The following is a 256,506-nucleotide window of genomic DNA, read 5'->3' on the forward strand; positions in this document are numbered from 1 at the left end:
CTTATTATGTCTGCTCCCAGGCTATAAGTCCTTCCTCCAATGCAAGCTGTTTCTCCCGCCCCCGTCCACACCAGAGGCCAAGCAGGCCACTGGCCTGCACTGAGGTTCCCTCAGCTCTGCCCTGTACCTCGAAGTCTAAGCTGTTCGGGTCCACTTGGCCTGAGCATCTCCTGGGCAGGGCAGCTGGACACCAAGTCAGGAAGCCAGCAACCTTCTTGGCCTTTTCCCCCTTCTCCCCACCTGGTTGGTATCCCCTCGCCCCCTGCGCTGGGCCTCCCCTGCCCTCTCCTCTCCACCAGCACACCTGCCATGAGGAAAAGAACTGAGAGTTCAGCCTCTGTGTTTTCTAGCTCGAGGGCGTTTGCTTTAAACCCTTTTCTGTTACCGAGGATCAAAATACCCTTCGCTCCCCCTCGGACTAGTTCTAGGCTCAGCGGTAGTGGCAGGAGAGAGAACACAGGTTCATCAATGACCCGGTTCCTAACTCCCTCTCTCTGTGTGTCCAGGGAACAAAACTCAAGGGACTGACTGACAGTATGGGCAATGACTTTTGGGTGTTACTTGTACGGAGCAGGTGAAGAGCTTTGCCTCAGTCCAGTGTGGCTGTGACCCCAGGAGGCTGGCTGAGATCTGGTTGATGGAAAAGGAAGTGAGGCCCACTGAGGCTTGGAAACTGCTCTGGATGAGCCCAGGCCTGGAGCCTGCAGTTGCCCCACCTGCGCTTTGACCCCTTAAAATTGTCCTTCTCTGTGCAGCGTTGATCACTTCCCCATTTCTTCCGCGGCCTCCTGTTTACCAGCTTTACTGCACGGGGTCTATCTCCCACCCCCAGTGAGAACCCTCCTGTCCCACCAGGGCTGGGGTTTTGTCAGTCCCGTTGGCTGGGGAGCCCCAAAGGCAGGGAAGAGGGCCTACCCCAGGTAGGTGCTAGGTAGACATTTGATGAATGAATGAACGAGAGCAGCCCAAGGCGAGATTTCAAATGAGGCGTTTTTCTCCAACTTCAGCACCAACTTAGGAATCACCCAAAGCCGTCTCTCTTTTTTCTTTTTGAATAAAGACGCTCAGTTCATCTCATTTGTGTCCTGTGAGGAAAATAGGGTTTGGGCATTTCATGCCATGAAGCCGGCCACGTGGCTTTCACCTGCTCCCTCTCCCAGGTGGTTTTGGGTTTCTTTCCACCCACGTGATGAGGAGGGAGGCTCAGTTGCCAGCAGCCACAGAACGCGCGTTCATGACCAGGTGGGCTCCTCGGGCACTGTTAGGGCGTGAGTGCTGTCTAGGGGTCACATCTTCAAGCCACGCTTTTGGGCACTGCTGTCTCTGTCGTTGGATATTCCGCACGGCCACCAGCTTCGTATGCGTTTCTGCTCCCAGGCGGTCGCATCTGTAAAGGACACATCCCCGCCCCCTCTTCCCCAGGCTCCCTGCCAACTGCCTTCCACACGTGAACCTACCTCGGCTTTGAACCTGTGGTTGTGTGCGTGCATGTCTTGTGTCATTTGTCTTTATGCTCTGTATGTGGATTGTTTTAGTCTTCCTAGGTCTCTGTTCATGGGGTTCTATGCCTGCTTCAATGCCGTCTTACATAATTACTCCCTCTGTTCACACAGGTTTGTTGGTTTCAAAAGACTCCACAAACTTCCTCTCATGCAACCTCCCAGCAGCCTGTGAGCTTGGCAAGACAGGCATAGTTACGGGTGACGTTTTACAAATGAGTAGTCTGGGGCTCAGGGAGGCTAAGGTTACAAGCTGGGAAGAGGCAGGACTGGGACTAGATCCAGGTCTTCTGGGGCCGTGTTCCCAGCCTTTCCCACGTTGCCACTGGGCCTGGAATCCTGTCGGCCGTGTTTCAAGTGTAGTGCCACGTATAATTAGGTGATTAATGAATGCTTTTAAAGGCTGGTGTTTTCTGCAGCTCCTGAAGTAATAGTCCCTGTGAACAGTGTAAAAATAATTGAGCTAAGGGAACAAAAATATAATCTAAAGCGGTCAGAGAGCTTTGAGGGCATCATGTGAGATGTGAGGAATGAATAGATCAGGTGGAAAGAAGACAAATTCTGAGGGTGAAAGACCAAGCTCAGACTGAGTGGAAAAGAAGAAGGAAAAGCCTTACCCTGGTGAGGTGTTTTTCACTTTCAAATAAGTGATCTTTATTCCTCGACCAAACTTGAGAGGTAGGCGTCATTAGACTCTCCACACATTTGATGAAATACTGCAGATCAGAGAGTTTAGTGCTTTTTTTCCCAACACCACTCAACTAGCTACTGTCATCCCTCAGTATCCATGGGGGATTGGTTCTAGAACCCTCTCAGATACCAAAATCCAAGGATGCTCAAGTCCCTTGTATAAAATGGTGTGATATTTGCATATAACCTATGCACATCCTCTTGGATACTTTAAATCATCTCTAGATTACTTATACCTAATATGGTGTAAATCCTGTGTATCAATAAATAATTGCAAATACAATGTAAATGCTTTGTAAATAGTTGCCAGTGTATGGCAAATTCAAATTTTGCTTTTTGGCCCTTTCTGGAATTTCTTTTTTCCAAATATTTTCCATCTGAGGTTGGTTGAACCTGCAGATTCAGAAATCACCCGTGGATACGGAGGGCAGGCTGCAATTGGAGGAGCTGGGATTTAAAGCAGCCCTCTGGCTCTAAAGACTGAGTTTTTTCAAGGACAAAACCTAGATTGGTTTTCCCCTGAGAATGTGCAGTAAGTCTGGGTCCTTGAGTCCTATCTGAGTTGTTTTTCTACAGTAAAAACAGCCACGCTCTTTGTTTCTCCCTTTTTATAGTCAGCTCTAGAGGAACATAGTAGCACATGTGACAAATATGAGTTCAAACCCCTGCTCTGCCACTCACCAGCTATGTCAATTTTTTAAAATTTAAGTATAGTTGATTTACGATATTATATTAGTTTCAGGTGAACAGCATAGTGATTTAGCATTTTTACAGATTATACTCCATGACAGGTTATTACAAGACAACGGCTATAATTCCCTGTGCTATAAAATATATCATTGTTTCTTATCTATCTTATCCAGCAATGTGAATCTAAGCCAGGTACTTGCCCTCTCTATGCCTCAGTTTTATCATCTGTGGAATGGGCTGATAACACGCCTTCCAGAGGGCCAGGTTCCAGGTCGTGGAGGCAGGAAAAGCAGGCCAGGTTCAGTTACAAACCCAAGTTCTTGGTCTTCTTTGGTCTGTGAAGTCTAGGACTGGGGGTGGGGTCTCTCTGTGAACATTTCCACGAATGGAGGGGAGGGGGTGTGCTGAGAAGGGGTAAGAAGCAGTAGACTTAACACTTCATCCCACTCTCCATTTTAGTTTGTATGGAACATTTACATATTCTGAGGACTCATCCACTTTTTTCTGGGATTACAATAATAATAATGGTAAGCATTGCAGATAATCCCCCGAAGTGGCTTATTGAAAATCGATGCTATTTGGGGAATTTCTTGGCAGTCCAGTGGTTAGGACTCTGTGCTTTCACTGACTAGGGCCTGCGTTCAATCCCTGGTCTGGGAACTAAGTTCCTGCAAACCACATGGCGCAGCCAAAAAAAAAAAAAGAAAGAAAGAAAGAAAGAAAGAAAATTGACACTATTTTGAACAATCGTTATTTTTCCTGGATACTTGGGGCAAAAGCAGCTTCTTTTGTCTATGACAATCTCCACCTCCTGGCTGCCTTCCAACATGCTCCTGGTTGTGCGGATTTTCCAGGCACAGCTCCTTAAGAGGCCTGCCCTATCCTTCCAGTACAGCGGTAGGTGACACTGGAGGCCTGCCTTTCCCCCTACAGTCGGGGTCCTCTTCCCTCACTCGTTCTTTCCAGAGGGTTCAGATCTGCTCCCTGTAGCTTTCTGCCTCCTTCGTGTAAAAGCCTTCTGCTGCTTCTTGCCAAGTCTTCTGCCTGTGCTCTAAATTCTGCCTCAAGACATAGATCTTCCCTCAAGACTTTTATGGAGATTTTTGCACCAGAGTGCTCCTATGATTTTTAACAACTGAACTGCTGCTTCCTCTAGATTTATCTTGGCGGACAAGGAGCAGCATATAAGCCTATGTAGCAGGAGAAGAAATCACTGCCAAATGGTGGTATTTACTTCTGCAGTTCTCTGATAAAAATGAGGTTTTCCTTAAAGACAATGGTACTGTTAAACACTGACAAAATATGTATTTAAAGCCAGTCTGTGGTTGCTTCTCAACCAGCTTATTGATTTCAATTCACTATTTTAGGTGCTAAATAAATGGTTCTATTCTTGGTTTTGAACAAGTTCATTCTTTAGAAGCAGATCTCTCCCTCTTTTATTCCCATTTCCTTCTACAAATACAAACTTTTGCAGCATCTATTTTTTAACGTGATTCCGACGCCCATGGGAGCACCCTCTCCCCTCCATCCGCCTGACTTCTGCCCACCCTCCGGGCCTCAGCTCCAATGTCACCCTGAGCTGCGTGAAATCCGTCAGCTTGGCATGGCAACCACAGCTCTCAGAGCTCCCTTCCTGTGTGTTTCCAGTTGTGATGAGCCACAAAAGAGGCTCTCGTAGGAGCGAGGAGGTGGAGGTGGCACAGTGGCCCCTCTGGAGCTGGCACATGGCCTGTCACCTGCCGCTCCGCTCGTGGGCAGAAGACTGGGACTGTACCCCAACACTGCGCCTCCCAGGACCCTCCTCCACCTCCTCCCAGGTGTGGGATTGGGTCCATGACAAAGGGCCTGGCTGGTGCCCGACACCCACCCCAAGGACAGAGGCCACAGGAGGGCTTCCTCTGTCCCCCACTTTCCATCACCTTTCCTTCCCCGACTGCCTGCCCTGTGGACCTCAGCTCCAGCCTCAGACATGAGAACAAGAGCCTTCCAGAGGCTGCTTAGCCAGCTCCCACGAGTGTATGAGGCCAGTCCCACCACCAAACCTATCATCTATCTCTCTATCTAAATATCTGTCTATCATCTATTATCTATCTATCATCTGTCTATTATCTATCTATCTATCTACCTATCATCTCTATCATCTATCTATCTATCATCTATATCTATCCATCCATCTATCTCTCTCTCCATCTATGTATTTATCTATGTATCTATATATCCCTGCCTATCTTAGCTCAGGTTGCTCTAACAAGATAACATAGACTGGGTGGCCCTATAAACAAAAGAAATTTCTTTCTCGCAGTTCTGGAAGCTGGAAGTCCAAGGCTCAGGCAGATTGGGTGAGGGTCCTCTCCCCAGCTGCTGGCCATATTCTTGCTGTGTCCTCACACAGTGGAAGGAGTGAGGGAGCTCCTGGGGTCTTTTTAATAAGGATACAAATCCCATGCATGAGGGCTCCAACTCACGACCTAACCACCTCCCAAAGGCCCCGCTTCCTAATACCAGCTCATTGGGGTGAGGTTTCAACATTTGCATCTTGGGAGGACACAGATGTTCAGCCTATGGCAGCCCCATTTCTCTCTATTTCCTCATGGTTCTGCCTTTCTGAGCCCCGAGGAAGCACCCTAACTGCTCTCTCAGCTCTCCAAACTGCCCTGTTAGAGTCTTCAAAACCCTAGGCTGTGATGTCCCGTAATTCCCCATGTGTTCTCCTGGCTACTCAAGTTCCCTTAGTGTGACATTCGTGTCCTTGTCTGAGGGCAGGGACAAGTGTGGCTAGTTCTCAGCTGTGTTCCCTAGGCTAACACAGTCTCTGCATACAATAGGTCCCCAAGAAACACTGGATGCGTGAAACATAGGGCATTTTATTTCCATTGAATCTTTCCCTTGTTCAGCAGGAATTTGTCTTGACAGGTAAGAGCTAGGAAATGGGCTCATTTCTTGTGCAGACATGGGGTGGGACAGGTCGATGTGCAGCATTTGTGGGAAGAAGCATGCATTTGGTTCCGGAATCTTTTGGCAAATAATTTGACAAATCTCATGTATAAATCATCCCCATGCTTTTACCTTCGGGCAGGTAAACGTGCACATGGGCACCAGCTCCATCCACCCCATTCTCCCCAGTTCTTGTGTGTGTTATTCTTAAGTGTGTTCTGGGGGTACGTCAAGGAGGGTGGCCAAGGCTTTAGGTGCCTCAGCCACCGAAGGCTGACTTCCCCTGTTGTGTGGCCTCAGTCGGGTTATTTAAGGCTCTGTTTCCCCTTCTGCCAAATTAGTTGGTAAAACCAGTCAATTTCTCAAATGGCTGAAACTGCCTGGTTCCGCCATCGGAAAGTTTATATATTTTTTTTTCAGGCTGCTTTCTCTTACCTGCCGACCTTGCCCATCTCAGGACCACATAGCAGAATAGCATAGTGCGGAAATGCTTTGTGCTCATGAATGAAAGAGGATATTTAAGGGTAAAGCCTAAATTCCTGCCCTTGTGAGGTTTTCTTTTTTTGTTTTGGTGACATATATACACCTTACAAGTTACTATTTTAGTCATTTTGAAGTGTTCAGCTCAGTGTAACTAAGAATGTTGTGCAACACTCATCATCCATCTTCACAACTTTTTTTTTTTTTTGCAGTACACGGGCCTCTCACTGTTGTGGCCTCTCCCGTTGCGGAGCCCAGGCTCCGGACGCACAGGATCAGCGGCCATGGCTCATGGGCCCAGCCGCTCTGTGGCATGTGGGATCTTCCCGGACCGGGGCATGAACCCGTGTCCCCTGCATCGGCAGGCGGACTCTCAACCACTGCACCACCAGGGAAGTCCCATCTTCAACACTTTTTCACCCTCCCAAACTGAAACTACCCACCCATGAATGACTCCCCATCCCTTGCTCTCCCAGCCCCTGGCAACCACCATCCTACAATCCCTTCTGTCTCTATGAATTTGATACTCTACATGCTTCATATAAGTGGAATCATACAGTATTTGTTCTTTTGTGACTGGCTTATTTCCCTTAGCATTATTTCCTCAAAGTTCTTCCATGTCATAGCAGGTGTCAGAAAGCCCTTCCTTTTTAAAGGTTGAATAATATTTCCTTGTATGGATGGGCCACATTTGTTTATCTGTTCATCCATCGGTGGACACTTGGGTTGTTTCTGCTTTTTGGCTATTGTGAATAATCCTGCTATGAATTTTGGTGGACTCACACTTCTGTTTGAGCCCCTGCTTTCAATCCTTTTAGGTATACACCTAGAAGTGGACTTGCTGGACCATATGGTAACACTGTTTAATTTTTGGAGACACTGCCAAACTGTTTTTCTAACTCCTAATGGTTTCACGTCTACCGTGTCAGAGTCTGGACCAACAGGGTTTGGTTATAGGGACTGTTAGGTTACCATTAGAATTGGCTTTTGTCTGCAAACTAGGAAGAGGTCCTCACCAGACACCAAGTCTGCTGGCACTCCAGTCTTTGACTTCTCAGACTCCAGAACTAAAAGAAATAAATTTCAATTAAAAAAAAGGGGGGGTGGTGGTAGAATTTGAGGCCCAGGCCAAGTATGAGAGTGGGACAGCAAGTGCTTTAAAAAGAGACTTGGGTTCATCACATCCTAGCTGCACGATTCTGGGGAAATCACCAACCAACTTGGCCAGTGTTTTCCTCACCTGTGAAGTGAGCCCAATGCTTTACTTCCCAGGACCAGAGAGGGAAGTAAGACAGATGAAAATGCACAGAAAGCATCTTGTGCAGCGCCTGGCACAGAATAAAGGCTCAGCAGAGGCTCACCCCTTAGTCCTCTGCATTGTGTGCCACACCCTCTCTACCCGGGAGCCCTTTCCCCTCGCTCTGCTGCATTTTTCTAGAGAACACGCACTCCCTGCCCCATCCCCGTGCTTTCCGGGCCTCCCTCTCTGCAGGTGCCGCTGGAAAGGCACCCCTAACACATCTCACCAAGGGGTGAGTGGGGTATAATTGAATGTGGGGGGCTCTCTGGGGCATCTGACTTCTAACAGCGCTCAGGCTCTCACCCTAAGGATGGATCCCTGACGATGATGATGCTTCAGACGCAGGGACCGGCCCTGGACAGCAGCGACGGAACAGCTGGGCTCCACCGCACGCTTCAGATGCCCACTCTTCACGCGCTGGGAACAGTGTTGGAGCAGAAGGGACGAACAGCCTGAAAAACTGAACGTGACCCGTCAGCCTCTGGAACCCGAGAGGCAGCACATGTTTCTAACCAAGCTGCTCAGAGGCAGAGTGACATTTCCATGCTTGAAATGTGCATCTCACAAGCCCCTAGGATGTGCTACTCAGTGGCAAGCAGAGCAGAAACCTTTCTGCTCAAGGATGGATGGAGCCACTAGTGACTCAGTGAGGTCACACCCTGCAACGCTCCAACCTTCGGTGACTCGATGTGCTGCCCTTTTGGCTGGAATTTCCTGGGGCAGAAATAAACCTCCTTCTCATATAGTTTGCTGGTATGTGAAGGCCAAGGGAGTTAGTTTTGACCAAAAATTGAGGCACAGGCTCTCAAAATGAATTTTTGTATTGCTTCCTAGTGTGAGAAGTTGTCTGATAGGTGTAATTTTGTATGCTAAATTGTTGGAATTTCTGGGGCATTTTAATGGGTTACAGAGACAAGTAAAATATTAGAAACTGGGATGGTTTCGGAAACACTAGAGCATGTGGTACCCATCCTAGTAAAATTCACTGCCAACACAGGAACCGGAAACAAGTGGAATTTTGGAGGAGGTAGATTTAGAGACACTGCCAAAAAGTGGACTCTTCCTGTCCTTGCCCTACTGCCTGTCGTGTCCGGCCAAATGCCATCATAGATGAGAAACAAGGTATCCTGGGAGGCGCTCAGTGGGTGACACCCTGCAGCACACCGCAGACTCGAGAAGCCACATATGGTGCTCGCTCCTGCAAATGTCAGCTTGTCGTTTCAAAACCTAAAAATGAAATAGAGTGCATTTTAAACATTTATGCACAGATCAGTCGAGGACATGGCTTCAAGGATGTGAGGATGACGCTGTTTTCAGAGTGTGTCTTGAGTATTCCCCCAACGATCTGTGTTCTAACTTGCGGTGCTGCAGGGCACTGACTCACTGTTCCAGCTGTCATACCAGTGAGACTGCAGGGTGGGCAGCCTCCCTCAAGTGGCTTTTGACCTTTAGATCTTGCCTGAGTAATGCGATGAGGCCACAGGATAGCCACAGTGTGAAGCATTTGTGCATTTTACAATGTATGCAAGCCTTTGTCTCCACCTTTAAGTGGCTATTGGTTGTATTCATCAGAATAAGCTAAGTTAGATGGCAGAACAAAAATCCTTCAATGAGCATGTATTTCTTGCTCATGGTATAGCTCCAACACAGGTCAGCAGGTGTGTAGGACTAATCCTTTGCACATGGTCACTCAGGCTCACAGAGGCTTTGCCAGCTGTAATGTGGCCTGTGGCCTAAGCGAGAGGAGAGCCTGCTTGGAGAGCTCATATCCATGGTTCAGACCAGAAGTGACACACATCCTTTCTGCTTGCGTGCATTGGGCAGGACCAGTCACACTGCCCCCTTGAATGGCAGGGAGGTTGACACAGGGTCTTCCATGCACCTGAAAGAGAGGAGGCTTGGAGGTGAGCACTGGTAACATCTATCAGATTTTAGAACTTCATTCATTCATTCACTCAATCATTCATCTAAAGATGCTGCACTAAATACAATGCTAGGCCCCATGAAGGATATAGGCACATATAGAATACACTCATCCTCAAAATCAGGAGACACTATCTCAGGCTGGGAAAGGTAAGGTCTGAGACCCTTGACAGCCCAGACTCAAACAATTACATCATTTTGAATAGCTCTTTCCTAAAAGATGGAGAATGATTGCCCGGAGGAAGGGCAGATCAGACAGTGCTTAATGCAAATGCAGGAATTACAAATGACCCCTCCCATCAAGGACTTAGCAACCACCATCTCCGTGTATCTGCCAGAGCTCCACTCCTGGGCCTGGCAACCAAAATTGGGCGGGAAGAGGCTGTATTCAACGAAAGTTGGAAGTGAAAACAAGAATACCCTGGTTGGTGATTTAGAGTTGGCTCTGAGTCAGGGCTGGATCTGCCATCATGATGGCTTCTCATAACATTGTCTCAAGAATTTCTTTTGATTTTGTCATCATGCTTGAAATGCAATGGATTTGAGATTCACCTTGGTTATTGGGCAGCTTCTTTCAAAAATATACATACTGCTCAGAGGATTCTGAAGCTGATGGTCATCGAGTGTGGACCCATTCAATCAGATATTATTCTTTTCTAACACCTAACTGAGCTTGGTGGAGGGCTAGGGATAGCAGGAATATTTGGATAAAGGTCTCTGGGTACCAGTAGTAAACTGGGGGCCTGGGGGAAGAAACACACTGATCCAGGGAGAGAGCTGGCTGTTCAGACTCTCCTCTGGGGCTGACTGCTCCTCGGATGGTGGGGAGGTCAGGGAGAATAGTTCTTTGAGCACCTGTTCGGTGCCAGGCACAAAGCCAGCATCTTCACATAGATTCAGCTCATCCTATCCTCACAACAGCTCCATTTTACAGGAGGGCAACTGAGGTTCAGAGCTGATAAGGAATTTGTTCAAAGGGCTGGCAAGGGTCAGAGTAGAAAATGAAGGCCCCGTGCTCTTCCCCAGATGCCACCCTTCCTTCTGCTCATTGACCTCTTGAACGGAGCAGGACTCTGCAAGGCCCTCCCAGGTACAAGCCCCTCCGGGTCCCCACTTCTTGTTTGTAGAAAAAGTTTTTGTCTCCTAGGCCTTCCCCAAGTTCCAAAGAGCAGACTTAAACAGTTAGTGCTTAAAGGAGTGGAAATGCAGAAACATGGGAAAGCAGTCAAGCAAAAAAAGTAATAATAGGTTGAACAATAGGGTCACAGGACTCCTAGTTCCTCCTGAAGGGATATACATAACAATCTGAGGCATATCTTTGAATTGTTCTGCAGAAAATAATACCCCACCAGGTAGAGGATGGTGACTACATGTTGACCACAAGCATGCAGGCCCCAGATTGGTTGGAACCAGGAGGCTGATGATTAAGATTCCCGGAACATCACCTTTTTATCTCACCACCAACCAATCAGAAAAATGTCCACGAGCTGATCACACAACCCATAATCCTCACTCCTAATGTTGACTTTAAAAACCCTTCCCTAAAAGCCATTAGGGAGTTCAGGTCTTTTGAGCACGAGCTGCCTGTCCTCCTTGCTTGGTGTCCTGTGAATAAATGTTGTACTTGTCTTTACCGCAACACCTGATGTCCATAGACTGGCTTTGCTGCGTGTCGGGCAAGTGGACGTGAGTTTGGTTCAGCAACACTCTCTCTCATTCCTGCAGTGGTGGCCTCCTGGTGTCCAGAGATGACTCAGGCCTGGAAGGACCAGAGTTCTCTGACCTTGTAGTCCTTGATGGGCCAGCTCAGAAATCTCCCTTCTGTGGTTGATTTTCCTGTGACAAAAGGCACACTGAGCTGCAGGTTTGCTTGCTTACAAAAGCATTTGGGAGAAAAATCCAACTGATCATGCAGCCTGCTCATATAATTAACCTCCTTAAAGATAGCCAAGTTGTCTTAAAATGTTATTTTAATAGACAGTTCTGTAACATTTGACTGTCAAACACGTGACTCTTTATTCTCAGCTAACTTCTTGGGGTGAAAAATTCGGAGTCTGACTTAATGAGTATTCAAACCCTCATCTTTCCTGAGTTTGACAAACACCACATACTTTTCTATAATAGATTCAGCTGGTTCAAATCTTCTCCCTGTTATCTATTGAAATTGGCTGGGACTGAAATGAAATGTCTTCATCCTAGTTCTGAAATAATAGAATATAATAATGAATAAGGATCACTTTTTCTTGTTAAGTTTGCAGGTAGAACACCTGGGTTCCTTCTAGAATTGGATCTGCTACTAGTTAGCGATGCATTGATGGGGATATTCTTTAACCTGTCTGGGTGTCAGATAGTTTAAACCTCAGCCTGAAAAGTGAGTGTCCTGAAGTGCAGGGTTCCTAAATTTGCTCAGCACTCTGGGATTCTAGGATCTATGAACAATGGGATTGCTGAGAAGACCAGCTCAGGATTAATGTGAGGTTCTGGGCCTTTAAATTAGGAGATGCCACATTCTGGCCACCTTCCTGCTGCCTGGGTGGACATCTGGTGGATTATTTTCCCTTGGGCACCTGTTCTGGTGTGTGATCAAATATGCTAGACAGAATAATTTCTCAGAGCAGCGGAAAGGCCGCCCTTGGTTCTCCAGGGACTTGGAAGGTAACAAAAACAGGTGCAGGAAGAAACAAACCACCTAACGTTGTCACAGCCTGTTCTTTGGGAGGACTTGATCATCATTATTAGGCTACTAAGTCATCTTTTTGAGGACAAAGGAGTCACAAGAAGGTGACCTGCTGACAACTGCCTGTTCAGACAAGAGACTCAACAAAGGACTCTTTTCATGAAGGTCCAAGGACTTCAGGCTTAAAACAAGGATGAGAATTTGTTGTCCCTACACTTTTCTGTACCTACACTTCAGCGCTTTTGGAAACCTTCCTGCTCAAGGATAAAACTTCATCTGCTACATGAAATTTACTTGTTTTCCTTTTTCTTTTTTTTTCTTCAAATCAAGCCTTTATTTATTTATTTATTTTACATCTTTATTGGAGTATAATTGCTTTACAATGGTGTGTTAGTTTCTGCTGTACAACAAAGTGAATCAGCTATATGTATACATATATCCCCATATCTCTTCCCTCTTGTGTCTCCCTCCCACTCTCCCTATCCCACCTCTCTAGGTGGTCGCAAAGCACTGAGTTGATCTCCCTGTGCTATGCAGCTGCTTCCCACTAGCTATCTGTTTTACGTTTGGTAGTGTATATATGTCATTGCTACTCTCTCACTTCATCCCAGCTTACCCTTCCCCCTCCCCGTGTCCTCAAGTTCACTCTCTACGTCTGCGTCTTTATTCCTGTCCTCCCCCTAGGTTCATCAGAACCATTTTTAAATTTAGATTCCATATATATGTGTTAGCATACGGTATTTGTTTTTCCCTTTCTGACTTACTTCACTCTGTATGACAGACTCTAGGTCCATCCACCTCACTACAAATAACTCAATTTTGTTTCTTTTTATGGCTGAGTAATATTCCACTGTATATATGTGCCACATCTTCTTTATCCATTCATCTGTCGATGGACACTGGGTTGCTTCCATGTCCTGGCTATTGTAAATAGTGCTGCAGTGAACATTGTGGTACATGTCTCTTTTTGAATTATGATTTTCTCAGGGTATACGCCCAGTAGTGGGACTTCAATGACATTTTCTTTTTGGTCAATTTAGGCTGTTTTGAGATCCCCAAACTATTGTTTGCTCAAGTCAATTCAATAATTAAAAAAACAAGTGAAACCAATTATTTGGCATTCTAAAGACAAAATCACGTATTGCATGAATTACAGACAACTTCTACTACTTCCTAGATGAGATGGACCCAAAGTGGACACTTGCCTTTGTAGGGGAGGAAAAGTAATTTTCTCTCTACACTTCTAGGTTCTTGGCTGAGATGTTCCTATAATAAAAAAAAATTTTAAAACAGATTAACATGAGAAGAACAAAGAGAAATTTAATAACATGCATACCTCCTGTATACATGGGAGACATCCAGGAAAACTGAGTAACTCCCTGAAATGGCCCAAGCCACCCCCTTAAATACCATCTTCAGCTAAAGACAAAAGATGTTGGGGCCAGGGCACCAGTTATGAGAGGTTTTCAGGCAAAGCACAGCAAAGGAAGGTGAGATTTAAGTCCTGCCTTAGCCACTTGATAGAGTTTCTAGAGATTTGGTCATCCTCTCTCTGGTACAGAGAGAGGAAATTTACAAATGGAGATTTCTCTTATATGGTTTTTTTCTTTTCTTTTCTTTCTTTCTTTCTTTCTTTTTTTTTTTTTGTCCACGCCACGTGGCATGCAGGATCTTAGTTCCCCGACCAGGGATCAAACCTATGCCCCCTGCAGAGGAAGAGAGGAGACCTAACCACTGGACCGCCAGGGAATTCCCAAGATTTCTCTTGTAAATGTAAATGTCTCTTACAAAAGGGTAACTTCTAGTCAGTTTTCAGAGTTTCTCCTGTGTCTGCAGTTTGTTAAAAATAACCAGCTCAAAATAATTCTTATACCAAAGAGGCATATTTTGGGATGGCAAATTCTGCTTCTCTTCTCCAAATTTATGTAAAAATCAAGAGAGGGAGTGAACAAAAAATTAAGAGAGGGAGGAAAACAAGTTGATGATCTACACATGGGGCTCTGCTTCACAGAGCTGGACACTTACAGAGTTACAAACGGTGATTCTCATTACTGTTAAATGAATTCTTCAGCTTGCAAAGCTATCTTGCTCTTTTGTTGCTTTTATTTGATTGATTCAATACAATGTAGTAAACCCTCTGCTAGGAGACGTGGGGACAGAGATGCTGATGAGACAGAACACCTACAGAGTGTTTGTATGTGTAAGGACCATGTCACCATTTTATAGCTTACAAAGAAAATCCATGGAATTCAGGGGTGGAGGGGAGGAGCTGGGATTGAAGGGGGGCGGCTCTCAAAGGGCAGAGATAGAGCAGGCTGCACACAGCCAGGTGGTCTTGCATTCCAGGGAAGCAAGAGGAGAAGCCATTCCCCCTAAGCATGATTAAACCTCTTTTAAGGTAGGTTTACATGACCATTGTTAAAATCATGATAAAAGGATGTGAACAGGGACTTCCCTGGTGGCACATTGGTTAAGAATCTGCCTGCCAGTGCAGGGGACACGCGTTCAATCCCTGGTCCGGGGAGATCCCACATGCCGCTGAGCAACTAAGCCTGTGTGCCACAACTACTGAGCCTGTGCTCTAGAGCCCACGTGCCACAACTACTAAAGCCCGGGTGCCCAGAGTCCATGCTCTGCAACAAGAGAAGCCACTGCAATGAGAAGCCCACGCACTGCAATGAAGACTAGCCCCCGCTCACCACAGCTAGAGAAAGCCCGTGCACAGCAAGGAAGACCCAATGCAGCCAAAAATAAAATAAAATAAAAAATTAAAAGTATGTGAACAGAAAGAAAAAAAAAAAAAAACCAAAGCAGGAGGATGAGACAAGCAGACGAAAAGGCCTTAAGGGTGATGTGATTTTATGTTAATTATTCCAAACCCACTGAAATGCAGGACCTCCACTTTTTTTATGATCACCTCACCTCAGGTTGGCTCCTCCTAAACATTACACCTGGCTGAGCCTCTGGGGTGGAGGGGAGGGTGTTCCTGAAGTGACATCAGCAGAGGCCTGGGGGCAGAAAAAGCCAGCAATGTGCAGGGCATATGGACTGGTTCTGTTTGGTTGGGAGTCTCTGAATTGCTGGAGGGCATAGCAGGAGGTAAACCTAGAAGAATGAAAAGGTATCTGACTTTGAAAAACCTAAAATTTCGGCCTGAGGACTTTGGACTTTGATCAGGAGGCATTGGAAAGTTTTGATCAAGGGAGTAATACAAATAAAATAGTGCTTTAAGAATAGAAACACCCTGAGTATATTTAAGAGTTTGTTTACAGATTAACCACTTGGCAGAAAGTCTTGAGTCAGCAGGGATGAGGCAGATATTCAAAGCCAGAGGCTTAGCAACCGCTGCTGGTGAAACCACGCAGGACCTGCGGGGCCCTCCCGGGTACAAAAGCCTTTCTGTGTTCCCCATTTCTTGTTTGTAGAAAAAGGCTTTAGTCTCCTGGGCCTTCCCTGGGTTTCGAAGAGCAGATTCAGGCAGTCATTAATTAGGGAAGTGAGGGACTGCAGAAACAAAGGAATAGCAGCCAAGAAACAATAGTTCAGGGATAAAACAGAGTCCTAGTTCCTCCTCAAGGGATACACATGACAATCTAATGCATCTCTTTGAGTTGTTCTTCAGGAACTAAGACCCCCAGGAAGGTGGAGGAAGGTGACTACCTAGTGACCACTAGCAGCAGACCCCAGACTCTTGGAACCAGAATGCTGATGATTAAGATTCCTGGAACACCACCCTGTTACCACCAACCAATCAGGAGAAAGTCATGCACCCTGCAGCCCTCACCCCAAATGTTGCCTTTAAAAACCCTTCCCCAGGCTTCCCTGGTGGCGCAGTGGTTGAGAGTCCGCCTGCCGATGCAGGGGACACGGGTTCGTGCCCCGGTCCGGGAAGATCCCACATGCCGCGGAACGGCTGGGCCCGTGAGCCGTGGCCACTGAGCCTGCGCGGCCGGAGCCTGTGCTCCGCAACGGGAGAGGCCGCAACAGTGAGAGGCCCGCGTACCGAGCAAAAAAAAAAAAAAAAACCCTTCCCTGAAAACCATCAGAGAGTTCAGGTCTTTTGAGCACAAGCTGCCTGTTCTTCTCGCTTGGCTTTGCAATAACCCTTTCTGGACCCCAAACTCTGGCATTTCGGTTTGTTTGGCCTCACTGTGAGCCGACACACGATCTTGGGTTCGACAACACTAGGACCCTTGCTGACTGACCACTCAAGTGGCATCAATCACCCACTCTTTTGGTCTATAATTACCAGAGAACTATGACCAGGTGACTAGCTTACAAACTCACTGGAATAATCAATGAATAATGCATGGTAAACACTTAGGACATAATTCTTATTAGAAATGATGATGAGACATGAAATTAAAATGGAAACCAATGGGAAAAGAACCAGATTTGTGAACCCTTGATTTGTACTCAACTATCTGTTGAGCAGGGAGTAGAATTTGTGCCAAATTTGTATGTGAGACATAAGCAGTATGTATGAAAAGTTATGCCTATTTCTCGTTATATGAGTATATTTTTGAACCCATAAAATACCATTAAAAAACCTGATCATGAATAACAGCAGCAAATAGATAAATCTTGTGATAGGTTTAGCTCATTTTTTTGCTCGCATAACAACGATGCTCAAGTGATCAACTTGGACAATGAAGACTAGTGCCAATGTGGCCAAAGTCTGCATCCACAAAAATGGACATTCTTATCAAAATCTGATTTTTCCTCGAGGTGCCCAAATAGCCCCAGTGTACTAGATATTTTTCTTCACATCTCCAGTACACGCATTGCATATTTGGCAACTATTTCAGAACCTGGAAAGGCCAGCCTATAGTTAGTCATTAACTAACCACGATAAATCTTATTCAACCAAATAATTGCAGACAAAGTATATAGGAGTCTAACTAAAGGAAAGAGGGTAGAGTCATCAGAGGAGGCTTACAGGAGTAGGAAATTCATTAATAACAATCATTATTGGGCTTCCCTGGTGGCGCAGTGGTTGAGAATCCACCTGCCAATGCAAGAGACACAGGTTCGAGCCCTGGTCCAGGAAGATCCCACATGCCACAGAGCAACTAAGCCCGTGCGCCGCAACTACTGAGCCTGCGCTCTAGAGCCTGCAAGCCACAACTAGAGAACTCCGCAACAACTCCACAACAAGAGAAGCCACCGCATTGAGAAGCCCGTGCACCACAGTGAAGAGTAGCCCCGGCTCGTTGCAACTGGAGAAAGCCCGCGTGCAGCAATGAAGACACAACGCAGCCAAAAATAAATAAATAAATTTATATAAAAAATAATAATACCAATCATTATTTCCTCCCTTGGGTGAGACAGCCACTCTTTTCTCGAACCTCAAATGTGAAGTGTGTTTATTGGTATATTTCCTGATTTGTTTCTTTTATGTTTCCTATGTTTTCTCTGTTGAGAAAAGGAACCGGTTGGAACTGACTCAGGTCAGCCACATCATAGGTGAATAAAGTAAAAAACAAAACCAAAACAGGTCAGCACCACAGTGAGAAACGTCTACTGTGTTAACTTTATTCTATTACTATTATCCATGTCTTTTTTGTGTTGACAGTGGTCTTCCCAAGGAGACCACCCAAAACACTTGTTGATCACGTAAAGCTAAGTGTATTAGACCTGCACCAGGAGAGAGAATACCTCAGTGTCTGTCTCAGCAGTGTCCCAAATGGAGGAATTAGGGCATACGGCGGGCATTACATCCTGGAGTGAGTGATCTAAAGGTGTATCTTGGAATGCCAGGAATGGGATGAGGTTGGGCAAAGGTTAAGACATCACAGCTTTGACGTGAGAAGCATATGACCAGGGTCTTGCAGTGACTTTTGAGGAGCAAGCTGTTAGTTTTGATAAGAAGCTACTTTAATTGCCTCACAGTTTTAACTTCTAGAAGCAAGTTCAAAGGTGTTTTTGCTTGCTCCCAGTATTGTTTAATGAAGGGGCAGTTCTCACTGTCATTTTTTCTTTTCCACATTAGGGCACATCCCAGGAGCCAGGAGAAGAGAAGAGGTGGGGCTGCTCCCTGGGGGTGGGGAAGGGACCTCTGCAGCACCTGCCTCACTAGGGAGGGGCCCAGGGGCACCGTAGAAGCAGCATCCTCAGGGCATCCATCCAGACGTCCCCATTTCAAGATCCCAGGTTTCCCCCACAGGGCCGTGTCTTGGCTAAGCAGTGGCACCTCTCCGGAGCGCCAGGACTCCAACAATGAGGTCCTCAGCCTGCGTCCCCGCTGGGTCTGTCCTTCCTCTGCGGGAGACAGAGGCCCCTTTGTGTGCTGTCACAGAGCCCCGATGCTGAGAGGCCTCAAAACAGCTCAGCGGCATCCAGCCCACCCTGCTGTTTTTGCAGGCATTTTTCCACCCGTACTTTTTAAATGCATGCATCAAGTCACCTGCCATAGCATCCCTTCCACCCGAACGTTTTCCAGGTCACCATCGGTGAAATCTTGAGCAATCAAGTCACCGCCTTATGCCAGGGGCTCTCAGCGCCCCACCTGCTGACAGGGACAAAGCTCCTACCCTACTGCGGGGGTGGACCAGTCCACATCTCCATCTAATTGCTGTTTACTCGGACCAGTCCTGCCTCCGCTTGTGTTCTGATTGCGGTCAGTCGGAAAAAATTCTCTGCTTTTTTTCTTTTCTTGTGATATTTAAATTGAGATAAAATTCACATAACATGAAGCTCATCATTGTAAAGTATATGACTCTGTGGATTTTAGTGTGTTTACAATGCTGTACAACTATCGCGACTATCTACTTCCACAGCATCCCCATCATCCCAAAAGGGGACCGGGTACATGTCCACAGTCACTCCCCGTTCCTCTATCTCCCTGTTCCCTGACAACCACCAATCCTCTTTCTGTCTCTATGGATTTGCCTATTTGGGGCATTTCATAGAAATGGAATCGTATGTGATCTTCATGCCTGGCTTCTTTCATTCAGCATGTTTTTGACATTCACCTGGGTTGTAACATGTACCACACTCCATTCCCCTTTATGGTCAAATAATATGCCATTGTGTGACTGTACCCCACTTTTTTAGCCGTTCACCAGTTGATGGATATTTCAGTTGTTTATATCTGCAGCTATTGTGAATAATGCTGCTATGAACATTTATGTACAAGTTTTTGTAAAAACATGTTTTCATTTCTCTAGGAGTGGGATTGCTGGGTTATAAGGTAATTCCATGTTAAACTTTTTGAGGAACTGCCGAACCGTTTTCCACAGTAGTTGCACCATTTTACTTTCCTATGAGAGTTCTAATTTCTCTACATCCTTGCCAACATTTGTTATTTTTCTTTTTTTTCTTATTATAGTCATCCTAGTGGAAATCTCCCCTTTTCTCACTTTCTACACTTCATTCATTGCCAAGTCGTCTGATTTTACCTACTAAACTTCATACATATCTGTCCACTCTCTCCACCTCCACCAATCTGATCCACCTCTTACTCTCACTAGTATTTTGACTTTTAATAAGTAACAGATATTACTACAAGTGTAACATATCTCTAAAGACTTCAGAAGTGTGACTGATGCATGGCCAGCTTTCAGTAAGTGTTAGCTACTGTATCGCTGTTGTTAGTTTCAGGTAGAGACAAAATGCCTGTGAGCCCTGTGTGGCTTGGTCCCTCATTCTCTAACTTCATCTGGCAGCATCCCCTTTGCTCTCGGCTCCATCCAGGACCACCTTGCTCTGGGTCCTCCTATGTCCTGGGCTTCCTCCCACCCCATGACCTTGGTCGGCACCTTGCTTCTCTCTTCTCTTCTTCACCGGTAAACTCTCATCCTCTTCAAATCTCAGTGTAGGTACCACTTCCTCAGAGAAATCCTCCCCTTTCTCCTTAACGAGGCCACCTACCTTAGGCTTGTAGCATCATGCATGGCTCCTTGTAACACTGCAGTTTTACATTTGTTTGGATAATCATTTGATTTTCGACATTCTCCCTAACAAGACTGGAAACTCACCAAATGGCTCCAGCATCTAGCACTGTGATTGGCATGAAACTGGCTGCACAGTAAATATTTGTTGAATAAATATTTAAGTTTCTGTAGAATCCTCAAACACTGGGGCCATAGACTGATCACCTAACCTAGCCCTTTCTTTCTTTTTTTTTTTTTTTTTACGGTACGCGGGCCTCTCACTGTTGTGGCCTCTCCCATTGCAGAGCACAGGCTCCGGACGCACAGGCTCAGCGGCCATGGCTCACGGGCCCAGCCGCTCCACGGCATGTGGGATCCTCCCGGACCGGGGCATGAACCCGTGTCCCCTGCATCGGCAGGCGGACTCTCAACCACTGCGCCACCAGGGAAGCCCTCCTAGCCCTTTCTTATGTGGAAATAACGGAAGACCACTCAAATGAGAGCAAGTAAAGGCTGTTTAGTCAGAGCTTAGAAGGTAGTCAGCCACCGTCACTTGTGTTTTGTCAGAGACTCAAAGGCAGGTGGAGTGAAAAAGCTTCTCAGTGGAAAAGGGGAAGGTTTCAGGTGTGCCCTGCCCGGAGGCTGTGGGCATGGGGCTGCTGTGGGCAGGCTAACCAGAAGCAGGGCATCCCATGTGGTTGGTTAGGGGTGCATACTTGGTTTCCTCTGGTTGTTCCTAAATTGGAAGCAGGCACAAAAATCAGGGAAGCTGTCAGTTATTAATCAAGTCCTGGCCATTTGGGACCAATTATTACAGAAGTTGCTGTTTGGCTTCCTGGACTGTTTGCTAGAGACAGTGGTCTGACTTCCTATGAGTCTCATTTACAGATAGTATGTTTGCTTCCTGGACTGGCTGTTATAGATAGTGGATGGTTTTCTGGGCTCCTTGCTGCAGATATGGGTCAGAGCCCTATTTTTATATATGGTCTGACCATTGTCTGCTTGCATGTTCAGACTCTCACTTTTACATACAAGAAGAGGGATCTAGGAGGGTTAAGAGACTTGCCCAAATTCACACAGCTTGTTAAGAACATCTGTCTGGTAATATACACCTCCCCCCTCCCCAGGTGGAAGGAAGGCATTCTGTGCCTGTGACACAAGTGATAAACTTCTGTCCTGTAATTTACAAACCAAGGGCTGGAAGTCTTTTACAATATTCTTAAGAGGCTGAGGAGAGACAATAAAATAGCTTTGAGCTGAGGGTGATCATACAGCGTTTGGTCCTACTGTTATGAAAATCTCCACATTTCCCCTGACCCGGGAATTTCCTTCCTTCTTCCCCGTGCAGAAGGGTCATGCTGACATTCAAACGCACCATGTCCCTTCAAGTATTGCAGGCCTGAGTTGCAGGATGCAGAGGGCAGCGCTGGGCATACATGCCTCTTAGGAAGGTGATGATGTCAGACATGGGAATAGAGACCTATAATTTGTGGACCTAGAAAAGGATCATTTTTAGTCAGGGACTTTCTCAAGGAAGCTCTTGTCTAGAAGTGGGCTGACTGAAAGTAGAGTGCATGGAAAATCTTAGTCCCTGTGGTTACCACCAGACCCCGTGGGGCAGGTGCCCCATAGGAACTGCATCGCTGAAGTATCTGTGTGGATGAGTTCACTGGGGAGGGTGAAGGTGTGGGGGGAAGAGACTCTCGAGGACCCACTGAGTCCTCTTCAAGGGTGCGCCTGGGACACGCTCTGACCACTGCTGATGTCAGCCTAGTCTGGCTTGTACCAAGGCCTAGTGGAGAGAAAAACGCCTCCAAAATGATAAACATTTTCATTTTCAAATCAATATCCTTTAAAATTTTATTTTAAAATATAATTTAATTTATTATATATGTATATAATAAATTAAATACATAAATAAATAAAATTAAATACATAATACATAAATATAAAATTATTATAGAATTTAAAAATAAATATTTTAAATAAAAGTATTATCAAAAGAACCAAGTGCTGCTTTGTACAATAATGGCCTCACAGGCCCCTAGATAGTGGGGGGGGGGCGCGGCAGGAGATGAGGGAGGGAGTGGGAATTCATATTTTAGGGCAAACCAGAAATCATGTCTTTTCACTTGTGAATACTTCACTGTGTATTTTTAACAGATGAAAACTTTTAAAACATTAAAAAAATACCATTATTACACTAAAAACCTCAACAATTCCTTAATATCATCTAATCTTCTGTCTGTGTTTGAATTTTCCATTGTCTCAAACTTTTTATTCCAGTTGGTTTGTTTAAATCATGAACCAAACAGAATCCACATATTGCATTGGTTGACGTGTCAGGAGGCCCTTTTGAATTAAGGAAAACATTTTCTTCTAGTTGGGTGGCGCTAGGGATAGAAACTCAAATACCTATGAGTCAGGCAAGTAATTGCAAATGAGTGAAATAAATTTAAAAAAAATACTCTTTCATTACAGACACACTTTGCATATTAAATATCGAAGAATGTACTTCACTTCCAAAGAAATACAAACTCTCCCCTCCCCCTCCCCACCCTGTTTGGGGAAGGGGTTCAGGACATGCTACCCAAGAATATGGCTCCTTGGCATAGTGAGAATTTTAAGCTGAAGGAGTTTGAGAAAACAGCAGAAGCAAAGTCATTCTGACCTTCTCCCGCCTTCTCCCCTGAAACCCTCATGTGAGAGGGGCCCTCCCTGTACCCAGAGGAAAGCAGCATCTCGTCTCCAAAGGGACTTGAGAAGAATCCTAGCAAAGAGGCCTTGTTAAGTTTCCCCAGTTACTTACGCTCCTCACCTGTCGTGTTCCTCCCCCTGCCCGCTCTTCCTGGAACCCAGCAGAAAAGTCCACAGTCTGTGCCTTCTGGTCTCCATCTCCTTGTGAGGCTCTCGTGTCACCTAAAACTTCTAGTCAATGAGTCTGCACACTTTTCTCCTGTAAATCTGTCTTTGTCAGTTTCATGTTCAGATCCAGCCAGATCCATGCTAAGAGGGTTAAGGAAACCTTTTCCCTCCCCTACATTGGTCTGTTTTTGGTTTCAATCGAGACGTGGGGACAGGAATTACCTCATTTTTCTGATAGCTCTGCATATATCAGTAATTAAACTGCACAATAACCATAAGACAGTTGACAATCGGTCTTTGCCTCTCATGGGGAGACCATGGGTTGTTGGACCATCAGTGATAAAGGAAGAGCATCTAAAGGGGGCAGGTGTGCTCATGTCCATGACATGGCCCTCAGGAATGCTGGCTCCGTGTGGCCAGGCTTTCCTAGCCTTCCAGAGAAGATAGACATCCAGATATTTAGGGGGAAGCTCCTTAGTCGAAATGCTGACAAATGATTGAAATGGAAAGCAGTGAAGACATGCCCACTTGCCATCTTCTGGCTATTTTTCTGATCAGAGTTTCCCCTGGCTGTTGTAGAAAAGTGGATTTTTTCTGGAAGAAATTTCCAAATGGGCTACAGGATAGTCTGCATCACTGCCATCAGCCTCATCAGGCTGACTGATCAGGCTCAGTAAAAAATGGTGTTTTCCCGTTGAGATTCAATACGTTTTCAGTCTTTCTAGCCCTTCTCAGAACAGTTCAATTGCTTAAAGTTACATCCTGACCACTGTAAACCCTCTTACTCGTTGCAGCTTAAAGAATCCAGCTACTTCTACCAGTCATGAATGTATGCAAATAAAAATATGTTTTTGCATATTTAAACCCAACAGGTCGTTAATTGAAATGATAGAAACTCAGTTTCTTGGTGTCTATATTCACACTGTGAACAGATAACTTGCTGATTTGGATTTAGTGCGCTTGCTGGAAATCCTCAGGCTGGTCTCTGTGGCGAATCAACACATATAGAAACATGGTAAAAGTCCTCAATTCATATTGACTAATTTGATGCATGTTGTGATCTAGGGGGACTGAGGTTAAGTTTATATTTGGGCTCTCTGTGGGGGACACACTAAGTAGTGGAACGACTGGGGAACAAGATGCCTCCTAAGACAAGTTATTTTCAAGCATCACGGAAGCATCTTTCAGGCACGAGCAGCTGTGCCAACTGTCCATCCTTTTATCTGCACATTAAAGTGGCGCCCCTCAATCATGCAGGATTTGGTTAGCCCAGCCCAAGTCATTGCTTGTGCCTGAAAATAATAAAGCCGCATTCCCTAAAAAAAGAGAAGGAGAAGGGGAAGGGGAAGGGGAAGGGGAATGGGAAGGAGAAGGGGAAGGGAAAGGGGGGGAAGGGGAAGGGGGGGAAGAAGAAGGGGAAGGGGAGGAAGAAGGGGAAGGAGAAGGGGAAGGGGGGAAGGGGAAGGGGGAAGGGGAAGGGGGAAGGGGAGGAAGGAGGAGAAGGAGGAGGAGGGGGAGAAGAAACAGTTTGGAGTAAAGACTGAGTACTTCTTCTCCAAAATAAAATACATTACAAGAAGCACGGATTCTCTGGTTTGTGTTGTTAAAAGATAAAATGAGGCATACTGAAAATGTTAAGAGTTTATTTGAGCAAAAATATATTAGGGTAGCACAAAACTGGAGATGGTTATCTACCCGCGGACAGGAGCTGGGAGAGACGGATAGAGAAAATGTGGAGGCAAAGCTAGGAAGTTACAGATGGGCTGCAGCTCACAGCCTGGCTGTTTGTGACTGGTGGTCCTCAGGTTTTGATTTTGTAACCTGGAAGCATTTATAGGCTTAGCTTTGGGTACCCTTAGGGAGGCATGAGAGCCTCCTCGTTTAATTAATTTTCCATCATCCCGGTCGGGCTCGCAGCTCTGGCTTCAGGTGTCCCCGATAGAATCCAGGTGCACCCATCCACCTAAGATCTCGGCCGCCCCAGCCCCCCGCCATCAGGGTTGGAGGCAGCCTCCCCATCGCCTCCTAGAGGCCACTTCTGGGCGGAGGAGAGCTGCAGGGAGGAAGGCTGAAACTGAGTCATCCTCCGTTTCTCCGGCTGAGAACATGTCGGTAGGTGGAACTCTGGCCGCCAACAGGCCCCAAACGATGCTTCTGAATGGCCCAGAGTGAGAGTCCTGCCAGCGCGTCTGAACTGCGCTGCCTACCTTCAGGGTACGCTGCTCCCAGGGGGGTCCACAGGCCTGGTCTGGAGGAGATCAGGTCAGTGGGTGGCTGTCTGCTCCTGGGCTGACTCCGGAGGAGCACAGCTTCCCAGGCGGGCACTTCCTCTCCCTCCATCCCTCCTGAAGTCCTTCCCCTCTAGTCTTTCCTCTAGCGGTGAACCCCTCACCCCCTGCCCCCTTCTCGGGTTCTTCCACGCCAGAGGGAGGCCCAGAACCTGGTCTGGTCCTGGATCTTGTAAATCCTGCTGCTTCAGGGGTTTGCAGAATTTCAAAGGCTTATTCCTCAGCTCAGGACAGGGTGAGATCTGTCACCACACCTGTTCCGGGAGTCTGTGTCTTTGGTTTTCTCAACTCGTTATAAAGACATTTCTTCTCTCTGACCCTTGCTCCTCAAAGTGTGCCCCTAAGTGAGCAGCACTGGTCAGTCTAATCTCACTAGAAACACCTGGTATCAAACTCCAGCCCAGACCTACCCAAGGAAAACTTGCATTTTCACAGCAACCCAGGTGATTCATATGCACGTTCAAGTCCGAGAAACTCCACTCAAACAACCAGGTGAGGCCCGGTTCCTGAGGATGGGGCGGAGGTGTGAGGAGGAGGGATGCCAGGACTGAATCCCACCAGCCTGTCAGCAGGTGAGACCTCAGTGAGCCCGCCGACTTCAGGCTCTTAGAAATCTAGGCCCAGCTCTGGGCTTGTGGGTCTGAGGAACAGACCTCAGTGCTCTCATGTTGAAACTTTTCTGCCAATTAGTCTGTAATGCCCAAATGACTCTAAAACTGACCTTGACATAGTAAACATTTAATCCTGAGAAGCATTCGTGTTTTGCCTTCGCACTGTCTACAGCACACCCTTCCAAGTAGTCCAGGTCCTTTGAGAGCTATTTCAGAGACTTTCCTGGTGGTTCAGCGGTTAAGACTCCACACTTCCACTTCAGGGGGGCGTGAGTTCAACCCCTGGTTGGGCAACTGAGATCTTGCATGCCCCGAGGCATGGCCAAAAACAAAAAAACAAAAAAAAAAACCCAGCTATTTCACAGTTTTGTGCCCTCTTGGGGGCTGATGGATTCCGTCCTGTCTTGTAGAGGTTCAGCCTGCTTCCCTCCCCCACTGTGGAAGCCCAGTTTTGCCTCAATTTGCATATTAACTTCAATACACCTGATCTACAAATTTGTTCTTCAGGTTTTTTTTTTTTGAATTGGCTATAACATTTGCTTCTCTCATGAGTTAAATAAAATCTTTATCATGGGTTCCTTTTTTTATCTGTATGAGAGTCATGATTTTATCTTTTTTTTTGAACATTCTCTCTTAGCAGTGATACCTTTCTTGTTTTAGTTTGTGGTAGGGTTGGTTTCTCAGCCTCTGCACTGGTGACATTTTGAGCTGGCCCTTTCTTTGCCGAGGGACTGTCCCCAGTGTAGGAGGTTTATTTAGCAGCATCCCTGGCCTCCACCCACTAGATGCTCATAGCATTCCCCTCCCCGAGTTGTGACAACTAAAAATGTCTCCTGACATTGTTAAATGTCCCCTGGCGGGGAAAATCACCCCCTCCCCACCCCCAGTTCTGAACCACTGGTTTATAGTTAATAAATTAGAACCCACGTCTTATCACCATTAAACTGACTGAAAGCCCTGTTGACATAGAAGTAACATTTTTCTCTTGATATTTTCCTCATTGGAGCAGGGATGAGCAAATCTGCAGGAAATATCACGTTTCAGATGTTACCAAAGGTCGTGAGAGCTTTGGGAAAAACAAACGTCACTGAAATCCAAAACGGAAGCCAAGGGATTCCTCTTTCTTTTCTTTTTGCAGAAGGCCTCTGGTTTAAGGGTAGCTTGGGAGGTTTCAGTGCCCTGAGGTCCCGAGGAACCGGCTGGGCAGACCGCCAGCTGCCTACTCGGACTTAGAGAGGCGGAGCACCTGCGGTTGCACGGGGGGTAGTTTACCTAGACTGCTCCTCCCCTAGGAGAGCCTCCTGGACAATAGGACATTCATTCATTCACCCACTTGCTCATTCATTCATTCATTCACTGGCCATCTGGCATGGGTAGAGATGTGTGTCCTGCAGGAGGGGAGAGGCAGAGATGCCGAGGTTTGTTTCTTGCCTCCTGGGAGGATTCCATCTACTAGCAGAACGGAGACAGGGTCATCACAGCCATGAGTGTAGCCCCTATTTGTTGAGGTCTGTGAGCTCACTGTGGACACCCTTTTATGTGGTGAGAACCTCATGAGAACTCTAGGAGACAGGAATGAGCTGTGATGGTGTCCTTGTCAAAAATCACTTTACCACACGTGAGTTTTCTTCTGGATTCTCTGTTCTGCTCCATTGGTCTGGTGTGTCTGTCCTTCTGCCAGCATCACACTGATTACTGTAGCTTTGTAGTAGGTTTGAAATCAGGAGTGTGAGTTCTCCAACGTTCATCGTTTTTTTCAAGCCTGTCTTGCCTATTTGAGGTCCCCTGAGATTCCATATAAATTCTAGAATGAGTGCCCCTGTGTGATATAATGGCACAATCTCCAGAGCACTTTCTGGTATTCAAAAGTGTGGCTTCTCTCTGATGCTTTGAGTTTTCTCTCCTAAACTACCTGACCAACAGTTTACCTCATTGCTTTCGATTCCTCATCCTTTTGATTAAAAGAAATTTCACATTTTCTGGGACTTTCCTTGTGGCGCAATGGTTAAGAATCTGCCTGCCAATGCAGGGGACATGGGTTTGAGCCCTGGTCCGGGGAGACCCCACATGCTGCAGAGCGACTAAGCTCATGTGCCACAACTACTGAGCCTGCTCTCTAGAGCCTGCGAGCCACAGCTACTGAAGCCCTCGTGCCTAGAGCCCGTGCTCCGCAACAAGAGAAGCCACCGCAATGAGAAGCCTGCGCACCACAACGAAGAGTAGCCCTTGCTCAGCACAACTAGAGAAAGCCCGCATGCAGCAGCAAAGACCCAATGCAGCCCCCGCCACAAAAAATATTTTTTTCACATTTTCTGAAGATTAGATTATACCCCCGATTGAGAATTACTGACTCCATGTATCTCTAGAGTCTAGAAGCTTGTTTTGACTAATATATTTTATTTCTATCTTGAAAATATTTTTTTCTGACTTTAGAACACTGTAGTATAATAATGAATAGGCTTTTAAAATGCGACACCCCCTTGGTTCCGACTCAGTGATACAGATTCTCTGCCCCTCCCCCATTAGAACGGCTGACCTGCAGGACAAGCTGGACCCCACTGTAGACAGCAATTCCCGTCAGAAGGCTCTCAACCCTCTGAGGGCTGTGACTAGAATCATCGTGTTTTGCTTCCTCAGGTAAGAGCTGGCTATGAGGTACTTTCTAAGAAACTGGGTGCTGCCCAGAGACCCTGTCCCCACCATCCTCCTCCTTGGCTATAAATTCCCCTTATCCTTGTATCTGGAGTTGAGCCCAACCTCTCTCCCCCATAAAACCTCACTGCGGTGGTCCTTCACCCATCATGACAGTTCCCTGAACGAAGTCTGTCTGACCGTTCTTTAACAAGTACCATGAACGATTTTTTCTTTAACAGCCTTTTCATGGGGAGAAATGGAACCATTCCCCTCAGGTCCCAGCATCAGAAAAGTTGTGCTTCTTGTGAATATCTGGTTTGTTTTAGCTTCTGGAAGAAGTAAATATCTCGCAATATGGCATTTTTTTCCTCCGCCAAGTGTACAGAGCTATATGGCACATATCTCTGTGTTATTCTCATTTTATTTTCCTACCTATTGTTTTTCTGACATCAACTCCCTCAAAAATTTGTCTTTAAATATCATATGTATTTTTTGGTAAAGCTGTCTCAAACTTTTATGGAACAGACTTAACATAGGTTTGAAGAAATAGATTGAATTGTTGTCATTCTCAATGAAACTTGGTCTCACTTTTGCCCCCAGAGCCACACCAAACCCACCCAATTCTGTATCAGTTTGAAGGGTCGCTACATGTTAACGCTAAGGTTTTCTGGGATGAATCTTGGTTTAATATATAAACAGGGGAAACTTGACTTGCAAAAAGAGTTTCACATGGATCTAGTTGTCAGCGGGGTGGGTAGAGGCACCTGCTAAGTCTCTCCTGGTGTGAGCACACAAGTGGCCTCCCCACCCTGCCCCGAATGCGTTTAAACGCTAAGTTTGTTAATGCTATGGAGCCTGCCTTTTATTTCCACAGAACAGTGTTTGTTTGGAGAGAATCTTGAGGCATCTGAGCTCTTACAGTACAGTGTAAAACAAAACGTTCTTAAACCTGTCAGTGTTTTTAAAATGAAAAACAACCAAACATAACTTCAGTCTTTGGCTTTCTTAGAGAAGAAAACCAGCATCTGCCGGTAACAGGCTGCTCTGGGGACGGCTGATCACAGGCCCCAATGCCACATTCGTAGTAATTAGCGGCAGCACAAGAATGGAAACCTCAGCAGTGCTCTTCCTGTTGCTATGGTGACAGCCCCCCAAACAGCCCTCCCCTCCCCTCCCCTCCCCTCCCCTCCCAGGCACTCAGCACTACCCCTGACCTTCCATCTGTTGTGCGATCTTGTTGAGAGCAGAGAGATTAAATTGACTGCTCGTTTGTCATCCAGAGTTTGTATGTTTGTGTGTGTGTGTGTTGGGGTGTCAGGAGGAGGAGGACGTGGATTGGAAGGAAAGGGGTCTGGGGGCTGGCTGTTCCCTGTGCTGAGCAAGAGGGACAGGAGAGCAGCTGGCACATCCGCCCAGATCACAGACAGGTGCTGTTGAGGGGCCCAATTCTCGCGGCGGCCCGTAGTGCCTGGTGATGATGAGTGAGGCCCCGGCAGAAGCAGGCTCTTGACCTGATGGAGGAAAAGCGGAGCCCACACCCTCCGTTTTTACCAAGACATCCTCCACACTTACCCTCTATTGCTGGTTTTTGAGTAGTTTCCACAGGTTCTTTAGTACCTGGGAAGTGTCAAAAATTCTTGTTGCTCTGCTAAAAACCTAAGAATTTGGCCAGATTTGCTAAAGATACGTAAAGATTGTAAAGTAGAAATTGGGCTGCTTATTTTCCCGGGGGTCTTGTTTGTTTTGGAGGTGGATGTGAAGAGTGTTGATCTGATTCGCGGTATTGTATGCTGCTGTCAAAGGACCGTCTCTCCAGGGGCCCCCAGGGCTGCACACTGAGACCCTGTAGGATGTCCTCCATTACCCACCAGGAATTATGGGGATGGTACACGGACGTGCTTTGGAAGAAATGAGTGTTGTGCTCAGGAAAGGGCATGGTTTGCCTGTGGCATAAGATCAGTAGGTTTTGGTTGTTTTATTCGCTTAATAAATCTTCCCTGTACTGTGCTGCCCTGTGGCCTGGAATGTTCGTGTACTGCGGAGCATTGAGACCATTTGTCTGGGCTGCTGAGTGAAGAGATTGCTGAGATTTCGGGGTGGAGGGAACACACCTGCCCTGCTGGGTATGAGTTGCAGCCTCAGGTCTGCCAGTTAGATGGTTGGTGTCTTCCTTGACAAGTCTTTGTGATGTTCATAGCCAATTGTGAGGTTCCTGCACTTGATGTGTCCGGGTTTATCTTCATATTTCCGTATTTAGGAGCCAGACTCTGCAGTTCATCACACATGCTTATTTCTAAGGACACATCTCTGGTGTGACGTTTTTAAACAGGGCCTTGTTGGGGTTAATAACCTCCACATAGGTTGGAACGGTCCTGTGAGAGGGAATCGTTTGTGTAACAATTCCTGAACCGTGAACTCTCAGAGCTGCAAGCAATTCGGGGTCAACCAGTCACATTTGGCAGAAACGCAAACTCAAGTCCAAGGGCTGCTGCCTGGCGTTGGAGCTGAGCTGGGGTCTGGGTAGCCCCTCCCACCCCTCTGCTGTCCACTTTCATTAGAGATGTTTGCACAGGGACAGTGGAGGAGGGGTGCCATCAAGAGAGAAGGCGTGTCCATTTCCTGGTCTAGTCAGAATGATGGGGCTCAGGATCACGTCCCAACTGGGGAGGCTTCCAAGGCTGCAAGAAGCCCAGTTCTTGTAAGGATGAGTGCTGGCTCCGAGCCTGTGGACACACCCACCTGCTGACCTGCTGACCTGCCTTGTAGGCTCGGACGGCCTGGGCCCATCTCTCCAGCCACCTATTGCTGGCTCTGTGTTCCTGGAAAAATTACTTGAACTCTGTGACTTATGTTTTCTCAATTGTAAACGGGGACTGATTACCATCTTTGGAGGGTTTTTGTGAAGATCTGATAACACAGAGAGTCTGGGCGTCCTGCCAGCTCGGAGTAAATGCGCAGCCCCCTGGTTATCCTTGTTAGTCAACAAATCCGCATTGCCCCTTCTTCCCAGCTCTTTACTCGCTCATTTCACAGACTTTCAGCCTCCCCTCAGGTAAGTAAAGGGTGTGCTCTGCCTGCCCGGCTGCTGCTTGGATCCCAGTAGCAGACGGCCAGCATCCTCGTGCCGTTAGCTTCTGACAGTCTTTGTGAGCCGTGGTTTCTTGACCGGCATGACCCACAGCTTCAGCACCACTACCCCCAGTTCCTGTTGGCACTTCCTGGCACCATGGGGCCCATCCAGCCTCACCCACTGGGGAGGGAGGCTGGTCCATGGAGGCAGGGAGCCAATGTGAGTCCCTGGAGCCTCGTTCTCCAAACTGCCTGCCGGTGCTTCTGGAAGCCTGGGCTGCACACCTGCTTATCTTTATCTTTCAGGATGAATTCATTCAACGAATATGTGCCCAGCACTAGGCTCAGTGCCCAAAACACAAAACCGAGTAAGACTTTGTCCCTGTCCTTGAGTTGCCTGTGGTCTATGAGCTGGATGCCTAGGCAACAACTCAGGGAAGACAGCCATCTGTGGAGACTTCGTGGTGAGGTCCAGACGGAAGGAACACCTGCCACAAGTTCCGGGCCAACTCCTGGTCCCGCACCATCCCTACAAGTTCTTGTGTCGTTAGGTCCTCTCCACACGGCTCTGACACATGTGCGTTATCCTCACGGCACAGGTGGAGAAGCTAAGAGGTTAACCCTGAGCAAGGCTGCCCCGGTGTGCATCACAGTGGAAACTTACAAGGCTCCTCTGCCTTCTGTGACCAAGCGCATCTACGCTGGATGCTGCTGCTGATTGTAGCATGAACTTACAGGTGTTTCTTACCTGTATCTCCACCTCTCCCAGCCCGTTTCAGTTGAAAACAGCAATTTGAAGTTCAACTCCCCGCCTGGGCTCTTTCTTCTTCCTTCTCCTCCTTCCTAAGATGCATCTGTGTCCGGGGAAGAGCTCGAGTTTCCTCCTGGCATGTTCTTCTGCACAGGCTCCCGCTGGCCGAGGAGGGACCCCTTGGCCCTGGCATTTGGGTGATGGCTTGGGGATCTCTGCTCAGGTATGGGTGGTCCTGCCTGATTCTTTGGTATCTGTGCAGGCCCTGGTGCTGCAGCTGATCCGAGTTGAGGTCTGGTTTCTCAGCATGATCAGAGTCTAGGGTCTCTAGAACCCACCCCCTTCCCACGATCCTATGTCTCCTTCCCTCCAGCGGACATTCCCCCCACCCCGGCCCTGGCTGGTGCAACAGGCCTTCCTGGTCTCAGCCCTGACCTGCTCTGACACTGAGGGTGACCATCCAGCTGTCCTGCTCCAGGTCAGCCCAGCCTCACCTCGGAGCCCCATAGTGGGCCAGTGGTCCCCAAGTCACAGCCCCCTGCAAGCCTCCTCCAGAGGTCACCTAGGACTATCTGGACCCCAAACTTTCTAGTTCAAGTTGGCCAAGCCTGGCTATTGATCTGTTAGGGGAGTTTTTGGAATTTAGAAAACACTTTTTCTCTCTGTAAGAGAGAGTTCTCCCACCATGGACTCCAGAAATTCAACTTGTGGCTCATAGCAGACGATGGACTCTGTTCCAGCAGCTCCTGCCCATTCGTCTTAGTTGGATGAAAACCCTCATGGCTGCATGTCAAGGGCGGGAAGGCTCCAGGGGAACAAGCCTGTCCGTGACGAGGGAGGAAACGTTAGCAGATGGTCAAAGAAACTGTCCCCCCGACACGCAGCGGAGGCCGCTGTGCATCCTGTCCTCATGTGCTGTCCCTGCTGCTGTCATCCATGTCCATGCACAGCTGTTGGGGGATGTGTGGGAGGGGCCTTAATGACCAGGCTGGGGGCGGGGGAGCAGGGGTCCCCTGGGCAAAGGGGACTCCCAGCTTAAAGATAAAGATTTAAACTAATCGATCAGGAGTGAGATTGTGTTGGAAGAGGCAGCATGGGGAGTAGAAATGTGAGAACTCAGAACCGCCTAGGCTCATTGATCCTTCCGGCACCCTCGCCAAGCCAGGTCCGAGTCCTGGGGAGGGAATGACATTGGTGTCACAGCTGAGAACCTAATGCGTTTCCCCCTCCCCAATCCTGTGGATGGTAGTGCAGAGCTCACTAGGAGGGGCACGGGGTGGGGGGGATGCAGGCTTTGGGAAGATGATTCCTTCAATTGTAACAAGCTGAGTTTGTGAAGTTAGTGGAAAGTCAGGCAGACATGCCATTTCTGATGGAACTGGTCTGGGTCTGTGTCCTAGTTGTCTCTGGGGTTACAAACCACGCCACCACTCGGTGGTTTCAAACAACACTTTATTACCTCCCATGACTCGGACTCATCAGGGCGGTTCTTCTGCTCCTGTGATGTCAGCTGGGTTGCAGTCACCCAGGTGCTTGGTTGGCCTGGAGAGATGGCTCACGCCCTTGAGGGTGGTTCCCGCCCATGAAGCCTTGGACGGGATGAATGGAAGTTGGGGCTCAGCCAGGATGTGGGGCGGCCAGTCCCCCTCCCCCTCTCTTTGTACAGTGATGGGGCTTCTCCTTCCACATGGTAAGTCCATGTACTGTCTCCTGTGCTCTCCCCAGCAAGGTAGCCAGACCTCTCAAGACAGTTTGAGGGCCCTACAGGCACTTGAGCTAAGCTGAGAGGCAGGTGCTCGCAGCCTCTTGGAGGCTGGAGTTGGCCCAGTCATTCCTCCCACATTCTCCCGGTGGATGCGAGTCACAGGCCGGCCCAGATCCAGTGTGAAAGGGGAGTCTCCAAGGCAGGAATCCTGGGAATGTGGGTCACTGGGGGTCATCTTTGGAGACAGCGATTCTGTCTGTGACTGTGGAAATGCACAGAAAATGAGGAATGGGTTGTAACAGTATAGTTTTCACTCGTGTGTTATCCCATTTAGAACTCACAACAACTTTGTAAGGAAGTCAGGAAAACTTTCAGAGATGTGGAAACTCAGGCTCATCGAAACTAAGTGAACTGTAAAGGTAAGTATCAAATGTGTCAAAATGTTCTTGGTCCGTTACATTACCTTTTTTTTTTTTCTTCCAGTTTTATTGAGATATAATGGACATACAGCACTGTATAAGGTTAAGGTGTACAGCATAATGATTTGACTCATACATCATGAAATATCTATTGCCTCTTTGAGGTTGACCACACATACACACACACACGGAAAGGGGGGCAGCTGTTTGGCCAGAGCTTTATATGAATGATTTTACTGAGTATTTCAGCAACCATTTTGGAGTTGGTGACATCATGTGACCATTTTACTGATGAGGAAACTGAGGCCCAGGGAGGTGATATAATTTGCTCAAGATCACACAGGTAGTATTGGCAGAGTCAGGATTCAAACCTAAGTCCCTCTGACTCTGGAGACAGAGCTTTCCCTATTATCTTACTACCTTATCATGTAGTGATTTGCACAGGTTGTCAATATAGAGAGAATATTTGAATAAATAAATGTTATTAAGTTCTTCAGATACTTTTGTCAACAAGTAAGTTCATCAGTGTCATTTCCAAAATAAGTTACCACGATGCTGTATTTGTCTTTGACAGGAAAAATGAGGCATAGTGAACACACAATTAATATTTTAAAACTCTATTTTCCTGGTATTCTGAAAAGTGACGTGTTGTCTGGGTTTTTTGTTTTGTTTTGCGTTACACGGGCCTCTCACTGTTGTGGCCTCTCCCGTTGCGGAGCACAGGCTCCGGACGCGCAGACTCCGGACGCGCAGGCTCAGCGGCCATGGCTCACGGGCCCATATGCTCCACGGCATGTGGGATCATCCCGGACCAAGGCACGAACCCGTGTCTCCTGCATCAGCAGACGGACTCTCAACCACTGTGCCACCAGGGAAGCCCCATTGTCTGGGTTTTGATCATGACTTTCTAGTACGAAAAAATAAGAGAATCCAGAGAGATGTGCTAAGGTCCCTTTTGCTGGCTCTCTGAAATTTGGAGGCGAGCCAGGATTCCATAGAGAACAAACGATAGAAACCATTATTTCAGAACTTGCGTCTAGGCTAAGCCTGGAAGCAGAGCTGCTTTGGTTACTTTATGTTATTTCCTGAACACGCTTCCTATCTCTGGTTAGTCCATAGCCAACTCAAGTGAATCCCTGTAGTTACAATTACAATCAGATCTTTAACTGGTAACCAAAGCTAAGGAGTCCATTATGTCATGCTGAGTGGATGGTGGGCTGGGACCCTGTGAGGGGCTCAGGACATTGGAGATAGGCTGTGACTGACTTCCAACACTACAGTGCTGATCACTGAATATTTAATTCTTGGGGAAACAAGAACCTTTTCACGTTCAGTTACTACTCTCTCATTGGAGTTCTATCACATACCTAGGTTTTATACTTTGTAGGGTTTTAGGTGCATCTCTGGATATATATTGAAGTATTCAGTAGCATAAACAGAATGTAAAACAGGCTTCATATTATTAAAGACATTATATTATTAATATAATGCTTCTTTGAGGGTTTGTGATAAGAACTGGCCTGCATATTTCCCATGGTAATGATTAAATGAGACAAGCTATGTGAAAATGCTTTGCATACCACAATTATCACTCAATAAATGAGTGTTCATGTACTGTTGGAGATTTTCCCTTCTCTTGTGTGTTGTTTAACTTCATGTTTTGGTCCCTGGATCACATTTCCTTGGTATTTGGGCAGACCCACTGGCCGAAAGGAAGTTGGACCAATTTATGCAAATTGGCAATATTTCTAGATACACATACCAAACAAACAGCCTTTGAATTACAAGATGACTCAGAATTGATGCTGGCCATTTTCCAGCTACACTGACTCACATTTTTCATCGGTAAAATATGAGCCAAAATGTATGCTTTGAAGAGTAGTTACAAGAAATAAATGAGCTCTGTGTAAAAGCACTTCGCAAACATCTAGCACCGAACAATTGCACCTTTTACTAGTTGCTATTATTATTCCTCAAAATATCCTGGGGTGAATTTACCAGTCCTGTTGTCTATACTCTACATTGTTTCAAGAGAAACTGGGAAATTTATTTTTATCACTGAAATTTTTTAAATCTCAGCTTTATTTCCCCATCTTATGGCAATACAGGATGTATTATGTAGCTATAGCTAACTTATGAAAATGTTGTTCAGCTACACATATCTTAGTCTGAGTGAACATACATCATTACGCACCATACTTTACTATTTGTAAAATAGTTGTCAGCTACAAACACATTATCCTACGCAATAAATCTAGTGACAGAAAAATGCTGTTGTCACAGAAAATTGGACTCTGAGAATAATAAATGTCCAAATGCTTATTTTGAAAATAGGAAGCATTAATCATGTGACAACATTGGCTTCCAGTAGCTTTAATGCGACTACGTAAGTGCCAGGCAGACAATTATCAGCCTTGAAGAATGTAAGGACTAGTTCTTTCATCAACAGAGAAACAGTCTTCCCATTAAATGCCAGATGCAGTCTGAAGTCCTACATGCCAACTCAACTTCTTTTTTTTTAAATATTTATTTATTTATTTGGTTGCATGAGGTCTTATTTGCGGCAGGTGGGCTCCTTAGTTGCGGCTCTCAGGCTCCTTAGTTGTGGAGTGTGGGCTCCTTAGTTACAGCTTGCCAGCTCCTCAGTTGCCGCATGCATGTGGGATCTAGTTCCCTGACCAGGGATCGAACCCGGGCTTCCTGCATTGGGAGCTTGGAGTCCTATCTACTGTGCCACCAGGGAAGTCCCCCAACTCAACTTTTTAATTTAAAATTTAAGAAAGTTGTATACCCTTTTGATCCATAATCTAAGTAATGATACAAAATCCAGTAGCTTCTAAAGGGTAAGGAATGAGACATCTCCCTTCCCTCCCCATCCTCCAGCCACTCATGTCCCATCCTTGGAGGCAAATAGTGTTCATGGTTTCATGTGTATATTCAATAGATATTTTATTCATATACAGACATGTATCTGTATCTATAGCTATCCCCCTTTTCTACCCTCTTAGTGACTGAATTGCCCCTGACCCCGCAATTCATATGTTGAAACCCTAACCCCCAGCACCTCAGAATGGGACTGTATTTGGAGAGAGAGACTTTAAAGAGGTGATTAAGGTAAAGTGAAGTCTTATGGGTGGGCCCTAGTTCAGAATGACTGGTGTCCTTATAGGAAGAGGAGATTACGACCCAGACGCATACAGAGGGAGGACCGCAAGCCAAGGAGAGAGGCTCAGAAGAAACCAACCCCAATACTGTGATATCAGCACTCCAACCTCTAGAACAGTGAGAAATATGTGTCCCTTGTTTAAGCCCTAAGCCTGTGGAACTTTGTTAAGGAAGCCTGAGGAGACTCACGTACCCCCTCCTTTCACAAACTGCCAGCTTTGCTGCGCCCTCTTTTCACTTACTGTATTTTAAAGAAGCACATAAAGCAGGGGTCCCCAACCCCTGGAAGGGGTACCGATCCGTGGCCTGTTAGGAACCGGGCCACCCAGCAGGAGGTGAGCGGCAGGCAAGCGAGTGAAGCTGCATCTGTATTTATAGCCGCTCCCCACTGCTTGCATTACTGCCTAAGCTCTGCCTCCTGTCTGCATGATGGTGAGTCGTATAATTATTTCATGATATATTACAGTGTAATAATAATAGAGCTAAAGTGAACAGTAAATGTAATGTGCTTGAATCATCCCAAAACCATCACCCCCCCCACCCCAGTCCGTGGAAAACTTTTCTTCCACAAAACTGGTCCCTGGTGCCAAAAAGGTTGGGGACCACTGCATAAAGCCTTCTTACTTCATTTTGTTGTCTGGATACACAGATTCTTTTTATTGTCTGGATGTTGCATAATTTATCTGACCTCTCTCCTACTGATGAACATATAGATTATTTCCAATATTTTGCTATTAGAAATAACACTGCCATAAATAAATAAATTAGCTTGTACATAAATAATTTTACACATGGACAAGTCTATCCATATGATCAATTTCCAGAAGTAGTATCACTGGGTTGAAGGTCATGTGCAGCAAAATTTTTGTAGTCATTGGCAAATTGCTCTTCCTGGAGGTTTCACAGATGGACTCTTCCACCAGAAAGAGTGAGAGAACTTAGCTCCAGCTTTTCCCACAAGCTGTTCGTGATGCAAACTTTTGATCTTTCCCAACCTGGTAGGTAAAAAAATCATGTCTTGGGAAGTATCATTTTGCATTTCTCTTATTATGAGTGGTGTTATATCTTTTTATAAGTTTAAAAGATTTTTGTATTTCATGTTTTGGTTAAGCTTCTTTTTCTAATGGTTTTGTTTTGTTTTGTTTTTGTATTGTACATATCCCTTACTTGTTAGAAAATTTGGTCATTTTCTGTGGTATGAGTGGCAAACATTTTCCCAGTTGGTATTGGTCTTTTTACATTCTTCTGAGGAGCACATGTAGAAAATTCTGGCGTTTAACATAAGCAGTTATTAGTCTCCTTGTTAATGGTGCCATGACTTCTGACTTCAACTACAGAGTCAGGCCAAACCTTGCAGGTGAGGGCGCCATCCCCTTCCAGGCTTCAGATGTCAGCCGCGGGCTCGGGGCTCCCCAGGCATCCATGCTTCTGACCAACAGGCTACACTTTGGGGTCCCCACTCCCCACTCAGTTTCAATAATTCTCCAGAATGTCTCACAGAACTCAGGAAAGTGTGATACAGTTTTTTTTTATTTCAGTTTATTATAGCAAAGAGGATACAAATCAAAAGCAGTCAAAAGTAGAGACACTGAGGGCAAGGTTTGGGAAGGTCCCAGATGTCCTCTCCCTGTGGAGTTGGGATGCATCACCCTCCTGGCACAGTGATGCATGACAACATGCTTAGGATTGGCAGCGAAGGGTCCTCACATGAACATTGATGTCCAGAGTTTCCATGGTTTCATTGTGTAGGTGTGAGTAAGTGAATCATGGGCCACTTGATTGAACTCAACCTCCAGCTCCCCCTCCCTTCCCCAGAGGTTGGGCTGATATCATGTGACTCAAAGCCCCAGCCCTCTAATCACCTGCTGGTCTTCCTGTCCTGGCCAGCCACCATCTGAGTCATCTCCTTAGTATAAACTCTCAGGGTCCACCAAGAATGACAAAGACATTCTTATGACCCAGGAAATTCCAGGTATTTAAAGGTTACCTCCCAGGAACTGGAGACAGGCCAGCCCATTTCTTTATTACCTAGGATAATAGGTAATAATTTCTGGATTTTGTATTGTATACAGAAGATTTCTGGATTTGGATTTTGTATTTCTGGATTTTATATTGTATATAGAAGATTCTTCCCTTTTCTAAGAGAAATTATTACAAAAACAAATTGCCCATGATTTCCTCTGGTACCAGAATGATTCCACTTTCCCCCCAAATGTATTATTTCAGCTTTTTGAGATGTAATTGACATCCAACATACATTTTTGATCCATCTGGAACTCATTCTAGTTTATAGGATACAGATTCAACTTTATTTCTTTTTTCTAGATAAGTTGTCCGCAAACCACTTATTGAATAAACTATTTTTCCTCCTTAAATTGAAATGCCAGCCTTATACTGAATTCCTGTATGTATACAGATCTACTTCTAAACTGCTTAGTGTGTTCCATTGATCTGTTTTTCCTGTGTAGCTCACGGTTTTAATTATTGTAGTTTTGTAAGTTATTACTTCAAATTGATACCACTAGTAAATTTCTTAAACTTTTATAAAACATTCTTCTGAAACTGGATTTAAAACCAAATACCGGGACTTTCCTGGTGGTGCAGTGGTTAAGAATCCACCTGCCAATGCAGGGGTTCGAGCCCTGGTCTGGGAAGATCCCACATGCTGTGGAGCAACTAAGCTCATGTGCCACAACTACTAAGACTGTGCTCTAGAGCCAGCAAGCCACAACTACTGAGCCTGCATGCCACAACTACTGAAGCCCACGCACCTAGAGTCCGTGCTGTACAACAAAGAGAAGCCACTGAATGAGAAGCCCACACACCGCAACGAAGAGAAGCCCCCCGCTCACTGCAACTAGAGAAAGCCCATGTGCAGCAACAAAGACCCAATGCAGCCAAAAATAAATAAATAAATAAATAAATTTATATATATTTTAAGAAAACAAACCAGATGCCAATTAGAGGTAAGACACCAGTATAGCTGTCAGATGAGTAACCAGCAGTGCATTGATCTAGCTTGCGAGCCACTTAGCAGCTTAGAGTAGGAATTGTTTCCAAGGCATTGCTTACTTTATATGCCAGAATGTAAGGGAACTCACACAGTTGTGCCCCATACATTTGCCTTTTATAGGAAGTTATTCAGACTTACATGGACAATTTTCACTGCACTGGAAACAGCCCAGCCACCTGCAAGGCAGTGGGAGCCTTTGGCCTTCTCAACAGTCAACTGTGGCATGAGCTGGGCACATGCTTTCCTCAGAGCATCTCACCTCCTGACCATCCTGACCTGGGCTGAGTCACTCACTTCCTCCCAGCAGGATCCGTGGTCCTCCCTCTGCTCCTCACCAGGATGGGTCTGAGTCAGATGGTCATCCTGCTCTAGGGTCGGCAGAATCTAGTTCTTTGGTTGTCAACTCTGCTATTTTCATCTTCAGGCTTTCCCTTCACACTGGGCAAAGAAAATTCGTGGAATCTTGCAGAACCAAACCACTGTTTTACAAGGATGACAATTTTTTTGGAGAAGCATAAAGTGGCATTATACTAGTTATCCTCATACCTGTTCAATTTCAGATAAATTACTGAGCAAAAATTTTAAAGTGGTTTATTAAAAACTTTTCATTTTTATTTTGGCTATAGATGTGTAATTGTCACAAAAATTTTAGGATCATTTTGACTGTTTTAGACTGTATATTTCTTTAATTCTGCTTACTACTTCATGAAGAAATATCAAGAAATTTCTCAATTAAAAAAAAGGTTTGAGATCAGCTCAGTGCTTTGTAACCACCTAGAGGGGTGGGACAGGGAGGGTGGGAGGGAGATGCAAGAGGGAGGGGATATGGAGATATATGTATATGTGTAGCTGATTCACTTTGTTATAAAGCAGAAACTAACACACCATTGTAAAGCAATTATACACCAATAAAGGTGTTTAAAAAAAAAGGTTTATGGGTGAAATAATATAATGTCTGGGATTTGCTTCCAAATAATCGGGTTGGGGTGGGGGATTAGTCGGTTTATAGAAGACACAAGTTTGGCCATGAGTTGATGACTGTTGAATCTGGGGTGATGGGGGCATAGGGGGTTTCACTGTATTTGTTCATTGTGACAAATACTTAATTCCTTTTTATTTTGTGTGTTTGAAATTTTTTCTTAGAGAGAAGCCCACTTTGGTCCCACTCTGGTTGGGATGACTGCAGTGCAGCCTGGCTGCACCCAGTGGGCACTGGAGCCTCTTGAGGGCTGCATCCTCCCCAGGCAGGCGCTGGCGGAGGCAAGAGGCCTTTCCCAGCTCCCTTTGTTCCTCCCAAGGCTTCTGGCAGAATTCCCACTGCTCTTCCTTCACATCATCTTTCTTTTCTATTTCTGAACTCCATTTTGTGATTTTTCTAATTATTCCCAGCAAAGAAGAAACTTGAAAATCACATATGCTGTGACTGAAAATCTTTTTGCTGAAAGCACATTCAGAAATAGCCCGAGGAGTAAAATTCTTCCCAAGAAGAGCATCTGGGGAAGGATTTCTGCCTTAGTTTTCCTTAAAATAAGGTGATTTAACAGTGATCTGAAGAAAGCATAGTGAGCAAATTTCCATTTTCCTGTTAATTACACACTTGAGCTGAGAAGCAGAAGTAAAAAAGCATTAAAAAGAAACCCACGAAGTTTATTTAAACAACAAGATGCTTGACCTGAAGGGGAAAACTATCTAGGATTCATTTCTTTTACAGTAATTTATCCTTGCTTAAAGACAGATTGTCCTACCTGTAACAGCTACATACAAAAAAGTTACAAAATTGTTCTTGGTTTTGAAATGAAAATGAAAAACATTAAAATTCTCCAATCGAACAAGGTATGCAATAATTTTTACATTGTTCTTTTCTCGTTAAACAGGGAAATCAAAAGAACTTACTGGCATATAAAGAGATGAGCTGAATGAGCATGCCAATAATGGAGAAAGGGACTATTTTCACAGAAGCAGTATTTTCCCCCATCCCATCTCCTTGTGATGTTGATCAAAATGTACCATTGGCCATCTAGTTAAAAAAAATCAATATGCTTGTGCACATACCTCCATTACTTAATGTACAACAAAGGAGTGGGGGAGGGGAAATGAAAGACTAGAGGAAACTGTACTGCAGCAGTCACAATGCGTTGAAATCAAATCGTGGTTTTCTAACTCAGAATGACTTCTTGATTCTGGAGTAAAGCAGCAGGTTCTCTCTTTAGTAGACACCTCCTGTCTGCTGTTGGGACACATCAGCTGTATCTTCATCCTTCATTTCCAACTGTGCAGGTGTGTCTGTTTCGTTGATTGGCTGCCCATCAAATCAGAATCTGATCTGCCTCATGGACAAACCTTGTCATTCACAATAGGCTTTCGTCAAACGTGGTTACGCCTCCCAATCTCAAACTGCACCACAGAACCATCCTGCCTCACCACCTTCATGTTAATGTGATCGTGGTCCTCTGTCTTGACTCCCTCCTGGGGCTCTTCATTGGCCATGGTAACCTCTGGAGCCTTCTCAGTGGCTGCTTCACAAAAAAGGTACCAGGATTGGCACCAAACAAGCACAGAGCAGCACCAGTAGTGGCAGAAGGAGGAGGTAGCAATCAGTCAAAGGGAATTTTCTAAAATAAAAAATAAGTCCCTTGAGAACATAAATTTAGTTAGAACCTGTTAGACCAGGGCAGGGGAAGATCTTTATTATGGAGTTTATTTCCAGTTCATTAATTATGAAATAGCTGAGACTTAACCAGAGAAGTTTGAAACTCCCAGATAACTGAAACACCTGTGTCAGACAAAGCTCTTAGCATGGAAGGACTTCTCCATCAGCTGAGAAACAGTAACTGCTCACTTACAATAGCTCCAAAGAGAATAAAATACTGGGGAATGAATTTAACAAACTGAGTGCAAAACTTACACTCTGAAAACAGCAAAACGTTGTTGAAAGAAATTAAGGAAGACCTAAATAAATGGAAAGATATCTCAGGGTCAGAAGACTTAATATTGTCAAGATGGCAACACTCCCCAAAGTGATCCACAGTCATTTGGTGCCATCAGAATTCCAGCTGAGTTCATTCAAACATGGACAAGATGGTGCTAAAATTCATGTGGAAGTGCAAGGCGCTCAGAGTAGCCAAAACAATCTTGGAGAAGAACAAAGTTAGAGAACTCACGCTTCCCCAAATCAAAACTTACTATAAAGCTACAGTAATCAAGATGGTGTGTTACTGGCATAGAGACAGACATATAAGTCAATGCAGTAGAATTGAGAGTCCAGAAATAAACCCTCACAGTAGCAGTTCGTTGATTTTCAATGGGTGCCAAGACCATTTAATGGGGGAAAAGGATAGTCTTTTCAATAAATGGCTCTTGGGTAACTGGATAGCCACATGTAAAAGAATGAAATTGGATGCCCTACCTTACTCTATATATAAAAACTAACCCAGAATGGATCAGAAACCTAATCTAAGACAATAAGACTCTCAGGAAAAAAAAAAACAGGTGTAAATCTTTGTGACTTTGGATTAGGCAATGGTTTCTTAGATATGACACTTAAAGCACAGGCAACCAAAGAAAACATAGATCTATTAGAATTTATCAAAGTTAAAAGCTTTTGTGGTTTGAAGGACAGCATCAAGAAAGTAAAAAATGACAACCCACAGAATGGGAGAAAATATTTGTAAATCATATATCTGATAAAGGGTTGAGATCTAGAATATATAAAGAACAACTCAGTAGTAAAAACACATATAACCCAATTTAAAATGGGCAAAGGATCTGAGTGGACATTCTCCAAAGAAGATTTTCAAAGGGCCAATAAGCACATTTTGAAAAGATGCTCATTATCATCATCCATCAGGGAAATGCGAGTTAAAACCAAAAGGAGATAACACTTACATACTAAGATGGCTATAATCACAAAGACAGATAATAAAGTGTTGGCAAACCCGCATACATTGCTAGTGGGGATGTAAAATGGTGCAGCCATTGCAGAAAAGAGGTTGGCAGTTCCTTAAACGGTCAAGCATAGAGTTACCACGTGATCTAGCAATTCCACTTCTAAGTATATACCCAAGACAAATGGAAACGTATGTCTACACAAAAACTTGTGCATAGATGTTCACAGCAGCATTATTAATAGTAGCCTAGGGTCTAGATGACTGCTTCCAAGATGGCTTCCTCACAGGGCTAGCTATTGGCTGGGAGCTCAGCTGGGTCCACAGGCCTGAGAACATGGGACCACTCATCACAGGCGTCTCCGTGGGCTGTTCAGCTTCCTCACAGCATGGTGACCAGGTTTCAAGAAGGAGAGGAGCACCCCAAGAGACAGGCAGTAGAAGCTGCTAGTTCCTTGGGTCCTGGGTCTAGAAACTGGTACCATTACTTCTGTTGCATTTTTTTGGGTCAAGCAGTCAAAGAGCCTAGATTCAAGAGCAGGGAACACAGACTTCAGCTCTTGATTGAGGAGTGTTTAAATTCGGATGACATGTTTTATAACTGCCACACCCCACAGTAACTTCCAGAGCTGGGATGTGAATTCAGGTATGTCTGAATCATGGAGTTCATAGTCTTAAAAATTCTGCTTTGCATTGCAAATAGGATGGGTGGAAGACCCTGGGCTGGAATAGTGAGAAAACTACTTAAAATATTTTTAGTTGGCATTGGGAAGGGTGGTGGTTGTTGCTGTGTTACCTTGCTCATAGTCAAGATCATTTTGGGAAAATATTTGCACCATTTATGGCAAATTTCAAAGATATCATTTTAATGCTGAGTTTCTAGAGGTGGGAAGGTCCTTATATGGCGCTTTTAAAAGAACAAACAGGAGAAGGGCTTTTTTCCCCTTTAGCAATAGATCTGAAGACAGGACTCGCCATGAGCAAAAATAACTCTGCCTATGCTTTGGTTTCCACAGTGAAGAACAGTCTCTTTATTGTGGGCATGCCTTAACTCAATACCACGTTACTCAGCTCGACTTTAATCCTGGGGGTACAATCCAACTATTCAAAACCCCATTATTATAGCTGAGAGGTGGGGCAGTGCCAGCATGATTCAAACCTGGTAGCACATCAAAATGAGGCCTCAGGGCTCCATTCAGCTGTTGGTTTTAAGATGCAGGTAGAATCCAGGCCCTTTCTCGTTCTATTGTTATGGTTCCCAAAAATTGCTGCCCAGAGGGTAGGGAAATTCCAGCCATTGCCCACATTTGCTTTGGGGATCTTGGATTTTGATAGCACTAGAGATGATTTACATACATCACAGCTGCTAAAGGATGGGTAAAAGTGAATACGACGTGCTCAGTAGGATCTTGCTGCCCGGATAACAGGAGGTGCTCTGGGGTGAAACTGTGTGGTTGTGCTGCGGTATTGGAGGTCACGACTAAAAGGACGCACTGGGAGGTCTGGGGTACAGAAGGATGACTGTTTAAACAGACAATTCCACTAAAAGATCAGGCGAGAAAGCTGCCTCGTGGGGCGACTCTCTGCCAGGCATTGTCTCCTTAGGGCTAGGGAGGAGAAGGAAGCTGGCACAGGACAGAGCAGAGGGCCCAGAGAGAAGCTTTTCCCTTCCACTGTGCCCCGTCCTGAGCGCTCAGGGAACTACGGAGCATTCCCGGAATCTTTCCCTGGTGGGGCCGATAAGCAACTTGCTGCTGCCATGCACAGGCTGGAACCCTTTCACCCCTAATGGACCAGAAGCCATGAGCGCCATCGACCACCGTGCAGGATGCACACCCAGCCCCTCCCGGGTGACGGATGAGATGGGTGCTGAGGCAGGAGTACCGACTGACAGACGGCCTTTCCAAGTCGTGGTCAGGATGCGCTAGAATCCTTCCGCACAAGCCTGAGTCAGGAGCAAAGACCTCAGAAGTGGACGGAGGAAAAAGAGCCGGGCAGAATGTGAGACTGACACCTGACATAAGAGATGGCCTGAGGCAGCAGACGTGGAAAAGCAGCTGAGGGGTTTAGGAGAACCTGGCTGGTGGAAGGGGAGCCATTGGATGAGCAAATTCATCTCAGGGAAATTCAGGGTCAGGAGTAAAGTCTCAAAGGCCCTATCCGTCTCGCCTTCTCTCCGCAGCCTCTGCCTTCGCTGTTTCTTCTGGACAAGACTGTGCCCCTCACCTCCAGGCTCAGTCCTGTGGGGTTTCTGCTCCAGTCCTCGCTGGGCCAAGAGCACTGCAGGCCCAGGGGATTTAGAGATCAGAGCTTTCCTGGGGGGCAGGGGGAGGCCTATTGGTTACATAGTACAATTCCTTTTTTATTATTGTGGTAAAATATATATTAACATTAAATGTACTGTTTTAATCACTTTTAAGTGTCTAGTTCAATGGCATTAAGTATATTCACATTACTACACAACCATCACCCCCATCCACCTCTACAACTTCTTCATCTTCCCAAACAGAAAAACTGTCTTCATTAAATACTAACTCCCTATCTCCTCCCCCAGCCCTTGGTAACCATCTTTCTACCTTTTGTCTCTATGACTTTGACCCCTCTAGGTACCTCATTTAAGAAGTTTCATCTATTTGTCCTTTCATGTCTGGCTTGTTTCACTGAGCATATTGTCCTCAAGGTTCATCCATGCTGTAGCATGTGTCAGAATGTCTTTCCTTCTTATGCCTATATACTATTCCATTAGATGTTTACACCACAATTTCTTTATCTATTCACCTCTCGATGGACATTTAGGTTGTTTCCAACTTTTGGCTATTGTGAATAATGCTGCAATGAATGTGGGTGTACAAATATCTTTTTGAGTCCCTCCCTCTTTTCAATTCTTTTGAGTATAAACCAGAAATGAAATTGTTGGATGGTGTGGTAATTATGTGTTGAATATCATTAGGACCTGTTGCACTGTTTTCCACAGGGGTTACATTCCCACCAGCAAAGCACCAGAGTTCCAATTTCCCCACATGCTTGCCCATACTTGCTTTTCTCTGTTCCACCCCTCCTTTTTTTAAAATGATAGCCGTCCTAGTGAGCGTGAAGTGGCATCTCACTGTGGTTTTGATTTGCATTTCATGTTGAGCATCTTTTCATGTGCTTATTGGCCATCTGTGTATCTTTGGAGAAATGGCCATTCAAGTCCTTTGCACATTTTTTAACGGTTTTTTGTTTGTTTGTTTGTTTGGTCTTTTAGTTTTAGGTGGTCTTTATATATTCTGGATATTAAACCTTTAACAGATAGATGATTTGCGAATATTTTCTCCCATTCTTTGAGCTGCCTTTCATTCTGTTGATAGTGTCCTTTGATGTATAAAGTTTTAATTTTTTTTTTTTTTTTTTTTTTTTTTTTTTTTTTTTTTCTTTTTGCGGTACGCGGGCCTCTCACTGTTGTGGCCTCTCCCGTTGCGGAGCACAGGCTCCGGACGCGCAGGCCCAGCGGCCATGGCTCACGGGCCCAGCCGCTCCGCGGCATATGGGATCCTCCCAGACCGGGGCACGAACCCGTATCCCCTGCATCGGCAGGCGGACTCTCAACCACTGCGCCACCAGGGAGGCCCTAAAGTTTTAAATTTTGATAAAGTCCAATTTTCCTATTATTTCTTTTGTTGCCAGTGCTTTTGGTGTCATATCAGAAATCATTGCCAAATCCTATGTAATAAGCTCTCCCCTAGGCTTTCTTCTAAAAGTTTAATATTTGTAGTTCTTAGGTTTAAGTCTTTGATCCATTTTGGGTTATTTTATATACAGGGTATAATGTAAGGGTCCAACTTCATTGTTTTGCATGTGAATATCCAGTTTTCTCAACACCATTTGTTGAAAAGACTGTCCTTCCGTCATTGAAGGGTAGTACCCATTCTGCTTTGACTTCGGTAGATTTTGTCCCCCTAAACCCTACAGATTCCATGTAGCTCTAGGTAGATTTAAATGTCCCTGTTGCAAGTCTGACTGTGCTTTTTACCTTTGGGATCTGCCACCCCCTCCCGGCATTCATAGGAGCCAAACCTAGAGTGGACATTAGGTTGTCCGGTCAGTCCATACAGTAAAATTTACAGTTAACATTAGCCTTGAAAATCCTTATATCACCTCAAGTTACACTGAGTGACACCTCTCAGTGAGACAGTCAGAGCTGGTTTCCCCTCCTGTGTTGGAACTGACTGCTTGAAGTGGGGGAGGTGGGAGAGTACTGAGCATCAGATGCAGTGGTTGGCCTGCATTTAGGAGCCATTTTTTAATTAAAAATATGGATCTAGATCAACAAAATCACTTCCAGATGGCAAGATGCTCACAAGGTGTGCTGCCCAGATGCAGAGGTTGCCCGCAGGAACAGCAGAGCCCTTGCTCCCACTCACTGCTCGTCCCAAGACACCTACCCGTGGGGTAGCAGGTGTGCTGGCGGCACCAGAACGTGGTTTTCTCTCACTCTGCAGCTGAAAGAGGTTTAATTGTGCCAGCTAAAAGGCATCTAGTGTGTCTCCACTATGAGCCACAGGTGTGGGCCCCTGGCTTGTGGATTTGAGAATCGCTCCTGGTCTACATTTATCCTGCTCCGCTTTGGGGAGGGATACCTTGCCCTTCCGACCTCGGTGTGGCTTTGGCCTTGGCTCCACTCCTGGATTAACTGCTCCCTGTGATTTGGCTTCTGGATGGCTGGAACTCTTTAGTTCTTGGATTGTTGTCTGTTGAGGCTTGGTTTGCCTTCAGATTAACTTCTTGGCTTGGACTGCCGGGTGTGGAGCTCAGGTTCACAACTGAAGGGGCTGCCCCGCCTGCTGTGCCAGGCGCTTCTCCTCCCTCCCTCCTTCTCCAGAGAGCCCACGCTGGAGGGTTCCCAGACTTTTGGACTTTCCCACATTGGCCCCATTGCTACTTGGATTCTCGGGGCTGGGCTCCTCTCTGGGACATCGTGGTCCCTCCTGAGTGAGGAAGAAAACTGTCCACGTCACTTCTGAAATTCCATCTGAGTTCTTGTTACCCAGCCTCCTAGTGGGGCCCCAACAAGTGTCCTCCTGCTGGCGTCACTCAAGCCAATGGAAGGAGGCTCTGAGCATGTGATCTTGAGTCAGGCGGTGGGCGGGGCTGCTCTGCAGGGGTCCCGTCCTCGGGGAGGAGCGGGGAGGGGCGGGGAGGGGAGGGGCCGTCTCACAGGGCCTGCGCAGGTACAGCTGCTGCTGATGGCCTTGATCACACAGCAGGGCGCAGCGTCTCTGCACGCAGCCCGCCCGCGCCCGCCATCTTGAACTGAGTGTGGTGGGCGGACCTTCTACACACGGCCCTGAGCCGAGCGGGCGGCGCCGCGGTTTTGCGCCCGGAACCCTGGTCTGAGGTGTTGGCGGTTTGCGAGGCTCCTGCACGCAGTGCCCTGGGCGCTGGTGGACTAGACTCAGCGCAGAGGAAACAAGGTTAGACTTTGTTTTTTTACCCAGGTTCTATTTTTATTTCTCGTGAGTTGTTAATGGAATTTGCCAGTGACAACATGAGTGGCCACCGTGGACGCTGAAGCCACCTCTTCTGGATTCTGTTTCCCTTTGCTCTTGGTTTGGCTCATGTGTCCACTAGTGAAAGGTCACAGCTGGCTCCTCAGGGGGACTCTGCCCCCGGGGAGGTTGGCCCTTCCCAGTGCCGCCGCAGCCTGAGGTTCCGGGCCGACCGGCTCATTCCTCCGCGAACCCCGAGGGCCTCTCACCGCCGGTTCACGGTCAGAAGCCAAACCCGACAAACCAAATCATAGCAATAGTTTCCAGGTGCGTGGTCACGGCTGTTTCTGCCGAGAGGCTGGGCCTTCCATCCCAGGTTAGGCCGCCTCCGGGGCTGGTGGGGAAGCCAGTGAAGCAGAGGCTGCTTCTCAGCGGCGGGAGCGGAGGCGGACACCTGTGGTTCCCGCCCGTCCCCAGCGCCCAGACTTCCCGGTGGGGTCTCCGCGCAGTTCATGAGGGGCCAGTGCCTGATCACCTCCCCGCGCCATCCCTGTGTGCGATGGACAGTGGCTCACCTCCACCACCCATGGAGGGAAGGCCTTGAAGTCCCCAATTCGTGGTCAGTGGGAGCGGAGCTCCAGAAAGCTCCAGCGTCTTGCCCCGGGCACCCAGCTGGTGTCCGGAAACCCTGTCCTGCCTGATTTCAGAGCTCGTCTTCTGACGCCCCACCACACAGGGGCCCAGCAAAATGCTCTAGTAAGTAAATCTCTGCTGCTTTCAGCCTTTTTTGCTCACCCCTCACACTCCATCCACGAAGCCACAATTCACTACAGGGCCTCATTTGGCCCTGGGCTCCTGAGTGGAATCCTAAACTACAGTTCTTCCCCTCATTTTTCTCCTCTTTCTGAAATAATTGGCCCCGGGGCCATCCCAGCAGGCTTGGCGCTGGATCGCATAATTCACAACTCAAAATGGCTGCAGTGTTAATAGGAGATAATGGCTCCAGATGTCTTCCCTTTTCTTAAAATGTTTCCGCTTTAACAAAACTCTAGCTGCGAGGACTGTTGGGAGGAATTCAAGGTAGGTCACAACCCTGGAATGGAAAATATTTTTGCATACGCCTCGTTGATATCCTGCAAATCTCAAGTCACTCAACAGGCCAGTGCAGATGGGTGGGAACCACAGCTTGACAGGGAGAGGGAAAGCCATCCTCTCCTTCCCGGCTCCCTTTCCGTAAGTGCTGTGACTAGATGGAAGGATTTTGTGGTCAGCACGGTAAGCACTTTGATGGGATATATGAGATCAGAGACATTGAAATCACCTTCAAGGAGCCAGACAGAAAGGCAGGGTGACAAAGCGGCAGGCGACCAGCCTGGAGCAGGCAGACGGGGTTTATACCCAAGATCTGCATATGCCCTGTGCAGCCACCACCCTCTCTGGGCCTTAGTTCCTTGAGACAGGGATAATACTACTTACTTCACAGGTCTGCAAGATTAAGGGCGTGCTCTGCACAATTAGTTACACGTGTCCTGGAAGAGCCTTCAGCACATGACATCTCAGAAAGCACAAAATGCCACTGAACTGTGCATTTTTCTTGTTATGTATGTGTTATAGGCCCCCCATTCACATGTTGAAACCCTAATCCCTAATGAGATAATGAGATGGTATTTGGAGGTGGGGCCTTGGGGAGATTACTAAATCATGAGAGCAAGGCCCTCCTGATTGGATTCATGCCCTGATAAGAATAGCGGGGAGAGAACTAGCTGCTTGTCTCTGCTTTTCACCAGGTGAGGGCTCAGCAGGAAGATGAGGACCAAGAGCTCGTCGGACAGTGGATCTGCTGCACCTGATCCTGGACGTCCAGCCCTGAGAACTGTGAGAAGTAAGTGACTGGTTTAAGCCCCGCCGTCTGTGGTATATTTGTTACGGTGCCCGAGCTGATGAAGATGGTGTATTTTAGCACAGTTTTAAAAGTTCGAGTGACACAGTTGACCTTCTGGAGTCCTTTCCTTGTTCTTCCCAGTTAAGATAATTCCTTGGGGTGATACCTACTCCTTCTGTCACATTTTAGCCAGATGTCACAGTGTCTGGGGTGCAGGCTGGATCTCCTTTTCTGGAGTGGCGATTTAGGACTTGTCCAGGCTGGGCCTCGTTCTCACCCTGAAGTGGCAGTTCTGACATAGACGATGGCAGAGTTGATACAGGCATGAGCATAAGCCCTTTGTGGGCCTTGTGATGGGAGGGGGCAGCACATGGGCTTGTCCACCCAAATGTACACTGAAAACCAGACGGAGTGACTCTGCCAGCCAGGAAGCCACCGTCCCTGCATCACGAGCATTGGCCGGTGGGAGCCGGCCCATCATCATCAGGTGAGATCACCTGAGAACCCCTAAGATGTAGCCGGCACAGAGCGCTGCAGAGCCAGCAGCCTCTCCCTTTTGTGTGGCTCCAGTCACACTTGCCTCTTGGCAATGAGTGGACGTGAGCCATAGCAGGACATGGGTCCAGAGGCCCCTGGAGAGGTGACTGTAGCTGAGCCTCAAGAAAAACAGATTTGCAAAGAAACAGTGGAGATGACATCTCCTCCTGACAGATGGGGGCCCTACATGGGAGCATAGAACCTTGGAGCTGGACAGCAGGGTCTTGGGGAGGTGGTGGGGAAAACAGGAACTATCTGCTTTCTGAAGGTGGCTGGAAGGTACAGCGGCGATGTGGAGAAGGCAGAAGTGCCAGCAAGAAAGAGCGACAGGGCTTCAAGGGAGTTCCTTGATTTGTGAACAGCCTGATAGCAGGCAGGAAGCAAGCCCAGGAAGTCCAAATGCCGTTGACTCAGGGAAGCCTGGGGCTGGTGTGAAGTCCAGTAAAGCAGGGCTTCCTTCCCACCATCGGTGGATTCTTTAAGAGGCTATTTCTAATATGTGGCAACATGGATGAATCTCAGAAACATTACGTTGAATGAAAGAAGGTAGGCAGAAGAGTACATGTGGTGTGATTCCATTTATGGTGAAGTTCAAGAAGAGACAAAACAGATCTAGGCTGGTAGAAATGTGAGCAGTTACATTCTGGCTAGGGATTGGTTGTTGGTAAGGATTGGCTGGAAAGGGAACTAGGGAACATTCTTGGTTGATGGGAATGTTTTCTCTCTATTGGATGGTGGTTACCTGAGTGTAAAATTGAATGAACGGTACACTTAAAATCAATGCATTTTACTGATGTAAATTATAACCCAATAAAATTAATAAATACAGACACAGTCATGTCCAGTTATACAGAGCATTGTGCTAGGTGTCTATAAGCTACAAGCATAAATCAAACAAGAACCTGCCTTAAGGAAGTAGAGAGTAAACAATTGTATAGATAAGATAAAAGACATGGTGCCCACAAGTCGTTGTACAAGATAGCCGGACTTCCCTGGCGGTCCAGTGGTTAAGACTCTACATTTCCACTGCAGGGGACACGGGTTTGATCCCTGCCTGGGGAACTAAGATCATGCAGGCTGCTCGGCGTGGCCAAAAAAAAAAAAAAAAAAAAAAAAAGAATGCCTGGGGCACTCACCTGGGCCTGTACTGCTTGTGGTGAGCCCCACAGGCATTTCCCCAGCTGGAGCCAATGTTGTAGCTGGACGCCCTTGTGGTTCTTATTATAAAAAGAAAGATAGCTGGTAATATTGTCCCTAAGAGAGGTAGGTACAAAGTGACATGTCAGAAGTCAGAGGAAGGAGGATGACTTCTGGCTGGAAGAACTGTGGTGGGCTTCATAGAGGAGGCAGCGTTTGAGCTGGACTTGGAAGGAGTTGGGCAAGAACATTCTGGGTAGAAAAAGCAGCAGAATAAAGGCAGAGTGAGGGAATGTCTGGGAAGCCGCAAATAGTTGCATTTGGTTGAGATGTAGATCATGAGACAGGAGCAATGGAAAAGATTAGGAAGCAGAGAAGTAGGTGGGATCTATTTGTACAAGGTCTTGAATGTCAGGCAAGAGTGAATTTTATTAGTAGGCAACTGAGGGGTTTTTATTTTTGCATTGCAGATTTGTTTTTATTATTTTTTGGTTTATATAATTTTTAAATTGTATAAAAAATTTTCCATTTATAGTTATTACAAAATATTGGCCATATTCCCTGTGTAGTACAGTACATCCTTGAGCCTATCTTACACCCAGTAGTTTGTACCTCCCACTCCCCTACCCCTATATTGCCTGCCCCTACCGTAACCACTAGTCTGTTCTCTATATTTTGAGTCTGCTTCTTTTATGATTTATTCACTAGCTTGTTGTATTTTTTAGTCTACATATGGGTGATACCATACAGTGTTTGTCTTTCTCTGACTTATTTCACTTAGCATAATGCTCTCCAAGTCCATCCATGTTGCTGCAAATGGGAAAATTTTGTTCTTTTTTATGGCCAAGTAGTATTCCAGTGTGTGTGTGTGTGTGTGTGTGTGAGTAATCTTTATCCATTTATCTGTTGATGGACACTTAGGTTGTTTCCATGTCTTGGCTATTGTAAATAATGCTGCCGTGAACATTGGGGTGCATGTATCTTTTCAAATTAGTGTTTTTGGGTTTTTTTCGATATATATGCAGAAATGGAATTGCTGGGTCATATGGTAGTTCTTGTAGCTTTCTGAGAAACCTTCATACTGTTTTCCATGTGGCTGTGCCAATTTACATTCCTGCCAACAGTACACGAGGGTTCCCTTTTCTCTACATCCTCGCCAACATTTGTTATTTGTGGACTTTTTGATTATACCTATCCTGACAGGTATGAGGTGGTATCTCGTTGTGGTTTTGATTTGCATTTCCCTGATTAGCGATGTTGAGCATCTTTTCACGTGCCTGTTGTCCATCTGCATTTCCAACTGAGGGGTTTTGAGCAGGGATGTGACATTGGTGTGATGTGCAGGTTAGACTTGGGGAGGGGGGGTCGCTATGCTCGGTTTTTATGGCCATCTAGTGTCTTGCTACCCAAAGAGTAATCCATGACCAGCAGCACTGGTACCGCCTGGGAGCTTATTAGAAAGGCCCACTATCCAGTCAGTCATACCTAGTGAGTCAGATTCTGCATTTTAATGAGATCCCCAGGTAATTCTCATGCACATGGAAGTTTAAAAAGCACTGGTCTACATGTCAGATAATGGAATCGTGGTCTTGTGTGGGGACAGGGGGCTCTGAATTAGTCCTTCGTTACCTAAAATCCTGAGCACAATAGTGGAATATGTGTAGATAACAGATCTTCACGGTGTCTTCTGAAGTGACTGCAAGAATAGTTCATTTCTGGAGCCTGGGGAAAAGCAAACAAAATCCAGGGTAAGGAAAGGGGTAAAAGATCCGAAGCAGAAATGCTATGCTCCTCCATTTCACTGGCTTCTTACAGTGAAAGCCTCTGTGGGTTAGTAATGGGAGAATCAATATTCCTGTACCACGGTGAGTGGAAGCCAGGATTATTTCATTTGAATAATTTATCATCCCCCTGCATTAGAAATTGAAGACTTGCCAATTATTGAGGCTTTTAAAAGGTTATGGTCCCTTTCTGTCCCTTCCTGGCTTCCATTTTAGACCAGCTCTCCATATGCTTTGCCAAACTTTGTCAAAATGATTCCAGTTTAAAAAAAAAAAAAAGCAACTTTCTCCTCTGTGAATTCTTCTGCTTTGGATCCCCAGTTGGCCAGCACCATAGTCTTGACTTGTTAATGAGGAAGCAAGGGCAAGGAAAAGATAGGTGTGCTCCACTCAGAGACCAGCTCCCTTCTCCTTCCTTCACAGGGTGGTCAGCCTCACTGGGACTCTTGCATTACCTCCCCGTGAATGATGGAGAAAAGACGGAAAGGGAGAAGACTGGACTGCTCTGAACACACTAGGCACACAGTGAGGGTGTAGGGATCTACATTTTCTATCCCACCCAGACTCACAGGGAATATTCTGGAGATGTCATGTTCTCCTTGACCCCAAATCTGACATCAAGTCTCAGGGAGTGCCTGATGGTTCCTAAATAAGTCACGAACTAAATAGCAAAACCCCACAATGCTGGGTACACACTCCCAGGCTGTCCTCTGATGAGCTTTAGCAGGTGTGCTTTAGTGACTGGATTGGGTAAAACAAACCCATGTACGACAGAGAAAGGAGCTCACTGAGGGCAGGACATCTCGCCTGGGCAAGGGGGTCAGCCTGCAGCGTCGTTGTGCTCTTCCTGGAACCAGATGCATGACTTTGATGAATTATTCCATTGATTGGAGTCTTAGTTTGTCATTTGCACAATGTGGATAAAACAATGCCATGTCGTAAGGACTAGGGGAGAACCACTGAGATGGGGTTCTACAGCCACATTAACACCAGCAGCCACTGACAAAATCCAGGCCCATACGAGCATCTGTGGAGCCCACGAGGCTCTTAGTTAAATGCCATGAGGAGCCCATTCCTCTTGTACCAAGAAGCAAATAGGCTCCCATCTCCTTCAAAGAGTGGCTTGGGGGCATTGGGTGAAGAAAATGGAAATGGACTAAATTTACTTTGAATTTATCTTTAGGGGAGGTATTCTTTTCCATGACCCAGCCCATCAAACACCACTGTCCCCAGATTGGCTCAGGCAGACCAGGCTTCACTGGATTCCCAGGATCTGGACCCCGACCTCCCTGCCCTTGGAGGCTCCCTCAGCAGCTCTCTCCCTGGGGATTGTGGGTAGAGCAAGAAGAGAGCTCTGGGGTCCTCATTCATGTTACTCCTGTTGGGCTAGAACCTCCCCAGGAAAGAGGGAGAAAAGTGATTACAAGACTCTTACCTTGGCTTCCCTGGTGGCGCAGTGGTTAAGAATCCACCTGCCAATGCAGGGTTCGAGCCCTGGTCCAGGAAGATCCCACATGCTGTGGAGCAACTAAGTCCGTGTGCCACAACTACTGAGCCTGCGCTCTAGAGCCCACGAGCCACAACTACTGAAGCCCACGTGCCTAGAGCCCATGCTCTGCAACAAGAGGAGCCACTGCGATGAGAAGCCTGTGCACCGCAACAAAGAGTAGCCCCTGCTCACAGCAACTAGAGAAAGCCCATGTGCAGCAACAAAGACCCAACGCAGCCAAAAATAAATTTTAAAAAAAGAGTCTTACCTCCTACATTTGGTAAGTTGCTAACCTAAACCATCTCTAAAGACCTTCCAAAAGTCAAAATTGTGGGACTGTTTCTGAACTCTTACAGATTTCCTGGTCTTTGTTAGAATGTGTGAAAACTACCTCCAGTGTCAGGAAAAGAAGAATCTTCCCAAGAATAAGTCACTCAAAAGAAGTTACATTCTTTGGGGGGAATCTCAGAGGTGCAGTTTTGTTGAGAAATAAGATTGACCTAGAAAGATGATTTTTCCCATTCATGTGGTCACATGTCTGCTTGTGAATTTATAATGTCTGCCTGCATTCCTGTTTCTGTATGTATTCAGTGTATGTATTCATCCATTCAGTAAGTGTGTTTGCCATGCACTGTGCCTGTGGGGTGACAGCAGAAATGAGAGAGAGAGATGGTCCCTGCCCTCAGAGAGCTTACCCTGCAGGATGTCAGGCCGTAAGCCTGGTCCTAAGCTCCGGAGTCCATCCTTTGCCCAACTGGAAGAAAGTTAAAGCACTCTCGATGGCTTCCCATGTCATCTTCGCTGTCAGCCCCGCTCTGACCTTGAATGCTGGTTTCAGTAAGCAGGCGCTCATGTTCCCTCTGCAGGTGTCAGGTGGACCGTGTGGTGGGCGACCTCTGGGACCTGACAGGCAGGGCTCCAGCCATGTCTCAGCTCTTTACGAGCTGTGGGTTTGGACTTCGGATGAGTTACAGAAATCCTCTAAGCTTTAATGTCTTGGCTGTCAGATGGGTTTGTTGGGAGGCTTACACGAGCTGACTTTTGAGAAGTGCTGGGTTCAGGGCCTCACACAGTGACTATCTGATAAATGATGGCTGCTGTTGCTATTATCCCCTGTGTTTATTTGACCGGTCCTGTCCTATAACCGGGTGCTGGAGTCTCTGCCCTAGTATCCTGGCCTAGCTGAGACTAGCATCTTGCCGTCAATTTCCACATCAACTTAACATTATGAAATGTGCAGACATGAAGAAAAGTTGATGGAATTTTAGATGACCACCCATCTACCATCCACCTAGACTTTGCTATTAATATTTTACCACCCTTGTTTTTTCACATATTTATCTATTTATCATCCCTCTTTCCATCCATCAATACTTGTACGTTTTTGGATGCGTTTGTTTTTTCTTTTGAGGTGGTGGTTTTTTGAGTTTTGATAACTGCCGGAGTCCAGCTCCAGCGAGTCCAGGGATACCCGAGGGATGGATAGCGTCGGCGAAGGAAATAATTCTATTACACTTCCTAAAGTATCAGCTTTGCATGTTTCTCTTTCTCATTTCTTTATTCTTCATTCTTCTTCTGTTGTTTACAATCACAGGTTTATATATTGTAGTTGATTACATTACCAGGTCAGTGGCCAAACAATCTTAGCACAATCAAACCTCAAAATGTTCTATAAAGATTTTTTTTTTTTTTTAAAAACAGCTGACAGCTTTATTGCATTGGGGAAGGGGACAGATTGCTCAGGAGCTCTTGGTGGGGCGGGTCCGCTTCCTCTTCACCATCACAGGCTTCTGGCTACGCAGGATGGCACTGGCTCTGCGGATGGCAGCCATACGCAAATCCGGGCGGTACTTGTTCTTTCGGATCATGTGCCGGATGCTGCTGAGGGTGGCCCGGGCGTTCTTGTTGATGGTGGTCCGTACGTAAGAAGTGGCCGGCTTTCGCTGGCCGGATCTCTGCTTCATGACCACCACGACCCCTTTGCTGTCCGCCGCCGGCTCCACGCCCACAGTCTTGCGGTGAATGAGCCCGTTGTAGCGAAAAGAGTTGCGGGCCTTCAGGTTATTGGGTTCAGTGCTGTACGTCTGCTTATTCCTCTTGATCAAGAAGCTGGAGCAGTTCCGCACGACCATCCATTGCAGATGCGCGGACATGGCGGCAGCACCTCTCGTGGCGGCGGCCGGATACGGAAAGAGTATAAAGATTTTTTAAAACAAATATCCCCTAGTTTATAGATGTCCTATTAAAATATTTCCCCGAGTTCCCATTAATCACAGGTTGTTTCTTAGTAACCAAGTCAAGCAGGTATATGATTATTTCAATTGTAAAAGTTGGAGCTACTTGTTCCTATTTCTCTTCTTGCATGGGCAACCTATTACAATGGTTCCATGAAAATATTTACAATATACCCTGCCTGCTCTTTCTCGTTGTTGCCTTCAACTGAGACAGCGTTTTCTCCCTACCCTAGCAACCAATACTGCTCTAGTCATTTGCTTTTCTATAATTAATCTTCCTTTATAATAGAACCATAAATTTCCTATGTCATCAGAAACTCCGGCCCATGGCCATAACTCCATACTAGAGGGTGTTTTTCATAAAAACATCCCCTTAGTTCCAGGCTCTTAATTCTTTACCTATTTCCCCAGGACTTTAGTGGGTACTTCCCATTCTGTGGTAGTTTCAGGAGGGGGAGTCCTAGAGGAATTTTTCTTTCACGTGGAGCAACATCCCCCCAAAATTGCCCCTGTAGGTAAATTTATTATCATAAAACATAACAACGGAGCTGTAGTCCACCTTCCTGGCATGGCGCTGCCTTGCAGTTTCGCCTTCCATTGCTCATGACTTTGTCATGGTGCAATGGCTCCAGGATGGCTTCCGACAGATAACTGCCTAAATCAGTGTAACCCAAACTCCGACCTGTCAAGGTCAGGACATTCACATACCCTAGAAAGTCCCCTCACACACTTTCCCATGATTGCCAGCTCCTCCCTCCCCAGAGGCACCACTGATCTGATATTTTTTGTATCGTAGTTTTCTTTTTTTTTTCTGATAGATACTTTTCTTTTCATACAGTAGTTTTGCTTATTCTAGAATTTCAAATAAACGGAATCATACAGTACATACAATAACACGTGCTCTTTTTGGTCTGGCTTCTTTCACACAGCATGATGTTTTTGAGAGTTACCCATGTGGTTTTGTGTATCACTAATTTGTTTCTTTTTCTTGCTGGGAACTGTCACACTGTATGAACATACTGCAGTTTGTGTATCCATCTCCCTGTGGACAACACCTGGGAGTTTCCAGTTTGGGATGTTATAAATATGAGTGATCTTTCATAGGTCTTGTGTGGACAGATGTTTCATTTCATTTGGATAAACGCCTAGAATGGAATTGCTGGGCTATAGGGTGGGTATGTGTTTAGCCTTACAGGAAACTACCAGCTACTGCTCTACACCCTCCAGCGGCACATGAGGTCTAGTTGCTTCACTTCCTCCCCAACGTTTGGTGTTAGTGATTTTAATTTTAGCCATCCTGGTGCCTGTGTAGTGTGGTATCTCTTGTGGTTTTAATTACTTGCATCTCCCTGACAACTAGTGATATTGAGCAATTTCTCATGTGCTTATTGGCCATTTGTATACCTAAAGTATCTGATCAATTCTTTGACCATTTTAAATTGGGTGTCTTTTTATTATCGAGTTACAGGATTTCCTTATTCATCCTAGATTCTAGTCTTTAGTTTTCTGTTTTATCTACGTCTATGGCTTGTGTATTCGTTTTCTTAACAGTCACTTGATGATCAAAAGTTTTTAATTTTGATGAAGTCTAATTTATCTTTTTTTTTCTTTTATGGTCACTGTTTTCTGTTTACTGCCTAAGAAGTGTTTCCCTATTTTTAAGGCATAAAGATGTATGTTTTCCCCAAAAAGCTTTATTAACATTTTCTGTATAGTGGGAGGTAGGTTTTGAGGTTTATTTTTTCTGCGTATCGGTTATTTCTACACCATTTGTTGAAAAGGCTTTCCTTTCTTTGTTGTGTTGCTTTGGCACCTTTGTCAAAAGTCAAGTGAACTTTGGCTTCTGTCCAAGATGGTGTAACTGGCACCAGATTTATCAGAGCCATAAAACACTACACACCTGGACAAACTCTAGGAGACAGTGGTTTCGACATTGGACAAGAGGCAGCACAGAAAAGTCAGCCCTGAGTGAGGGGAGACGAATGAGGTGAGCCCATGATGGCTTCCACTGACCACCTGGAGGGTCTCCAAGCTGCAGCACAGGAAGGGGGGGCCCAGACAGGGCCTAGTGGTCTCCCTGAGTTGAGGAGTCAGAGGAGAGGGGAGGTGAAGGCAGGTAGAATTTCTGAGGCAGAATGCCAGGGAGGGGAGAGGGGCTCTGAGAGCTGCAGAGGGACTGGAGGTGGGACTGCGCTGGCCGGGCAGTGGGTGAGGATGGTCAGCCCATGATGTCGGCACAGGTTGGCTTTGGGTTTGTGGTTCCCTGGATGCTGCATTGTCCTGCCCTCCAGTGCTGGGCTGCTGGTGCTTCCGCCTCCCGTGGGGTCCGTGGTGTCGGGGGTTTCCTGGGTGCCCCTGTGCCCACCTCGCAGGGGCTTCTCTTCAAGACTGTTGCGGTTCCGTACCCTGTGTTAGGCTTGGGGGGGGAGGTGGGGGCTCTTGGTTCCTCTGGTCCTTCCTTCTCCTGCTCGGCCCCCATCTTTGAGTGATGCCCGATAGAGGCCATGGAAAAGAGCTTGTTTGCAAGTGCAGACCACCATCCTTGTGCCTGGGCATCTGGTTACTCTAAATTGTCATGCTGAGGCCACACTTAAGAATTTGTTCACATTTTAGCTGTTTTCCTCCCCCCTGATTTCTGTGGCAGCCGTGCCTCCCTCCGCCTACGCCAAAGGTGAGTCAGCAGCGTGTCCTGTCTTTCCTCAGGGGACTTGTCACTCTGGAATTATGTTCACCTCTCTGATGGGCTCAAGAAAAGCTGTGATATTTTAGTGTCTGGCCTTTTCCTGTTGTGGTGGTGGAAGCCGAGTTCTCTCCCTGAGCAGAGGGGAGGCCTGCCTGCCTCATTTTAACAAACACTTGCTGAGAGCCTTGCTTGCCAGTCTGTGCACATGCAGAGGAGAGAAAGCATGGTCTTTGCTCTCTGGTCACTGAGCGTCCAGTGCATCGGGCGACTGGCAGTCACAACGGGATGTGTTCGCTGCTGGTGTGATGATAATGCTGGGGACGAGCCAGCACGGGGACCCACCAGCACCGGGACCCGTGGGGCCGTGTCAGTGCCAGTGTCTCACCTCATGGCAGAGCAGCAGTTTCCAGGAGGATGAAGGGGGTGAGCACATCCTGGGCAGAGAAGCACCACATGTGTAGGCACCATGGGATGTAAGAGCACGGCTGTCCTTGTGAGATTCTGGCCCTGATCCCCAGGTTTGCTGCTGGAGCGCCCGACAGTCACTGCCTCAGAGCCCAGGCTCTCCTAGATACCACCCGGTGATCCCGATTTTCTACCACACAGCACCCCACACAAACACAAGCTCAGGCAAGTGGGCCTCCCTGGGCTTCCCCTGTCCTTGTCACAGCCCTGTGTCCTTGTCAACCCCACCAGATCACACGCCTCTCAAGGGCAGTGAGGGTTTTCCCGCCTTGGTACGAGCCCAGAAAGTGCCGGATGAACTGAAATCAAATAACCTTCCTGTGCGCCCTGTTGGGGTGGTCGGACCCCTCTCTGGCTCTCAGGTCTGAACAGTGCTCCTATCAAAACAGTGGGGTGTCTGGATTCTGGGGTCAGTTTATTTTTCATTGAAGGGAGGAGATCATCGTATTCCAGGCTGTCACTCCCTCCTGGAATTTGCAGGCCTGGTCTTTTCTGAATGTTACCTTTTAGTGAGCTAAATTATTCATCCATCCCCTAACCCAGTGACATTCTGATTGCGGCACTCACTGTGTAAATCTGGAATGATTTCAGATTCTATTTGAGCCCATCTCCACATAGGAGGGTAGGGAATTGCTTGCTCTGCAGCACAGGTTTCAACTGTGATTTTATAGAGCAAGTAACTTAGGCTTAAACCCAGGAAACCACGGGGGCATCTGTTTTCAAATGTGACATTCTTTCCTATAAGAAATGCTCTCAAGTGTGTTTGTTTTCCGTCTTTTGCTTTCACCTGCCTCCTTGCCTGTTACCAGCAGAACAGTGTCATATTTTTCCAGAACATACGTAGCTCACTCTTGGGTACATGGGAGAGAAGGATGACTTGAGACAGAAAACACTACAATTTTCTTAACTGGTTAATTGTGGAAAAGTTTAGGTTATCAGATGAAATGTAAAGAATAGTTTATATATGCACAGTTCAGTAATTCCTCACATGTTTAAGATAAGTAAAGCAACACTTATTTATAGTGATACTCATATTCATAGTTGTTGTTACAGAGCTGAGGGAGAAATGAGATCTGGGCCAGTAGGATGGGCACATCCAGAAATGGCTCCGGAGCAGTGACAGCGAGGCTGGTTCTTGGAGGCGGAGGGAGAGCTGGCTGGGGCTGGCCCTCCAGAGAACGAACAGCAGGTGCTAGGGCACTGGGTTAGCTCCGTGTCAAATTTTACCCACCCAGTTGTAGCTAAACGCCCATTTTCTTTATGTCTCCCGTCTTATGTCCTCTGTATTTTTCCTTTTGTTTTTAAATGAAACCACTCCCACCACCTAAAACACGGACTCTTCCCAGATTATAGGCTCCCATTATTACCTCCTTCCTTATGTAAACTTTCTGTCTCATTTCCACTTGACTCCCGCTCCTCTGGGGGTTTGTCTTCACATCTCTTCCCACACACGCTTGAAACCCACTTTCCCGTACTGCCGTCAAGTGGCTGGTGTGCAGTGAGCCAGCATGGAAGGCTCCATGTGAAGGTGGAAGCAGCCTAGTCTGAGAACGGTGGAACAAGTAGCAAACGCACAAACCTCTGTTTATGTTTCCATTATTAACATACATTTAACAAATGTTTGAATACCCACTGTTGAGACCAGCGTATGAACAGAAATCCTTGTTTGTCTTATCAAATCAGAGGTGAGCTGGTAAGCCATACTATAACGTGTGAGGGATTGGACATAAGAATAAAGTGCTCAGGGACCCCAGAGGGCTTCATGTTAGGGAGGTCCTGGAAAGCTTCACAAGTAGTGATCAGAGCAGATCCAGGCTTAGAAGAGTCTGAAGGTTATACAGTGGGATGGCCCTTCAACAAAAAAATCTTAATCCTGTAATTTTACCTAAACAACAAATGTCCATGTGAACACATTGCTAGAATCTCTCCCTTGGTCTCAGTAGAGGCCTATGGAAATGCAAGGCCTGGAGCTTAAACTTCATTGGCTTCACAGTAAACCTACCTGTGGAGATGACATTTCAATTGGGTTTTGAAGGTTGTCTAGGAGTTTGCCAGACAAAGAAGGACTAACCCACCTGGCAAAGCTATTAGTATTTGGAAGGGCCAAAGATGTGAAAATGTTGTGTATCACAGCATTGATTGCATAGGGTTTAGTGACGGGGGATGATGTCAGAGGAATGGTCCTGGGGTCAGATTGACCATGACCTGATGTACTGAGGAGCTTTGGTTTTAGTCTGTGTCATGTGCTCAAGAGAGTTTTACACAAAGGAATAATATGACAACTCTTCTAGAGAAGGATGAATAATAGCTTTTCATTGGAAGTGCCTGAAACTCTTGAAGACTGGTATCTATCATTTAATTGCTGAGGCTGGAATTACTATACTGAAGTTTCAGTGAATGAATTAGAGCTATGTTTCCATGTAAATAGATCTTGAAAACACAATTAAGTGGGTAAAGCAAGTTGCAGAACATTGGAAGAGTGTGATATCATTTACGGAAAAAGATGTATTAACCTACAGAACCATACCACATTCTGTTTATGAGTACACACACCAGAGGCTCCCAGGAACCTAACCGTACTTCCCCTAGGAAAACCGTGTTTCTCCTAGGAAAACTGTATTCCCCCTAAGAGCAATGGTTCAGTATTATCTAATTAAGGAGTTCATGGTAAACTTGTAGAACATAAATACTGTGGAAAATGAAAATCAGCTGTAATTTGTATAATAACGTAAATGTTAACAAAGTTAACCATTCATTTTGAATAGTGGTTATGTGAATATTGTTGTTTTTTTTTTTTTTTTAAATTTTATTTATTTATTTATGGCTGTGTTGGGTCTTCGTTTCTGTGAGAGGGCTTTCTCTAGTTGCGGCAAGTGGGGGCCACTCCTCATCGCGGTGCGCGGGCCTCTCATTATCGCGGCCTCTCTTGTTGCGGAGCACAGGCTCCAGACGCGCAGGCTCAGTAATCGTGGCTCACGGGGCTAGCTGCTCCGCGGCATGTGGGATCTTCCCAGACCAGGGCTCGAACCCATGTCCCCTGCATTGGCAGGCAGACTCTCAACCACTGCACCACCAGGGAAGCCCTGAATATTGTTTTTTAATTCTTGGTTATTATCTCTATTTTGTCGTTCAGAAAAAAAAAAGAGAAACAGTCTGCTTTGGAGTGTAAGCACAGGATAATTTAAGAACTATTTTCTTTTCTGTTCCCGATATTAGCTTGACAAATACACTTAGAATGCTCACACTTTAAAAAAAAAAAAAAAGAGGGGACAGGGCCTTCCTAACTCCTAATCAAGGGTTTCTAGGGAGAAGACTGCCAGGGCAGTCTTCAGCACCACTTAGACCATGAAAGGCTCTTTTTCAGTCTTTGTCTTAGTCTCAGATTAGACCTGAACCCCACTCACTGTAGAATCTGTGTTTCGATTTGCACGAGGCACTTTCAAGGTTCTGATCTGTCTCAGCTGTCCAAACCTCACCTGCTTGTCTCCTAACCCTGACTCGGAACAGATGAAGCCTGTTGTCATGAGAGCGAAGGTGTCCACCTGCCAGAGAGGGGAAGAGGGAAACCAGTCAGAGGAGGCCCCAGCCTGGGGCACTGTCCAGGGCTAGGTCTGCGGAGCAGGCGGCAGCCAGGTGTGGAAAGTGGCCCCTCCACCTCCAGGCTGCTTAGATGGTTGTCTTTTAAGTGCACAGTTTATACGGAAGCCAGTAGGTTTGCTTATCATCTTCACAGTAAGGAGAAAGAAGTTGCTCTGTTCTTCTCTTCCCAAATCAGCAGTTCTGTTATTTAGTAAAGAACATAGGAAGTGAATCCCCTTCGGTTTGGCTATTTTGGTAACAGGTGCTGCACTGAGATACTTGGGCCTGTTCTCAGTCTATTACAGCAACACAACACACATAAAACTTCCTTATTTTTTGTTTTATTTCTTTTCCTTTAGACTATTTTCAGCCTTCAAAGAACAAATGGGTAGCCTGTTAAGCTGGGCAGTTTACCAAATTGCTGCACCAAACAGAAAGAGCGTTTATCGTTTTTCGAATGCTGAGTCAGTGAGAGTGTTGTGGGAAAGAGGACATATTAGGTTATCTTCTGGGCCCCAGCGAAGTGTTTGGGATTCACTGGCTCAACTGTGTGTTGTGTGCCATGCCTCTAGGACTGCAGGAAATCAAAGGGGATGTAGCAGAGACAGTCCCTGATTCCTTAAGGTGTATATGCGTCTAGTGAGACAATTAGATGAAGTAATTTTTAGGATAAACGTAAACCAGTGGTCACGTGGTTTCGAGGTCTGCCTTGCTGCCAGGATTTCATCCCAGTGGCCTCGGGGTCCTCCTCTCCACCCTGACTCCTTCAGCCAACCCATTTGGCTTCATCTTCTACGCTGTTAAGGATCCACTCAGTAAATCAACCTCACTGTCCCCAACTTCAGTATGTCCACGACCTTCACTTTGTCTGCCTTTCAGCTGCCTACTCCTGGGGTCATATTTATCATTGTGTTAGTACCTGGAAGTGCTCCGTCTCTGAGATCTTAAACTTCACTGTTTGGCCTTTTGCAGAGACTGCTAGAAAGCCTTCAGCTACCACAGAAGGGTACAGGCTGTTCAGAAGAAAGCCTGTGTTTTCTAGTCTCCCTTTCAATTAGATATGGCACTGTGACTAATGTACTACTTTGATGGGATGTAGGCAGAAGTGATTGACGCAGCTTCTGAGAACTGTCCCCATAGGAAGGGGGCAATCCATTCTGTACTCCTTCTTTCTGCTTGCTGGGTGGAATAAGGCTCTGATGACAGGGACTTGAGCAGCCATTTTGGAGCATGAGTTAGAAGCTAGCGTGTTGAGGGTGATAGAGCTACACTATGGAAGGAACCTGGGTTCCCTGTGATTGTGGTGCCCCATCCCAGCCCTGCATTGCCTGTGTTTCCTTGGGAGAGAAATAAGCCTCAGTCTTGTTTAAGGCAATGTTCTTTTGGGTTTTCTGTCCCTTGCAACCAGTTTCAATCCAAATTATAGCTCTTTTTTCTCTACTATGTTTATATCTCAACCTTATCAAGACTTCAGTTTTGCTTCATCCACATTTTCTCTCGGTATTATTTCTTCCACTATCCATACCCTTTCCAGTCTCTGTAGCGGATGTGATACACATCAGGAAGTGACTCAGAGTTACACTGACCTGTGATTCAGCAGGGTGCACAGACATTGTTTCACTGTCCTTGTGTCTGTGCAGCGGGGGATCTGTCTGCAGAGTAGATTCCATGCTTCTCTCATGGCTGCAGCTACAGCCCAGAGGATGGCAGTTTCACCAGGACCCCTGATCCTGCAGAGGGGGCAGTGGCACCAAGCAGCACTGGGGCTGGGGTGTGGGGTATGCAGCTGTATTGACAGCATGTAGTAGAGCCCACTGGTCCAAGGAGACCAGTGGATAAAGACAGTTCCATAAGTAGTGGCATCAGCAGAACTGGCAGCTGAGACAGGGAGTGTTGCAGAGAACGTGATGGGACTCGACCCTGCCCCCGCCACGCTGGGCAGGAGGGTCACCGCCTCCTTGATGAGAAAGAAGGCGGCCACAACCCACAGTCAGTGTTCACGACTCACTCGTGGCCTCTAATGTGGATATATGCTGTAACACTTCAAAATTTAGGTGTGAGTTCATAATTTAGGTGTCAGTCTTATAAATCCTTTTGCTCTCTTCATAAAGTTCTGAATTGAACCTAGCTAGACATTTTTAATAATATCCAGAAAGACTGAATGAGAAGGGGATGAATCAAGAGTCTCATCCCCAAAGTGGACTAAACTGAGACAGTGATGTCTTGGTGGGTTTCACTTTTTTTCGAATTTGCTGCCCCTGAGGTAGAACTAGGCCCAGCCTCCTCTGTGCTCCATGATACCCTATGGTTTAGTGAAGTGCAACTGTGCCTTTCTCTTCCCCTGGTCTACGAGGGGCTCGAGTCAGGGTCTCCAGTGACTCATCTCCACATCCCTGGAACCGAGACCGGGATGTAGTAGATGGTTAATAAATGTTTGTTGATTGGGTGAAAGAGTCCTGGCAACAGTATGGATGTGTAATTATTCCTTACACTAAAAACATAATCACATGATAATCCAGCTGACTGGATTTACTGGAAGGGGACTATGCACAGGCTGTGTCAGATGTCAAATGGGTATACAGTGCAATTCAGTAAGAGCATGTGATCAGAAGTTGGAAGGATTACTGTTGGAACTGTGTTTCATGTTGGATGGTGTTATGGTGTAGAATGGCACCAGGGGCCCCACATGAGCTGTATTCATGGCTGTCTCGTGTTCTTCACGCACGTGAGAAAAAGCACAGGGTACAAACAGCATAGCTCCTGGCCCCAGAAGCTCATGAACAGGAGATACCTGGGAGGGAGGGGAAAGGTTTGCCCCAGCTGCTCAGGGCAGGGGAGTCACCTGGCCCAGAGCCATGACCCCCTGAGACATGGGCTGGCCCACTCAGGAGGGAGGTGAGGCTTTGGGGTGACATCCCTAGGGGGCGTCTTTGGTGGGACATGACTGCTAATGCCCAGGTGGTGGTGACCACATGGCTCTTCCTTGTGGTAGCCATGGATCTATGGTCAGGGCTTTCCAGAAAACATCTTCTCACAAGCTGCATCAGTGTTCTTTTATTACTCACATAAGCTTCCCCACTATAACCTTCCTCATTTCTTATTCTGACCTGGGAGGATGTACTGGGGAATCTCTTACTAACTGGTGCCCCGGCATGAACAAGAACAAGAAATGAATGGAGGATGGACGGATGGGTGGACAGAGAGATGATTGGACTAACAGGAGGAAATGAGTGATAATAATAATGAGGAGGAGGATGATAGTTAAACCAGGAATTGAGGCAGAGGCATTTCTTTATCATTTGGCTTGGATGGCACGATAGGCACCTCAAGTTATCAGTGCCCTACAGTAACTTAGAACACAGTTAGAATTTGAAGCACACCATCCAGGAGTTGTAAAGTCTTCATGATGGCTTAACCTGCATAATTTTTTTTTCCTCAGAAGTTATGTTTATTATTCTACATTACCTTCAGAAGTAAAGAAACCGAGGGGAGGGAGATTACATTCTTTTCCCATGTAGGTCATTACAGAGTATTGAGTAGAGTTCCCTATGCTCTACAGTAGGTCCTTATTAGCTATCTATTTTATATATATCAATAGCATGTATATGTCAATCCCGATCTCCCAACTTATCCCTCCCCTGCTACCCTCCTGGTAACCATAAATTTGTTTTCTACATCTTTGACTCTGTTGTGTAAATAAGTTCATGTGTACCATTTTTTTAGAATCCACATATAAGCAATTCATATTTATCTTTCTCTGACTTACTTCATTCAGTATGGCAATCTCTAGGTCCATCCATGTTGCTGCAAATGGCATTATTTCATTCCTTTTTATGGCTGAATAATATTACATTGTGTACATATACCACATCTTCTTTATCCACTCATCTGTCATTGAACACTTCGGTTGCTTCCACGTCTTGGCTGTTGTAAACAGCGCTGCAGTGAACATTGGGGTGCATGTATCTTTTCTAATTACGGTTTTCTCCAGGTATATGCCCAGGACTGGGATTGCTGGATCATATGGTAGTTCTATATTTAGTTTTTTAAGGGACCTCCATACTGTTCTCCATAGTGGTTGTACCAATGTACATTCCTACCTGCAGTACAGGAGGGTTCCCTTTTCTCCACACCCTCTCCAGCATTTATTGTTTGTAGATTTTTGATGATGGCCATTCTGACCGGTGTGAGGTGATACCTCACTGTAGTTTTGATTTGCATTTCCTTAATAATTAGTGATGTTAGCCATCTTTTCATGTGCCTGTTGGCCATCTGTATGTCTTCTTTGAAGAAATGTCTGTTTACATCTTCTGCCCCCCCCCTTTTTTTTTTTGCGGTACACGGGCCTCTCACTGCTGCGGCCGCTTCCGCCCCAGACACGCAGGCCCAGTGGCCACGGCTCACAGGCCCAGCTGCTTCGCGGCATGTGGGATCCTCCCGGACTGGGGCACGAACCCGCGCCCCCTGCATCAGCAGGCAGACTCCCAACCACTGTGCCACCAGGGAAGCCCTTCTGCCCATTTTTTGATTTTTTTTTATTGAACTGTATAAGCTATTTGTATATTTTGGAGATTAATCCCTTGTTGGTTGCTTTGTTTGCAAATATTTTCTCCCATTCTGTGGGTTGTCTTTTTGTTTTGTTTATGGTTTCCTTTGCTGTGCAAGAGCTTTTAAGTTTCATTAGGTCCCATTTGTTTATTTTTGTTTTGATTTTCATTACTCTAGGAGGTAGATCAAAGAAGATCTTGCTGTGATTTATGTCAGAATGTGCTGCCTACGTTTTCCTCTAAGAGTTTTATAGTATCCAGCCTTACGTTTAGGTCTTCAATCCATTTTTAGTTGATTTTTGTGTATGGAGTTAGAGGTGTTCTAATTTCATTCCTTTACCTGTAGCTGTCCAGTTTTCCCAGCACCACTTATTGAAGAGAGTGTCTTTTCTCCGTTGTATATTCTTGCCTCCTTTGTCATAGATTAGTTGACCATAGGGACATGGGTTTATCTCTGGACTTTTTAACCTGTTCCATTGATCTGTACTTCTGTTTTTGTGCCAGTACCAGACTGTTTTGATTACTGTAGCTTTTTTTTTTTTTAATTTTAGCCACACCGTGTGGCATGCGGGATCTTAGTTCCCTGACCAGGGATCAAGAGTTAGTTACCCTGCAGTGGAAATGTGGAGTCATAACCACTGGACCGCCAAGGAAGTCCTGATTACTGTAGATTTGTAGTATAGTCTGAAGTCAGCGAGCCTGATTGCTCCAGCTCTGTTTTTCTTTCTTAAGATTGCTCTGGCTATTTGGGGTCTTCTGTGTTTCTACACAAATTGTAAAATTTTTTGTTTTAATTCTGTGAAAAATGCAACTGGCAATTTGATAGAGATTGCATTGAATCTGTAGATTGCTTTGATTCTTCCAATCCAAGAACATGGTATATCTCTCCATCCATTTGTGTCATCTTTGATTTCTTTCACCAGCATCTTATAGTTTTCTGAGCACAGGTCTTTTGCCTCTTCAGGTAGGTTTATTCCTAGGCATTTTATTCTTTTTGATGAGATGGTAAATGGGATTGTTTCCTTCATTTCTCTTTCTGATCTTTCATTGTTAGAGTATAGGAATGCAAGAGATTTCTGTGTATTAATTTTGTACCCTACAACTTTACCAAACTCATTGATGAGCTCCAGTAGTTTTCTAGTAGAGTCTTTATGATTTTCTCTGTATAATATGTCATCTGCAAACAGTGACAGTTTTACTTCTTCTTTTCCAGTTTGGATTCCTTTTGTTTCTTTGTGTTCTCTGATTGCCATGGCTAGAACTTCCAAAACTATGTTGAACAAAAGTGGTGAGAGTGGACATCCTTGTCTTGTTCCTGATCTTAGAGGAAATGCTTTGAGTTTTTCTCTGTTGAGAATGATGTTAGCTGTGCGTGTTGTCATCTGTGGTGTTTATTATGCTGAGGTATGTTCCGTCTATGCCCACTTTCTGGAGAGTTTTTATCATAAATGGGTGTTGAATTTTGTCAAAAGCTTTTTCTGCATCTTTTTTTTTTTTTTTTTTTTTTTTGCGGTACGCGGGCCTCTCACTGTTGTGGCCTCTCCCGTTGTAGAGCACAGGCTCCGGACATGCAGGCCCAGCAGCCATGGCTCACAGGCCCAGCCGCTCCGTGGCATGTGGGATCTTCCCGGACCGGGGCACGAACCCGTGTCCCCTGCATCAGCAGGCGGACTCTCAACCACTGCGCCACCAGGGAAGTCCCTTCTGCGTCTGTTGAGATCACATGGTTTTTATTCTCCAGTTTATTAATGTGGTGTTTCACATTGATTTGCATATATTGAAGAATCCTTGCATCCCTGGGATAAATCCCACGTGATCATGGTGTATGATCCTTTTAATGTGTTTTTGGATTCGGTTTGCTAGTATTTTGTTGAGGATATTTGACTCTGTTTCATCAGTGATATTGACCTTTAATTTTCTTCTGGTATCTTTGTCTGGTTTTGGTATAAGGGTGATGGTGGTCTTGTAGAATGAGCTCAGGAATGTTCCTTCCTCTGCAATTTTTTGGAAGAGTTTGAGAAGGATGGGTGTTAACGCTTCTCTAAATGTTTGATAGAATTCACCTGTGAAGCCATCTGGTCCTGGACTCGTTTGTTGGGAGTTTTTTAATCACAGTTTCAATTTCATTACTTGTGATTGGTCTGTTCAGATTTTCTGTTTTCCTGGTTTAGTCTTGGAAGATTGCACCTTTTTAAGAATTCTTCCATTTCTTCTAGGTTATCCATTTTATTGGCCTAGAGTTGCTCTTAGTAGTCTCTTGGGATCCTTTGTATTTCTGTGGGGTCCATTGTAACTTCTCATTTTTCATTTCTAATTTTTTGATTTGAGCCCTCTCCCATCTTTTTTTTGATGAGTCTAGCTAAAGGTTTATCAATTTTGTTTATCTTTTCAAAGAACCAGGTTTTCGTTTCATTGATCTTTTCTATCGTTTTCTTTGTCTCTATTTCATTTATTTCTGCATGATTTCTTTCTTTCTACTAACTTTGGGTTTTGTTTGTTGTTCTTTCTCCAGTCGCTTTAGGTGTAAGGTTAGGTTGTTCATTTGTGATTTTTCTTGTTTCCTGAGTTAAGATTGTATTGCTATAAACTTCCCTCTTAGAACTGCTTTTGCTGCATCCCATAGGTTTTGGATCGTCGTGTTTTTGTTGTCATTTGTCGCTAGGTATTTTTTTATTTCCTCTTTGATTTGTTCAGTGTTCTGTTGGTTGTTTAGTAACATTGTTTAGCCTCCATGTGTTTGTGGTTTTTACAGTTTTTTCCCTGTAATTTATTTCTAATCTCATAATTGGAAAAGATGCTTGATATGATTTCAATTTTCTTAAATTTACCAAGGCTTGATTTGTGACCCAAGATGTGCTCTGTCCTGGAGATTGTTCCATGAGCACTTGAGAAGAAAGTGTGTTCTGCTGCTTTTGGATGGAGTGCCCTATAAATATCCGTTAACTCCATCTGGTCTAATGTGTCATTTAAGGCTTGTGTTTCCTTCCTGATTTTCTGTCTGGATGATCTCTCCATTGGTGTAAGTGGGGTGTTAAAGTCCCCCACTGTTATTGTGTTACTATCAATTCTCCTTTTACGGCTGTTAGCATTTGCTTTATGGTTTCAGGTGCTCCTATATTGGGTGTATATATTTTTACAATTGTTCTGTCTTCTTCTTGGATTGATCCTTTGATCATTATGTGTAGTGTTCTTTCTTGTTTCTTGTAACAGTCTTTATTTTATTTTATTTTATTTTTTTGCGGTACGCGGGCCTCTCACTGCTGTGGCCCCTCCCGTCGCGGAGCACAGGCTCCGGATGCGCAGGCTCAGCGGCCGTGGCTCACGGGCCCAGCTGCTCCGCGGCATATGGGATCCTCCCGGACCGGGGCACGAACCCGTATCCCCTGCATCAGCAGGCGGACTCTCAACCACTGCGCCACCAGGGAGGCCCTAGTCTTTATTTTAAAGTCTGTTTTGTCTGATACGAGTGTTGCTGCTGCAGCTTTCTTTTGATTTCCATTTTCATGGAATATTTTTCCATCCCCTCACTTTCAGTCTGTATGTATCCTTAGGTCTGAAGTGAGTCTCTTGTAGACAGCATATTCGTTGGGTCTTGTTTTTATATCCATTCATCCAGTCTATGTCTTTTGGTTGGTGCATTTAATCCATTTATATGTATGTTCTTATTGCTGTTTTCTTAATTGTTTCTGATTTGTTTTTGTCAGTCTTCTTTCTTCTTTTTTGTTCTCTTCTGGTTTGGTGACTATCTTTAGTGTTGTGTTGGGTTGCTTTTTCTTCTGTGTGTGTGTAACGATTGCAGCTTTTTGGTTTGCAGTTCCCATGAGGTTTTGATATAACAGTATATATATATACAATGTTTTCAGTTGCTGATCTTTTAATTTCAAATGCAATTCCTATTTCTTGCATTTGTATTCTCCTCTTCTCATGGTTGCTCATTTTGGTATCATATTTGTGTGTGAATGATTTCCCACTTTTACTGTGTGTTTGCCTTTACCTGTGAGCTTTCTCATTTGTGGCCTCTTTTTTGTTTGTTTGTTTTTCTGCCTAGAGAAGTTCCTGGTTTGTTGGTGGTGAATTCTCTTAGGTTTTGCTTGTTTGTAAAGCTTTTGATTTTGCATTGAATCTGAATGAGAGCCTTGCTGGGTATTCTTGGTTGTAGGTTTTTCTCTTTCATCACTTTAAATGTGTCATGCCACTGCCTTCTGGCCTCTGCAGTTTCTGCTGAAAAATCAGCTGATAACCTTATGGGGATTCCCTTTTATGTTGTTTGTTTCTTTTCCCTTGTTGCTTTTAATATTTTTTCTTTGTATTTAATTTTTGTTAGTTTGACTATTATGTGTCTCAGCATGTTCCTCTTTGGGTTTATCCTGTAGGAGACTCTCTGCACTTCCTGGACTTGGGTGACTGTTTCCTTTCCCATGTTATGTAAGTTTTCAGCTGTAATCTCTTCAAATATTTTCTCAGGCCCTTTCCCTTTCTCTTCTTCTGGGACCTTTATAATGCTAATGTTGGTGCATTTAATGTTGTTCCAGAGGTCTCTGAGACTGTCCTCATTTCTTTTCATTCTTATTTCCTTATTTTCTATGGCAGTGATTTCTACCACCCTGTCTTCCAGCTCACTTATTCGTTCTACCTCAGGTATTCTGCTATTGATTCCTTCGAGGGTTTTCTTCAATTCAGTTATTGTGGTGTTCATCTGTTTGTTCTTTAAATTTTCTATCTCTTTGTTAAACATTTCTTGTATCTTCTCAGTCTGTGCCTCCATTCTTTTTCCGAGATCTTGGATCATCTTTACTGTCACTACTCTGAATTCTTTTTCAGGTAGATTGTTTAGCTCCTCTTCAGTTAGTTTTCGTGGGTTTTTATCGTATTCCTTTGTCTGCAGCATATTTCTTTGTTGTCTCATTTTTGTCTAACTTTCTCTGTTTGTGGTCTCCTTTCTCAGGCTGCAGGATCATAGTTCCTCTTGCTTCTGGTGTTTGCCTCCAGGTGGATGAGGTTGGTCCAGGAGCTTGTGCAGGCTTCCTGGTGGGAGGGACTGGTGCCTGCCCTCTGGTGGGTGGAGCCGGGTTTTGTCCCTCAGGTGGGCAGGGCCATGTCAAAGGGTGTGTTTTGAGGTGGCTGTGAGCTTAGTATGACCTTAGGCAGCATGTCTGCTAATGGGTGGGGCTGTGTTCCTGTCTTTGTGTGTGTGTGTGTGTGTGTGTGTGTATGTGTTTGTGTGTTTGTGTTCCTGTCTTGCTGGTTGTTTGGCCTGAGGTGTTCCAGCACTGGAGCCTGCAGGCTGTTGGGTGGGGCTGGGTCTTGGTGCTGAAATGGCAACCTCTGGGAGCACACACACTGATCAGTATTCCCTGGGGCCTCTGTTCCTGGTGTCCTTTTCCCAACAGTGAGCTACAGCCAACCCTCGCCTCCCCAGGAGACTCTCCAAGACCCCTAGGTAGGTCTAGCCCAGGTTCCTATAGAGGTACTGCTTTGTGCTGGGTCCCAGTGCATGTGAGACCTTGTGTGGGACCTCCAAGAGTGCACTCTCTGTTTCCCTCAGCCCTTTGGAGCTGCTGCACTGAAGCCCTGCTGGCCTTCAAGGCTAAATGCCCTGGGGGTTCTTCCTCCCAATGCCAGACCCTCAGACTGTCTTGGAGGGCTATTTTTATGTGGGAACATCCCTGTGTAACCTTCGTGAGTTCATTTATTTATTTATTTATTTTGGAGTCAGGCCTGTTTTTAGTGTGGATGTCTGCCACCTCTTTCCTCAATGTATGCTGGCTGTTATCCCCTTGATAGGAGGTGTGACTGATGTTGTGGTGACCAGAGCCTGCACTGTATATTGATTAGTGGATATTGAGCAGGGCCTCCCCTTTGTTCTGTGGTTGTCACTGTCCTGTCAGGGGTGGGGGCTGCTCCCTAGTTGTTGGCGTAGAGACCCCCAGATCTGTTTCTTAGCTGCGTTTCTGATCTGTGGTGCAAGGTAGGTGGGAATGGAGCACTGCCACTGGGAGAGAAGCCACTGAGTATTCCTCCTCTGGAGCTGTTCACCTGTAGGTGTGCTCTTTTGTGTCAATGGCGGCCCCTCCCCTTGCACATCACTCAACAAAGGCACTTCGCTTCTATGGTGGTCCGGGCTTCCTCCACGAGCATTCCTGGTTGAAGAGCTCCTCACTCCCATTCCCTGTGCCAACAGCAGTCCTCTCCCTGGGACTGCTCTCCAAACCCATGTTCTAGCCCCCAGCCTCTGTGCACACCGGCAGACACCCCTCTTAGGCTGGGGCGTGCAGGGCTGCGGCCCAGACCATCTGAGTGGGTCTCACTCTGCCCTGCCCGCCACAGACCCGTTGCTGGGCTCTCCTCTGATAGCCCCCGAAGCTCCCCTTCTATCCCAGCTGATCCGCTCTCTGGTGAGGGGGCTTCCCTGGATACAGGAACCTCTCCTCTCCTTCAGCTTCCCACCAGGGGTGCGGGTTCTATCCCACTTCCTTTCCTCTTCCTTTTCTATTTTTTCTTTCATTCTGCCTGGTTACACAGGGATCTTTCTTGTTCTGTTAGGTGTCCGAGGTCGTCTGCTAATGTTCAACAGGTGCTCTGTGAGAGTCGTTCCATTTGTAGATGTATTCTTTTTTTTTTTTGCGGTACGCGGGCCTCTCACTGTTGTGGCCTCTCCCGTTGCGGGGCACAGGCTCCGGATGCGCAGGCTCAGCGGCCATGGCTCACGGGCCCAGCCGCTCCGCGGCACATGGGATCCTCCCAGACCGGGGCACGAACCCGTATCCCCTGCATCGGCAGGCGGACTCTCAACCACTGCGCCACCAGGGAGGCCCTGTAGATGTATTCTTGATGCATTTGTGGGGAGAGGTGAACTCCACGTCCACTTACTCCTCTGCCATCTTGATTCCTCAACCCACACAGTGAATAGAAGAATAGACATTGGAGGATAGTGATCAAGACAGGAAGGAAATGTCTGTTTTCTAGAAGATTTTGAAAAATGGGCTTATTCAAGTGGATCACCTGTTTTTGACAAAACGTCGTCTTACGGAAGCACACCACTTGACAAATGTCAGCACATCACTGCTCTTGGTCCCAGGCCACCACAGACACTGGTGTCTCTGTCCTCCGTCACCCTTGGCGTCTGGTGCAGTGGCTCCGGTTTAGAGCAGCTTTGTTTGCAAGCTCCTATGAGTCAGCATTTGCAGATTGCACCACAGTAAACCTCCGTATGTGTTGATGCTTTAGCAAATGCCAGCTGGGCAGGTTCTCTGTGTGATAAGTCTGGTAACAAAGCTGTCTGCTCTCTGAGGGCAAGAGTCGGGTCTGTCCTGCTCCTGCCATAGGCCCAGCCCCTAGCAGAGTGCCCACTACATGAGAGAGGTCAGCTGTTTGCTGACTGGCTGAATGAAAGGGACCACTGTGGGGAGACCAAGGAGATGGTTTTGTGTTTTCAGGACTAAGGGAACTGTCTGTTGTAAGGTCTCCGAGTCCGAGCCCCTTATGTACCATCTGTGGGGCTTCGTCAGTCTTCTGTGACGTCACTGCTGAGCCACCAGCTGAATGGCCAAACCTTCCTGGGCCCTGCGGCACTCGGCCTGCTCCTGTCCTGTCTAGATGCTATTCTGAACAGATTTGCTTGTGTCTGCGTCTCCTTTTCTCAAGGGCAGGAACCAGATCTTATGTGACTCCTGTCCTGAGTCCAGCAGAGCGACCCATGGGGTGGGTCCTCACTGTGTGTTTGCTGAATGAGTGGACAGATGCAAAGCCTCACCGGGGACCCCCCAGATGATGTGGGGATAGGGAACAGATTACCAGCGATGTGTTTCTGGAGATACTCAGAGATGCTACAGAGGGATTTCTGCACTGAGCCAGGGCAGGGGATAAGCAGTGCAGGAGGAGCGCATGCTGGCCACGGGCTGTGAGCCTGGCCTTGGGTCAGATGATCCAGGAGCTGGTTCCACTCTTAACTGCCTGGGAATAACCTAATCTCTCTCAGCCTCGTTTCCTCATCCGAGAGATGGCTAGGATTGTTGTATTAAATGGGACAGTACCTGGGACACAGTTAAGGGCTCAATAAATGATTGTTATCATGTTTATTAGTAAGTAAAATTCCTGGGCATATTAGGCCCAGCCAGTAATGGTGGGGCCCCGGTGGAGGAGGATTACAAATTGGAGACGGGGGGAGACGTGAGTTTTCTGACACCTCTCTTTTCCGGTTACCCCATCCTTCCCCTGAAACAGCTCAGGGTCTGCTTCTGAGTCTCCTGGGTGCAGGGTGGGCCAGTGCCTCTGAGGCTCCTGGAGAGAGCAGTTCATGGCTTGGGAGGCAGCCAGGTGACCTGAGCGAGAGGGAGTTGTAGAAAGGGCCTGGAAAGAATGACTAAAGGGAAACAGGCTCGAATGAGGCGCCCAGATCCTCACTGTGTTAAAGGAAAGATGCGGCATAACAGCACTTTGTGAAACCGTGAATTTGTATGCAGACTAGCTGTTAGCATCACAATGTTCTTATCCTTGTGTTAACGGGTATTTATGCTAGGCAGTGGGTCTTAAGTTTTAATGTACCTTCTCTAAAAAATATTTGGAAACGAGAGTATTGGATCCCACAAGCATTTATTTCTTGAGGGTCTACTACACTGTGCAGGGCACTGAGAGGTTATAGGGAAGAGAGCCCTGCCTTCATGAGGCTCACAACCCACTGTGCCTGTGAAGCCATAGGCATTAATTCAGGGATCCACCGAGGCCAGGAAGAAGTCTCCTTAGCTGCACCTCACTGCAGGTGGCGGAGCAGAATTAGGCTGGAGGAAGCTGGAAATAGAAATTGCCTTTCCTGGGCAAGAGCACAGCAGCCTACCAGGCCTGCCACGTGCCTGGGCTGCATGGGGGTATGCTCCTGCCCGGGAAAGGGAGATCAGGCCATTTTTATTTTATTTTATTTTTTATTTATTTATATATTTTTTTGTGGTACATGGGCCTCTCACTGTTGTGGCCTCTCCCGTTGCGGAGCACAGGCTCCGGATGCACAGGCTCAGCGGCCATGGCTCACGGGCCCAGCCGCTCCGCGGCATGTGGGATCTTCCCGGACCGGGACACAAACCTGTGTCCTCTGCATCGGCAGGTGGACTCTCAACCACTGCGCCACCAGAGAAGCCCTGGGCCATTTTTAATGCAGAGGAAGAGATAGGGTTCCGGCCTCTAATGCACGTGCCCCATCCGCTGTATCTCCCACCTGGAGCAGTGACTCAAAACCCATTGTACGTTCTGTTGAAATGCCAGAGTGATGTCCTCATCAGGTATGGTACTGATGCTCCTGAGTGACATCTGTGTGGCGTTACTAGGCAACAAGCCGCATGCCTTCATCATGGTCCAGCCCACAGCTGCCCCCCAGATACCACTGCACACAGGTGCTGACCAAGTGTGGCCTTGACTGCCACAGAAGCAGTTTGCTGCTCATCTGGTCTCCCAGGTGGTGACTTAATATTGGATCTAACCTCCAAATTGGTCACTGGCTGCTTTATGGGCCTCTGTGCCTTGAGTTCAGTGTCCCAAATGTCATTTTAAAAAGGTCCACTTTGTTCTGGCTCCTCCCCTAAGTGGGTCAGGGTAAATTTAGATAAGATCTTTAATGGCTCTGAGAATTCAGTTCAATTTGGACTTGACTCTTGAGGACACAGAGTTCTTAGGGGGAAGATGTTCCTGCCTTATTTTGAGACTCTGCTTTAACCAGTATGGTCTGGGTATGACCTCCTTCAGGACTGAGATAAGGCAAAAAGTGACAGGAGAGGTTCCCTCTGTGGCCTGGAGAACGGTGGCTTTTCACACCAAAAATCCCTTCTGCCTTCCTGGGGCATGAAAATTGTGTGCACAGGCTGCCTTACAACCCTGCAGCCCATAGCCCATGGGGGATCCTGCCTTAGCCAGGCTGCGGCTGCTCCAGGGTTCCTAAAGAGGGGTGACTTAGGGGACTAGGGAGTGTCCTTGAAACTGTGTTCATATCACTTTACGTAGTAGTGAGAAGTCAGTTATTCACACCTGAATAAAGTGTAAGGGGATGATGGAGATGAGCCGAGGTGGGCTACACGCCCGTCTCCCCCCACGCCAGCCCACCCCAGCCAAGCCTGGTGCTGCCTCCACCAAAGTCACGGTTTCAGCTCCTGCTCATGAAGGTGTGGGGGTGAGCCAGTGCCAGGACGACCCCTCCTTAGGGACGAACACACATTTTAAGTAAACGAAGTACTCCTGTGGTCACATCTGTGGCTGCTCGGTGCCCCCTCCAATCCTGTGGTCTGTGTTTTTCTTCACTTGGGTCAAGGTATTACACTTCCAAGTGGTAGCAGTGCTTTAGGCAGTTTCCCTGCCTACGGCATCCGTGCAAATATAGACACTGTGTCACCTGTGTCCGAGTTCATCCTTCTGTGTCAGTTATGTTAGAAAGGACACCTCATGAATAGAAGAAACTGGTAGGTAACTGCTGCTTTTTGAGCACACATTGAGGAAAGAATTCAGGTCCGACAGGTTGGTTGGGGCTATTTTACCACCTTGAAATAAATGAAGTCAATGAAATTCAAGACATGATTTAGTCTGTTAAGCTCCAGGACAGAAGCCGGTGAGCTGAGTTGGGCCAGGTCCACCTGACAGCCTAGGCGTGTCCCACAGCAGGGCCAGTTCAGCCCCACTTGCTCTGTGGGGGGCGTGTGGGTGTGGGGCCCCTGCAGCCTCTCTGCTCAGTGAAGCCCTGGGCTGAGTCCTGCTTTCCAGTTATTATCGTGTAATCTTGAGGCAGCCAGTGACCTTTCTGATCCTCAGTGCCTTTAGCTATCAGATTAGGACAATCACCTTGATGTCCAGGATTGTCCACTTATATGAGACGATGCTGTTTGTTGAGCAAGTGTCATCTGACAGGCCCCGTGCTAACTCACTGTCTCCTCCAATCCTCACAGCCACCTTGTGAGGTAGCTGTTGTGATTCCCACTTTACATAATGAGAAAACCAAACTCCAGACAAGGTGAGGAGCATGCCCACGACTGCACAGTGAAGAACCCATGCCTGTCTGATTCAGACCCTGAGCTCTTAAATCTGGTTGAGACTGGCTCTTGAACAACGCTGCAAAACAGAATTAGTTCCAGTGGGGATTAATTCTTTAAAAAATTCCAATGCCCAGGTCTCACCCCAGACCAATTGCATCATGAGGTCTGGGGTGGGAGGCAGGTGTAGGATTTCCGAAGGCCCCCCAGGTGATCCCAGTGTGCAGTAGGTTTGGGAACGTCTAGGTTAAGCAATTCTGCTCTACTAGTAGTTCTCAATCTTGGCTGCCCAGAACCAGCAGGGGAAACATGTAAAATGTACTGATGGCCATGCCCAAGGGAGTCTGATTTATTTGATCTAGGAAGGGTCTTAAGTTACTCCCGGTGACTCTGATGCAGCGAGGCAGAGACCATTGTGCTAAGTTTCAGGGGAAGCACCCTCTGAAAATGGTTGCCGTTGTTAAAATTATGTGTTAAATGAGGGCTTGGTGAGGACGCTTTTTACCGTCTCTTCCAATGTGCACTTGCAACTCCTTAGGAAAACCACTTTTCACCTTTTATCTCAGTTTGCTGGCTCAAGGGAGCGACTCAGTCCGTACTTTTCCAAAAAATGTAGCTGGAAGGAAAAGGGAAAGGGCAGGAAGCGGCATCACTCGACCCGTTTGCCTCTGCTTTATCCATGTAGTCACTTCAGTTCAGTAATAACATCTACCCTTTTAGGTAAAGGAACTGGAAGTTTCTTCTACAGTGAATTTAAAGAATTCAATAAGGAAAATAATAACTGTTTGCATAGCTTTAAATTCTCGTACATCTTTTTTTTTTAATTTATTTTATTTATTCATTGGCGGCACCACGTGACATGCAGGATCTTAGTTCCCTGACCAGGGATCGAACCCATGCCCCCTACAATGGAAGCGCAGAGTCTTATTAACCACTGGACTGCCAGGGAAGTCCCTCTTACCTCTTTGTTAACATGAAGTAGCAGTTTTATCGATATATGCTGTGAAAATTTGATCTTCCCTTTTTTTCATACTTTTTAATTGTGTGATTATTTATTGAAGTATAGGTGATTTATAATGTGTTAGTTTCAGGTGTACAGTAAGATGATTCAGTTATGTATGCATATGTATGTGTGTATATTTATTCTTTTTCAGATTCTTTTCTGTTATAGGTTATTACAAGATACTGAATATAGTTCCCTGTACTATATAGTAGGTCCTTGTTTATCTATTTTATATGTAATACTGTGTATGTGTTAATCCCAAACTCCTAATTTATCTCTTCCCCCCTTTCCCCTTTGGTAACATAAGTTTGTTTTCTATGTCTGTGAGTCTCTTTCTGTTTTGTAAATAAGTTCATTTGTATCATATTTTATATTCCACATATCATATGATATTTTGTCTGACTTATTTCACTTAGAGTGATGATCTCTAGGTCCATTCATGTTGCTGCAAAAGGCATTATTTCATTCTTTTTATGGCTGAGTAATATTCCATTGTATGTGTATATATATATATATATGTATATATATATTACCACATCTTCTTTATCCATTCATCTGCCATTGGACACTTAGGTTGCTTCCATGTCTTGGCTATTGTAAGTAGTGCTGCAGTGAACATTGGGGTGCATGTATCTTTTCGAATTAGAGTTTCCTCCACATATTGGGTCGGCCAAAAAGTTTGTTTGGGGGTTTTTCCTTGAATGAACTTTTTGGCCAACCCTATATATGCCGAGGAGTGGGATTGCAGGATCATATGGTAGCTCTATTTTCAGTTTTTTAAGGAACCTCTATATTGTTCTTCATAGTAGCTGCTCCAGTTTACATTCCCACCAACAGTGTAGGGAGGGTTCTATCTCCATACCCTCTCCAGCATTTATTATTATTATTATTATTATTTTAGAGCTATGATGATTTTATTTCATTCTCTTGGACTTTGACAAAGAAATTATTTTCCCAAGGAAATTAAGTGTTGTCTTTTTTTTTTTTTACAACTTTATTGGAGTATAATTGCTTCACAGTGGTGTATTAGTTTCTGCTTTATAACAAAGTGAATCAGTTATACATATACATATGTTCCCATATCCCTTCCCTCTTGCGTCTCCCTCCCTCCCACCCTCCCTATCCCACCCTTCCAGGCGGTCACAAAGCACCGAGCTGATCTCCCTGTGCTATGCGGAAGCTTCCCACTAGCTATCTACCTTACATTTGGTAGTGTATATATGTCCATGCCTCTCTCTCGCTTTGTCACAGCTTACCCTTCCCCCTCCCCATATCCTCAAGTCCATTCTCAAGTAGGTCTGTGTCTTTATTCCTGTTTTATCCCTAGGTTCTTCATGACACTTTTTTTCTTAAATTCCATATATTTGTGTTAGCATACGGTATTTGTCTTTTTCTTTCTGACTTACTTCACTCTGTGTGACAGACTCTAGGTCTATCCACCTCATTACAAATAGCTCAATTTCATTTCTTTTTATGGCTGAGTAATATTCCATTGTATATATGTGCCACATCTTCTTTATCCATTCATCCGATGATGGACACTTAGGTTGTTTCCATCTCCGGGCTATTGTAAATAGAGCTGCAATGAACATTGTGGTACATGACTCTTTTTGAATTATGGTTTTCTCAGGGTATATGCCCAGTAGTGGGATTGCTGGGTCATATGGTAGCTCTATTTGTAGTTTTTTAAGGAACCTCCATACTGTTCTCCATTGTGGCTGTACCAATTCACATTCCCACCAGCAGTGCAAGAGTGTTCCCTTTTCTCCACACCCTCTCCAGCATTTATTGTTTCTAGATTTTTTGATGATGGCCATTCTGACTGGTGTGAGATGATATCTCATTGTAGTTTTGATTTGCATTTCTCTAATGATTAATGATGTTGAGCATTCTTTCATGTGTTTGTTGGCAGTCTGTATATCTTCTGTGGAGAAATGTCTATTTAGGTCTTCTGCCCATTTTTGGATTGGGTTGTTTGTTTTTTTGCTATTGAGCTGCATGAGCTGCTTATAAATTTTGGAGATGAATCCTTTGTCAGTTGCTTCATTTGCAAATATTTTCTCGCATTCTGAGGGTTGTCTTTTGGTCTTGTTTATGGTTTCCTTTGCTGTGCAGAAGCTTTGAAGTTTCATTAGGTCCCATTTGTTTATCTTTGTTTCTATTTCCATCTCTCTAGGAGGTGGGTCAAAAAGGATCTTGCTGTGATTTAAGTCATAGAGTGTTCTGCCTATGTTTTCCTCTAAGAGTTTGATAGTTTCTGGCCTTACATTTAGGTCTTTAATCCATTTTGAGCTTATTTTTGTGTATGGTGTTAGGGAGTGATCTAATCTCATACTATTACATGTACCTGTCCAGTTTTCCCAGCACCACTTATTGAAGAGGCTATCCTTTCTCCACTGTACATTCCTGCCTCCTTTATCAAAGATAAGGTGACCATATGTGTGTGGGTTTATCTCTGGGCTTTCTATCCTGTTCCATTGATCTATATTTCTGTTTTTGTGCCAGAACCATATTGTCTTGATTACTGTAGCTTTGTAATATAGTCTGAAGTCAGGGAGCCTGATTCCTCCAACGCTTTTTCGTTCTCAAGATTGCTTTGGCTATTCGGGGTCTTTTGTGTTTCCATACAAATTGTGAAATTTTTTGTTCTAGTTCTGTGAAAAATGCTAGTGGTAGTTTGATAGGGATTGCATTGAATCTGTAGATTGCTTTGGGTAGTAGAGTCATTTTCACAATTGATTCTTCCAATCCAGGAACATGGTATATCTCTCCATCTATTTGTATCATCTTTAATTTCTTTCATCAGTGTCTTATAATTTTCTGCATACAGGTCTTTTGTCTCCTTAGGTAGGTTTATTCCTAGGTATTTTATTCCTTTTGTTGCAGTGGTAAATGGGAGTGTTTTCTTGATTTCACTTTCAGATTTTTCATCGTTAGTGTACAGGAATGCCAGAGATTTCTGTGCATTAATTTTGTATCCTGCTACTTTACCAGATTCATTGATTAGCTCTAGTAGTTTTCTGGTAGCATCTTTAGGATTCTCTATGTATAGTATCATGTCATCATCTGCAAACAGTGACAGCTTTACTTCTTCTTTTCCAATTTGGATTCCTTTTATTTCCTTTTCTTCTCTGATTGCTGTGGCTAAAACTTCCAAAACTATGTTGAATAAGAGTGGTGAGAGTGGGCAGCCTTGTCTTTTTCCTGATCTTAGTGGAAATGATTTCACTTTTTCACCATTGAGGATGATGTTGGCTGTGGGTTTGTCATATATGGCCTTTATTATGTTGAGGAAAGTTCCCTCTATGTCTACTTTCTGCAGGGTTTTTATCATAAATGGGTGTTTAATTTTGTTGAAAGCTTTCTCTGCATCTATTGAGATGATCATATGGTTTTTCTCCTTCAATTTGTTAATATGGTGTATCACATTGATTGATTTGCGTATATTGAAGAATCCTTGCATTCCTGGGATAAACCCCCCTTGATCATGGTGTATGATCCTTTTAATGTGCTGTTGGATTCTGTTTGCTAGTATTTTGTTGAGGATTTTTGCGTCTATGTTCATCAGTGATATTGGCCTGTAGTTTTCTTTCTTTGTGACATCCTTGTCTGGTTTTGGTATCAAGGTGATGGTGGCCTCATAGAATGAGTTTGGGAGTGTTCCTCCCCCTGCTATATTTTGGAAGAGTTTGAGAAGGATAGGTGTTAGCTCTTCTCTAAATGTTTGATAGAATTCACCTGTGAAGCCATCTGGTCCTGGGCTTTTGTTTGTTGGAAGAATTTTAATCACAGTCTCAATTTCAGTGCTTGTGATTGGTCTGTTCATATTTTCTATTTCTTCCTGATTCAGTCTTGGCAGGTTGTGCATTTCTAAGAATTTGTCCATTTCTTCCAGGTTGTCCATTTTATTGGCATAGAGTTGCTTGTAGTAATCTCTCATGATCTTTTGTATTTCTGCAGTGTCAGTTGTTACTTCTTTTTCATTTCTAATTCTATTGATTTGAGTCTTCTCCCTTTTTTCCTTGATGAGTCTGCCTAATGGTTTATCAATTTTGTTTATCTTCTCAAAGAACCAGCTTTTAGTTTTATTGATCTTTGCTATAGTTTCCTTCATTTCTTTTTCATTTATTTCTGATCTGATTTTTTTTTTTCTTTTTGCGGTACGTGGGCCTCTCACTGTTGTGGCCTCTCCCATTGTGGAGCACAGGCTCTGGACGCCCAGGCTCAGCAGCCATGGCTCACGGGCCCAGCCGCTCTGCGGCATGTGGGATCTTCCCGCACCAAGGCAGGAACCTGCGTCCCCTGCATCGGCAGGCGGACTCTCAACCACTGCACCACCAGGGAAGCCCCTTCTGATCTGATTTTTATGATTTTTTCCTTCTGCTAACTTTGGGGCTTTTTTGTTCTTCTTTCTCTAATTGCTTTAGGTGCAAGGTCAGGTTGTTTACTCGAGATGTTTCCTGTTTCTTAAGGTGGGATTGTATTGCTATAAACTTCTTAGAACTGCTTTTGCTGCATCTCATAGGTTTTGGGTCGTCGTGTCTCCATAGTCATTTGTTTCTAGGTATTTTTTAAATTTCCTCTTTGATTTCTTCAGTGATCACTTCGTTAAGTAGTGTATTGTTTAGCCTCCATGTGTTTGTATTTTTTACAGATCTTTTACTGTAATTGATATCTAGTCTCATAGAGTTGTGGTCAGAAAAGATACTTGATACAATTTCAATTTTCTTAAATTTACCAAGGCTTGATTTATGACCCAAGATATGATCTATCCTGGAGAATGTTCCATGAGCACTTGAGTAAAATGTGTATTCTGTTGTTTTTGGGTGGAATGTCCTATGAATATCAATTAAGTCCATCTTGTTTAATGTATCATTTAAAGCTTGTGTTTCCTTATTTATTTTCATTTTGGATGATCTGTCCATTGGTGAAAGTGGGGTGTTGAAATCCCCTACTATGAGTGTGTTACTGTCGATTTCCCCTTTTATGGCTGTTAGTATTTGCCTTATGTATTGAGGTGCTCCTATGTTGGGTGCATAAATATTTACAATTGTTATATCTTCTTCTTGGATCGATCCCTTGATCATTATGTAGTGTCCTTTGTCTCTTCCAGTAGTCTTTATTTTAAAGTCTATTTTGTCTGATATGAAAATTGCTACTCCAGCTTTCTTTTGATTTCCATTTGCATGGAATATCTTTTTCCATCCCCTTACTTTCAGTCTGTATGTGTCTCTAGGTCTGAAGTGGGTCTCTTGTAGACAGCATATATATGGGTCTTGTTTTTGTATCCATTCAGCCAATCTGTGTCTTTTGGTGGGAGCATTTAGTCCATTTACATTTAAGGTAATTATCGATATGTATGTTCCTATTCCCATTTTCTTAACTGTTTTGGGTTCGTTATTGTAGGTCTTTTCCTTCTGTTGTGTTTCTTGCCTAGAGAAGTTCCTTTAGCATTTGTTGTAAAGCTGGTTTGGGGGTGCCGAACTCTCTCAGCTTTTGCTTGTCTGTAAACGTTTTAATTTCTCCATCAAGTCTGAATGAGATCCTTGCTGGGTAGAGTAATCTTGGTTGCACGTTTTTCTCCTTCATCACTTTAAATATGTCCTGCCAGTCCCTTCTGGCTTGCAGAGTTTCTGCTGAAAGATCAACTGTTAACCTTATGGGGATTCCCTTGTGTGTTATTTGTTGTTTTTGCCTTGCTGCTTTTAATATGATTTCTTTGTGTTTAATTTTTGACAGTTTGATTAATATGTGTCTTGGCGTATTTCTCCTTGGATTTATTCTGTATGGGACTCTCTGTGCCTCCTGGACTTGATTAACTATTTCCTTTCCCATATTAGGGAAGTTTTCAACTATAATCTCTTCAAATATTTTCTCAGTCCCTTTCTTTTTCTCTTCTTCTTCTGGAACCCCTATAATTCAAATGTTGGTGCATTTAATGTTGTCCCAGAGGCCTCTGAGACTGTCCTCAGTTCTTTTCATTCTTTTTTCTTTATTCTGCTCTGCAGCAGTTATTTCCACTATTTTATCTTCCACGTCACTTACCTGTTCTTCCTCAGTTATTCTGCTATTGATCCCATCTAGAGTATTTTTCATTTCATTTATTGTGTTGCTCATTGTTGCTTGATTCATCTTTAGTTCTTCTAGGTCCTTGTTAACTGTTTCTTGCATTTTGTCTATTCTATTTCCAAGATTTTGGATCATCTTTACTATCATTATTCTGAATTCTTTTTCATGTAGACTGCCTATTTCCTCTTCATTTGTTAGGTCTGGTGGGTTTTTATCTTGCTCCTTCACCTGCTGTGTGTTTTTCTGTCTTCTCATTTTGCTTATCTTACTGTGTTTGGGGTCTCCTTTTTGCAGGCTGCAGGTTCGTAGTTCCCGTTGTTTTTGGTGTCTGTCCCCAGTGGCTAAGGTTGGGTCAGTGTGTTGTGTAGGCTTCCTGGTGGAGGGGACTAGTGCCTGTGTTCTGGTGGATGAGGCTGGATCTTGTGTTTCTGGTGGACAGGTCCACGTCTGGTGGTGTGTTTTGGGTGTCTGTGGCCTTATTATGGTTTTAGGCAGCCTCTCTGCTAATGGGTGGGGTTGTGTTCCTGTCTTGCTAGTTGTTTGGCATAGGGTGTCCAGCACTGTAGCTTGCTGGTCGTTGAGTGAAGCTGGGTGCTGGTGTTGAGATGGAGATCTCTGGGAGATTTTCACTGTTTGATATTATGTGGAGCTGGGAGGTCTCTTGTGGAGCAGTGTCCTGAAGTTGGCTCTCCCACCTCAGAGGCACAGCACTGACTCCTGGCTGCAGCACCAAGAGCCTTTCATCCACATGGCTCAGAATAAAAGGGAGAAAAAGAAAGAAAGAATTAGTAGAAGTAGAAAGAAAGAAAGAAAGGAGGAAGGAGGGAAGGTAGGAAAAAAAGAGAGAAGATAAAGTAGAATAGAATATAGTATGATAAAATATAATAAAGTTATTAAAATAAAAAATTATTATTAAAAAAAACGGACGGATAGAACCCTGGGACAAATGGTGGAAGCAAAGCTATACAGACAGAGAATCTCACACAGAAGCATACACATACACATTCACAAAAAGAGGAAAAGGGGAAAACAATCATAAATCTTGCTCTCAAACAAAGTCCACCTCCTCAATTTGGGATGATTCGTTGTCTAAAGGAGGGAAGGAAGGAAAGAAAGAAAGAAGATAAAGTAAAATAAAATAAAGAAAATAAAATAAAGTTATTAAAATAAAAAATAATTATTAAAAAATTTATAAAAAAACAAAAACAAAAAAAAAGGATGGATAGAACCCTAGGACAAATGGTGGAAGCAAAGCTGTACAGACAAAATCTCACACAGAAGCATACACATACACACTCACAAAAAGAGGAAAAGGGGAAAAAAATCATAAATCTTGTTCTCAAAGTCCACCTCCCGAATTTGGGATGATTCGTTGTCTATTCATGTATTCCACAGATGCAGGTACATCAAGTTGATTGTGGAGCTTTAATCTGTTGCTTCTGAGAGTGCTGGGAGAGATTTCCCTTTCTCTTCTTTATTCTCACAGCTCCCTGGTCTCAGCTTTGGATTTGGCCCCGCCTCTGCGTGTAGATCGCTGGAGGGTGTCTGTTCTTTGCTCAGACAGGACGGGGTTAAAGGAGCAGCCGCTTCAGGGACTCTGGCTCACTCAGGCCAGGGGGAGGGAGGGGTATGGAGTGCGGGGCGAGCCTGCAGTGGCAGAGGCCGGCGTGACGTTGCACCAGCCCGAGGCGCGCCGTGCGCTCTCCTGGGGAAGCCGTCCCTGGATCCCGGGACCCCGGCAGTGGCGGGCTGCACAGGCTCCCCAGAAAGGGGGCGTGGACCGTGACCTGCACTTGCACACAGGCCTCTTGGTGGCGGCAGCAGCAGCCCCAGCGTCCCACGCCCGTCTCTGGGGTCCGCGCTTTTAGCCGCGGCTCGCGCTCATCTCTGGAGCTCCTTTAAGCAGCACTCTTAATCCCCTCTCCTTGCGCACCAGGAAACAAAGAGGGAAGAAAAAGTCTCTTGCCTCTTCGGCAGGTCCAGACTTTTTCCCTGGACTCCCTCCCGGCCTAGCCGTGGTGCACTAACCCCTTCAGGCTGTGTTCACGCCGCCAACCCCAGTCCTCTCCCCGCGCTCCGACCAAGCCTGAGCCTCAGCTCCCAGCCCCGCCCGCCCCGGTGGCCGAGCAGGCAAGCCTCTCGGGCTGGTGAGTGCCGGTCAGCACCGATCCTCTGTGCGGGAATCTCTCCGCTTTGCCCTCCGCACCCCTGTTGCTGTGCTCTCCTCCGCTACTCCGAAGCTTTCCCCCTCCGCCACCCGCAGTCTCCGCCCACGAAGGGGCTTCCTAGTGTGTGGAAACCTTTCCTCCTTCACGGCTCCCTCCCACTGGTGCAGGTCCCGTCCCTATCCTTTTGTCTCTGTTTATTCTTTTTTCTTTTGCCCTACCCAGGTACGTGGGGAGTTTCTTGCCTTTTCGGGGGTCTGAGGTCTTCTGCCAGCGTTCAGTAGGTGTTTTGTAGGAGTTGTTCCACATGTAGATGAATTTCTGGTGTACCTGTGGGGAGGAAGGTGATCTCTGCATCTTACTCTTCCGCCATCTTCCCCTGAGCTCCAGCATTTATTACTTGTAGACGTTTTTTTGAAGATTTAAAAACTTTAAAAAATTTTTATTGAAGTATAGTTGATTTACAATGCTGTGTTAATTCTGTGCAGCAGAGTGACTCAGTTATACATATATATACATATACACACACACATATATATATTCTTTCTCATATTCTTTTCCATCATGCTTTGTCACAGGATATTGAATATAGTTCCCTGCGCTATACAGTAGGACCTTGTTTATCCATCCTATATATACTAGTTTGCATCTGCTAATCCCAAACTCCCAATCCTTCCCTCCCCTCTGCCCCCAACCCCTGGCCCTTGGCAACCACAAGTCTGTTCTCTGTGTCTGTGAGTCTGTTTTTGTTTCATAGATATGTTGATTTATGTCGTATTTTAGATTCCACATATAAGTGATATTATATGGTATTTGTCTTTCCCTTTCTGATTTACTTCGCTTAGTATGATAATCTCTAGGTCCATCCATGTTGCTGCAAATGGCATTATTTCATTCTTTTTGATGGCCGAGTAATATTCTATTGTATAAATGTACCACATCATCTTTATCCATTCATCTGTCGATGGACATTTAGGTTGTTTCCATGTCTTGGCTATTGTAAACAGTGCTGCAGGGTACATAGGGGTGAATGTATCTTTTCGAATTATAGTTTTGTCTGGGTATATGCCCAGGAGTGGGATTGCTGGATCATATGGCAACTCTGTTTTTAGTTTTTTGAGGAACCTCCATAGTGGCTGCACCAATTTACATTTCCACCAACAGTGTAAGAGGGTTGCCTTTTCTCCACACCGTCTCCAGCATTTGTTATTTGTTGACTTTTTAATGTTGGCCATTCTGACCAGTGTGAGGTGGTACCTCACTGTAGTTTTGATTTGCATTTCTCTAATAATTAGTGATGTTGAACATATTTTCATGTGCCTATCGGCCATTTGTGTGTCTTCTTTGGAGAAATGTCTAGGTCTTCGCCCATTTTTTAATTGGGTTTTGTTTTTTTTTGTTGTTGAGTTGTATGAGCTGTTTGTATATTTTGGAAATTAAGCCCTTGTTGGTCACATCATTTGCTGTTTTCTCCAAGTCTGTACATTTATTTTTTTTCTTTTTTTTGCGGTATGCGGGCCTCTCACTGTTGTGGCCTCTCCCGTTGCGGAGCACAGGCTCCGGATGCGCAGGCCCAGCGGCCATGGCTCACGGGCCCAGCCGCTCCGCAGCATATGGGATCCTCCCAGACCGGGGCACGAACCCGTATCCCCTGCATCGGCAGGCGGACTCTCAACCACTGCGCCACCAGGGAGGCCCTACATTTTTGTTTTGTTTTGTTTTGTTTATGGACTTTTTTTTTGATGTGCAAAAGCTTTTAAGTTTGATTAGGTCCCATTTGTTTAGTTTTGCTTTTATTTCTATTTCCTTGGGAGACTGACCTAAGAAAATATTGCTATGATTTATGTCAGTGTTTTGTGTATGTTCTGTGGTGTCTTGTCTTATATTTAGGTCTTTAAGCCATTTTGAGTTTATTTTTGTATATGGTGTGAGGGTATGTTCTAACTTCATTGGTTTACATGTGGCTGTCCAGCTTTCCCAACACCACTTGCTGAAGAGACTGGCTTTTCCCCATTGTATATTTTTGCCTCTTTTGTTGAAGATTAATTGACTGTAGATGTGTGGGTTTATTTCTGGGCTCTCTGTTCTGTTCCATTCACCCATATGTCTGTTTTTGTGCCAATGCCAGGCAGTTTTGATTACTATAGCTTTGTAGTATTGCCTGAAGTCTGGGAGGGTTATGCTTCCAGCTTTGTTTTTTTTCCTCAGGATTGCTTTGGCAGTTCTGGGTCTTCTGTGGTTCCATATAAATTTTAGTATTATTTGTTCCATTTCTGTGAAGAATGTCGTGGGTAATTTGATAGGGATCACATTAAATCTGTAGATTGTTTGGGTAATATGGCCATATTAACAATATTCTTCCAATCCAAGAGCATGGGATATCTTTCTGTTTCTTTCAATCATCTTCAATATCCTTTAGCAGTGTTTTATAGTTCTCAATGTGTCTTTCACCTTCTTGGTCAAGTTTATTCCTAGGTTTTGTTTTTGTTTTTGGATGTGATTTTTAAAGGCTTTTTTTTTTTTTTTACTTTCTCTTTCTGATATTTCTGTTACTATAAAGAAATGCAACAGATTTCTGTATGTTAACCTTGTATCCTGCTACTTTACTGAATTTGTTTATCAGTTTTAATAGTTTTTGTGTGGAGTCTTTAGGATTTTCTATATAGAGTACCATGTCATCTGTAGATGACAGTTTTACCTCTTCCCTTCTGATTTGGATATCTTTTATTTCTTTTTCTTGTCTGATTGCTGTGGCTAGGACTTCCAATACTATGTTGAATAGAAATGGTGAGAGTGGGCATCCTTGTCTTGTTCCAGAATTTAGTGTAAAGGCTTTCAGCTTTTCATCATTGACTATTATGTTGGCTGCAGGTTTATTTTATTATGTTGAGATATGTTCCTTCTATACCCACTTTGGTGAGATTTTTTTATCATAAATGGATGTTGAATTTTATCAAATGTTTTTTCTGCATCTATTGAGATGATGTGGTTTTTGTTTTTTCATATTATTTGTATATGCATCCCCATTTTTTGACAGTTATTGCAGTCAGGATGGACTAAGTTGTGCTGCCTTAATGAACAGTTCCCAACTCTCAGTGGCTTAACACACGAGGACTTATTTGTCCCTCATGCTACTTATTTAAAGTGGGTCTGTGTATGACAGCCACTCAGGGGCCCAGATGGAGGGACATATGCTTCCACAACTGCTGAGGCAGAAAAGGAACATAGCAAGTGGTGCATTGGCTCTTAAAACTGTCAGCAGAAAGTGACATGTGTGGCTCTTGTTCACACTTCATTGGCAAAGAGCCACACCCAACTTCAAGGGGCAATGGGGAAGGGTGATCTTATAATGTGCTCAGAAGTTGATGGAATATTCATGAACAGTTCTAATGACTACACAACAAAATTCATATGTATGTCATTTTTATTAGCACTACCTTGAGAATGTTGACACCTGTTCAGAGTCTTACTCACAAACAGGCATGAACCACAGGAAGACAGTGCAGATGTGGCTGCTGGTGTCACTAGGAACACTTCAGCAGTGAGAGTCTTTCAGTGGATAAAAGCGACTCTTCCTGTGAAATGCCATAGCAGATGGGTGCCCAGGAAGGAGTAATTTGCTTTCTGGATATGGCAGCCCTTATTATGGGATTCTTGTATTGAGGTGGGTGGCAGGGTCCTGAGGAGGTCAGGATGGATGAGCTACTTTTCACCCTTTGCTTTTCTTTCTAGTAAAGCTTAGCATGGTGTCAACATTTGATAAAAACACCAGTCCAGTATACAAAAGTAATTGAAAATAAATTTGAATCTCTCTGCAGAGACCCCAGAGGAGTATTACATGCACAACCTAGGCAGTATTTCTTGAAGTTCTCTTTCTCAGTCTCGTCCCTCATCAGTTCCTCCAAGACTCTTACCATACAGGTCAGCATGAGGTCTTCCCAGACCACTCTTCCACCCACCACCACCACTCCTGTGCCCCAGCCCCGGGCAGAGTCAGTCCCTTTTCTTTGCCCACTCTACACTTATATATACTCTTATAGCACATATCATATTGTTTTATAATGTGACATTTGTATAATCATTTTACTTAACAAATCTTAGTGCCAGGCACTGTTCTAAGTACTTGACAAGTATTAGCTTATCCAGACCTCATAACTTAACCTAATTTAGCTATTAGGTGATAATTATTAATGCTTTTATTTTGCACAGCAGAAAACTGAGACTTAGGGGGCACAGGTAACTTTCCCGAGGGTGTTTTGTTAGAAAGTGGTGAAGCAGGATTCGAGCCCAGGTAGTTGGACACCATTGACCAGGTGATGAGCCTCGTGGGGGCAGTTGCATCACATTTATGTTTGAGTCCCCACAGGTCCATCCAGTCCCTGGTCACTAGGAATGTTTTCTAAGTGAAGGAGCACAATTTTCAAATCTGTTGATGAACCATAACTTGTTTAGCCTGTTTCCAGATTTTTCTGTATAATTTGTGCTGTTATGAATGTATTATACAAACTACATTGGTTTCACTGAAGTTATTTGGGGGTAAGTTCCTCTAAGTGAAATGACTCAATAAGTATAAACAGTTTTATGGATAATTGCTTAGTGATTCTCAAGAAATTTGGAATTCAGAATTTATAATTCTGCCAGCTATTTTCAGGTGCACCTACTTCATCATAGTGTCTTCAGTGCTTTGTTTTTATTTTAATCAGTTAAAGTCACATGTACTAGGGAGGCTGGAGTTGATGAATAATGAGTGGTGAATTTGTCCCAGGATTACTATGGGGATTGTGAGGTTTGGATTCCTGGTGCCCTGTTGAAGTTTATTAGCTCACTAGGAAGTTATAGAAGCTTCTGTCTTTGAAATGGACTGGGTTCATTGAATCTTATGGACAAAACTGGGCCTAGAACAAATGAAGTCGGCTTTGTGTTCCTATCCCATTCTCTTCTATTTCATTGTGCAGCGCTTATAACTGGGTGCCTCCCCCACCATCTGCACACCCAGAGCCGGAACCCATTTTTACTAAATCACAAATGACAGTAGCTTAGAAGGTGCCACCTTCCTTTTGGAGAAGGAGCAGACCTTAAAAACAAAACAGAAATGAGAAGCTTGCTGTGTGATTTTGTGCCCCGAAGGGAAGGGGGCTAAGAGGGTGACTGTTCTTGGCCCAAGGCCACTGACAAGGCTGCTGGCCCAGCCTGAGAGGCAGCAGAAGAATAAGGGCTTGGTTCAGCTTTTATCTGAACAACTGCAGTAGGTTCTGGAGTTTGGCAGTGGGTCCCGCGGAATCCTCAGCAGCAGATCCTAAAGCCCAGCTCTTGATGAGTGGCATGCGGCAAGCCTGGCGGTGTGATGCTAATAATAACAGTAGCAGAAACTGTCCGAGCCGCCGCCAGGCTTCTCTGGGCCAACACCACAGTCTTTTGTCGGGAAGCCTTCCAATCTTGCCCCTCCTTATCCTCACATCACAGTAGTCTTCCAGAAAGTAACTCCCTTGCTTAATACCTTTCAGTGGATTTCCCCCCACCTAGCGTAAAATTCACTCTTTCCTGTGCACCGTGAGGCTTCCCCTTCCCCTCTCAGGCCACAGTACCCGTCCTTCGCTTCCAGGAACAGGCAGGCTCTGCTTCTCGTCCCAACTTTGCACCAGCTACGTGCTCTGCCCGGCCGACAGCTGCTTCTTGCCCAGGCTTTTAGTTAGCTATTCTCCATCACAGTCACACCTGTTTACTACACATTTCTCATCACCAGGACACAAGCTCTGTGAGAGCAGGGAGCCTCTCTTCTGTTCCTGGTTGAAAGTTGGTGTTCACAACTCTTAGTGTAGTATCTTGCACACAATAGGTACACAGTAAACCTTAATCCTTACATGTCTGGGAAGTAGGTATTGTTGCTATTTTTCACATGAATCTCAAAGAGATGGCCTAAGGCTGCATTACTTTGTGTTCAAACCAGGATTCAAAACCAGATTTCTCCACTGAGTGGAGTGGCCCAGAGTTTACTAAAGACCCAGTGTCATCAAATTCACTCAAATGGCCAACTTGCTTATGACTCAGCTAGATTTCCTGCTATTACTGGTTTCCAGTGCACACTGCATCAAAGAATGATGCTGAAAGGACTAAATGCAAACAAAAGCATAAGTATAATATGTACTGGTGACCCCTGGAAACAACTATGTTTGAGTTAAATATGCCAAAGTGCCTTAATTTTGCAAACTGATTGATGAGTGTCCTGATTATTCATTGTGACTTGCTTCCTTTTGGGGAATAATCAAGGCTGTTTAAGGTAAATAAAGCATTTTGTTTTAAAAATGAATAGATAAACAAAATGCAGTAATCCATACAATGGAATGTTATTCAACTCTGAAAGGGAAGTACTGACACAGGCTACAGTAATGTAGGTGGACCTTGAAAACATCATGCTTGGTGAAAGAAGCCAGACATGGCCACACTGTATGATTCCATTTATATGAAATGTCTTGAATAGGCAAACTCACAGAGACAGAAAGCAGGTTCGTGGGTGCCAGGGACTGTGGGGGGAACTGCTGTATTTCCTTGTAGGGTGATGAAAGTGTTCTGGGATTAGACAGTGGTGATGATTGCACAACAGTGTGAATGTTCTAAATGCCACTGAATCATACACTTTAAAATGGTTTTGAAAGATGGTTAAAATACTAAGTTTTACGTGTATTTTACCACAATTAAAAAAAGAATCAGTGAATTAGAAAAGAGAAAATGATAGTTGCACTTAACTATTTTTTGAACAAAATAAATATGCATAACTCTGGCAAGCTTAATTTAAAAGTAGATGAAGCACAACTGTGCTAAAGAGAATTAGAATTATGATATGCACAGATATATTTTTTGAGAAGACACGTAATACTGAAAACCTTAATGTCACAAGGTTATCTTTTCATCAGAAGAGAAAAGGAAAGTTGCACTGTGGCTGCGCCCAGCCATACTGACAGCAGTTTGGTGAGAATGTCAGGCTGGTGCTGGATGAGACCAGTGGGCAGGGCACGCCCAGCGTGTGTGTGTGTGTGTGTGTGTGTGAGGGCTCTTAGCTGGGTTTGAGGAATCTGCTTCTTTGTTTAGAACATAAAAGCGAATTGCACATTAAGGATGGCGGGTGGGGACATGAACAGACAAGCAGCTGCTCTTACCTACTTAGTGCCTCGCCGTCCATTTGGACAGGAGCATAGAAAGTGATTTCATCCTCTGGTCTTTGCCTTTGCAAAAGTTGGAATGGTTCCACAGTAAATGGACTCAAGAATACATATGCCTAACAGTTAGAGAACTGGATGGTTGGAGAAGTTCCAAAGTGCTTTCAAGGCACTGGTGCCACTAACGTGGCTTTGTCCCTGCAGGTTCTGCCTCCAGCAGTGACCACACCCCTGCCCTGCTTAGGGGTCCCATCACCACCTCCCCACACCTCTGCCCCTTCTCTTCCCCCACCTGACAACCCCTCCTGCCTTCACAGTTAAATCCTGCTCTTCCTCCCAAGCCCAGCTTAAGCACCGCTTGGATTTAAACCATGCCATTTCTGCATTTGTGCCTGGGATTCATCTCCTCCAGCCAGAGAGCAAGTTCCGTGATGACCAGAACCTCTCCTTGTAATTCCGGGGTGCCCCACCATCACATTCAGCCTTCCCTGCCTTCTAGGCACCCTTTCCCCTCTATCCTAACCACTCCGGTGGTTTTCCTTTGCTGGGCCAGTCTGGCAGTGCCAGGCACAGGGTGAGATGAGTGAATTAAAGCAGAACCATGAGATTCTTCAGTCCTGGGGCTTTTGTTGGTGCTACCGGTAAGAGATCCTCTTTCTCTCGGAGTTGCTAAACTAGTAAGAGCTTCTGGGAACGAGGGTTGCCAACTTTTAGGATGCCTGTCTGAGAATAAAGCGACACAGAGCAGAGCAGGGCCCGGAGACATGGCATGTCCTGACGGAACGATGAGGGTCCTGGATTGTAACCGTGCTGGGTGCTGGCACTCCTCCAGTTATGAGCACCAACAACTGGCCTGCTGGCTTCCGACTGGAAGAGTGTTGTTGCACCTTCCAGCACTTACTGTGGGCAGAGGCTGGGCCTGAAAGAAATCTTTGTCAACTTGCTGATAGTTTGTCTACAGCTGTGTCTAGGGGGTTAAGTAGAATATTTCCTTTTTTGCATTAAAAATTATTACTGTGGTTAAAATATACACAACACTCACCATTTTAATCATGTTTAAGCGTAGAGCTCAGTGGCATTAAGTACATTCATATTGTGCAACCGTCACCATCATCCATTTCCAAACTTTTCTACCTTCCCAAACTGGAACTCTGTACCCATTAAGCACTGTCCTTGTTCTTTCCTCTCGCTAACTCCTGCTAACCCTTATTTTACTTTTGTATCTGGAATTTGACTCCTCTAGGTACCTCAGATAAGTGGAATCATACAGTATTTGTGACTGGTTTATATCACTTAGCATAGTGTCCTCACAGTTCATCCACACTGTAGCAGGTGCCAGAATCTCCTTCCTAAGGCTGAAGAGTATTCCAGTGTATGGATGAACCACATGTTGTTTATCTGTCATCCATCGATGGACACTTGTATTGTTTCCACTTTTTGGCTACTGTGAATAAAGCTGCTATGAACATGGGTGAACAAATATCTGTCCAAGTCCCAGCTTTCAGATCCCCTGGGCCTACACTCAGAAGTGGAATTACTGGATCATATGGTAACCGTTTAACTTTTTAAGGAACTGTCAGGCTGTTTTCCGCAGCAGCTACAGCAGGCTCCAATGTCCAACAGTACTTTGTGTTCATAAAAAAAATATTTAGTTTAATGGAACTGTGGTGATACTGGGAAAATAACTTATACCATAGCCAGTTTGTTACTGAAAGATTACAGCTAGAAGCTTTGGCCTGAAATAGTTCTTGTTTTCTTCATCAGCACCACTTCTTTGTAAACTCCTACTTATCAAACACTGGCAGCTTGGGCTGCATCTCAGTCCAGGGATGGAAACGGCCTCTCCCACCTTCCAAGGAGGGAGAGGGTGGGTGCATTCTGACTGTGGATAACTGTTTTCCTCACACCGCCTCGCCCACCCATTTTGGCTTTTTTTAGCAGAAATGTAGTCGCCTGTTTATCTATTCCAGGATGCCCTTGCAGAGAAACTGCAAGGTCGTTGTGCACTCACAGTGCATCCCAGTCAGATACGTGAGTGGGTGTATGACCGCCCCCCCCCCCGCCCCCGCAATGGGAAACTTTTGCGTGAGCCGTTAGGAAAAGGTGGAGGGTGTGTGAGACAAGGTCTGGGACAGGCGCCGTCTTGTAAAGGCTTTATTTCTTCTTCATCATCGTCTCATACAGACTCCGAGGCACCACCCTCTCTCTTTCCATTTGGTATCCTCAGGACTTTGTGTAGTGTTTTTCCTTAAACAAGGAAATTTGGAGTAAACACTGTATTGCCTGTTAATCTTTTAACAATAATTTTAAAATGCCATCGCTGTTGTATCATCAGTGTGAGAAGACAACAACAGTACAGTACGAGGGGGTTCACACATAGGCGGGGCGAGACCACAGCAGCGGCATGTCCATGCACCCCAGTGCTTCGGACCCAAAGACGTGCAGGCCGAGAAGAGTATGTGGATTATACAGCAGGTCTGGGCAACCCGGCTGAGGCCTCTCTACCTTTCCAGAATGCTGCCATCTATCCCCTCAAGGGTATAGGAGATCTGCCTTGTCTACTGGCTTCATGGTTTTTTCATTACAAAAAGTTCACTGAATCATACAGTCTGAAGCATTTCAAAAATTCTTAAAAAACAAGAACACTGACAAAATAAAATTAACTTAAAACACTCTAATTCAACGTGGAAATAAACCAAACCAAATGTTAACAGTGCAAATTTAACAGTGAGGCAGTCAGTATCGCGCGCGAGGGTGTTCAGAATCTCTTAAAAACGTTTTGTTTTTAAATTTATATCTTATTTACTTTTTTGTTTAATATACTTTCTGTAAAAAAGATGGAGACAAAAATAGTTTTCTGAGCTATGAAAAAAATTAAGTTCTTACAGGCACGTTTACTGTTTCATTCTAGAAACATCTCAGATTCACAGGTTGAACATTCAGCAGCTGTGTTATTTTTTTAAAATAAAAACATTCTTTGACCTTGGGAAAACCAGATCTCTCCTTTTGGGGCAGAGTTCGGTTGATGATGACGGTGTGGTTATGCAATTACAGTGAATTATTCCAGATAATCCATGCGAGCCTGCATCACAGGTGTGGCTTCTCCCCGGGCGGCCCCTCGTCGCCGAGCTCCTCCAAGGAGGTCGGGTGTCCGGGTGACAGAGCCGGTGAGGCAGTGGGGGAATGTGGGGCCCAACGGGACGGAGGGCGACGGTTTGCTGGTCTCTCGGGCCTGGAGAAGCAGGGTTCTAGGGATGGAGCTAGTGCAGAACAAGGGAGTTCCTTCAAAGCCGAGGAAGAGAAAGACAGGGTTACTCAGAGGGACAGGTCCTCCGGGAGGTGATTTCCCCCAAACAAACTTCTCAGTAGACTCAAGTGCAACAGACCAGGGTGTCTGCAACTCCTGCATGCTAAATTATACATTGCTCACGGAGTATAAGTTAAAAAGGTAAGTAAAAAATTCAACACGAATGACCAGTGACGACAGTAATGGGAAGATAGCAAATTATGATGAAAACGTGGCATGAGATGGGTGTGTATACGAGGCACCTTCGGAATTGGGCTGCAGCGGATGGAAGGGGGGAGCCAGAGTCCTGAGTGGCCTGCCCAGTCCTAAGAGGCTGGCCATGAAGGGATCTGTGACTCCATCAGGCTGCACCAGCAACGGAGCTCACCTTCAAACCAACTCTGCTACAGTTTATTCCAGGTTGACTAGCACTGGGTTAAACTCCCACAACATGGAGATAATGCTGCACTAATGACTCTTCCTGGCAGCAGCATTTAAAAAGTGGAGCCCGGGCTTCCCTGGTGGTGCAGTGGTTAAGAATCCGCCTGCCAATGCAGGGGACACGGGTTCGAGCCCTGGTCCGGGAAGATCCCACATGCCACGGAGCAACTAAGCCCGTGCGCCACAACTACTGAGCCTGTGCTCCGCAACAAGAGAAGCCACGACAATGAGGAGCCCGCGCACAAGGAAGACCCAACACGGCTAAAAATAAAAACAAACAAAAACTTATAAAATTTTAAAAAGTGGAGCCCAAGTGTGCTTGTGCTTCTACGCTGCAGGCTCCTGCACCTTCTGGGGACCAATCACCTACAGTATGTCCTCTCAAGGCTGCTGCTCCTTTTTTGGTATTAGAGACTGTTGAGCTACTTGTCCTTACTCTGCACGCCAGGACACTGACTTGGGATCTGTGGGCAGCTGTGGCCTGAGGAAATGGTGAGTTCTATCCACCCAGACACCCACATGACAAGAGGCTGAGGTGGGAAACCACTGTGATGAAGAACACAAAACAAGGACCCTCAGAGCCACTCAGGAAGTAAGTTGAGGGATGTAAAGAGATGAGCACAGCAGAGCAGAATGAGGAGCATGTAGTTATCAGAGCGACAAAGAGGCAGGGAGAAGATGGAGGGCGGGGCACAGGAGGGGTGGGGGAGTGGTCGCCGCCCAGGGGCAGTAGAAAAGGAGCATCGACACACACACATGATGACTCTAACATCCCTAGACCTGCTGGTGGCACTTTATGTGACTACAGGGAGGCCTCCTCAGCAAAGCACTTACACTAATGGAAACCATGACAACCAGAGATATCTCGCCTGTGAAAACACATCAGCACTGAAACAGCCAAAATTAAAGGAAATGTCCTCACCTTAGTCCAGCCCAGGGCACGAGGGACGGTGGCTCAAGAGATGGGTGGTTTGTGTTGCGTATATAAATGTGTTGGTTTGTAATGTGTGTTGTCTAGCAGTGTGTGGAGGTTGCCGGCATAGAAACCACTGCAGCCTGTTTCTACCAAGCTGATGCTGAGTGACGGGTTTTCTGTTAATTTGTGCCACCTCGTCACTAGCGTCTGTGTGCGCAGAAGAAATGCTGTGTGACCATAAGCTCAAGGGGACAAAGTTCTCTTTAGTATCACACCAGCACATCTGAGCAAGCAATGCTGTTTTTTCCCGAGAAGCCCCTGCCACAGGCTCTGGGGGCGTCTCATCCTTGCAGCACCTCTTCTGGAAATGGCCTCTGGAGCCATTCTTCGTCCCTTTTCGTGGGGCATGTGCTTAGTCTTTGAGAGCCAGTTGTATTTCAGGCCAGTGGATAAGGGGGGTGGGTGACTATATCCTTGATCAGAAGCAAGGTTGGTATTTTCTCACAAGCCTTGATTCAGGCTCTGAAGGTGATTCTGCAATTTTGGAGCAGGGACGATTGTGTTGTTTTAGTCAAGTAACACAAATCTCTTGAGCACTTACCATGACCCCTATGGTGACCACTGGGAAGGACAAGATACATTTGTATTTATTCCCTCTGGTGTGGTTTTTGAAAAAAAAGAGAAAAAGCGTTATGCGTAATGGTCACACCTTATTATAGCACATGGCAATGCACAGCCACCGAAATGTCAGTGAGCAGGCAGGCCTACTGGGAACACACTCGGCTCAGAGGCCCTGCAGGCTGGACAGTTCCCTCGCTGGCCAATGTCCTTTTAACCCCTTCGGGAGCATACTGGCTGCAGACTGCACAGGAGGGGGGAGATCTCAGTAGGATCTCTCCTGAGCAGTCAGTACCCCGGGGGGCAAGTGGTCCTGTCCAGGCCTGCCATGGGTCCCTGCAGGTGGACCCTGGGCCAGCCTGGAACAGAGCTGCCCGGGACGGTGGTGCCTCATTCTGTGGGTCAGATGGCAGCCCTGAGCTGCATGACAACCTCTCCAGACAGTGTGGAAAGAAGGAAGAAAGCACTTACGGCGTGAGGCAGGCAGGGCTAGAGTCCCCAGGGGGCAGTTAGTAAGACAGTGTGGTTCTGGACAGAACAGACAGACAAAGAAGAGAAAAAGCAAGTAGGTTGGAAAGTACTTTTTAAAAAAGAACAACAGTAAAGGTTTAAAGTCAACAGGCCTGGTGGCAGCCATCTGGAGAAGCGAGGTCCTGCCGAAGCGGGCACACAGGCCGGCCCCCGCCTGGCCAGAGCAGGAGGGGCCCTCACGACAGAACAGCTACAGACCTCTCCCTTCCGCTGGCTATTCTTCTCTTCTTCCCGAGCTGCCCCTTGGCATTTAACATTTCCAGCACCCTACGACTGCTGTTTTTGAAACAGAGCCCATTAAATAGCTAGATTGTTTTAGTCACAATGACCAAATGACTGCAGCTCAGACTAAAACTTTCCCTTCGAATTTTCCACTGAGACATTTCCAGATTATCCTCTCTCTCCACACCAGACCTGCTCACAGCTTCTCTCTGCGTTGTGCATTGGTGCTATGTCTTCAAGAGAAACAGAGGAATAAGTAGCTTGTGGGGTGAGAGTGAGGGGAGTTTCCTACTGTGCCCGTTCCTGGCTAGGGATGACTCCATCACCCGCGTTTAGATGTCCCATTGAGCACTCCGGGAAAAGTTCTCCCACATGGGCTCAGAGGAGGGTGGGAAATCTGAATTCGTTCTGATTTTGAAACGAAAAAAACTACCACAAGTCTAGGGAGGGATGGGAAGGGGTCTCCAATGGGCCTAATATAGTAAGTCAGTTCAGGTGAGGAATAATTCCACTGGAGTCTAGAATAAGCCAAATTCCAACAGTAAAGGAAAAAGAGCCCATGACATTTAAACACTGCCCGTGAGAGCTCCATGCCAGTTGTGAACCCCTGACACCGTGCCTCGGCCCCCTTTAAATCAGCCATCACCTCTTTTGGTAGTAAACACACTGAGTGAGAAGAAAATCTAAACAGACACTTCACAGAGCACCAAAGCGGGGCACAGCTTTATACGGATAAAGCCATTTTCATGCCTTGGTTTAATGACTCAATCACAGCACTATTTTCTTTCTAGTCTCATAGATTGCCTGCAGCATTCATTCGTGACTCAAAACGAATTTAGTCTCTAATATAAATGGACCCCACAGACAAGCCAGTTAATGCTTGGGACAAAGCTCTCATTCCAAGGTGTGGCACTCTCCCAGCTAGACCCTCTGCAGCAGCAAACCACTTACCTGAGGGGCCCTGAGGGATGGGGTAACAGAAGCCCGCAGAAGACACCATTTGTTACCTGAGAACACAACCTCCTTAGAGCACACAGATTTATCACAAAGACGCGTACCTTTGGCAGGCGTAGGCCACAGACTGTCAATATTATTAGGTTGAACCATATGGTGTTGCCATTTCTGTAGGTCATTGGCAATTTCACATGGTTTAATCTATTTCAGATTTAAACTCTATATTTTGAGTTAAATGCCTCTTGTTGGGTTATACTGGGAAGCTGAGCATTCCTTTTCCCACTGTGGGAAATGTGGGGCAGCAGGTGACACAGGAAATACACCTCCTCCTCTCCTGTGCATCTGGGGCTGCAGAGCCTTGGGAGGGAGCGTGTATGTGTCTTTCTCTAACCTTCGCCATCTGCTGTCTGCCCAGCCTGGAGAATGCCTACTGTTGTCTGGATTCCACTGCTGTGGAGGTTTTGCATCTGGATTCCTGGTGGGTCAGGCCTCATCCCCAGGTCTACACATAAGGGTGTCTGACCAAGGGCTGGGAAACCTCCTCTGGCACTGCGTGAACGATAAGGCTAACATCACCACCGTTTTCACCCCCGGCATCATCATCTGGCTTTGTTTTATTTTGCTCATCCTTGCTGTGGTCCAGTTATACCACATGTGGGTATGATCAGGGCAGAATTCAAGATCGACTGATTTGCAAATAACCTTAAGCGGGAGGGATACAATAATAATAATAATAATCACATAATAATATGTGACTATGGATAATAAGTGTGGTCATAGGTAACGTAATAATAGGTGATGTTTAAGGGGATAAGGATAATAATCGCGTTGTATGAAGGCAGGATTTTGACCTTATCCATTCGTCTCACCTGGTTTTACTGCTAAGAGAACGCACGCACACAGAGAGGATAATGGGATTTGTGAGACGTGAACCCGCTGTCTGCACTGAAGCCAGCGCTGGGATCCAGACACCCTTCCTGTAGGTCCTGACGAGAGGTGTTCTATGTCCACCCTGTCAAAACCCTCTCTCTTCATCACACACACAGCTGGAGCAGAAAGCCTGATGTTGCCCACACACGCTCCCAGGACACAAACTCATACAGAAGGAGGGGAAATATGACCCCCAGCGAAAAGCCCTGATAAACAGACAAGCATGGATCACTGAGGCCGGAGTGGAGGACCTGAGTCAATCCCCGAGCTACTTAAGGAAACCATCTCATGGTCCTCAGAGGATCACTGACGGAAATAAAACCAAGTTCTCTTTTAAGAAGCAGCTCAGGGTTTGCGTTCCTGCTTTCTCCATCCTCCCCTGAACCTCCTGAACTCACGTAACCTGGTACAGCCCCAGGGTCAGCTGTGCTGACACTGAAAAGGACGTGCCGCAGGGGGAGGGGGTGGGATACTCAGCCTCCTTTACCTCGATGGACCCTGGCTCGGCTCTGACCGCCATTTCTCCCACAGGGCCGTTGCTGCTGAGACTGGGGGTGCCGTGGGCGGCCTGCCTCTGCTCCTCCTTTAAGGCGTGTTCCAGCAGCTTCCGGTGGAGGATCCGGGCGACGTTCTCGGTGAGTGTGTAGCCGGGGGGAGCGGACAGGTCCTGCCTCGCAGGCGTGCCCTCTCCCCCTTCCTCCCTGCACGTCTCGGAGCCACCCCCGACCGGGCTGGGCGACCGGCCTCGGGAGCTGGGGCTCGTGTCCTGGCCCGAGCCCAGCTCCAACGGGGGCTCTGCCGAACGAGACCGACTGGCGGCCCGCACCCCTTTCTGGAAGGGGTCCTGCACCATAGGGCTGTGGTCGATGATGCTAAAGAGGCTGGAGAGGCCGTCATTGATGGCGGTGTGCACGGGGCTCTCCCGAGTGGTGGTAGAACGGGCCCAGGCTGACTCGCCGCAGCCCTTCGGGGCCAGCCCCGGGGAGGTCCTGCTGCTTGGCTGGTCCACTCTGGGGAGGGGCTTCCTCTGCAGCTTGGGAGACCCGTACTTGGGGGAGCAGCATGTGCGTTCAAACTTGGCCTGCACCTTCTCGATGGCGGGGGCCACCTGCCTGTTCCTGAGGCCGCGGGAGGGAGAGGACACGGGCGTGGTGCTACCCCCTGCCTTGGGTGTGAGACACTTGTGGGGGCTGCTGGTGACGGCGCTGCCCCGCAGGGCTTCGGTCTGCAGGCCGATGCTGATGGTCTGGATGGTCTGCGTCCCTGTTGTCCGGGACCCATTGGTCTGGCAGGCCGTGTCCTTGACCAGAGGCTCCCCGGGGCTGGAGCAGACGGCACTGACGGAGAAGGCCACCTCCTTCATGTCATCACTCAGGTTCTTGGACATCTCCAGGCTGTGCAGCGGGGAGGAGAAGCCGAGGGTGCTGTCAAGGGGCCAGAGCCCACCCTCTGTGTAGTCTCGGGGGTGCCTGGAGGGGGCACAGGGCCACCTGCTAAGAATGTGTTCAGAACAGCTCCCCTTGGTGTCCCCCGGGCCCCCTCGGGCCCTGCCCTCACCGCCTGCCACCACGGTGCCATCCAGCCTCCGGACGGCGGGCGGGCTGTGCAACATCCTCACCCCGGCCTGCTCAGCGCAGACGAGGTTCCGCGGGAACTGCTTCTGGCAGTGCTCCGGGCTGGTCACGGTGTCTGTGGTCAGGGTGATGCTCGTGGTGAGGCACCAGGAGGAGTCGGAGAAGGGGTGGGTGCTGGCCTCAGTCCTGTCCGCCCAGGCGTCTGGGGGTCTCTCGTCCCAGCTCCTGCTGCTGAACTCCTCGATGTACTTTAGGTCATCGGGGGAGAGGGGCGGGGTGACATCCTCCTTGCTGCTGGTGGCGGGCAGGCCCTTCTCTGGCAGGAAGGGAGAGCCATCCATCAGGCGCTGGAACTCAGACATGGATGACACAGACACGGCCCTGGGGAAGGGGAAAGGAGAGGTGTCAGTTGCCACCGGCTAGGGAGCCACGGCCCTGGAACCCCCGACCCTGCACAGCCTGTGTCCTGCCTGCATCTCCACCTGAAGGATCAGGACACATTCCAGCTGCCTGATGTTTTCCACTCTTGGGCTGACCCTCTGGTGTCCAACAGGCTTTTATGGCTCTGGAATTGCTGCAGGAGCCTTGTATTGGTCAGAATTTACTACAGCCGACCCTCAAAACCGTGGGAGAGGTGGGGCTCCAGGGCAGTCAGAGCTAAGCTCTAACCCTGCTCTGCGATATTCTGGTTCAGTGCATGGATGCTCCACAGGAAGGAGGGGAGCCTGGCTGTGGCCTGGCCTCTCCACGTACTTGATGGGCACCTTCAGTGTCGACGCTGCGGGAGCTTCCCGAGTTCCCGCCATTAGAGCAGGCGCGCATCCCACAGACGTGAACACACCACAATCCCAATCCAAACGAGAAACTGGAGCGGCGGGGAGGGAGAGATGCCACCACAAAGCAACTGTGACCTGTCTTCTCCACCCACGGGCCTCATCCTCTATTGGCTTAAAGCGCTAACAGTCTCCCAAGGCCAACAAAAGATGTGGAGGAGAGGAGGGCAGTGGAAGGTGTGATCAGGCTGGCGAATGATTTCAACACCATTTCAAACAGAAATCCCCTCTGGCCCTGCCCAGCCCCACCCACAGGCTTAGTCCTCCCCTTCCCTCTCTACTCAGTTTAAACAAATTTGCTTATATGTGCCTTTTCAGACATGTCCCGCCATACATACATGGGTTACTAGAATCAGACTTTAGAAGAAAGGGTTTCCCTGGACTTTTCAAATACCATTTAACACAATCATCTCCTTAAATACACAACTCTAATCACACAGCTCTTACTGTGACACTAACACACACATGAACGCAGCATAGCACTGGCCTTTTTGTTGCTAATAATTTAAAATACCGTATTTATGAAATTAATAATAAAGCAACTATCCAGAAGTTTTACTGTAAGTCATTTTTGAAGAGTGTCACAGTACACTGCAGTGACAAGATAGAATTTTAAGACCAGGAGGTTTTTTTCAATTTTTTGTTGCATTGCGGGCTTTCTCTAGTTGCAGCGAGCAGGGGCCTCCCATTGCAGTGGTTTCTCTTGTTGCAGAGCACGGGCTTCAGTAGTTGTGGCTCGAGGGCTCTAGAGCACAGGCTCAGTAGTTGTGGCGCACAGGCTTAGTTGCTCCACGGCATGTGGGATCTTCCCGGACCAGGGCTCGAACCCGTGTCCCCTGCATTGGCAGGCAGATTCCTAACCACTGTGCCACCAGGGAAGCCCAAGACCAGGAGGTTTTTACTGCAGTAGTCTACTATCATTTCATCAATCTTACTTACCTTTGAAGATTTCCCTTGTGATTTTCTTCTTCCTATAAAGAAGAAGTAAGTTTATCTGAATTGGTTAACATTGGCTGCCTAGGGGCCTTCAGGGTGCTAAGTGATTTGTTTTTCTCTCAGGACAATACCATTTAAAATGTACATGGGAGCCAAGTTTGGGCCAAGAGTGCCTCTGCCTCTCAGCCCTTTGAAGTACAGTAATGACACCAGAATCCAGGGGTGATGAGGAGTTAGAGCCTCTGAGTCCAGGGAGGGCTCACGTGAATGAGAAAAATTGTCTATAAACATTGTCACAAAGTGGCTCTCCTGTGCTCCTCAGAGGGCATCACTAAGCACGTGAGCTTCAAAGCTGCCTCGTTAATGACTGAATGTGTGTGTGTGTGTGAGCGAGAGAGAGAGTGAGCGAGCGAGCACAAACGCATGCAAGAGAGGAGGGGGAGAAGGAGGAGATGAAGAAGGAAGGGAAGACAAGGGTGAGAGCAAGTTAGGGGAGAGACGTCTCTTGGCCTCAGCCTGTCTATAGAAGTCGGTGTGAGAGGTATAGACTACTACATATAAATAAGCTACAAGGACGTATTATACAGCACAGGGAATCCTGCCAATACTTTATAATAACTAAAGGGAGCATAACCTTTAAAAATTGTGAATCACTGTTGTATACCTGCAACTTACATTGCGCGCCAACTGTACTGCAATAAAAATGCAAAAAAAAAAGTCGGTGTGACGTCCTTAGAGGGCTCTTTGTTTTAAATATCGCCCTTGGGAATCAGGGAAGGTACAGTGACCTCTGCTAAAGAAGAGAACATGCACACACACGGTCCTCCTGAGGACGCCCCCGTGCGGACCAGTCCTGAGGGAGCGAGGCCCAGTGAGCCTTGGGGGTATTGCGACTGAGTCCTGGCACAGCAAACCACCTGAGCCTCCCCTCCGCCAGGGAGCTCTCCCATGGGGTCTGGCCCCTGCTCTGAAGATGGCGTAGGAGACGATACCACTAGATCCCTGGGGGGGCATGCTGGCACTGTCACCTCTGCTGGGTACAGGTGCTGAGGAGAAGGCACTTGACCTCGCCGACCTGTGACTGAGGGTGATCCCCCACTTCAGCATCCCTGCCTGACAGGCACCCCGTCTGCTGAGCATGTCAAATGACAGGTGCAACCACTGTGAGATTGGCTCACAGGTATGATTCCTAAAATCAATCTTTAAAACCCAGTTTTTCAAAAGTCATAACCAGAAAAGCCCAGTGCTGTGCCGTGCAGATCTCTGCACAGAGCTAAGCTCTTCTATTTGCTGATCTAAGTTACATAGGTTTCTAGTGTTGGGTTTTTTTCCCTTTGCACAGATAAGGTACTTATTGTATGTCATTGGTTAGTGACATTTGTTACTTTCTTTAAAGCGAAAATTTTTTTTCTGTTATTAATGTTTCCTGGAATCAGAAGGCCGTACTATGATTTTAAGAAAACTTGCAGCTGTACACTTCCCAGGATGATCTATTGGGTTTGCCAGAAAGTTCATTTGGTTAATGAATACGTCGTTAAATAAAGTTCTTGCTGAAAATGAAAAATGTCTTATTTTTACTTAAAACTGAACGAACTTTTTGGTCAACCCAATATTTCCTCTCTCTTGTGTTTCACTGGACACTCCTGTTCCCTAGACTCCCATTCACACAGGACACAAGCCCTGAATTTCTGAACCTGAGACAAACAAGCAGCTAAGTGAAGCAGGGAGCCTGGGGTCAGGACCACCAAGCAAAGCTCCTGCACCATGAAGGGTTCGTTTTTACTGACCCCAGAGGCCGTGATATGCAAAACCAGGGGCCTGCCAGCCACTCGGCCGGCTTCCCAAGCCCCTCCCGCAGGTAACTAGACCCCAAACCCAGGCTGACCTCGGGGAAGCAGTTCCTGAACTCCCTCTCGGGCTTGCGGTCTGGAGGCTCCTCTGGCTCGTCGTCCAAGGACAGGGCGTCCAGGTAGAGGTTCTCCCGGGCCGAGCACCTGTCCGATTCCTTCAGCTTGGACAGCGGCTGGTCCTCAAACGTGCTGGAGTCAGTGTCCATGCAGGGCCACATCCCCGTGGGGTGGGGTGCCCAGGGGCTCCCCGTGTGGGCACAGGGGCGGACATCGCCTTCCTTTTGATCACAGAGGAAACTGCCACCTCTCCGGAGACTGTTTTCTTTCTGCAACTTGAGGGTTTTAAAAATGAAAACAATTAGCCTCATTTTTCTGTCTGTTGCTCCCTAAGGTCATGGTTTCTCCACAATTTGGAATTAACAAATGGTCTGTCTGAAAGACGGTGAGAAGTCTACGTTCTTAAAGTTCTGACCTTAATTTCAAAAATAACACATCACAAATGCTTTTTGAAAAGAAAAATCACAATTTTATATGGACTAGAAAAATCATTAACCACACGCAAGCCAGCTCCTTCTGATGAGAATATGTTATTGTATATAACTTTGAGTACTGTGCTCACAGGAAATTATACATGTAGTTTTTTAATCTAACATTACCAAATGACACATTTAGAACTCCCTTTTGGTAATTACCTTCAGAACGTAAGGCACACTCAGTGGAAAGCCATCAGTGATAGCAAACTTCTGAGGGTGAATCTGATTTTCCGAACTAGCAGGGTTTCTAAATAACAACAGAGCATGGTCTCCAAATTATTTGAAATGGGTCCTACATAAATCCCAAGTGATCACCTGGGTTATAACCATTGGGTGTCGAAAACATCTTACACTTTGCTTGAGAGGATTAAAATTTAGCTCCAGAGGTAATTAAAGATCTGGTATGACTAGAAAAAGAAACAAAAACATGAGCCACATAGTTTGGAGTCATACCTTTCTCTGACTTGGTAAATGCAAGCAGCAGCAGTGGGGAAACCTCAGGAGACCGGGAACCAGTGTGTGTCGCTGGTCGTCTCAGCTCAGTGTCCCCACCTGTAAGAGGGGTGCCCCTCTCTCTGGGGCTGTGGGGGGGCTGCAGGCCGGGCCCAGCGTAAAGCTCGCTGTTCGTCAGCGGGACCACCACCGACCCCCCCTTGAGGCCTGCGTGATTCCTCGGGCCTGGGTGCACTAATAAACGAACGCCTCATGTCCTCACAGCATGGGGGCCCTTCAGGAGGAGCCGCGTGGAACCACAGGGACGGGCAGGGACACGCGGCCTGCAGTGCCCTCTCCTTGGAGGAGCCCTGAGGGGCTGCTCTGGACCCTCCCGAGCTCCCCTCCAAAACAGGCAGAAAGCACCTTTGACAGGTCGGCTCACACACTCCCCTGCCCTGGCTGCTCTTTGGACTTGAACTCCAGGGCGGGGGCAGCAGAACTGGTGCTGAGACAGTGCCCAGAGGCGACCCTCCCTCGGAAGCGCATTCATTTACCCTTCAACAAGGCATCTTTCACAAACTACACCTCCTGTCCTAACTCAAGCCTCCTTCATCAGCAAGCTGGATAAGTGTGGCCTGTGTGTCATAGGGAACAAAGCCATGAGGAGTCATGGGGACTTTTACTCATTTCTAGTAATTTCTGAGGTGGTGGAACCAGTCTCAGAGTATTATCTTCATTTTAGGAGAAAGATGGAGATTCAAGCAGCTGGAGCTTAAATGTTAGAGTTTGAGGCAGAATCCCAGCTGAATTAGGGAACAAGCAAGTCACCGGGGGTTTCAGCTCAGCCCCCTCTGCTCTCTACCCGCTCCCCAGTGACAGAGCTCTCAAAGATGCTAAATGCTTTCTTTTTTAAAAAAATGAAAAGGAAAGTTTTTTATTATGTTCATCTAATGCATGTCAGTGTAATTTAGTTTCAACATATGATCATCTCCAAGCTATTTCGGGCACAATTAAAATGCAAGAATCACATTTGAAGCTGTAAATGTGCACGGAGGGTGTGTGTGAAGAGAGGGGAGAATGACTGACTACAGGGGAGAGCTATGATCCAGCACATTCTCACTCAGCAAAGTGGGGTTTCAAAAATAAACCTGGGCAACCAGGAGCAATGTGCACTAAAGCTGTAAGAGTTAGGTTCCCTAAAGATGAGCTGGAGTGGTTTCATCTGGAGGTGCCTGCTGCCAAGATGCCTCTGCAGTGCTGTCATAGAATGAATGGTCCCTAAAAGGATAGGGTTTCCTAGGAGAGTCATTTCAAACCAGGCATCAGCACCTACTGTACTTAGAGTCCTGCAGTAGAACAACTTATAAAGCAAACGACAAATTTACAAGATTTGCAGGCAACAGTAAACCCTTGAGAATGTCACTTTACCTGAATTGGTCACAAGAAAAAAGGTTACTTTGTACACAGGTTTTAAAAGAACAGCCTTTCATGCTGTAGAGGTAACTGATTTAAGGAAGTCATTGGAAGAAGAATGGAATGACATGTGAGCTTTCGTTTAGTTCTTTAGAAACACAGCCAACTCCTAAGGCCTCTGCAGGCTAACTGAGACTGAACAATTCGGAGGAGAAATGTAGTGTAACTCCAGGAAAGTTAACTCTCACCCATCAGATCTGGGTTGAGACAGATGCTGATAAGATAGATGGTGTGTGTTATATGACCTTAACCACATTCCCACAGTCATTCGTCGTATCAGATGCCTCACATGGCACAGAAATTATGTAGGAATTCAACACCACCGGGCAAGTACGAAGCATGTGTTCTCAAAGTGGAAAATGGATTTAGTGTTACTTCTTTCACCATCTGTATTAGGTCATCACAGACAAGGTTACACGGCCCACCACATAGTCAGATATCGAGGGGCATACGTTATGAAGGATGTTTGTCTACGTGTCTTGTTGTAGTTGTAGGTGTCTGCACATCTACGGAATGTGCAGCTAAAAGTTAAATGAATGAACAACTCAATAACTGATTAAAAAAAATCTACACACACTACACTTTAGCCAATTTCCTCTTTTACAGAGAATGCCTATAACTGCTTTTCCTCATTTTCAGGATTGGGTACTGTGATTTTTTAAATGTCAAATATTTGGGTGGGGGGAAGGCTGGATTTATTTTTGAAAGCCACAATTGCATATCTGAAGCATCAACAAACCCTCTTCTAAAAACAGCAATGAAATCATTGTACAAAGCCTGTGGGATCCACCACACAGATTTCAGGAACAGATGAATGAACGCCCAGAACCCACGTGTCTTGAGTCCCTTTTGCTCAAAGATGTTAACCTTGATGACTGAGGTTCTGAGGCTGTCATCATGGTAGGGCCATGGCAGTAGTGACAGTCTGGAAATGGAGTTCAGCTCCTGCCCACTCACCTTTCCAAAGATAGTCTTAAAATGGGGTGCCTGTTCATCCCTAGGGCATTAACTCTTCGAACATTGAATGTCACTAGATGTCTTACTAATTTTCCCTTTACTAGAAATACCTCATTCCCCAAAGTAAAATGAAGCCCTTAAAGACTTGCTTAACTTACATCCAAGGTGTGACTTCCAAAATGAAGCCATGATGAGACCAACAAGCCTACAGCTCACGGGCAAAGAGGTGATGACAATGGCCTTGCTGGGGTGCGGGAGGGACAGTGTGTGTGGTCCTGGAGGGATGGCCAGGAGGGGCCCTCCCTGATAACGAGGTACCTGGAGGAGCCAGGATACTGGTTAACGAACATTGGATGAATCCGTGACCACTTTGTAAGAGTACGTGCTGCATCTGCCCCTACGAGTCCCACCCGACAGCTGATCCTCTGCATAGAGCACAGGCACACAGGGGATTTAAGAGAGAAGATTCTTCTCAGGTGCCACATTTCTAGGCCAAACAGGAAGTGGCCAACTTTCCTTCGATAGAATTTGGGGAATTTTGAAATGAGCCATATCATCTACCAGTCTGGTGACTCAGCTGTGTGAGTAACCAAACCCAGGAAGGACATCGGGCCTCTTATCTGCAGTGCACTTCTGCTCAGAGGTTTCAGACCCAAAGGTTCCTGGTCCTTTTCAGTTCTCTCCCTTGCCCCCTCCCTTCTCAGCAGTGAGCAGAAACGGACCTTTGTCCCCGCACCTGCAGAACACAGGTCCCATGTCTAGGGATAATACAGCACACTTTCCAAAAGGCAGCATGGATATTTATAATAGAATAATGAAGTTATTTTTCCTGCATTCAGTTTATTGATTAATACATTTCCTTGAGGCCTCCTGAATTTGTAAGTGTGACAGGCTGAACTACAGTGCATGCTATGTAAAAATCCAGCCAGGGTAGAATCCCAGTCCTTCATCAGTTTCATGTGAAAATTTAATTTGTGCACTACTCAGGCAGGACTGCAGCTACACAAACTGTCTTAAGTCTGACGCAAGGCAGGGAGTGATTAACTCTAGAACAACAACTCCCCCTTTCCCACAGAACTCATCTACATTTTTCAGTGTTTGTTTAGCTGAAGATAATGAACGATCAGTCACTTCCCCTGACTGTGTCCTGTCTAATCACAGCTCCACAAGATCCACAGCAGGTGCAAACAGCCTGACTTCCTACTGACTTCAGCAATTTCTTTACTAGGACAACAATTCCATTCAAGCTGGAGCAGTCACCATGACCGCATCTTTAGTGGCAGACTTAAAAGCTAGTTTGCTTTTTGGTAGAAATCACTTCCTAAGGCCTGAAATAATCTCATCTTTCAAGTTTAGTCTTTAAACACCTTTAAAAAGTTACCCCCCAACCGTACACACACAGGGAAGTTATGCACAGACTTTGCAATGAAAAGGTCTGTGTCATGGGAGGGCTGAGCCTAGGTCTCCAACACCAGAACTCCTAGGATTTCTTCCTCTTCCTCTGGAAGCCCCTACATCAGCCTGATGCAGCAGAGACCTCCAAGCTGTCTGATTTTCCCCTTCTGAGTGCTCTGATTTCCAGGTCAGGCGTCTCCGCCTCCTCCCCTGGGGCATCCTCCCCTCCTCCCCTGGGGCATCCTCACCTGTTCGATTCTCCACAGGAGCTCCTTCTCCTGCCGCCCCCACTCCTGCCGCTCCCGGTCCAGGCGGTCGAGAAGCTCTACCTTCTCCCGCTTCCAGTTCTTCTCGCTGTGGTGGATCTGCCATCGCAGGTCCATGACCAGCCCATGACTGTCGGCCAGAAGCTTCTGCTGTGCCTCCCTCTCCTTCCTGAACACCCCTTTGCTGTCAGCAGAGGCGCCCGGGTCTCCCAAGTTTTTCTCAGTCTTTGCTTCCAGCTGTCAAGGAGAACACTTAGGAACTTAGTCCCTGACAGTCTCGCGTTAGTAGGTGAAGAAAATCTCAGCACGATCATGTATTATCCCTGGAAACATGTTTAAACCAAGATCTGACCAGTCTTATGGAGGAAGCAGTTTTCATCTTTAAAGTCCTAATTAAAAACATCTGACATGGGAGAAAATGTGTAAACAAAGCAGCTGACAAAGGATTAATCTCCAAAATATACAAGCAGCTCATGCAGCTCAATATCAAAAAAACAATCCAGTCCAAAAATGGGCAGAAGACCTAAATAGACATTTCTCCAAAGAAGATATACAGACTGCCAACAAACACGTGAAAGGATGCTCAACATCACTAATAATTAGAGAAATGCAAATCAAAACTACATGAGGTATCACCTCACACCAGTCAGAATGGCCATCATCAAAAAATCTACAGGGCTTCCCTGGTGGCGCAGTGGTTGAGAGTCCGCCTGCCGATGCAGGGGACACGGGTTCGTGCCCCGGTCTGGGAAGATCCCACATGCCGCGGAGCGGCTGGGCCCGTGAGCCATGGCTGTTGAGCCTGTGCGTCCGGAGCCTGTACTCCGCAACGGGAGAGGCCACAACAGTGAGAGGCCCATGTAACGCAAAAAAAAAAAAAAAAAAAAAAAAATCTACAAACAGTAAATGCTGGAATGGGTGTGGAGAAAAGGGAACCCTCTTGTACTGTTGGTGGGAATGTAAATTGATACAGCCACTATAGAGAACAGTATGGAGGTTCCTTAAAAAATTAAAATTAGAGCTACCGTATGACTCAGCAATCCCACTACTGGGCATATACCCTGAGAAAACCATAATTCAAGAAGAGGCGTGTACCACAATGTTCACTGCAGCTCTGTTTACAATAGCCAGGACATGGAAGCAACCTAAGTGTCCATCAACAGATGAATGGATAAAGAAGATGTGGCCCATATATACAATGGAATATTACTCAGCCATAAAAAGAAACGAAATTGAACTATTTGTTGTGAGGTGGATGGACCTAGAGTCTGTCATATATACAGAGTGAAGTAAGAAAGAGAAAAACAAATACTGTATACTAACACACACATATATATATATATATATATGGAATCTTAAAAAAAAAGTGGTTCTGATGAACCTAGGGGCAGGACAGGAATAAAGATGCAGACATAGAGAATGGACTTGAGGACACAGGGAGGGGGAAGGGTAAGCTGGGACGAAGTGAGAGAGTGGCATGGACATATATACACTACCAAACGTAAAACAGATAGCTAGTGGGAAGCAGCTGCATAGCACAGGGAGATCAGCTCGGTGCCTTCTGACCTTCTAGAGGGGTGGGAGGGAGACACAAGAGGGAGGGGATATGGGGATACATGTATACATATAGCTGATTCACTTTGTTGTACAGCAGAGACAAACAACATTGTAAAGCAATTATACTCCAATAAAGACGTTAAAAAAAAAAAAAAACCTGACAGAGTCACACAGAAGGTGAAGCAGTGAATCCACCCAGCTTCCCAGAGTCTGCTTCTTACTCTCCCTTCCCAACTGTGAGTCACCACATCTCTTGCCTGTCCTGCTGTACAGCTCCTTGCAGGCAGGCACATGTCTGTCCCTACATCCTTAGCCCCCATGTGGAACCTGGTGATGGGAGAGTGATGTAACCTAGCAGTCTATAATAACACCCAGGAGATTAAAGACCAAAAACTCTAACAAGCAAGCAAAAGAACTCCCATCTAGACATCACATGCAAACTGCTGAAAACCAAAGAGGAAACCTTGGAAGCAGACAGAGAAAAAAAATAAACCACACATGGAGGCGCACAGATGAGAATGACAGCAGACGTGTCCTCAGCAAGTATGTAAGTCAGGGGAAAATGGAGTGACATCTTGAAAGGGCTGGAGGGGGAAGATGTCAACCTCAACAGAATTCTATACTCAGCAACAGCATCTTTCAAAAATAATAGAAGAAAAATGCTTTTTCAACAAATGAAAACTTTAAAGCAGGCTTACATTTCAAGAAACAATAGAGGAAATTTTCAGGCACAAGGGATATGATATCAACAAACACTTTGCACAAAAAATGAACACTGGAAATGACCTAAATAAATGCAAATGTAACTCATTTTCTCCTGTTTTTAACTGCTTTAGAATACTACTGAGTGAAGTAAAAACAGTTTTGTCTTTACAGAATGTGTAGAAGTACACTGTCTGACAACAGCACAGAGGACAGGAGGAGGGATGCGGGGTGCACTGTTGTTGGTGAATGTGATAAAGTTTAGTGAAAGGTTCATGAACATAAAGATGTATCCTTTTGCCTATTCTAGTTCAGCAGATCCCTGAGGTCTACCCAGGGACCCATGTTAATCCATTCAATTCTAATGGTTTCTAATCCATTCTCTACCTCGATACCAGAATAACTTCTTAAAAATGCAAGTCAAAGTGCTTTACTCCCATGATAAAATCAGGATTAATATTTCAGTTCTTTGGCTATTCTGCTTTCCACTCGTACGTGACAAGGTGCAGCTCCTCCGGTGTGCCATGCTCCCTTCTTCACGATGTCCCTGTTTTGTCCGAAACACTGTTTCTCTCCTTTTCCATGTGCCCACTCCTGTTCATCCTCTGAGATTCATTCTAAGCGGGGCTTTCACAAACAACCCTTCCCTGAGCCCTCAAGCCGAGGTGTGTGCCCTGCATGCCCCGCCATCCCTGAGAGCCTGTGTACAGGCCTGGTGGGGCACTTACCACACTAGTAATAACTATGGCCCTTGTCTGGTGTCCCACTGCACTGAGAACCCTTTCAAGATCTGTCTTATTTGTTGGGGGATACCTGGCAGTTAGAGCAAGGTCTGACCTAGGAGTCAATTGAAGGAATCACAGATTTGGAAACTGACACAAGATGGCCTCCACTGAGAGAAAATACTTCACTTTTGGTAGAATTCAACTGTTTTGCATTTAAGTAGAAAAGGATAAAGATGAGTGAAGTAGCATCAGCCCACATCCATCATTCCCCGGGCTCTAAATGTTTGAGAAACTGGCTCACATCAAAGATTATGCCTCCTCTTTTTAGCTATGCTTACATCTCTGAAAATATTTAGGTTTTTCCACTATAAACATAGTTTTAAGTAAGTTTAAAGGCAGCTCATCAGAACGTCCTTACTCATTTCTTCTCCACTGCCAGCTCTTCAGACTGTGAACTAAGATAAAGAGAAAATCTAGTAAGAACCTCCTACCCAGCAGTAGGCAGGATTCATAACTGGGTTAGCAGCTGCATCCCTTGCCCAGCCTGGCCCGGTGCTTTGGTCCAGCTATGCTTTGTTGCTTCCCCTGCAGAGGAGGCTATGCCTGTGCTCCACCCAGGGACGTGAGCCAGACACTACTGCTCCCTTGGACCAGGCAGCAGTGCCCGTGAACGTGTGGGTACCACGGGAGCTGTCTTTTGACAGGACAGGCCCTTTAATCTTTTGTCAAGGCCATTTGGAAGATGTCTTCTTTCCAGGCAAGTTTTTTCTTTCATGACTGAGCCAATTCATATAAAGTTCTGATTACTTTATGGTTTGCCTCAAAACAGGGCCTAGAAAATAGATTATCAAAGACGTGCAGGCCTTTCCTCCCTCATCGTGATCAAGGGGCTGGAAGAAACCTGGAGAAGCAATCTGAGCGAGCAGACCCTACATGGGAATTGACACCGCTTTCAAAGATTTCCAGGGAGAAAGCACTTAGAAAACAGCGTTCCTGGCCCAGCCCGATCTTAACGACCAGGGCCGGGGTCTCAAATCTCCGAGAGGCTCTGCTTTCTTGTGGGCGGTGGAGGCAGTAACCTGCTCTCAGCTCCAGTCACACTAAAGGCTCTGTGGTATGAGACGACATGCTTCCTCTGGGCCTCGGGCTCCTTCCATGTAAATAAGGACACCAAAATTGATCAGACTTCTAGGGCTGTAGTGGGAGGTCTACAAGCTCTTTCTGGTATTGGGAGAAATCTAATGGAAAGCATTCATTTCCTTTTTTTCAGAGGTAACTAAACCACAATCTGCTTTTTCTTTGCCCCTGTCTGAATTCTGTCAGTGCACTCTGGCCGTGCTTCAGTGGCACTAAAGACAGCCTTGCTCCCTTCTCCCCACCTCCTCACCAACACTTGATATTTCTAGTTTTCCTGATAAGAACCATTCCAACAGGTGTGCGGTGACAGCTCACTGTGGTTTGGATTTGCATTTCCCTGATGATTAATAACGTAGAACATCTTTTCACGTATCCTGTTATCTGAAGAAAATGAAAACACTAATGCAAAAAGATATCCCCCATGTTCATAGCAGCACTATTTACAAGAGCTGAGAAATAACGCATAACCTAAGTGTTCATCGACAGATAAATGGATAAAGAAGATGTGGTACATTTGTATAATGGAATACTACTCAACCATGAAAAAGAATGAAATAATGCCATTTGCAGCAACATGGATGGACCCCAAAGGCATCATGCTAAGTGAAGTAAGTCAGACAGAGAAAGATAAATACCGTATGATTTCTAGTGTATGTGGACTCTATAAATATTATAAATGAAGCCAAGCTCAGAGATGCATGGAACAGATTGGGGGTTGCCAGGGGAAGGGGGCAGGGAATGGGTGAACTTTTTGCTTTTAAATAAATTGAATAATACTAATAAAAGAGACCACCTTGTTCTACACGGAATGGGAAAATAAACACTGCTTCTGAAATGCTGCCGGGTTGGAGCAGTGTCAGATCTGGGAGAGGTAATAGTAGGGAAAATAAAGCACTGTGGGGTGGCAGAGGCAGCTGCTCCTGGCTTTCTCCTCGCACCCTCTTTCCCTGGCAGGGCCCTGGGATCCGGACCCTCCCCGCGGTCAGAGCAGAGCCCTGGCGGCCGTACCTGCTCCAGGCGGCATGTGAGCGCGGCCCACTCCACGTCCCAGGAGGCCTTATCACCGGCATATTGTTGCTGCAGCCGCCGCCGTGCACGTTCGTCCTCCCGCAGCTCCACGCGCAGCTCCTCCAGCAGCGCCTTGAGCGCGCAGAACAGCGGCTGGTTCTCGGCCACCTGCAGGGACACCGGGCGGCTCTGCCATCTCACAAGGGTGAGGACGGGAGCCTGGCAAGCAAAAGGGCACTGGTGCCGGGCTGTCTCCAAAGTGGGTGGGGGGAATCTGCACAGTTAGTGGCAGAGCCGGGTTCCCTGGTCACCTGCAGGCTCTGGGGCTGACGCTGCCAAGGGCTCATTGCATTAGGATGCTAGTGCCACAGGAACCCGGAGCAGAGATAGGAGGAAGCTGTGGGAGGGCAGGGGGAGCCAAGCCAGGGCTGCCAGGACACTCTGCTTAACTTCAGATGTCCCGGCTCTGGTTGAGGAGCAGAAATAACGAGATACCTACACTCACGTATGTATGCTGTCATTTGAGTGCCAGCTGTTGAACCAGAAGGGAATTAATAAAGGGCTTGTGTCTCTCATCAACATAGGTGGTCATACTCAGACTTGTGGTTACTAAGAGGTCATATATTACAATATATGACAAGCATAGTCATGGGGTGGGGGTGACTTTTGAGGTTTAACAATTAAAGCCAAAGGTAGAGGGTGTGAAGAAAAGGGAACCCTCTTGCACCGTTAGTGGGAATGTAAATTGATACAGCCACTACGGAGAACAGTACAGAGGTTCCTTAAAAAACTAAAAATAGAACTACCATACGACCCAGCAATCCCACTACTGGGCATATACCCTGAGAAAACCATGATTCAAAAAGAGTCATGTACCACAATGTTCATTGCAGCTCTGTTTACAATAGCCAGGACATGGAAGCAACCTAAGTGTCCATTGACGGATGGATAAAGAAGATGTGGCACATATATACAATGGAATGTTACTCAGCCATAAAAAGAAACAAAATTGAGTTATTTGTAGTGAGGTGGATGGACCCAGAGTCTGTCATAGAGAGTGAAGTAAGTCAGAAAAACAAATACTATATGCTAACACATATATAAGGAATCTAAGAAAAAAAAATGGTCATGAAGAACCTAGGGGCAAGACGGGAATAAAGACACAGACCTACTAGAGAATGGACTTGAGGATATGGGGAGGGGGAAGGGTAAGCTGTGACAAAGTGAGAGAGTGGCATGGACATATATACACTACCAAACGTAAAACAGATAGCTAGTGGGAAGCAGCCACATAGCACAGGGAGATCAGCTCGGTACTTTGTGACCACCTAGGGGGGTAGGATGGGGTGTGGGAGGGAGACGCAAGAGGGAGGAGATATGGGGACATATGCATATGTATAGCTGATTCACTTTGTTATAAAGCAGAAACTAACACACCACTGTAAAGCAATTATACTCCAATAAAGATGTTAAAAAAAAGCCAAAGGTAAACGGTTAACTTGTTAACTTGTTCGTGAAGGCTTCCTCATGGTCCCCGAGATAGAATCACTACCCCTCTCCTTTCTGCTCACTAATGGCAGGAAGAACCACTGCACCTACTTGTTTATCCTGTTCCTCCCGTCCCCCAGATCTGTAAGTTGTGGGAGGAGACCTGCTTAGCTCATGAGAAGCATGCAAACAGGTCTAATAAATGAAGAATGGATTTTTATTACTAATCTGCTTATACCTAACTTAAAAGATTTTTTATTTTCTAAAATCTGTCCAGCCCTTTGGACACACATTTCAAAACTGTGATTGCTATCTTAGTATGCTTCAGCATGGGCATTTTCCCAGAAAGGTTTGGCCAAACAAATTAATACACACTGAATCAATTTTGGTACCTGGATGATAAAAGCCACACGAGCCCATCTCTTCCAATCAGACAGAAAACACTAAAAGCCTATCTCGAGTTCCCAGACCGGTCTCAGGGCAATCCTGTTTGGTATATTTATGAGGCAGGAGAAATAAAAGCTCTCTCAGTCCTGCTGGAGGCAGGTTGTCTGTAATATGGGAAGACAGAGAATCCCCTACATGGTAAACCTCCAGTGCGGGGCAGCGAGGAGTGGACCTCCAGCCTGGATCTGCGCCCATCAGCCTTCTGTCCTCCATCAGCTCGAGAGCCAGTTGTGCTGCTAAAACCATCTAGTCAGTGCACGAAACATACATGTACATATATAAAAATGGCTAACTGCATTTGGGAAGAATTTGAGATACTTCACATATATGTTTGGATTTAAATAAAGTTGAATTAGAAAAGAGAAATTCCTTAACATGAGCTTTATCACTGAAAACACCCTAGTTTTCTCCATAGTTTATCTGAAGGGTTTTAATATTAGATACAGTAGACTTTTGGTTGAGTGGAGTGGTCTGTTTGTTAGTATTTATTGCTCCTTGATTTTTCTCACCTTGAACAGCAATTTTCACTTTCAGCTCTGAGATGAAAGGCACTAGAGGACAATTCAGTTAACATTTGCAAAACTCAGCAGATAGAGAACATTCTAAAAATCCTACATGTTCTTTCCAACCATCTGAATATAAGTAAATTCCCTCTATTCTCAACGAGATGCTCATAAAATGTGTGAAATTGTATTGATAATAAATGCAGAAGTTCCTTTCAACTCTACACCACAAGTATTTAAAAATGATATAAGTGCAAGTGAGTGACAAGACGTGTTGCAACAATCTTTTCACAAATACACATCTCCCTAAGTACAGGATTTGTTTGCTGAAAAATTAGATATGGTTTATGATAGATTGATTTGATTTTTTCATCTTTGGATTTTAAATTTTTAAAAAAATCACTACTTTTCAAGTCAAACAGTTTTAAGCATAAAATAACTAATAATTTTGATCCACTCTTTGGAGTAGTCATCTCATTTTCACTTTAGAAAAAGCAGAAAACCACATAATAAATTCTTATATGTTATCAGTAACTCCCTGTGAAGCCCAAGTCGTGTATGTGGTCAGCGGTGGGCTTCTTAGGCATATAACAAACAGCCGTGACAACATTAGGACCAGAACTTTGTGCTCCCTGAAAGCAGGGTTCACATGACAGTCCTTTTGCAGATTGAAAATTTGCTTTCTCTGGAAGTAAGTACTTTTTGGCATTAACAGATATCAGATTAAATAAAATTAAGCCTTAATGTTTTCAGGCACATTTGGGTCAGAGTAATCAACATAATGTCCTGTTACACCAATATTATATTTAATCATCATGGAATGAGCTCAAAATTGCTTCGGGGTGAGGGTGGCCAAAGGGAACAGGAGCCCAGAGAATTGATGCTATTTGGTACCTGTTCCCATAGTCACCCGGGAGCAGCAGTGTGGCCTGGCAAGCAGCCAGCCTAGCTCTGCCACTGGAGAACAATGGCAAGAGCTGATGTCCAAGGGAATGAGCCATAGATGGGCATGGTCCTTCCAAATGACCGTTACACACACAAAAACCCAATGATAGTAACTAATGCTAATGGTTTCTAATGGGCCAGGGTGTGTTAATCATTCACCTACAGAACGTTGCTTGCATCTCACATCTATCCTGAGTGCACACTGTCACGTGCCTGTGTTACAGGGGAGGAACGGCAGTGACTGGGGACCTGTCTGGCCGTGAGGAAGTGTGGAGCTCAAGTGCAATCCAGGTCTGTGCCACCTGAGGCCAGATAAGCCCACCAACATATGTGAATTCTGGCATCATACCCTACCCAGGCTTCTTTTTTTTTTTTTTTTTTTTTTTAAGATGCCTAATCTCCGTGAAGCAAATTCCATCCCCCCACATCAGGAGAAATAATAATAGTGAGCCATCCTGAAAGAATGCCTAGAAGTTACTCCTCTCACTTTTTCTCTCAGTGGTGGCCCTTTGCTGGGCTATGTTTTTGGTAAAAAGACCCAAATCAAGTCGAGAATGGAATCAAGACTCTGGTCCATTTCGAGGTCTTCAGGTGAAAGTCTTGGATACAGAGCTTTCTGAACCTTCTGTGCCAGGGGCAAGGCTCTGCAACCTTTTAACTTATATATCTGGTAAGTGTGGTCAATTAAAAAGACCAACTTTTTGATCTCCTTAAGATCAGCTGGTTGGTTTTCTTGCAAAGAAACAGGATAAAATGGTTCCACTATTTCCTTTTCCTCGTTCTAAGGGCATTTCAGCCCTTCCAAGCTCATCTCTCTTGGGGAAGGCTTAAAATAATCCCAAAATTGGCATCAGGAGCTTGACTGTGCTATAACCTTTTAAGCTTATAACAGGTTCAAGGTTGGGCTTCAGCCAATAGGACTGCTACCCAATTATAGGACATAAAAAATATTAATAGAAAGTGAAAAAGAAATTTATAGAAAGGTAGCCTACCAATTGGTGAGGCAATACTAGCTACTTTACAGAATCACTTTTGCCTAAGATTTCTAAGACATGTGCATCATAATTCTGTGAAAGAGCTAAACTGCCATCAACTACTTTGCTTGCATCAGAGCCATTAACTTGGAGATGGGTTTAATCTAAAGTTGGAACAGAGGTACTGACCTGCTGCTATGGGCTGACCCGCAAAAAGCCAGTCACAAAATAGAGGTGCTGGCCTCCACTCCTACTCACTTGGGCAGAGAGTTCTGGAATGCTGTGGTGGCTGCCCCTGACCCCCAACACAGGCATGCATAGTTCCTACTTGATACATATAAAGAGAGGGGCCTCCTGCAGGTTCAAAATAAAAGTAACTCTTCCACCAGCAGGAGCCCCAAGACAAGTCCTCTACTGAGATTAGCCAGAAAGGATACATTTACACATCCAGCAACATTTTAACACATCCAGCAACATTTTAACAGATAAGCCATTTGTCATTCCTACCTTCATTGTTACATTCAGATCAAGATTCTTTTCTAAAACCCTTATTCTCCCACAGATAAAAGAGAATGAGTCATTGAAGACTGGCCTTGAAAATATAATCTATGATGGAAGTTTGCAGAGATGACGGACTCATCTATGGACAGAACTCCTGTGTTCACTGGCTGAGGATACACCAGGTGGTTTGGGCCTTGCAGGCTCCGTGCCTGCAGGTCACCATCATTTTCACCAAGAGCCTCTGGGGAATAAAGGTGGGTGTGTGAGAGAACAAATAGATGTAGGTTGAATAACGTGCAAACCCAGAGCTGTCACCAAAGACTTCAAAGAAACAAGGGTAGGTCTGATGAAAGTCAAGTGGCCAGATGGGAACAATGAGCTTATTAGCAAGCTTCTTAGCGTATTTAGATTCTCCTGCCACTCTCTGAAAGGTATGTCACAAACTGCAGGCCACAGTTAGCTCTGGGAAGTGGGACTGGGGCCAAGAGAGTATTTCCTCGGGTACCTTTTGGTACTGTGACCCTCCACGTCCTGCACATACTATTTTCACAGTAATAGAAACAAACAAACAATACACAGCAAGAATAAAGTGTTTCCTAACCTTAAGCTCTGGTCTGGTTCCTTTCATACAGAGTTGCGTGTCTCCTAGGCAAGGTTATAAAGTTGAAGAGTCTGAAGAATAAATCTGGTGCAGCATACACAAGTGAAAGATAAAAGCTACCTAGGCTCAAGTGGAGCACTTTCTTATTTCAAAAATTAAATCAGGGCAGATCACAGTTCTGATGTGCAGAAGTGCTCTTTCCAGAAGTTTTTGCATCTTAGGCAGAGCAGAAAGGGTGGGCTGCCAGCAAGTGGGCTGCTGGGCACCAGGTGAGTCCAAGTACAGGAGGTCCTGGAACCAAAGGCATTCTGTCTACAGGGGAAAGGCTGGCTTTGACCTAGGGCAGCCCCCAAAGGCCCTATACTGAAGATGGGTCCTGGGTCACTGGCCAAGGTCCAGGGGATCAGATTCCACCTGGTCCTCAGGCTGGATCCCTGGTGAGGCTCCTCAGTGACCAGGGGCAGTTGAAGGAAGACTTGAAGATGAACATAAAACATAATTGCATTAGATCATGCTCTGAAGTTTAGGTTCTTCACATTTACACTTAGATGCTTTATCAGATCAGAAATAAATGAAAAAGAAATGAAGGAAACAATAGCAAAGGTCAATAAAACCAAAAGCTCGTTGAGAAGATAAACAAAATTGATAAACCATTAGCCAGACTCATCAAGAAAAAAAGGGAGAAGACTCAAATCAATAGAATTAGAAATGAAAAAGAAGTAACAACTTACACTGCAGAAATACAAATGATCATGAGAGATTACTACAAGCAACTTTATGCCAATAAAATGGACACCCTGGAAGAAATGGACAAATTCTTGGAAAAGCACAACCTTCTGAGACTGAACCAGGAAGAAATAGAAAATATAAACAGACCAATCACAAGCCCTGAAATTGAGACTGTGATTAAAACTCTTCCAACAAACGAAAGCCCAGGACCAGATGGCTTCACAGGCGAATTCTATCAAACATTTAGAGAAGAGCTAACACCGATCCTTCTATCAAACATTTAGAGAAGAGCTGACACCGATCCTTCTCAAACTCTTCCAAAACCTTGCAGAGGAAGGAACACTCCCAAACTCATTCTACGAGGCCACCATCACCCTGATACCAAAACCAGACAAGGATGTCACAAAGAAAGAAAACTACAGGCCAATATCACTGATAAACACAGATGCAAAAATCCTCAACAAAATAATAGCAAACAGAATCCAACAGCACATTAAAAGGATCATGCACCATGATCAAGTGGGGTTTATCCCAGGAATGCAGGGATTCTTCAGTATATGCAAATCAATCAATGGGATAAACCATATTAACAAACTGAAGGAGAAAAACCATATGATCATCTCAATAGATGCAGAAAAAGCTTTTGACAAAATTCAACACACATTTATGATAAAAACTCTCCAGAAAGTAGGCATAGAGGGAACTTACCTCAACATAATAAAGGCCATATATGACAAACCCACAGCCAACATCATTCTCAATGGTGAAAAACTGAAACTATTTCCTCTAAGATCAGGAACAAGACAAGGTTGTCCACTCACCACTATTATTCAACACAGTTTTGGAAGTTTTAGCCACAGCAATCAGAGAAGAAAAAGAAATAAAAGGAATCCAAATTGGAAAAGAAGTAAAGCTGTCACTGTTTGCAGATGACATGATACTATACATAGAGAATCCTAAAGAATCTACCAGAAAACTAATGAATGATACAAAATTAATGCATAGAAATCTCTTGCATTACTATACACTAATGATGAAAAATCTGAAAGAGAAATTAAGGAAACACTCCCATTTACCACTGCAACAAAAGGAATAAAATACCTAGGAATAAACCTACCTAAGGAGACAAAAGACCTGTATGCAGAAAATTATAAGACACTGATGAAAGAAATTAAAGATGATACAAACAGATGGAGAGATATACCATGTTCTTGGATTGGAAGGATCAATACTGTGAAAATGACTATACTACCCAAACCAATCTACAGATTCAGTGTAATCCCTACCAAACTACCAATGGCATTTTTCACAGAACTAGAACAAAAAATTTCACAATTTGTATGGAAACACAAAGACCCCAAATAGCCAAAGCAATCTTGAGGAAAAAAAAAAAAAAAAAACAGAGCTGGAGGAATCACCCTCCCAACTTCAGACTGTACTACAAAGGTACAGTAATCAAGACAGTATGGTACTGGCACAAAAACAGAAATATAGATCAATGGAACAGGATAGAAAGCCCAGAGGTAAACCCACACACATATGGTCACCTTATTTTTGATAAAGGAGGCAAGAATACACAATGGAGAAAAAAGACAGCCTCTTCAGTAAGTGGGGCTGGGAAAACTGGACAGCTCCATATAAAAGAATGACATTAGAACACTCCCTAACACCATACACAAAAATAAAAAAATAAAATCCACTCAAAATGGATTAAAGACCTAAATGTAAGGCCAGACATGATAAAACTCTAGAGGAAAACATAGGCAGAACACTCAAGGACATAAATCACAGCAAGATCCTTTCTGACCCACCTCCTAGAGAAATGGAAATAAAAACAAAAATAAACAAATGGGACCTAATGAAACTTCAAAGCTTTTGCACAGCAAAGGAAACCATAAGCAAGATGAAAAGAAAACCCTCAGAATGGGAGAAAATATTTGCAAATGAAGCAACTGACAAAGGATTCATCTCCAAAATTTATAAGCAGCTCATGCAGCTCAATGTCAAAGAAGCAAACAACCCAATCCAAAAATGGGCAGAAGACCTAAACAGACATTTCTCCAAAGATATACAGACTGCCAACAAACACGTGAAAGGATGCTCAACATCACTAATCATTAGAGAAATGCAAATCAAAACTACCATGCAGTATCACCTCACACCGGTCAGAATGGCCATCATCAAAAATCTACAAACAATAAACAGTGGAGAGGGTGTGGAGAAAAGGGAACCCTCTTGCACTGTTGGTAGGAATGTAAATTGATACAGCCGCTATGGAGAACAGTATGGAGGGTCCTTAAAAAACTAAAAACAACTACCATACGACCCAGCAATCTCACTACTGGGCACATACCCTGAGAAAACCTTAATTCAAAAAGAGTCATGTACCACAATGTTCATTGCAGCTCTGTTTCCAATAGCCAGGACATGGAAGCAACCTAAGTGTCCATCGACAGATGAATGGATAAAGAAGATGTGGCACATATATACAATGGAATATTACTCAGCCATAAAAAGAAACGAAATTGAGTTATTTGTAGTGAGGTGGATGGACCCAGAGTCTGTCATACAGAGTGAAGTAAGTCAGAAAGAGAAAAACAAGTACCGTATGCTTACACATATATATGGAATCTAAAAAAGAATGGTCATGAGGAACCTGGGGGCAAGATGGGAATAAAGACGCAGACATACTAGAGAACGGACTTGAGGACACAGGGAGGGGGGAGGGTAAGCTGGGATGAAGTGAGAGAGTGGCATGGACATATATACACTACCAAACGTAAAATAGATAGCTAGTGGGAAGCAGCCGCATAGCACAAGGAGATCAGCTTGGTGGTTTGTGACCACTTAGAGGGGTGGGATAGGGAGGGTGGGAGACGCAAGAGGGAAGAGATATGGGCATATATGTATAACTGATTCACTTTGTTATAAAGAAGAGACTAACACACCATTGTAAAGCAAGTATACTCCAGTAAAGATGTAAAAAAAAAAAATTAAAAAAAGAAAAAAGAGTATTAGGTCACAGCCTTAAATGAAAAAGTAACTTCTCTTTTAATTAATCCAATTCTGGGAAGATAGGCTGTTGGAACCCCAAGGTCATACTTTTGGCCCTATTAACCATCCTGTGTTTAAAAACCTGATTTCAGGACTTACTAATAAGTATAAAATGCATACATAGCCACAGCAGTTCTGGCCTCAGAAGCTTAATGCAGTGGCAGGCGTCTTGGAGCTCATCCCCAGCCTGGGCCCTTCCTTGAAGGCTGGGCGAGCTCGAAGTGCTCACTGCTCCCAGGACAGTCGGGTCCCTGCCGCACCATCAGTCAGCAGGGAATGTTCACAGAGCCAAACATTTTCCAACCTGGTGGTTTTTAATCAACTATTTCCAGGGTCAACTCGGTACATGTAAATTTTTTTTTCCCCTCATTTGACATGATAAATGTTGCCATCCACTGTGTTCAACTGCAAGAATGTTCAGTATGACACAAAGCGAGGCCTGGGAAATTCTGTTACTTGCTAAGTTATCCTTGGGAAAGAAGTCAGGCCACGTTTCCCACTCTGCTTATCACCTTGGGAGGCTCTCTTGGGAGTTTCTGAGAAGGTGCAGCTCTGCGGGGCACCTCCCTTGAGACACATGCTCGGCTCTTGCATCCAGGTTGCCTGGCTGGTACCCACTCCGCAACAGGGCAGACAAACCTCCTCCCGGGGAACGTGCACTCCCAGGGAGCCAGCTGTCGTTGCGGTGGAGCTCATTAATCTTGTGTCCTCGGACGGACGGAAGGCCTTGTGCACTTGGCTGCCATGGGCAGATGGGTCCAGTAACGGCAGATCTGAATCTGCCATCTGGAAGCCGCCCTGTTAGCCCATCCACGGCCTCTGCCCCGCACCATGCAAAGTGGAGACTCACTGGTCCATTCCAAGCAGAAGAGCTGAGAAGTGAATGTTGGAAGGAGGCGGCGGCAGAGAGAGGATGTTAACATACACTGAACGGGAGGTTCCAGCTGAGTGACTTTCCGTAATTTTCCATCTCACGGGGAAAATTTTCCATGACTGTTGTTTGGGAAACCAGATGTGTTACATTGTTTTCCTCCCCGCCCCTTCCAAAGCATTTGGATGCACACGTGGGAAACACCCAATAGGCGCCCTCAGAGGCAGTGGGTTTGTGGCTAAATGGCAATTGAGGAATACTATGTGAATTAATCACAGATACTTCATAGGACTGATTGACAACATCGCTTTTAAAAATAATAAAACTGGTAGATTTTAGAGGATGTTTTTGCAAAGTAGCATTTTATTTTCTAACTGGATCTTTGCCGGAAAACACATTCCATGAGTTAAAAATCTCCCCATGGACACTGGCCTAATGACAAACTTCCTAGTAATGGTAATTAAAAGTTCCTTTGAAAGTATAACCTCTTTCTTGAGTCATATTATTCTGGGAAAAATGAAGGGTGGATGAGTATGTGTAGAAATCAGGTCTTCAGTTGTGAAAATCTGAGTTGTACATGGAGAGAAAGCAGCAGGGGAAAGGCACACTCCCCCAGGCCTGAGCTCAGACAGCGCCACTTTCCTCCTCTGGATCTGAGCCCAGGTTCTGCTGCCATTCCTCACCCCCTTCATGCCCTGAGGCTCTGGGCGGAGGGAGGGGCCACAGCTGTGGAGCCCGGTGTGTGCGCAGGGAGCACCCGAACACCTGTGGTTGAGCAGCTGCAGCTGTGTCGGGGCCACCCCGCCCTGCGCCTCACCCCAGAGCCAGGCTGTGCTTGCCGGACCCTCAAAGAAGCAACACAGGGTCAGGAGGGACTCAGGCCACGATGCCCAGGAGCAAGAAAGCCTTAGTCTCGCAGGACCTCAGCACTCCAAACCCTCTACGGCTGCCATTTTGTAGAAAAGCGCAAAAACTCTGGGGGCCATAGTATCTTTTGGCTTATTCAGCAGGGTCTGTCTACTTATACAAATGAATGGGGCGTTTGGCAGCACTGATTATTAAGGTTCTACACTGAAATCCCACCTCTCTACACACGCTTTAATTTTTTTTCCAAGTGTCGTCAAATATTTTTATTTGGGACATTATGTTTCATGTGGCTTAAAAAGATCCTGAAACACTTTATACATGTTTTAGGATTAAAAAAACCAAACTTGTTGTGTCTTTCCTCCTGTGCGTTATGTTGCCAGTTTAGTGATGATGCCGATGCCCACTCAGCAAATAACAGCAAAGCCCTAAGTTCCTTTTTTGGCCATGGTCATGGCATTTCCTCCTTGGAAGAATGGTCAACCTTTATAAGGCACAGGCTACTCCATCCAATACTGTTTTTTCTTCCTGCTGAGGTACATTCGCTGGCCTTGAGGGGACACAATCCATGTGACCTTATCATGTCCTTATTTATGTGAATAAGCCAAATAAACAAGACCTTTCTGCCCTGGGAACAACAGCACGTGAACTGATGACAGACAGACTAGGGGTCTCCTCTCCCCGGTGTGGGCACCCACCTGCCTGTGGAGCTGTCCCCCGTCTGTGGGCTGCAGCTGTGATCCGTGGTCACCGATTTGCACACCAAACTGTGGAGGATGCTCCCCCAGGGAAAAGCCACAGCCTGGACCGTCGTCATCTTGGTCTGGACCGTCCACCTTTGCATCCTCCTGAACGCCAGGCTCCCCAAGCCTGTGGAAGGTCTCTGGAAGCTCGCTCTGAAATGGCAGGAGGGGATGATCACAGCTCCACCCGAATCCTTTTGCCCTGAAGCCTGATTTTTTTTTTTTTTTTTTTTCTTTTTGGGATACGCGGGCCTCTCACTGTTGTGGCCTCTCCCGTTGCGGAGCCCAGGCTCCGGACGCGCAGGCTCAGCGGCCATGGCTCACGGGCCCAGCCGCTCCATGGCATGTGGGATCTTCCCGGACCGGGGCACGACCCTGTGTCCCCTGCATCGGCAGGCGGACTCTCAACCACTGCGCCACCAGGGAAGCCCTGAAGCCTGATTTTTAGTGTTTGAGGATAATTACCCACTTTAGGGGTTATCATGTCTTTGCTTCTCAGCCCTTTCCCCTAATAGGCTCATTCTGGCCATGGCACTCATTGGCTACTTTCTCCATTTAAATTTCATAGAGTGGGTGCCCAGGTTTATTAGAAGAGATTAGAAATATTACTATTTATAAATTATTACTGCTCACAGTTAACAGTTTTATAAATTAGAGGAGGAGGAACTCCAAAGTACTGATCAACAGAAAACTTTACAACTATTACTAGGTTTTGCTTAATGGTGGTTTTCTAGGTCATGGCTATTTGGAAGCAGGTTGAATTCATTTTAAGACATCCTTTACCCTGAGGCAAGAGCATCACTGTATCTTCCCATTCATAGGGTGTCCTAAAATTATATACACTGTTTGTGAGAGTAGGAAGCAGAGGAAAGGTGTTTAGGGGCTAAAAGGAACCAACACACACAGAGCCCCGAAAGCAGCCGACAAGGTAGCCAGCGACATGGATGTCCAGAACACATGGACACCAGTGGCTCCAGCCCTTTGTTCACCAGAGAGCAAGGCCAGGAAGGAGCCTGCAGAGCTGGAGGTCACTCTGCCTTAATCAATAAAAATCAGAAAGCAAATAACTCAGTTCTGGTTCTGTTGTGAATCTGGGAATTGAGGCATAAGAAGGAAGTGTATACAGATTTCAGAGGTGGCAAGAAAGTACCCCCTGGAGCTCAGAGAGACGGTATGAAACTGCACTGGCAGAACGGGCTCTGGCATTTAGAACCAAAAATTGAAATGGAAGGAAGAGAGAACAAGTTAGAACTAGGTTTTACAAACCACCACTGTGGAAGGAACCGATAAGGACGTTCCACAAATCTCTCGGTGGTAACTAACGAATTCATCTATCAGCAACAAAAGACACGGCAGCAACACTTGTCTGCAGGATGATGTTACAGACCAGCGTGCTCTTAAAATGAGGTCAAAGGGCAGCACTGGACAACCCACTGCATTTCCACTGCCTGGATTGGACTTGACAAAATACTCTGAAACAGCAAAACATGACTGTACGTGTCAGGGAGGGGGACAGCAAGGCCTGGCTGGGGGTGGGAGCAAGAGCAAAACAGACGCAAAGAAAAGGAACTCCCCAGGCAGAGGTACCTCCGTGAAATCCTCTGTGTCCTCCTCCGCCTGCTTCCCTTGCCGCCAGTGTTTCAGCAGCCACCTGAGTTTGACGTAGAAAAGGAAGATGTTCTGCTTCAGGGAGCATAGCTCCCGCTGCATCACGTGCCTCTCGTCACTCCAGGTCTGCTCGTGCAGCGAGTTCTGCAGGGCCAGGCTGTGTACCTCCAGCTCCCGCCGCCGCAGGGCACACAGGTGCTCCTCCTCCATCTTGAACGGAAGAAAAGAGACGGTGTGACGGGTACCTGTCCCAACCTGGCACCCAAACCAAGGGTCTCTGCAAACTGCCATCCAATCTGTCTCATTTTGCACGTGGGACGTGAAACGCAGAAGCTCCCCCACGTTTAGTAAACTCCTTGAGAGGTTCGCTATTTACAAAACCTTGAGCGTTTTCTGATTCAGAAGCAAGTGCTCTTTCAAGGGGACGTGTCAGGATCAGTTTTCATTACGGAGTCTCTCGTGGTGTTTTTAGATGTTTCTAAACTCCGTCAGGAGAACTGTCTCTTGGATAGAGGGCTCACAGGTGACTTATATGCAGACTCTGTTTGCCTTCCACACAGGGGCTGGTGCCCAAGGCAGATTGCACTTGTCAAGGCTGAGCAAGTGGGAATCCTTCCCCTTGACTTCCTGGGCCCTGTGGTCCCCACAGCCCCTGACAGAAAGAGGACAAGCTAGTACTAGACTGCACACAGGGTGAGCGCACAGAAAAGACCAACATGCTACTTCCACGCTTGAGACCTCACCTTCCCACCAGGTATGGAAGACACTCAGGGAAACAAAAGCATTGCTGGGAAAGAAACGTTTTCCATCACTATGTTAGTTGCTGCCTTTTCCACATGGGTATAGACACTCTTCCAAGCGGTAAACAACTGTTACGTGTCAATAATGACTAAGCAAAAGGGTGTGAATAAAATCTTAACTTACAGATAAGGGCACAAGAATAACATCCATAGTAGCTAAAGGGATACCTGGGATGAAAGCTTTCTGTTCCACAGACCAAAGAGAGGGTTAGAACGCCAGTCTTATCGTTATCCTAACTTAATACCCCCTCTTGTGCCAAAAGCCAATGGGTGGGTTTGGTTTTGTTTCCCTAAAGAACTTGATGGGTGCTCAGAAGCCATGGGACCATGGGAGCATGACTGTGGCTGCCTGAGGTCGACACCGGTCTGATCGACGTGCTAAAGGCCGGTGACCAGCAAGGCCACTCTGTGAGGCCCTGGGCTATGCCGTCACTTGCATGGCCACTGTTGTGATACCAGACCGAGTTTGCACTTGAAGCTGGGATAACATAAAGCACTGGCGATTTCATTCACGCTCTCAGCAGCCCTGAGTCCCACCACCGGCTCGCTCCCCTGTGGATGCAGGACAGGACGGAGTGACAAAGCGGCAGCCCACCTGCTGGAAGTCCAGTGTCTGCAATTTATTTTTGTGTTATCTTAGGCTATCGACTGACCCTGGTAAAGTTCCAGCTGCTGAGTGCCGCTACCTCATGCAGTGCAGCGCCCAGTGCATGGCGGGTGCCCCAGAGTGGCCCCAGGATTGGCCGCTGGAGGCGCAGCCCTGGGAAGGGGCTGTTCTCTTGGTTTCTTCATCCCTAACCTCCTGGAAACGACCCTTCCTGACTCGCTGGCTCTGACCTCTCCTCCAGGACCCCACACACTTCCCAAGTCTCAGAGTTCTGGTCCTCTACCCTTGGGGAGGTGAGGGGACCCCTTCCATTCCCCTCTGAACAAGCCTAGATGCTATCTCTACACCTCCAACTGAGGACTGGGAGACTCTTCACACCCACGCCTTTATCCTGAATCCAAGTACTAGAAACACCTGGGACCCTGCCATTCTGCTAACGGCGTCTCCAGGGATAAATTCACTCAAACATGATTTCTGGTGCAATGCAAAAAAAAGTTAAATTACATAGGAGTTTACCCTTTACAAAAGGAAAATTATTTCATATTACCTAATAATACATGAAACTTGACCTATAAATGTAACTTTTAAAAAGGGGTGCATGTCTAGTGGTAAAGGAGCGTACCCGGCTCTGCTCTGCGTGGCAAGGTGTAGAAGGGGCTCCCTTAATCAGTTTTTTGACCCATTTAGATAAGCACGACCACGGCAACACGGGGCTTCGGTGTAACGCACATTCCTTGCCAAAATAAGTTCTTGGATACACAGGTACCTTATTTTGTATAGGACATGCATTTAAAATACCATGGTGCCATTTCAAGATCAACTGGTTTTTGGTTTTAAAGATACAGATATCTTTCAAGAACAAATACAAAAAGCAGCAGCCATGGCAATTCCGAGCCTGGATATCTGTTTACAATTCAAGTAGATCCGGGGTGGCAGGAACTGGATGGTCCTCGGAGGCCTGTGGGCAGTGAAGTCCGTGTCCTAGGAACTCTAGGGAAGGACTGAGCGGGTGAGGGATCAGGGGCCAGGAACAGGTCACTCTAAAGCAGCTGGAAGAGCTGATAAGGCCACAGCTCAGTTAACAGCAGCTTTCTGAAAACAATGGGTGAATTGTTGATGTTTCTCAGAAAATTAACCTAATACTGACAAAACATATCAATCTGCAGGACTGTGAAAGTTATGGACACACTTTAATGTCCGGCGTTTAGGGCCCTTACTTTACTTTGCTGGTTCTGGCTGCAGGAAAGTTTAGATTAGATATTAGGAAGACCTTCCTGAGACCACAATGTCAGCATGGAAATGCATGTTTTCGAGCAGGGAGGGAGATAGTGATCTTTATGAGACCCCCAGGGGGCAGCTTGAAGGGATGTCCCTTCCACACGCCCTCCAGCCCCGAGCCCAGGCTGCCCAGCCTGTGTGGGAGACAGAGTCCTTATAAAACACCTCTTGTTCTCTCTCTCTCATCTCTCTCTCGTCTCTCTCTCTCTCGTCTCTCTCTCTCTCGTCTCTCTCTCTCCTCTCTCAAGGGGCCCTGCAGACAGAGAAGGTGGTGCTGAACCGTGGTCCGTATTTACCTTCCGGATGGGGTCTGTAAATCTCTCTGCCTCCTCTCGATGCAGTCTGGCCACCTGCGCAAGCTGACCCTGCAGCTCCTTTATCGATACACTCTGTTCAGGTAAAACGGGGGAGCCCCTGAGCTGATTGGTGGGACAAAGGAAGGGGTTTAGTGGCAGCAAGAACTCGGTCTGAGCTGAAGACACAGGACAAACGTGCACAAGGCAGGGACACACATGGAGTGACATGGCACGCGTGGGCGTGGCGGCAGAGGAGTGACTCTCAGCAGCTCCCCCAGTGCCTCACCTGGGCCCCGCCTGCCCTGCATCTCTCACCCAGCAGACGGGTGGGTAAGCGGTACCCATCACTTGAGCTTCGGTCACCACAGTAAGACAAACCAGGCCAAGAGGAGGCAGCCCCCACAGCAGCTTCGAGACGGCTTTTTAAATGCTGGGGGCGCCAGAGCTGGCAGTCCTGATGGTCAAGCATGACCCCCTCACACACGGCCTCTTAGATTCACTGCCCAAGTTCACACGTGCCTCTCAGTTGCATAATGAGTTCGTACACTTTCCTGTTAGAGTTTTCCCTGCCCCATGGGAGGCCTGTCTTTCCTCCTCACATTCCCACCCAGGATGCTCTGGGTAACTGGCCTGGGGCTCCTTCGCAGAACAGACACACACGGTGCCTTGGAGGAGGAGCTACGTAAGATCTCCTTGCTACATTTTAGGTTAAAATACTTAAAGGAATCTTTAACATAATTGTTACTGGTAAAATCCATCTTTTAAATGCAAATGGCAATGATAGAGGCCGAGCTTCTCCTTTTGAAATGTTTTTTAGAGATGGAAACGCTGTCCTATTGAAAATCTCAGTCATCATTAAAATTGAGGCATGCCGTGCTACTCACTGGTTTCCGCTGCGTGAAGATAAGTGATTTATAAAGCTGGGGATTAGAGTGGTCCGTTGCAAGAAAAACAGTTGTCACTTCGCTAGTTCATTCTGATTACATTGAACTAATCTGTTACTTCTCACCGAGGGTACCGCTGTTCTCCTCTGATATAAGCTGGTGTTGCCTGGATCGTTATGAGTGAAGATCACATCCCAAGAGTAGGAAATGCAGACAATACAAGAGCAGAGGACTTGCCCTAGCACAGGGTTGACTGCAAGAGAACTTACAGAAAGGAGGATGGAGACCGAATGTCAGAGACACTGGGAACTCACCACTCGGAGATACAATGTTTGAAAGCTCGAGATGTAAGGTCATCCTCTTTTCAAGAAACTCAAGAACTACTGAGAACGTGAATGCCTCTGTACTTTGCTGGTTACTAGATATTATTACTGCAGCCTTTTATATCTACTAGGCAGAGTCTGGGGTTCTCTCTGAAGAGGGGTATTTCTCTACACATTGAATTTACCCCAGTGACTAATTTCTCATTTCTAAGAGTTCTGTTCTTTTTTCTTTAATATGTGGGACCTTTTACAGTTACAACTGGGGCTTCCCTGGTGGCGCAGTGGTTGAGAGTCCGCCTGCCAGTGCAGGGGATACGGGTTCGTGCCCCGGTCTGGGAAGATCCCACATGCCGCGGAGCGGCTGGGCCCGTGAGCCATGGCTGCTGAGCCTGCGCATCCAGAGCCTGTGGTCCGCAATGGGAGAGGCCACAACAGTGAGAGGCCCGCGTACCACACAAAAAAAAAAAAAAATACAGTTACAACTTACGTTTTTGTCCTGTTTGCTGGCCCTTGGTCAGTCTGAGAGCGCTTCTTTTACAGTCTCTATCTGCTCATTCTAGGATGTGGAGGTCTCAGAGTGGCTCCAGCTGCTGATGCGCTAACGCCACGAGCGCACCTGCGGTGGGGCATTAGCTAGGATCTCGAGTGTGGCCTGGGCTGAGGGTGTGCCCGCAGGTGGTCTTGAGTTTGCAGAAGCCAGCAGCTGAACAGAAATTCTCCTTTCCTCGGGGGTTCTGCAGCTCCAGGTGACATCAGCTTAGAGCCTGGTCCTGGTGAGGCCGCTGTCCTGCTGGGTACCTGGGGAGGCTCCACGCTGCTGAGCAAGCTGTCCTATTGCCCCCCCACCCCCCGTCATGGACAGATGCTTCTTCAGCCTTTCATAAAGGGCAGTTTGCAGGGGTGGTCCTGGTTCATTTCTCTCCCTGTCCATTTTCAATTCTGAAGTCAATTCCAACCCTTGAAGATGTTCCTTTCTTGGGAATAGAGCTCTATATTTAAAAGGACATTAGATATTTTATGCAGCACTTTCTATCTACTGAGTGCCTATAGCTTTCGACTCTATGCTGGGGACACAGCAGTAAGTAAGCGGCCCCCGACCCCTGCCTTCCTGGGGCTTCCCTCCGGCCCCTCTAGGAGTTTGGCACAGGAGTGCTTCCAGGTCACCTGGTTGCTCTACGGCCAGCTTTACTTTTTTTTTTTTTCCTTTTGGCCATGCTGCACGGCTTGCAGGATCTTAGTTCTCCAACCAGGGATTGAACTTCGGCCTTCAGCAATGAAAGCGCTGAGTCCTAACCACTGGACCGCCAGGGAATTCCTCCAGCTTTACTTTTTCTTTCTTTTTTAAATAAATACATTTATTTATTTATTTACTTTTGGCTGCATTGGGTCTTCGTTGCTGCAGGCGGGCTTTCTCTAGTTGCAGTGAGCGGGGGCTACTCTTCGTTGTGGTGTGTGGGCTCGTCATTGTGGTGGCTTCTCTTGTTGCGGAGCACAGGCTGTAGGTGCATAGGCTTCAGTGGTTGCGACATGTGGGCTCAGTAGTTGTGGCTCACGGGCTCGGGCTCTAGAGCGCAGGCTCAGTAGTTGTGGTGCACGGGCTTAGTTGCTCTGCGGCATGTGGGATCTTCCCGGACCAGGGCTCGAACCCATGTCCCCTGCACTGGCAGGCGGATTCTTAACCACTGCATCACCAGGGAAGTCCCAGATTTACTTCTGAGTTACATGCTACTCTGTACATTGAAAATATGAAAAGCCTCCGTATTTTAACACGTTTGGTACCAGCCCAAAGCTCTGAATTATTAGACGTTAAAACGAGCATTGAAATCAAGCTGATCTTTTAAGAAGAGCAAAGACCTATTAATTTAGTTTCTACAAATTACACTATTTCGTTTGGTTGTCATCTTAATAATTATATAAACTTTTTATTTTGAACAAATATACAGGCCTCCTATTTCAGTGTCGTTTGATTAAAAATGTGTTCCTCTGTTTGAACCTCACCTTTGAAGGGTCACAGAAAAGGACCCTTGAAGTCCTATGAGGATGTTCATCTGGGACATTTGATTAACCTACAGCGGCTCCCGTGTCGTCTGTGGAGGCTGGTCAACGACAGAAACTTCTAGATCCTCATCTACAACACATTTTACTCTTTTCTGGTCTATTTTTGCTAATGGATCATTAAACTCTATGGACAACTAATTGCTCCTTGTCAGGATGCCCTTACTCCACTGTTACAAAAGCCAAAATACAAACAGGCTGTGGCAGAAATTTCCATCCAGGGCCACACAACCGCCACATTCACAGCATTTTCACGCAACACAGAGATCGCCTCCAGAAAATACATACTTCCCCTTTCATCGCCAAGTTCCCGAAGGTTAGATTCTGAAACCATCCTCCGCCCACTCACCTGAGATTCTGATTAGACATCGAACGCACTGGCCTCATCCTGTGCAGACTGTTTATGTGAATGGGCACCCTCCTCAGTGGCCCCCAGGCTGTGGGCTCGTGTTCATCTCGACACCACAGCCACCTCCCTGTGTTACTGCTGGGAAGCCCGCAGCCCACACCTGCCCCTGTGTGGCGTGTCCCACGCCGATTTACACTAATTTCCTGGCCATCTTCAGAGATAGTGGCTTATACGTTACTTTCCACACTTAAGGAGACAACTTCACTATCTCGATATATCAAAAACAAACAAACAAAAAAGCTTTCATTGTAGCCACTTACTGGACACTAGCAACACTACTTTCTAACTAGGACTCCGTTCCGCCTGCATCCCTGTGACCTCATCTCCCGTGACTTCCATTTTGTTCTGGCCGATTTTGCTACCCCTTCTTCCCAAAGTGGTTTATGGGGTCAACACCTGCGCACACATACTTGGCATAAACCCCACGTCGTTTTATCGAGGCTGGTATGTCACAGCTGAGGCCGAAGGGATAGCTCGTTGATTAAAGGACAAGAGGAGGGGCTCAGGAGAAGATCTCTGAGATTTCTGACCCAGAAACTCAATCCTCTGGGCACAGGCTCGGTGTCATTTATGTGTGTAATCTGACCAGTGCCCGTGCTTGGCTACTCCTCATTCAGAACTATTTTTAAGGCACCCCACACATTCCAAACCACATATTCCGTACCCTGCTCTCCTTAACAAATGGGAATCTCTCAGCAGATTTGCCGGGAGCCACAGGGAGCAAAGTCAGGGAAGAATCCAGTGCCACATGAGAATCTTGCTGATACCTACACCAAGAGGAACGGGCAACAGCAATATTGGTCCTTCTGAAGTCTGGTTGCTTTGTTCTCCTCTGAGCAGCTAACTTTTATGTGGTTGCATTAGTAGGTTAGTGGGTGTTAGCAGGTTGTGACTCCGGCTCTCTCTGGTTGTGACAGTTCTGAGAAGCTGGGCAGACACCCCTTCCCCTCCCCTGAGCTTATCGTGGGCGGTCAGAGGGGCAGGCCTCTCACTGCACAGATCTGTTACCTGCTAACACAGCACCCTGGAAGAAGGTAGTTTTTTTCTTTTTCGCCTTGTTGTTACCGCTGCTACTGGTACTGCTAGTACTAGTAGTAGTTAAGTTTGGGTGTTGGGCCAAACACCCAAATCTTGTCAAATAAGCACTTAACTTCTTTCCCCTTTCCCCAAACTTGAAAATCTATAAGGCAAGAAACATAGAAAGCACTTCACAAATGGAACCTGAGAAATTGGAATTGAGAAATTTTCTGAACTCCAGCTTAAATTCAGAAAGTTGTTTCTTCTTTTAAGCCACTGATCCTGGGTGTCCTATCAGTCCCTCCACCACCCCCTCCGAGAAGCTAAGGGCCAGGAGCTGAAGGAAATTCACACGTGTACAGGAGTCGTTGGCTATGCAGACAAACCATGGTCATTTCAAGGGCAATGGAAGAGGTAGTAAAGAAAACTGCTAACAAGGGGGAGGGATGGATTGAGAGTTTGGGATTAGCAGATGCAAACTACTGTATATAGAATGGATAAACAAGGTCCTACTGTATAGCACAGGGAACTATATTCAATATCCTGTGATAAACCATAACAGAGAACAATATGAAAAAGAATATATATAACTGAATCACTTTGCTGTACAGCAGAAATGACACCCATACCATGTGATGTGTGTCTTTAACCCAGAGCAGCTTCTCTGGCTGGGCTTCCCTGCTACCTGATGGAAGCTTTGTGCACTGTTTCCATTAGAGCCTCACAGGAAAGCAATTGTTGGCAATGAATTCGGTTACATTTTCATTAAAAGGTTTTAAGAGTTCTGCTCCCTAGAACTGTCCATTGTACAATTCTTTAATCCAGAGTAATATTCAAAGACCAAACTGAGCAGTCTGTCAGGGTGATATCCACCCCAGGGACGCAGCAGCTCCACTGAGTCCAGACCCTACAAGCGATCTCCGTGCGGCTCTTCTCATAAAAGGGAAAACTATGGAGCCATCAGAGGGGTCCTAGAATATGTTTCATCTTTTAGAAAGTATTTTAATATACAATGTGTTTGCACCCATAACTGAGTTTTCTCTTCTGTGTGAAATGCCTTGGTGAATAAAAAATGAGAACAAAGGATGTTTAACTCCTGAGTAATTCTATTTCCCCTTCTAGAAAACGATGCTCCTGGACCTTGCCTTTCACTTTGAGTTTTTTCACTTCCTCATTAAAATGTACAAAATTAAAGGAAACCAGACAGATGCTTAAAAGAAGAAACATTCCACGGCAAGATAGCTGGCCATACAATTAGTCCCCCGGGTGATCTGCATTTGGAAATACCGCCCCCAAGGAGACAGGGCTCGTGTTGGAGGTGTCCAGGCCCAGTGGGGACCAGTCCCTGCTGTACAGGCAGCACTCCTCACAGGTGGGGAGAGGACTGACCAGGCCCGAGGAAATGGTTCTGGACCCAGTTCCACCACCAGCCGGCTGGGGGGTGGGGAGAATTTGCTGACACTGCTTCACACTCTTTCTTCTCATCTGCACAATGAGGGGATTCGTCTGAAGATCCCTTCTGAGCTACGTTCAGTGACCCTGAGTCACATGGCAACAACTAACTCTGCTAATTGACCTATTACAAAGGTTTAGTTTTCCCACAACATTGTTTGATTCAACGAAGCATTTCCCTCTGTCCAAAACCACTGCCAGTTTCTGAAGCTCTGCAAAGCACACGTGTCTGGGCAAGCGAGGAGCACACTCATCACTCCCGCAGGATCCAGCAGGGCCTGGGGGGCGTGTGGAGAGGAGCCCTCTGACACTCACCAGAGTGAACCAGACATAGTTACATGGGACATGCCCTGAACGGTGTATCAAAGCAAAGAGGGCTCCAGGGACAGGACCAGGGAGCAGCCCGTGGAAAACGAGGAAGGGCCACGGTGGGCAGAGAAAACTGGTGTCGACACCCCGCCTCTGGCCATGGGTTTTGGTGCCAGTACCCTGTGTGCAGGACAGGATGCAGACAGGCTGGTCGTGGCCTTATGTGTCCCATCATTTGATGTACTCTGATTGAGTAGTTTTTGCTCATTTTTGCTGTGCATTTATAGTTATAAAATCATACAGGAAAAAAAAGAAAATCGGTACCAGCTACAGGAGCCGCAACACTCCTCGTCCTCTCCCCTGCCTTTTGGGAACTGCTATGATGCCTCAGAGCTGAATGGTAACATCCCCGCTGGGACTGATGACTGAAGACCCTTCATCCTGACCTTTCCTAATGCAGAACATGCGGCTCTAACCCTGCAGTAACCTGCCTCAATGGGCAGTACCAGGGCCAGACACTCACTCCTCGGGGCCACCTGTCCTTCTGTACTGGGTCGAATTACTTGCAGGGAAGAGCATTCACTGAGAGGACAACTGTTGCATACAATGGAGTATTTGTGGTGGCTGCGAGCTTTGTGGACATGGGTTGCTATGACAACAGACTGCTGAAGAGCCGCCGGGTCAGGAGAGCATCCCTGATTCTGCCCTACGGACTGGAGCACCGGCATGGAAAACGCGGGGCGGGCCCACAAGACACAGGAGGGACATGCTCGGTTTTCAGTCCTGCTTTCCTTACTGCCTGACAAGAAGCCACAGAGCACTCACCCGTCGGTCTCATACGCTTTGCCAGGGGACCCAGGAGAACCAGTGCCCCTGCCCTCACCCTGTACGGACCCCTCAGTTCAGTTGCATGCAATGGATTCTGATTCAGTTAAGTCTCCCCTGGTTCCACATCGCCCCCCACCCCGTTCCATAGGGGCCTCGGACCCAGGTAGGAACCCTCACACCGACACACGGCAAAGGAGGGGTAGGAGGGGAGGGGGCGTGGCCACTGGGACCCGCCCCTGCTGACCTCCAGGTTGAAGCAGCTCTGGGCTCCGGGCCGGCAGCTCCCCGCGTCCCCGTCCGCTCGACGGTGCAGCTCCCGTGTGTCTCGGAGATGCAGGGGCCCCCGCTCCTCCCCTCGCTCCTGCCCGGGCTGCCACTCCAGCTGATCTCTCAGTTTGGACTGTTAGGTGCACGGGAGGGATTTGTTTTTTGTTTTTGTTTTAAAACTTTAAACAAAACACAAAGGACGAGAGGGCAGGGTGGGGTGGGGAAGGTAGACAGACGGCTGGAAAACTACGGGATGAGGAAAAGCATGACCAGAGAAAACAACGTAAACACAGCGGCCTCAGAGAGAGAAGAGAACAGAGCCAAGATGAGGCTGAGCAAAATGGCGGGCTGAGAGATCTGAAAAGCAAAGAGAAAGAGGGAGAAGGCAGCACGCTGGTTATGAGGCGCATGCGATGGGGACGCATGAGTCAGACTCGCCCGCAAGCGCACTACCCACGAAGGATACGGAAACAAGGCTCCTGCTGCTTCCTCTCTGTGGTCACGCAGCGAAAGCCACAGTCCAGGGCGGCGGCGCACACGAGAGCAGTCCCGGGGCTACTCCACTCGCCGCCCGCTGCTCCGGGGGTTCTCCGCCGCGCTCCTCGCCCGGCCGGGCTATGTCGCAGAGGGAGCGGGTGGGCTGGCTGCCTACGGCCTTCAGGGCTGGACTGTCCCTGGGGCAGTGAACCCAGGCAGGGACGCACGCGCTCCCAGGAAGTCCGCTAATTATCCTGACCGTGAAGAGCGTTTGCACTGCGTCTTAAACTCCTCCTTGCTTCTTCGTTGGGATGGCTGGTCGTTCGGAACGCCAAAACAAAAAAGAAGGGACAGACTGCGACGATCCTAGCGCTGCCAGCAGGATTAGCCTTGTGTCAAGAGGGAGGAGCTCTCAGCTAAGAGCAGTGGCGGCGCAGTTAAAAATAAGAGGAAAAGGGGGAAAGAAGGCGACAAAAGAGAGCTAAACCAAACCAAACCAAACTGGGGCGGGGGGGGGGGGGTGCAGGTAAAGAAAAAAAAAAAAAAAGGAGAAACCCAACCAATAGAAAGGTTTTGGTTGAAACTTGAGGCTTTAGTACAATGCAGGTTTGCGATCATAACCAAGCAGCCGTGAGCAGGATGAGCTGGAGTGCGGCAAGGCCAGCGAGGAGGAGGAGGAGGGAGCAGGGAGGCAGAGCCGGGAGCCCCCTTACCTGCAGGCCCGGGCCCAGCTCCTTCCCCAGGTTCCCGACGGGGGAGTCCCGGGACACGGAGGTCACAGAGGACAGGAAGCTGGAAGACTCGGTGAGGTGGGGCAGAGGGGACAGGCCCTCCCCCAGCCGCTCCACCTGCTCCAGGAAGGCCTGGAGCTCCTTCCTGAAGGCCTTCATCCTCGCATTGAGGGTCCCCAGCAGCTGGGGCTCCTCCTTGGTGCCCTGGACGCCGGCTCCCGACAGGGCCCCATCGCCCTGCAACGGCGTGTCCGTGAAGCCGTCGGTGTCGGTGATGATGCTCTCCACGGTCCGCTGCAGCCGCTCGGCCTCGTGCCTGAGGCTCGCCAGGCGCTCCGAGTCCTCCCGAGCGTGGAGCAGCTCTGCCGGGCACTCACCAGCCTCCGATGGCTTCCCGCTGCCGAAGCCCGACGTCTTCTCGAAGGTCTCCTCCGAGTCGCTCTCGCCGCCGATGGGACCCTCCCGCCGGGGCTGCAGCACGCGGCCGTCCTCCCCGTCGCTCTCTTTCTTGCCCGCGTCGCTATCAGCGTCGCTGTCGCGGGGGCTTGGGGCGCGCGGGCCCTGGGGCGCGGCCGGGTCACAGCGTGGGGCGCCCAACAGCAGCGCCTGGTTCTCATGCTGCAGCGTCAACACCTTCCCACTCAGCTCGCTGATCTGCAGCCGCGCCGCTTGGAGCTCGTCCTGCAGGGGCGCCCCGCCGTCCGCGCCCCCCGCCGGCCACGCGGGCTCCGGCCGCGGCTCGAACTTGAACTTGCTCAGCTCGTGGGTCAGCTGTCGGTTGTGGTCCTCGATCTCGGAGATGGACCTCCGCAGCAGCTCCGCCTCCTCCTCCACGAACTGCAGGTGCCGGCGCAGCTCTGCGGAGGACTCCAGGGAGTCCCCGAAGGGCGAGGTCGGAACGCCGGGCAGGGGCTCCCGGCCCGTGGCGTCGCGCTCGTGCTGGCCCCGCAGGTCCTCCATCTCCGCCTTGAGGCCCCGGTTCTCCACCTCCAGCTCCACGATCTTCCGGCCCAAGATGCTGGCTTCCTCCTCCACCAGCTTTAGCCGCAGCTTCAGCTCGGCCTCCCGAGTGCTGGGCGGCCCGCCGGCCTCCCCTGTGGGGAGCGGACTGTCCACGTCCCCGTAGAGGGCCTTGTACCTCTGCAGCTCCTGTTCCAGCCCGTCCTTCTCCCGCCCCAGCTTGGCCATCTTCCTGAGCATCAGCGAGCCCTCCTCTTTGGCAAACTGGAGCTGGCACCTCAAGTCGGCGCTGTCATCCTGCCAGGAGAGAGCAGCCCAGAGGACGGTTACTTGAAAATACCTAATGTTCTTGTTTGTGACGATTTCCCTCGCACCTCGCCCCCAACACACGCACACACAAAACACCGATCTTCCCGTCAGTGCGTGGAGTTGCTCGTTAGAGGGACCACAACAGAGCCAGGGTGAGCCCGGGGCTTTCACGGGGGCACCAGGGACTGCTGGTGGTGGCTTTGTCACAGAACAAAGGAAACCAAACAATTAGTTTGGAAAAACGTGCACATGAAAACCATCACCCAGGAGATGAGTGGAGAGGAGTGAATGAGATGAAACCCAGCCCCGTCAGCAACACGGCGACCCCCACCTCCGCCCCCCGTTACTTTGTGGGTCCACCCTGACCAGTGAGAGACCCCAGACCCCTTGCTCAGCCTGCGGCAGGTAGACAGGCCTCTGTGGCCACTTCCACCTGTTGCCACTTACCTCCTACCTCATCAGAGGGGCGGGCCAGCACCTCACAGGTATTAACAGGATGGGGAGGCCAGGTGACCCCAAATCAGAGCCCGGCTTTGCTGGAACCTGAGACACGGCAACCCAACTCTCCTCCTCCCCTGCCTCCCCTCCCCCAACGAATCACAGAGATGGCATGAGGACAAATCACGAGATGATGGGCATGAGGGTGCTTTGGAAGCCGAGTTGCACAGTAAGTACCAAGCTCTGACGGTTAGTATGAAATGGTTACTGCAAACCTAAGCCCGGGTGACTCGCACCTCCTCTCCCCATGCGAACTTGAGTTTGGTTACGTTCTGCGCCTTTAGTGGCTGTAACACAGCAGGAAATTAAACTCAGAAACCCAAGGCAAGGTGTTAAGTGGTTTAAAACCTGAGAAGTGGTGGTCATCGGGATCCCAGAGGATTCTGGAGGGTCACCGGAGCAGGCTCGCGGCTACTAAAAGCCCACACTGCTCGGCTGAGGTCAAGAAGGCAGTTTCTGGACCAACTGGAAAGTGGACTCTGCCTTCGCAGCGCAGGTCTCAATGCCCTGAAGCTGCATGAACTCTTCATATTCAGTGGCTGGCAACAGGGACCAATTTCATGAATCATTCCTCTGTGACTGGCTACCAAGTTTCAAAAGGCTGTCATGGGGACAAAGACTTAGGCAAAGGCTCCCCCTGCCACACAAATTCAGTGATGCGCTGGGTGGTGGTCACACCCCATCAACCCAGGGGAGGGAGAGTCATCAAACCAATCTCCATGGCAAGTCAGCCCCCGGGGGGAGGATGACTCTTCCAGATCACTTGTGCGCAAACAGGCCAGCAGGGCTGGCGCAGCTTCATCCTCGGAGAACGTGGCTCATTCTCCGCCCTGTTCTTGCCGCTCGCTTACCATTGGGCACAAAGACATAGAAACACCTCCCCGGGTGCCCGCACCTTTCCTCCTTCCACCCCTAGACCCCTCCTGCCCGAGCCACAAACCCATGGAAGGAAAGAAAAGCAGAGTGACAGGTAAGATTCAAAGAAGAATCACAGGCCAGCTGTGAGCCAGAACCACATGGAAAGCAGCCCTGGTGCTGCCCGCGCACCCTCTGAGGGACTATCTCTCACGCCACCTCTTAGCAGAGGGCCTACCGGTCCCACTCCTTCTATCCATGGCACCAGGGGCTGAGCGCAGAGCCCTGGGGAACCGGCCCCTTTTGTCCAAAGCAGAACCCTCAACTCAATCAAGGTCGTTGTGAAGGTCAGAAGGAACAGCATATAGCTGACCGGTTTGTGTGTGGTCAATCTCCACACTCTAGCATGCTGAAGCCAACCTTCTGCTTTGTCTGAAACTCAATTAATTTGGGGAAAAGGAGCCAGTAATTCTGTTTTTTATTTTTATTTTTCCCTGTTCGCACATCAGGAGAGTTATATATAAATGTCACTGGGAGGAGAGCACGGTCTTCGTGATCTAAGAACTTATCACATTAAGGATCTGGGTTGTTTTTGGTTAGGGAGACATAACAAGGGTTTCTGTGACTAACTGGAAATAAAGCTGTCTGCCCTGCTCAGTGGAGCAAGATGGGTTATCACTGCTGGGGTAATGATATATATTTTTAAAGGGCCTACATAGAATACACAGGCTGTAAAAGACATACTATATTTAATCCTAAGGGGAAAAGCATACTTATTTGTGGATTCATTCATTCCTTCGGTAAATATTGAATACCTACTATGTACCAGAAATTGGCATGTTAAACAACCCAGTTTCCTACAACTTTTGAGAGTAGAACAATCAAAAGCATCTTTTCAATTTTTGGTAAACATAGATTTGTAAGAAATCTATTGTATCCAAATACACAGAGAGGTCTTTGTTGTCACAGGAAGGAATGGAGTTTGAATAAACTAAAATACATATCAGTGGAGACAGATAGTCAATACGTTGTAAATGAATCAGTTTGGGGGTGACAAGTCTGGGATAGGAAGACCCTTAGCCCCATCATTAACTTGATAGCCAGTGTTTGTCCTGTGTGCAAAATCACCTAAACGATCCTATCTCCCCGGAAGCACAGAAATTCACCTTCGTGCCTGGGGACAGACGCGGAGATCGGAGAGGAGAATGTTACCAGCCACAAGGGAACTCCACCTCCAGCCCAGGACTCAAGCCTGGGCGGACCCAGGAATAGGCAGGGCCCCAGCTGTGACCAGTGTCCTGACCCTACTTCCCTGGAAACTCACAACTGGTGAGGCCTTGAGACGGTGGAGGCCAAGGGGCAGAGTCACCTGCACAGTTCAGGATGCTTTTGTCTCAAACCAAGATCAGAGGGTCTCAGGCCATCTCTCCTGAGGGTTTCCCCCAAAAGTTGAACTGAGAAATCGGGGAAGGCACACGAGAGGCACATGGAGACTGGGCCTCCCCCACGGGTTCTGTACTTGGTTGTAAGTACTCATCTGCACCCCCCTTATACAGGTAAAAAAAACCCAGAGAGCCCTCAAATCACCTTGATTTCTAAAAACCTCACACCATCGCCCCCCACCCCGCCATTCCCCACAGTCTGATTATAAACTACAACCATCCTTCTCTGTCTCCTTGAACTTAAACCCAGGTCAGGTAAAGAAACAAGATTCTATGATAGGGCTTCCCTGGTGGCACAGTCGTTATGAATCCACCTGCCAATGCAGGGGACATGGGTTCGAGCCCTGGTCCGAGAAGATCCCACATGCCGTGGAGCAACTAAGCCCGCGTGCCACAACTACTGAGCCTGTGCTCTAGAGCCCGCGAGCCACAACTACTGAAGCTCGTGCACCTAAAGCCCGTGCTGCACAAGAGAAGCCACCGCAATGAGAAGCCCACTTGCCGCAACTAGAGAAAGCCTGCTTGCAGCAATGAAGACTCAACACAGCCAAAAATAAATAAATTTAAAAAAAAAAGATTCTATGATATACCCTAGTGAGCGTCCAATTCATAGATTACCTGAGGATTGATCAAATATCCAAAAAGCCTTCCTGTTCCTTAAAGAAACTACCCACATACGAGAAATTCTAATAGATGATTAAAGCATACTTCATTTCTATGCAACACCCATGCATTACTAGGCCTGACTAAACCAAGACTAATGCAGTTTTTGACAGAAAGGCCATCTTTGGAGCCAAGGGAGTATGTGGCTTTAACAAAGGGATCAGACTTCCTCACTCAGTGGAGGCGGCTGGAGCGGTGTTTTGGGGGGTGGGTGTGCGGGGAGCTGGACTCAGCCTAGTCTGGGGCGGGAAGCCAACTCCTTCTAATAAGATGGGGAATCACAGCCTCAGCTAAAGCAGCACGGGCTGGATACCCATCTTATCTTGTAACTGAAGACTTTCTAAAACTCAGCCAAGACTCCAGGGGAGGGGTCTAGGCTGATCTCAGGCTCTGGTTTCAGGAGATGGTCCGATAGCTCCAGGAATGCAGCATGAAAGCAGGTCCAGTAACCTTCCCACGTGACACACCTGGTGCAGGCAGAGAAGGCAAGCCGGGCATGGAGGTGAGGACACACACAGGGCCACCGCCGCCACCACCAGCGGAAAGGCCTTGACAAGCGACAGAAATATATCGCTACGGGTATATATTCTTTGGCTTGCAAGTCTGCCGTCTGGTCAGCCCCCCAGCGCTGACTGCGCGTGCGCCTACCTTGCGCCAGGGCGCCAGTTTCCTCTGAGTTCTGGCTGCAGACCTGCAGTTCCCAAGGCGCTCCGTTCCACCGCTCTGCCAGACAGAAACTCCTTGCTCAACGATCCCGCAGGCTGGGCACTTAACCTGCTCCCGAGCCCGGGTCTCCCCTCTCCTGTCCCCAGCCTGACTGACCCTCGGGTGAGTGCACTGCACGCTGTCCATCCCGCGATGGGTAGAGATGACCCTTTTAAAGAGAAGCTCTTGCCTGGTCAGGAGCCAGTACGTTGCAACAGACTCAAAGCCCAAGGGGGTTGAAGCTCCCAGTAGTGGGGACGACAGATTTTAATGTCGCCCTTCTTAGTGGATTCCAAAGTGAGATTTGGGGAGCAGAGACGTGGAGAACAGTTAACCTCTGGCATTCCTCCAGCTCACGCAGCCAGGCCCTCCGTGAAGGCTGCTCTGGGGATGGGGGACTTTGGAGAGGGGAGAAAGCAAAGGGAATCAGGTGTGGGATTCACAGGGAGGCCGGCCCCGGGTCTCAGAGCTCATAGTTTCCTGGACTTACTGCATCTCTCTAATTAGTCCTCGCTCTGAGAGCTCAGGAAACTGACACCCCAATAATGCCTTGTTCTCGCCAGCACCTAATACTAGCAGCATTTTTTTTTTGTTTTTTTTTAAAGAAGGAATCCAGAAAAGCGAGTGTTCAGAAGGCCACGTGCCATGTGCACAGAAAGGGCCCCACTCTTACCACCTTGGAGAGAACACCTTGTTTTCAATTAGGAAAATTTAAGACACCCTTCAGTTTGTGCATTAAAAAAAAAAAACCCAACACTCAAAACGATGCTTTTACGGATGACCCGACACAACAGCAGCTGTGCTATTTTACTACTTTACTGCGTGAATGTCTTCGAAGGCCAGAGCGCCTGCTACCAGCCGTGAGCACAGCAGAGCCCTGCCTGAACGGCACGCAATTATGCTGCTCAGGAAGCCAGTTTGCTCCTCTCCTTCTTGAAGAAACCACCAGCTGATCGGTGCGAGAAACAAAAGAGCTGCTGGTTTGGGAAGACAGTTTTCACCCCACAGAGGCTCTGGATGAGTCCAGATGTTTGGGCAGCTCATGTTTCTTTGAAGATATTGAAGGTGACACTAACACTTGAGAAAATTCAAAATGAGGAGACGTCGTAACATGAGAGTGGAACTCTGCTTACCTGAGTGAAGGCTTTCTTTTCTTTGTACATTTCCCGGCTGCCTCTTCTCTTCAGGGAACTCTGAAATAGATCCAGGTGACATTCTGTTACGGAGGGGGGTGGTCACACGTGGGAGCCGGCACTAGGTGGCAGGTCCCCACTGGGAGGGGACACACACAGTGGACGGAGGCTCTTTTTGTCACTGGAATCAAGAAACAAACTAGTACACCATTGTGAAGCAATTATACTCCAATAAAATCCATTGTGAAGCAATTATACTCCAATAAAGTTGTAAAAAAAAAAAAAAAAAAACCAAAACCTGGCAAACCAAAAAAAACAAAAACAAAAAAGAAACAAACTAGAGTCAACAATATAAAGGCAGTTGGGGGAATTCCCTAGTGGGTCCAGTGGTTAGGACTCTGAGCTTTCACTGCCGTGGCCTGGATTCAATCCCTGGTCAGGGAACTAAGATCCCACAAGCCACGCGGCACAGCCAAAAAAGTATGTAAATATAAATACAAAAGAATACAACACAACACAGTAAAGGGAGCTGGGTGAGCTCAGGGAGGTCTTCGCATCCTGAGAGGCTTTAAGTCCTGATTATTGGATTTGGGGTTTTCCCCAATCCTTCAGTTTCATGAAGGAGGGAGTCTTGGGTCATTGTGACTGTGGACGGGAGACGGGAAAAGGAAGAGGGTGGGAAGTTTTGGGTAAAAAATATGTAATGTTTCTGGAGCTGCCTTACCTTCCTAATTATGTTTTGTTTGGGCTAATATCAAAATTAATTGCCATTTCCTGAGTACCTGTGGTAAGCAGTGAGGTAAAAAGTGGTAGGAGGGAGAGACGGTGGCCCTTGTTTACGGCGAATCCAGGTTGCGACATTCTCCACGAACCCACGCCAATTCCTGATTAAACATACCTCTTAGGTCTTAGCGAGTTCATCATTTCTTCATGTGGGAAGCGGCCAGGCTGGGTCCCGGCCTAGTTTTACATGCGTTACAGCGCACCTTTGCCTGCTATGGGCAAGAAGTGTGTCTGAAGTAAATCAAAGGGCCAAGAGATGTCTGAGACAGGAGCACAGGGAGGCATGGCAGTTCCTGCTCACGCCAAGTGCGGAGACAGAAAGAACGGTTGGAAGGAGAGCCAGAAGCTCTGAAGGGAAGACAAAGGAACTTGAAACCTGAAAGGATGGGTGTAATCACAGCACAAGTTAGAAGAAAGCAGTTTGGAAAGTTAAGAGACTCCCCCCACGCCACCCCCTCCCCTCTGCAGCTTCACCTGAATGAGGGGGACCAGGGTCCCCTGGGAGCCGACCCAGAGAGGGGCAGTGCCCTCTCTGCTCCGTACCTTTGCTGCACCCCGCACACCGCCCAGCCTGGGAAGGAGGCTCTTCTGCAAGTCGCCTCCATGACATCAGATCTTAACGTTAATTCACTCAGTTCTGTGTGCATTACAGTGTCTGGATGTCAGAAGGTTAGACCGTGCCATTTATTGGATGAATTTCAGGATTAAGAAACAACTGAAATTCTAGCTGCCCCTGAGCCTCTCAGAGGCTGGAGGCCGGGGGAAAAAGGTAACTGAGAGAAGGGATGAGAAAGTAGAGAGTCAGCATGGGGTGTGGGCGCTCCCCGGCCAGCCAAGGCGGGTGGAGGCTTGTCCCTAAACCCCAGCTGCAGAAGTGGCTTTCTTTCCTTTAGCTTTTTTTTGTAAAAGCAGGGTCAGACTACAAAGAGAACCACCATCTCCTCCAACAGGTGAAGTTGAGCCTGTCTTAAGAAGGGCTTGAGTTTTTGCACCCACTGTAAGTAGGTTTTCCAAGATTCTTCACGCTGCAGTGAAGGAGTTTCTTTGATCTGAATGAGCTGAGTAGGATTCACTATAGAGAAGAGTTACAATAATGCATCAGGGAGAGAGGCTGTTCCCAAGGCTTCAGCCTGAGGGGTTTAATTCTGGGACTGTGGTCGCAACCAGGGCCCACAGTGACTGCAGCAAGCCAGCCTTCTGCAAGCCGCCCTCCCGCATCACATCTTCCAAGGAACAGAAAACAGATTCTGCACTTGCTGAAAGAAAACTGTCTGGAAGCCAGAGGAAAGCTAGAAGTGGAGACAGAAGTTTCTGAAAATCTATGCAGAATCACGGCTGCTGCATTTCGGTGCTGGAGGAAGGGGCGCTTTCTGGGGGAGCTCCTGCTGGAGGGGCCCGGGCACAGATTCCTCTGACCCGCCCGGGTGTCTTTTTCCCTTGCCCTGCCCTGAACAAAACTGCCTGAGTCCTGTGATCCTTCTAGCAAATCAGGGAACAGGCAGGAGAGTTTGTAGGACCCCCGACACAGATCTCAGCCACAGTGGCAACTACAACAAAAAGCACTGCAAGGATTGAGATTAACCAGCAATTAAGAAACCATAAAACTTTGGTGATGGACATAAATGAATGCTAGATGTTGTCTGATAGGAAGACCTATGTTACAAAGATGTCACATTTTTCCCAAATAATTTTATAAGTCATTTTAACCAAACTCCTCTCTGTCTCCATATATACATAGTGCAACATATATACACACAAAAAGTATGTGTGTGTGTGAGTATATATACATACACACACACATACTTTTTGTATATTTGTAAGGGAGATAAGAGGATGGACTTGACAAAAAGATTAAAAATTCAACTAGATCAGGGATAGGCAAACTTTGGCCATCAGGACCAATGAACCCACAGCCTATTCTGTGACTAAGTTTTACTGGAGCACAGCCTCATCTATGGATCAGAAAAAAATAGATCTATACCATGTATTTTTAAAAATTCCAGATGATTTAAAAATCTAAATGTAGAAATCACTCACACACACACACACACACACAAAATCCCAGAAAGAAAGAGATGAATTTCTATTTGTTCTGGGGGCATGAACTTTATAAATACAAGAAACAAAAGCTGAAACATCCAAGGAAAAGATAGAGTGGATTTATAAGATTAAAATATTTTTATATTATCAAAATAAACCACTTACAGTATTAAAAAGCAAATGATAAAATGGAAAAAAAGATTTTTCAAACACAAGACAGACAAAAGAATACTATTTGGCAAGCAATAAAACCATCTTAATAAGAAAATAAACAAATGGCCAATAAACACGATGACTAGTCATTAAAACAAGGTATTGTTTCTCACTTCGAGATTTATGGACCAAAAGAAGTATGACATCCAGCGTTAGCAAGTATCCCCAGAGGCAGCCGCCCCCCACTGATCAGCATGAGTCAGGGGCCGGCGGGGGGTCCTATAGCACTTCCAGTGGGCAGCTCAGCCTGACAAGTGCATATATCGTCAGCCAGGAACCCCACCTCTGGGAACGTACCCTAAGGAAAAACGCAGAGATCTGTGCGAAGATTTGAATGAATCAAGAGTGCTCATCACAGTGCCTTTTATAATAGTAACTGAATACCACGCAGGTTATTAAAATGATGTTTTTGAAGAATACTTAAAGATTCCAGAAACATAATACATTAAAAGGAAAATGCAGATGACAAACACCATGTATTTTGTGACTTCACTTTATATCTAATAAGTTATAAGTATGCATATGGGGAAGGGGGGTGGGATGAATTGGGAGATGGGGATCTACAAATATACACTACTGATACTATGTATAAAATAACTAATGAGAACCTACTGTACAGCACAGGGAACTCAATGCTCTGTGTTGACCTAAATGAGAAAGAAATCCAAAAAAGAGGGGATATACGTATACGTATAACTGATTCACTTTGCTATACAGCAGAAACTAACACAACATTGTAAAGCAATTATACTCCAATAAAAATTTTTTTAAAGTATGCATATGCATTACATGTGTATGTGAGAAAAGTAAACTAGAGAAATGTATATCAGAATGTTAATAGTGATCCTCTTTGGATGATAGAATTATGAGTGAGTCAATAATTTTCTTTTTTGTGGCTTTTCAAAGTCTCCAAATTATCTACAGTGAACACTATTTCCTCTGCAATTAAAAAAAAACAAAAAAACAGGAAATTAGAATCCGTTTGAAAAGAGGTCAGAGGAAAGAGGCTATCGCTGATGTCTTACGTAGGGTTTCAGTAGCGCTTCATTAGAAGTTATCTGCCAACTTTTGGGTCTCTTTCCATAAGTTTTTATTAGTCTGGTCCTTGAGGTATGACTGGTACATATACGGTTGGTGAAAAAGACCAGGAAGCCCCCTGAGGGTAGCAGGAACCGGCCAGGTACCCCACGGCACTGCAGGCAGGTGCCAAGCCATCCTGAGCCCCCGGCCGGGGTGCAGGCCCCTCTGCGCTTGCGCCTCGAGTCTCGCCCAGGCAGAGATCTGTGCTCTGGGTGCACTGGCTGGGGACCCTGGGTACAGGAGGAATTGTATGAGCATCATGGCCGGTTCACCCCTCTGGATGACTCAGATCCAGTGGAGTGTCTCTACCAAGAAACAGTAAGGAAAGGGGTGAATGCTGACTATCAAATAAACACAACCCAGAAGGGCGGCTCCCCTGTGATTTAATCCACTCTTCCTTTATAGTCTGGCCAACTGCCAGCAAATCAACTCTCAATTCCTACTGAGAAGGGGAAAAAATTGAGTTTGAATCCAAATTGAATCCATCTACGCTGATGCATTTGCTGAGTACTGAATGTGATTAAATAAAACATGAAGTTAGGCAATTTGGACTTGAACGTCAATTCTTAACACTTCCTACTTTAAGTGAGCCAGTTTCTTCCAAGCAATTTCAGAAAAACTAACAAGCTCTCAATTGCTACAACGTTTCAGAGACAGGCTTTGGGCTTAAAATTTAGATTGGGGGTAAAAGGAGGCAGACAGCCCACACTTGCCACAACTAGAGAAAGCCCTGGCACAGAAACGAAGACACAACACAGCCAAAAATAAATTAATAAATAAATAAATTAAAAAAAAAAAAAGGCAGATGAAATTTAGAATGCTGTAAATCATGGGTCAGTATGGGAAAGAGTAGGGATGGAAGCAGAAGATTTCAGAATTCTTACAGATTCTTATTATTTAGAAAGTTGTTTGGATTTGGGGGGCTGATGTGCAGCACACAGTTATACCATCAGAATAAGAAAATGAAGGTGCCTAGATCTTCTTCCTTTTAGGAGGACATTACCAGGATTCATTTAACCCACATTACAGTTCTCGTTATGTTAAGAGATGTGAAGGAAAGGGATTAACCAGGTTCTCCAGCCGGAAGCACGAGGTCCCGGCTGGCAGACGTCTCCTTCCCTTTCGTCTTCTCCACTGGCCCCTACACATCTCCCAGGGAGACTGGTTCCTTCACTCTGCTGAAGTTAGCTGCACCACAGTTACACTGCCGGCTCCAATACACAAAAGCCCCTGGGATTCTGTGGAAAACCCTCCAAGGCCGCAGTGGGAAGGACACCTTTCTCCTCGGCCTGCCTGGGAGGATAGTTCCGATATTAACAACTGCCTCTTGCTGGATACTTACTCGTGTCAGGCCGGATGCTGAACTTTCTCCATACATGTAACCTAATTTACTTCTCACAGAGCCCCGAGATATATGAGGTATATGATATGCTCTTATCACTGGTTAACAGACAAGAAGACACAGAAGTCAGGTCATGTTTCAAGGTCCCCCAACTTGGAGGTGGGGCACCAGCCTGACCCTGACTCCTAGCCCTCTGATCCTCAGAGCCACGCTCCAGGCCCAACAGCCCAATCTCCCCATTTGGTCTGGTTTTCTTTTTGTCTTCTTGAGGCTTCTGAGCCCCAAATGGCTGGGGTTTTTTCATCCAACTAGTCTCTCCTTTCTTTAGCAAAAGAGCACCAAGGACTATTACAGGAATGGTTGCAAACTGCTAAATTCACGAGGTACCTCGAAGCAGTGAAATATTTGCTGGCGCTCTTGATGATTTCTGAAGGATCTGAGGCTGCAGAGAGCAAAAGTCCTTATTTGGAAAAGACAGAAAACTTGTTATCAGAGGACAAAATACCACAAGGTAAATGAGGAGAAGAGGAGGAAAGTTATACTGAGCCGCTTCGGCAGAAGAAAGGTACAGCCATCAGAGTCGGAGCTGGGTGGGGATCCCTCAGCCAAGACGCAGAGCGGGAGGCCAGGGGAGCAGCTGCCCGGCCACACGCCACACCGTCCAGGGCCACGAGGCCCACTCGGACGGATGGGGACCGCCAGCACACCCAGCCTATCAGACGCCACTTTCTCCTGGGAGGAGAAAGAACATGATGATAAAAATGACAAGTCGCTGCTCATGCAAATTTGGGGACTGTGACATATAACATGATTTGCAATAGGGCTGGTGGATTCATTTTAAACCTTAGAGACACGTGTCTGGAGGCCCAGTAATCAGAAAACTGCTGGTTAAACCATGTCACAGCACAGTACTCTCAACCAGACATCACAAAATAGAGATGGTAAAGTAAAACTACCAATTATTATTAATACGTGAAAAGAAACATGAAAAATCATGACTGCTGGAAGACCAAAATGATGACTGCAGCAAAAACAAAGTGTCCGTTTCCCAGATTATAGGAATCTCAACTCTCATTGTGCACATACACATGTAGGCACTCAGCCACACCACCAAGCATTACATGAAATACTGAATTAGAATCCACATTTCAGAAGCCTCTGACTCACTTAGTAGGTGATCAGTAAGGCCCTTGGGCATTCACGGAGGCTGCAAGTCTATAGAAACGTTTCCCATTTGCCTGTCAGAACTGAAGAGAAAGCTTGTGTATTTTTTAAAATAATCTGTTCCTGGCTCCCACTGGTCTACTGGAAAGAAATATACTCGCCCGTCCTTTAAGAGAGGTCAATTATTTCCTATTCTGATGAATTACAGAAGAGTTAGAAGTACTTGGAAAAACAAAACCAAAAAATACAAATAAATGATATATTCAAGTGTTGCCCCCTTTTCAGAGAACGTTCATCACTGATTTTTTTTTTTCAGGTGCATGACACATGAGAAAATACTTGGCACTCGAAAAGAGCGTAGGGAACAGTTCTGATTTACTTACGATTCTATTTCATAATAATCTGCCATCGCACCCTGTGGATCTTCTAATGTGACTTGAGTATTGTTCTAAATAATAGACGTCACTGTTATACTATTACAGTGTATACACATATTTGTCAAAACTCAGGGAATATAAACTTAAGATGTGTGCATTCAGTATACGTAAATTAACTCAAAAGAAGTATCAGCAAAAATTAAGCTCCAGTTAACAATGTGTATTGAGGGAAAAGTAAATTGGTGTCTACATTTTCAAATGCATCAAAAAAATAATATGGGTTAATAGATGGACGAATGAAGATATCTGATAAACAAATACAGTAAAATGCTGAGGTAGAATATAGGTGGTGACTATACAGGTGCTCACTAGAAAATTCCTTAAACTTTATGCTTGAAAACTTTCATAATATATAGAAGGAAAACATGCATGTTTCCAATTTCACTGAAAACAGTTAATATAATATTGCATCGCCATTATAAATGATTACTAAAACATTTTAATGACATCAGAAATTTCCCACAAAATGCCAACCTTTGAAATGCAGGATGAAAAACAAATTTAATATAATCTCATCAAGATTAAATATTTTTGTCTTTGAAATGTTTAGAAGCAAATATTACACTAAAAGGCTAACAGGTCTGGGCTTCCCTGGTGGTGCAGTGGTTGAGCGTCCGCCTGCCGATTCAGGGGACACAGGTTTGTGCCCCGGTCCGGGAGGATCCCACATGCCGCGGAGCGGCTGGGCCCGTGAGCCATGGCCGCTGAGCCTGCGCATCCGGAGCCTGTGCTCCGCAACGGGAGGGGCCACAACAGTGAGAGGCCCGCGTACCGCTTAAAAAAAAAAAAAAAAAATGCTAACAGGTCTTATCGATGGGCAGTAGAATTATGAATGACTTCATGTTTTTCTTCATAGATTTAAAAATTTCTCTAAAGAGTCAAAATTCATATGCTATTTTTTTGGATCAGAAAAGATGTTATATTTTGGAAACAACAGAATTGACTCGTGATGCAAACACCCGGCTACACCGAATGCTGCAGTGGACAGATCTGATGGACCGAGAGCCCTGAAGCCAGGTAGGAATGAACAGGAAATGAAACTGGAGGATTAGTCCCCCGGGCAGGATTAGCACTGTGCTGCTGGGGATTATCAAATGCATCTTTGCACAAAGGACAAGGAAGGGCCTAATGGACATTTGGGGACGACAGATGGCTCAGATTCTAATTGCCCTCCCGGGCTGATGGCTCAGATTCTAATTGCCCTCCCGGGCTGATGGCTTCCTCTCCCAAGAGGCTCCCCCGCAGACCGAGGCCGACTTGCTGACCCACGTCTGCCCGGGAGCCCTGTTGTCTGGAGCCACCACTCAGCTCCGTGAATCACTCACCAAAAGGCTCTGAAATCTCCAAGTGTCCCTCCTAGCGCTCTGCACAAAGCCATTCCCGTCCCTTGGGTAAATCTTCAGCGATTCTCATCTCTAAGCTGTGGCTACTTCGATTCCCAACTGACACCAAGCACATGCTCCACGTGATTTAAGGGCAGGGGGGATGCCTGCACCACGATTTCACGAGGGAGCAAAGGCTCTCCGTATTCTCCATGAGCCTCCAGCACCTTCGGGGAACTACAGATGATTCAATTAGCCAAGGGCAGGATGCTGCTTGCTGTTGCAGTGTGAAAATAGCCCTGAGGCCTGAGGGCTGCTGGGGCCATGGATGGGCCTGCTGAGCTGGGCCAGCAGTGAGCACTGGGGGGAGAAAAGTGCTCCCAGGGGGACGTAACCCTGGGCTCAGGACAGGCCAGAGAAGCAGAGGGAGGGCGGCCCTGCTCCCCCTGCCCAGCCGGACCCAGCCTTGTCCCTGGACAGCCCCAGGCAAGGCTAGAGCTATGGGGCTAGGAGCAGGCCTCCTGTGGAAGAATAAAAACAGCCCTGGTTCAGGTGATTAAAAGCAAAGAAGCCAGGTTTACTGTCTAGGTGGTGCTGTCTTTTGTGAACACACAGGCTATGAAGCCGGCCACCCAAACCACCCATATTTCTGCCAGCAGATGACAGCATAGAACTTCCCAGACGGTGTTTACAAGCCCGATTGGCTGCCAGACCAGGTGTTTCCACTGCAGCCCCTCAACAGCCAGAGCAGGGTGGCCAAGGTTAGAGCCGCCATCACCTGCAAGTCCCCCCTCGGCCCGCCAGGCCCGAGGCTCTGACTCGGCGGCCACGTCAGAGAGCCCCAGGAGCTGTCCTGCAGCCGAGTGGCACTCCCTGCAGGGAGCTCTCCTCTCCCCCAAAGAGCCCCGACAGCTCGTGTCTTGCCGAGGATGGAACATCCTGGACGAGACTCTCTGGGAATGATGGAGGTGGCCTGTGAGGTACCACTTCACGGCGTGGCACTGGGGACACGCAGGGCTGCACGCCTGCTGCCATCTTGTGTGTGGCATCTGTTCTGTGCTGTTGCAACCACTGCAGTCTAGCTGCTTGTCTTCTAAATGACACCAAATCTATTACCTGCTTCTCCCATGAAAAGCCAGTCGGAGAAAATCCAGATGTTATTAGATGTTTACACGCAAGCCATCAAAACAGAGATGACCTCATCTAGGTATAAAGGGCAAGACCGTTCTTTATTGGTGGAGCATCTTACGACAATGGCTCCTCCCCGGCTGCCTGTAGACCCATTTGTGCCATCAAGCCGGGTTCTAATGGTTTCTGAATTGACAGAGGAAAGGGCTTGATCAGGAAGTACCATCTGCCTGAGAGCTTGGTCCTGCCTCCTCCCTGGACGCAGCTCCCGTGGCCGTCCCTGCTGGGACAGGCTGCTCACCCCTGACAAGCCTGCGTGCCCGCCCTGCGCCATCGCCTGCCCAGAGGTGAGAGCAGATGTGCCAGGTCCTTCCAACCTCTAGATTCTCTGATTCTGCCGTTCAGCAAAACCACTCCCACCCAAAGCAGACTGGGGTAGGGGAGGGTGACACGGGCCTGGAACCGCACAGGTGTTGGCACTGCACCAGGATAGAGAGCAGGGCTCGTGGTCCCCCAGGACCAGGAGAAAACCGAGGCTTGAAAGGTTGCCCAATGCGCCCAGGACATCGGGAGGTGGCGGGGGTGGAGGGGGGAGTCCCAGCTCCACCTGGGGTGCTTGGCTGGACTCGACCACCACAGCTGCCTCTGGAGGGCAGGACGGGGCCACGGAGAGCTCGGAGTTGAGGGTCTCTGCTCTGCCCACGCAATTTACATAAAAAGGAAATCCTGATACACGGATGAACCTTGAAAACATTACACCAGGTGAAATAAGCCAGACAAAAAAAATGGCAAACATTGTACGAGTCCACGTATATGAGATACCTAGATTAGGCAAATTCATAGAGATGGAAAGTAGAATAGAGGCTCCCAGGGACTGGGTGGGAGGATGAAGGGGGCGGCTATTATTTAATGGGTACAAAGCTTCTGTTGGGATGATGGACGAGTTCTGAAAATAGCGGTGATGGTTGCACAACACTGTGAGTGTATTTAATGCCACTGAATTATACACTGAAAGAGGATTAAAATTGTAAACGGGATGTTACATATATTTGACCACAATAAAAAAACTAATTATGTCCAAAATTAAGAGCCATGACAAAGCACTCCAAACAAAACTCTATGGATCGCTATAGCTTCCATTTTGGGTGTCCCTGTAAAGTCCTTGATTGATTTCACTTTCCATGTGTACAGTACTATACATTCTTTTTCTCCTTTTATGGCCAAGAAGCTAAGATTAGCCAGTACTGTTTTTAACCTGTAAAATATACATTCAGATAGACTCAAACTGTTTATAAATGTTTTGAAGGCAGCTTTTAAACTGTGACCTAAGCCTTAGCAAGCTTTTTCTCCAAGAGACTTATTTTTTTTTTAAACAATGGCACACATTAAAAAATTTTTACTTTATATCTTGAAGGGTAGTTTCTCCTCTACTGATGTTTAAAGTCACTATATTTTAATCAACTATTACTATTACACGCATGGTTTCTTCATAAGAAGTCAATACCTTCTCTCATTGATCGTAGTTTATTTGTAGAAAAAAAAAATCTAAAATTTACCAGAGAATACTAGTGGTAGAAATTTTACTTGTTTTCACAAGAGTTCAAAATCTTAACACTCAGTAGAAGCAAAGCAGGAGTACCTTCTACAATATTTTATATTTGCTTCTTATACACACACACACACATATTTTGCTTCTTATGGAAATAGAGGAAGAAAAAAATGAAAGGGGTTAAGGAAGTTGGAAAGAAGAAAGGGAAGTGAATCCAAGCGTTATGTTCTAGTTCCAGACAGAGCTCTGGCTGACGTGGACCTTGGCCTCAGGGTCAACCGACACTTTGAGATAATGACCCAGCTTTCTGATGGGGGAGTCAGGCAAACCTGATGAGGTGACAATACACCCGCTCGAGGGTCATCACCAATGTACTGTGTATCTGATGACGTGTTCCATGAGAGCCAACGCGATCCGCCACCTGTCCTCACGGCATCCCCACCGGGGGGTGTTACTGTTCTCATCTCAGATGTGAGGGAAGCTCGGAGAGCCTACGTTGCTGCAGGATCCGCACACACCACTCCCAGCCTGACTCTGCACAGAAGAGAGGCGGCCTGGGTCCTCGCCGCTGCCCACTGCCCTCCCACTCCAGGTGGCCTGGGAAACCGGCCCCCAACCCAGCAGAGGATGCAACAGGGGACGGTGTTCTGCCCTTCACGTCTTGGGGGCACAGAGGGGCCGGAAGCACAGACCAGAGTCGTCTCACGTTCGCCTCTCGTACCAATGGGAGAAAGGACTCCATTCTGCAGCGTGCCCAGTGAGCAGACCAGAGCCCCCTGCGAGGCGGCCCCTGGAAAACCCTGGGTCCCACCCCATGCACCGCCCTCCGTCGTGACCCCTTCCAAGCTCCCCCACTGTCCCCTCTCCCCGCTTCCAGTTTGGGGACCCTGCAGACCTGGTCTAGTGTTTTCTGGGTTACTGGTGGGCACAGAAATATAATATTATATATCATAATAATATATTATAATAACAGCTGGTCATGTATGGATGTGACACCCTAGAAATTTATGCCACTTACACGCTTCTCCATACATCCTGGGTTGGAGAGGACCACCGCCTTCTAATTAGGGTCTCATGACGGCTGGCATTCGCTCTGTGAACCTCCTTTCTTCCCAGGAGATTGTTTCCACATCGTGACAAACGAAAGCCTCTCCAGCTGCCCCATCAGAGGGGTCTCAGGGGGTCCTTGGGGGAAACAGTCCCATGACAAAGTAAGGACAGGAGGAGGTTCAGCAGCTCTGTCGGAATTGAATGAACCCGGCAGCGGGAGACTAGCTAGGCCTGAGGATGGACGAAAGCACTGAGCTCCGGAAGAATCCTGAGGACCCGTCATGATTTCCTCCTGCCTGCCTTCACTTCCAGACCGTAAGACCGTAAGCCACACAGATGGGTGCGCTTCACAGACAGGCCTGCTCGGCAGCCTGGCAGGCTTTGCACTGAATTTCAAGGTACTCAGTGGAAAACAGCATGGAGGTTCCTCAAAAAACTGAACAGAGAGTTGCCATATGATCCAGCAATCCCACTCCTGGGCACATATCCTGACAAAACTATAATTCGAAAAGATACATGCACCCCTATGTTCACAGCAGCACTATTCACAATAGCCAAGACATGGAAACAACCTAAATGTCCATCAACAGATGAATGGATAAAGAAGATGTGGTACATATATACAATGGAATATGACTCAGCCATAAAAAAGAATGAAAGGATGCCAGTTGCAGCGACGTAGATGGACCTAGAGATGATCATACTAAGTATAAGAGAAAGACAAATACCATATGATATCACTTATATGTGGAATCTAAAATACGACACAACTGAACTTACCTACGAAACAGATTCGCATAGACAACAAACTGGTGGTTGCCAAGGGGGAGGGGGTGGGGGAGGGAAGGATTGGGAGTTTGGGATTAACGGATGCAAACTATTACATATAGGATGGATAAACAACCAGGTCCTACTGTGTAGCACAGTGAGCTATATTCATTACCCTGGGATAAACCAAAATGGCAACGAATATGAAAAAGAATATACGTATAATTGAGTCACTTTGCTGTACAGCAGAAATTAACACAACACGGTAAATCAACTATACTTCAATTAAAAAAAATTTTTTTTCAGTTAAAAAAAAAAGCGCTGGGCTTCTCTGGTGGCGCAGTGGTTGGGAGTCCGCCTGCCAATGCAGGGGACATGGGTTCGTGCCCCGGTCCGGGAGGATCCCGCGTGCTGCGGAGCAGCTGGGTCCGTGGGCCATGGCCACTGAGCCTGCGCGTCCGGAGCCTGTGCCCCGCATCGGGAGGGGCCACAGCAGTGAGAGGCCCATGTACTGCAAAAAAAAAAAAAAAAAAAAAAAAGCGCTCGCATCATTTGTGTGTGCCATCTGCTACTGAAGTCTTTCCACTCAAGGCACTTTTCCTCGCAAAGTGATCCCAAGTGCGGCATAAAACAGTAACCCCACCTCACAGTACATTCCCCATCCCTCTGGGTCCTCTCCTTCTGCTCCTCTACTACCACTATCCTGGACTGAGGTTCTGGAGGAAGTATTTCACCATATTTTACGGTCTGCAGTAAGGGGAGAAAAAAGGAGGACTCTTTGAGAGAAATCTACCATGTTGGTATATTCAGCTCCCCCTCATCTCTATTTTGAAGGCCCTGCATTGGCTTGCCAGGGTATCAAGGACAATCTGCAATAACAGGGTTTTGTCTCCTCGTGCCACTTAATGATCGTCTATCTACTGTTTGATCACAAACACCTGATAACAAGAATTCACAATTCATTGAGGCGCTGGGGTTCCTGAGAGAAAAAGTGCTTCGGTATGTAATTAGCACAAACGCGGGTTTCAGGAAAATGTCAACAGAACAAAGTCACCCAATCGTAGTTCATGCAAGATCAGACTTTTATCGATGTATCAAGTCCTATGAGCCTAACTAGTACCCTAAGGCAGAAATGCCAAGCTCATCACAGATGAGATTAATCAGCCTGAAAAAAGTATCTACTGTCCTTGACCCTAAATCCTAAGGATTAAGGAAAACCCAGGTGATGGCTCCACCGTGATCTACAGAAGAACATGAAATTATTTCCACCTGGGAAATGTGAAGTGAGTCACAGATAACTAGGAAAACCTTTCCGGGATGTCACGCATAATTCCAGAGGGAAGGATTAGCAGAGGGGGTGCTACCATCTAGTTTGAGTCGTTTTTGCAAACACTTCTTTTATCTTTCTTGGATAAAAAGGTGATGAACCAATCTTTAAAAACCTTGTTTAGCCAAATCTATAGCTATAAAACCAGTTACAGGGGCTTCCCTGGTGGCGCAGTGGTTGAGAGTCCGCCTGCCGATGCAGGGGACACGGGTTCGTGCCCCAGTCCGGGAAGATCCCACATGCCACGGAGCGACTGGGCCCGTGAGCCATGGCCGCTGGGCCTGCACGTCTGGAGCCTGTGCTCCACAACAGCAGAGGCCACGACAGTGAGAGGCCCGCGTACCGCAAAAAAAAAAAAAAAAACCAAAAAAACAGTTACAGGAAGAACGTCTATATCAAAAGAACATGGACATTTTATTGATACCAACAACACTGAAGACAACGACAGTATCTAATACAGTAAAAACATATTGCTTTTAAAGAACTATGACACTTTACCAGAGCACCTTCATTAGAAGACAATATTCCACTGTGATACTGTGATGTATAATAAGGAATATATATTTGGTCTTCACCGATATTTGCTCTTTCTGGCACGAAGCTCCAAAAACCCTTGGAATTTCCTAAGTGATGAGAGCAATGAAGGTGTCTTGATATTCCTAATAAATGCCTATCACCCTGAGTTTATGTTAATGAGGTGACTTTTGGACCTAAGGATGGGGGCTGGTTGCCAGAGGAACCAATCATGTGATTAGGCGATGGGAACTTTCAGTCCCAGGTCTCTGACCTCTGGGGAGGGGACACAAGCTGCAGATCGAACCAACTGCCAATGGCAATGACTTAATCACAGTCGTGCCTACGTTACGAAACCTCCATAAACCCCCAGAAGGATGGGGTTCAGAGAGCTTCCGGGTTGGGGAACGTGTGGAGATTCAGGGAGAGTGGGGCCTGGACAGAGCACGGAGGCTGTGACTCCCCTCCTCGTGCCCCACCCCGTGCACCTCTGCGCTGGCTGTTCCTGAGTTACATCCTTTTCTAATAAACTGGTATTGCAGGGAGTAGAATGTTCCTGAGTTCAGTGAGCCACTTGAGCAAATTCATCAAACTGAAAGAAGGGGGGCGTGGCAAACTCCATCTATAGCTGGTCCATCAGAAGCACAGTAACCACCTGGACTTGTGACTGTCATCTGAAGGTGTGGCTGAGCCCTTAACCTGGGAAGTCAGACGTCACCTTTAGGTAGACAGAACTGAGTTAATTCCTTGGTGGTGCGGTTGGGGGGATCACACGTTGGAATTGGTGTCAGAATCAGATCCTCACAAACCATTTCAAAACCACAAATGACCTCCTTTTTCTAGACATGCATCTCCGAATATACCTTTGTGTTCGCCACAGATGTGCTTCTGCACCGGGACATGGGTTAGAAGGTGGAGCCTTAACCCTTCCTGTTCCAGAGCCACTATGACCTCCCAGACCCTCCTCGTCGCTTCTGACTGACCCCCAATAGCGGTAACACTTGAACTCCACTTGGACACAGGTCTCCATGCCCCCTGCCTCCTTAAAGGGGTTTACAGGATACAGGTCAACCTGTCATCCTGTCTGGAACCCCATTACCAGCCTCGTGGGCTCTGCCACGGGCTCTCTGGCTGACTGTGCCCGGGGCCAGAGCTGCCCCCTCAGTGGTCATTAGGACATCAGTGGAGCCTTTGCCTGGCTCCAGCTGACCGGCTGGTATCAACTGATTAGGGGCTGGGGGACCGGATGAGCACGAGCAGGTAAAATCCAGCCAATATCAGGGAGAAGGGCTCCAGGAGGAGACCTCGCCCCACCAGATGCGTCTCGTGGCATTCATGACAGCGCCTTTGGGGCTTTGGAGCATTTTTTAAGCACTCTGTGGTTCGTGACCATGATCTAGGTGTTTAAAGCTGACAACACCTGAATTCCAGGTAAAGACCCCTTCTCTCCTCTTTCACACTCTATCTTCTCCCTCTCCCTCCCTTGTAAAGTCTGTAAATTTTTTATATCCAAAAAGTTTGCCTCCCTCCTTCAATAGTCCTGAAACTCTTGAGTGAGAAGTTTAATCTCTTGCCTTTGCTACACTCAATTCTTCATGGCTGGCGAGGGCTGAAATCCCACACTGTTTTATAATGGAAAGAGACGAGAGGCCACAACAGTGAAAGGCCCGCATATCGCAAAAAAAAAAAAAAAAAAGAGAGAGACAAGGGCCCGAGTCCCCAGGCTGCCTCGCTCCCTCTGGAAAGGCCCGCTTCCCTACAAAAGAGGCCACAGCCTCGTGTGCTAAAGCTCAGGCACCCTGCTCCCAGGACAGAGCCTTCGGCCCTCACTCCACGCCTGCTGGTTCTAACACTGAATACAAGCCCAGCACAACAGATGAGGGTAATCACACTTGTGTGATGTGTTGTAACTTGCTGTACGAACCCCCATCCAGCCTGCTCCACACACGGCTCCCTGTGACCTCACGGGACTATGTTCTCTCAGAGGGGGCTTGGACACTAAAAATAGTCCTGACCCTTCACAAAATAGGGCAGGTTGTCTTGGGGGCCCCGGAGAGATGTCCTGGAATCCTAAGAAGCTGCAGTGGCTTCCGGGGGATTTTCTGGGACAGAGTTGGTCCCAGGGGAGGCAAGGACACGGCTGCGTGATGCCCTTGGAGTGTCCCCAGCAGAAAGGAAGCCCTGCCGGGTCATCGCACCCTCATAAGGAGCGGCGCCTGTGCGTGCTGTGTCACCCTGTCCCCCACCACTGACTAAACTTGAGCTCAATGAGGGGAGAGCATGAAGGACATACCAGTTTTTTGCACTGATATGGTAGTTTTCACCTCAAATAAATCCTGGTTTACAAAACAACAATAACAGCCAAACACCCAAAAAGCACTTGGGACCTTGGCATCAGAAAGCCTGAGTCCTGGACATTGTCCTGCTGCTAGTTGTGTGACCTCAGGCAAGGCCCTGGGCCACGCCGTCCCGTGGGTGGACGCCCCCCAGAGTGGAGGTGGGGAGCGAGCGCGTGGCACGGATGTGCTCGGCATGACTCAAAGGTGCTACGTCGTTATGTAGTCTGTCTACGTCACAGGTTCCCAGAGACTCTAAAGTAATGATTTCAGTGATTTCAGCTTCAGTGTCGGCTGACCCCCTCCTGGTCAAGCCAGCTGCTCCCAGCCAGGGGGCTCTGACACTGTCGTGTGAAAAGGACCAAAGAGCCAGTGTGGCCTTGGGGACATTTTCTGATGTGTGAGTTCCACCCGCGAGCAATTTCCTCCCACCAGAAAGCCTGAGGAACTAAACCCTTTCCCACGGATACCCCTATGCTTCATGCCTGGGAGACAGAGAACAAGAGAGCACACAAGGGGGCTTCCCTGGTGGCACAGTGGTTAAGAATCTGCCTGCCAACGCAGGGGACACGGGTTCCATCCCTGGTCCGGGAAGATCCCACATGCCGTGGAGCAACTAAGCCCATGTGCACCACAACTACTGAGCCTGCGCTCTAGAGCCCGCGAGCCACAACTACAGAACCCGTGCGCCTAGAGCCCGTGCTCTGCAACAAGAGAAGCCACTGCTCCGCAACTAGAGAAAGCCTGTGTGCAACAACGAAGACCCAACACGGCCAAAAATAAATAAATAAAATAAATTAAAAAAAAAAAAAAAAAAGAGAGAGCACACAAGACACAGAGAGGGGAGTCGGGTGGCACTATCAGGTAGCAGATATGTTGCAGAACTGCATGCACCTGCACTATAGCTGTTAGGAACCACGGTGCTTATGGCTATGGGAGTGCAGACCGATTAAAAAATATGGAACTGGGACTTCCCTGGTGGCGCGGTGGTTAAGAATCCGCCTGCCAGCGCAGGCGACACGGGTTCAAGCCCTGGTCCAGGAAGATCCCACAGGCCACGGAGCAACTAAGCCTGCGAGCCACAACTACTGAGCCCATGTGCCTCAACTACTGAAGGCTGTGCACCTAGAGCCTGTGCTCCACAACAAGAGAAGCCACCGCAGTGAGAAGCCCACACACCACAACAAAGAGTAACCCCGGCTCGCTGCACCTAGAGAAAGCCCGCGCGCAGCAACGAAGACCCAATGCAGCCAAAAATAAATAAATAAATAAAAATAAATAAAAAATAAAAAGTATGTAACCACTCTTGATGGAAATCGTACAAAATAATTTGGTTCACTTTTCTCTGGCATCATTGGTATTGCATTATCAAGCACTTGATAGATTTATTTTGGCTGCTTCACGGAAGCCTGCCTCATCATCCTAATATGTCATAAAACCAAAGGCTAGGACTGAATCACCTACTCCCTCCGTATGCCCAATGGCACCTGGGAGAATGCTGTGCACACAGCGGATATTTTATACGTGACTGTTTAAAAATAAAGGTGAGAGTAAGAGACGGAGGGGAGAACATTTTTCAAGCAGTTGTTTCTAACACAGTCTGTAGGAAAAACAATAGGATTTTCAAATAGTTTGAAATAAGAATATATATTTTAAATTTGAAATATATAGCCAAATTACATGCTGTGAAATGGTCCTTTATTAAACAGACACAAATTTTTAACACTCTTCCCAGATTTTCACCTATAACATCATGATATTTATATTTTTATATCATTAGGAGATGGTATCTGTGGGCCTCTCACATACCTACACATTTTGTTGGGTGTGCCATGGATGCAAGGCTCGGGCCAGTCTATACCTAGACCATTTTTCAGCACTGTGTCTGCAGGGAGCAACCTTGAGGGATTCGGTAACATCTCCCTCTGCAACAGAGAGCAGGCTCGCCTACCGTGTGCTACGAAATAGTGGGTCGCTGCAGCTCAGTTCCTCAGCAGGGACACAAGCCCACTGTGAGCACAGCATCCATCTGGGCCCATTGGGTCCTGCTCCCTAGACCTGGGGACCTGACTGGTGATACTGCCTGCTATGCCCTGAGTAATAAAGTCCTCTGTTTCTGACCCCAGAGTCTCACGTCAGCATCCCTGGAACACTAACAGGATAGCTTGTTGGCTTGTATCAATAAACCCCATGTCCGTCAATATCTTTATTTCAAATAACGATTGCGTGTTGCCTATGGACTTTATATTTGAATGAAAGGGAAACCACTAGATTCAAAGGTCATGCCTACAAGAGAATTTAGCATCTGATCCTTTAAAAAGGGATTTGAACTGGTGGTGAAAACCGCCTTGCCCACCCTGGGCTCCTCCACGTGCAGCTCCGAGCGTGCACAAGGTGGCCTGTTGGTGACGCCATCAGCCCAGCCAGGGGACCCTACTGCCTGACTGGGGGTTTGGCCTCACCGCTTCTCCTCTCATCCCCCTCTGAGGGCCCCCTGGCTCTGCTACGCCAACTGGTTTCCTGGCCTAGGGATCAAGAGAGTAAGAGTTCAAGTGCAGCCAGCCTCTGCCTTGGCTCAGTTCCACCCTGGCTCCCTGCAGAAACAGATCAGAACGGGCACAGTAGGTATGGCAGTGGTGCCCAAGTTCACCCTCTGCAATCCCTGAGGCTTCTCACAGCCCAGTGCTTCTGCCTCCCCTATGGTTTCTGGATAAACCCTCCCCCGCTCATCCCTCTTGCAGGGCAGGGGCCCTGTGGTCCTGCAACAGCCTATGTGTCCGGCAAGAGGGTGCCTGCACCCCCAAAGCAGCTCCACCATCCTTGAGGAGTGCCTAGATCAGTGATCATCATTTCTAGAAATCACCTGCGACAATACTCTTCAATAACATTCTACTGGGCTTAAAAAGTGGGAAAGTAGCCAGTAAGATTTTTAAACAGTTACCCCCAGAACCTTAGAAGCACTCTGCAGCTGGCCTAAAAACTACAGTGCACCTAAGACTAGACATATTTTCACTCTTTGTTTCATCTGCTCTTCTGTGTGGTTTTCTCTGAGACAAAGAGCCAGACCTGCCTGGCCTTTCTTAAACCTTCCTCCAAATAAACCTGGAAAAACAAGTCACAGTTGCTAGAGAAAAACTTAAAAGAATGTTTTTTCTACCGAAGTTATCAACTGTCAGCTCTCTTTCCGTTATTATGCAACTAGTATGTGGAAGCTTTAATGTTAAAAAAAAAAAAAAGTTTACCAGTCTGCAAAACTACTATCCAGTACTTCTAATATGCAGATGATTCTTAGACAGAGTAATGAAATGTACACATCTTCATCAAAATAACATTATTTAGCTGTTCTCACTTAAAACATTGATGATGTTTGATCTTCTCGTTCTATACGCCAACCCTGACCCCAGCCTCTTCACCCCAAATCAGCCCTCTCCGTTTGCCATCAAGATGTCCCAGATTCAAAGCACTGGAGTCCTCACAACCTCTTCTCTTCCGTTCCATCTTATCAATTCATCAACAGAGCCCCTTTCAAGATACCCCCACCATATGTATCAGTCCCCCTCACTTCCAGCATCCCTACTCTAAGCTAGGTCTTCAACACCTTACGCCCAGGTTAATGAAACAACTTTCCAGAGACAATATCATCAACGTCACCTGTCCCAGCGCCAAGCGTTTCTAATTTAATCTCATCTGCAACATGACAACCAAAATAGAACTATCTTTTATTGTGATGTCCCCTCTCAAAAAGCAGTGGCTCGGGCTTCCCTGGTGGCGCAGCGGTTGAGAGTCCGCCTGCCGATGCAGGGGACACGGGTTCGTGCCCCGGTCCAGGAAGATCCCATATGCCGCGGAGCGGCTGAGCCCGTGAGCCATGGCCGCTGAGCCTGCGCGTCTGGAGCCTGTGCTCCGCAACGGGAGAGGCCACAACAGTGAGAGGCCCGCGTACCGCAAAAAAAAAAAAAAAAAAAAAGCAGTGGCTCCTCTTTGGGCAGCGGCGGACCTCACTTGCCCTTCCTGCAGACCCCCTGTACCTCACCCCTACACCTGCCCTCCCCGCACTGGATATGCGGGATTCAAAACAATGAGAAAAGTTTGCCGCGTGTCTCTTTGGCTGTTGAAGGGCAAGGAGCAACCCCCTCCCCAAGAACAAAAAGCACTTGTTTTTAGTGTTGACGTATGGGCAATGAGTGTCAAAAACAGCATCCCAGTGAGAAATTACAGCACAAAATTTAAATGATCTTGTTCCCAAACACCACCAACCTATTCTGGAAGGACTGGGACGGCCATCTTTTGAGCACAACCCAGAACGGTAGTAACGGCATCGCTCGCATCGCCAGAAGCACAGAAAAAATATCACGTTACACTCCTGGGTGGTCATTGAAAGAGACGTGTTTAATGTCTCCTCACACAAAACTTAAAACAGAGAACCAAGCGCCTGGTGGAATACCCTTCTGGAGCCTGCTTTTGACAGAACACACACAAGCTATGTCCAAACATGTTAAAATTCCTTATAAACGTTCAAGTCAAAGCGCAAGGTCGGTGGCAGCGTGAGCCTTACAATCTCTTATTTAACAAATATTTTTTTCTCAATAGAATCCAGACACACACAACCCGAGTGCGGAGAGGGGTGCACGTGGAGCATGAAAAGGCACAGTCACCTGTCCACACGCACTTGTTCTGCTTTGGGTCCGGTGCCCAGAGCACCGCGCATCGCATCTTCCCCGCGTGGAGGCCGGGGAGGGACCCGCGGAGCTGCGCACGCGTGGTGAGGCGGCACCGCCCCCCTCCACCCCCCGCAGCTACTCCCCCACCCTCTCCAGTAACTCTCTTCCGATGCTGGTCCAATAAACACATCAACACACAAACAGAAGGCAGCTCCGCAGGCCTCAACCCCAGCAAACCCACAGATGCCTATCTTGTGACTCCCTAAAATAAACGTCTACTGGCAAGTCGCTAAACTGTAATGAAGAAAAGGCTCTTTAATAAACCAAGAACTCCCTCAAGTCAGATGAATAAACTGATTATAACCGCCATGCATTCAAAAAGCATTTCAATAATCTTGCTACGACTCCTCCCACGCTGAGAAAAATTGTTCTCAAGCCTGTGGCAGAGCGGCGTCCCTCCGGATGTATGCATTTGGGGTCCAGGTTTGCAACCCCAAGGAGGAGCTGGGCCATTCTCTATAGTTGCTCCCTGCCCTGCATCCGGTCAGATAGAAATTTCCTTCCTCGCCCGGCCAGCCAGCCAGGTGACAGCTCCTGTGGGACTGGGGACTGGGTGCCCAGCCCCCGGGTCTGGGCTCTGTCCAGGCTGGTCCGGCAGTGGCAGTCTCACACGGCCAACCGGCTGACAACATTAATATTCTCACAGATTAACAACAACGAATTCAAAATATAATTTTATGTTAGCCCAGACCTCCTCTTGGAGCAAAGCTTTACCTCACTTAAACGCCAGAACAAGCTTACGAGGTAGGGACAAGTCTATTTTACACTTGCAGATGCTTAAGTTCTAATAATTAAGCAATCTGCCTGAGACACATGGTTAGGAAGTGACAGGGGAACAGACCCTGGGCTCCCCGGCACTGTACACTGAGGCTGGTGCCACTACAGTGGGAGGTACTGTTCTGATGGGTTTTAGCAGGTGGCACAGCCTTTACGAGCTCAAATCCGTCACTGCTGCACCTGCCTTGGTCCAGGCTGGTGTTTCCCGTTTAGACTGTTCCAACGGCTTCCAAACTGGCCCTTCTCCTCCGGCTTCACTCTCCTGCTGGTCATCTCCCAAAGAGGCAATTCTAATCGTGTCACTCACCTTTTAAAGCCCTCCTGGGCCAACAATCCGAGCCGGACATGCGTCTCATGTGGTCTGCCCTTGGCCAGCTCAACCCGGCCACACCACACCCTGTGCCCCCAGGGCGGTCACACTGCATGGCCTGAGGCCCCGCTCAGGCGGTCTGAGCCCTCCCTCCCTCTCTGAAACGATTCCATCACTGCCAAGGCCAAGGCCGGAGGCTGGGCAACTGCAGCCAGTGTGCCACAGAGCAGCTGTTATTTTCTAATGGCTTTTCGATGCCTTTATGAAATGAGTTTGGGGATACTGCACAGGGAAGAAAGCCTCAGAAATCAAAAATGCTGCTGGTTGGGCTTCCCTGGTGGCGCAGTGGTTGAGAGTCCGCCTGCCGATGCAGGGGACACGGGTTCGTGCCCCGGTCCGGGAAGATCCCACATGCCGTGGAGCGGCTGGGCCCGTGAGCCATGGCCGCTGAGCCTGCGTGTCCAGAGCCTGTGCTCCGCAATGGGAGAGACCACAACAGTGAGAGGCCCGCATACCGCAAAAAAAAAAAAAAAAAAATGCTGCTGGTTGATCAAAACCCCCACATTTTACTGCCGCCAAACAAATAAGGTAAGTGGCCAACTGTCTCCTGAGGTCACCCGAGGCGAGCCCTGGGTCTCCATTTATAACAGGACTAAAAGTAGAGATGAGGCCTGACACTGCGATGGTGGTGTCATGTGCTGGTGGTGCTACCAGAGGACACTTCTTTTGTCCTTGTGCATGAAAGTGCTTTGAAAGGACAGAACCCCTTAGGTCACTGACAGCCCCTGAAAAGCAGCTGTGACCACCTATGACCTCAGGTTGTAAGATACGAGGATCTGGTGTCCGTCCCAGTTTACAAACCAAGTAGTTCCCTCACCAACATCTCACCCTCGGTCCAGTGATTCCACCCTAAAACACAGAAGTGGTTGACCCTGAACTGACGTAAAAGAAATTCTGAAGAATCTATTCTAATCCATCCATTTCCATAGTTCCAACAGAAATACATATGTTACACATATTTATATATCTTATATATGGTATATATCTCACACCCTAGCATCTGAAAACGTGAGTCAGTGATATTTTTCTGTAGCTCTGAATTTTCATTCATCCTGTTATTAAATAAGTTGCCATCAACTATTTTCGTTTTCTTTCTCTTGGTTATAAATATTTGGTTTCTTTAAGCTTGTCGAAATTTTTGTTTAGTATTTTCTCCAAGTGAGAGTTTACCTTGCTCATTATATGTATTGTACCAAAGTCATAAAACATTTCACTGTCAATAAAAAGCAGAAACCATGGTGAGTTTTAAGGGACTTAGATAGAAATGTTTATACTTTAAAAAAATTATTTTTATCAACTTAGTGTGTTGGTGCCAACAGCTAATGTAGTGGTGATGCATGATGGCCCTGTATTCTCAGCGGGGGAGGGAGAGGGGCTCCACCTGCCTGCATGGGGGTGTACGTGCCAGGGGCCCTCACCTTCACCAGAGTGGTCTCAGCTGCTCAGCTTTAGTTTGCACAGATATTCATTCATTCAGCAAATAGTCATTTGAGTTTGACTATATGTTAAATAAAACTCCACTGTGATGGAGATAAAAACGCCTAAGACAGTGCCTGCCTTCAAGGAGCTTAGGGTCCAGCAGAGATGTCCAGATGCACACCCAAATAAGAACAAAACAGGGCAGTGTGTGATGCGTGCTGGAGCTCCCGGGGGGAGCACTCACTTCCAGAGGGTTCTTCAGGGATCTGGGAGCCTCAGCACCAGGGACTGGAGGGGAGAGGGCCCTGCAGGGGCAGCCGACCAGGGGGCTGCAGCCTGGAGGCAGGAGCAGGCGTATGGCACCTGGGCGGTCACCAGGGCTCCTGGGGATGGCGTGGAAGACAAAGGTGGAAGGGGCTTCCTGATGCCCAGCTAAGGAGTTTACTTCATCCACCGGAAAGCCAGTCCCCAGTGATTGCTGGGCCCGGGAGAGACTGTGCAGAACTGGTTGGAGGGCGGGGCCGGGGGGGATGGGACCCCTGCAATAGAGGCCGGAACCGAAGGGGCAGGACCAGGAGACCCTGCGGTGGTGGAAGCTGACTGGGCCCACGGGGCCCACAGAGATGGCGGCCAAGGGCAGTTCTGAGGGTTTGATTTTGAGAACTGAGGACTAGTGGACCCACCACGACATGGAAGTGAGGAAGGGGAGCTGGGGTGACGTCCAGCCAGCTGTCCTGACCCCCGTGGGAGGCCTCTCTCGGGGGACCCCAGCGTGGGGGACTTGGGGGGAGGCAGTGAGGACAGGGCCAGGCAGCCCTGCTCAGGCAACCCCTCCAGGTTAAGAGAAGTACAGTAAAATGAATTACCAAGAGAAGAAACGGAACATGCAAGCCCACTGACCCTGCGTGTGGATGTCACATTCCTACGAGAGTTTCCGGGGGCTTTCTCTCCATCTCTGGGTGTCCAGTGCTGTGGGGTGAACTGTGTCCCCCAGAAAGATCTGCTCAATGGGACTTCCCTGGTGGCTCAGTGGTTAAGACTCTGCGCTCCCAATGCAGGGGGCCCGGGTTCAATCCCTGGTCAGGGAACTAGATCCCACATGCCGCAACTAAGGAGCCCACCTTCCACAGCTAAGACCCGGCACAACCAAATAAATAAATAGATCTGGTCAATCCTAACCCCCGAACCTGTGCATGTACCCTTAATTGGAAACGGGGTCTTTGCAGATGTCACTGAGGTAAGATGCGGTCACTGAGGTAAGATGCAATCACCTGGAGGAGAGTAGGTCCTAATCCAGCGCGACTGGTGTCCTCGTTAGAGGAGCAGAGAGAGAGAGAGAGAGAGAGAGAGAGAGAAAGAGAAAGAGAGCAGCTTGTGGGGCGCAGACACATAGGGGAAGATGTCTTTGTGAGGACGGAGGCAGAGATGGCAGTTAGGCAGCTGAAGCCAGGGAGCCCGGGAGCAACAGAAGGGCAGAGAGGCCTGGACAGACCGCCCCCCGCCCCCCGAGCCTGCAGAGACAGCGTGGCCCTGTGGCACCTTGATTCTAGACTCCACAACTGGGAGAGAATAAACTTCTGGTTTTTAAGCCAACACCCAGTTTGTGGCACTTTGTGATGGCAGCCCAGGGGTCCCTGGTACCCGTGTGGATTGGCAGCACCTGGGGACCCGCCAGGGAAGGTCTAAGGCTGTGGACATAGTCACTCCAGAAAGCTGAGCATCCTCTCAGATTTCCACTGGGAAGAGCCAGGCCATTGCAGGACACTCGGGAAGAATGACCGCTGTGATTATCAGTGGGCCCTAGGCAACAGTTGTCATGGAGAGAAGTGAACCTGCAAGTTTAGCCAGATTCCCAAGCTAAACCTGCAACTGGCTCCCTCTCCATTCAGCTGCTGTCTGCTTTCTCTGAGAACAGAACACCCCCCTTTTTTGCGTTTACAGTGAACTTGGCGTTTTAAGTCTCTTAAGGACAGAGTTTCCCCATGGGAAGCCCAGAGAGGTCAGTCCAATTAAAAAAAAAAATCCCACTGTAGGCACACCCAATCCTCAGGTATTTATTCATTACAACCAGATATCATGAGATAATTATCTGTTTAATCATCCCGCATCGATAGCCCACATCCATCGCTCCAGGAGCTCTGGGCTCGGCCACAGTGAGGACTAAGCTCTCCAGGGGTGGGGGGATGGTGAGCAAGTGTAGTGGCGGGGAGGTGCCAGCAGGGTCTGCAGCTCCTAAAAGCACCTTGGGAGAGAGACTTCCTTACAAGAAGGAAGACCACCGATTTACCCCCAACCTTACTTTACTCCAAAGAGGACAAGGAACCACGTGGGGGAGCACCCACTTTAGCATCTCCAGGGTTTTGTGGATTGGAATTGCATGGGACGCCCCCCATCATGCCCCTCACCCTGGCCCAGAATAACAATGCCGGTAACAGCAGTGACAGCCATGGCTGTATCCCCTAGGCAACCTAGACACGCCTCCCAACTCCTCACGACCACCTACCTAGGGAGGGAGGCAGGAACGACCCCAACTAAAAAAGAAAATGCTGGCCCCCTAGGAAACATCATCTCCAGGGAGGACGTGGGGGGACAGGTCAAGAAAACATCTGCCAGGTGGGAAAACCAGTGCCATCACCCCTTTGGCTACGCACAGCATGCTGCATCCTTACATCTGCCTCATGTTACCTGTGATAAACTTGCTAATCAACCCTCTTCATTTCTTCAGAACACAGACATGTAAAAGTATGTAATACAAGACAAGGTTCCAGGTCCAACCCTGAGAGGGCAGCCGGTTAGCTCTGAACAGAGCTGAAGGCACGTGACTAACAGACCAATCTACTAATATACTCCAGCAGCCCGTCAACAGGTGAGATATTCCCCCTCGTGGCAGCGGTTCCCAGGCAAGAGCAGAGCTCAGAGTCCACTGGGTGTTTTTTCACAAACACACACACACACACACACTTCAGGATTCGCTTGTCAGAATAGGGGGAAGGGGTGTACAGTTTGCAAAAGGTCCCTGATAATGGGCAGACTGCTCTAAGAAACAATTCAACAGGTCATCCACCTGGGGAAATGAGAAAAGCTCCACTCACACCCTACCTCACAGCTAAATCCTATTTGGGTGAAGAACCTAATTGTGAAAGTTGGCAAACCTATAAAAAATTATCGGAAAATATGTTCATGACCTGGGAGCATGTGCCATAAACGAAAAGACTGATCAATTTAACCACATTAAAATTTAAACTTCTGTTCATCAAAAGATATTACCAAAAAAAATGAGAACGATACACCACAAACCAGAAGATGACACTTTACAGCATCTGCAAGCTAAAACCATAAGTATATATCATTTCATTCGGCAGATGGCAAAAAGTCTGACCATACAAGAGTTGGCACAGATATGCATAATGAAATTTTCATAAATTGCTGGTTAGGTATAAGCTGTTACAACCACTTTGATAAACTTTATTTGGCATTTCTTAGTAAAATGGAACATATGCAAAGGACTTAAATAGACATTTGTCCAAAGAAGAGACACAGATGGCCAAGAGGCACATGAAAAGATGCTCAGCATCACTAGTCATTACGGAAACGCAGGTCAAAACCACCATGAGATACCTTTTAACACCCATTAGGATGGATGCTATGGAAAAATTAGAAAATAACAAGTGTTGGTGAGGAAGTGGATAAACTGGAACTCCTTGTGCATAGCTGATGGAATGTAAAAGAGCTCAGCCATCGTGGAAAAGAACAGAGGTCCCTCAAAACATTAAAAATAGAATTACCGGGCTTCCCCGGTGGCGCAGTGGTTGAGAGTCCGCCTGCCAATGCAGGGGACACGGGTTCATGCCCCGGTTCGGGAAGATCCCACATGCCGTGGAGCGGCTGGGCCCGTGAGCCATGGCCGGTGAGCCTGAGCGTCCGGAGCCTGTGCTCCACAACGGGAGAGGCCACAGCAGTGAGAGGCCCACGTACCGCAAAAAAAAAAAAAAAAAAAAAAAATAGAATTACCATCTGATCCAGCAATTCCACTTCTGAGTATGTACCCCAAAAGAATTGAAAGTAGGACTTGAAGAGATATTTGTACACCCATGTTCATAGCAATATTGTTCACAAGAGCCAAGAGGTGAAAGCAACCCAAGTGTCTGACAGATTAATGGGTAAACAAAATGTGGTCAACACACACAACAGCATATTATTTAGCTTTAACAAGGAAGGAAATTCCAACATGTGTTACAACATGCATGAACCTCAAGGACATCATGCTAAGAAAAATAAGCCAGTCATAAAAGGACAAATATTGCATGATTCCACTTAAATGAGGTACCTAGAGTAGCCAAATTCATAGATACAGAAAGTAGAATGGTGGCTGCTAAGGGCTTGGAAGGAGGGAGAATAGGAAATTAGTGTTTAATGGGTACAGAGTTTCAGTTTTGTAAGATGAAAAAAGGCTCTGGAGATGGATGTTGGTGATGGTAGCACAATAGTATGAATGAACTTAATGTCACTAAACTGTGCACCAAAAAATGGTCAAAATGGTAAATGTTATGTTATGTATATTTTGCCACAGTTTTTAAATAATAAAAATAACATAGCTTGAACACGTACACATCCTATAGCCCAGCACACCTCCTCTTAGGAATATACACTGAAGAAGTTATGACACACAGGAACTGGGAGATGCCAAGGCATGTTTTTATGACATGGTTATATAGTAACCAGAAACACGGTTTTATAATAACAAGAAGCAACCAAACAACCCAAAAGACAAGAGGAGAAATCCAGACAGTGCCCGTAACAAAGAGCAGTGACAATGAATAAACTACAGCTACCTGCATCAGCATGGATGAATATCAAAACTGTACCATCCAGCGATATAATATGTCACAGAAGACTATCTACAGTATGACTCCATTCCATTGCTTATTCAAAAATAGGCAAAACTAAACAATATACCTTAGGAAACATGAAAAACCTCAAATCAACAACCTAACCTTACACCTAAAGCAACTAGAGAAAGAAGAACAAACCAAACCCAAAGTTAGTAGAAGGAAAGAAATCATAAAGATCAGAGCAGAAATAAATGAAATAGAGACAAAGAAAATAGAAAAGATCAATGAAACCAAACGCCAGTTCTTTGAAAAGAAAAACAAAATTGATAAACCTTTAGCCAGACTCATCAAGAAAAAAAAGGGAGGGCTCAATTCAATAAAATTAGAAATGAACAAGGAGAAGTTATAACAGACACTACAGAAACACAAAGGATCATAAGAGACGACTGCAAGTAGCTATATGCCAATAAAATAGACAACCTAGAAGAAATGAAAAAATTCTTAGAAAGGTACAATCTCCCAAGACTGAACCAGGAAGAAATAGAAAATATGAACAGACCAATCACAAGTAATGAAACTGAAATTGTGATTAAAACACTCCCAACCAGAGTGAAGTAAGTCAGAAAGAGAAAAACAAATACTGTATATTAACACATACATGTGGAACCTAGAAAATGGTACAGATGAACCAGTTTGCAGAGCAGAAATTTAGACACAGATGTAGAGAACAAACGTATGGACACCAAGGGGAAAGCGGTGGGGGTGGGGGGGTGGGATGAACTGGGAGATTGGGATTGACATATATACACGGATGTGTATAAAATGGATGACTAATAAGAAAATAAATAAATAAACATTTTTTTTAAAGTTGGCAAAAGCTTTCCCTTTTACTTTTAAAAATATCACTAATATCTAAGTTTATATGTAACTGCAAGTGGAATTGTACAAAAATTTATGAAACAGCTGGCATTTTTAAATTTGGAGTTACCTAGTTTAGAATATCAAACTTCCCAAAAGGGTAAAAAGAAAAAAAAACTCCCAACCAACAGAAGTCCAGGACCAGATGGCTTTACAGGCAAACTCTACCAAACATTTAGAGAAGAGTTAACACCTATCCTTCTGAAACTATTCCAAAAAATTGCAGAGGAAGGAACACTCGCAAACTCATTCTATGAGGCCACCATCACCCTGACACCAAAACCAGACAAAGATACAACAAAAAAAGAAAATTACAGGTCAATATCATTGATGAACATAGACACATAAATCCTCAACATAATACTAGCAAATTGAATCCAGCAGCTCATTAAAAGGATCATACACCATGATCAAGTGGGATTTATCCCAGGGATGCACAGATTTTTCAATATCCGCAAATCAATCAGTGTGATACACCACATCAACAAACTGAAGAATAAAAATCATATGATCAACTCAGTAGATGCAGAAAAGGCATTTGAAAAAATTCAACACCCACTTAAGATCAAAACTCTCCAGAAAGTGGGCATAGAGGGAACATACCTCAACATATATGACATACCCACAGCTAACATCATACTCAATGGTGTAAAGCTGAAAGCATTTCCTCTAAGATCAGGAACAAGACAAGGATGTCCACGCTCACCACTTTTATTAAACATACTTTTGGAAGTCCTAGCCATGGCAATCAAAGAAGAAAAAGAAATAAAAGGAATCCAAATTGGAAAAGAAGTAAAACTGTCACTGTTTGCAGATGACATGATACCATACATAGACAATCCTAAAGATGCTACCAAAAAACTGCTAGAGCTCGTCAGTGAATTTGGTAAAGTTTCAGGGTACAAAATTAATACATAGAAATCTCTTGCATTCCTATACACTAACAATGAAAGATCAGAAAGAGAAATTAAAGAAACACTCCCATTTAACATTGCATCAAAAAGAATAAAATACCTAGGAATAAACCTACCTAAGGAGGCAAAGGCCTGTACTCTGAAAACTATAAGACAGTGATGAAAGAAATCAAAGATGACACAAACAGATGGAAAGATATACCATGTTCTTGGATTGGAAGAATCAATACTGTCAAAATGACTATACCACACAAGGCACTCTACAGATTCAGTGCAATACCTGTCAAATTACCAATGGCATTTTTCACAGAACTAGAACAAAAAATTTTTTAATTTGTATGGAGACACAAAAGACCACAAGTAGCCAAAGCAACCTTTAAAAATGGAGCTGGAGGAATCAGGCTCCCTGACTTCAGACTATACTACAAAGCTACAGTCATCAAAACACTATGGTACTGGCACAAAAACAGAAATATAGATCAATGGAACAGGATAGAAAGCCCAGAAATAAACCCATACACCTATGGTCAATTAATCTATGACAAAGGAGGCAAGGCTAGACAATGGAGAAAAGACAGTCTCTTCAATAAATGGTGCTGGGAGAACTGGACAGCTGCATGTAAAGAATGTTCTAATTTCATTCTTTTAACACTATACACAAAAATAAACTCAAAATGGATTAAAGACCTAAATGTAAGACCTGATACTATAAAACTCTTAGAGGAAAACATAGAAACAACACTCTGACATAAACTGCAGCAATATATTTTTTGATCTGTCTCCTAGAGTTATGGAAATAAAACCAAAAATAAACAGATGGGACCTAATTAAGCTTAAAAGCAAGGGGCTTCCCTGGTGGCGCAGTGGTTGAGAGTCTGCCTGCCGATGCAGGGGACACGGGTTCATGCCCCGGTCCAGGAAAATCCCACATGTCGCGGAGCAGTTGGGCCCGTGAGCCATGGCTGCTGAGCCTGCACGTCCGGAGCCTGTGCTCTGCAACGGGAGAGGCCACAACAGTGAGAGGTCCGCTTACCGCAAAAAAAAAAAAAAAAAAAAAAAAAAAAAAAAAAACTTAAAAGCTTTTGCACAGCAAAGAAAACCATACACAAAACGAACAGACAACACTCAGAATGGGAGAACATGTTTGCAAACGACGTGACTGACAAGGGATTAGTCTCCACAATTTAAGAACAGCTCATGCAGCTCAACATCAAAAGAAAACCCAATCAAAAAATGGGCAGAAAACCTAAATAGACATTTCTCCAAAGACATACAGATGGCCAAGAGGCACGTGAAAATGCCAACATCACAACATGATGCTCAATATCGCTAATTATTAGAGAAATGCAAATCAAAACTACAATGAGATATCACCTCACACCAGTCAGAATAGCCATCAAAAAGTCTACAAACAATAAATGCTGGAGAGGGTGTGGAGAAAAGTAAACCCTCCTACACTGTTGGTGGGAATGTAAATTGATACAGCCACTATGGAAAACAGTAGAGAGGTTCCTTAAAAAACTAAAAATAGGACTACAATATGATCCAGCAATCCCACTCCTGGGCATATAACTGGAGAAAACCATAATTCGAAAAGATACATGCACCCCAGTGTTCATTGCACCACTATATATTACAGTAGCCAAGACATGGAAGCAACTTAAATCTCCATCAACAGAGGAATAGATAAAGAAGATGTGGTGCATATATACAATGGAATACTACTCAGCCATAACAAGAATAAAATAATGCCATTTGCAGCAACATAGAAGGACCTAGAGATTATCATACTAAGTGAAGTAAGTCAAACAGAGAAAAACAAATATCATATGATATCGCTTATATGCAGAATCTTAAAAAAATGATACAAATGAACTTAGTTACAAAACAGAAATAGACTCACAGAGTTAGAAAACAAACTTATGGTTACCAAAGGGGAAAGGTAGGGTGGAGGGATAAACTGGCAGTTTGGGATTGACATGTACACATTGCTATATTTCAAATAGATAACCAAGAAAGACCTACTGTATAGCACAGGGAACTCTGCTCAATATTCTGTAGTAACCTAAATGGGAAAAGAATTTGAAAAAGAATAGATACATGTGTACGTATAACTGAATCACTGCTGTACACCTGAAACTAGTACAATATTGTTAATCAACTATACTCCAATATAAAATAAAAATTAGAATAAACAATATACTTCTTTGGGATACAAACAGTTGGCAAGCTATAAAGAAAAGCAAGGAAAAAAATAGAATTCAAGAGAATGTTGACCTGAGGGTGACAGATTATCTTACATGGATGGTCAAACAAACTGGTAACATTCTACTGCCTAAGATGAGTATTCTTTTTACTTTCTTCTTTAAATTTTATATATATTATATGTAATATATATAATGTATATATACATATATGTATACATATTTTAAATACATTATTTTTCTGTATAATATAGTTTGTAATGTTTTTTAAAAATAGCATTTGCAAAAAAGATAATGAGTTTAGTTTACGACTGAGACACTCCAAATCTCAAACCCTCTCACATATTAGGAGGTGACTTTGTCCCTCTGATCCTTTGTGACCAGCCCAGACCTCTCCCCAGCTCTTATCCCCTTGTGGATCATGGGATTAGTGGAGACCAAAGACCATGGCTGGACAACTTCTGTGGGGTTGGCTGCCCTGTTCTGGTCCCTGCACAGGCGTCAGAACAAGGGAACCTATGGGGCTGGGTGGGGGAATGAGGGACTCTTCAGATTTTCAGTGCAGCTCAGCCCAGAGCCTTACAAAGATTAAAAGGAACAGAAAACAGGGCTTCCCTGGTGGCGCAGTGGTTGAGAGTCCGCCTGCCGATGCAGGGGACACGGGTTCGTGCCCCGGTCTGGGAGGATCCCAACTGCCACGGAGCGGCTGGGCCCGTGAGCCATGGCCTCTGAGCCTGCGCGTCCGGAGCCTGTGCTCTGCAACGGGAGAGGCCACAAAAGTGAGAGGCGCGCGTACCGCAAAAAAAAAAAAAAAAAAAAAGGAACAGAAAACAATATGTGAGGACCCTGGTCTTTGACAAAGGGGCTGCTGTAGCTTTTCACAGAACCTGACAGATATTACACCAGGGTTCAAATGGGTCATACACACATCGGAGTTCATACATTCATTTTTAAAGTATCCAAGCTTGTTAAAGAAAAAACAAAACAGACAGAAGAAACAAAACAGACAGAAGGAATGTGCCAAAGACAATAAAAGAAATACAGGATTCAGTCCGAAGAAACAGCAGGAGGTAAGGAGAGGAATGGGGACCAGGTGAAGTTTTCATCTTAGAATTTCCACATAAATCTTCTGATGTGTTTGAACTGGGCAATTTATCAATACAATAAAAAATCATGCTCCGAGGGGATGAGAAAAACATGGTGCCCCTTAGAGAAGGCAATCAGGAGTTACAAAAGTTTAAAAGGCTTGAAATACCAATGATACTGCAATCTTCCTTGAAAAAGGAACTTCTGGAAAATGTATTATTGCTCCATCACTGGAGGAAAATGTGAGCTGGCAGAATGGTCTAACGGAAAAAGAACACCAGGCAGGAAACCGGCAATCTGTTAGGGAACTACACCCACCCAGCATGTGGTATGTGGTAGGAAGGGTATGGATGGGCTGGGCCCTCTGACACCTGGAGGTGTGAGATTCTCAGCTCTGCCACTTACCGGCGCTGTGACACAGGGCAGGCTGACAGAGGGCAGGCTTGTCAGCCGTGAGCCTGTTTTCTTATCATTAAAGTGGGAACATAAAAATGCCCACTTCAAAGGGTGCTCGTGAAGATTAGACAAGCATTGGAAGCATTTAATACCCAGTGGTGCATAATAAATGTTACGCCCCAGGCCTCAATTTCTCAACTATGCAATTGCAGGAAGGAATAAATGAGCTCTAGCCTCACCAGCTCTAAAGTTGTTTCCCTGCCGCGGTAGGCAGAACAATCCCCTCCTCCCACAAAGGCCCGCTTCCGTAATCCATGGAACCTGGGACTGCATGATGCCATATGCCAAAGGGTAATTACAGTTGCTAATCAGCTGACCTTGAAACAGGGAGACTCTCCTGAGTTATCCCAATGAGCTCCATGTCATCAGGGTCCTTGGAAATGGAAGCAGGAGAGAGAATCCTGCCGTTGCTGGATCTGAAGATGGAGGAAGAGGGTTTGAGCCCAGAAATGAGGATGTGCCTGGGGGCTGGAAAGGGCAAGGAAACGGATCCTCTCCTAGAGCCTCCAGAAAGGAACACAGTCCTGAAAAACCTTCATTTTAGCCAGCAAGTGACTTACTTCTGCTGCAGCCCCCCAGGGGGGGAGCCGGACAGGCAGCAATGGAAGCAGCTCGGAGCAGGGGCGAGGGAGCCTCCCGTGAAGAGCGCGGCCAGGCCCCGGGACACAGGACCCAGCTCCCAGCTCCTCCAGCCAGCCTGTTTCAAGAGCCATTTAACTCTCCATTAACCTGATGTGATGAGCACAGAGAAATGAACTCCCGGCAGCAAGCGCATCGCCATGTACGGCACCCGCTAACTGATGTGCGAGTTTCTACCGCGTAAGTCGAGAGTAAACCATTGGTTCGCTTACTTCCCTCACGCCCTTCCTGGACGGTGGGTGCATCGGGCCTTCTCCTCTCGTCTCCTGCAGTTTTCTATTTAGCTGTTATTCTACTGACATTTCCCATCCCGCAGTCTTTTCTCGGTTGTGCAGTTTGCCATCAGCACCCATATCATTTTTGCAGACCTGACCGAGGTTTCACAACAAAAATCCCAAGACCCTCCAACCTTCCACTCATCCCACTTTGAAATGTTCGCCAAAAGCAAGTATCCTCCCGCATGAGGCGTGCAGTGAGAAGACCACTCAGTTGTCACTTGATGCTCCATTTTTAACTTAACTGACCAAATATCAGAGCAACTTCTGGCCCAGGTACCACCTTGGCATTCAGGACACAATGACAGCCACAGTCCCTGCCCTGAGCAAGCTCACTCTCTGCAGCCACAAGGCTCTCGCAAGGAACTGTCTTAGGTTACACGCCTTCATCTCCTTGGGCTCGGGGGCATCTGTCCCATGGGGGTGATGAAACAGTTCCCCTCACAGGGGCTGAAAGGTGCAAATAAACCCCAAGCATGAAGCACTATCTCGAAATGGCCATTATCTTATTTGTTAAGGATTTCTCATACTTGAGCAGGTTTCTGCTTCCCTTAACGCAGTAAGAGAGCTCTAAAGACTGGACTTTGGTTAATGGAAAAAACAAGCCAGATGGACGTGAGTGAGTAAAAGAGCAACATACAACTATTTCTTTTCTTTTTTTTTTTTTTTTTTGCGGTATGCAGGCCTCTCACTGTTGTGGCCTCTCCTGTTGTGGAGCACAGGCTCCGGACGCACAGGCTCAGCGGCCATGGCTCACGGGCCTAGCCCCTCCGCGGCATGTGGGATCCTCCCAGACCGGGGCATGAACCCATGTACCCTGCATCGGCAGGCGGACTCTCAACCACTGTGCCACCAGGGAAGCCCACAACTATTTCTTTACTAACCAATTACTAGGACACATTCGCCTCCAAACTCGCTCAGCAGAACAGGCTCCAGGAGACGCTCAGTTGTTTTCCAAGGAGATGGTTGTTTTAATAACCCAGAGACAAGCTACGTTACTCCCCCCTCCTCTTTACAATCACAGCCATCGGGGGCGACCCTCCGTCCAGCACATCCACGTGCACACAGCCTTCCCTGACCAGACTTCACCAAAATAAATAATGCTCTCGTCCGTTCTTGAATTACTCTGACCTCTCTGACAGATGCTGGCATGCATCTCTGGAACATGCGTCCTTAATAACGAGGGAAGAAACATCCCAGGCAGCATAGGATCTCTTATAGACGCCACAGATAGGCAGAGGGATTTCTACAGGAAGGCACGTTCATGCTCCTGGCAGGCAGCCCTCGGTCACTGCCTCTCCCCTACTGTGCACACACCCCAGTACTGCCGGAGAAACTGCCTCCTGGCAGCAGCCCTCTGCCACCCCTTAGTGTCGCCCCCACCCCTTAGCTCCCACATTTCAGGGATATTTTCTCAGATGCGCATGACAAGCACTGAAACCCACCAGTTCCAGGCTTCTGCGGTGTCTTCCACGAGTTAACTGGACCCTCCCTCCAACACAGCACCTGGTGCTGAGGATTTCTTCTGTGATTTCTCGCTCCGTGGAGCCTGGTCTGTGGATACGCTGTAGCGGCAAGAGCCAGGCAGGGTAGAAGTTGGCCAAGAAGGAGTCGGTGAGCTTCCCTCCCAACTCTCAAAGCGCCGTGTTCTACTCATCCACGGACCAGGTCAGTCCAACCTGACTTGAAAAGGCAGCTCTTGGGCAGAATGTGTTCGGGGGTGGGTGTTGCAGGGCAAGCTCACAAGAGGCAGCTCTAGTTTCCGTTCCAAAAGCAAACGAAACACCATGCTTTCATTCTCTGCAAATGGTCCGCTAGATTTCCCAAATCTCCCAAGATAGTTTTCTAATTATTTGTGTTTACTGGCCAACTTGTCTCCAAATATTAAAAACAAGCTCCTCAAAAATCATGCTATCAACCCACGGGGCTTTGCATTAAGAGTACCTACAGTGCTGGGAATACTGGACAGCTGTATGTAAAAGAACGAAATTAGAACACTCCCAACACCATACACAAAATAAACTCAAGATGGATTAAAGACCTTAATGTAAGACTGGATGCTATACAACTCCTAGAGGAAAACAGAACACTTTTTGACATAAATCACAGCAACATCTTTTTGGATCTGCCTCCTAGAGTAGCGGAAATAAAAACAGATATAAACAAATGGGACCTAATTAAGCTTAAAAGCTTTTGCACAGCAAAGGAAACCATAAAGAAAATGAAAAGACAACCTACAGAATGGGAGAAAATATTTGCAAATGATGCGACCAACAAGGGATTAATCTCCAAAATATAAAAACAGCTCATACAGCTCAATATCAAAAAACCAACAACCCAATCAAAAAGTGGGCAGAAGGGCTTCCCTGGTGGCGCAGTGGTTAAGAATCCTCCTGCCAATGCAGGGGACACGGGTTCGTGCCCCGGTCCGGGAAGATCCCACATGCCGCGGAGTGGCTAGGCCCATGAGCCACAACTACTGAGCCTGCGCGTCTGGAGCCTGTGCTCCGCAGCGGGAGAGGCCGCGACAGTGAGAGGCCCGCGCACCGCGATGAAGAGTGGCCCCCGCTCTCCGCAACTGGAGAAAGCCCTTGCACAGAAATGAAGACCCAACACAGCCAAAAAAAAAAAAAAAAAAAAAAAAAAAAGGCAGGCAGAAGACCTAAATAGACATTTCTCCAAAGAAGACACAGAGATGGCCAAGTACATGAAAAGATGCTCAACACTGCTACTTATTAGAGAAATGAAAATCAAAACTACAATGAGGTATACCACCCCACACCGGTCAGAATGGCCACCATCAAAAAGTCTACAGATAATAAATGCTGGAGAGGGTATGGAGAAAAGGGAACCCTCCTACACCATTGGTGGGAATGCAAATTGGTGCAGCCACTATGGAGAACAGTATGAAGGTTCCTTAAAAAACTAACATAGAGCTACCATATGATCCAGCAATCCCACTCCTGGGCATATATCCAGAGAAAACCGTAATTTGAAAAGATACATGCACCCCAATGTTCACTGCAGCACTATTTGCAATAGCCAGGACATGGAAGCAACCTAAATATCCATCAACAGATGAATGGATAAAGAAGATGTGCTGTATATACATATACAATGGAATATTACTCAGTCATAAAGAAGACTAAAATAATGCCATTTGCAGCAACATGGATGGACCTAAACATTTTCATACTGAGTGAAGCCAGGCAAAGAAAAATATCTTATGATATTGCTTATATGCGGAACCTAAAAAAAAAACATACAAATGAACATATATACAAAACAGAAATAGACCCACAGACATAGAAAACAAACTCATGGTTACCAAAAGGGAAAGGACTGGGAGGGATAAATTAGGAGGTTGGGATTAACCGATACACAGTACTATATATAAAATAGATAACCAACAAGGACCTACTGTACAGCACAGGGAACTATATGCATTCTTTTTTAATAACCTATAACGGGAAAGAATCTGAAAAAGAATATACATATATATACATACACATATGTGTATATATACATATATAACTGAATCATTTTGTTGTACACCTGAAACTAACACAACACTGTAAATCAACTATACTTCAATTAAAAAATAAATAAAAAAGAGCACCTATAAAAAATAACTTTGTTGGGCTTCCCTGGTGGCGCAGTGGTTGAGAGTCTGCCTGCCGATGCAGGGGACGTGGGTTCGTGCCCCGGTCCGGGAGGATCCCACATGCCGCGGAGCGGCTGGGCCCGTGAGCCATGGCCGCTGAGCCTGCGCGTCCGGAGCCTGTGCTCCGCGACGGGAGAGGCCACAACAGTGAGAGGCCCGTGTACCGCCAAAAAAAAAAAATAAATAACTTTGCAAGAGAAAACCAAAATCGCCTACTCGCTCACTCTGAGTTTCCTACTTTAAACTGGGGACAAAAATATATCTGTTAGACCCATAAATGCAAAGACTTATTAGTATATAGAGTAACTTAGCTAGAATGACAATATTGCCCTCTAGCAAATGGTTAATGCATAAAATTATCTTTTAAAAACTGCACTAGTAAGCTCAGAGCAGAGGGTTCCTAAGCTTTTTAGTTGGATGGTGGTGGCGGCTCCAGTGAATAGCTACAGACAGAAAGGAAAGTCCTCCAGTATGGGAAAGGGAGACCAGGCAAAATGTTTTTGGAGGGAAATGCTGTTGACTATGAAATTGACTAAAACTGTTATTTCATGAAGAGCATTAGAGCTGAAATAAGAAAAGTGAAATATATTTATTCTTTTAGACCAATGCACTCCTGTAAGATTTACACGGTGGCTGCCTCAGAGAGCCTGTATTTCAGGGACACAGATCTTCACTTCCAGAAGCTCCAACTGAGACCTTCTGCTACCAGTCTCTGCGTCATCAGCTATGCCTGCCAGACACTGCCGGGCAGTTGGACCCAGACATCAGCAAACATACCCTGAGCTAGACAGGCTGGGCCACCACAATCAATAAGAAATGAGAACACATTGCAAGTCCCAAGGTGGATAAATAAGAAGAAATCCACATATAGGACATTTGTTCTGAGTAAATCCTAAGAGTTCTCATCAGAAGAAAAAATATTTTCTTTGATTTCTTTAATTTTGTATTTATATGAGGTGATGCGTGTTTACTAAACTTACTGTGATAATCATTTAATGATATATGAAACTTTGGGGGCAAATAAGTGGGGTAGGCTCGGCTATATGCCTCAACGAGGCACTGGCGTGGCTCCGAGGCTCCACCAGCTAATGATTTCTATGGAATCCAGCAACAGGGAAGACAGAATGGAGGAGATCTGGGACTGACGGTGCTGGTCCCCTGACCTCCGAGAATGGGTGCTCCAGCCTGCTCTGGGAACAGGACTTCTAAAATGACAAGTATGTCTGGAAGGCTGTGGTCCAAGGCCATTTTTGCTGACTATAAGCAGGGTCTATGGAACCAGAGGGAGCACACAGCTCTTCTGAAAATTGAAGGTGTATATGCTCGAGATGAAACTGAATTCTATCTAGGCAAGACATGTGCTTATATGTACAAAGCAAAGAACACAGTAACTCCTGATGGAAAACCTAAAACCCGAGTAATCTGGGGAAAGGTAACTCGCACCCATGGAAACAGTGGCATGGTTTGTGCCAAATTTGGAAGCAACCTTCCTGCTAACACCACTGGACACAGAATCCGTGTGATGCTGTACCCTTCAAGGATTTAAACTTATTGAAAAGTAGATAAAACTGTGGATTTCTTCTCTTGTAAAAAAAATGATATAAGTCAAATCATTATGCTGTACACCTTAAACTTATACAGTGCTGCATGTCAATTATATCTCATTAAACTAAAGTAAAAGTTACAAAAAAAAAAGAAATCCACATCAAGATGAATCACTGCATGTGAAACTTTGGTGGTAACAAGAAAAACTTAAAATGAACCAGAGGGAAAGTCAGATTACCAGCAAAGAACAACAATTAGGCTGACAGTTGCTACAACAGCAACAGGTATCAAAAAATCATGGAATTGTATCTTTAGAAGTGCTGAGGAAAACAACTGTTAACCTAAAATTCTCTACCCAATTAAATTACCATTTGAGAGTATTTTTTAGATAGACAGAGGCCTCTGTGCAGAGATTACCTCCTACTTATGCTTACTGAAATAACCCTAAATGCATCCCAGCAAGAAGAAACAGAACCTGGAAAGAAAAGTGGTAACCAAAGTTGGTAAATTTAGATGTAAAAGGTGAATCAGCATAAGTACTTACAACTAAAATAAAATGGAAGCTTAAAATGGGGTAGCGGGGATTTGACACTAAATTATTTTCAGCAAGTCACAGTGTCAGAAGGAGCTTGTGTCCTTCAGGAGAATGGTAAATACACTTTTAAGTATGTTTGTTAAAATCTGCAAAGAACAGAGATATAAATTCTAAACCAACAGAGAGAGAATTAAAAAAACAAGCCCAGTATTTTTGATGGAATGCAGGGAGGTTAAAAAAAGAAGAAAAAGAACATGGTGGCAGGAAAAGTAAATAACATAGCAGAACAAGTCCAACTCTAAGTGCAATCACAGTAACTCTAAATGGAACAAACTCACTTATTACAATAAACGTCGATTACCTCTCACACACACTCAGCCTTAAACAGCTTAAAACATGACACAGAAATGTTGAAAACAAAAAAGTAAAAAAATTATACCAGCAAACAATACTGCAAAGAAAGCCGATGTAGCAATATTGGTACAATGTGATACTGAGAACAGCATCAGACACATAGGAATCCAAGGCAAAAGCACTAACAGAGATAATGCATTTAATAATAGAAGAACCATCTACCAAGTTATGATAATCGTGAATTTTTATGCACCCAATAATAAAGTAGCAAACACTTTCCCAAACCAAATTCACTTATTCTGCTGAAATGGCCCCAAAAGCAAGAGACAAGAAAGCCAACCCACTGGTCAGATGGGCTCACTGGTGGGACATATCATGGCCTTGAGTGAATTTGATCATTATAAAAGAATCATTATTTTAATTACAGAAATGAGACTATTTGGGGGAGTTAAAGGTGAACAGAAGGCTATGTATTATTCAAGAGTGACCATAGAAATTATAGATCTAGACTTCATTCAAGAAGCAAGGAAGGACTAGACCCATAAGATAAATTAGAATTAGGCAATTGTAGGGAGAAATCAACTATTTTATGTTTTCCCTACCGATTCCCATTTGTTTAATGCAAAAGTCATATTTTCATATACATTAAATTCAAGAGTGTCCTTTTATTCCCTTTTTAAAAATTAAAAAGAAAATTTTTGGCCTTGCCACGAGGCATGTGGGATCTTAGTTCCCCAGCCAGGGATCAAACCCTCACCCCTTGTAGTGAAAGCACGCTGGACCACCAGGGAAGTCCCAAGAGTGTCCTTTTACTGACAATGTGTTCAGTTGAATGAAACAAAGTCCCAGTGCTCGGGTGGGTGGTTTCAAAGTCCCCATGAGAGGCTCAGAGGCTACCAGGAGGACAGGAGAGACTGACCACACAGCCACCCTGCCCCCTAATGCGGGTTCCTGTCCCGCTGGTCACCTGGAGAACCAGAGTCACACACAAACAACACAATCCACAACAGCTAGAAGTGTGCACGCTGCAGATGAGCAAAAGAGGGAAAGGATAGAAGAGAAAAAAGACAACTAAAGGGGCAGAGAGGGGCGGAGCAAATTTGACGAGCGGCGGGTTCCAAGGAACCTCAGAGAGATGGAAGTCCACCGTCATGAGCAGGCTGGAATCGGCCTCTGACGTGCTTTAGGAAAACTATCATTAACGGCCAGGAAGCCCCATGGTCATGGCCCTTTACGACTGCCGTGGTCATAAACACACAACTCGAGGCTGGGCACCGACTCACGCCCAAGGGCAGTTACACGCTGCCGCCCGTCGTCTGGGCCTCTGCTTCGATGGGAAGAGGTCACTCCAAGGCCTCCTCTTCCCCAAACGCCTGTCCTGCAAACTCTTATTTTACCCTGCGTTAATCTCACCAACCCACAGCTCCACTCCTAGGGGGGAACTATTTAGCTACAATTACAGAGATGCTCCAGACACAACATCCTCCCAGGGCAGGGACAGCAGCTGATCTAAAAGCACCGGGAAGTTTTACAAAACACAGATGCCTGAGAAACAGAACAAAACCAACCCCTCAGATGCCTGGGTCCCAGCCCCAGATGTTCTGATGCAACTGGTCAGGGGGGAGCCTGGCTTCCGGGTCTGTAACCTCCCCAGGGATTCTTCTACCAGGCAGCTGGGGCGAGTGTCACAGGGCTCAAGGGCTCGTCCTCGGCATGGGTTTACAAGACCCCTTTCACCTCCTAATAAAAGCCGAGGAGCGGGGAGCACCTGATTCCCTGCTCTGAGCACTGCTGGTCTCTAATCCTCCTGCAAAGAAAGACCCAAACGTCTACCCTCCCCCCTCCCATTTCAAAGGGCACCTCTGAAGACATTTGTCAAGAGGTTGAGAGCAAAGGCGAACGAGCAGTGTCTGCTTTCTGCACATCTTGTCACCAGCCTGCCCCCAGGAAAATCTAATAATTAGCGGAGCTCAGACGTCACTGGGGAGGCTCGGTGGGGTGTGTGTGTGTGAGCCTGTACAAAGTGAGGAGGGAGACGAGAAGGCTTCCGAAGGTACCAGAACAGCCTATGCAGCCCCTCGCAATCATGTCAAACCATCCCTCCCTCGAGAGGAAGAACAGGACTCCGCTGTCAAGGCCAGGGGCATGTGGACAGCACCACACGCCCATCTGGTTGCAGGGATGCTTCCCTCTGAAGCTCCAGGAGAGCTGCGGGGAGGGATGTCCAGCCAGCCTGTGCACGTGGTCTCTCTCTCCCAGCTGGTGGTGCTCAACTGGGGGTAACTTGGGGCCCCTCCCTCCCCCAGGGACACTTGGCTTTGCCCATAGACACTGGCACAAATGGAGGGTTATTACTGGCATCCAGTGGGTGGAGGCCAGAGACGCTGTTATGCATCCTACAAGGCACAGAGTGGCTTCCCGCGGCAAAGAGTTATCCAGCCCAAAAAACCCGCAGAGCCAAGGCTGAGAAACCATCTCTGAGCAATGGCTCAGCAGTGATTCGTCGGGCAATCCCCATGTGCAATGTCATACGACAATGTGAGGGTTATGCGACACCTGGGCCCCATCACTTAGTGACCCTGTGAGTTACCTGGTTTAAAAATAAATCCAAACCTAAACCCTACACAAGAGAACCCTTGGAAACAACAAGAAACGCCCAGCGACACTTCAAAGTTGAAAAGGAAGCGAGCAGCCCAACCATGGACTCAGTTGGCCAGAAGGAAACTGAAACTTCTCTCATTTCACCCAGAGAAGTTCCTACGACTCCTCCGGGAGGAGCGTGTAAAGCTCTCGATCATTAAGAGTGTTTTAAACCACATGCATTAGACCCAGACAGACAGGCACTTGTTGCATAAAATTACTTCATCTTTAAACTGTCCTGTTTGCTAGGAGTCACAAAAATAACGGAGGATTTTTCAGAAGTGACTTTGTTTCACTCATGAAAAACATTATTGCTAATCCCCGTGAATAAGCACAGATGATGGAACATCCACAAGCCTCTTCGCAGCCCCCTCCCAGCGCCTTGACCAATAGTCCTGGGGCGGGGGGCATAGAAACGGTACCCGGTGCCGCAACATCCCACCCCTGGTTTCCCCCAAACAGCCCCCCCCGGCTCCCAGCCCTGCTCAGACTGTGGTGAAACCTCCAGCCGGAAGAGGGGAAGCCGCGTGAGATGGGAAAACAACGAACAAGAGGCTACTCCAACTGTTCAGGGTTAAATCATCCACACACGTATGGGCTTGGTGAGTAAATACAGCTTTGCCTGGGCTCCCAGCGTCCAAAGATGAAGAACATCTACGCTCCAACACCAACCATCTGATGAATGCTTCTGTGTTTTGGACATTCCCTTGTCCCAGTCAACCTGCTGTGTGTGGGTCACAAAAAAGAACATCTGTGATGCTGGGGGACAAATGAGAACCAAGCCTCCCACACAAGCCTTCTCTCAGCACAGGAACTGACCAACCCAAGGCGAAGCACCCTGGAGGCTCAAGGTCTCTCTCTAATTTCTCCCAGGCTCATCCTTATGTCAGGGATTCAAATACTGGCAATCAACTGCTCAACAGCAAGACATTCTGCACAGATGCGTAACTATATATATAACTTGGCGTCTTTTCAATGCTGAATAATTTCTGACGACTGAAGGGGAAAAATGAAAACAGCTTCTCTGGCTCATGATCATACCACTCAATGTCTGATGGTTCTCACTTGAGTCAGAGAAATGCCAAGAAAGTGTACTCGGGAAACAGTCCTACCAGGCAGCATCTTCTAAGCATTTCTATTTCTCTGACTCTTGATTCTGCATTTGAGGATAAAAGTTATCCAAATCATACGACGTCACTAACACCACGTACAATGTATAAATTTGACAGACCACCCCCCCAGAATCAAATGTAAATTTTGAAAAGAGAAATGTTTGTTATTTATTCACGCATTACAAACCGGATGCAGTTAACCATCTAGTGGAGTTTAAATTATCCAGAAATATGTGCTATGGCTACATATATATATATTTTTGGCCGTGCTGTGCAGCATGTGGGATCTTAGCTCCCCGACCAGGGTGTGGAGCCTGTGCCCCCTGCAGTGGAAGCGCAGAGTCTTACCCACTGGACCGCCAGGGAAGTCCCTCTGGCTACATTTTAATTATTTTTTAAGAAAAGCCACATGAGTGGTGTCTGTGTCACTGAAATTCACAAGCTCCTTACTTCAACAGCAGATGACAGGCTGACAGCCGCCCTCCACAGTATAAAAGATTCCCACGTGCCAGGACAGACCATGCTGAGGGCAGAGGAAGGGCTGGGTCTTACATCTCTGGGGGGAGTGAGCGTGGCCTGAAGCTGATGGCCGCTCACATAGCATCGCTGCTTCTGCCTGAAAGGCCAGCTGGGTGCCCACAAGGATACAGGAAACAGGCAGAGAGGAGGCTGCCCACTCACAGGGACAACCGGGTGTGGCACGACCCCAGCGAGGGACCCCCTGAACCTCAGAGCTAACAAAACAGGGCAATCTGATGGCCCTCAGTCGTCATCAAAATATTAATACTTGACCTCAACTGGAATCTCAGGTCTGTATGAACTGTCCTGGGGCGATCACTTACAGAGTCAGAAATTCCCCGCCAAGAGATTTTAAGATAATGTTATAGCTCTTTCTCAAGATAAAGATGACAAAACCTTCACTCATTCAACAAATATTTACTGAGTGCTTGACAAGGGCAAGGACATGCAGACACATATATATACCCGATAAGTCAGAGATGTGAGGTCCGAAATGCCACTGAGGGATCCCGTGAGACCCTCAAACTGCAGGTTGGAGTAGACACCTACCAAGGAAGCACTTTCGAGATTTATACAGCTGAGTAATCGAGGCTGTGTGGGCAGAGATCAACAGAGCAGAACTGCACCCAGAAATAGACCTACACACAGGTCCCCTGATTTCTGACAAACGTACTCAATGGAGCAAAGATAGCCTTTTCAAGAAATGGTGCCAGAACTGGAGGCCCATAGGCAAAAAATGAACCTTGACCTGAGTCTCACACCTTATACAAAAATGAACTCAAAATGGACACCATGGATTGAAATGTAAAACGTAAAACTGTAAAACTTACCCCCACCCCCCAAAAAAAACACAGGAGAAAATATTCAGAATCTAGGTCTAGGCTAAGAGCTCTGAGAATTGATACCATAAAAGGAAATATTTATAAATTGAACTTCATCAAAATTAAAAACATTTGCCCTGGGGAAGACCCTGCTGAAAGGATGGAAGACAAACTGCAGAGTGGGAGAAAATGCTTGTAAACTATTTATCTGACCAAGTATCTAGAAGAACTCTCAAAGCTCAGCAGTTTAAAAAAAATACACAAGAGTAAAATAAGCAATCTAATTAGAAAATGGGCAAAAGACATGAAGACACCAAAGAGCACATACAGGTGGCAAATATGGCATGAAAAGATATCCAACGTCATTAGCCATTAGGGAAATGCACATTAAAACCACAAAGAGATATCACCCATCAGAATGGCCAAAATGAAGGAGTAACAACACCAAATGCCAGTGAGGACGCAGAGCAATGGAGCACTTGTACATGCCTGGTGAGAACATTAAATGGTGCAGCCACTCTGGAAAATAGTTGGGCACTTTCTTAAAAAAAAAAAAAAGAAATATGCAACTACCATATGACCCAGGAACTGAGCATTTATCCCAGAGAAATGAAGGCTGATGTTCCCACAAAAACCTGCACACAGACGTTCACAGCAACTTTATTCATAATAGCCCTAGCCTGGAAACGACCCAGGTGTCCTTCAACCAGACTGGTTAAGGCCCCTGTGGTGCATGGTCACCGTGGACCACTCCTCAGCTATAAAAAGGCGCTGGACTTCCCTGGTAGAGCAGTGCTTAAGAATCCGCCTGCCAATGCAGGGGACACAGGTTTAAGCCCTGGTCCAGAAAGATCCCACATGCCGCGGAGCAACTAAGCCCGTGTGCCACAACTACCGAGCCTGCGAGACACAACTACTGAGCCCGCGTGCTGCAACTACTGAAGCCCCCACGTCTAGGGTCTGTGCTCCGCAACAAGAGAAGCCACCACAATGAGAAGCCCACGCACCGCAACAAAGAGTAGCCCTCGCTTGTCGCAACTAGAAAAAGCCCACACGCAGCAACAAAGACCCAATACAACCAAAAATAAATTTTTTTAAAAAAAGGGGACTTCCCTGGTGGCACAGTGGTTAAGAATCTGCCTGCCAATGCAGGGGACACGGGTTTGAGCCCTGGTCTGGGAGGATCCCACATGCCGCGGAGCAACTAAGCCCGTGCGCCACAACTGCTGAGCCTGCGCACCTAGAGCCCGTGCTCCACAACAAAAGAAGCCACTGCAGTGAGAAGCCCACGCACCGCAATGAAGACTAGCCCCTGCTCGCCACAACTAAAGAAAGCCCGCACACAGCAATAAAGACCTGACGCAGCGAAAAATAAATTTTAAAAAAGTTTAATTAAAAAAAAAAGCACAGACCACAGATGTGTCCACAACCTGGGCAAATCTCCAGAGAATGATGCTGAGTGAAAAAAGCCAGTCCCCAAAGGTTACACGCTGTGTGACTCCATTCGTCATATTCTTGAAATGACACAAATATAGAAACAGAGACCACAGCAGTGGGTGCCAGGGGTGCAGGATGGGAGCTGGGACAGGAGGGAAGCAGGTGCGGCCATAAAAGATCAACGTGAGGGATTCCTGTGATGATGGGACCGTTCTGTAGCTTGACTGAACCAATGTGATATCCTAGTTGTGAAATCATACCAGTGTTTTATGTTACCTATTAAAACCTGGGGGAGGGACTTCCTTGGCGGTCCAGTGGTTAAGACTCTGCGCTTCGCATGAGTTCGATCATGCAAAGGGGGCATAGGTTCGATCCCTGGTTAGGGAACTAAGATCCTGCACGCCCGGCAGTGCGGCCGGAAAACCCAAACAAACAAAAACTTGGGGGAAACAGGGTAAAGGATACATGGGACCTTTCTGTATTATTTCTTACAACTGCATGAGAATCTGCAAGGGCCTCGTGAAAGAGTTCAGAAAAAGAGTGCTGGGGAAGGCTTCAAGAAGGAGGTGTCATTTCTGGGAGAATCTTTTAAAGGATGGGCTGCATGTCACTAAGTAGAGGTGGGACTCCAGGTACAGTCCGGGGGGAGCAGGGGTGAGGTGGGCTGAGAGGGCTGTGCTCACTCTGAGGGTGAATTCTGCCTTCCTTCTTCCTATAATAATTGTCTCAGTAGAGATGAAAGCAGCAGCTTAATGAATACTTCCAAAGTAGAAATTAATTTTATAGAGAAGCATTAGTGGGTCAGAGCAAGAGGCGGATGCCCTTCCTCCTGGACCCACTCCTCTGGCAGCTCCCCCAGTGCCCCCCCGTCCAGGTGGCTGCACAGAGCTCCCCTCCACCCCTCCAGTGCCCACCTGCCCACCGGCCTCCTCCTTCCAAGTTCACAGCAAAGGAGGAGGTGGGGCTTGAGAAAAGGTCTGGAGGACAGAGGAGAGGGGAGGGTTGCTGGGTCAGAGGCGTGGGTAAGTCCCAGCCTGGCCAGGACCCGCGGTGAGGGGGCCGCCCAGACTTCACTAGCCTCGTTGAAAACCTTGATATGATTCCACCTTGATTTCCCCAAGAAATGGCTCCAGGGCTGGGTTCCGGGCACCAGCACAGCCCTCGACAGGCTCTTGCCCATCCCTTCCAACAAGAGTGAATCAGCCATTACTGCTATTTATGGTTGTTTAACTGCACACACACACACCCTTTCTTCCCAGACAACAAGACTGTGCCATTTACAGCTGAAGCATTCTATTTTATTTTAAAATTTTTTTGGCTGTGTTGGGTCTTTGTTGCTGCACGCGGGCTTTGTCTAGCTGTGGCGAGCGGGGGCTACTCTTCGTTGCAGTGTGTGGGCTTCTTGTGGTGGCTTCTGTTGCAGAGCACGGGCTGTAGGCACGTGGGCTCAGTAGTTGTGGCTCGCGGGCTCTAGAGCAAAGGCTCAGTAGTTGTGGCACACGGGCTTAGCTGTTCCGCGGCATGTGGGATCTTCCCGGACCAGGGATCGAACCCGTGTCCCCTGCACTGGCAGTTGGATTCTCAACCACTGCGCCACCAGGGAAGCCCCATGGCTGAAGCATTTAAAGCTGTTTCCTGCCAATGCCTCCTGTGCTTCCTGCCCTGCTCCTCACCCTCCAGGTCCCTGAGCTCTGCATCTCCCGGCCTTGGGGATCATTCCCTTGGTTGATGGGGCTCTAGTCCAATCGTACCCCTGCCCTCGGGGTGTGGGCAGGACACACAAAGGCCGTTTCCCTCCAGATCCCTGTGTTGACACTGCATGCACATGCACACACACGAATATGCACACGTACACACACACCCCAGACTCATGTTGCAGCGTTTGGGAAAAGGACTTAACCAGACACCTCCAGTTCTTCCTGCTTCCACTCCATCCCATGTCACCTCGTTATTAAGTTAGCAGGCACATAACAGACCACTCAGGCCACCGGAATGCTCTCCCCATCCTGCTCTCTAGCTTGCCACCCTCCCTCCAAACTCAGGTCAGCAAAGTAGAGCAGGTGCTGCGTGTTCCCTGAGGCGCCCACAGAGCCCGCCAGGCTCCCACATAGGACGGCTGCCTCGTCCACCCAGCCTGCCCGTCCTTCTGTCCACTGCTGACCGGCCAGGGCCGAGGCCTGAGTGACTCCGCGGCGGCCGATGACAACCTGGTCAGGGTCCGGGAGGTGCCCAGGCATGAGGACTCTGCCCATACATGCTTCACACCGACTCACCCACACACATCTTTTTCTTACAAGGGGGACCATAAACTCTGAAATCACAGACAGTGCTATTAAAGTGTAGAATGACAGCAATAAAACCCTTTACTATGTTTGTACACCTTTGTTTCCAGACATTATGGACACCTGATAGTTTGAATATAATGACACACAGAAAAAAGTCCTCACCCACTGGGTGAGAAAAAAGACTGTCTTAATTCATTCAGGCTGCTCTGACAAAATACCAGAGACTGGGGGGCTTAAAGAACAGACATCATTTCCCACAGTCCTGGAGGCTGAGAAATCTAAGATCAAGATGATGGCAGATTCCTTGTCTGGTGAGGACCCGCTTCCTGGTTCATAGACGGCCAGGTCCCAGTGTGTCCTCACATGATGGATGGAATGAGGGTGCTTGTATGGGGTCCCTCTTAGGGGGACACTAATCCTTGTGAAGTGGGAGAGGCTCCGCCCTCATGACCTAATCACCTCCCACAGGCTCCACCTCCTCATAGCATCTAATTGGGGATTAGGATTTAACATGAATCTGGAGGCAACACAGACATTCAGGCTACAGCAGCCACCCCAAGAGAAGACAGTGAGGAGGAGGCACAACGTGGAGAAGCCATGAAAAGGAAAGGCTCTGAGGTCATCGGGGGTCGGGGAGCCACAGAAAGAGGCAGGGATGAAGTGCTGGGTCAGGAGACAGAGGACACACGGGGTTACTCTGGGGCCCAAGAAGGGCCACATCCTGTTTTGGCAACACGGCACAGGGAGCTATCGTGAGCCCCGCCCCCAGTAAACAGCTAGGAATGCTAGAGAAAATATAACAAGCAAAAATTTTTACACAGCTGAACTCACACACACAAAGAAGGAAAATTCCCTAATGTCCACAGTGCCTAAGGGATTGGAAACCAGAGCCATGAGCACAAGGGTATGTATTAAGGGGGGCAGGAGGGGATGGTGGGAGTTACCAGAAATAGGCCAGGGGTGTAAGAAGAGGCTTCAATCAATGCACCAAGGCAACCCATTGCAGAGATGCACCCCCACAGAAAGTAAACTAAAAATCACTCGAGGAGGGGAGAGTAAGCTTCTGCTCAGGACACTGGGTGGTGGAAAAAAATCTCCTTTGAAATATGAAAATACCCTAGGCCTACACAAGTTCAGTGTCCAACTGACACCCATTTGATACACAACTCCACAAGCCAAAAATTAAGGACTGTATTTGGACCAGTGATACCACCAAGGCTTCCAGAAAAGACCAACACAAAAGCTCCCTAAGAGGACATTTCGACAAACTTCATGGAATTCCTACTAAGAAGGACTTGTAATAAAATCCACTGTAAGAGTCACCAGATCAGACAAACTGAAGGCTTAGTAATACCAAGAACTCAACAAAACTGAAAAAGACTGACTTTAAAATGTTTAAAGATTTAAAAAGAACTATGAGATGATGAAGAAAGAAGAAACTATGAAAAAGAACAAGCAACTTTTTAAAACTTCTAGAAATGAAAAGTTAGTGGATGAATAAAACTAATTCTCTTGTAAAGAAGAGAATTAGTAACTTGGACAAGAAATTATCCAGAATGTAGCACAGAGATAAAAATATCTTAAAAAAAAAAAAAAAGAACAGGTAAGTGAGATGGCAGATGGAATAAGAATGGCCAACATAAGGCCCACATAAGACTAACAGGAATTCTAGCAGAAATACAGAGGATGGGGAAGAAACATGATTCAAAGACATAGTTTCGCTACAGAAGACTATTCAACGAGTGAGAATTTTTCAGAGTTTATGAAAGACAAAAACTCAGATTGGCAATGAGTGTTGAGCAAAATAAAAATAAATCTAGATACATTTGATTCAAACTACAGAATACCAAACACACAGAAAAAAGCATAAAAGTAACCAGGAAGTAAAGAGATTAACTACAAAAATGAGAATTATCTAACAGCAGACCTCTTGATAAGCAAAATAGAGCCAAAAGATAATAAAAATACTATCGTCAAAGTGTTAGAATTCTATGCCCAACTAAATATCTTTCAAGACTGAGTATGAAATAAAAGTATTTTAGACAATATCATTTACTGAAATAAACCACTGAAAGATGTATTAATAGATCAGCGAGAAGGAAACTGAACTCAGAAGGAAGGAGCAACACTCAAGAAGCAGTGATAACAGACTGGAAAATGTGCAAATGAATCTAAATAAGAATTAGCTATGAAATTAGTCAGCTTAGGTGGGGAGATGATTTTAAAAAGATGAAACTGAAATAGTAACTGGGTAACAATAGTATGCAAGGAGTTGGAGTTGAAGCTTTCTAAGATGCTTGTATTACTCAGGGAAAGAATATAGTGATTAGTTTTAGACATTGAGAAACATGCATGTTAAAAACGTAAGAGTGATCATTAAAATAATAGTAATAGAATGTATAACTTCCTAACCAAGAGAGAGAACACAGGAATTAAAAACTCAGAGAGAAATCAACATTAAAAAATAGAGGAGGGCCTCCCTGGTGGCGCAGTGGTTGAGAGTCCGCCTGCCGATGCAGGGGATACGGGTTCGTGCCCCGGTCTGGGAGGATCCCATATGCCGCGGAGCGGCTGGGCCCGTGAGCCATGGCCGCTGGGCCTGCGCATCCGGAGCCTGTGCTCCGCAACGGGAGAGGCCACAACAGTGAGAGGCCCGCATACCGCAAAAAGAAAAAAAAAAAAAAAAAAAAATAGAGGAATTTGCCTGGCAGTCCAGTGGTCCTATGCAGGGGACCATGTGTGGGTTTGATCCCTGGCTGGGGAGCTAAGATCCCACATGCCTTGTGGCCAAAAAAACAAAACATGAAACTGAAGTAATATTGTAACAAATTCAGTAAAGGCTTTAAAAATGGTCATCAAAAAAAAATCTTAAAAAAAATAAATAGAAAAAAGAAACAAAGAAAAGGCATGGAGGGTGGGATAGAGATGCAAGAGGGAGGAGATACGGGGCTATATGTATATGTATAGCTGGTTCACTTTGTTATAAAGCAGGAACTAACATATCATTGTAAAGAAATTATACTCCAATAAAGATGTTAAAAAAAGAAAAGGTCGGGTTTCCCTGGTGGCACAGTGGTTAAGAATCTGCCTGCCAGTGCAGGGGACGAGGGTTCGTGCCCCGGTCCGGGAAGATCCCACATGCCGTGGAGCGGCTGGGCCTGTGAGCCGTGGCCGCTGAGCCCGCGCGTCCAGAGCCTATGCTCCGCAACGGGAGAGGCCACAACAGTGAGAGGCCCGTGTACAGCAAAAAAAAAAAAAAAAAAAAAAAAAGGGCATGGAATATAGAGAGCATAAAATACAACGACAGAAATAAATTCAAACACATTAATAACCATAATAAATGTAACTGGATTAAATTCACAAGTTAAAAAAAGATTCCCAGATTCCATTTTTTTAAAGGTAGCTATAGTTCATTCAGAAGAAATACACCTAAAACATAATGGTGTAGCAAAAATAGAACTTACAGCAAAAAGCAAGACATCAGAATAAAGAGGTCATTATCAAATGATAAAGGCAACAACTCATCACAAAAAAAGTTCTAAATCTTGGGCTTCCCTGGTGGCGCAGTGGTTGAGAGTCCGCCTGCCGATGCAGGGGACACGGGTTCGTGCCCCGGTCTGGGAGGATCCCACATGCCGCGGAGCGGTTGGGCCCGTGAGCCATGGCCGGGCCCGTGAGCCATGGCCGTTGGGCCTGCGCATCCGGAGCCTGTGCTCCGCAACGGGAGAGGCCACAACAGTGAGAGGCCCGCATACAGCAAAAAAAAAAAAAAGTTCTAAATCTTTATGCATTCATATTCAAAATCTAAAAAGCAAAGTGACAGATTACAAGAAGAAAATTTAAATGTAGAATTATAATGGGTGATTTTAACACATCTTCATCTTAAAGAGATGTATTTAGCAGACAAAACAAAACTATAAAGGATATAGAAAATTTGAACACCACAATTAACAAATGATCTGATACTTTTTTTTTTCCAAATTGTGGCAATCTAGTAATGGATTAAACTTACAACCATCAAAAAAAAATAGAACTGAAAATATCAGAACGTATCCTATACGGCAAAAAAATAAGCATTTTTGTGAAACCTTTCCATTTGTTTATTCAGTGGTGGTATAAAATGTCCTTCCTGCTACAAGTTATAGTTGAAGTTTTAAAGTCTTCAATCTAATGGATTCAACATCTTCACCCAAAAACTGCAGCATATACAATTCCTCTGAAGTACTCAAAGAACAGTTACAAAATCTGATCATTTACTTGGCACAAAAGGAGTCTCAACCAAACCCAGGGAATCAGTATCATGTCCTGCATGGTGACGAAGGATGTCTCCCAAGAGCTATCTGACAGCTAGTTGGTTCCTGTGTCTCCATTCACTAACCCTAGTTCCCACGAGTGATCTAAAACACGCCTCTGTCCCTTGCAAGTGTCAGCTAACTTGGTTAGTTATTATTTGTGTCTAGTATGTACTTAAAAAACCTTTTGGTAGAACGAAAGAAATACAGTTGAGTGAAAGCATTTGGGCAATCTTCAGGAAGTTGAAACTAAATTAAGGTTAACTGTTTTCAACCTTTTGAGATATTCCACCATAGAGAGAGTACTAGAAGAAATATACACCCCCCAAAAAGGGCAAAAAATTTGAGCTTTGCACAAGTGAAGTGGTATATGGGGGTTTGGGTGCATGGACATGGCGTGAACAGCACAGGAAGCCAGCCATCAAGGAAGCTGTTAACCAGAAGGGACAATTCCAGAGGGGTTAATACTATCAGCCTTCTTTAAGCGTCTCATCTGTCTGTGGAGAAAGCGACTTTTCCAAGACACACCTCTACAAGTTCAAGAGGACCAGAGGGCCCGTCTCTTCTCATCCTTCTCAACTGCCTTTTAGTTCACTGCAGGGTTTCCTGCCAAGGGGTGGGAACGCCAGCTGGGAGACAGGGATGGGCCAGGCAGGAAAGGACCTCTGTGTCTTGCTAAAGGGCTAGACAATCCGGCCCAAGGCAAGTTTGTTTGTTTAAGCCACGGTCAGATTTGGGGAATACAGAAGGTAAAACAGAAAACGGAACGACTAGAAGTACTGCATCCTTTAATGTGGTGACCACAGAGTGTCTGCCCTCAAATACTCATTTGAGAGGTGAGCGAAAGCGTGGATAAAGTCAAAATGTTTAAGAGGTTAAAATTAACCATTTTAAAGTGTACAATCCAGTGGCATTTAGTACATTCACGATGCTGTGCAGCCACCACCTCCATCCAGTTCCAAAACACTGTCATCACCCCAAAAGGAAACCCCAGCCAGTCTCTTTCGTCCCTCCCCTGGTCCCTGAAAACCACTAAGCTGCTTTCTGTCTACGGATTTACCTGTTTGAACATTTCCTATAAATGGACTCACACAATATGTCTGCCTTCTTTCACTTGGTGTATTTTCGAGGTTCGTCCATGTAGCATGTACCAGTGAGAAAGAACTTCTAAGACGGTGAAAGCAGAGCAGCAGGCAATTGAGGGTGGGGAGAAGGAGGGGTAAGGATAATTGCCATCGCTTAAGCCGGAGTGACTACAAGGACAGTGGCACCATTAACACAGCTGGGAAAGACAAAAAAAGGTACAGGTGGGGGCAAAGGTGACAAGTCTGTACCTGGACAGTCTGAGTTTGAAGGGTGACCAGAAACCCACCCTGGAGGAGGCCACCAGGCCGCTGAAAGCACAATCTGCAGCTGCAGAGAGAAGCCCCAGCGACAGAGCCGAGGGGCACAGAGATGCACCGTGTGACTGTCCTCCGAGGGGCACAGACACATCTGCAACCACGCCTGTCGTGGAGACACACGCACAAACTGCCCTGGCCTTTCTCAGAATGTGGCACATCGTCCACTTACCAGACTTCAGAGGTGAACAATAACCACTACGGCTCAGGACAGAGAAAACATTATCCTCCCTCTAGAGCGAAACCCACAAGAAAGTATGCTCTGGCTTTGCTACAAAGGGCCCATTCACGGAGACCCCAGCTCGAATTCTCTGATAAGCATCTCCTCTGCCACCTCTGAACCCTGTGTGGCTGGTTCATCCTTCTCTGCTTCCAGACGGTCCACCAGCATACGACCCTCCTCAGACTCTCAGTTTCATGCTTCGTTGAAAAGTTTGGTGTCAATATGCAGCCCCACCAGTCTGACTGTGACTCTGGAGATAAAATACTATGATTGTGTCCCAAGTGAGCGATCCTTCTGAGTAATTTTAAGCTGTAAAGAAAGGGAGGGGCCAGCGCCCCACCCCTTCCTCACAGCCAGCCTGGGCCTGCAATGTCAGTGATCATTTCTCACCCCAAAGAGCTTTTTGTGACCTGATGCCAGGTCCTTCACAAATCCATTTGAATGTGTGCAAAAGAATCCCTGCTCGCTTTCAACACATGTATTTACTTACGTATGCTATGCATAAGTTACCTATTTAATCAAAAACGAGCACGCATATAAAATTTATAAAATATACTTCAAAGTTGTTGTCTGTACCCTTAAGGTCAGGCTCAAACCGGAAATTTTGAGAAAAGGAACCATTACGGCCTGCCTCATGGCAAACTCGGACCAAAGGGAAAAGAGGGAAGTAAGTTATTAGAACGCGTAAGTGTAGAGGTGTGATCACAACCAGAGGAGGGTCACCCACCAGGACAAACCTGCCCAGGTTCCCCCTCCTCCGCCGCGAAGCTCGGCACGGCTCCACGCTCTCATTTTCATCCGCCACTCACCCGGTGAGTCCCCGATGTCCCCCGAGGGCAGGCACTGCTACAGGCACCCCCAGTGACCCAGAAAGAACCCACAGAGTATTCACAAAGGGGAGAGTGACGAGGGACGAAGAAATAGAACACGCAGCACTTTCACGGAAGTGGCGACATACGCAGAATTTACCCAAATCCATAAGGTGTCGGATCAGTAAACAGCTTGAGGGCAGCACCTGTGCTGCCATTCGCTTCCCCCAGGGCCCAGTCAGGGCCTGAGTGAAGTGTGGGTGGAAGGGCAGATGGACGGATGACCAAGGACTGGCTGAATCAGGAAACAAATCCAAAGGAACCATGAAGTGCTAAGTGAGGCTGTTGGCAGGTAACACACTGGCTTTAGCCATCATCTTAAAGCCCTCACCAACAGTTTTTAACTTCATCAATAGGCAGGATATTTTCCAAGAGAACATTCAGCTTTAATCTTATAATGGAAATCAACAACAAAGCAGGATTTGCATTACTGTAGCAAATGAAAAAAAATACGTATGCATTGTCTAGACTGCTTTGCTAGAACACATTGGCTCCTTAAAATTTTAAAGAAATCTGTGTTTAAATCATATTGGCTACATCATTCTCAATGGTGAAAAACAAACCATTTCCACTAAGATCAGAAACAAGACAAGGTTGCCCACTCTCACCACTATAATTCAACATAGTTTTGGAAGTTTTAGCCACAGCAGTTGAAGAAAAAGAAAAAAGGAATCCAAATCAGAAAAGAAGTAAAGCTGTCACTGTTTGCAGATGACATGATACTATACACAGAGAATCCTAAAGACTCTACCAGAAAACTACTAGAGGTAATCAATGAATTTGGTAAAGTAGCATGATACAAAATTAATGCACAGAAATCTCTTCCATTCCTATACACTAATGATGAAAAATCTGAAAGAGAGATTAAGGGAACACACTTCCATTTACCACTGCAACAAAAAGAATAAAATACCTAGGAATAAACCTACCTAAGGAGACAAAAGACCTGTATGCAGAAAATTATAAGATACTGATGAAAGAAATTAAAGATGATACAAAGAGATGGAGAAATATACAATGTTCTTGGATTAGAAGAATCAACACTGTGAAAATGACTATACTACCCAAAGCAATCTGCAGATTCAATGCAATCCCTATCAAACTACCAATGGCATTTTTCACAGACTAGAACAAAAAATTTCACAATTTGTATGGAAACACAAAAGACCCCGAATAGCCAAAGCAATCTTGAGAAAGAAAAACAGAGCTGGAGGAATCAGGCACCCGGACTTCACAGTATACTACAAAGCTACAGTAATCCAGACAGTATGGTACTGGCACAAAAACAGAAATAAAGATCAATGGAACAGGATAGAAAGCCCAGAAATAAACCCACGAACATAGGGTCACCTTATTTTTGATAAAGGGGGAAAGGATATACAATGGAGAAAAGACAGCCTCTTTAATAAGTGGTGCTGGGAAAACTGGACAGCTACATGTGAAAGAATGAAATTAGAACACTCCCTAACACCATGTACAAAAATAAACTCAAAATGGATTAAAGACCTAAATGTAAGGCCAGACACTATAAAACAGAGGAAAACATAGGCAGAACACTCTATGATATAAATCACAGCAAGATCTTTTTTGACCCACCTTCTAGAGAAATGGAAATAAAAACAAAAATAAACAAATGGGACCTAATGAAACTTCAAAGCTTTTTCACAGCAAAGGAAACCATAAACAAGATGAAAAGACAACCCTCAGAATGGGAGAAAATATTTGCAAATGAAGCAACTGACAAAGGATTAATCTCCAAAATTTACAAGCAGCTCATGCAGCTCAGTATCAAAAAACAAACAACCCAATCCAAAAATGGGCAGAAGACCTAAACAGACATTTCTCCAAAGAAGATATACAGATGGCCAACAAACACATGAAAGGATGCTCAACATCACTAATCATTAGAGAAATTCAAATCAAAACCATAATGAGGTATCACCTCACACAGGTCAGAATGGCCATCATCAAAAAATCTACAAACATGGGCTTCCCTGGTGGTGCAGTGGTTGAGTCCGCCTGCCGACGCAGGGGACACGGATTCGTGTCCCAGTCCTAGGCCCGTGAGTCATGGCCGCTGGGCCTGCGCGTCCGGAGCCTGTGCTCCACAACGGGAGAGGCCACAACAGTGAGAGGCCCGCGTACCGCAAAAAAAAAAAAATCTACAAACAATAAATGCTGGAGAGGGTGTGGAAAAAAGGGAACCCTCGGGCTTCCCTGGTGGCGCAGTGGTTAGAAGTCTGCCTGCCAATGCAGGGGACACGGGTTTGAGCCCTGGTCTGGGAAGATCCCACATGCCGCAGAGCGGCTGACTCTGTGTGCCACACTACTGATCCTGCGTTCTAGAGCCTGTGAGCCACAACGGCTGAGCCCATGTGCTGCGACTACTGAGGCCCGCGTGCCTAGAGCCCGTGCTCCAAAACAAGAAAGGCCACCGCAGTGAGAAGCCCATGCACCGCAAAGAGTAGCCTCCACTCGCCACAACTAGAGAAAGCCCGTGCACAGCAACAGAGACCCAACACAGCCTAAAATAAATAAATTTATTTTTAAAAAAAGGGAACCCTCTTGCACTGTTGGTGGGAACTTAAACTGATACAGCCACTATGGAGAACAGTATGGAGGTTCCTTAAAACAGTAAAAGTAGAACTACCATATGACCCAGCAATCCCACTACTGGGCATATACCCTGAGAAAACCATAATTCAAAAAGAGTCATGTACCACAATGTTCATTGCAGCTCTATTTACAATAGCCAGGACATGGAAGCAACTTAAGTGTCCATCGACAGATGAATGGATAAAGAAGATGTGGCAATATATACAATGGAATATTACTCAGCCATAAAAAGAAACGAAATTGAGTTATCTGTAGTGAGGTGGATGGACCTAGAGTCTGTCAAACAGAGTGAAGTAAGTCAGAAAGAGAAAAACAAATACCATATGCTAACACATATATATGGAATCTAAGAAAAAAAAAATGTCATGAAGAACCTAGGGTTAAGACAGGAATAAAGACACAGACCTACTAGAGAATGGACTTGAGGATATGGGGAGGGGGAAGGGTAAGCTGTGACAAAGTCAGAGAGTGGCATGGACATATATACACTACCAAACGTAAAATAGATAGCTAGTGGGAAGCAGCCTCATAGCACAGGGAGATCAGCTCAGGGCTTTGTGACCACCTAAAGGGGTGGGATAGGGAGGGTGGGAGGGAGATGCAAGAGGGAGGAGATATGGGGATATATGTATATGTATAGCTGATTTACTTTGTTATAAAGCAGAAACTAACATATCATTGTAAAGCAATTATATTCCAATAAAGATGTTAAATAAATAAATAAATCATATTGGCTGAATAACAGACACAGGCAGCACACACCCATCATCTGCTGACACAGGGTAATGAACAAGCGTAATGTATTTTCCAGCTCACTGGAAGAGAAGCCTCTCGAGAAAAATGTTACCACCTTATTTTGTATTCTAGTAATAATATACCTCGCTTGGACCCATAAAGGGAATTAACGGCCAGCTCATCGGCATGGAAATTATAAAAAATAGCTTTAGAGCAGGGTTCAACAAGCCTTTTCCATAAAGGGCCAGAGAGCAAACATTTCAGGCTTTGCAAGCAAGACAGCCTCTGTCACACATCATCATCTTTGCTTTTTTAGGTTTATTTTCTGTGTGGTTCTTTTTTCCCCCCCAACAACGCGATGAAAAATGTAAAAACCATTCTTAGTTCCCAGGCCATACAAACCGTTGCTGGCCGACCCCTGCCTTAGACCATGGTAAGAAAGAATAGGACACTTGGAGTCCCAAGTCCCTCACAATTCAACCCAAGGGGCAAATCCCCGTCCATGTCTGATTTACCTCCTTCAGTCTCTCCAGCTCGTTTTGGAGGGCCTGTTTGGATATTTCCACTTCAATCATCTGCTGTCGTAGAGTTTCATTCTCATCTTCAACTTTAGCTCTCTTTTCCTCCACAGTTTCAAGTTCATGGTGCAACCTGACCGACACATCTTTGGCCACCTGCATCAACCCACGGAGACTGTCATCAGGATGGGAAGCTTTCTGTGTGCTAAGGGTACCTCCAAACAACTTCAGAGGCAGAATCATTAAGGAATATTATATTACACCAAAGAGCAAAGATCCTGGCAATATTAACAAGCCTAGTTTTAAAGGAGGAAAGTATTAGTTTGAAACATGAAATCCACATTAAGGGAAAATATGACATTCATCTGGATTAAAGGCCACTTTGCAAGGCCCTGCTCCTTCTAGAATATCAATATCCCAGGAGCACATGCTTTAAATGACAAGTTAAAAATCATCACCATCATCATCAAAAAAATAAACATTTCTGTTCCCCAAAATTATATAAAACCTACCGGCTTAAGAAAAACAAATGAAGTAATTCTGTATGCAGTAGATGTTTCATGTAGTCAAGTTTTAAATTGTCTACTCTGGTAAAATATTTGAATGCTAAAGGCAGTTAAACATTTTTACTTTCTAAAAGGAAATACGGAAGGAGATTTTTGTGAGAGAAATATAAATCACCTTTTTATCACATTGAATGACATTTTGTTAGTGGTTTATAAATTTGATAGAGTTACAAAGATTCTTTCCTGTTATCATAATGAAAGGCTAAATGAGATTTCCTAAGGACTCGTCCAATAAGGAGGACATTATACATAATTCATCTCTAGATAAATGACTTGAAAATTGGGGCAGGAGAGAAGCCATGGTGGAGAGGACAAATGGAATAAAGTCTGGGATTTCTTCACCTCATTGCTACTTCCACCAACGATTCTCAAAGACACTTTAGACAATTAGTTATGATCCTATTTCTCTTTCAGTTAAATCACCACGACAAGTCTTACTTGGGTTATGGTACTTGCAGGTTTTCTGCATCCTAGAAACTTGAATAACCAAAAAAAAAAAAAGTTAAGTGACTATGATCAACTTTTAAAACTGGTCTTTGACTATAACTGAATTGATAATCCATCTTTAAAATATTCCAGATCGGTAGAAGGAGTTTCTGCACAATTTCTAAAGAATGGTCAGATCAATGGGCAGGTATTAATTCTTTTTTTATTGACCATCTATTACTATAATTTCTTTTCTTTTTTGGGGTGGTGGTGGTTAAGATTCCAGTTCATATGAGGGATTTAAGTCTTGGTCCAAAGCCATATGGCTACACACACCTTATAAACCATCACGTGAATGAAGAAGGTTTAAGCTGAATTCTGCTGAAAGAGAGAAACACTAACAGAACGTCGTGTAAGTGGGTTCTGAGGGTTGCGTTTCAGGTCTGAAACTGTACAGAAATGGTACAGAAACCTGTATCTCTAAGACACAATCTAGGCAAATCTGTGGAATTGTACAGAAACTCCCAGCAGCTCCTTTGGGGAAGGCATGTCCCATCCACCCCGCTCACTCACCTTTAAGTCCTGCTCCAGACTTCGGATGAGCTCGCCATCCACCTGCCCGGTCTCTGCCACCTTCAGGCTCTTCTGCTCAGCCTTCCTGAGGCGGTACTGCAGGATTCGGCAGTTTTTATTGGCGCGGTCCAGTTCCCGCCGAAGTTCCTGCAGCTGGTAAACATCTTCCTCTAAGTAACTGTCTCTCATTTCTTCCATTTCAGCACGGAGTTCATCCAACTCATCCTACACAAGCCAGACAGAGGAGATTGAGAAGCCAGGTCCATCAGTAAGGATGGAGTCGTCCATCCACCCCTACTCTGCAATACTGTGAACTTTCTGCACTGTTACCTGTCGGCTTCTGGCCACAACTGTGTGATACGACACAGGGACTCTGGAAATTCTCACGCAAGACAATTATCACCAGATATCTGTTCAGATCTTATGGATCCAGAAGCCAAAAACGAGCATGGATTTATTCATTGCAGGCTCTCAGCATTTACCCTGCTCCCAATCTTTCCTTACATAATCATCACCATAAACGAAGTCATCTCTGCAGATAATTAAACCTTTAGATTCAAACCAAACGCTGACCTAAACCCGCATCTCTAAGACACAATCTAGGCAGTAAGACAGACACTGCCTGCAAAGAACACAGACTTTAGTGGGGTCATAACTGTGAATTGTCTGGGAATCAACATACCCGCAAATGTCCCTAAAATTCTGTCTTGACTCATGATTCTAAAGATAAAACCGGGAGATCAGCTCAGTGCTTTGTGACCACCTAGAGGGGTGGGATAGGGAGAGTAGGAGGGAGACGCAAGAGGGAGGAGATATGGGGATGTATGTATACGTATAGCTGATGTACTTTGTTATACAGCAGAAACTAACACACCACTGAAAGCAATTATACTCCAATAAAGATGTTAAAAAAAAAAAAAGATAAAACCTTGTGCGCTGTTTTTTTCCCATTCGCCCGCCCTGCATTTCCCATCTCCACTCCGCTCTGGTGTCAACATGGAGACACGCGGGTGCAGGAGAAACCCAGGAGTTACTCTCGGCTCCCTCCCCGCCGCGTGCCAGGCCACAGCCAACGCAGTGCCGTCAGCTAAAAGTCCAAATACCTGCGGCTCTCCCACCTCCATCCCTCTGGAGAGAGCCACAGGGAAGCCCATCACCCGGGTGCCCCGCTTCCCCTCTATAGCCCAGGCTCCACCCAGACTTACCCTTTTCATAAGTTACTCAGACCTCCTCCCCCTACTCATGCCCTCCAGGGGGCTCCGCATCACACAGAGAAAGTTCTTCCAGGTCCTCCCCAGCGCCTGCATGCGACCCCCTCCTTCCCTGCCACCCTGCTGCTTCCACAGGGTCCAGGCACCTGGAGGCCTTTCACCTGTTATGGCCTCCCCTTCCTCCCCAGCTCTTTGCGGAGCACACAGTCACATGGTCACACAACTTGGAAGGCACACAATGCCACCCCCTGCCACTCCCCACCCCCCCACCCCGTCTCTAGTCCAGGCCCTGCCCCTCCCCGCCACCTCCTACCGCAGCCTAAGGCTATCTGTGTTTCTTCCTGTTCATCATCTGTCACCCACCCAGGAAGGTAAGCGCCAGGAGGGCAGACACCTGGTGTCTCCCAGTGTCCAGGGCAGTGTGAGCCACATGGCAGGCCCTCAATAAATATTTGTGGAATGACTACCCATGAACCTCGGTCAACACCTAGAAAGACCAAATCCTAAACAGGACCCAAACCAGACATCCCCGCACATGGCTTTGTTCCAGTCTTGTAGTCTGGTCCTAGGAAAATTCTTCCCAAACCCATAGACACAGCTGCAGCATGTGATGAGATATAAATTCTATTATAAAGACTTCAACAGGAGCAATTTGGAAGGCAGGAGATTAAGGAAAGCATTCTAGGGCTTCCCTGGTGGCGCAGTGGTTGAGAATCTGCCTGCATTAGCAGGGGATATGGGTTCAAGCCCTGGTCTGGGAGGATCCCACATGCCATGGAGCGGCTGGGCCCGTGAGCCACAACTACTGAGCCTGCGCGTCTGGAGCCTGCACTCCGCAACAAGAGAGGCTGCGATAGTGAGAGGCCCGCGCACCGCGATGAAGAGTGGCCCCCACTTGCCACAACTAGAGATAGCCCTCGCACAGAAACGAAGACCCAACACAGCAAAAATAAATTAATTAATAAACTCCTACCCCCAACATCTTCTAAAAATAAAAAAGCATTCTAGAACTGTCTTGATTAGTTTGATAATTGATGGCATAAATGCCTCCAGATTAGGGTACACTCGTTCATCCTTTTTTTTTTTTTTTGCCACACCACGCAGCTTGTGGGATCTTAGTTCTCCGGTCCCTCAGCAGTGAACATTAGGAGTCCTAACCACTGGACCGCCAGGGAATTCCCCATTCCCATTTGTTTTGCTCAATTAATACTGAGGCTCAAGGGAAAAACTCTCCCAAACGTGGACACCCTAACTTGTCAGCTCTCACCCTATTCAGTTTGTTCCTGGAGTCTGACCACCCTTGCTAATCCTGCATTTATTCTTAAAACCAGGGATTTATTTACAATAAAGAACAAGAGCTTCCCAACACCAGAGCCTCAGGTAGACAAGAAATTTACTAGAAAGGAATCTCCTGAAGAGTATCTTACCCTGGGTAAGATTAGGTCCAAGAAGCGTAACAAACGAATTGGGAAACTTTGTGGAAAAAGACAGACTGGTGCCAACCGGGTGAAAACAAGTGTCCAGCCAACCCCACCTGTGTGCAGCCATCACCTATACGGGAAAGGGCACAGATGTGGCACCTCATTCCCCCAAGCCCCAGTCTGTAGGTTCTCCCCCTCTGTCCACACCACTTGACCAAGAGCATTACCTACTCAGTTGACCATGACTCCAAGTGGAGCCTGTTTCAACAGACCACCAAGGAGAACGGATGTTAAAGAGGAAAGCTTTACCAACATTCCTAGTAGTCAAATGAATAAAATGTTTTTGTTCTCATCTGCTAAGTGTTCTTACAGAATTTCTGTACCAGTGATGACAGCCTCATTAAAAATATAAGATGTTCTCATGTGTCTTAAGAAAGGTAAATCTTAATGTTGAAAATGTTATGATGTATACGCAAGTTTCACTGCTGTTTTTTTCTTCGTGGAGATCTCTTCCTATCAATCTTGTTCCTGGTAGGAAAATTTGTGGGCACTGGGAGTTACTGGGCTGAGCACAGAGGCCGGTCACTGGAACATTCATGAAGAGAATGGACAGGCTGGGCTCTTCAGGTGCCTGGAGAACCCACCTATTTCAGGAAGGTCCTTTCAACCTGCAGCAAAGAGGTTGTTCCTGATGCCCAATCCCTGCACTGAGCCATGGAAGCTGTGCCCTTGACCCAAACCAAGCTGGAGGAGACCAACTACTGGCTGCAAGCTTCAAAACAGGCCTGTGCATGCCATCCTCCCATAAAGAGTAGAGAGTTAGCCCTGAATCTTCAAAATCAAGGTCAAGCTTCACTCAGATCCCATCTGTGAATCTGATCTGACTTTGAGAAAAAGTCTCACCTCTATACACGTCTGAATACAGTTAAAAGTTAACTGTTACACTGGGTAACTAATAAAAAATAGTTCAATACAGGCAATAATCACTATATGTATGTACACATACAAATATCCAGTGGTGCTGGGCATTCCGTTTATGGAAGGAACTGTTTATGATTGCTTTTCCTTCTAGAAAGCTTCTCAAGTCATTAATGCCTGAAATGATCTATTATTCAAATACGAGTTTTAAAATGTGACATAGCCATAAAAAGACATACGATACGACTTCCAGGTAAAAAATGTTCTCTGGTTTTCAGACTTCGTAATGGGGGTGGCATGGGGTTGGGGGAGGCCCTCATTGGCCCAATGTTAAATGCTGGCTATGTCCTACGGACGCCTACACCCCTGCTGCAGGCTGAAAAAGTCTGTTCCAGGGCTAGACAAACCCATACCTCCAGATCACCGAGTAGGCCACATGTAAACAGCTAATATTTTTTGGCATAAATAATCACTAACATTAGTTGCATTGAAAAGAAAATTAGGGAGAGACCATAATTGCATGTATTTGAATCATTGCTTTTGTACCTCATTTTATCTAAATCTGTAGAACAGAAGGCATCCTTTATTAAGCACTTTACCTTCATTACTAAGCCTACAATAACCCTGCCAGGGACACACGACCCCCATTTGACAGACAAGGAGGCCAAACCCAAGCTGGTAAACACATCCAGATCCTCTCAGCTAATAAATGGAAGCCCAGCTACAAACCCAGGTTGTCTGGTTCCACACACATGCTCTTTCCAGTAAGTGCTAGAAATTATCTGCAACAACCAGGACAAATGAAACAATGAGCTTTAAATCATATTTTTAAAAGTCCACCGTCGGTGTAAAATAATAAAAACAAGCTAACGTTTAGAACTTGACATTGTCAGTGTGCAGGTATACTTATTTTCACACTTGGTCCTCACGAAAGCATTATAATATGCAGAAAAGGTATCAATACCTCCGTTTTTAAAATGAGGACATTGAAATTCTAAAAGTTTAAATGCTTCCCAACACTAGCCTGTGGCAGAGATGGTACGAGGCCAGGGTTTCAGCTCTTTTCATAGAGCCTTGAAAAAAGCAATTTTCAGGTTCAATGAAAAGAAGTTCTAAGAAAAGCGAATTATGAACCACGTAAGCTGGCAGCAGACACTTGACAAAGCCAAAACTGTGATTATTCAGATTCGGGTCATGATGAGAGTGATTTTCAAACTAACATTACATTAATTTTCCAACAGCATGCTCTAATTTAGAAAACATTAAAGAACCTTAAAGATGTCTGCCATTTAAATGCTTAAAAAAAAAAACCAAGTCAAGCAGAACATATGTTTCTGGCAGACAACATTTACACACAGTAAGTAAAAGTGGAAAATTGCTGTTGCTTTTTAATACAGATATTAAGAAAAAATTGCCCTTAATCAAGTTTTATATTGAATTAACATCAGGTCTGTCAGATACTCAAATGTTAGATCATTATCATATGGAAAAGCTAATTTAGTTTTAACTAAATATACTTTTCAAATTTTGTATGTAAAATGAAACCTTGATGTAGTGGGAAGTTCCCCAACTACCCCCCTTTGCCTGCAGATAACAAATCAAGCGTTATTTTACATCTATTTGACACATATCAAATTCGAGAAATAATGAGGTACCATGTGTGCACTAGAATAAACCAAGATTAAAATTTCAACGAAAACCTCTTTGCAGATAGTTTTATCCACCAATATAAAAACCAAATCCACATGGTAAAAGCGGTGAAAACTCTTGATTATACTGACAATCTTATCAGATCTTAATCGCCTTTAAACAACCTGAAATCAATAACTAGTCCTCTTTTAATCACCCCTCTCTAAATAGACCCAACTTAGACAGTGAGAGCAGTCAGCTGGCTACTGTTGCAATAATTCCCTCTTCTGGGAGTTACAGACCTTATCCTCTGTTGTAATATACAATGAATCCACTTCGCTTCCCTCCGGACAATGGAACTGTTCTCTGCAGAGTCCCAGCTGACACTCAGAAGGCTCAGGGACCCTCCCATTGTTTACCAAGCACAGTTCATCCAGCAGCGACGGCGCTGGGTTCCCTGGTCTACATGATCTTGCCACCTAAGGTGATTACAGCCGCTTTGAAGGCTGAATAAAGAGTGGGTGTGGAAAGCAGAAGGTCAGGAAAGAATAGGGATACTGTCTGCTTTAACCTTCCAGAAGAAGGGAGGAGGGCCAGGGGCCGGGGAGGGAGGGAGGGGCTGAAGCGCTTTATGCTCAGAACTGTTTATTCTTGCCTCAGTGTCCACCCCACCTCCACCCTTTCCAGGCGGCTGAGCATCTGGACTCTGAGCGGGCAGATTTAACCAAATCCTTTCAGACCTTGAAACTCCAAAGACTCCAAGTGAGACGCAGGATGGTGAGGCTGGATCGGCGCTGATGCACTGCAACCTCTCAACCCAAATGGCCTCACCGGCGGTCTCCCTAAGAAATCACTCCTCTCCCAGAATCCCATAGTACCTGCTCTGTAGCTAGTGCTGACTTTTGTTTTAACCAGAAATAATTCTTCTGAAGTAACTGAAAAGGCAGAGCCAACTCAGCAGACCTTCCCCCACTGACCTTGCAGGCCCCGCAGGACACGGGCACTTTGGGGTACACTATTGGAGGGCAGGGGAAATGGTGTCGTGCGAGCATCCCCAGTAACTCGAGAAGCATTTTCAAAATAGGCCAATAAACTCAAAGCGATTAAACCCTCCAGAAAAGCCTGTGAAAACAGAGAACATAATTAATATGTCCACAATGAGCTCTAGGGCTTGTCTGATTGTCTTGGAGCAATCGGGCAAAAACGCACAGGCAAGGAACACTCCAGCAGTGTTTCATGGACGCCCTCATCACTAAGACGTGCCTGGGTCTGGTCTGAGAAAGCAGCAAATGTCTTTCGAGAACTGAACTCAATCTCACACCTTAATTCCTGAAGCCTTCCGAATACATGCGAGTTCATCAGCGGTCAAGGGCCGAGAGTGCTTTTCTGACCGTGCTTTCAGACAAAAAGCCAGCTACCTGGATTGAGTCATTATGCACTTCTCATCATCTAGTCACCACGCTGCCCTGTGATGACAGTAGGGAAGCAGGGTCAGGGATGGCCCCGTACAGCTCCACACAACAGAAGGGGGCACTTCTCTGTTGACAGTTGATTTTTAAGAAAATACAGCAGGCTGGTAAAAACCAAGAGAATTCCCCTCGAATTTCCTGATCCGTAACACATCCTCCTACAGTTTTGAGGCCTTAGTTTTCTGCTTGGATTACTCTTAGGTCATTCTAGCTCAGAAACCGTCTTATACAGTAATGGTGACAGAAGTGACTCAGGAAAGCTTGTAATACTTGTGGTCACCATCCTCCAGAATATATCAAAGTAAAATTTCTGGGTGGAGTCTCCTTTCTAATCGCGAGAGTTCCATGCAGCATTCCCTAAGAAAGCAGTAGGTCAAGGACTCGCTTTTATCTACCATCAAAAAAAAGTACCAGTGAGAACAAGAGCAACAAAAAGAGACGTTTGGGCTTATAATGCACACGCTCTAAACCTCACGTGCAAAGGCAGGCCTACAGCAAAAGTCATTGCCCATGAGGTCACTGATGCTCCCAGCCCCATTTTGCACAAGTGGGCGGGCTCGCTGACCTTTAGAAAAGTCTAGCAGGGTTGTTGTCTTTCTTTCCCACATTGAACTACTGCCATTTAAGCTGTTGAATGGCCAGTCATGTAACTCACACATGTGTTTGTGATCATTCTTCTGACTTCCTAGCCTCCGCAGACCTCTTCTATCTCCGCTTCTCTCCTGCTGTCGGAGGAAAGGCTGGGAGATGGATTCAGGCATCATAAATGGTCGGCCGTGACCTTTTCTCCACAGGAAATGGCAACTGACATTTTCCACAAATTAAACATTGCCAGTGGTGTTTATGGGACCATTTGTCCACAGGCTAGTGGAGAGGTGTTCTTGGTGGCCCTTTCACCTAAAAAGAGGGCCCCTAGGAAAGCTAAACACTGGGAACATTTTGAGCTAATAAAAAACTCTAAGGCAAGTGTGGGCTCAGAAAAGGAGCCTTCATGGAAATAGGGTTGCAGCCTGGAGCAGGGAAAGAACAGAGGTCTGGGGGCAGGGAAAATACAAGCTGCATCGCTTACTAGCTGGATGACCTTGGGCAAGTCACTAAGTTTTCTCAGCTCTCAGCATCCTTGTCTGTGAAATTGGGGTTATGATAAATATAACAATGATACCCTATGTTGCTGTGAGATTCACTAAAATATCAAATACATCAGATTAGGTGCCAGGGTCAGACACCTATTTCCTTCACTGAGAATCTAACATGAAAAAATAAAGCAAATAACCAGTCATCTAGGAATGAACCCCGAAATGACTGCCTACCTTAAGATCAAAGATGTAATGAGAAACCTCTTTTCTTCAAAAAAATTTTTAAAACTTTAAATTTTAAAAACCTTAATTTTCTGTGACTTAGCTGTCATGATTTGGATAAACATCATTCAATCAGAAACGTTGTGGGTCAGAGATTAGGCTAAGAGATGAGGCTACAAAATTCAATAAGATATCTTTCTTGTCCTCAGGGAGCCAATGCAGGGGACACGGGTTTGTGCCCTGGTCCGGGAAGATCCCACATACTAAGAAGCAACTAAGCCGGTGAACCACAACTACTGAGCCTGCGCTCTAGAGCCCGCGAGCCAGAACTACTGAGCCTGGACGCCACAACTACTGAGCCCATGCGCCTAGAGCCCATGTTCCACAACAAGAGAAGCCACTGCAATGAGAAGCCCAAGCACCACAACGAAGAGTAGCCCCCGCTCGCCACAACTAGAGAAAGTTCACATGCAGCAACGAAGACCCAACGCAGCCAAAAATAAATAAATATTAAAAAAAAAAAAAAGCAAATGTACTATTTGAAACGTCTCACTCCAAGTCTCCATCTGCTCTATTTCCCCACCACTCTCCTCCTCTGCCTCTTTGAACAGGATAAAATAACCACTGGGCTCAGTGGGTTAGAGCAGCTTCTGCAGCTGGGGTTTAGGAATACTCAGCAGTTCACTGCTCTGATCCCAGTTTGAACTGCACACTTCACCAACAAGCACCTTAAAAGCTCACATCCTTGGTCCCACCAGCCAACACTTGGCCTCCATCAGGGACTGTCAGCATTTGCTGAGGACACAGGGCGAATCACAAAACCCACTGATAAAGGAGGTTTCGGAGAAAACATATTTAACTATCTTAACAGAAATAGGAGATTTACACCGTGGAGCTATTTACCAGGTGAAGCTATTTACCAACCTGCGTATCACAATAAATTAAAACAATTGCTTTCAGGACAGCCCTCCTTACTTTCAGGTGACCTACCCCCACCCCCAACACTGCCTAAATCCTCTTTCCTGCAGCGCCAGCCCTCCTCCTCCTGGAAAAGATGGAGTCAGACTTGCGCCCCAAAGCTCACAGGACCCAGAAGCCCCTTAGAGCGGGCCCCGCCGCCAAGTGCTCGGATAGGACGCAGAGGCTGCAATTCCCTCGAAAGTGCCCCGGCGTGAGCAGGGCATCAAGTGGCCTCTCCTGACACGGAAAACCCAGCTGGTGGACGCTTACAAAAGACCGGCCAGGGCTTCCCTGGTGGCGCAGTGGTTGAGAGTCCGCCTGCCGATGCAGGGGACACGGGTTCGTGCCCCGGTCCGGGAAGATCCCACATGCCGCGGAGCGGCTGGGCCCGTGAGCCATGGCCGCTGGGCCTGTGCGTCCGGAGCCTGTGCTCCGCAACGGGAGAGGCCACAACAGTGAGAGGCCCACATACCGCAAAAAAAAAAAAAAAAAAAAAAGACCGGCCAGCAGGACACAGTGGTCCCTCCACTCAGGCCGCACTCAAGAGACTCCTGAACTGCAGGTTTATCACTGAAAACGCCGAGGCCCTCTGTCTGCTCTGTGAGCCCCGGGGGAGACACGGAGGGCGCCCGGCTTTCTGTAACTGGGTCTGCAGCCTGGGCCACCACACCCTCCGAACCCCACTCTCCTCCCATGGAGCCCAGCCCAGAGCCCTTCGGCCGGGGAAAACCCGCTCCCACACGATAGGGGTCTGGGGGTCGGCTGCACATCCAAAAAGTGATCAGAGCCGACACTCTATAATCAACACAGCATCAACAGGGGCAGAAACATCCGCGGAAAGCAGCAAGACTTCTAGAAACAAGCTAAGTGGGTTGAGAAGCAGCCCGGACCCACAGGTCTTGCTGCTCCTTCCAGAAGTTTTGGCTCCAGTTCCCAGCGCCCGGTGTGTGCGGGGCGCAGGAAAGTGAACGGCATCAAGAGAAAGCACTTTAGGGACCAGGAGGCGGGGCTCGCGGGTTCCAGCCCGCACCCAGACGTGGGGTCGCCTCCGAGCCACCGGCGTCGGGGCGGGCTGCGCACCTTGAGATAGTCGTTCTCCGAGCGCAGTTCCTCCATCTCCCGCAGCAGCTCCTCCTCCGCCACCGCCGGTACCAGCCGGGGCTGCTCGCCCGGGCCGTGCTCCTTGGGGTTCCCGGGGGCCGTTCGCTCCGGCGGAGCGCACCCCCCGGCATCCTCCGCCACGCCAGGCCCCGGGGACCCCGCGGGGACTCCGCTCGGGCTGCTCCGACCCCAGAGGCAAGCGGCGGGGGGCGCGGCGAGGAGCGCGGGGGGCTCGGGGCTGCCCGGAGGCGCCCCCCGAGCCGCGGGGCTCGTCGTGGGGGTTCCCCGCAGGGGTTCCCGGTCGCTGGAGCCCGTGCCGGACTCGGCGTCGCTGCTGGCGGCGGGGATCAGGCGCTGCTCGTCGGACAAGGGGTCGGAGGGACAGTCGGAGAGATCGGAGCTGCTGTCGGTATGGCTGATGCGCGAGCCGGGGGCCGGGGAGCCGGCCGCGGAAGTCACGGGGAGGATCACGGCGGGGACCGGGACGATGGGGACCCGGGGCCCGGAGGCGCGGGCGGGGACCACCCCGGAGCCGCGTTTGGCTTTGCGGCCCTTGGCAGCGGCGGGCGGCGGCTCGGCCCCGGGCGGCGGCTTCCCGACCCGGGGCAGCGGCTCGGCGGGCGCCGCGCGAGCCGCCCTCCTGGGGCCCGGAGCGGCCTTGGCGCCGCCCGCTGCTCTGGCCCCGGCGCCCGGCGGCGGCTTGTCCTTCGCGCCGGGGGCGCCGCCGCTGCGCCGGGAGAGGCGGCCGGGCGCGGCCGGGGGCCCCGGCGAGGGCGGCGCCTTGCCCGTGAGGCTGGGCGAGCGCGGAGCGGCGGGCGCCGGGGCTCGGCCCGAGGAAGGGGCGGCCGGGGCCGGGCCGGGGGCCGCGGGCCGGCCGTGTAGGTCCTTGAGAAATGGTCTGGCGGGCGAGGGCGCGCGGTGCAGCCGCCTCCGCTCGGCCAGCGGGTGGAGGTGGTGGTGGCGGTGGTGCTGGCCGGGCGGCTGCGGCTTCGCATCCGGGGCGCCGCCGGCCGCGGGGCCATTCAGCGTCTCCATGGCCGGGGCCCGGGCCGCGAGCAGCAGCTCAGGCGGCGGATGCTCCGGGCGGCGGCGGCGTGCAGCCTCCCCGCGCGCCCGCTCATCACTGTCCGCCAGCCCCGCCCGGCGTGCTCCCCGCACTCCCGCGCCGCCGCCGTCCCCCGCACCCCGGCCTCGAGGATCCCCGCGGGGCTCGTGGCCTCCGTCTCCCGGCTCTCCTCCGGCTGAGGTCACCCGCGCTCGCGTTCTCCGGGCGCGGCGGCGCGGCGGCTCCCTGCTGCTCGCATCCCCTGCGCGCGGCGCGCCGGGCTCGCACACCCGCCCTAGTCCAGCGGCAGCGGCGCTGGCGGCGCGCTCCCCGCTCCCGCGCCCCGCTCCCCGCCCAGCCCGCTCCCCGCCCAGCCCGCTCCCCGCAGCACCGCCCGCTCGGGCCCGCGCCCCCCTCCCAGCGCGGGCCCGCCGCCCGGTGCGCATGTCCCGCCTCCCGCCAGCCGGCGCCACGATGGGGGCGGGGCTGCGCTCCCGGACTGCGCGCCGGCTGTGGCCCCCGGCCCTCTCCGCCCTGGGACCCTCGTGCTTTTCGAGGCCGGGGAGGCAGTACGGGAGCTGGGGAGGGAGGGCGAAGGGGCAGAGGTGAGCTGGGGGGCGGGCGCTAACCCCCGGGGTGGCGGGAAGCCGGAGTTCCGGGAGGGTGCCTGGGCCCCTCTGCAGGGTGCACTCTCGGGGCGCCGGCGTCCCCTCCGCGGAACAACGCCGCCCCACAGGCCCCCGCATCCAGGCCGGCCTCCCACGGCCCCTTAGTTCCGCCCCGCCGTCCTTTCCCTCAGGGCCGAAGTCCTCACCCTCCTTTAAGGAGTGCTGGGACCCGACGCAGCTACCTATCGGGTCCAAAGGCGCACGGGGCTCCAGAGTTAGCACCCCAGTGGCCTCTGGAGCTCAGAGGAGGAGCCGCTGTCGGAGTAGGAAAAGCATCTCGCCAAGCTTGGCGTCAGAAAGGGAACTCACATTTAGTGTCGGCTGCGAGCCAGGCCCTGTTAGACACTCCAGCAGCTCGGGCAGCGGCATTGTTTCATTTCATCCTCATAAGAAACCCGACTACAGATTACTTCTGTCTTTTTGAAGGATGAGGACATGGGTGCGGGAGGTGAAGTCAGTGCCGCAGCCAGTGCACGCTGGCTGGGACCCATACCCGAGCCTGTGCAGTGTTCAGTCCTACATGCTGTCCCCACGGAGAACCCGGAGCTTGAGCGCCGCTTCGACCACTGGAGATTCTAACCTGGCTCACTGACCTTTTCAAGCCTCTGTAAAATTAGAAAATACCTCCACCTGAGTGTGGGGCGTGAATCAGCAAGGATGAGAAAACACTGTGTAAGCTGTAAAGTGCTGTTCTATACCACTGAGTGCAGCTTTTGTCCCAGGTGTTGGATTGTTATAGAAAAGAAACTTCGTGTCCTATTACAAATTAATCACTAAAGGGATGTTACCTATAAGCTTAAATTATACATAATGACCCGCCCATCTCTGGTAACCCCACCTCCCAGGAAACGAGCTTTAAGCTAAAACACCTTTGTTAAGCTCACAGGAAACCTCCTGACCAGGCCCACCTGTGAATGGCTGCAGGAAGGAAGAAATTAACACATTCCCCTCCGATTCCCCTCCGAGTTTGGCCAGAAACACGACTCTATCTCCTTCCTCTTTTAGTATAAAAGAATCCTGAATTCTAACTTGGAGAAGATGGCTCTTTGGGACATTAGGCCACCATCTCCTTGGCCTGCTGGCTTTTTGTTTGTTTGTTTGTTTGTCTTAAGATTTATTTATTTTTATTTTGGGGGGCTGTGTCGGGTCTTCGTCGCTGTGCGTGGGCTTTCTCTAGTTGCGGCGAGCAGGGGCTACTATTCGTTGCGGTGCATAGGCTTCTCATTGCGGTGGCTTCTCTTGTTGCGGAGCACGGGCTCTAGGCGCACAGGCTTCAATAGTTGTGGCTCGCGGACTCTAGAGCGCAGGCTCAGTAGTTGTGGCGGATGGGCTTAGTTGCTCCGAGGCATGTGGGATCTTCCTGGCGCAGGGCTCAAACCTGTGTCCCCTGCATTGTGGCCTGCTGGCTTTCTGAACAAAGTCGCTATTCCTTGCCCCAGCAGCTCACCTCTGGATTTATTGGCCGGTTGTGCAGCTAGCAGTACAAGCTTGGACTCAGTAACAGGATGGTGGACAATACTCAGAGGAATAAGGGCCAGCCTGCCGTCTAGACTTGGCTTTGCTGGGAGGCAAAGGCGGGCAGTGCTTACAAGTTGCTGGGGTCGGCATGGACCCTGACCCCTGAAGGATGGGCTGGTCTAGTAGATGAGTACCCAGGACCTGCCAGGGCAGAGGCTGTAGGTGGGACATTATCCTCGAGGCTTGGGGAGCCTTTGGAGGATGCTGAGCATGACTGATCTCTACTTAGGAGGATCCCACTGGCCACAGCAGCAAGGAGAGGGAGGCAGGTGACAGGGAGCAGTTAGCGGCTGCGGCCAAAAGCGCAGATGAGGGCAGTGGTAGTAGGAATAGAGAAAAGGGGACAGAATTTTGAAGATAAAAGGAAAAATAGAACCTATAAGGGAAAAGAATCTGAAAAAGAATATATCTATATGTATAACTGAATCACTGTGCTGTACACGTGAAACTAACACAACATGGTAAATCAACTATACTTCAATAAAAATACATGTACATAAAAATAAACAAAATGTTAAAAAAAAAAAAGGGAAAACATAGACTCCGAAGTCTGTGATCTTAACCTTAAATCACCCTACTTAGCCACCTCCTTCAAAAAGTGTGGGACAGGGCTTCCCTGGTGGCGTAGTTGTTGAGAGTCCGCCTGCCACCGATGCAGGGGACGCGGGTTCGTGCCCCGGTCCGGGAAGATCCCACATGGCCCGTGAGCCACGGCCGCCGAGCCTGCACGTCTGGATCCTGTGCTCCGCAACGGGAGAGGCCACAACAGTGAGAAGCCCGCATACCGCAAAAAAAAAAAAAAAAAAGTGCAGGACAAAGTCATCACTGACGCAATAGCTAATAAGACCACAGCCATCTATCATGGGGTATCTGGAGAAAAAGGACACAGGTGGTGACAACAGTGCAGAAAGGCTGACAGGTGCCCTGCTCCCACGCCAGGCCCTCCAGCTCTCCCTAGAGGGCGCTCTAACTCTCCCTGGTGCCCAGTGATTAATCAGAAAGTGGCCGCCATCAGTTCCCAGAGCACAGCCCCCTGGAACTCTGGGACCTTCTCCTCGACCTTCTTCCAGAGACACAGACGTCCCTGACACCCTCACATTTCTCAAGAATTATGTCCAGGACTCAGCACAAGTTTGCCAGCTCCTCACACTGCATCTAATCATGCAAAAGACCAGCTCAAAAATGTTTCGGTAAGCTAGTCTTCCAAAAATATCAGCCAGGTGACCATACTCTTTGTCGCCAGCTTCCTTTCCCTCAGCTAGTAAGTCAAACAAACTTCATCCTCTGAACGATCAGCCTGGCGATTGTTTCCATTGGACCTTGGCAAGGAGGTGTCCAGGAATGCTTCCTTTGTTCCCAGCAGTCAGTGCGTTACAGGTGTACCAGATACCTGCTTGCATCATAGATGTTTTTAAAGTCACAGATGATTTTAAAATAACGTTTTGTTCTTGTGAAATCAACTTAGTCTTAAGGCATTAGGGGTTTGCTATTTAAAGGAGCCTTAAAGTGCTTTGTTCTGGAAAACAACAACAAAATCCAGTGTGGGTGTGGCTGTTCGGGTCTGTCTGCCCTCAGACCCTGCCCCCTGCTCTGGGTAGCCAGGGAACAACCCACAAAGGTGGGCTTCCTGGGCTCCTGGGTTTGCTGATTGGGTTTGGCCTCTGGGAGGTGCAGTCAGGAGACTGGAAGGTAACAGCAAGGAAGAAATCAGGGGATTTCTTATCCTCTCTCTGTGCCTCAAGTGGCTTCTGAGCGGCTGGGTCTCCTCTGTGGACTGGCCTGTTGGGGTTCCAGCTTTCCCCAGATGACCTGCTCCCACCGGTAACTTCATCTCCTCACAAGCCTCTCAGTCAAAGATGGTCATGGCTTCCCGGGGCTGCAAATCTGTGGGTGACGTCACTGCCCCTGTTTGGCCGTTGATCCCCCCCAGCCCATAACCAGTCCCTGCACTGCAGTGCCTGTCTAGGGCCTGCATGCAGCACTGGTGTAAAGAGTAGTTTGGGGGCTTCCCTGGTGGCGCAGTGGTTGAGAATCTGCCTGCCAATGCAGGGGACACGGGTTCGAGCCCTGGTGTGGGAAGATCTCACATGCCACGGAGCAACTAGGCCTGTGAGCCACAACTACTGAGCCTGTGCGTCTGGAGCTTGTGCTCTGCAACGAGAGGCCACGACAGTGAGAGGCCCACACACCGCGATGAAGAGTGGCCCCCGCTCGCTGCAACTAGAGAAAGCCCTCGCACAGAAATGAAGACCCAACACAGCCAAAAATAAATAAAATTAAAAAAAAATTTTTTTTTTAATTTTTAAAAAAAGAGTAGTTTGGGGAGATAAATTAGGAGCATGGGGTTAACATACAGACACCACTACATATAAAATAGATAACTAACAAGGAACTACTGTATAGCACAGGGATATACTCAGTATTCTGTAATAACGTATAAGGAAAAAGAATCTGAAAAAGAATGAATATATATATATGGATATGTATAACTGAAAAGAACATATATGACAAATATTCACTGAAAAATAAAGAGAAAATTCGGATTAAATAATTTTTTTTTTTTTCTAAAAAATGGAGTAATTTGCTATGACTGTATCCACAGCCTTGTCAAAGAGCAGCGTGCTACAGTAACAAGAGCTGAGATTTTGCCACCAGGCAGATCTGGGGCAAATCCTGCCTAAGTCACTTGCACTCTGTGTGGCCTTGGGTAAAATATTATCATCAATATCATCATCATCACTATGATTTAATACCAGTGGAATAATCTCCAATACTTTAAAATGTGAGCAAAGCAAACTTGGAGTGAGAGTTAGAAATCTAGTCTGTGTCTGTACAGTTATATAAAGCGAAACACATTTTTTTTCTTGTTTGACTCAGAGAGGGGGAAAAACATGACTTCCTCTGGACGACAGAGTTTTTTGCAGAACTTCTGCACCCTCAAAACCTTCTCCACAGTACGTATCTATTTTCCAGTTATTTCCCTTATTTTAACACAAAGGCACTTTAGAATATGAAATCATTCCTGGTCTAAGTCAGAAGTCATCCTCTTTGAAAAGAGTGGAAAGAAGAGACTTTTAACAGAGTGGGCTATTTTTTGGTGCTTCGGGAAAGGTGGGGTTGAAAAGGGACAGCTGGAAGTCAGGTGGCCCTCGTGGGGTACAGGTACCTCCCAGCTGCCCCTGCAGGGTTACTGCCAAAACGCCACGTGGGACTTGATGCAGGCCAATCCTACAAGGGCCCACAGACCCCTTCACATGGCCAGACTGGCCCCTGTATATGGCATGGTGGTGGTCATGATGATGGCTTCAGAGGCTCAAAAATCTTGAGGACACCAGAAGCACCTGGGGAGCTTGTTACAAATGCAGGTTCTATGGCTACACGCCCTGGAGCTCTGATTTCAAAGGTGTGGAGTGGCGCCCCAATCTGAACTTTTAATGAGTACTTTTGTTGCTGATGACACTCTGACCACACCCGAGAAGCCCTGAGTTAGTGTTTCAAACACAGCTCCGAGCATCACAGGCTTGTCATTTGCATTTCCTCCTGGTTCTGTTTGAGAGTCCTTCCAGTTTTGGTATGAGATTCTGGCAGATAGGATAAGAGATGCAGAGACCATGATAAAGGTTTAGCCAGTGAAGCCCCAGCTGTAGACAATGTCACAAAGTCCAGGCCTGTCCTAGAGCCAGTCTTAAGTGGTAAGTGTCTCTCTGATCCAAGAACCCAGAGGAAGGGGCTAGATGGTGGCAAGGAGGCTCTTTGCTTGTGAGCAGTGGTTCTTTTTTTTTGCGGTACGCGGGCCTCTCACTGTGTGGCCTCTCCCGTTGTGGAGCACAGGCTCCGGATGCGCAGGCTCAGTGGCCATGGCTCACGGGCCCAGCCACTCCGCGGCATGTGAGATCTTCCCGGACCGGGGCACGAACCCATGTCCCCTGCATCGGCAGGCGGACTCTCAACCACTGTGCCACCAGGGAAGCCCTGAGCAGTGGTTCTTTATGAGGAGGGAGCTCCCTCTTGGAGCATTTGGGAAGTTTGTTATGGTATTTTCTGTCGTGGCAAAAACTGGGGTGGGGAGCAGTAGCTGAATTTAGGAGGGGAGTCAGGGATGCTGGATGCTTTGCAATAACCCCAGAGAATTGCCCCATGTGCTGCACAACTTCCAAATGTCCTCCTGAAACATTCATGAAGGTTAAAAAAAAAAAAATTTGCTTACCATCATCTGAGCCTAGAACGTAACTGTTTATCTTAGTCCAGTCGGGCTGCTATAACAGAATCCCACAGAATGGGTGGCTTATAAACAACAGACATTTATTTCTCACAGTTCTGGAGGCTGGAAGTCTGAGCTCAAGGCACCAGCAGGGTCAAATTCTGGAGAGCACCCACTTCTGGGTTACAGACCAATATCTCATGTCCTCACCTGGCAGAAGGGGCAAAGGATCTCTCTGGGGCCTCTTTTATAAGGACACTAATCCCAGCCATGCAGCCTCCACCATCATGAGCTAATCACTTCCCAAAGGCCCCACCTCCTAATACCATCACCTTGGGCATTAGGACTTAACATGAATTTTGGGGGGACACAACATTCAATCTGTAGCACTGTTTCACACCTAAACACAACACTTTTACATATAAGGCAGTATTTTTAGTTTGTTTCACTATATACTTGATTTTTTTAAGGCATGTAGCTGCAATAGAAATCAAGACTGGACTTCATTTTATTTGGAGATTTGCAATGAGTTGTGTTTTTTTTAAATTAAATTTATTTATTTATTTTTGGCTGTGTTGGGTCTTCATTGCTGCGCGGGCTTTCTCTAGTTGCGGCGAGCGCGGGCTACTATTGCGGTGGCTTCTCTTGTTGCGGAGCATGGGCTCTAGGTGCGTGGGCTCCAGTATTTGTGGCTCATGGGCTCTAGAGCGCAGGCTCAATAGTTGTGGCGCCCGGGCTTAGTTGCTCCGCGGCATGCGGGAGCTTCCCGGACCAGGGCTTGAACCTGTGTCCCCTCCATTGGCAAGCGGATTCTCAACACTGCACCACCTGGGAAGCCCTGCAATGAGTTTTTCATCTTTGATCATTTCGTCATTGATGGCAGTGCCACTCAGAATATTTGAGTCATCAGTATAACACCTGTATTTGTCTGCATTTTTGCAATCGTCTCTATGTATAAGATCTGAGTACTTCATTGTATATATTTTCTAGTATATTTGTAAGCTTTATATGTTAAATACATATTATTTTGTTATAAATAACTTTCTTATTATTTCTCTTTTATATTACTATCAGAGCATTGTATTGATTTTTTAAAAATACATGTTTTGGGGAGATGTTCACACACTAACTGATTCTCATTTCAGGAAAGGAAAGGGCATTTGTAAGAAAAGGCGGGGCGTTGTGCTGCCTTGTTGGGAAACGGGGCTCCTGCCCAGAAAGAGCTGAGCTATTGTGGAGGGTGCCCCCTCGTGGTGGGTGTTGGGATGACATCCCTTCCCCCACAGGAAGAACACTGCAGAATCTAAAAGTGTCCCCTGGCGGGGAGGAAGAGGAGGTTGGTGATTCTAAGACGTGTCCTTGCATTAAAAGAAGCAGTGTTTCATTATGCAAGCTTTTGCATGTTTGCTAAAGTTGAAATTAAAAATTCAGACGTCTTCCCTCTCACAACATAACTGCTAAAATTTGTAAAATTATTTTTAAAAAACGATTGTGGGATCCTCAGCTTGATGCGCATGGAAAACATATTGCTAAAAAAAGTAAAACTTGGGACTTCCCTGGTCGTCTAGTGGTTAAGACTCCGCGCTCCCAATGCAGGGGACGTGGATTCGATCCCTGGTTGGGGAACTAAGATCCCGCATGCTACCTCGGCGTGGCCAAAATAATAATAATAATAAAATTTTAAAAAGGAAAACTCAGCAAAGTACTCTATCTTTCCCGATCGGCAGCATGTGGACTCGAAAAAAATTCAGGGAAATTAATAGGTTATGTTGTCACCGCTTTAATTTAGAACATCGCTCATTTCCTCATGCAGGTTCTGAAATGCATGGCATTTCTTGTTTTATTGTAATTCACCATTATTTATTTCTCTGCTTACAGAGTTACAACCCTTCAGAACAGAAACGGAGATATGAGGCCAATAACTACTTCCTCCTGCTGACTCTGGGGTTCCTGCCCAACTTCAATGCTCATCTTTCCATACAAAATAAGAGTAGGTTCACATGGAAAGCAGAAAGAGAACAGGCATTTGTAGGTTTCATAGCAGACAGTACTTAGGGCATAAATTTCCTGATTAATACAGAAGATGGGATACTGTTTAAGACAACACACACAAGGGAATTCCCTGGTGGTCCAGTGGTTAGGACTCCACACTGTCACTGCCGAGGGCCCAGGTTCAGTCCCTGGTTGGGAAACTAAGATTCCCCCAAGCCGCATAGCATGGCACACACACCCCCCCGCAGAAGAAAATCACACATAAAATACATTTTCATTATTAATTCTCATAAAATTACCGTCAAGCTCATTTTAGGAACGAGGAGAATAGAATGACGTGGGTTCTATGCCTGGGCACAGTGGTTTGTTCAGATACCTTGGACAAAAGAACTCAGTCTTCCTGGGCCTTCAAGGCCTAATCTACCAAGTTAGAGAGTTGAACTGAAGCTTTAGTGTATGTCCCGGCTTCACATATCTGAGGACTGAGGTAAACTTTTTAGTGCTATTTTAATTATCAACATGGGATTATTCATAGGAAACTGTAGGTCACCTCTGTTCATTCTCAGACAAAATATCCTCAAAGAATATGAAATAATTTTCATACAAGACTAGTATAATTTAGAAGGTTAATAGGATGGAATAAGTATGACAAACGTTAGACATATTCCTACTTACCGTACTGGGGCAGTCTATTGAGAGTTAATCATGTTTTTAAGAGATTCTCAGTATTATTTCTTAGGATAAGTCCATTTCATATTTGCCTCTTTAAATATTTAAATATCAGGATCTAGGAATTGGAGCGCAGAGAGAAAGCACTGCAATCCTCTTGTTCATCAGCTCCTATCTGGGAAACCCCGTGGCTGGTATCTACTGGTTGTATTCTGAAGCAGACCTCCCTTCCATAATTAGGGTGATTGTATAATTTATCGTCCAGACCGTAGAATATTTGAGAATGAAAGGGGGCACAGTTAGTAATTACACGAGACAACAGGCCTGAAGTGGACCAGGGCAGCTGGCTCAGGCTGTATGGTCACCTGTGATTAATGTCTATTCCTCAAGGTAAGAATGTCTCCAGATTGGGTCAGACTGACTCATGTTGACATCCACCTACTCTAAGAACATGAATTCTTTTCACTTTGTTTATCTCTTTTGAATATACTTGGGAGAGAAGCCTGTTAAGGAATCTCATAGCCTGTTCATCCACTCACTCATGTACACACTCATTCATTCAAAGATTATTTATTGGGACTTCCGTGGTGGCGCAGTGGTTAAGAATCCGTCTGCCAATGCAGGGGACACGGTCCCGAGCCCTGGTCCGGGAAGATCCCACATGCCGTGGAGCAACTAAGCCCGTGTGCTTACTGAGACTGAACTCTAGAGCCTGCGAGCCACAACTACTGAGCCCTTGTACCTAGAGCCCGTGCTCCGCAACAAGAAAAGCCACAATGAGAAGCCTGCACACTGCAACGAAGAGTAGCCCATGCTTGCTGCAACTAGAGAAAGCCTGCGCGCAGCAACGAAGACCCAATGCAGCCTAAAAAAAGAAAAAGATTATTTATTGAACCCCTTCTAAAATGCTAGGCTATGTATAGATATTGGGAATAGCAGGGATGAAAAAAACATGGCATCTGCCTTTATGGGGCTCATCATCTCATATAGAAAATATAATGAGGAAGAGAAAAGCTGCCCCAGGTACCAGAGCTGGCCTCCATATCACCTAGGCCTCCACGTTCCTAGGGTCTGGCCTGGCTCTCAAAGCCAAGGCCTGGCAGTCTCCTATCAAATATAAACCATGTTACAGAACCTCAACATCAGACAAGGTCACTCTGGCACTGTGATGGGTCAAGACAAAAACAAGACCACTCTGTAGTCATGTCTGAATACAGACAAAACACAAATATTTTCTAAACCACAGAAATGACCAAATACCCCTTTCTCCCTGCTATATGAGCTGCTGTTTCTTACCAATTACAGCGTCAGGCTTGCTCAAGTGGTCCCTCCTTCTAGGTGAGATTAAGATACCCAGTCATAGAATTATCCCTGCTTCCTGACAGCATCCAATCCATCCCAAAGCCCTGCTCCATTGGACCCTCCCCAAATCACCTAACACAAGTCCAAATCCATGTCCTGCAGAGGGCTTCCCACAGTGTCCATCCCTCTACTGCCACGGGCAATAAACCCAACGTACTCAACCATGATGTGTGAGCTCCTGGTGAGGATAATTATGACTCCGGAGGAAACTTAACATAGCATCCATTCTCTGTTTTACAAATATATCAATATGTGAAACATAGTCTTTGTGCTTTAACGGGTCTTGTTTCTCTTTGAAAAAGACGGCATAAATCTGGAAAAAAACATTATCGATATGTTTAAATGCTATAAATCTCTGAGCAGCTAAATCTGCTTACTGTTTGCCCAGATCAAAGCCTGCTTTGGAGATGAAGAGAAAATCTTTTAGCTCCATGAATTTCTTTTGTTCCACAGTGAAGCAAGGATCTTATCTTTTGCACCAACATAATGCCATTTTATAATCTAGGCTACAGCAGTCAGTGATTTCATGAGTTCTCAAGTCCTCTCTGCCGTGCACTGAAGTTGTGTTTATCCATTTCTATTTTCTCTGCAGGATGCTTCTAAAATATAATTTGAAGGCTGTAATTGTTTTTGTCCCTAAAAAGATAGGAGAAATAGAGTGGAATGGGCTGTCTCCGGAAGTACAACTGGATGGCCTCTGGAAGGATGTTGCCTAGGCTGATGGTCATCTTTCAAGGATGCTGTAGAGAAGATTCTTATCTGGGCAAAGGGTTTGCTTTCATCTCTATAGTTACATTCATGCTTCTTCCATAGAGTGTAACCTTCTCTAGTACAGAGCCCCAGGGCAGTACAGAAATCCGCTAACAGTAGGTAGTTAATGTGTCTTTGCCTGTTATATAACTGATGTCAGTCACCAGGGGAGCAAGTGTATGCAGTCATAAAAGTAGCCTTCATTTTTCTTCCCTTGCTCTTACTCTTAAAAGTTTCTACACGAGTATCAAGTTCAAAGGAGTTATTACTTAGAACTTAGAAAAACTTCAAACTGTCCTCTGCTTAAATCTCTCCTTCCAACTAGTAACCCTGCAAGATTCTAGAATCTTAGACTACATTCTATCACATAGAACATTCTAGATTTCATTTTTGCTTTAGTCATGAAAATAATGGTGACCAAAGTTTTCCTTTATATCATTTCTATATATACGTTCAGGGAGGGAAGATGGACCAGAAGTTCAGTTATCTTACAGCTTTTTCAAATAGAAACTCATTTTCATCTCAACTAATAAAGTATAGAGAAATCAAAATCAAAAGCATCAGCAGTTAATACCTCCTAGATACCTGGAACTTTTCAATGTGAACTACAAAGCAGATTCATACCCTTTAAAGAATTTGTAAACTCAGGAACTGCTGAGAGCGGGCAATTTTTGAGGTATGAAAGATACAAAGAGTCACAGAGTGTAATTTTTATATAAATTTTGGGTCTTGTACCTCCTGAAATGGACATAAAGTGGACTGAAAGATGCAATTGAGAGACAACTTTCTTCACTAAACCACAGTTGGTATTTTCATACCATGTGGTCCTTCCTGTGAAACTTCAAGATGCCCAGAACCCTTGCGTCCAACTGGAATCCACCAACCCCAGCTTACCTCTCGGGAAAACAACACATGTAAGAAACAAACAAAAACAAAAATTCAGCCAAGTTAAGACAAGCAAACCATTTAAAACTGACAAAAGCTATCTGATGTGGAAAATACAAATACTGAACCAATCTCCCTGGTTTATGAATGTGACTAACTAATAGCTAATCACATAGAGCATTGAGACTCAGGGACAGATTTTTGGCTTTGTGACCTGGTCTCTGGGGACTGCTGACTGGAGAAACAACTCAGAGGGGCTCTGTGACCTGTTCTGTAGACATCTGTTACCTTCATTTATTCCTACACACTTTTCATTTATTCTTTCAAAAGATGTTGTCACAGGCACTGAATTTATATAAAAGATGAAAACGACTGGCCTCTGCCCTTGAGAAGTTTCTGGACAGACTTCTTTTTCTTCTTTTTTGAGACAGACATTCAAAAAAATGAAAATATTGAAAGAAAGTTTCTATGCTAGTAGAACCCAGGGTCAGCTACGTAATTTGCAGGGCTCAGTACAGGAACCCTTTGTTCTAAAAAGCAGGGGGAAATTGCCATGAAAGTTCAAAAAACAAAGCTTTTCCTTTCATCCACAGTCCCTCTTTCAACTTGTCCTGGTGTTTTTATTTGCTATTTAATGTTGCTCTAAGTAAAGAAAAGTAAAGATTTGAAATCAATAGCATGAACTTTGCCTTAAATCTTTATATTGTGCAATGCCACTTCTAAATGCAAAATCAGGAACTCTTAGCTCATACGTTGAATCACAGAAATTACGCAATTTGTATTTTGATTCTCATACATGTATATGTGTTTCATTCTTATTAAGACAGTGGAAACATTTCCCCAAACTAGCTCAACTGTTTTTATTTTGCTTCTCAATATTCACACATTTCCCACCATTCCCCACCTTCAGGGAAAGCCCTGAAAGGATAAGAAATGATGGATTGTCCTTTCTTCCCCTTTCCTTTTATGTTATTTTCAGTGGAATCCGTGGCTAATTCAGGGGAGTGGCACAAGTAAGAAACACTACGATAGAGTTCCTTGGCCATTCATGTTTCTTCGAACATCATTACCTTCTGCGTTTTGAAGCTAGTTCTGGTCAAAGCAGTTTCTGATTTGAAAAGAAAGCCTCTAAGACCCGCCAGCACCCTTGCTCACTCATAAACAAAACACACTTACCTGGATTCGCTTGGAGTCTGCTGAACGCCCTGCATCGTGGGTCTGCCGGGAACTGCCTGCTCTCTGGGGCATCACGGATGCAGATGCAAAGGAGGCTCGGGGAGCAGCAGACGTGCATGTAGCATGGGTTCACTCTGCTCACCCATCTGCTTCACTGTCCCACTGGACTTCCCTTAAAAACACAGGTTCACACTGTTGGTGGGAGTATAAATGGTACAACCACTATGGAGAACAGTATGGAGGTTCCTTACAAAACTAAAAATAGAACTACCGGGGGCTTCCCTGGTGGTGCAGTGGTTAAGAATCCGCCTGCCAATGCAGGGGACACGGGTTCAAGCCCTGGTCCGGGAAGATCCCACATGCCACGGAGCAACTAAGCCCGTGCACGATGACTACTGAGCCTGTGCTCTAGAGCCCACGAGCCACAACTACTGAGCCTGCGTGCTCCAACTACTGAAGCCTGCGCACCTAGAGCCCATGCTCCGCAACAAGAGAAGTCACTGCAATGAGAAGCCCGCGCACCGCAACAAAGAGTAGCCCCTGCTTGCTGCAACTAGAGAAAGCCCACGTGCACCAACACAGACCCAATGCAGCCAAAAATAAATAAATTAATTAAAAAAAAAAAGAAATAACTACCATAAGATCCAGCAATCCTACTCCTGGGCATATATCTGGAGAAAACTATAATTTGAAAAGATACATGCACCCCAATGTTCATTGCAGCACTATTTACAGTAGCTGGAAGCAACCTAAATGTCCATTGACAGAAGAATAGACAAAGAAGATGTGGTACATATATACAATGGAATATTACTCAGCCGTAAAAAAGAATGAAATAATGCCATTTGCAGCAACATGGATGGACCTAGAGATTATCATACTAATTGAAGTAAGAGAAAGACAAGTATCATATCACTGATATGTGGAATCCAAAAAAGATGATACAAATTAACTTATTTACAAAACAGAAACAGACTCACAAACTTAGAAAACAAACTTATGGTTACCAAAGGGGAAAGGTTGTGGGGAGGAGGGATAAATTAGGAGTTTGGGATTAACAGATACACACTACTATATATAAAATAGATAATCAACAAGGACCTTCCATATAGTGCAGGTAACTCTACTCAATATTTTGTAATAACTTATATGAGAAAAGCATCTGGAAAAGAATGGATATATATATGTGTATAATTGAATCACTTTGCTGTACACCTGAAACTAACACAACATTGTATATCAAATATACTCCATTATAAAATAAAAAGTAAATTAAAAAAACAGGTTCAGGGGCCTCCCTGGTGGCGCAGTGGTTGAGAGTCCGCCTGCCGATGCAGGGGATACGGGTTCGTGCCCCGGTCTGGGAGGATCCCATATGCCGCGGAGCGGCTGGGCCCGTGAGCCGTGGCCGCTGGGCCTGCGCGTCCGGAGCCTGTGCTCCGCGGCGGGGGAGGCCACAACAGTGAGAGGTCCGCATACCGCAAAAAAAAAAAAAAAAAAAAAAAAAACAGGTTCAAAGTTCAAGGTAGTAAGGATGTCAAGTTTAATGCAACAGCAGAGCTATAAGCCAAGGATGGGGCCCGTCTAAGCAGGGATCCTGCCTGACTGCCCAGGTCATGTGCAGGAAGCCCGCCCAGGGGCATGAAGGTCCATGATGAAAGGTGTGGTAAAGGGCAGCCCGGAGCCCAGCAGGAGGCTTCTTTCTGCAGAGATAGCACAGCGCGGTGGCTGAGAGCTTGGGCTCTGGGGCCAGACCCCAGCATTGCCTGCTTGCATCCTTGGATAAGTTACTTACTCTCTCTGTGCCTCAGCTTTCTTGCCTGTAAAATGGGCATAATGCTGGTTCCTAGATCATAGAGTTATCGTGAGGATTAGATTTTAATGTACATATAAATATTTAGAATCATATGACTTGGCATCCAGCAAGCCGTGAATAAAGATGAGCTGTTGCTAGTAGAGACGAATGTATGAGATGATGCTTCCAAACACCAGCATCTAGGGCTCCGTACTCAGTAACCAACTTTCTGAGAGTAATTTAACTTCCTATATCAAACTGCCTTCAGGCAACAGATATGCTTGATAGTACCTTCCTCACTGGAAAATAATAAATAGATATTCTGGTTTGCAAATTTGAAAAACAAGAACAAAAACATACAGAGGGAAGTAAATAAGTCTGGTGAGGCTCTCTGATGGAGGAAGAAAATGAGCTTTATCACAAGGCACGATGGGTCCTAGACATGATTGCTTTCAGTTTTACAGATGAAGAAACCAAAGCACAAAGAAGTAGTTCACCGAACACAAGGCTGTTATGTAGCAGGGCCAGGCTTACACTCAGAAGTGCCGTGTCCACGCACACCCTCCACCCCACTGTACTCTGCGCCCCACTCCTAGCACGCGCGCACACACACCTCCCCCGCATCAGAGTGGCTGTGGACCTTTCCCAGGAGTGAAACAGCCCACCTTGCAAGATGCAGAGGAGAGAACTTCTGGAGAGACAGCTGGAGGGAAAGAACGGACGACTGTCAGGTAGGTGATGCCCACGGGTCTGCCCTCTTCAAGGGAAATGTAATGCTAGACTGTCTGCCCTCTGGGTTCTAAAACCTGGGAGCCATTCTGGAATTTCCACTCCTAGGTGAGATGATAGTGGGAGGAGGATTTTAGATTTATCAGGAATTTTCAGGTCTCTGGGAGTCCATGGCGTCCGTACAGGAAGAACAAGATCTGCTAAACGAATTCTATATAAGTTAGAATTTGAAAAGGTGGGGAAACAGTTTTTGAAATAAAAATGTAAATAGGGCCAGCGAGTGTGGAGCAGTATCACCCACACATGGGAAGCCTAGCCTAAAGCTATGGAAATAACTCCTTGACTACAGATCCCTCCAGAAGTTTAAATGTGGTCCGGGGAGAATGTTATCTGAGAGGACCAAAGGTGGAAGCAGTTAGATTCTTTGAGACTCGGGGAAACAGAGACTGTTAAGGCATCAGGGAACCTACTCATGATTTTCCAGTGTCTGTTCAAGGACACTCCTGTGTTTGGACAAGTTTCCCTCATGCTGCATTGTGAAATAAACAGTGGACCAGTGTCGGCCACCAAGAGTGGTCTTGGGTTGCATTATGTGCTATAGGGTGAGTAAGAAGAAGAACTTTGACCCACAGCTTCAAAAACTATGAGTATCTCAATCCCAGACATTCATTTGAGCACAGAGACAATGAGATCAGATCGAATGCTGATTTAACCAGATATTTTAGGAAAGCCCTTGAAAATAGTAATAGCATCACAGATGCAAAAATCCTGCCATCAGGGTGCGTGATGTTATGGATGCTTTTGCACGTGTGTGTGTGTGTGTGTGTGTGTGTGTGTGTGTAAGTGGCTTAGCTTATTAGGTCCCAGGTGTGGACGTGTTCAGCTCCCTGTCTCCTATGGCAGTTTTTCCACATTAAAGATTAGGGAGAGGGCTGCCACAATCCCGTTCTTCCTCTGTTTGTCTGTTTTGGAGGACACTGAGGCCTACTGGGGCTGTGTTGTATCTGACGGTTGATCTAAGGAGAAAGGAAAAGGATGGCCGGGCACGTGCCCCTGAAATTTGAGTAGGAAGACCTTCTAGAGGACAGAGCAGCAGGAAGATGCTTAGGAGAGAAGGCCCTTCTCATGCCGCTTTCCTGCCTCTTTAAGATGGTACAGGGCTTCCCTGATGGCGCAGTGGTTGAACGTCCGCCTGCCGATGCAGGGGACACGGGTTCGTGCCCCGGTCCGGGAAGATCCCACATGCCGCGGAGCGGCTTGGCCCGTGAGTCATGGCCGCTGAGCCTGCGCGTCCGGAGCCTGTGTTCCGCAACGGGAGAGGCCCCAACAGTGAGAGGCCCGCGTACCGCAAAAAAAAAAAAAAAAAAAAAAAAAAAAAAAGATGGTACAGGTCCCATGAGTTCACCTTCTCCTTCTGCGTTCCCCAAACTTCAATGAGCATTTTCTTTACACCAGGCACAGGCATCACCTCTCCTCCTGGGTCCCCATCCCAGCCCCTCAAGCTCCACCCTGCCCCCTACGAATGAAAAATGTTGCTGCCTTATCAGTACAAAGGATACTGCAGCCATCAAGCCATCACATTACAGCCACCCCGTCGGTGAGCCCTGAGGGCACTCAGGATGGACACAGGATGCCCACTATCAAGCCCTCAGCCACTGCAGCCACCCCCAAAGGTGCACCCTGAGGGGCCTCAGGATGGGGAAGCACAGGATGCTGGCCCCAGAGAGCTGAGGTGCACGTCAAAGGAATGATCTCAGGGAACCCAGACTCACATCTTCCCATACACAGAAAAGCGCTAAATTCCTTAACGTGAGATGCCTGGTTTTCTTTAATTAACAGTAATCTTTTGATGTTCCAACTACCTGGTCTTTGTGGCAAAATCCCCTATAGATCCTGGCTTCTCCCTTACCTCTTGGGAGCAGTCCATCAGAGCAATCTGAGAGGCTGGGTCCTGGGCTTAAGTCCTCAGTTTTGTCTGCCAAATAAAACATTCTTCTTAACTTTTAGGTTGTGCTTTTTTTTTTTTTTTTTCAGTCAACAACCCTATTCAGCTCTCTTAAGGCCTCTGGGCAATGACTACCTCCTGCTTCCTCTGCTGCCTGGCGGGCTTCAGGAGGGGAATGCCTGACTAGGACTGTGGCATATGAATCGCTTTCCTTTATTCCCATATTTATCCTGCACGAAAAACCAGGACCAGGGCGTGTACAGATTTCAGGATACGTCTGACAGATGCCCTGCTAGGCTGAAAAATGAGTAAAGGAGAAATGTGTTTATCTATCCATGCATTTATTTATTTATTACCTTTGCTGTGCAAAATATAAGGACTCCTCTCCAAAGATGTAGATGTGAATGTTGACTTTTTTAATTTTTAAAAGGACAGAGAATATGTCACACCAATCACCACTGGATACACTGCAAATCTCAAACGAAGGGGGAAAGGGAAAAGACATACAGTTTTTGCTCCTGATTTGCAATATTAATAAAACCTTTCTTGCTAGTTAGCTTGTGAGTAGAATGAAATAGAAATATCTTGTTAGTGGTAAATTTATTCAGGAACTAACTGGAAGGCTAATTTGAATTTATAGAAAATGTATAGATTTTTTTTTTTCCTTCTGGCTTAAGAAACCAGCTTTAATGTATATAAATAATGGGAACTAGGCAGCATATGTTCTTTGCTGGTTTAAGAATTGGGACACCCAGACTTAGCTCTGCCCCGTAAGGGAAGAATGACCTGAAAACGCCCGGCTTTGGGACCAGACTGACCTTGGCTGAAATCTTGGAGGACCACAGTGGATCCCTCACTCACTACCTTTGGCTTCCCTTCTCCACCAACAGCTAATAGTAATGAAATACTCATCTGAGAGTCACTGCAAGGATTAAATGAGATACTGTAGGTAAGACCTTTCGTGCATTTGAAACACACAGAAAATTTTCAATTAATCAGCCCTGTGACCTTCAGGCAAGTCAACCTCACCGGGTTTTGCTCTCTCCAATTCCAAATTCTCTTTGCAAACAGCCTACAGATATCAGAGAGACTTGTAATTAGCATATCAAGCACCAGCCTAATTCTGCCAGCTCCTCCTCTCACTGCAATTACACTGTTTATATGTAAATGGCACTGACAGTCCCTGGGTTGTGCCTGCAGAGCTCAACCAAGAAAGTAGTGTCCCATCTTACTGACCCTCCTCCCTTCCTTAGCGAACGCTTGTTCACTGGGAACACAATGGTCCATGTCTGACCAGCCCCTAAGGAACTGACCAGGTTGACAAAATGCAGTCTGAATTCTCAAGATTTTTCTGTGGTTCAGTGATGGGAACAGACATGACCCCACATGTGAGCAGTAGCCACCTGTGGTCTGGAGGGAAGCCGGAGGAAGGTAATTGTACTTGGATGGAGTGTTGCAATGAGCTATGACAGCCTCTTGAAGCTTTTGGAAGCTAAGGGAATTTTAACTGACCTGAAATCACCATCAAGATGTGTGTTTGTGTCTGTTGGTGGGAATGTAAATTGGAGCAGCCGCTATGGAGAACAGTATGGAGGTTCCTTAAAAAACTAAAAATGAAGCTACCATATTATCCAGCAATCTGTCTCTTGGGCGTATATCTGGAGAAAACTATAATTTGAAAAGATGCATGTACCCCAATGTTCATAGCACCCCACGTTCACTATTTACAATAGCTAAGACATGGACGCAACCTAAATGTCCATTGACAGAGGAATGGATAAAGAATATGTGATACATACACACGCACACACACACTGGAATATTACTCAGTCATAAAAAAGAATGAAATAATGCCATTTGCAGCAACATGGATGGACCTAGAGATTATCATACCGAGTGAAGTAAGTCAGAGAAAGATAAATATCATATGATGTCAGTTATATATGGAATCTAAAAAAATGATACAAATGAACTTATTTACAGTAACAGACTCACAGATATAGAAAACAAACTTATGGTTACTAAAGGGGAAAGGGGTGGGGAGGGATAAATTAGGAGTTGGGATTAACATATACACACTGCTATATATAAAACAGATAAACAACAAAGACCTACTGTAGAGCACAGGGAACTATATTCAATATCTTATAATAACCTATAATGGAAAAGAATCTGAAAAATTATATATATATATATATATGTATAACCGAATCACTGCTGTACACCTGAGACTAACACAACATTGTAAATCAACTAGACTTCAATTTAAAAAAAGACGTGTGTGTGTGTGCGCACGTGTGCATGCGTGTAGATTCCAAGAGGAACTTGTATAGTCAGGAAGCTTTGCTGGAATGGGTCTCAGGACTTGCTGGCTGACTCCATTTTCCACCCAAACGTCTGAATCAGCCCTAGTTAAGCCTCATTCATTCAGCAAATAATTTTTGCCAAACAGAGAACACAGATATGAGTAACCATTGCTTCGGCCTCAAAGACTCTTGTTAAGCAGCCAGGGAACAAGCAACGTGGACGTGTTACACTGTGTCGGGGAGAGGGGTGCAGTGGGCGCACAGGAAAGGGTGAACGATTTTCCCTGATGAAGGGGGAGGGGGCTGGTGAGAGAGGGTCTAGAAAGGAGGTGGCAGCTTTTGTCTTTTCCAAATCTGCGTTCCCCCGATTACGAAGGCTCCTTCCCCGCTCCGCAGTCTAAAGAAAGACGCTGGCTCTTGCCATCTGTCACGTTGAAGCCTCCCAACTGGGGACATGATGTTATCCCCAAGCTAAGTGTGTCGGGGTGGGGAGACTGCACAGCCGAGAACCACAAGCAGATCCCGGTCTCACTGCCTTGCTGGGGCCTGTTCCCCATGAGGAGGGCCCAGCAGGCTCTCATTAACCTTCTCCCGAGCGAGCCGGGAAACTGGGCAGCCAACAGCTTGGGGTTACCACGGGGCAGTGAAACAGCAACCGGCTGTGCTCCCCAAACAAAGCTCTCGGCTAAGTGTAAACAGCAGGTGGGCTTTTCGCTGGGTCCCTGTCTGGGCCTCTTTCAGTGAGAGAGGGCTCATTTCAGTGGAATGAGGCCTCTCGGAGTCAAGAAGAATATGGAAAAGCGGCTTATGGATGGGGCTCTCATTTCCATGCAACCCACCCAAGGGCAGGCCTGACAGGTATCCCGCAGCCACCTTTAGGAGCTTCCGAGTCCTCGGGGGCGGTGGTTCTTCAATTTCCCCCGAGTCAGCCTCACCTGGAGCTCCATTCCAGGGCCCTATTCGTAGGTCTGTAGTGGGACTTGAGAAGCTGTGTTTCCAGCAAGTTCCCAGGTGAGACCACGTTTGACCAGCGCTGCCCCTGTGCCTAAAGCAAACCTTGCAGCTCAGGATCTGAGATTTAGTGCAATCTTGCACACAAAGATAAAGGCCCCTGGTAGAGAGATACGATTCACTCTTGCCAGGGACATTTTATAGGAGAAGGAAAAGATTATTAGATGATTGTTGTCAGACCAGATAAGAAAAGGCTGTTTGATTAAAGATCACTTTTGTCTCACTTGACTGGGTGGGTGGGTGACAGGTTTCCCAGTACAAGTTCTTTATCCCATTAAAGTTGATCATTTGTTAAATTGTTGTTTTAACTTTTTAAAAATCAAGAATGCTGGGACTTCCCTGGTGGGCCAGTGGGTAAGACTCCACGCTCCTAAAACAGGGGGCACAGGTTTGATCCCTATTCGGGGAACTAAGATCCTGCGTGCCACACAGCTCGGCCAAATAAACAAATTTAAAAACGAAGAAGAAGAATGCTAATGTCTTCCCAGAAGTCGACTGGGTTTGGGACATACACTCTTTTACAGCAGGATCACAAGCCCGCTCAAGGTCACTAAGGAGGACCCAGAGCTACCCCTTCGGACCTCCAGGAAACGGTGCCCCACTGCGTGGCACGAGGGAACCTGGGAGCTTTTGCCTTCTGCACAGCAGTGGAGTTCTTTGTCTCCACGTCTCTCTGCCAGCGGTCTGTCTGGGCTCCCTGTGGCTGTTTGCTCTAGTACTTTTTCCGGCTGTGGCTTTGGTCTCCCGCAGTGATGGCCTGGACCGCTGACCACACCTGCCTTTGCAGTCTGCTCCCCACACCTATCCGACACGGCCGCTGCGTCCCTGAGCTCCCGGGAGAGAAAACCTGGTTGACCCAGCCTGGGCCAGGTGTCCGCCCCTGGTCCCGTGAGGGCGGCTGCCAGCTCCCGGGGTGAAGGGTAGCGCACTCATCCTGGAAGGAGCGTGTGGGCAGCGAGGCTGAGGTGGACGCTGTCAGCTACCACCAGCCTGGGGGCCCTACGTCCACAGGACTCTGTGTGTAAAGCACGCAGGCACTCAGTAACTAAGGTAAGTTTCCTCTCTTCTTCATTTCTTCCGCCAATTCGCCAGTTCGTAGGGGTTTAGAGAGCCAGGTAGAGGATTCTGGTTAACCGCCTGTGGAGGATGGCAGGGGTAGGATGGTCTTCTGAGCCCTGATCTGCCCCCTTAAAGCCACACAACTAGTGTCACCTCAGGGCTCGGGCACATCCTCAGCCCCGGCGCCATGGGAGCAGGTCTGTCAGCTCAGGACACCAAGGGAGTCACACATCTCTTCTCTTCACACTCCAGAGAAGTGTGACCATTTGTCAATTTTTTTTTTTTTTTTGCAGAAAAGGTGACAAAAATTATGAATGTGTAAAATTATACCTTGATCTCAAGGGTCTAAACCATATCGTTAACTGTAATCCAAATGCTTGACTGAAGGTGTGGATTTCATAGCATGTGTGTTATTTGGGGCCAGTTTATGGGAGAAAAAAAACAAAACCTTTTGTAAGCCCGACAAACAGAGACAATGGCTTGTAAGAGTCAGCATGAGGCTTTGGTTCTCTAGGGGAGGATTCCTTTCCTGTCTTCCTCTCTACTCCCCTCCCCTCTTTCCTTTCTTTTGTTTGTTCGTTTTTTAATTTAAATTTTACCAACATTTCGAGGACTTTCTGTCAACAGAGGTTGTGTTTTTATTGGTAGAGTTTTGACCTATCACAACTTGACACAAAAGGCAAGGCGGGGACTCTGCTACAGTCAAAGGTCACGAGGACGCTCATGTCCTAATAACTGTGCTCCCAGCCCCTCCCTGGGGCTCCGCAGGTAGACAGGAGTAAACTGTTATTGGCCACGTGTCAAATCAACCATTAGCTAACCAGGCACCATAAGAACGTAGGGAAATTATCTCCTTTGGGAATTCTGACTAGTGTTTTTAAGCTTTTTTTTGGCCACACTGTGCAGCATGCGGGATCCTAGTTCCCTGACCACGGATCGAACCCGTGCCCCCTGCATTGGGAGCGCGGAGTCCTAACCACTGGACTGCCAGGGTATTCCCTGTTTTTTAAGCATTTTCATGTTGGGAGGAAAGAAAATCCTGAAGATATATGTCACCGTGTTTATACTTAAAAGAGTGTCTCCTAAATTTACACCACTGATTCCTAGAAGAGTTTAGCAAAGGAAAAGGCAAAGTGAAAAGTTCTAACTAGAAAAGTAGCATTTTCTCTTTTGGATTTTTCAAACCATTTGAACAAATTATGGAAAATAACATCTTGTCCACCAGCTATAATGAACATTCGTGCACTGTGGTGACGTCTCTTCCACGCTTCTCTTCTTGTATATTTTAGAAAGAAAAGCTTTTATCCAGTATTATTTCCCTTCGTGTTTTGTTTTCCTGCTTTGAACTGGCATCTGAAGAGGCCATAGAGCCTTCTTAATTTGAAAATAATCTTGTCTTTGGGACTATGGGGTCGTGATTCTTAATTCTTAGTGTGCATCCGAATCACCCAGAGGGTTTGTTTCAATACAGATCACTGAGGTCCAAACCGAGAGTTTCTTTCTTTTTTTTTTTTTTCGCGGTATGCGGGCCTCTCACTGTTGTGGCCTCTCCCGTTGCGGAGCACAGGCTCTGGACGCGCAGGCTCGGCGGCCATGGCTCACGGGCCTAGCCGCTCCGCGGCATGTGGGATCTTCCCGGACCGGGGCACGAACCTATGTCCCCTGCATCGGCAGGCAGACTCTCAACCACTGCACCACCAGGGAAGCCCCAAACCGAGAGTTTCTGATTCAGCAGGACTGGGGAGAACCTGCATTTCCAGCAAGATCTCCAGTGATGCTGTGGCTGCTGGTCCAGGGGCCATACTTTGAGAACTTCTGGTCTAGAGAAAACAGGCAGCAGCTGAGCAGCTCTCCCTGCCCGACTCCTGCCTACCTGCCTGCCCCTCCATCCTCAGCCCCCTGTCCCACCTCGTGGGACTTTGCACAGCGGTGGGGGGAGGGCTCCAGAGAGGAGGAGCAAGGGCCTCAAATCTGACATCTTCAAAAGGGGGAAGAAACCTTTTACGTAAATCCACCTTTCAGCAGTTTACTAACACTCTCATTAAATTATAGAAAAAAATTAAAAAGATTTTGTACATCATATTTAGGGATGAAAGTACACAAATCATATGAAACAGAGTTTTAGCCATTCATCAGCCTCACCGCATCGCCTTACCTCGGTGCAATTTCCTCTCCACCACACCTTGCTAGCTCCCATTTATTTGTAAATACAAGTTCAGCCTCACAGTAGCAAGTCTTTCCTAAGCACTGAGAAATTCCTGAAGGAAAAGGGGAGCAATAGCTATAGCATTCCACTGACGTTTTGGCAAGGAAACTCCAGGTGAGAATTTCGAGAGACAATAAAAAGCATAGACTTGGCCTCCAGAATTCAAACACTTTTTGTAAACTTCCCCACTTCTCCTATAAAGGGAATATGGCAATTTTGCAAATGAAGGTCTAAAAAAGTTCGTAAGTTAAACCTTCTCTTAACCATAGGAAGTTTAGTCAACTGCTGATTTAAGGAAACATCACATTTTATATCAGCTGGAGAAACTGACAACACACATGTTTTTCACTTATAAGTGCAAAAATTTAGCCCTGTTTTCTCAACCTTATTAAAGTTGAGAACTTTATCACTAACACCTGGATTAAAACTCTAACCACCCAAAGATGAGACAATTAATTAACCAGTGAAAACAGCAGTACAAACTTCTTTAGCTCAGAAATGGGAGACGGAACAGTGTGAGGGAGGGCCTCGTTTTTCACACGGATTACACATGTACAGAACAAAAGTTAGTCGAGGGATACATAAGTCAAAATGCTTTTACTTAGTTGGATTATACAAAAATCAATAAATAAAATTCATAATTTATTTTTAATAAAAACAGAGAAGAAAAAGTTTGCCTACTGCCCTGGGAAGGTCAGCTCCTGGGCGTGGGCCCCTGGCTGTCTGCTTCCCAGAGCATCACGTGGCTAGGAGCTCCTACAACGCAGGTTAAAATCATTGATTCCATCATTGTTCTCCTGAGTATAACTCCCTCTCTCCCCCTCTCCCCCTCTCCCCCTCTCCCCCTCTCCCCCTCTCCCCCTCTCCCTCTCTCCCTCTCTCCCTCTCTCCCTCTCTCTCCCTCTCTCCCTCTCTCCCCCTCTCTCCCCCTCTCTCCCCCTCTCTCCCCCTCTCTCCCCCCCTCTCCCCCCCTCTCTCCCTCCCTCCCTCTCTCTCACACACACACACACCACACCCCCCTCTTTAGACAAGCAAGAGGCGTCTTTTCTGCGGGGAGCACCCTACTTTGGAACTGCCCTTGGCCTTGCAGCCGGCCGTGCTTGGGACTGGGAACGCCAGGCGGGGAGGACGCGGCAGTTCTGGGTCCAGGCCCGGCAGGTCACCCTAGACGGCAGGGGACAGACAGGCCCGACAGCCAGTGAGGATGGAGGAGCCACCTGGAGGGAGCGTGGCCCTCCCCACTGGGCCCACCTCCCCCGCGGGCACGCAGGCAGCCTGGGAGTCTGTGGTCCCGCGTCTGAAATCAGAGCACACACCGTGCCCATCCCTAGGCTGTGGTAAGAATCAAGTCCTTTCACCAGACGAAGGGCTTAAAATAGCACCTAGTAGCCAAAGGTGCTGGTTGCTGTTATCACATAAAGGACGGGAGGATGGTAGGGAGGCTGTGACAGAAGGACAATGCGCTGGGCCCCCTCCCCGAGCCCTTGGCCGCACTTTGCATACAGCTGGAGCGCAGCCCCGAGGTCCCCGAGCCAACAGCGACAAAGGGCCCAGAAAGGAGCCGTCACTGCCAAAGCTGCAGAATAAAGACTCAGCCCGCAGACAGCGGCCGCCCGGGCCCCACAGTCCCGGCCCTCACCCCTGTCTTTTCTCTCAATTAACATAACTAAAGGAGGAACCCAAGGCCTTTGTCCTCAGCTCACCCAGTCTCAAGTCCAATGCTAACCCTCGGCTCCGGGGAACCCGGTGAAAAGGAAGGTGGTCAAAGTTAGAGGCCCGGGGTCTTGCATGGTCACAATCCAGAGCATCAGGATTATTTCTTAATTATTTTCAGAACGAAACCACTTTGCAGCCTCCTTCTTAAGGGAAGAGATGGGCGTGTTTAGCAGCTTAAACAGGCAGATCCCACCCCTCAGCCGGGCCCTCAGGACGCCAGATGGGTGGGGCTGGGCCTCAGTTCACCGGCACCATCGGATTAGCTTTCTGTCCTTGGCAAGGTCACCCAGAGCCCAGCTGCAAATGCAAATTTGTAATGAGACAGGGTGGGGTCACCCATCTCCACCTGCCTGCGTGAGAGCCAGTTTCCTAGGTGACAGGCGGTGCTATTTTGCTGGCTAAAGTCACAGGGAGGAGGAGGAAGTAAAAGTGAAAATAAAAATGAGCCGGGGCACTGGCCTGACCGCCCCCAACTGGTAAAGGCTGACCTCCAGCCATCACTGAGGACTGTGGGCCTTAATCCTTCTCCCAATCAATACCATCAATGGCAAGTTTGATTGTTCGCCATTTATTATTCAATTTGCGTTCAGAGGCCAAATAAATAAATAAGTAAATAAAGCACAACAGTGCAATTTGCCTCTTCACAAGTGAGTTACACTTGCTTTCTGTGTAGCAATTAATGCTACATTCTCAAGTTACAACATGACAGTGAAGCTTGTAAGAGTGTAGACTTCTGTCTCTGAAGGAAACAGAAATAGCATTTCTTCAAGAACTTTGCAGGGGTGTGGTTTACACGTATCTGTGTATCCAGCCATGTACCTACAGAAATGCCCCAGCTCTGTACAGTCACATTGCTTGCTTTGCTTCCTCCTTTCCTTCCTCCCTCCCTGTTCTCCCCTCCCCCCTTTCTTTCTGTCCAGAAACATTTATTATCAGGGTACATTCACTGAATGTTTGCTCTGGGTCAGAGACATTTACAAAGGTTGAAACCTCCCAGGCTCTCAAGTACTTTACAATCTAGTTGCAGGGGACAGACTCAAGAAGTAATTATAACTCAAATACCAAGCAGCCTACACCAGCTTGTGGAGTCAAGAAAGTCACCTTAATATTCAGTCAGTTCCTGTTCTTGCTCCCGCCCTGTGGCTGACAGCTAAAGCAGGATGGGCAAATAAAGGAACAAATAAATGAATGAAAACATAAATACAGTCCAATCAGGTATGTCTGGATAGACGTGTGGATATGTTCCTGAAAATCGGTTCAATTCATTTTAGGTCACGTTGGCAAAGCAAGGCAATTACCATCATTTGGTGATGACTCTGATTAATCAACTTTGTTTGGTCTGGATTTTCACGTATGGATTTTCCTCCAGTTCACAGGTCTCATAACATCCAAGAGAACCACCTAGGAAGCCACGTAGAATCCGAGACACCTGCAGCCAGGTCAGGGGCCCACCTGAGTGGCCACAGTCCCCGCGGGGCTGTGCGTGCTCCATTCCCATCGGGCATTCAGTGGAAAGCTTTTTACTTTTTTCAACGCTTCTCTTTCCAGAAGCTGGTCCTGACTGGGCCTGCAGGCAGGTCAGGGTCTGTGAGCAGGGAGCTCACCTGCCTCCAATTCCAGAGCTGATGGGAATGTACCCAGCATTTTGTAAAAGTCCACCAATAGCACACTTGGTGAGTCCATTTGCATGAAGTTCAAAAACTGCAGAGCTGGTCTGCGGTGGTAGAGGCCAGGGGAGGAAAGAGCCATCCAAAGCAGAGCTTGAGAAAGGCTTTAACAGAAGAGTTAAGCACTGAAACCAGCCTACGGGTGAGAAATCATTGCCTGCGATGAAGGAAGGAGGGAGCCAGGGTCGAGGATGTACATCTGAGCCGGGCGCAAGGAGCGTGCAAGCTTCCGGCAGCAGGAGCAGGGAGGAGCCTGGGCTTCTGGCACCGCTCAGCCCCCGAAGTCCATGAACCATTCTGAGGCTCCTCCTCTGTGATGGGGGCTAGGACATCTACCCAGGGGCCATCCACACATGCCTGGCTCCCAAAAAAGGGATACGCCCTTTTTTCGGCCCCAAATGGGGGAAATGTGAACACTCCCAGCCAGTGTTTGTCTCAGGCAGGACCCTGCATATATGCTCTTATCCTCCTGACAATCTCATATTATAGAGGAGAGGAAATCGAAGGTTCAGGGAATCGGGTGAAATTTCCAAATTCAGAGTTCCTAAGCGGCAGACTAAAAACCACAACCAAGATCTGTCGGAGTCCAGGGCCTTTTCCTAATTACAGTCGGTGGACGTGATGGGCTGCGCTGGCTTCGCCCGTGCCCTGGGCAGACGAGGTGCGTCACCACCGGCCACCCCGTCTCCAGCTGCCCCTGCTTCCGTCTGCAGCCTGGGAGGAAACTGAGTTTCAGGTTGAGGCTTATTATTCATCTCAGCATCATTAGCAGGAAAGTCACATGAAGCAAAGAGTAAGGCCTTTCTGCTTCCTGATCTGTGAGTGCCCAGACAACTGTCGATCAATAGGGATTTTATCTTAAGGTCAGATTGTCAGCTTCTGCCGCTGGGGCCACACAGGACAGCCAGTCGCCAGCTCAGGCGGCCTCCCTTCCCCGCTGCCCTGCTCCCCAGCTGCCTCTGGAGTGTCTCCCAGTGACCAGCGCCTGTGAGCTTCTGTTTCAAAGTGGTTAATACATGATCCATCCATGTCGTGTTCAAGCTGGTTGATAAGCAGCATTCAAGACAGACAATGCCCAGGGCCCCCCGGAAGCCTTCCCTAGGAAGAACTGCTATGGTTTAAGGATGGCAAGATGTTAAAATAAAAGCTGCCCTTGCAAAATGAGGTACAAAATCTGTCCGGTTTTCCCCTCCAATTTCTTTCTTTTTTTTTTTTGCGGTACGCGGGCCTCTCACTGTTGTGGCCTCTCCCATTGAGGAGCACAGGCTCCGGACGCGCAGGCTCAGCGGCCATGGCTCACGGACCTAGCCGCTTCGCGGCACGTGGGATCTTCCCGGACCGGGGCACGAACCCGTGTCCCCTGCATTGGCAGGCAGATTCTTAACCACTGCGCCACCAGGGAAGTCCCTGGACATTCATTCCTGACTTCGGAATAAACACACTGAGGACAGAGTGATGACTGATTCCTTGCAGAGAAAATACTCATCACTTTCTGTGGACCCTCCCCGGCTGTGGGCTTCACCCCAAGTAGCTGCTAAGACCAGTGAGCACAGAGCTGGGAGAGCACGCCAGGACTTGGGGGGGCACCCAACGGGGTTGTTTCCGGTAATGCTGGGGAGGGCCCCCAGGCTGGGCCAGGGCCCCAGGCCTGAGCTAGCACACCCTCAACTAGCTGACTTGCAGGTTGCTGGTTGTCATGGCAACATGACCCCTCCCCCACCCCACAGGGTGAGGTTCCAAGAGGAGGAAGGCCTGGCAGCTGCTAAGTTTGCATGGGGTCGGGGTAGGGGGGTATGGTGGGCCCAGCAGTTCCAAAAGACCTTCAAGCATCTGTAAGAATTACAGCATTTTTCTTCCTAATGAAGGGAAAAATCATAAAGTAGTGATGATGAAAAATATTGCACAAATGGTGAAGAAAAGGAAAGCCAACAGAAAAACCTGAAAGGGACCACGTGCCAGGCATTAAAAACGAAGACCTGGGATAGTGAGAAAACCTCAGGGCGCAATTTAAATTCCTGCCCAAGGAGAAAAGGCAAAAGAAAAAAGGAACCTGGATCTTTTGGGCCAAAGGCAAAAGGAAATGAGAGTCCAAGGCAGCTCCCTCTGCCTGCAGCCCGGGGCAGCGTGTGACCGGGAGGGGCTGGAAGTGACCTTGGCATGACAAAGCCAGGTCTGTGATGGAAATGAAAGGGCTGAGGCCACCGGCACTCAGGAGTTCACCAACTGCTTTGTATCAGTGCTGGCGATGGCTGGAGATTTTGCACTGCCTTTAAACTTCAAGTATGGATATTTCTTCCTATGAAATCAGACCTTTCTTGCAATGTGAAAATGGCTTTAATTTAAATGAAACTATTTAGTTTCAAGTAGTCATCATAAATTATGCCAGGGTCAAAATGCAAAAAAAGGGTCAGGCTGGTTTTGAGCAGTTTTGCTT

At 46.7% G+C, this 256,506-nt stretch overlaps 4 protein-coding genes across 9 annotated transcripts; 1 reads left to right on the forward strand and 3 right to left on the reverse strand.

Moving 5' to 3' along the window:
• Positions 1–42,793: 42,793 nt before the first annotated feature.
• Positions 42,794–43,074, reverse strand: LOC308626865 (small ubiquitin-related modifier 2-like; the record flags this gene model as incomplete). Its single annotated transcript, XM_081252359.1, has 2 exons — positions 42,794–42,870; positions 42,966–43,074. The coding sequence occupies 2 exons, from the start codon at positions 43,072–43,074 to the stop codon at positions 42,794–42,796; spliced, it is 186 nt and encodes a 61-aa protein (XP_081108485.1).
• A 15,389-nt stretch (positions 43,075–58,463) lies between these two features.
• Positions 58,464–58,954, reverse strand: LOC308627206 (large ribosomal subunit protein eL28-like). The gene has a single exon (XM_081253017.1). It carries the CDS (start codon positions 58,916–58,918, stop codon positions 58,505–58,507), a length of 414 nt encoding a protein of 137 aa, XP_081109143.1. The 5' UTR covers positions 58,919–58,954; the 3' UTR covers positions 58,464–58,504.
• A 41,372-nt stretch (positions 58,955–100,326) lies between these two features.
• MTCL1 (microtubule crosslinking factor 1) lies at positions 100,327–226,854 on the reverse strand. 6 transcript variants are annotated; one of them, XM_081252447.1, is made up of 16 exons: positions 225,352–226,853; positions 215,366–215,590; positions 213,798–213,956; positions 152,573–152,632; positions 151,383–151,457; positions 145,990–147,264; positions 144,777–144,932; positions 137,256–137,348; positions 134,254–134,484; positions 132,622–132,819; positions 120,947–121,114; positions 115,800–116,054; positions 110,794–111,090; positions 108,912–108,943; positions 106,053–107,520; positions 100,327–100,949 (listed from the first exon to the last, which is right to left on the reverse strand). In XM_081252447.1, exons 1-16 carry the CDS (start codon positions 226,405–226,407, stop codon positions 100,755–100,757), a joined length of 5,943 nt encoding a protein of 1,980 aa, XP_081108573.1. In that variant the 5' UTR covers positions 226,408–226,853; the 3' UTR covers positions 100,327–100,754. The 6 variants fall into 6 exon arrangements, with proteins under 6 accessions (XP_081108573.1, XP_081108572.1, XP_081108577.1 ...); XM_081252446.1 differs by having other exon boundaries at positions 137,256–137,378; XM_081252451.1 differs by lacking the exon at positions 115,800–116,054 and having other exon boundaries at positions 137,256–137,378; positions 225,352–226,854.
• Positions 192,974–193,445, forward strand: LOC308626851 (large ribosomal subunit protein eL33-like; the record flags this gene model as incomplete). The annotated part of the gene is made up of 1 exon (XM_081252349.1): positions 192,974–193,445. Exon 1 carries the CDS (start codon positions 193,071–193,073, stop codon positions 193,443–193,445), a length of 375 nt encoding a protein of 124 aa, XP_081108475.1. The 5' UTR covers positions 192,974–193,070.
• Positions 226,855–256,506: the final 29,652 nt, after the last annotated feature.

Source organism: Mesoplodon bidens (genome assembly GCF_964165515.1).
Source record: "Mesoplodon bidens genome assembly, chromosome: 13".
Lineage (NCBI taxonomy): Eukaryota > Metazoa > Chordata > Mammalia > Artiodactyla > Ziphiidae > Mesoplodon > Mesoplodon bidens.

What these genes read in the sequence shown, in the direction of transcription:
- LOC308627206 (XM_081253017.1), bottom strand. Translation starts at nt 58,918, where the DNA reads ATGTCCGCGCATCTGCAATGGATGGTCGTGCGGAACTGCTCCAGCTTC.
- MTCL1 (XM_081252446.1), bottom strand. Translation starts at nt 226,407, where the DNA reads ATGGAGACGCTGAATGGCCCCGCGGCCGGCGGCGCCCCGGATGCGAAG. An exon ending in AGCTGGAGAGACTGAAGGAG is followed by an intron (nt 152,633 to 213,797) that starts GTAAATCAGACA and finishes GATCTATTTCAG; the next exon opens with AGTTCCCTGAAGAGAAGAGG. An exon ending in ACACAGAGGATTTCACGGAG is followed by an intron (nt 132,820 to 134,253) that starts GTACCTCTGCCT and finishes CTGCCATTTCAG; the next exon opens with AGCGAGCTTCCAGAGACCTT.